This window comes from Cervus elaphus, chromosome 15 (assembly GCF_910594005.1).
Source record: "Cervus elaphus chromosome 15, mCerEla1.1, whole genome shotgun sequence".
Taxonomy (NCBI): Eukaryota; Metazoa; Chordata; class Mammalia; order Artiodactyla; family Cervidae; genus Cervus; species Cervus elaphus.
This window is the reverse complement of record NC_057829.1, coordinates 65219812-65475779: the sequence shown is the minus strand read 5'-3', so window position 1 is coordinate 65475779 and position 255968 is coordinate 65219812. Positions and strand designations below refer to the sequence as shown.

At 41.1% G+C, this 255968-nt stretch overlaps 1 protein-coding gene, 1 non-coding gene and 1 pseudogene across 11 annotated transcripts; 1 reads left to right on the top strand and 2 right to left on the bottom strand.

Annotated features, from left to right (window-relative positions):
• Positions 1–12408: 12408 nt before the first annotated feature.
• On the bottom strand, positions 12409–185049 carry BTRC (beta-transducin repeat containing E3 ubiquitin protein ligase). 10 transcript variants are annotated; one of them, XM_043924957.1, is made up of 16 exons: positions 184889–185049; positions 129620–129727; positions 93111–93188; positions 74740–74829; positions 61377–61445; positions 40175–40406; positions 34401–34587; positions 29828–29924; positions 29043–29180; positions 28449–28567; positions 26523–26772; positions 25917–26035; positions 24609–24719; positions 23107–23185; positions 18970–19162; positions 12409–17055 (listed from the first exon to the last, which is right to left on the bottom strand). In XM_043924957.1, the coding sequence occupies exons 1-15, from the start codon at positions 184934–184936 to the stop codon at positions 19001–19003; spliced, it is 1887 nt and encodes a 628-aa protein (XP_043780892.1). In that variant the 5' UTR covers positions 184937–185049; the 3' UTR covers positions 12409–17055; positions 18970–19000. The 10 variants fall into 10 exon arrangements, with proteins under 10 accessions (XP_043780892.1, XP_043780893.1, XP_043780894.1 ...); XM_043924958.1 differs by lacking the exon at positions 184889–185049 and adding an exon at positions 184726–184860; XM_043924959.1 differs by lacking the exon at positions 184889–185049 and adding an exon at positions 184486–184509.
• LOC122708646 lies at positions 45115–45861 on the bottom strand (annotated as a pseudogene).
• A 15040-nt stretch (positions 185050–200089) lies between the features above and the next one.
• TRNAV-CAC lies at positions 200090–200162 on the top strand. Its single transcript has one exon. It is a non-coding gene; the product is annotated as a tRNA-Val (tRNA).
• The last annotated feature ends 55806 nt before the right edge of the window (positions 200163–255968 follow it).

Genomic DNA, 255968 nt, shown 5'->3' with positions numbered 1-255968 from the left:
GGGAGCAAGTCCAGGATCCTTAGGCACGAGAGAGGGACCCAGAGGTCATGCCCTCTACTGTTCCACTCTATGCCAGGGAACAGCCCCAGATTCTCACTTCTGGGGCCAAGGACTGCAGGCCCCACCTCAGAGCTTCTGCGAACTAAGGTCCCCCGACTTTGAGGGCCTCCCCCGCGCTCCCCCACAGAAGTACCTTTGGAAGTTGCAGGACCAAGTGGAGGCGGGCTCCAGAGAAAGCCCTGAAGGAGCCCCACCTGTTGCCCCGTGAGGTATAGACTCGGACTCCAGATGGCCCTCCAGAGCCTGGCTCCACAGTAAGAGAAACGCTCTCTCCGCTCCAAGCTTCAGGTTCTATTCTGCTGGTGGCCCTCACTCCCTTCACTCCTCTGGATCTGACAAACAAGCCTCTCTGGGATCTGCAACGGCAGCGTCTGCTCCGAAGCAGAGGATGGCGGGATGGAGGCGTGCTCCAGGGGGCCTCCTAGTGGACGGGGGCGTCACCGCGAACTGGTATCTGGCCCGGGGCGGGGTTTGGACAGGGTGGGGCCGGCGCCGCCGCCAGGTGTGTTGGGCTGAGGATGGAGCCGGTATAGAGGCCGACAGGCGCGCTTCCCAGAAGGCGCCAGCAGAGGGCGCGCGAGGACCGGTCAAGAGGCCCGGCGCGTGCGAAGGCCTGGGATGGGGGTGTGGTAACAAGGCGGCAGGTGCCCTGGAGGAACCGCCCAGGGGCTTCTCTCCGACTCCCCTGGGTGGAAGCTGGGGCTGGAAGTGTCCGGACTGCGAGGCCCTTCGCGCCTCAGGAAGAGGTGGCCGAGGGGCATGGGGCCTAGCGCGGCCCTCCGTGGGTGGGTAGACTCAAGGTGGGTAGACCTTCCTCAAGGGAACGGTATACCTTCCGGGCAAGGGAGTAGGGTCTGTAGATTCAGAACTGGCGACCTTGATGCTGAATCTGGTGGAACCCCCTTCCTCAGACACCTCAGGTCTAAATTCTGTGCCTCAGTTTCCCTCTGCGTGAGCTCTGTCCTTGCTCCCAGAAGCTCTAAACTGGGGCACCAGCTGGGGTGAACCAATGAAAGGGAATTAGTATGCCCCAGTTCCCGCCCCCCCGTTTATTACCCTGACCTCGCTGACCTTGAACCCAGAGCTTGGGGGAAGTAGAAGAAGATGGGAGAGGAGAAGAGTGAGTGGTGGAAGAAGTGACACTGTAAAAGCAAATGGAAGGGGAGAATGGAGGAAGAGGAAGGGGAGGAGGAAGGGGAGGAGGAGGGCGTGGGTCGGTGGGGGCATATGGAGAGGCTTAGCCCTCTTAGCGGAAGCTCTCCCGAGACTGGGGCTAACTGCGCCTGCTCTCAGCTGTGATGAGGCCTGAGCTCTCTGCTGTATCCCCGGAACCATCGCTCTGCCAGATGCCCCCCTCCAGCCTCCATGATTTATAGCTGGGCCAGGCCCGGCGACCTTGGATGGATAACTAATGACGGGTCAATAACGCTACAGAAAAAGTGAACTGGTAAGGGAGGAGGAAGGAGGCCCATTAGCCGGCCCATCTCTTTCCTCCCTGCATCTTCTCTTTAAATCCCTGGGCATCTCGTTCAGGCCCCTCACTGGGACGGTTTCCCTAGGGACTCTTGATGGGGTCTGAGAGGCGATGGTTAATACAGCTGAAATAGGCCAGGTGGACCAGGACATACTGGAGAGACCCAAAGTGGGTCACATGAGGGAGAGGAAGTCTGGAAATGCCCCCTGCCCCCATTCTGTGGCCCAGAGACAGTCACATATTAAGGAGCCAAAGTTAGTAGGTAGAGTTCCTGTGGGGCAGAAGACAGGGCACCCTGGGAAAGAAACAGAGTAACCCTGGCACCCTCCACTGCCCCTCACCCATCTCCATCTGGCTCTTTCAGTTCATCTGTATCTCAGGAGACACCTTCTGCTGCTCTGCACCCAAGGTATCCAGTGTCAGAGTGTTTACCTTAGCCGTGGAGGGCACCTCCTGTTTGGCCTCATTTGACATTGGGCCCTGAAAATTATATAGCCAGTCTTGGAGCTAGGGATCTCTCAGGTTGATCGAGTAAGACAGAAGGAGCAGGTGGGGGAAGACGGCAATGAGTTTGGGGGATCAGGGAGTATATGAGAGTCTGGATGTGGAGTCAGGGGTTGAGAAGATGGGTAGTGTCTCCCTCTCTGGGGTGGGAGTTCGTGCCTTGCATATAGGAAGGTGGGTTGTGGGAGGCAGAGCCTGAGTCTCAGTATCTCCATTATCTGGCTCCTATTGAGAGGAGACCAAAACATCCTTCTTCCAGTCTGCCAATTCCCCTCCCCCTGTTCAAGGTCACCTGGGTCATCCTCTGGATCCCCAGTCCATTTTTATCACCACAGGGAACCAGAGTTGGGGGGAAGGAAGCAGCTCTCTCAATACCTGGCCTGATTGAGTGTATCTCCCTTAATTATCTGTCAGCATCGAGTTGCTGGCCTAAGCGCTTTTTCATCTTATAGTCCCATTTTGTGGATGAAGAGTTAAAGCTCAGAGAGAGGAGCAGTCAGCCAAGGGAGGAGCTGAAACTTGAATTCAGATCCTCTGGCTCCAAATCACAGCCCTTCCCTGCCCATCATCCCAGGGTCCTAGGCTCACCATTGACTCCTGCCTAGCTCAGTCTGCAAAGAAGACATCCAATGAGGGAGTCCTGGGACAAGGGCACTCTTTCCCCAAAGTAGACATAATGTGACAGAACAACCCTGGAGAAAATACAGGGAAGTGGTAATGGGGTAGGGGCACCATATTAGGGCTTGCTTGTAACCTCCCCCCATGGTGGGGGACCAGATGCCCGGTGCACATATGTGGACTTGCATGTGCTCATTCACACATGCATTCACTTATTCTTGCAACAAACAGGTATTGAGTGGCAATCATTTTCCATGCCCTGAGGATATGGGGGCAACACTGGGGATCTTATATTCCAGCAAGGGGGTATGAAAGCGTGTTAGGAGGCGCGCCTATGGCATGTGGCAGTGTGTAGACTCACTGCAGAGTAGAAACAAGCATGGGCAGAGGCATATGCAAGGCACTAATTCCCACCCCAGGGAGGGAGACACTACCCATCATCTCAACCCCTGACTCCACATCCAGACTCTCATGTACTCCCTGATCCCCCAAACTCATTGCCGTCTTCCCCCAACCTGCTCCTTCTGTCTTATTCAATCAACCTGAGAGATCCTTAGCTCCAAGACTGGCTATATAATTTTCAGGGCCCAAAGCCAAATGAAACGTCAGGCTCCTTATTATAAAATTATAAAGAATTTCAAGACAGAGCACTAAACCAAGCACACAGGGCTCCTCTAAATGCACAGCCCCAGGGGCCGGCCCATGTCACACACCGAGGAAGACGGCCTTGCCTGGTACCTCTCATTCCCTTACTTCCCCACTCCTTGACGTCCTGGTCCTCTCCTTTTTTATGTCAGCAATTAGCTCAGGCCTCCTGGGTCTCTCAGGTGGTACTGTCACAGCCTCTTCCCTGCTCCAGCCTCTTTATAACCCCAGCCTTTCTGGGAAGTTTCATTCCTACCACACTCACTCAGTGCTGTTTGCCTGGACTATGGGCCAGGCAAACACTGGGCCCCAAACAATCCCTACACTTTCTGGTTTCCATGCCTTTTTTCCCCCGAATTCAATTCCTTTGGAAAATTTATTCTTCCTTTATTCACCTCTTCTGGGAAGACTTCTGACTTTCCTGGAGGAAATCTCACACTTGGAAATTTCACATCACAAACAATGTTCTTGGGTCAAAACACAAATCATCTTCTGCCTTTGCTCACAGCCGTTTGTCTGCCATGCCTAGTAGACTTAAAATTCTAGAAGCCAAGGATGGTGTCATATTTGTCATTGTAACTCCACAGCACCTTGCTGACTCTAGTGTGGTAGGGGCTCAGTTAACATTTGTTGATGCAGCTGTGGGCATCTTTGGCACGTGGGTATGTTTGGAGTTCTTGAATTGTGTGCACAGTGTAAGGGTTTATGTCAACGCTTGAGCGTTTCTGCTTCTGTGTATGCATGTTTTCATATCTGTCCATGTGGAGGCATGTTAGCTGCCTACATGTGCACAGACATAAGTGGTTTCTGTCATCGCGTGCATGAATTGCCGGTGCACGGGTCTGCATGGCTGTGTGTACATGGATTTGTGTTGGTGGGTGCACCCGGCTCTGGGTGGCAGACGTCTGCCCATGCACAGCAGGAAGGCTTGTGTCTGTGCTCCCACGACGTGGGGGCTGTGCCTGGACAGGAGCTGCAGGTGTACCGTGCAAGGACGCAGGCGGCTGGCGCGTGTACAGACCATGTGTGTGCACAGCTGCGTGTCCTGGCCGCGGGCAGGCCGGACACTCAGTGCATCGCTTGCTTCCGCCGAGCGAGCCGCTTTGTTCCTTCGCCGCGGGCAGCCTCGTGAGCTCCCGGCTCGGGCGGCCCGGGCCTGGGCTTCTAGGCCCGTAGTGATTGGCGGCCCAGCGGGCCGCTCGACTCCCTCCCGGGCGGGCGGAGCCGAATCGGCTCCCGTTACCGGCTAAGGCGGGTAGGGGTGGGGGGTGGGGGGTGGGGGTGGGGGCGCCAGGCCATCCATCTTCTGTTATTACAGCGTAATGGGGCTGCTCGGGCGCCCGCCCATTTGTCATCGGCCTCGTTCGCTGATAACGGGCATTTGTCATCACTTTCCTCTGCGCCAATGTCATCAGCGCTGCTGACAGGCAGGGATCGGGGGGGAGGGAGGAGGTGGGTCGCGAACAGGAGCACAGGCGCGCACACGTGCACGTGGGCCTGCTGGACACACGCTCCTGCACATACACACAGGCACACCGAACCTGGGAAGACACATGTCCCTGTGTGTGGATCGAGGCTCCCTGGAGACGGACACACAGGCAGACACACACTCAGAACAGCCTCATCTGTCAAGCAGATACTCCCAGCTGGAGATCGTCTTCCCCACTCAAGGAGAGGAGTGCTGGGGGGAGGGGCTGGTGTTCGTGGTTAAGGGCAGCTCAGTGCAGTGGCCCTCTGCCAGCTCCCTGCGTGCACACGTGTGAAAGGCGCCACCAACATTTATCGAGCCTCTACAGGCTTACGTGTGACTGTGTGTCCCAGTGGCAGTGTAGAGCACAGGGAGAGCCAAATGGTCACACTCGGGTCTCCCAGGCCTCTCAGACACGGGACCTTGAGCAAGTCAGCAGGGCTGAGTGGTGGGGTTATGGGGTGGTAAGGGTGGTGAGTGGTGGGGTGATGAGTAGTGATCCCCACCCAACTCTCCAGAGACAGTGTAGCCTGGGAATCTCCCTTCCACTCCTGACCCCACTCAGGCTCTGAGCCTGGGATGATCTGAAGCAAGAGAGACTCAGGAAAGACTTCAGAAAGAACTTCCTGCCTGGAAAGACTATGAAACAATTTGGAGTAGGGATGGCACTAGTAGCCAAGAGGAGAACTTGGAAGAAAGAAGATCCCTTGCTGGTGGAGTGTCCTGAGCCCTTTGGGCTGAGTGAGGTACCAGCCCACCTGGGGCATGCATGACATGTCTTCCTGATGTTGCTTTCCAGCACATTCACTTCAGATGGCAAAGGGGACTCCGGTAGCCCTCATCAGGGAGGAATCCCCCCCAGCCCCACCCTGCTCAATCTCTCTGTTTATGGCTATCTGGCACTTATTAGGTGCTCAATAAATAACTGTTGAATGAATAAATGATTGATGACAGGGTGTGTGGAGGAGGGAAGGGGTGGGTCTTTCTAGTCCCTCCCTGAACGGCCATCAGCCACTGATAGCCCAGATCTCATCTCCTGCCCTCCCCCAACTCCCTTCCTTCCTCCCTTGTAGCCCCCCAAATTCCTCTTCTCCCCCAGCCTCTCCCTCCTGGGCTGAGGGGGGATGGGTGGGGGAAGGTCCCCTGGCAGAGCAGGGCTCGCTTGTTCCTTGTAAATGAAGACCATAATTAACATTAAATTAAGGTAATACAAATGAAGGCAACATAGAGGCTGACAAGATGAGCGTTTGGGGAGGCAGTGGGGAGAAGTGATTCATATTTTTAATTTACTGTACGGATGGGCCGTGTGGCTGGGGAGCGGGCGGCTCGCGTGGAGGGGGTGTCGCCCCGCGATGTTTGCTGGGCTCTGAGCAAGCACACAATGACTATTAAACTCAACTGTCCATATAATGGGACAGATTTGACATGACGCCCACCAGAGCACCAGGAGCTTGGCCGGCCAGGCTGTAAATCCTGCCCACACAGCACCCGCCTGCCCACCTGCCCAGCTAGTCCATTTGGTCTAGAACTAGGGTAGGGTAGGCACAATCCCCAAGGGGTCCGCGAAGAGCCTTGGACTTCGGAAATGGGGGGGCAACAAGAGGGTCCAGGCTCCTTGCTCCAGCTGAGCTCAGGATTGGGGGCCTTTGGAAGGTCAGGTCTCACACGTGTAAGGGTGAGACGGGTCCTGGTCAGTGCAGGATCTCGGTGCCAAGATAAGGAACTCTGTGAACCCACATGTGGTGTGTTCCAGGAGTTGAAGACACTGGTGTCCCATTCCAAAGAGGGGACTGTCATCTTCATCATCATCACAGCTCACACTTACCAAGGACTTGCTCTACAACAAACCCAACTTGTAACCTATTAACTGAGTCCTCACAACGAGCCTAGGAGGAAGCTATTTTCATCCCCATTTGCAGATGGGGAAACTGAAGCTAAAAGATAGGGAGTAGCTTGGTCACAGAGCTTGTAAAGGTGTAGTGATCCACCCCACTTCCATGCCCCAGGGCCTGGGGTGACCCCTTGATCCTATAAACTCTGTACATGAAATGAAGGACCAACATCCCCAGCTGGCCTTCACACACTGGACCCTGAGGCCTTAGACACAAAGCTCTCTAGGGAACTTGGTGTGTGTGTGTGTGCATGTGCATGCACGCGTGTGTACATCCTCCCTCCCTCCCTCCAATCGAAGAAAGGTGCCAACAAATCCCAGGGAGGCAGGGAGGGATCCCTGCTTACTCACTCTGCAATCGGAGCCGAAAGATGCTCATCCCTGGGATGAGAGACGCAAGTGTAATTTAGGTTTTGATATTATGAAAGTCTCGCTGCTCTAAAACAGCAGGGCACTCGGTGCCTCATTAATAAAGGATAAACTTGGAGTCTATTTACAAGGCGCTTTTTGGGGTTATTTACTCTCCAATATACATATGTAATGTTGCGCATACTTACCGCTAGGTACGGCTCATCCTTTCAGCCTGGGCCTTGGAATCGCCGTGGGGAGGGTGGCACGGTGGAGAGGGTCACTGGGGAAGAGGGAATGTAGAGGGGGTGACCCCTGGAAGTGGGGAAGCTCTGTGGGAGATGACGGGGCCCCAAGGGGGAATCATAGAATATTAGAGCTGAAAGGTAGAAGGGATAGAGGTCCCACCCTAGCTGTCTCCCATTTCCTCCTTCCTGCAGTGCAGTCCCCTTAAAGATTAGGTATAGGCTAAGCTCCCCTACTGGGTCTGCAGTCTCAGCCTCTCTGGCTATCAGGCTCTGAAAGGAGGTCAGCCAGTTCCCATCAGTATGCATGTCCTGTGAAATTGCCGGGCACCTAATCTTACACCAGCATCATCACAGCCTTGCCCACCCCCGCAATTGTGCCCAACAGTGCCTGGAATGGGCAAGGCCTTCCTCAAACCAAGATGGAGGCGACCTCGCAGCTCCCGGTGCCGTTAGCCTGCCGCAGTAAAGAGGGGTTCCCCTCAGCTGCTCAGCCCCTACCTTTCCCTGCAGCCGCCACCACCTTATCCCAGACTCTTCACTTTACATGCAGTGTCTCTGGGAATCTGCAGCCATCACACGAGGTAGGTACCACTCTCATCTGTTCTATAAATGAGGAAACTGAGACTTAGGTGAGGAGACTCACCCTGTGTCATACAGTCAGGAGGTGCCAAGCTGGGATTTGAACCCACATGAGGGTCTTACCCATAAGGCTTCCTGGAGGGTGCTGGGCCTTCACTGTCCATGCTGGCCCCTCTGCTCACCAAGGACTCCCACCAGCCCATGGCCTCCAGTGAGGAGCCTTGAGCCCCACCCTCTCAGAGCACATCTCCCTTCACTGGTCAACCTGTTCATTCACTGAACACTGTCATTGAACAGCCACCACATGCAGATTTGGACCTGGGCCTGCGGCCTGACTGGGTACAAGTGTATGGGAGTGGAGGTCTTGCCAGAGACCCTGATTAACGCACTGGGAGCTTGGAGTTAGGGCCACCCACTCAGACATCCTACACTTAAGAGTTGTGAGATTTTCTGTGCTTGTCAGCTCCTTGGATGAGGAGAGTGTGGCTCAGGGCCCAGCTTGGGGTGGTGATGGTGGCATGTGTGTGTATGGGGGCGACATCGGCCTGCCCCCCACCACCCCCGGCCACTTTGGACCAAGGAGACATCTGGTGGTCCCTAGGAGAGGGCAGCTTCTTGTGCATCCTTCTCGGCCTCAGCACTGGGAGAGAGCTGATCTGGAGGGTGCTGGACAGAGGGAGGAAGGCAAGCAGGAGGATCTGATCCATCATTGTTGGTGAACAATGAGCCATCACCACCCTAATTAAAGATGTAATTACAGCAAGTACATTCTGGGCTGAGAATGAATGACGAATGGCAGGAAGGCACCTTGTAGGCATCAGTGAGGAGATGATGCTCCCTAAAGTTCCCACTCCGAGCTGGGGAACCCAGCACCTGGTCACAAGGCGCCTTGGTGCCTCCCAACAGGATGGTGACAGACAGGGACTGAGGCTGGGGCTGTGGGGGCAGGAAAGGGCCAGGCTGTTGTGTCTGTGACAGGCGGGGGCGGGGGGGGGGGCAGGGCTAGTACAGAGTGGGTATCTCTGTGACTGTATCACCAGAGCACAAGGCGAGGTTTCATGACACAACTGCTTTGGGAGAAACCAGGCTCCTGTGAAGGCCAGAAGGACTGACTGACTTTTGGCTATAGAGGGTGAGTACAAGGGCCAGGCTGAGGGGACTCAGTCTATAGAGGGTAACCATAGCAGGCATCTGGTGGGCATATGGGTTTTTAGGCCTGGCTCAGGTTCCAGGGATTGGGACTGTCCTGAGTGCTGGTTTGTCTTTACCTGGCGATTAGGGTACATGGCAGGGGACCTACCACATGAAAGGAAGAGAGATGGGCCCTTCCCACCACCTGGCTTCTGCTGCTCCCGCCTTCAGCAGGAAAGGCTCCCATCACCCCCACCCCTGTCCTGGACCCCCTCAAAGGTTGTGGGCTCTGGTTGTTCCAGGGAGGCCTGAGCTTGGGACATCTTCCTCTACTTGAGATCTGAGCATCTGGATTCCAAGGACTGTTTGCCCGGGGCCCCCACCTCCACTTACCTTCAGAGACTAGGAAACCCTGAGCACAGGGTCAGGTCACTCTGAGGCCAGCCTGAGCTGTGATAATCCCAGGGCCAAGGCAAGAAGGCCAGCCTGGATGGGGAGCTTGGTGGCCTTAGCTTCTTGGGCTTCATCTGCCATGGTGGCCTCTGGTGGTCCCTCAGGGTGTATGGGCTGACCCCAGGGGAGAGAGGGCTGGGTGAGGGGTGGTGGGGAGCCCAGGCAGGCAGGCAGAGGGGAGGGAGGGAAGGCTACTGACAGCAGAACAAATGCTTGTAATTTTATAACCAATCTCAGTGTGTCCGTGGGGGGCCGTTTGTGCCTCCACTCAGGACCAATCAGCCTGACAGAGCTATGAGTCTGCCTGAGTGAATGTGAGCAGCTCCCCTCCACCCCCAGCACCACTTACTGCAATCTCATTACCCACCCAGCCCAAGACCGGCCAGAGCTGAGGGGCTGCAAGGAAGGAGGACCCAACCCACGCTGCAGACGACCCAGGCCAGAGCCAGGGCTGGGCTTGTGGCCAGGAAGGCAGCATGGGCACGCCTTAGAGACTCAGGGACTCAGATGGAGAAGGCAGGGAGATGTGCCCAGAAAACGATAAAACATTAAGCACCCATTGGTTGCTAGGCCTGCTGGATACAGGTAGGACACAAACCCCTGCCCTCAAGGGGCTTGCGGTCTGCTAGGGGCCAACAGAAAGGTTGCAGAGGGATGGGCCCTTGGGAAGGCAGAGGAAATGTGATTGGAGGGTGAGGAGGGGCAGAGCCCCAGAGCTGAGCTGGTACTCGTTGAGGGGTGGGAAGGAGAGGGTAAGAAATGGCAAGTGAACCAGAGAAACCTCTGGAGTGCATTTAGAACCTGGGCAGAGAGATACAGGGCATGGGAGAGAAACACCCAACAGGGGCGAGAGGAGGGCGGCCAGGGAGGGGCTGGCTGGCCAGTGGTGAATATTAAAGGATGGCCTTGCTGGATATCTGGCTCTGGGGATGGCTATGTGCCCATTAGTCTCTCTAATTGTCAAAAATCTAATTTAGTGTCTGAAACCCGGGCCGGCCTGGGGTTAAATGGAAGGAGGCAGGCCCAGCCATAAATCTGCCCTCCCAGCCAGGGCTTGTGCTAATTCTGCAGTTAAGTGAGGGGGTGAGGAGGGCAGCAAGATGGGACAGGGAAGGTCCTGCTAGGGGGTAACTCTGACCCTGCACACCAGCCCCTAGGTGCTAAGTCATAGCCAGGCCCTCCTCCTTTACTGAAGGAAGACGACTTTCCTGGTACTGAGCTGGGCCAGGCAGGGTTAAGTGTCTTAGACCAGAGGAGTCTCAGGATCTGCATGGCTGGGCTGGAAAAATCCTCAGCCCCTCTTCCTGGACCCACTCTGGGTCTAAGTGGGCTCAGTACTTGCAAAGTGATAGGAAGGTCACATTTCCTAGCCACCTGCTGAGACTTTGGTGAGGAAGAGGGCATAGAGAGTCACACCATGTGACCAAGTTAGCAGTCGTCTTGAGTGATGGGGACCCACGGGCCACTCCTCAGTGGGGAGAACAAACACCATCTGTGGGCTTCTCTTTTCTGGGTCCCTGACTCCAAAGCACCAAAGGAGGTACACAGGCACATGGGGACTGGGACAGCCTCCCCCTACCCAAGGCCTCATTTGGCCTGAGGCAGGGGAGGGCTCTCCACCTGGGCTTGGTAATGAGCTCACTCCCCCCCAGAGCCACTAATTGAAAGCAAAGGGTGTGGTAGGCGCAGCAGGAGGCTGGGGGACTGAGAGGTTTCCCTGAGAGGCTCTGCTTCCATGGAGGGGGAGGAAAAACGATTTCTCCTGGCTTCTGCTTCCTCTCACCAGGCACCCACCCGGCCTCTCCTGCTGCTAACAAAGTACCTTTAATTAGCAGCCTAATAAAATGCTCTTAATTGGCAAGAGCCAATCAGGATGAAGAGAGGTCTCCTCCCTAGTCATTGCTGATGGTGGCAGAGCTTTAGGTTTTGAAGGGGAGAGGGAGTCCAGGAACAGCACTGCTTTAGGAAACCGTGATTTCAGGGTGAGTCTTCCAAGGTGTGCCCTAGACCTGTCTTCCTCTGGGGAATGATCCGACACTGGCTTTCGAGGTGAGACCCATAACCCTCAAGGCCCAGCCTCTGCCCAATTCTGGGCTCAGAAGTCCAGCCTACAAGTGACCACTGAGCCAATGCCAGTGGCCCTGGTGGCCTCCACTGATTCCTCCCCTTCTCTCTTCTTCACCCTCAGGGAGGAGACTCCAGTGTGGTCTCGGCAGTGTGGAGAGCCCTTTTTCTTGTTCCTCACATTCCTCATCTGCACAATGTCAAGGTGCACCTGATGCTCTGACATGCTCCTGTTCGAGCAGGGACAGTTCGGCACCAGGGTCCTGTCATCTAACTGCCCGAGAAGGCTGTAATGACCACAGTTGTCAATCCAGGGACCACAAGCCAGGGAGTCTGGTCAGGCAGGAAGCATCACTACTACTAAAAGCCCATAGATATAAAACAAGGATGGGTCCATTTTGCCAAGGTTTTTGCTTGTGACACCAGAAGGGACAAAGGGAGGGGTCTAGCTGCAATCTGGTACCCACTCCCCTAGGTTTGATTCAAGGAGGGAAGGTGGGTGAGTTTCCCCAGTCAATGCTCTCTTTGTTTTTATTGCTTGTTGGAATCTCTCTGGAAATTGCTCCCAAATGTGAGCTCTCCCATCTCAAAATTGATCAAATGGGATACAGGGGAAACCCAAGTCTTTTCACCTGATAAGGAGGCAGAGGAAAACTTAAGCTCTGGGCTCAGGTTGGTAGGCCAAGGCTATGGTGACCAGTTCCCAAATTAGACATCATCTTGGCTTTAATTTAATTTAACATGGAACACTTAATTGTATGCCTGGGTCCCCACATTTACTCATACCATTTGGCCCTGAGTCTTCTCAATGTTGTTTTTTCATGTCAGATTTTCTTTAAAAGGTCTGTTTACTCCCTCAATTTCTATATTGAAAAAAGTCATTGTCCTCTAGATGTTGGGGTAAAGAGACAAGACACCCAGAAAATTCACTTTAATCTTATATTTGTAATTAAGTTACCTTTTTTTCTGAACAGTTAAAAAAAAACACACTATATCATGATTCTAGGTTGTGAACATATCGGTACATTGACTACACATCACCATAACATAATCACAAAAGTCAAAGCAGTCGGTACTGAAGAGTCTAGAGAACAAAGGCTGAGCAAAAGCTCTCAGGGAGGCTCACACTTGTTGCCAGGCCTGCCCCACAGCTGGAGTCCAGTGAACATCCCTCAGAACAGTCTGCATTGGGCTTGAGTGATCACTGATTTGGGAAAGTGTTAGTGTCCTTGGTACCCAGAGATCTAACCTTGTTTTTTTGTTTTTTTTCCATCAATGTCCAAGAAAGGGAAAGGGACAGAGGGGAGGTGATGCTTTATAATGCTGTTTACCGCAGTGACCTTTGAACACCCACACAAGCACAGAACCAATCGGAAGCTAAGGGTGGGCTGGAGAGATGTTGGCAGGTCATCCACCTCCAGGAAACTTTAGATCATAGGTACTCAATTTCCAACAGAAGAGGTTTCTGGATATCAGTGCATTAAGTTCCACCTGAAATCAGGTAGCCATAATCACACTTTTTTGGTTTCTCTCCTCAATTTCAAGGATTCTGAAGTCACAAATGAATTACAGGTAAAAATAACAAGAAGCAAAACTCAGCTTTATTCTACTAAGAGATGGCTGTCTTTTTGGCACAGATTATTTTGAGTCTGTGGATAATGTAAGGGGTTTGTGGTCTGTTAGCGATCAGCTGTGTGGATGAAGTCTGAGGAGATGAACTCAGCCTGCAGGATCGGGTACACTTGATAGAAGTGAGGGTTACTCTAGAAGGGAAGAGAGGAAGGCAAAGAAAAGGAAGGGCACCTTTTCATGCTCTCCAGATCGTGGAAGTCTGTTGAACTCAGAAATGGAGGAGGAGATCACAAATGTGGATTAAAGTAATATGGCAAACCTGATAATCAGACAGGTGGTGGGCATCTAAACATCCCCTTTTACACCTGAAAGTACCTTGGATTCCTCCAGAATCAAGTTTGCAGCCTAGCCTCTCTGGCCTGCACTATTCTAGGCAGGAAGGTGTTACCACATAAGATGCCAAGAAGATCAACAATACCAAAGTGTATAATTCTAGGGAAGAAAATGTTGCCCTAGTTATTAATATTCTAATATCCCCCCGCCCACTCCACCCAAAGCCCTGAATTTCCACATATAACCAAGTGCTAACCACAGCTGTTCAGACCAGTGGGTACCAGGAAATGGCAAAGAGTGCATATTTTCTTCTCTTCAACTTTTGGTTTTACAAAAGAAAAATAAAAAGGATTTTTCTTACTCAAGCAGAAAACAGAATGATTTAGGGGTCCCAGGATCCTTCCCCAAAACAAGTTATGAGGGCCAGACTTTATTACTTGTCAGTAGAATTCCAGAGAGTCTGTCTCTGAAATTTCTGGTAAAGAGTCATTGGAAAGAATTTTGCCAAGAGACAAGTGTAAAAGGCCTCCCATTCACAATTCATGTCCACTTTCAAACTGCACAGAGGGAAGTAAAAGGATGTTCTCAGCAGTGGAAATACACACATGTAGCAAGGCATGCTGGTTATGTCCAAGAAGCCCCAGTGTGAACAGAGAGCTCACAAGTGCCCATAGAGCAACCGGGTGCAGGGGCATGCACATGCTCCTCGCTTGCTTTTGAACACGATTCCTCTATCTTTATGAAACGTTTCTGGCAGGCCCACACTGGAATTTTAGTGAGAAGAGACTAATCTACAATGGGGACATTTCATTTCAGAGCCCAGAGACACCTTCACTTCCTTTTCTACCATTTCTTTGGAGGTGTTAAGACTTTCTTTGTTTCTCTTTTTTTTCTCTTTTCTTTTTAAAAAGGTCAAACTTTACATTTATTCTAGCCCAGTTGGGGATTAGTGATAATCAATTCCCACTGAAATCATGCAGAGATGGTAAGTGGGATTTACCTTCTCTGGAAATGAACTTCTACTTACCTGATTATTTCTTCTACAGTGAACTGGTAAATGACCCCCAGAGCTGAGAAATGTGACTGACTCAAGTTTTTCAGACCACTTAACTTCATTCCCATTTCCAACAGCAGCAGAGGACAACTTGCAGAATATCCTTGATGGAGCTGATGGCTCCAGACTGCAGGGTCCACTCTTGATCTCATTTATGATGTACTGGACAAGCTCCCAAAATTGTCTTAGAAAGGACATACCTTACACTGAACCTAGATGGGCGAGCAAAACCCCGGGCACCAATGACTATTCCACAGTTCCACTTCTGAATAGCAGCATGTAAGAGAAGGGCTGGTCAAGTTATGGCTACTGGACAATATTTTGAAACAGTTCAAAATCCATTGCCTCTTTAGTGCCTGACCTGGGTGTTTTTCAGGGTGGTCAGCCCTCTGCCTCATCTATAGAAAATCCTTAACCAATCAAAATCCATTAATAGTCAAGACAATAGACAAGGAACCCTGATAGTGGCTAAATAGAAGACATTTCTCTAGCATGTGGGTAGTTGGTAAGGGAATTATACTCAGAAAATATTTCCCTGGCAATGACATATCATTACACTGGAAAATATTTCTCTCTATAACCTGTTACTAAAAGCTTAAAAGCACTCATAAAGCAGGAAAGGGAAAATACATACGCACAGTCTGCCTCTCACTATGAAAAAACATTCGGTCTGGGCACGTTTTGGAAAGAGGATTCCTTCTGGCAAAGCAGAGGGAACAGTGAAGATGGCTTTCTCTCTCCCCGCCTCCCTTGCTGAACTAAAGTGGCCTGGCTTTGAGGTCACCTGCTACAGGCTCCCACTGAAATTTTACAGCAGCTGGTTAAAAGAGGCTTTTCTTTTACTCAACTGTGTTGATCAGTAATGGAAACAATGGGCCTGTCAACTCAGCTTCCAAGGGACCCTTGAGACTGCCCTGGGCCTTGCGGCTGTTGATGGGTGTGTCTGTGTCCCATGAGATGGCTGGTGCAGGCCCACTCCTGACCTGGAAACAAGTGGGGCACACAGGGATAGTACTCCCTGTGCTCCCGGGTTGGGGGCATACATGCCCTCACCTGAAGCTCCTACCGGTCAGCCTTGGCCCTTGCTGAAGTTCATTTGTTTATGTTGCTCACCAACTGCCACAAAAATTTTATTGGCTGGGGAGAGTGGAGAGTAAAATAAGGCCAGGAGGAGGAAGAAAAGTAAAGAGAAGGCAGTTTCTGCACCATTAATAAACCCTGTATGCCAAACTTCACCCTGATTCTCTCTCTCTGGCAGCTTTGCCTTTTATAAACACCAGGTTTGGAAAAGCAGAAGGAAGGTTCTGCAGTGCAAGGCTGAGATGATTAGCTTGATTTTTGAGGGACGATATTTACTGGCCTAAGTGAAAAAGACATCATCTTTTAGTCCTGACCACCTGGTAAGCTAGTCTGATCATGGTCTTGGCAAAGAGACAGGTGCTCTGGGTACTCACAGGCTCTGATGAAGAAATCAGAGCTGCAAACCATTATGCACAGAGTACCGAGCAACTGGCTCCGGCCATTTCAGTTCTTTCTGTAGGCTGAGCCTTAGCAGTGATTTAAGATGAAGTACAATGCTTTTTATTACACATCTAATTGTTAATGAGAGGAAATGCAATCAGCAACTCCTTTCCACACTCTACATGGAATCCAGGAGACTGCTGAGTCCAGAAAAGATGTGGCCATTGATGGAGCCCAGGAAATTTCTGCCGCCTCCCTTTTGGGGGTGGGGGTGGGGTGTGTAACAAGGGGAAGAGGGAAGAGTTGCAAATATGAGGAGAGTACCATGTTTAAGAATCCATTGCTGCCACAAAGGGTCACTTGCAGCCAAAGCCTGGGTTTGAAATTTTGACTGAAAAACATTTTAACTCTTCTAAGTATTGCATTTCCTCATTTGCCTCATGATAACTGAGGATACTTTCTTCATACTTTTTCTTCTCAGGTGGAGCAGAGAAACATGTTGAAGGCGAGTGGAACAGCAGGGGGCAAGAGGGACAGAAACAGAGAAAGAGATGGAACGAAAGAGGCCCAGATCTTCCAGGGCGTATATTCTTGTTTTCTTTCTTTCTTGCCCCAGAGGCTATACAGACAGTTGCCTCCTCCTAAGCAGAGTGGGGTTGGGGCAGGTCCTGCTGGGTGCTGGACACGCCTGCAGTTTACAGGGAGACACTAGGTGCTGTCTGGCTTGAAGCTGCATCGCCCGTCCCCTAGAAGTGGCTCTCTCCTAGTAGGCTACACAGGGAAACTAGTTCTTCTGCTTAAGAGCAAAGCAAGAGAGATTCTGGCAAAACACTAAATATATTTATAAGTCATCTTTGTCTGGAACCAAATGAGGAAAAAACAGGTGCAGAGGGGAAAGAAAGAGGGGAGGTAAGGTTTAAAAGTTCCAATCATTCACAAAAGATAAAAGACATCTTCTGATAGCAGCACGGAAGCAGTCAGCTGTGCTGAGTAGACCATCCCGGGTCGACTGCAGACCAACTGTGTCCCAATAGGAGTCTTAAAGCCCCGCTCCTCGGCTAGTCCGGGGAAAGTGGGTGGTAGTTTGATTGTTACTGTTGTTGCTCATCCTGGTATTGGCAGATATGTTAAATACCGCAACTTTAATGAGTCCTGTGTGAAAACAGAGCACAGAGTCATTAGTCCCTTTTCCTGTATTTCTCACTTTCTCTAAGAGGAAAAGAATATTAAACTAGCTGTCAATTGGGAGAAAGGCTCAGGGGTCCTTCCTAATACCTGCTCTCTGTCCATGTCACACAGGAGTTTCTGTCAAAGGCTACATGGCCTGTTTGGGAGCTCAGCAGGGCTCACTGACATGCTCAGTACTCTAAGTGTTCATGCACAGTGACTCTGATGTCTAGAGATTAACAATGACTATGGTGGGTGTAGCACTGAGCTTTCACCTGCTTCCTAGAATGGTAGAGCAGGTGAGGACAGCTCTGAGGTTCTGGCTTTGGTGGCCATGAATGCAGTATGCCACTAAAAAAAAGTGGGGGAGTAGGGTGAGGCTCTCTGGCTGCTTGGCTGGAGGGCACTGGTAGTGTAGATGAGGGGAGAGCCTGGGTGTTAGATGTGTGCCCCAGAAGCGCCCCTGGTACCGTCAAGGATAGGTGTGTAGGTAGTGACTAGAAATGTGGCCTGGATTAAGGCAGAGGGTGGGACTACACATACAAATTGGAGATGAGAGCTGAAGCTTGGGGGAGAGATAAGGGAGCCAAAGAAAGGAACTCAGATAAGGAAGAAAAGCCTGAGACAGACTCTTAGTGGATGTCTAAGTTTCAGGAGTGAGACAAGAAGGAAATGTAAACAATCAGAGAGCCAAAATGCCATTGAAATCTGAGGAGGACAACATTTTGGCAAAAGGAGGGGATACCTATATGACAATTTCAATATTGATACTAATTAATGGTTACTTTTTTTATTGAGGGCCTGTTACGTGCTAGGCACTGTGCTAAGCACTAAGATTTCGATGCATAACATTTGATTCTCACAACTATGTGTGGTAGGTATTACAATTTGCAAGGAACTTTAGGCTTGGGGAAGTTGTTTGCCCAAGGGCACATGGCTAGGATTCTCACCAAGCCTGTCTGTGTGTGCCTTGGCTGAGGAAACAGCACATCCTCTGTGAGAGAAGTGAGTACTAAAGCTTGCCCAGCAAGGCTTAAAACACCCTGTTCAGAAGAACCATGGCAGAAAGACATGCAGAAGAGTGTACTGAGTGTGTGCTTCTGCCACAAGAACAGAGGCAAATATAGGAAATGAGAAATCATAATAATGGCAATATTTCCCAGTAGCTAGTACAGTTTTCCCAAACCAATGATTACCTATATCTGACCTGCTCAGGACCATCAGGTACGATCTGAGTATCCCAGGGATATAGGTTAAGATGAATATTAGGATCTTCTTCTGCCCCAGAGACAGGATGGAGATTTGAGTGGGAGAATATACGAAGTTCTCACCAACTCCAGAGCTACTTCCAAGGTCAAAAAACAGTTGGAGGGGGCAGGGAATGCAAATAAGAGGGATGGAGAAAAGCTCCCTCTTATAATCAAATGACACTGACAAGAGCTATGAGAAGGCAGCCTTGTGTGCTATTTTGCCAAGAGATTTTTTTTCTTTCCAACATCAGATTATCTACTTGGGTTAAAGGGCCTCCATTGTAGTTACTAGTTTAATCTGGGAATTACAAAGCCACAGGCTTTGGGGTCAATACTCTTAGTTTTGAAACTGATTTAAATCTCATTTTATTTCCTTAAGAATCCAACCAGGTGACTGAGGCAGGAATATTAGTTCCACTACACAAGGATCATCGAGATCTAGCTCAAGAATTATCTAAGGACTGAGGCTGGCTACCTCAATCAAGGGCAGCATCCAGTGTGCAGCCCAGCCCTGTCTCATGGTGTCAGCTTCTCTATTATAGGACTTGGAGCTATAAAGGGCACGAGAAGGCTCCATGAACTCACAATACCTTACAGCCAGTGTTCCATCGCTTACCCTCAGTGCTATGTACACAATTCTTTTTCATACCTGGGCGAGTCTGAGGTCAGTGTATGAGTATTTATCTGGAGATATAGGTGTATGTTCGAGAAGGGGAGCGGGGAGGTTCAGCTTGGGCAGCTGGATCATTTAGGAAGTCCCAGATGAGGATTGTGTCATCATGTGAACTACTGACAATCTGGAATTCATCAAACTGGAGTCGGAAAACTCTTCCAGAATGCTCCTAAAGAAGCAGAAACAGAACTTTTGAACTATTCAAAATCAAAAGAACACAAATTCAGCAACATGTCAAAAGGAGCCTATGGAAAGGCTAAAGCAGATAGTCTTCTTGACCATTTAGCTGTTTCAGGAATACAGATGAAAATCTTAATCTGGATTAAAGGCAGGATATAAAAGTCAAATACTGGGTAGTCGATTTCATATATAGTCAAAGTAATATTCACTGGAGCTGACACATGTCAAACAGTACACGAGTTTCTCACTGCTAACTCTCCTAGACTTAGCCTCAATGAGAACATTCCTTAGTACCTCTCAGGCTTTATCCTCTAGGATATCTAGGATTCTATTACAGGATTCTATTCTGTATCTTTAGGATTCTATTACAATCATAGGCCAAGAGCAATAAGCAGTACTGTGCTGGTATGTACTTATCAATTAACTATCCCCAATTTGTACACACACACACACACACACACACACACACAAGAATGGGGCTTCCCTGGTGCTGGTGGCTCAGATGGTAAAGAATCTGCCTGCAATGCAAGAGACCCAGGTTTGATCCCTGGGTTGGGAAGATCCCCTGGAGAAGGGAATGGCTACCCACTCCAGTATTCCTGCCTGGAGAAGCCCATGGACAGAGGAGCCTGGTGAGCTATGTAGTCCACGGGGTCACAAAGAGTCGGACACAACTGAGCGACTAAGCACACATACACATACTGTTTTCCATTGAGGCTGCACTATTTTACATTCTTTACAAGATGTAAATGAGCTCATTAGATACATGATCATCTGTGTTCATAAGACATACTGGTAGACATATCTGTAGTTTTCTTTTCTTTGTTTGGTTTCAGGATTAGGGTAATGCCAGCCTCACATAATTAGGTAAGAAATATTCACACTGCTTTTATCTTCTGGAGGAAAGGATAGAGCATTGGTATAATTTCTTCCTTAAATATTTGGTAGAACTCATCAGTGACCATATGGGCTTGGTGCTTTCTGTTTTGGACGGTTATTAATTATTTATTCTATTTTTTTAATAAGGTTAGGTCTATTCAAAATGTTTATTCCTAAGTTGTGGAATATTGTATCTTTCAAGGGATTGGTCCATTTCATCTGGGTTATCAATTTGGAAGGCACAGAATTGTTCATAGCATTCCTTTATTATATCCTTTTAATGTCTATGGGATCTGTACTGATACAAAGTTTACTATTCAAAAATCAATGTATTCAAAAACATAAAAATTAACAGAATAAAGGTGAAAACCACACTGACCAACTTGACAGATGCAGATAAGAGCATTTAACTAAACCCTATCCACTCCTAATAAAAGCTCTCTATTCTAGGAACTGAAATGAATCTCCTAATCCTCTGATAATGTGTCTATGAAAAACTTATAGCTAACATATATCTATGTAAAATGGTAAAAGACCAAATACCTTTTCCCAAAGATAAGGATATCCATTCTTACCAACTGTTTTGAGCATGTACTGATGGTCAGTACAACAAAACAAAAAAGAAAAATGAAAAGTATGCAGACTGGAAAAGAAGAAGTGTATGTAGATATCTTGCAATGAACAATCCAGAAATGAAAAATCTTAAATATAATTTATAATAGCATTACAAATAAGAAATATTTATGGATAAATATGACAAAAGACATAGAAAACCTTTACATTGAAAGCTATAACACATTATTGAGAAATTTAAAAAGGCCTAAATAAGTGGTCTTTATTTAGAAGAAGATTCAGTGTTGTTAAGGGAAGGAGAGGGCATGAGGATACAGTCCTCTTTGGTTGGCATGATGCTTTCACTGTTTTGTATATATGTCAAAATTTATTAAGTTGCATCTTACTTTAAATATGTCCATGTTATTGTATGTCAATTATATCAAAATTAATCTATTTTTAAAAATGTAGACAACTCAATAAATAAATTAGGATGAGATTTGAAGACACTTCAAAAGAAGATAAGCACAGGAAAAGATGTTCTATACCATTAGCTATCACAGAAATTCAAATTAAAACTACATACCCACCCAAGTAGCTGTAATGTTTTTAAAAACTGACAAAACCAAGTCCTGTCAGGGATGTGGAAAAATAGGACATTCACACATTGTTAGTGGAAATGTGAAATGGTTTACATTTGCAAACTCCCCAAGTGCTACTTTGGGAAATAGCTTGATAGTTTCTTTTAAATTTCAATGTATATTCAGAAATCATACTTCTAGGTATTTACCCAAGAGAAATGAAAGAAAAAGATGTACACACAAAAGCCTATACTGGGATGTTTTCAGTATCACAAAGACTGAAAACATTCCAAAAATGTCCTTAAACTGGTAAATGAAGAAAGAAATTGGTTCATCTACACAAGGGAATACCACTCAGCAATAAAAAGGAACAAAGTATTAACATATGCCACAATGTGAATCAATCTCAAAAGAAGTGAAAAAAATGAAAAATGCAAAAAGCTACATAAATATGGGCTTCCCTGGTAGCTCAGCATGAAAGAATCCGCCTGCCAATGTAGGAGACATGGGTTTGATCCCTGGTCTAAGAGATCCTATCTGCTGTGGAGCTACTAAGCCTGTGTGCTGCAACTACTGAGTCTGTGCTCTAGGGCCTGGGATCTGCAACTACTGAGCCTGTGCACGGCAACTACTGAAGCCCATGTGCCTAGAGGCCATGCTCCCTAACAAGAGAATCCACAGCATTGAGAAGCCTGAGCACTGCAAGTGGAGAGCAGCCCCCACTTGCTGCAACTAGAGAAAAAGCCCACGCAGCAATGAAGACCCAGCACAGCTAAGATTAAATATAAATAAAATTTTTTTCAAAAGCTACATTAATTTAGTATATATGACACTTATAAGACAGCAAAACTACAGGGATAGTAGCTAGGGGTTGAGGACAGGGGATTAATATGAAGGGGTATCATTTTTAAGGTGATGAAATTGTTCTATATCTTGACTGTGCGGTTTACAAAGCTACAAATTTCTATGCAAAATATACAGAAGTACACCAAAAAAGGGAACAAATTTTCCTGTATGTAAATTATAGTTCAAAAATCAAACAAATGTACGTACATGTTTAAAAAACCATGTGTGAAACATGCAGGTAAAACAGGTCTAGTGCTGAAAGAATGAGCTTTATATTCAACAAGGAAGACAAAAGTATCGCTCTCTTCTCCAGAGCAGAGGCTGCCTAAAGTGCTGAGAGGCAGGATTCAGGATGGGCTTCAAATCCTTGCTCTCATCTTTTCCTGAGTTGTGCAGAAGATTCTGTCCTCCATGATACCCCACCTATTCTTTCTGTCACGGAAGCAGCTTTCAAACGTTTGGGCCATTTTCTGATCTGGGCCTTTGGCTAACACCATGATAAAGAACTTGGTGCTTTTGAGATGACATTCTTCCTTCTAAGTCATGTCTTTCCCCAAAATGTCAAGATGTTTGGGCCAGGGGGTATAACAGAATAAAAGAGACAGGATTCGAATTGCTGGAGACAGCATGCCTTAAATAGGAAGCGAACTCAGGGGCGGACCAGGGGGTTCATGCAGGCTCCCCGTGGCACTTTTTGCAGGCACAGGTGTGCAGGTCCTCAGATTCTGGACAGGTTCCAATCTGAGTAATTATGTTCTCTCTCCCCAAGTCCCCCCTACTGTTTCCAGTGGATACAGAATTCTTATTCACTTCCTGCACTGAACTGTTGTGTAGAGTTGCTGCGCAGCTGTTGAACAGCTGCCACATTCTTCTCCGTAGACAGTCTCCAAAGCACTTTTGGATGAAAGGCAGCTATACAAACATATTTTATTGTCAAGTACTTGTTGCCTTTCCACTTAGTAGTAGACTTTGTGAGGTTCTAACTATCAAATCTAGATCTGTATTCCACAGCACATCAATGTTAATTTCTTCCCCTTCCTGCTCCTCAAACCCCTCTAAACAATATGGCTCTTACCACAAGGGTCCGTAGACAAAGAGTTCCTGCAGGCGCACGAGGGTCCAAGGCAGCTACAAGATCCCACACTTTAATTTTTCTAAAGATCAAAGAGGCAACCAAAATCTTAGTAAAAAGCAAAATTAAGGGGACACAAGAAAAATAGCAAGAAGTCACGGCAATAAATGTATATGGTGAAGACAGTTTATATGATAAATGCAGCTCACAGGATATATAAAAATGTTTTTGATTTGGAGACTCAGTTCATGCATTCATTCTTGGGTAGAGGTTATTAGTCTTAAAAGGGGAAAATGTACGTGATTAACCTAAAAACAAGAAATAGGTTAGCTTTAAACAAACTGAAGAGAGTGAACAGTGAAGTCACACCATACCTTGGGACCAAAAGGGGTTCTTATATATTAAGAACTCTTAATGGTAGATGAGATCACTTAGACCTAGAAACCTATAATTCTGAGGCATTTTTTTCCTGGTCAATTCTGAGAGTGGCCCAGGTCACACATATGAGAGGACTGGGGTCCATGTAAGACTCTAGAGTTTATATAAGCAATATTTAAATAAGAAAAGTTTAGCCCTTCTATGAATCAATTGTATGTCCTGTCTCCTCAAGGTAAGTAACAGACAAAACCCAAGAAAAGGGTACAGATCAAAACAAAGGCAGTGAAAAATACAATCGTGGACTTAGCTGAAACATGTCGTCATACCCCCAATAACTTCCCAAGGGTCTGAGACAGTGACGGCTGACTCAAAGCAGAGGAGATGGGTCTGTTAACACTTACTGCTGCTTGAGTTGTCTTAATGAATCAAGTATAGCCAGCGTAAACTAAGATAAAGTTGTAAGTTAGTTTCTGATATTTTTAAAAAGCTGTCAATATTTGAACTGTGGCCTAACCGTCCTCCACATCAGGCACCCTGATGAGAAGAAATGACAGAGAGCATTTCATAAGTGAGTTCACTCTTGTAAGAATTTACTATGTGCTTTTAGCGTTGCTGGATGTGGGATCCATCCACAATATGAATGGAGTCTGTAACCACTGGAAAGTAGACTGAAGGAACAAAGATTATTTAACGCACTGTGAAGTGCGTTATTTAATGTGCATTATTTAATGCCAGCAGTGAAGACAAGACCCTCCCATGCTACAAGCCCCCTCCAAAGATACTATCCTCCAACATTTCAGTTTTATTAACAAGTCACTATTTTATATCCATATGCTGATACACTGGGGTTTATCCAGTTCTCTGCTTTATAGGGCAAAATAAATGTATGACCAAAAATCTAAAATACTAATGAAAATCATGAGCAAACAAGTATAATTAAATGACTAGGAAGATTATTTGGAAAAGAGTGAACAAAGGAGATGTGAATATATGGATTAGACACAAGAATACCATATCAGATTCTTTCTGTGATATCTATAATCTTTTGGAGACAAGGAAAGGCTATGTTTAACATTCTAAGGCGGGGGGATTAAGAGAACTTTTAAAAACCCTGTCAGCACACTCACCCATCATAGGCTCCACTGACTATCCTCTTGTTGTCAAATCGAATACAGCGCACCAATTCCTCATGGCCTTCTAACACTCGTAAGCATGCACCACATTCTATATCCCATAATCTGAAAGAGAACACTATGTTGAGTGAATTTCCATGCATTCTTTTCTAAGCTTGCAGTGTTATAACAACATACATCATATGTCTTTTAAAATATCCAAAATATAAAAACCAATCAACACTCATATACAAATGTATTACTTTCAGTATATTTACTTTCTGCCATATAAGCAGAAAAATGTATGATTTAAGTTCAAATATGTTGTAAATGTTTTTAAAGCATCAAGCTTCATATAGACCTGAATATTCAGGGTCACCAAGGAATATAAAAGATGAATTCATGTACACAGTTGCCTAAGAATGAAAGGACCAAGCCAAGAAACATGTTTCCGGAAACCACAATTAAATAAGAATGAGATGCAGGAAAGGTGACATCCTGCTCTCACAAAATATGTCTACCTGTCACTGAGGACACCCTCAGCTTTCACCCCACTGTTCAGGACACTTTTTCTCATATAATGGAAATGCGAAGTAAGTTCTCAAAAACTTTTATATACTAATTTAAATTGGGTATGCCTTCCGACCAATCCAAATGATTTCTAGGAATGCTAATTTCCTTAGCTCTAACAATATCTGTCTGTCGTTTTTTCAATGGTCTCTTCCTTAGTACTTCTTTGAAGGAGGGGAGAGGGTGGATAAACCTTTCAAATTCTATGCATCTGTGTGTCGTTCATCTTCATGAAGGGAAAACACCAAAAAGTACTTCATTTGTGGATAATTTGTTCAGAATTTCAAAGATTGGTAGCTCCCTGGCCCATTATGTAATGCTAAAAAAAAACAAAATTGTACAACTTCTAGTAGGGGAACAAATCTTTTTTCTTTTTTTTTTTAAAACACTGGCAAAGAGAAAAGCCCTTTAGCTATTTATTAGCACTTATCAACTGCAGACAGGAGAAATTTAGAGAGGGCCTTCAACCTCCATTTTTATTTCTCTCGCTCACTTCCTCATTCAAGCAGTTCCTTTTAAATAGGTCTATCTGGTGATAAAACTATTACAGGAAGGAAACACATCAACAAAAGGCTTTGCTGTGCTGTCTCTCTGCTTGGGGCAAACTTTTAACCTGTAAGAAGCCATGGAAAACTGAAAAATGTTTTATTATAAACAGAACACAGTACAGTAAACAATTGGTTTGGTCTGTGCACAAACAATGAATGGCAGGATAATAGTGATCCCTTCTGGGCAAGGGCACCTGCTGCTCACCTGATTGTGTTGTCAGATGAGCCACTCACAACCAGCCTGTCTCTGTACTGCAAACAGGCAATTCCACGTTTGTGTCCATTTAAGGTCCGTACAAACTCACAAGTACTTGTGTTCCATACCTGAAACAGAAATAGCATTTGGCAGTTGATCTGATGCTTTTATTAGTAAAATCTATGGCAACTGCAGTTTTATGGAAGCAGAAGATGGGACTGAACTAGTAGGGGAAATTCCACATCTTAAACCAATCCAAATCAAACCCCAAATGACAAGTTTAATGCACAGTAATATAGGGCTAATTTGTAGCTGGTTGCTATAATATGAGAAATCCTCAGATTGATGTACTCTTATGGGGTTAGTCTTGTCTTGCAGACAAATCTTGAACCTAAAATTACCCCTGCCCTTTTCATACTCACCATTATTTACAGGAATAAAAACCTAACCCAAATTGTCACATGACCTATCTCATTCATTACATAAACTAGTATCTGATTTAAATAAATATTAAGTATTCTACAGTGAGGGTTAAATATAAAATTGTCCTTGAGAAGATATCCATATGAACTCCCCTATTCTAAGTTGGGGACTTACTGAAAAATGCCTCATTACCTTTATAGTCCTATCCCCAGATGCAGAAACGATGTACTTATCATCAAAGTCTACAACATTGACTGCAGCTCGATGTCCGACAAGCACCCTGCGGAGGGTGATGTCAGTCGGGGAGGCCATATCCCATACTGCAATGGAACGGTCTTTGGAGCAGGTCACCATCATGCCATTATTGAAACGCAAGTGCAGAACTGCTTCACAATGGTGAATCAATGTGTTCAGCATTTCACCTGTATTTACATCCCACACCCTGGAACAAACAATATTACGATTATCTGAGATTGTGGTGAAATTCATGCTATAATCTATTTTAAGTACTGGGTTACCTCACTGCCCACCCCTCCCACCCTATTTCTCACAGTTAATGGTATACCTTACTCTCCTTTTGTAGTTCTAAAGTTGAGTGAGGTAAAGTGTACTGATGGACCATGGGGAAGTGGTAGTTAGAGGACTGGACTGGGAAAGCGGCAAGAGGAAGGGGATGGGATACTGCCAGTATGCAATCCTTAAGACAACACAACTTGAAATCTGGGCTAGTTACAGGGTGCTGAAATGAGGGGGCAGCAACCATCACCAGTGAATTGGTCCCAGACTTCAAGATTATCATAAACCTTCTGACATTCAATCTGATACATTTTAAACGGGTGGGAATTTTGCTAATAACTGCAGCATTGGTGGTCCCACAGATAGCCCTCGGGTCCTAGAACTGACACAGGCCAAGAACCTTCTGTAATAGACTGACTTAGTACTGTGGATTTGAGCTTGATGACCTTGGGCCTTAGTTTTCACCACACAGATCAAGGCCTAAAATTACCTAGACTCTAAACATAAGGACCCATTTCTGTGCTCTGAATGAGTGTAGGGATCAAGACCAGCCACCCCAATATAAATACGGGCTTCACAGCAGAGTGTAGGACGCTTGGATAGATTGATAAATTTTTGTGAAGGTGTATTTTACTTTGATCACTCATTTTGTATATTTACTTGTTTTTTTATAACACATTTTATTTTTTTCCAATTTAACCCTCTCTTTTAGAAAATCATTTTTTCCCTTGTCCAACAAATAATGTTAGCCTTTACAATCTTTAAGCTTCCTTGAGGCACTCCACAAGCAACAGTAAACGTTAAATGCTGCTAACTCTAAGAACTGAATTTGCTATGCCTTTAAGTCAAAAGACAAGAAAACGTGAATAGCCTTTTCTATTCACAGACGATAATTTGGAATGGTAAAAATTTAACTTCAGAGAATCTAACAATGCAGTTAACTGCTTTTTTTCTCCCTATTTTTTTTAAAGTTACTTTTGATGCATTATGTTTGCTAAATCCTTTAGCTCAAGGCAAAATTCCTAACAGAGGTTTCCAGCAGTTCTGCTGGTACCCAGAACTCAAGCTACACTGGACTCCAGCAGCATAATGGCTGTGTCATCAAATCACTAACGCCTCTGGAAATTGAAGGCCCCTCCTAGAGTGAAGCTTGCAATTAAAAACTGCAGGGACAGCAGGGGAGGGGCTGGCAAGAGAGAGTATTGCTCACCTGTACACATTTTAAAGGAGATAATGCATGCCTGTACTACAGTTATAATCACCTGAAAGGAAGGCTTCATTCCATTCATGTCATTCCCCTGTGAGGTGGTTTTTGTAAAAAATGCTAAGTTTACCAAGTTTCTATAATACATGATTCCCCCAAACTAAAACAGAATATATAGTTTCTTAAATGTACAAAAATGTAAACTTACCGTAACCATTCCTAAATCAAGTCTTCCAGTTCTAGACTGACACAGTGATGGGGGGAGCTGATTGCTTATTCTTCTTTGGTTATGAAGTTTCATAATTGTGTTCATGCAGATACAAACAAAATCACTATCTAAGGCAGAACAGAGTGAATCTGATATTTCAGAGTTCAAAAGATCATTTGAAAGTTTCTACCTGACCGTGGAATCCGACGACCCAGTTATGATCACCCTCTCGTCATACTGGAGACACAGGACAGAACCTGTGTGGCCTGTGAGAATCCGCTTGCATTCCAATGTGCTTTTATCCCAGATCTAGGATGGCAAACAAGATCCTTTTGATCACCATGATAATGGGGTGGTGCAGAGACTTGCAGGCTCTATTATGTATTTGATTCCCCCAAAGAATCAAAGCCCAAAGTAGTGTGGAATGCACTCTTTCCTGCAGGTAGAGCTAAGCACTTCTACCTATGTGGCTTCAGTATAATGCAGACTTGATCCTTTTCATTCAGGAACAGGGTTGGCCTATAATTATGTGAGGGCCAAAAGAGTAACAGCCCATTCAGTGCACTTCAAGGATAGAATTTAACACTAGCACTATCCATATGTATGAGTTTCTGGGGAGAAGCAGGCATTTTTCCTTTAAGGAAATGATTTTGGCTTTCAGACTGGAAACAATCTAAAACTTTCACTTTCTGGAAATATCGCTTAGAGTTTATGCTTTGGGTTGCTTTACATTGTGGTCATTCTTATCCCTTCAGCTACCTCCCCATAACTGAAGAGACCTCACCTTGATTGTGTTGTCTCGAAGGCCGCTTACTATCTTCTGATCATCATATTGTAAACAGTAAACTCCTTTGCTTGTTTCACTTCGGCAGTGGATTCTCTGTAAGCTATGTCTTCCACATCTCCAATTAGATTCTATTGTCTGAGAAGAAGGAATGGTAAAGAAGTAGTAATTAGGAAGGGACTAGAACTAAACTCTTTTCTGACTTTCATGGCAACCAGTGACAAATGCTCGGTGCTTTACTGGATATATAGAACTTAAGGCATTTTTTATAAAAGTTTCTATTTAATGTTGTAAAACATTTTTTCATTTGCAAAGTAATTAAAGATTTATTTCCTAGAACTCTCCTGTATATAACTCATTCGACTAAATAATAAACCTTCTGGAGAGAGACTGTTCACCAACAGAGGGGAAGCTATGAACCACATGAGGTTACCTACTCAGTGCTCATCTTACATTTGAGGTGGCATTTCTACCAGTGAACTTCCACAGAGGCTCAATTCAGAAGATATTTGAATAATGGTTTATAAGTGCAACTTTTAAATATTTCCACTGCTGTTATCATATCCTCTCTCTTAACTATTTATCTAGCAATAAACAATTTTCAAAAGTTTTAAATTTTTTGCCTGGCTATTTACTATATTTTACCTCCCTATTCACTTGTAAAGAAATTGATTTTTAACCCACATCAATAAACCCTAATGGGTTTGCTCTAACAATGCTGTTACTGAAGAATGTTGATGATTCTCTAGTATTTGGCAAATACCCAAATATACATAAATTCTTACCTCAATGTCTTGTATAATTTTAGGATAAAGTGCTCTATAAAAAGAGTTAGGGGGTGCATTTCCATCAGGAGGTTTGTTTTTGAACAAATACTGTCCCCTAAAAAACAACAAATATTTCTCAGTAAAAATCACATTCCCTCCCCCATACATTTACAAGAACTTCCTATTTCACAATTACCATTCCATATAATCTCCATAACTAACCTGGAGAAGTGCAAAGTTAAAGTCGATTTCAGGAGCAACTCCCTCAAAGTTGCTCCCATGTCAAGGAGCAACTTTCTGGACTAAAGGAATTCTGCCAACACTGATTTGCTTTTGGGTAAAACATGATGATTTCTAGTGTAGGACATCAGAGTGTCAGGCCTTCAGGAATATTATGTCAATAGACAAATGGAATCTGTATAGTCACAATTCATCTACTATCAGACCTCTTAGACTTATTAGACTTATGAAAATTTTGTTAGTGGTGATAACTACAAACTCTGAACTAGGCACATGCCCCATAGACTTCCCTCACTGAGTAAAGCTGTGCCAGTGAAGTGGAGCCTGGCACCGTGGGCAGCAGGAATGCCTCTGTCACAGAGTTAACTTTTACCAGTCTCCAGTTATATGGGGAAAGGTGTATTGGCGACTCAGACACCCAGACTGCTGGCATGCTTTAAAAGGAGCAATTTCAACAGAAAACAAAGGGATCACAGGAGTGTCCAGCAGCAAGTATGAAAGCAGAAAAAAAAAAGAAATGCCTGAGAGCACTGTGCTGTCAAGTCTAAGGCACAAAATTGACTTTCACAGGTGTGTTCCTGGCTATGTACATACATACACGGATTTTATTGCCTTTCCTTGACTCCAGTGAGCAACATTTGTTAGCATCTCCTTCCTTATGACAGCACGTCTCTGGAATACTCATATCCCAAGCTAGATCTTTGCTACAAAAAAAAAATCAGTAAATGGCAATCACTTCCTGCTGGGTAAAAAATTTAATTCCTCATCCTGAAGTTAAGAACCCACCAAACACGGTGTGGAAGCTAGTAAACCCCACTATGGGTGTACTAACTGCTGTTCTCACTGGCACTGTGCCTTGCAAAGTGGAGACAGGCAGAAATGCCTCTGAGTGTAATCCTGGCACCAGAGAAATCATGTTTTCTCTGGGCCAGTCATCCACGCCTCCCTCTATAGCTCCATTACAATATAATTAATTGTTCAATGTCTCCAGGAGCACTTCTCCCCTGCCCTCTTCCTATTATACACCTTGAAAATTAGTTGAGAAAATTTCCTATCAGGAAGGTAGCTGGCTCTGACTTCTGTATTGATACAGAAAGGGAAATCCACAACAGAGAAGCTAAAATAATTGTCTTTTTAAAGGGATTATAATAGGAGCAAGAAGCATGATACACCAACACAAAGAAAGGGACAAACAAGACACACTTGGAAATAATTCAGGCTTAAAGATACAGTTTTCTAAACAATAATTATTCTACAAATACACTGTAGGCAAACAAATTTTGAATGAAGAGGTCCTAAATCTGGTTATTAGGGAACTCCTGGGTGGTCTAGTGGTTAGGACTCAGCGCTTCTACTGCCAGGGGCCCAGGTTCAATCCCTGGGTAGGGAACTAAGATCCCATAAGCCACCATAGCAAGCCACCCCCCCACCAAAGAAAAAAAAAAATCTGGTTAATAATTATAATTTAATAGTTTCAATGTCAACATCCTTTAATGAGGTTAAGAATAACTATATTCATTTGGCAGGTGAAGAAATCAAATGTCAGGGAAGTTAAGCAACTTGTCCAAGGTCACACAGCTAGTGAAAAGACCTACAATTTGAATCTGACTTCAGAGGTCACACTCTTAACTACTGTACTGTCTCTCAAAGCTCACCATTCCTCATTCTTATCCTCTTTTTAACCTCTGGCAATTGCATACAGGGACCCCAGGATTTTTTTCATATACAATGAAACTATCTCTACATTCTAAGGAAAGAGAAATCATGTAAACTTCTGATCTCATTTTCTATCCCACTGTATTTATCATGCCATGCTAAAACATCTGAATTTCTTCAAATTAAAGATGCTACAAAAAAGGGTGGCTAAGAGCTGAAAACTGGTTTTTCAGTCTATATCTATATTTTATAAGTTAAAACCTTTCATGATGGAAGCTCTCTGACAACAGGGACCACTTCTGTGTGAAATGCCTAGTACTTTTAAGAGTGTGAGGACATGATAAATGCTAAATATTAAATTCAGAATGTTATCATAAAATGTGATCTGCTGATTAAGAAAATGGACTTATCCCAAGTGGTCTGTTTTAAGAGTTACCATTACTAAGCGGAGAGAGCATCTTCAGTATTACTCAAGAGAGAAAATAAGAGCTCATGTCCTAGAGGCAGACTGTCAAATTCATCTAGATATAAAATACAACTGTAGAGTGGAAATTAAACTCAAAGCTTTTTTAGAAAACTGTATTTATTTATTTTTGGTTGGAGGAAATGGAAGAAGTTTTCAAAGACAGCATTTGGGGAGAGGCAGTATAACAGAAAGGCTTTATTGACAAAGGAGGCTTAGTAAGACAACTTGCAAGAAAAAAATGAAAAAGTGATTACAGACTATTGTTTTTTAAAGTGAAGAAGAACTACTAACACAGGAAGAAAGGCAACACGTAAACATAAGCAGCCACATTCTGTCAAGGGGATAATAGAGGCAGTCTTCATGGGGTGAACAAATATTTGAAATCTCAGGGATCTATATCAAGCTAAGATGATATATATGGCCAAAGACAAAGGAATACAGTCAGAACTCTAAAGGATATTCAAAAAAGCAGGAGTGGGTTTCTGTGGTTGAAGAGATAGGAGAAAGAGTGATAATTAGTGCTGATCCTAAATTATTTCTCAGCTATACCTTCAGATACCCTTTAAAAGGCCAAGAAGCCACCTGTTCAATGATCTTCTCTTTTTCTTCTGTGTAACTAACATAAGAGATCTTTAACCCTCTTTAAGGGTTTAAACCCTCTTTTAGGGTTAAATTAACCCTAAGCATAATTCTGGAGCCTTTTATCTTTGGCATTTTCATACGTATCTGTCAAGATTTGCCCATGTACTTCTTACTCTCCCTGCCTTCAAAAAGAGACTGTAAAGTCCCAACATCTGATAAAGGTTTATTGTCATTTACAGTCCAAATGGGAACAAAGTACATTTTAACAGGGAACCTTTATAAGCTATGAGAATGCATCTCTACAACTGAAATTTTGGGTCAGGAGTTATTTGGAGAAGATTTTCTTTTAATTCCCCCCACCTCCCCAAAGGGTAGAGGGATATTCCTAGTTGCCCTAAAATTTTCCCAAGTAAGCAACTGCCTCCTCTATTTCTAAGGCTAGTCCTGACATGCTTAAGAAAATGATGAACTTTGAATGCCATATACCTATATAATCTTTTGCTTATTATACAATATAGTTTATTTCCAAAGTATGAAATAAGTTATCAAAGATAAGGTTTCCATTCTTCCATACAGTGAAATAAGTGAAAGTAAGGGAAACATACTTGGGAAGGAGAAATAATAATATATTTTCATTTATGCAATTCTTTATAGCCAAAAATTCCCTGGTATTTGCTTCCTAATTTAATTGAATTTGGGAGAAATTTTAAAGACCTTCTAATAGCCAGAATGACAGAAATCTCTTGAATTACTTGGTATAATATGTGGAGGTCATTATATTTATTGTACATTAATGAATTTAAAAGATGCAAAAAAAGGGAGCCAACTATACTTTTATGAAAAATTGTTAAGAAAAGCAGATCCTCCAGTCTCAACTGTTCTGTATTTCTTCATGATTCAAGATAAACGATTCCTAAAATTGCTCAGGATATCACTGAGCATACACATGCCTGCTGGTGCATCAACTAAAATATTTAATATGTCACCACCTTTATTTTATTTATGAAGTATTCACACCCAACTTTCTTATAATGACATTATAGAGAATCATCCAAGAGAAAATTATATATAGAAGACATCTTCCAGAAGTTCTAATGAAATGGTATCATTACATTAAAAGAACAAGAACAAAACTGGTGAATTCTGCTGCTCTTAGGCTGGTAATTACATAATGTCTTACAGGATTCAGGATTAAGCAGTGAAAAGTCTTGAGAAAATTTAAGTCTTAAAAAGAAACAATGATATATACTAAATTCCAATTTCTTCTTTTTCTGAAGGCTTGAGTTCTTATTCTAGTTGGGCATAAAAATAATTTTGATTACAAAGATGATAGAACACCACAGGCAAAGGCTAAAGGCAAAAAATCTGAAAATGAAAATAGTCAAAGAGGGGGGCTGGTAGTTTTGTGTTTTTTTAATCATTTTTTGCAAAGCAGCATTAACACATTATTATATCACTTATGAGTGACTGGTCAGAAGAAAAACTGCCAAGTACATGAACAACTATTTAACACTTTTTGCTATAAAAGAGCAAAGTCAGTGTATCAAAAGATAAGTGGTCTTGCTGGTTCCCAATAATACTGTATTCCAGAGAGTGAAAGGCCAGATCCTGTAGCTCTCTAAAGAGTAAGAATGTTAAAAGGCTCACCACCCTCTTCGTTCTGCCAGGCCTCTCCACAGAGAATCTGTCCTGACCATTCTTTCGATGAGCTTCTTCCATAACATGCCATCAGACGTCACTCGGTACCATTCTTTGCACACAAGTTCAGCAGCACATAGTGATCTGGCATCCAAGTATGACAGGATGTTCTCAGCAATGTGATCTAAACCCCGAGCTTTTGGTGGGGAAAGGAAGCAAAGAAAAAAAAAAAAGACATGGATGGTAGTGAATGATGTTTTTTTTTTTTTAAACAGAAAGTCCTTTAAACAGGAACAGCATTTATTCCGCTATGAAGGCACATCACTGTCCCTAGTGTGGTCCAGTTTCTTTTTCAAACAGACTTGGCTAAAATGAGTGTCTTGGCTAAAATTTTTCTATAAGGTTACAGAAATGAACAGTATTTTCCATCTTCCTTTAGATAAGGAAGTGAAAACTAACAACCAGCAACGCCCCCCAAGACATTAAAAATAAAAAGGATTCCAGAAAACAATTCACATCTATCTATATGGATTTCAGCACTAGGGGATGTTCTATGGATGGCATCTCAAACTCTGTGATTCAGACCCCCCCATCTCTACCCCAATTCTTTATATTAGGTCCATTTCTCATTCTGTTTCTATTACTGCTGCAGTTCCAAAGCTGTTCAGTAAAAGAAATATCCTTTAAATGTACTGTGGGAGAGGCACTAAGTCAGAATGTTCTGGACTATAGAATACTGGGCATGCAGAAAGGAGAGAAAAAGAAAATACAGGTTGGTATAGGAACATCCCAAGAGGAATGACCGAGAGGCATATTTAAGTTCGAGTTTAATTTCAGATGTTTAAAAAGTGTATTTGAGAACAGTTGCTGCTATAAAGCCTAAATGACAGTTGGCCAAAAATGAGAAAAAAAAAAAAAAAAATCCCAGACCAATAGACAACTTACAATTTCAGAGACTATGTTTGTAGGATATACAGAGAAAAACGGGGGAAGTAGATCTTGGATTGTGTAAACTGGGTGGGCTTCCCAATTAAAATTCTCTATCACCCAAATCTGTACTGGGGCCTCAGAGGAACAGATCCCATAAAATAGGATGTTCATATTAATAGACCTTTTGGCTGCTGTTCTAATTCACAGTGAGACAAAAAATATTCAAAGTCATTTCTCTTTACAGGTAACGTATTAGAGATTTGCTAAAGATTTAAATAGCGCAGAAAGATTCCTTGATACTCTGATTACCTTAGGCACAAACTTAACAAGCAAGAGAGATAATATCACATTTCGTTTTGCTTCTTTCCCCTGAATCATACAAAGATACATTTGGACGCCATTAGCAACAATCTAAATGTGCTTAAACATTATTTTAATTATAAAAATTATATGGATGTCAGTCACATTCTTCAACAGATTTGGAAAAGAAAGCATTAAATGGATCTTGTTTGGCTGGCATCACATGTTCATATTTAAGCACAAGCAGATGGAGGCATTCATCACCTAATTTTTATTAAAGAAACAAGACTATAAGCCAATTAAAGATATAATAATTAGTTCGTCATACAAAATACAGTAATGGTTCAATTTCTCCATCTTTATATTGAGCTTTCTATACTATCAGAAGTTCCCAAAATGCATTCCTGTCTTTTTAGTGGCTAGCATCAAATTGCTCCTGATCTTTCACTATGTCCCTATAATAACTCTTTGGAAATAATTTTACCTAACACTCCAAACAAACCCATTACATTAATGGATTACAGGCATTTTTTTGAAGTAGTTTGGTTTACTAAATGTAGCCAGATGGTATAGGTTCGTAAGTTAAAGTGGCCATAAAGCATTAGACTGATGATTTAGTATCTTATAAAGTGGTTAGCAGATATACATCAGAGATCAGTATTAGGCAAAGAGTACACAAGTCTAATCATCTCCTGTTCAATTCTTAGTGGTATATGCTAGAGATTGTAATGTGTCTCAGCGACTGGGGAGAGCACAATAATGAGGTACACACAGATTGCACAAAGAAAACTGCTTGCCTATGGCTAAAATAAAATCCAATGAGTGAAGAATGGGCAGAAATCTATTTAACAAAAGATGTAAGTACAAATTCAGCTTGAAAATGTTTATTTCAAAGATATAAATAGGCATTTCTTTTGTTTTAAAGGGCAATTTAAATTCCAAATTTGGAAAAACAAATTTTTAAAAAGATATAATTGGCAAAGATTAAACAAAATGGTAAAATGTAGTTTGAGGGAGGGTTTAAGTTGGTATACGCTTCTTAGAGGACAGTTTAGCACATGTATTAGAAGCTCTTAAAAATGTTCATAATTCTTTAATATAGGAATCCTACTTCTGGTATTTTTTTTTCTAGGATGCCCAAAAGATGAATAAGAATGCCCACTACTGCTGCTGCTAAGTCGCTTCAGTCGTGTCCAACTCCATGCAACCCCACAGACGGCAGCCCACCAGGCTCCTGTCCCTGGAATTTTCCAGGTAAGAATACCAGCACAGTATAGTTTATAATGGAAAAAACATTTTAAACTACCTAAATGCTCTGAAATCAGATTGATTATATTTTTTGCAGCCAAAGATGGAGAAGCTCTATACAGTCAGCAAAAACAAGACCGGGAGCTGACTGTGGCTCAGATCATGAACTCCTTATTGCCAAATTCAGACTGAAATTGAAGAAAGTGGAGAAAACCACTAGACCATTCAGGTATGAACTAAATCAAATCCCTTATGATTATACAGTGGAAGTGAGAAATAGATTTAAGGGACTAGATCTAATAGACAGAGTGCCTGATGAACTATGGATGGAGGTTCATGACACTGTACAGGAGACAGGAATCAAGACCATCCCCAAGAAAAAGAAATGCAAAAAAGCAAAATGGCTGTCTGAGGAGGCCTTACAAATAGCTGTGAAAAGAAGGGAAGTGAAAAGCAAAGGAGAAAAGGAAAGATATACCCATTTGAATGCAGAGTTCCCAAGAATAGCAAGGAGAGAGAAGAAAGCCTTCCTCAGCAATCAATGCAAAGAAATAGAGGAAAACAACAGAATGGGAAAGACTAGAGATCTCTTCAAGAAAATTAGAGATACCAAGGGAACATTTCATGCAAAGATGGGCTCAATAAAGGACAGAAATGGTATGGACCTAACAGAAGCAGATGATATTAAGAAGAGGTGGCAAGACTACACAGAAGAACTGTACAAAAAAGATCTTCACGACCCAGATAATCACGATGGTGTGATCACTCACCTAGAGTCAGACATCCTGGAATCTGAAGTCAAGTGGGTCTTAGGAAGCATCACTACGAACAAAGCTATTGGAGGTGATGGAATTCCAATTGAGCTATTTCAAATTCTAAAAGATGATGCTGTAAAAATGCAGCACTCAATATGCCAGCAAATTTGGAAAACTCAGCAGGTGCCACAGGACTAGAAAAGGTCAGTTTTCACTCCAATCACAAAGAAAGGCAATGCCAAAGAATGCTCAAACTACCACACAATTGCACTCATCTCACACACTAGTGAAGAATGCTCAAAATTCTCCAAGCCAGGCTTCAGCAACACGTGGACTGTGAACTTCCAGATGTTCAAGCTGGTTTTAGAAAAGGCAGAGGAACCAGAGATCAAATTGCCAACATCCACTGGATCATCGAAAAAGCAAGAGTTCCAGAAAAACATCTATTTCTGCTTTATTGACTAGAAAGCCTTTGACTTTGTGGATCACAATAAACTGTGGAAAAGTCTTCAAGAGATGGAAATACCAGACCACCTGACCTGCCTCCTGAGAAATCTGTATGCAGGTCAGGAAGCAACAGTTAGAACTGGACATGGAACAACAGACTGGTTCCAAATAGGGAAAGGAGTACATCAAGGCTGTATATTGTCACCCTACTTATTTAACTTATATGCAGAGTACATCAAGAGAAACGCTGGGCTGGAGGAAGCACAAGCTGGAATCAAGATTGCAGGGAGAAATATCAATAACCTCAGATATGCAGATGACACCACCCTTACGGCAGAAAGTGAAGAACTAAAGAGGCTCTTGATGAAAGTGAAAGAGGAGAGTAAAAAAGTTGGCGTAAAGCTCTGGCGTAAAGCTCAACATTCAGAAAACTAAGATCATGGCATCCGGTCCCATCACTTCATGGCAAATAGATGGGGAAAGAGTGGAAACAGTGGCTGACTTTATTTTTCTGGGCTCCAAAATCACTGCAGATGGTGACTGCAGCCATGAAATTAAACGATGCTTACTCCTTGGAAGGAAAGTGATGATCAACCTAGACACCATATTAAAAAGCAGAGACATTACTTTGCCAACAAAGGTCCGTCTTAGTCAAGGCTATGGTTTTTCCAGGAGTCATGTATGGATATGAGAGTTGGACTATAAAGCTAAGCACAGAAGAATTGATGCTTTTGAACTGTGGTGTTGGAAAAGACTCTTGAGAGTCCCTTGGACTGCAAGGAGATCCAACCAGTCCATCCTAAAGGAGATCAGTCCTGGGTGTTCATTGGAAGGACTGATGTTGAAGCTGAAACTCCAATACTTGGGCCATCTGCTGCGAAGAGCTGAATCACTGGAAAAGACCCTGATGCTGGGAAGGATTGAGGGCAGGAGGAGAAGGGGATGACAGAGGATGAGACGGTTGGATGGCATCACCGATTCAATGGACATGGGTTTGGGTAGACTCCAGGAGTTGGTGATGGACAGGGAGGCCTGGTGTGCTGCGGTTCATGGGGTCGCAAAGTGTCGGACACAACTGAGCGACTGAACTGAACTGAACTGCTCAATAAAGGGTTTAAATGATATGTGTTTCAACCATCATAAATAATACACAATACTATAAAAAATTGTTTTTTCAAAAGAGCCAACACTTAGGAAAACACAGTAAGAGAATATAGTAAGAAAAAAAATATTGCTAACACTTATAAGGGAAATATATACACCTAGGAAAAATATTAAGAACACTCTAGTAGTTCTCTCTGAATGGCAGGGTTCTGGAAAATGTATTTACATTTTAAACATTTTTGAATTTTCTAAATTTCCTCTAAGTGCTACAATCAGGAAACAACTGAAATAAAAAAAAAAAAAAACAGACTTTTAACACGGGTGAGAACCCTGTATTTTCCTGATACATCATTTCCCCCAAATACTGATGCCTACGGAGTATCCCAGATCACCATTAAGCATTCAGTGAAACCACCACAGCACTCTCAAAAGTGTGTGTGTGTGTGTGTGTGTGTATGCACAAATATACTTTAAAAAACATACAATAAAACATATACAATAGTTTATAACAGCTATTTAGTTACTGAGCAGTGAGACTGTAAAGCCTGAAATTTACATACTTAATATTACAACGAGGCTCCTGAGATACGCTTCTTTCTAAAATATTCAATAAAAAATGCTTCTTATTCATTCATACAAAGTAAATATTCTGTTGATAAATTCCCAAAGAAATTCAAATATGTTAACATACCTTAAAACTAAGACACTATAAAAGACACATCTCAAACCAGATAACATCTCAGAAAAGATGTTATTTAAACCTACATGTGAGTAAAAATAGGGTGAATAGAGACAGGGATAAGAGAGGGGAAAAAGGAGTCTCTTTATAGAGTAGGAATTTTTTGTACTTATATCCCAAGAAGGTACAATTAAAATAGTTCACAAAAATCAAGCCAACAAAGATTTTTTAAAGAGAAACAGAACTGAAGATTCAGTATAATTACTAGTGTAACATATTTTTCAGGCAAATTAATGCCTTACAAACACCTGTACACATACCTGGCAGAGCAGTTATGAAATCCCTCTGCAACATAGGTTTAAGATATGAGTTTATGTGCCCATGTTGGTAATGACACATTTGGGATATAAGATGTTCCACAAATTCCACTTGATCGGACTCTGACCACTGCTCAAAATATTTGACACACAGTTCCTTTTCCTTCTCATAGCTTGCCGAGAGTTTCCGTTGCTTGGGCACAATCATACTGGAAGTGCCATTGGCAAGTTTTGTCTGCAGAAGAGGTGGATTGAAAGAAACATGTAACAGTCAGTATTGAAATAAGGGAAATTATATGATTTTCCAGTCTGGCATGCTATGTTATGTATGCCTGTTTGATGGAGCTCACTCTGTTATTTTATTAGTAACTGGATGTTTGCAACAGCAATTATATGGAAAAAGCCACAGAAATAACCACAGTAAATTGGGAAATCAGGAATACTGTTGGATGACAAGACATCCATTTCCAAAAGTTCATAGGAAAACATTATTTGGAGATATGTAGATGAAAACCAATGAAAGCATGTTATGACTAGCAAGCAAAGATGCTAATTTGCTTTTTCTTGTATATACCCATTACTGTGCATTTATACAATTACTTACTCACAACTTATTTTTTAATAGTTAAGAAATCCTCCATGCAAAGAAAAGCCAATGAAAAATTTGAGACCCTGGTACCTTTAGAGATAAAGCTTAAATAACATCAATGCTCAATATACCCTTTTCTTCTTCCCACTCCTCCCAAATCCTGTTGTCATCAAAATTATATGCCATAAAGTCTAATATTAACTGGTTCATTCAATAAACATTAGTTGAGCATCTATAACGTCCTAAACACTGTCCCAGGTGCTAGGAATACAGCACTTAACAAAAATAACATAGTTTCTACCACCAATAACTCACATTACAATAGGTATAGCTAGCTAAAAACATTACCATACAAATAATGAAGAAAAATAATGCAGGATAAAGGGATAGAAAAAATAATGCCATTTTGACAGGCAAAGAAATTCTCTGTTATTCAAACCAACATGTAGGTACTGCTGTGACTTAATTAAGGTCCCAAATCAGGACTTGAAGAGGGAGATTACTCCAGTGGGTGTGACCTAATGACACGAGTCCTTTAAAAGCAGAGTTTTTTTTCCAATTGGTTGCAGAAGAGAAAGGGGACCACCAGGCTAGGAATTTGATCAGCCTTAGGGGCTGAGAGCATCTCCCAGCAGACAGCCAATCAGAAAATGGTGACCTCAATCCTACAAAGGCAAGGAGCTGAATTTGCCAACAATGTGCTGAGATTTCTTTCCCTAAATGAGAACTCAGCTCAGACCAACACATTGATTTCAGCCTTGTGATACTGGAGCAGAGAACCCAGTCTTGCTATATCAGATTTCTGACCTAGAGAACAGTGAGCTAATGAACAGGTATTATTTTAAATTGTTAAGTTTGTGGTAATTTGTTATGTAGCAATTAAAAAAAAACCACAATGTAATAATTTGGTCACAAAGGATTCCATTTCTCCCTGAACATGAATTCTGTTTCTCCTCCCATCAAGAAGTAGTTTGTCCCAGCCTTTAAATCTGGGCTTTGACTAAAAGAATGCGGAGAAAGTAACATTCTGGGACTTCTGGGCTTAGACAACTTCTGCTTACTCTGCCTTAGACCCCTGAGCCACTACGTAAAATACTGAGGCTACTCTCCTGGAGAGGATGAGAAGCCATGCAGGAAGAGGTCACATGGAGAAGCACCTAGAAGCCTGGGCATTACATGATCTGAAACCTTTTAAAAGGATCATTGCTATGTGGAGAACAGGCTGTAGAGGACATGAACAGAAATCAGGAGACTAATTAAATACCTGGCTACTTCACAGTAGTCCACGGAAGAGACAACAATCTTTTGGACTATGTGGTAGCTATAGATGTGGTTTCTACAGGTTAACTCCTACACATAGGCCTCTTTACAAATGATTTCCAATACACAGCTGAAAGTATATTTCCTTTTTTGGGGGGTCTAGATTATATTACTGATACATTTTAATAAACCACAAAGAACCACCACAGATTCTAGAAGCTGTCTGTCTGTGCTTAAATAAAATAATAAAATAAATAATAATATTATATTTATTATATTTAATATTTATTATTTATTTTAAATATTTTATTATTTATTTTAAATATTTTATTATTTAATATATTTTAAATAATAAATAACTAATAAAAATAATAAAATAAAAAAATAAAATGTAGCATCTGTTTTATTTTAAAATTTATTTATTTTTTAAAAACTTTTTTTTTTTAATTGGGATATAGCCAGTTAACAATGTTGTCATAGTTCAGCTGAAAGTATATTTTCAAGAATGGCATTAGCAGGATTTCCCTGGTGGTTAAGACTCTACATTCCCAATGCAAGGGGCCCAGGTTCGATCCCTGGTCAGGGAACTAGATACGACATGTTCCAACTAAGAGTTCCTATGCCGCAACTAAAGATGCTATACACTGCAACAAAGATTGAAGATCTTTGAGTGCCACAACTAAGGCCCAGCACAGCCAAAGAAATAAAAAAATATTTTTTTAAAAAGGAATGGTATGAACCATTCTATTTATACAGAAGGAACAGACACTATGAACAGTAAGCCCTGATGTACACAGAGCTGGATGTTTTCTAGCATAAATACCATTTTTATCTATGATATAAGACCTAAAATGATTAATAAGAACCTTGTTGGACACAGGCATTGGACTTCTGGGCTGTTTTGTGTAGACTATTCAATAGTTTGCATCTCAGGAAAGGAAAACTTGTGAAATATGGAGTAAGAGTTTGAAAGCTAATAAATAGGTGGGTTTGCAAGCTTGACCAAACACTTCTCATCCCAACAACCAAAACCTCTCATTATCTTTTATACATTTGTCTTTTAAAGGAAGAAATAGATTGGAGTTGGATGCCACCAGAGTATTGTATCCTGGATAAAGACCAGAAACGTCAGTCACAGAGAACAATAATCAGAAAGGTAATGAAAGTGTTTTGTTTATACTGTAAATAAACCCGATATTACTAAAATAATGGGACTCATGCTTTGATCAGTGGCTATTAGACTATTAACAGATAAAAGTGCTGAAGGATGTCACAAATTGATTATCCTACTGCAGGAGTTAAAGTTCAGTCAAGACTTTCTCATACTTTCAATGATTCAATCATAAATGGGAGTTAAAACACTATTAGAAATGAAGCATAACCCGAGAGTTCATGTATTTGCCAACTGTCCGCTGGTAATACACTCTAGTCACCGCCCCTCAAAACAGAGTATTTCATTGCAGGTAGACATATACCTTAGATCCATCATCGCTTCAAATGAGTTTAACACTATACCACACCACATTGTTTTAAGAGCACTAGCCTTAGAGTAGAAAGACCTAGCTTCAAATCTTAGCTCCTCAATTTTACCAGTTATGTGACATAGAATAAATAACTTGATTTTTCTCTGAGTCTCTGTTTCACTCATCTGTAAAATGGGGCTAATTACAGAATCTATTCCACTGGGATTTTGTGAAGATCAAAATAATCTAAGAAAAGCATCCTTAGCTCACTGCATGGCACAGAGTAAAGTGCTCAGTAAATCGACACTCTTCATGAATTTATGACACTGCTGGAGTTATGCTTGCTTTCTTTTTTTTGAAAGTATATCATTCCATTTCACTGGGTAGTATGTCCTTCTATTTTAATTTTCAATGAAGTATAATGTATAGTATATGTAAAAGTACATAATCTTAAGTGTATAGCTTGATGAATTTCCACACGGTGAGCATACTGTGCAACTAGTGCCTTGGTCACAAACTCTGCCTTGAGCTCCTTTTTTCAAGTCACTAGTTCCTCTAACGGTAGCCACTATACTCATTTCATTAAAATACATATATTTTAAAAAACTGCCTATACAATTTACAGTAGCATTAAAAAACATGTAATTCTCAGGAATAAATCTGACAACATATGTGTTGCTGTTGTTCAGTTGCTCAGTTGTGCCCAACTCTTTGCAACCCCATGAACTGGAGCATGCCAAGCTTCCCTGTCCTTCACTATCTCCTGGAGTTTGTTCAAACTCATGTCCATTGAATCAGTGATGCCATCCAACCAGCTCATCCTCTGTTGTCCCCTTCTCCTCCTGCCTTCAACCTATCCCAGCATCAGGGTCTTTTCCAATGAGTCGGCTCTTTGCATCAGCTTTAGCATCGGTCCTTCCAATGAATATTCAGGGTTGATTCCTTTAGGACTGACTGGTTTGATCTCCTCGCTGTCCAAGGGACTCTCAAGAGTCTTCTCCAATACCACAGTTTAAAAGTATCAGTTCTTCAATGTTCTGCCTTCTTCGGGTCCAACTCTCACATCTGTACATGACTACTGGAAAAACCATAAATTTGATGATACGGACCTTTGTCAGCAAAGTAATGTCTCTGCTTTTTAATACGCTGTCTAGGTTTCTCACAGCTTTTCTTCCAAGGAGCAAGCGTCTTTTAATTTCATAGTTGTAGTCACTGTCTGCAGTGATTTTGAAGCCCAAGAAAACAAAAGTCTGTCCCTATTTCCATTGTTTTCCCATCTATTTGTCAGAAAGTGATGGGACTGGATGCCAGTTTTCTCAATGTAGAGTTTTAAGCCTGCTTTTTCACTCTCCTTTTTCACCTTCATCAAGAGGCTCTTTAGGTACTCTTCACTTTCTGCCATTAGGGTGGTGTCATCTGCATATCTGAAGTTATTGCTATTTCTCCTGTCAATCTTGATTCTAGCTTGAGTTTCATCCAGCCTGGCATTTCACATGATGTACTTTGCATATAAGTTAAATAAGTAGGGTGACAATAAACAGTCTTAATGTCCTCCTTTCCTAATTTGGAACCAGTCAGTTGTTCCATGTCTGGTTCTAACTCTTCCCCCCCCCCCCCCCCCCCGCCGCCCCAAATCAAGAGTTTTTATTGCCTCTTTAAAATATCACAACTGAGTCCACAGAACCATCTTCCATCTTGTGGTTTCTGCAGCAGGATCACTGAGATCTTTTCAATCAGCCTGCTGAACTGTTCCTTTTTCAGAAACATAGATACCATCCAAAAATTTTCTGATATCCTTGTTTTTAACTGTGGTGGCTTGCTGAATCAAAGTAGCTGAATTTGACACAAGTTCAATATCATTTCCTTCAAGAATCAACTCATCTTTCTGGGCTTAAGATACTGAACAGGCAACCCCTGGCCTCATTTGAACCCTGCATATGTATTTTTCATCCCCAAAATTTTGGATTTCCAAAAGAGAACCATTCTCCTGAATAACAACGTTGATGGGGAAGTGGGCATACACTGACCTCATCTTGTAACGGAAGACCAATGTAACACCCTTGATCACATTCTGTACGTGACTACAGATTGTGCGACAGTGGCCAGTTCCTGTTTCCCCACCATTTGTCAACATGAAGCCTCTTCTTTTTCTTTCCAAGGAGGCTGAGTTCTACACTGATGTGACTGAAGTCCCTCCACAGGGTGTCTCTGGGGCCCTTCACAATAACTGTCCATCCCTTCAAGGTAATGTCGACATTTTCTGGGATGTCGACAGTCTGACTGCTGAGAGTGGTCTTCATTCTCACAGTTGATGTGGCAAAGAGTGGTTCTAACTCTTGCTTCTTGACCTGCATACAGGTTTCTCAGAAGGCAGGTAAGGTGGTCTGGTATCCCCATCTCTTTAAGAATTTTCCAGTTTGTTGTGATCCACACAGTCAAAGGCTTTAGCGCAGTAAATGAAACAGAAGCAGACGTTTTTCTGGAATTCCCTTGCTTTTTCTATGATCCAACAGATGTTGGAAATTTGATCTTTGGTTCCTCTGCCTTTTCTAAATCCAGCTTGAATATCTGGAAGTTCTCGGTTAACATACTGAAGAAGCCTAGCTTGAAGAATTTTCAGCATGACATTGCTAGCATGTGAAATGAGAACAATTGTGTGGTAGTTTGAACATTCTCTGGCAATGCCCTTCTTTGGGATTGGAATGAAAACTGACCTTTTCCAGTCCTGTGGCCACTGCTGAGTTTTCCAAAGTTGTTGACATATTAAGTACAACGCTTCAACGGCATCATCTCTTAGGATCTTAAATAGCTCAGCTAGAAATCTGTCATCTCCATTAGCTTTGCTCATTGTAATGCTTCCCACAGCCCACTTGACTTCACAATACAGGATGTCCAGTTCTAGGTAAGTGACCACACAATTGTGGTTATCTGAGCCATTAAGACCTTTTCTGTATAGTTCTTCTGTGTACTCTTGCCACCTCTTCTTAACGTCTTCTGCCTCTGTTAGGTCCTTACCGTTTCTATCTTTATCATGCCCATCCTTGCATGAAATGTTCCCTTGATACCTCCAATGTTCTCAAAGAGATCTCTAGTCTTTCCGATTCTACTGTTTTCCTCTATTTCTTTGCATTATTCATTTAAGAAGTCCTTCTTATCTCTCTCTGCTACTCTCTGGAACTCTGCATTCAGTTGGGTGTATCTTTACCTTTCTCCCTTGCCTTTTGCTTTTCTACTTTCCTCAGCTATTTGTAAAGCCTCCTGAGACAACCACTTTGCTTTCTTGCACTTCTTTTTGTCTCGGATAGTTTTGGTCACTGTCTCCTGTACAATATTATGAACCTTCGTCCACAGTTCTTCAGGCACTCTCTCTACCACATCTAATCCCATGAATCTATTCATCACCTCCATTGTATAATCATAAAGGATTTAATTTAGGTCATACCTGAAAGGCTTAGTGGTTTTCCCAACTTCCTTCAATTTAAGCCTGAATTCTGCAGTAAGGAGCTCACAATCTGAGTCAGAGTCAGCTCCAGGTCTTGTTTTTGCTGACTGTATAGAGCTTCTCCATCTTCAGCTGCAAAGAATATAATCATTCTGATTTTGGTACTGACTCTGATTTTGGTACTGACACTACTGATGTCCATGTGTAGAGTCATCTCTTGTGTTGTTGGAAGAGGGTATTTGCTCTGACCAGTACGTTCTCTTAACAAAACTCTGTTGGCCTTTGCCCTGCTTCATTTTGTACTCTAAGGCCTAACTTGCCTGTTACTCTGGGTATCTCTTGACTTTCTACTTTTGCATTCCAATCCCCTGGGATCAAAAGGACATCTTATTTTTTTTGGTGTTCATTTTAGACAGTGTTCTATGTCTTCATAGAATTAGTCAGCTTCAGTTTCTTCAGCATCAGTGGTTAGGGTACAGACTTGAGGATTACTATAATGTTGAATGGTTTGCCTTGGAAACAACTCTGAGATCATTCTGTTGTTTTTGTGGCTGCACCCAAGTACTACATTTCAGACTCTTGTGTTGACTATGAGGGTTACTCCATTTCTTCTAAGGGATTCTTGCCCACAGTAATAGATATAATGGTCATCTGAATTACATTTGCCCATTCCCATCTATTATAGTTCAGTTCAATTCAGTTCAGTTGCTCAGTCGTGTCCGACTCTTTGTGACTCCATGGACTGCAGCATGCCAGGCTTCCCTGTCTGTCACCAACTCCCAGAGCGTGCTCAAACCCATGTCCATTGAGTCAGTGATGCCATTCAACCATCTTATCCTCTGTTGTCCCCTTCTCCTCCTGCCTTCAATCTTTCCCAGCATCAGGGTCTTTTCTAATGAGTCAGTTCTTTGCATCAGGTGGCCAAAGTATTGAAGCTTCAGCTTCAGCATCAATCCTTTCAATTAATATTCAGAACTGATTTCCTTTAGGATTGACTAGTTTGATCTCCTTGCAGTCCAAGGGACTCTCACGCATCTTCTCCAAAACCACAGTTTAAAAGCATCAATTCTTTGGCACTCAGCTTTCATTATAGTTCACTGATTCCTAAAGATGTCAGTGTTCAATCTAGCCATCTCCTGCTTGACCATGTCCAATTTACCTTGATTCATGGACCTAACATTCCAGATTCCTTTGCAATATTGCTCTTTATAGCATCGGACTTTACTCTTACCACCAGATACATCCATCACCAGATACATCCACAACTGAGCATCATTTCCGTTTTCATCCAGCCACTTCATTCTTTCTGGAGCTATTAATAATTGCCCTCTGCTCTTCCCCAGTAACATACTGGACACCTTTCCTGGGGGGCTCATCTTCTGGTGTCATATCTTTTTGCCTTTTTGTGCTGTCCATGGGGTTCTCCAGGCAAGAATACTGGAGTGGGTTGCCATTTTCTCCTCCAGGGGACCATGTTTTGTCAGAACTCTTCACTGTGACCCATCAGTCTCGGGTGTCCCTGCATGGCGTGGCTCGTAGTTTCACTGAGTTATGCAAGCCCCTTCATCAGGACAAGGCTGTGATCCATGAAGGGGGCAAAGGAACAGTACTCAATGATAAAAGGAGCAAACTACAGATATACCAAATGACAAGGATGTATCTCAAAAACATGCTGAATGAAAGAAAATCAGACACAAAAAGAGAATATACTTTATGATTCTACTTATATGAAATTCTAGGAATAACAAACCTAATTTATAATGATAAAAATAGAACAGAGGTTGTTTGGGAGTGGATATGGGGATGGGGTTGACTGGGTAAGGGCACCAGTAAAGTTTTGGATGGAATGAAAATGTTCTATTGATTGACTGTTACACAGGTGTATACATTCACCAAAATTCATCAAACTGTATATTTAAAATGAAAATAGACTTTTAAAACTTCTAAGTATAGGGTATTCCTAAGGATAAATGCCATTGTAATATTAACTTAATTCATAACGAAGGTATTATATTTGTAGAGAATTCTGGAGATAAAGGTCTTTGTTATCAAGTCTCCTCTCTCTATCACTCTCCCTTACAGATTTTTCTACTAATGCCTAAAGTAAATGCAGCAAAATCTCAATTTGGGAACCTCAGAAAATCCACAAGGGTACAGTGAAAAAGTTCAATTATTAAAAAATCAAAAGGTTGTATATTAGAGTGGGAGAGAGGGTAATGGTTACTTGTGGCAATAGAATTGATTTGGCTTTCCCAGCAAAAGCCTGATGACTCAACCACTACTGTTCAAATGTCTAGGAAAGCTGACAAACAACCTCAGTTTAATGGTAACACTAACTTTCTGCCAACCCTGCACATCTCCTGTTCTGTTATTCTGTTTACAATGAACAGTTATCTCCAAAAGAAAGAAAGAAAGAAGCTGTCAGGTGACAAGCACACAAAATGAAAGGACTTAAGTATTTATATGACTGTTCTCAGCTTAGTCCTTAAAGGCCAAGGGCTGACATTTCCTTCCCTGAAAATATATTAAAGCATCACTTTCAAAATTACCATGAATTTCTCTGAAGCTTCTGCCTGGGCCAGGAAGGAAAAATACACACTTGCAGATACCAACTAGCCTAACCACCGCCTCGGCAACATTAAGTGTGCTGACTTTGCTAACTGCACTGTGTGTATGCTGGAAGATACAGCACAGACTGGCTGAACTTAGTGGTAAGATGACATGTTTTTAGTTTGCATGTAAACCCTGTTTGCATGTAAACCACAAGGAAGGGTATATATTAAGTAGAGAAAAGAAAATGTTCCAGATATAGGACAACATTTGGAATTGCGGGTGCAAGGACTAGATAAAGAGGATAACACTGACGACTAGAGAGGTGCAAATGATATTTAAGGATTCTGTTTGGTCTTCAGAAGGGCTCCAAGGAAAGATTCTGGTATTGAAACCCTGGGTGGGGGGGTGGAGTGAGGGAGGGATATAATGGTTAAGATGATGAATGAATGAATATAAGAATAAAGTGGGCAACAGTTGTGCTTGGGTTCAGGCTATAGCCTAAGAGGGATAGGACAAGAATTTTGACTAAGGCTGGAACTTTAGAGTTATCAATCAATCAACAACCTTTAAAAACAAACAAACAAACAAAATGTTTAAATTTTATTACTTTACACTTAAAACATAAAGAACAGAATGCCATAAATAATGGGGAAGAAAAAGATAAAACCACAACACATCAAACACAAAGATTGAGGAAGGAAAGTCAATTTTGGGTGGGGTAGCCAGTTCATGGTGTAGATCAGGAACCAACAGCGATGGTGGTTGAAGAGCCTGTTTTGCACCCAGGAGTGATGAATTCTGACCTGGCTTTGGTCTCCTGCAGGAGCAGCTGGGTTTTCCCCGTCCGAGTGGGAAATCACTGTCTGCCCAGTGGGTCTCCTGCCGGAGCTTCAGGCTCTGCCTCAGTGGACTCCAGGTCTTCCAGCTGACTCAGGGGAAGGCAGATACAGTGTTCTACGTGGCAGTAGATGTGTTATGCTCTCTGTGAGCCCAGGTCAGGATGCTGGGGAGTAGCCTGGGTGGTGTCCCAGCCCAAGGCCTTTCCTGTTTACCTCTGGGCCCTGACTCTGGGGAACCCTCAGTGGCCACATTCAACAGGAGCCTATGCTGGCCCTCGGAGGCAGTATGGTGCATGGGCCCCTCACTTGGGCAGATGGATCGCGTGTCCCCAACAAGCAGCTCCTCACCGATCTCTGGGCTGGGGCTCTGCAATGACAGTGTAGCAGCTGGCCCTGCCCGGAGGCATCAGAGCCCTGCCAGGCCATCATCTTCTCACTGCTTCTTCTGTCCACTTGACCTTCTGCTCTCAGGTCAGGTACAGACCTGTGTCTGCTCAGATATACACCCAGGAGGTAAGACACACATCTGAAGGGCTTGGGATAAACCTCAGATAGAAGGGCACTGCCTGGACTCTCTATATCCCACCCAGCCAGCTTGAACTGGGGTGTGGACATAATCGGCCCACGAGACTTATCAGTCTGCTCTTACTTGAGGCAGACCCATCCCACATAAACCCCTACCTCACACACAGGGAGAGGACACACAGCTACCCTGGTGGGATCACAGTGACGGCTCGGCCTAGGCTGGCCCACCCTGCGCCGCCCTGCGTTATCTAATTTTTACTGGGGTATAGTTGATTTATAATGTTGTGTTAGTTTCAAGTGCATACCAAAGTGAATCTGCTATACATACACACACACACTTTTTTTTAGATTTTCCCCCCACATATTCCCCATATATTACAGAGTATTGACTAGAGTTCCCTGTGCTATATGGTTAGGTCCTTATTAGTAATCTATTTTATATATAGTGGTGTGCATGTATCAATCTCAATCTTGCAATTTATCCCTTTCCTCCTTTACCCCTCAATAACCATAATTTTAACAACCATTTATTGGGTGACTAGTCTGTGCTGGGCACTTTTCTAGGTGCTAGCGAAACCAGTGAATAGGTAGACAAAATTTTTCTTTACTTTCTCTGGCAAGAAGTAGAGGGAGAATATGTAATAAATATTTTAATCTTGAAACCAGTTAGTATTGTGAAGAAAACAAAACAAGGTAACAAAAAATACCCTAACTGAGGTGTTTATGCAATGACACTGGAGTAGGTAATGTCTGAACTATAATCTGAAAGATCAGAGTCAAGCCTTATGAAGATGTAGGGAAAAAACCTCCCAGACAGAAGGAAGAACAAGTCAATGGTGTGTTCAAAAGAAAGAAAGAAAGGCAGATGTTATGGATGGGGCAAACTGAATGAGGAAGAAAGTGGTGGGAAATGAGGTTAGTGAGGTGACCTGGGGCCAGATCATATAGGTACTTCTGGGTCACAGTAAAGAGTTTGGACTTCTTGTTAAGTGTAAAGGAGAGCCCCTGGCAGTTTTGAGGTAGTTAAATATGGCATCATCTGATTTACCCTTTAGAAATACTCACACTAGGTACCACACAGAGAAGGGAGTGGGGCATCTGGGGCAGTGGGGAGAGAATAGGAAGAGGAAGTTGAAAGAAGAGGAAGGAAGACCAATTAGAGCTGATAACATAGTCAAGGCAAGAAGCAGTCATGGCTAACGTTAGAAAAGGCAGATTAGGAAGTGCTTAGAAGAAAGCTATTTTACCCTTACAAGAGAGGAAGAAGGAGAAAAGCCCTGTTGAGAATTATAAATCTGGGTTATAATACACATTTACTTCAGTATAGTGATTTACTTCTTCAGTAGGGCCAATCCTTCAAATATTTAATCTGGTACATCAACCTGGATAGGGACAAAACCAGGGTTCTTGCTCCTTGTGGCCAGAAGAAACAAGATAAAAATAAAACAAATTCAAGAGTTCTGCAGGGGATGGTGTGGAGGGGGGGATTTTTTTTTTTTTTAAAGGTCTATACTATTCTCTATTGGCTATTGCCAGGCGTTAGTTAAATAAGGATATAAAAACATTGGTTTTAAAGTTCTTTTTCTTACTGTTTTCCCTTGATTTCTCTGTAAAAACAGCTCTTAAAAAAGTCAATACTGTCTTGGTTATATTAAGAGGAAATGATATCGTCTACATTTTGATTAGGACTGAAAGAATAAGTAAGTATACCTAATGATGGAGATGGTGACAACAGAGAGATCCAGAACAGTTCTAGAATTTACAAAGAGCTAGGGTAGAAAACAGAAAGGGACCCTTAGAAGGCTCAGTAGAGCTCTCTGGCACTTGAGCATCTTTTAACAAGAGAGTTTCAAGAGAAATGGAGAGAATCTGGCCATAAATTGAACATGCAGAGTAAAAGATAACGAATGCTCAAAAGTAGAATCATCACTTTTAACATTTTCACTTAAAAAAAAATCTCTATATCTTTCAGTGACCAAAGTAGTAGTCTACTATCTTTTGGGGCAAGGGGTAAGAGTGCAAATGAAAAGAAAATGGTGGCTATAGGTACAGAATGGGACAAACATTTCAACAGGAGTAAACATCACATTTCTCAGTAGGATTATTGCATTAATATTTTAACAGCTTCTACTAAATATGATTACATATTGGGTGAACTCATAAATATGTCAGATCTGATTAGTGAACATGGAAGACAGGAAGGGGCCGATTTGTCAGCAGAAGGAAAGTTCACATTATGAATTTGACTAGTTTCTAATAACCAACAAGAAAAGCTTGCAATCACTCCAATTCTTTTAAATAAAACTCACCAGAAAATGAACTCAAAAATGCCCCAGTATAAATGATTAAAGACTGGACACTTAGCAATCTTTTTTTCCCCTCTTAATTATAGGAAAAGTCATATAAAAAATTTTACCAAAGCCACAACAAAGCCATTTCTATTATTTCCGGATTTCTGAGGAAATTAAAGGGATAGGATAGTCACTTAACATTTTTAAGTTTCAAACAGGGGCTCTTGTTTCTGCAGTAGGTTCTCTCATGGAACTTCATAGCTTTCAGGGTGATAGGTTCTTTTGTTCTAAACCAAGAAGCTCACAGCAGTTTAATTTACTGCTGCATTATTATAGCTACTAACTACGCACACCTCCAAGGCTGGTAAACCCACTGATGTAGATAGTGCCACCTTAAAAGGATTTTTGGATGGGTCTTAGTGATGAGGGGGAAAAAGGACATAATGTTTAATTATAAGAAATGATTGAAATAGGCACAGACATACCCCGGGTGCCTCTGCACTGCAGCAAGCTCTAAACTTGTTATCGTTAATGGTTTAAATTTCACTGTGCTAATCATTTCAGGACACAAGCCTTTCTTGATAATCTAATGAATTATTCCAACATCCTTCAGCAAAAAAAAAAAAAAAAAAAAAAAATCCTCCATGACAGCACTAATTACAAGACGTTTTCCCAGTGCTTATGTAAAATATGACAGAGCAGCAGCTTAGGGAATTGCAGAAAACTGCTTCTAATTTCCACTGAGAAACTGACAAACACCTCTCTTTCATCTCTCCCAGCTCTCAAGTAAGATTTAACTTTCTCATTTAGTTAATTACCGAGTGAGGATCATCATTTCCCCGGATCGGAGCGGCACAGAGCCTTTATCGTGTTAACTTGTGAACTTGATCGATGGCTGCTGCTAAAACTTAATAACTTCACCCCCTGGCAAATTGTAAGATAAATATAATAGGAGAAACTCTGACAGTAAAAACCTGCCAGAAATGAGCGCTGTGTTTATGTTTCTTTGCAGGCAGCAAAAAAAAAAATAAACAACAACAACCGACAGCTTATTACTGGTTGCGTGTTACTTATATTTAAAAGACTCCAGGCAGTTAACTTTCTACATACTGTTAAAACTTTGCTCACAAGATGGGGAAAAATGAGAAAAAGCAGCAGTGATGCAGACTTGGGGAAATGAGGGAAGAAGAAAAAAAAAAAATCGGGAGAAGGGCAAAGCAAGGGAATATACTGTGTAAAATCTTTTAAAATGTCATGTTTATCATATAAAATGTTCAACCAGCACAAATAGGCATAAAATCCTTAAAAAATAATAAAACACTGTATGAACTATATCTAGGAGCAAAGCGAGAGAATTTCACTCACTCAAATTTTTTCAATGACCATAAGTCCATGCCTGAAGAATCCAATTAACTGTAGAATTCCTAGATCTCTTCTCAAAAACCCCGGCAGCTAGAAAACCATTTACTAACGACACCATTTAACCCTTTCTGAAACAAGTACACTATAGCTAGGAAATGCATAACTCTGTCTAGAGAACTTCATCTATTCTTACATTATCCACCTTCCACACCTCAGCTAGCCAATTGAGAAGCAAACAGTCTGGATTTTTTTTTTTCCCTTTTGGTCAAATTTGAATCTGAATTTGGAATTTTAACATTTAATTGAGCAAGTTGGTACCATGGCCTAGTACAGTATGAATTTTAAGCCTTTAATAACCAACGGTAGCAAGGAAAATAGACAGGCATAAAAATGAGGTGTAACAATAATAGAATACCTGCTCATGAATGTCAGTCCCCTCTATCCCTCAGGACTGAAAACAAATCTGTATGTAAATTGCTAAGTCTGTTATACTGACCACCCTCCCATTACAGAAATATTACCAATAAAACAAAATATGAACTAAATTCTAGGAAAAGTAGAGAAAGGCACAAAAGGTCTTACAGGACTTATGAATTTAAACCTAACTTGTGAGATAGTTTTTAAAATCCATTATCTGATATGTTAGCTCCAAAAGCTGAAGGCTTCATGCTGCAATCAAGGGGCCACCATTTTGAAAGTTGAAAGGAAGACTGACATTAAAACGGCAAATTCACATTCAGCAGAGGATCAAATTTGGTTCCTTTTTTTTTTGGTTTTTACTTTCTTTAAATAAGGATTATTGGGGTCAAGCAAAGAAAGACTGATTTTAAAAAAAAACAACAGCATTTATAACAAACTTTAGAAAATATGAAAAATACAGAAGCACAGAGAACACAAAAATGGCCCATAATTTCCATCATCAACAAATAATATGCACATTTTGGTGGGTATGTATCTTTCTGGTCTAAATAAATTATTAGTGCATTATTTGATTGAGAGAGTGTTTCTATGTCACCTAGAGAATTCTCTGTCTATAACATCAAAGCAATCAGAGTAGGCAAAATTTATCTCCTTTGCTGAACACCTCAAAGAAGTCAAGATCTGATCCCATAGGATACAGAATTGTAAGTGACTGGAGGTGTAGGAAGCAGGGGAGAGGAGGAAGGGGAGGAGAAAGGAGGGAGGGGGTGAGGAGGAGTGAGAAGGATGGGGAAGGGTGAGAAGAAAGGGAAGGGAAGGAGGGAGATGGCAGCGAGCAAGGAAGAGAGGAAAGGTGAGAAAGGAGAGGAATGAAATTGACTGGGGATGGGTAGAGAGTGGGTAGGAGAGAGACAGGAAAGAAAAGGAAAGGTTAGGCATGGGTAGGAAGAAATGGCTAAGGGGAAAGAGGTGAGGGGCTAGGGAAGAGATGGAGGGAGAGACAGAAAGTAGGTATGAGACGAAGAGAGATGAGGAGAAAAGGAATAAATATAACCAAATGCAAAAGGGGCCTAGCATAACTAAGTTCACCTGCCCTAAGAAAAATAATATGCCTGTCAGGAGAAAAGGTCCTCTCCCACACAATAAACATCAAGAGGGAGAGGGGATGAAAAACTATTTTTCTAAACCGCTACTTAATGTTTCAGGCAGAGTAATAAAGTTTAACTGTCTGGAATCTTGTTGCTCTTTCTGTAAACTTCCTCAGATAGAGGTTGCTTATCTGGATGTTAAATAATGTTAATAGTACCAAAATAAAATTTCTGTGATGAGAAAGTTTTAACTAAGAGTCTTCTCCCTGACTTCCCCCTCATATCCTCCCTTTATTTTAACATCAGAAAGCTAAGTTCTACCAATAAATAACGTGGAATGACAGAGGCACTGGCTGCCAGAGAGAAACACAGAGACACACTTAAAATGCAATTAAAAAGGACACAGGAAAATACAGTTAATTTAAAATAAAAAAGAAAAAACTATCCTCTTCCTCTTTGTGCACTAATCCTTTACATTTTTTTGTCCAATAAAAAGGTCTCAATGACTTGGTAGAACTTGCTCCTGAAGAAAGCCTTTGAGAAGCTACATCCAAAACCTGGATTAAGAAAATACAAGGCTTTTTGGGATAGGATCTCAAGAAACCAACTCAGCTTTCTAGAAGAAATTCAACTCCTTCCAAATGCTTGTTAATGCATGTTAAATGCAGCAAGAAATAATCCTACGAGGCAGCAGCACAGGCCTCTCTTAGCTGCAGTGAATGAAGTAAATGACTTGTAACTTCTGGAAGTCTTGGTTATCTGCAGGTAAAACTTTAATAACCCTTGGAGCATCAAGGGACAAAAGACATTTTTCTCTGGAATACGTGGGTAATTGTCTTCTTAATTTATCCAGAAAAAGCTTAGTTTGGATGCAGCATCTGCTTTTTTTTTTTTTTAAGCAGAGGTGATCAAAGTAACTTGCTCAAATTCACAGAAGTTACTAGATTTCAGACCAGACTGCAAAATGCAGTTGTTGTGTTAAGTGTACAGTTTTTCTAAACTGATATTTTGGACCTTCTCTTACCAATAAGAATGCTACTATCACTACATTGATGCTTTGTCAGTAAATACTCTAATCCACAGTTTTCTAAGATTAGTTTCAACATTTTAATGTAAAAAAATACACAAAATATTACTATGTAAAAATTCAAGAATGAGAGTAAAATTACAATGAGTGACATTTAACAATTGGAGAAGATTGGAAAGAGCAAAAGAAAGACTTCGAAATATGTTTCATGATATGAAATAAAAGACATTTGAACATTGACTTTTTTTTTCATTTTCAATCTTTCAGAACAATTGCCAAAACACTCCCACAACACTCAAATCTAGTGAGGGAAAAACAATAAGGAAGTTATTAGCATGGTAACAAGATTCTCAACATAGTACCCTAATTTTGAAAATTCACTTTTCTGATTTCTACAGTAAATACAGGATGATTCCTCCATCCTGTAGGGTATAGAGTACCTTTTGCTTCCTTCAGACTTTTTACTTCATTTTAGTCATCAGCAAAGACAGAGAGGGCAGAAACCAGACTGAAATTCCAGCTGTCAACAGCACTCATCCTCCTTTTCTTTCAAAAATTAGCAGAAAAACGATTACTCTGTGATTTTGTCTGAAGGTTATTTATATTTCCCCCACATGGGTACTATTTTTATGGGGTTTCATGGGCCAGAGACTGCAGATTTTTGGTGTTCTGGAGAAAATACTGAATCTTGAGTGTCACAAAAAATTTTCTTTTTCTAAATGGAACAAATCTCTACCAGGGATTTTGTGTTTGTTTACTAAGAGTGGAGGTGGGATGAGAAAATGAAAATCAGGAAGATAGTTACTTCCACACTGTTTACAAGCTTGTTTAAGAAATAGAACTGTGGTCTTTTCTTTGCAGAACTTGGCTTTTCTTAAAGGACGAAATAGTTTACATAAAGACACTTCCTGGTTTACTACCCAATTTTTCACTTCACCTAGGTGTGGCTTAAGCTCACATGCAGCACTATAAATATGAAACGCAAGGATAACAACTTTTTTCAGTGAAGTTTTCCTACGAGCCAAATGCACTCTACTTTCAATTTCTGTTTAAGGAATAAACAGAGGCTTTGGAAATTTCATGCTTTGGAAACAAACCACTACAAAAAGTTCTCTTATAGTTGAGTCACATGTAAACGGCTCTACAGCAAAAGTTAGACAGCACGGTGGCCTAGTCCCATCACTAATTAGCTATGTAATCTTGGCTAAGTCTCTACTGTTTGGGATCTCCTCTATAAAATGAGTGGGTGGATGGAATAATCTGAGGCTCAGTCTGGCTTTTATATTTTGAGTTTACGGTTCAGTTCCATGTAAATTAAAATAGAGCTGAGGGACTACATTTACAAAGAGAATCATTCTTCATATTTTCTTACTAAAAAACTAACATATCAGAGTTTAAGAACACACACCTCAAGCAAAAAGAAGCATTTTTCATACTATTATTCAGTCAAGCAATATATTCCAAAATCCCAAGAGTAAGTCAAACTTTCCTGCAACAATTGAGCTTTTAATGCAAAGAAATGCTATCATTCTGAATGTGACTGTTACACAGGTAACCTTATTATTCTTTTACTTTACTGGAGGCTAAAATATTCCATAGTTAAGAATTTAAAACTTTATGGTGTAACTTTTCTCAGGGCTGACACAGATCTGAAGACTTAATGATATCGTGACACTTTGTGTCTCAATGTGCCTCATTTCTTTCATAATTTACTCTCTTATTTCCCCATCCATCTTCCTCTATGCTGCTGCTAAGTCGCTTCAGTCGTGTCCGACTCTGTGCGACCCCATAGACGGCAGCCCACCAGGCTCCCCTGTCCCTGGGATTCTCCAGGCAAGAACACAGGAGTGGGTTGCCATTTCCTTCTCCAGGGCATGCATGCATGCCGAGTTGCTTCAGTCGTGTCTGACTCTGTGCAACCCCATGGACAGCAGCCCACCAGGCTCCTCTGTCCACGGGATTCTCCAGGCAAGAATACTGGAATCGGTTGCCATTTCCTTCTCCATCTTCCTCTATAGTTCCTGGTATTTAAGGTGTTCAAGAAAATTGTAAATAAATAAATGTACCTATTAAAAATTCCTTTATTTCACAAGGAGATAAAATATTTTATCAATTTAATACATCAGTTTGTCTTACTTAGGGCCAAATCAAAATACTAGGGCTACATGAAGAGTCTGCAAATAGATATGAAAAAATTACTGGGATCCTCTTAATGCTTTCTATCAAGATTATAGTGGTCATGATCTGATGGCTGCTGCTCTCTGCTGTTTTAATTTTCAGCCTTATAGCCCACAGCCAGCTCTACCTGAGACACCTTTTTCTGTCAGATTCCAAAGGCCATCAAGTGTCCTCAAGGACAAAGTGATATATTAGCTGCTGTAATAAAGGAAGCTATGTATAAAACACTAAGCACAGGGTCCGGCACATAAATGCCTAATGAAGGTAATCGTTATCATTTGCTGGTATGTAGAGACCATCTCAGCAACTCAGCCTGTATCAGGACCTGCCCGTCAAACTTTGAAAGTAAGATTTTAACTGAAACTCCATACCAAATTCCCCAGGAAAGGGAAATATGAATCGGAATATTTTAAAATATGCTAACTTGTCTGGCCACCATTAGCTGATGTGATTGGGGATAGAACTGTGAAGAAAAAAAGAAAATTTAAGATGTGATTAGACTGTAAGAACAGCTCAAAGGCTCTGGGTGAGAAAACTACAACTTAGGGAATTTTTGTGTGTACTGAGTTATCTCATTTAAACAAATATATTGAGGACTTCCTATGTGTAAGTGCCTAATGGAACTCTCATTAACTGCTGGAGAGAGTATAAATTGGCACCACCAGTCAGGAAATTCTAATTTCCCTCCTAGTGACACACACAACAGAATACATGTATTCACTGCACATACTGACCAAAAGATATATACCAAAAAATTTTGCAGTTATCAAAATCTGACTGGACACATATATTTGGTATATATACTTAATGACATACCACACATCAATGAAAATAAATAAATTACAGCTATATGCAATAATATGATTCCCAAAAACATTATGTTTAGGGAAGTAAGTTAGACAGTAAAGAATATACACTGTATGACTCCATTCACACAAAGTTCAAAGCCAGGCAAAACTAACACATGATGTTAAGCAGTGAGGAGAATGGCTAGCCTTGGGAGGGAAATGACAAAGAAGGCAGGAGTGGGTTTCTGGTATGTGTTTTTTCCTTTCCTCTTCTTCCTTTTTTTAATCTTGCTAGTGCTTACACAAGATATGTTCACTTTGTGAAAATTCACTCAGCCAAACTCAGGGTCTCCTGAATACTGTATTGGAAACAACTTATTGTATTCATAAAAAGAGAAATAAGGGTGGATAAAGTCCTGTTTGGTTACAGATACATAGCCCTAACTCTTATTTTCTGATATAAAGGAAACAGTGAGTTCTATAAAAAAGATTTTTTTTTTCCTATAAAAAAGATTTACAATTTTGCCATGGCACAGCTTTAGCCTCTATTTTCACTTACGACCCTTTGGCCACATACAGACAACTGTTCCCATATGCCACTACTCTGAACAAGGTTAGAGCTCCCTCTAGCACTTTTAACTAAGGAAACATCACAGGCCCTTACAGAGCTGACACAGTTTGGTGCTGCCCACGGTTAAATGCAATATGGCGATTTTTATTTTTAATTTGCTTTAATTGTTGCTATGGTATGAATAATTAATAGGCTGCCTAAGCCAGTTTTGTAAAGTTCATAATACAGAAAGCCAGGAGAGAAATATCTACTTAGAAAGGAGGGTTAAAAATGGTTATAACTGCTATAATATTAGAGAATTTGGAGCATTTATTCATAATTTGTGGCAACATTTATGTCTCACCAACAAAGAAGCATGCTACCAAGCACTTCCTACTAAAAAATTCTTCTAATCTTCATCAATTTTTCTCTTCATGGCTTCACAACCATTGTACGTATAGTACCAGATAAGAGCAAAGTAGGTCAGTGTTAGGAGAACCCTGCTCTTCAGTGGAGAAGAAGAGGAAGGTTTGGCTGTAAACACTTAACCTAGTTCCATCCATTCTAAAACAAGTATTTATTAGCATTAAATAACCCCCTGGACAATAGAGGCTATTCAAATTAGCCTGTATTCTTTTCCCATGCTTGTAAACTCCCTTCTCCACAGAAACCTTAACCAATGGAAATTATGTTATCAATGTTTCCACTCAGGAATGTCTGTTTCATGTTTGGATATGCCAGAAAGTATAATTTAGTTATGATGTTGCAATCCTACACATTTCAGGCAGAATTTGAGCAGTCTCTGAAAGTTCAATGATAATAATACACACCATCTGGGAATGTAGCCAGAAATAAAAGGGGCTTCGTTTTTCATTGTTGGATTTTAAATCGTCCCCTCCCTGAAAGAAACACAGCTTATCAACACTCTGGTTAAAATTAATACACATAGAAAACCAGTTAATTAATAAGTTCCTTGAATCAAAGAGAGAATTAAAAATAGAGAATATAAAGAATTATCTTAAAGTATACTCATTTTAGCCAAGACTATTATGTGTTATTCATTATTCTGCATACTAAAGTTAAGAAACAACATTTTTGAGCAATAAGAAATATTTCCTATAAACCATTTTTTAGCATACAGATCTCTCAAAAAGTATGTCTAAAGTCACAGGAAACTTTAGCAATTTCCAAGGGAAATTTTTATCATTTTTTTTTGTTAGCATTTTAAATGGAGATTAATACAAGTCAGTACGACTTCCTCTCTCATGCTCTGGTTACACACAAGCACTGCTCTGCCAAAGATAGTACAGCATGGATGTCAGCACTGATCTTTCCTGCACATACCACCACAAAGCCACGATGCCAAGTTACCACTTACTTTGGTTTTGCATCATGTCTGCTGGTCACATAACACGGCCACATTCACTCCAAGGGCAGCTCAAACTAGGGGTGAAATATTATCTGAAAACAGTGATTCATTAAGCTACTGAGAGCTTCAATCATGAGTTGTGTTTTTCCTAAGATAGGATCCACTACTGCTTCTCTTTTAATTCACCTAGTATCTGCTGGGAGCCATATATCATGAACTAGAACAAGAATGACAGATCTAAATTAACACAACAGAAAAGCTATTTGATGCTGCCTCTTGGCTTCTACACTTCACTCTCTTTCGTGGCATCCAAAGGCCTCAGAACCCTGGCATTAATTAAGCAATAGTTTTATTACACACAATCAAAAGCCTGAAAAGAAAAGCCCAGATAGTAAGAGGAGATTACAAGGTTCACTTAATAGTTCTACTTTTTTTGTGGTTGCTAATTGACATATTTTAAATTTTTATCTCATATGGAATGCTGAAAAGGAGAATATCAGCACTGTAAGTGTAAGAGTAAGAGGAGAACCCAAACCTAAAATGTATTACTGTATCATGATTTTACAGAACCAATTTGCATACTTCTGTGTTTTCCAAATCATGGCTACTTGTTAATAAATTGCTAACACTTAATAGGCACCACAGAAAACTTTTTAGAAAATCCCCACACATTTGCTTCATCTGGCCTAATTTCTATGTACTAAAACACTAAACAGAGTGACTGAAAGCACACAGACATGGGGTCAGATAGCCTGGGTTTAGATTCTAGTTTTGCAACATATCTTGGGCAAATTGCTTAATCCTTCTCAGTTATAGTTAATCTGTATATAAAATGGGGCTGTGTTTGCTTAATGAGATCATTGTCGGGATTTGAGTTAGAGTGTATATAAAACCCTTAACCCTTAGTGTCTGGCACATTGTAAACATTCAATAAAAAATGGTGCAAAAGGCTGTCAAATCTGATGACATAATCTCTGGATTTTAATACTTTAAATACTATATAAAAGAAGTTGAGAATCTACCTTCTGCAAGTTAAAATTAATTCTACTAAAACTCTACATTGAAGGCAATTTATTTTTGCATACAATTTGCCTTTTATAGGTAACTTCTACCATATATTTTCAATTGAGGAGAAGCAGAGTAAAAACTCTAAAATTCAAACTTCTGAAGTTTCAAGAGAACTAAATAATAGCATTAATTGGAAACCAAGAGCAACCTAAATAGCTGACTAAAAGATTACTTGCATAAGCAAACAATTATATATAGAATGAATAAACAAGGTCCTACTATATAGCACAAGGAACTATATTCAATATCCTGTGATAACCCATAATGGAAAAGAATATGAAAAAGAATGTATATTTATGTATAACTGGATCACTTTGCTATAGAGCAGAAATGAACACAAACTTGTAAATAAACTATACTTCAATAAAACAAATTTTAAAAATTAGTTATATAAAGCTCTCACTTAGGATCTACTTCTACTGCATGTTCTCATGTTATAATGTTGAGACAGTGGCTCCTACAGTGTCCAGGCTAGATGTATTCAAATTTCCCATATCCTTTTATTATTGCAAATGGAATCTACTATAGTCTGTAATATGATGTCTACACCTATTCCCTATCAAAATGTAAAACATAAAAAATAGTTATATTTCTTGGACTTATATTCAGAACCTACCTCTTCTCTAATTACCTAGAGGAAAAAGAAAATTCCTTCAACCTATCAAATTTGAGGTAAAAAAACAAAAACAAAAACAAAAAACACTATACTAATCCTACCAAAAAAAGAAGCCCCAAACCCACACATATTAAGATTCAAGGAAACTGATTTTTTTTTTAAGTTCCCTAATCCATCAGGTTTTAAGTACGCCAACCATAAGAATAAGAAAAAATACACAAACTGGAAATGAACCTCACAAATAGATGTAAATAAAGCCACTCTTTAGGTTGCCCATTAATCCACAAGTGGCATATTCATCTTATTTACAGTATTATACCCCCTGCCATGATATTCCATTACAGAGTCACGCTACACACTCCATAGTTAACACTGTAGGAACCATCTCTCTTTAAACACGGTTTTCTCTATATATTTCCCTTTAGGCTTGCTCCCAAGTTTTGTTTCTTGTTTCTTTTAATCTTTACAATTAAATTTCTTATGCTATTAGATATTCCAAGAAAATGTGGATAAAGTTAAAGAAGTGATGTCCGAGGTATAAAACATAATTAAATTTATGTTCATTCTTCTAGAAATATTTCAACATTTCTGTTTATCATGGTCTTAGTGCTCCACGTGAGCAAGTGCTTCTTACATATATTTATATGTCAATCTTAACTACCAAAAACTTCTATCCTTTCCATTAGAGAATACCTAGGGAGATTTTATATACACATACACACACAGAATAATAGTCATGTTTGTTTGCTTTTTGCTTCATTTGCTTTTGATGAACCTGTTTCTTAATTACTCATTGTCCCAAGCCTCCTCTTTACTGTCTGAAACAGACAAGAGATTCAAAGTCCAACTATTAATTCATATACCCTCATCCTGTCTTTATAATCACCCAACCGTCTAAAAGCATGCATGCTTACAAAAAAAAAAAATATTTACTCAAGTATAATCACACAGAGCCTGGACTTTGAAGGGACATTTAAAAAAAAAAAAAACTGATAAAACTAATTACCAAGTTTAACCAGGAAAAATAAGTTCTTGGTGTAAAAGGACTGCCAATATATGTTTACACTGTAAATCCTGACACAGAGATTCAGATGAGATTTGTATTCCAAAACAACTTCTATTGATAAAACAATTACTAAGGTAAGGTTACCACCTTCAACTGATTGTACCAGACTCATACTAAGGTTACCATACTGATACTAAGTCCAATGACATGAGGTCATCTTCAGTCCTTTAAAGACCAGTATTTATAAGGTAGGTGATTATTACTGAGTAATAAGCATTTACATTTGCATAGAGTAGTACAAAAGTAAAAATAAGTATCTTCATTCTGAAGATACAAGAAAAAGAAAATGGATCTTTAAAAATTCCGTATTTAGGAATATATCCCAAACTAATAACTGAGGGTGATGAGGAATTTAGAAAAGATTATCGTATCATCAGAGATACAACTGGTTCTATACATAAGAACTTTAAATAAGGGAGTATTAGGTGAGCTCCAAAGGACTAGACTAATGAAATTTTCTCTAAAGAAAACCTTACTGATGAGATTTGGGATTAGTAGAATTTAAGGTGACTTGGCAACTCTGTCTCTGTAAGGAAATTAAAAGAGAGTTTCCTGGTCATTCAGTTAGTTAGAATTTTCTGCTATTACCAGTATAAACAAACAAAACAAGATGCCCTCAAAAAAAAAAAAAAAACACATCTATTTTAACACTGATCTTAAGAAATAAATCTTACTGGAAGAGAGCTCTAATCTAAATACGGCAAGATCATTAGCTCAGATGGAATTCCACAAATGTAGCAAAATGGAAAAATACAATTTAATTTTTGTAGAAACTTAGTACAGTCATTTAAATTCATAGCTCATTTGCCTTACAAGAAACTGAAGTCATGACACAAGAATAAAATTTTACATGTATGAATACTGAGCTCATGAGTACTGAAAGGTTCAAAAGGAGAGCTCGGGTTTCACAAGCTTTATAAGTGATCTATTTACACCATATGACTAAGAAGGTACTTATTCATGGAGAGCTTATGAACCTAGGCTTCTGGAACTGTCAAACTAGGAGAAGAGAATGAAAAGCCACAAAAATCCATAAAAGTGTAAGAATAAAAATCTCTCTTCTAGATTAAGGAATGTAGAAAAGTAATCACGCAAAATTCTAACAAGTGGGCTTTAACATATTAATATACACAGTAGCACAGATCTCTTAGACAGTGTGGGGGGGGGGAGTTCTAAAGACTATTTAGTATTAAGCGACTGATTCTAAAATACTGATACATTTAAGTCTTACTGAATATTTTCAGGAAAAGCTCATTATTGGTTAAAAAAAAAATCAAGTTTCTGACAGAACTGCAAGAGCAGTACTGAAGATTTTTAGAGGGGGAAAGAAGGTAGGGAGATGGGTACTAGGAGAAAGTGAAGGGCCTTTGTTCTATGAGTTTTGCAAAGAAGTAGAATATCAGGGACTCATTCTGCAACTACAGTATCATAGGGTTGCAATAATGAATTTCCATTAGTTATATATATTATGTTAAAAGTTCTATTAACTATGATAAAAAAAATTAGTTTACACCTAACCTGAATATTTCATACTATAGGCTCTTTTCTGTTAATTCTATACTCAGACGGGTACCTGTTAACTAGTTTTTACATATTATTACTTTAAATAAGCCCCTAAAACAACTATTAATATCAAGAAAACAAATTTATTTTATGTATCTTTGGGAGATATCTGAATTCATTTACATAGACTGTATTACTTGCTTTTACAGTAAACCACTAAACTTAAGATACAAATTCTGAAATACTGCAAATCCTGGTTGCCTTGTTTATTTTCCCAAAGTCAAAGCCTGCCAAAGGCAGCCAAGAAAATGGGCGCTGATTTGGTGAGAAAATCTGGCTCATTAATGTCTTTCGTAGTCTTATACCATACTTCCTAATATTTCAGGGATGATTAACAAGGTTACTGTTTTAGTAAAAGTGAGCGTTAAGTGGATGAACTAGCCTTTAGTTTCAGTTACTACCTGGATTTTTTTTTCCCTCTTCCTTTTATAGACACCATTCATTGATATTCAATTCTCAATTATATAAATTGAAGTAACACAGTCCCCCACACGAAGATATCAATGGCACAGTGAAAAAAACCAAATAGTGAATTTCCTAATAAACAGAATCAGGAAAGGAACAAAATTTAAACATGCCATAGCTTACGCCTGGATGAGGGTCCTTTCATAAACAATTAAAAATGACAAGTCCTCCAAATCAGAAAAACCCATATGCTACTTGCAAGGAAAACTATATTGGAGGGGTGGAATGTTGGGAGGCTGACAAGGTAGACCTTTTTAAGTTTTAATTTCTCTGGTTACTTGATTTTTTAAAAAAATCAAAGGTTAAAAGCCAGAGTGAAATGCTGGAGAAAGTGTACTGGTAATCAAAGTTCTCAACGACCCCTGATAGAATTACCATCTATAAATCATTAATATAGCAACCATATTTGTGACAATACTTTGGAAAGTAGGCAGCCTTTTCTTTCTTTCTTGGAGTTGAAGTAAAATTGGCATATACCATTATATTAGTTTCAAGTGTATAGGTAGTATTTCTTTAAGTTTGCAAACCAGCTCCACGATGCCTGTATATACTGCAACAAACGTGTGATGTAAAACCCAAAGTTTTTTTTTTTTTTTTCATTTCCTCTTCAGGAATTGTGCCTGGCACTGTGCAGCTGTGGTGTTGCCTTCATCACTCCCTCTGTTTCCAGTCTTGCTAATTAAAAGGTTGATCACAGAACAATGCTCTTCTCATTAATTTCAGTGTTCCGATTGGGCAGGATCCCTGCTTACCCCACCTGATCTTTTCACACTGCTGAAGTTAATGTGACAGGAGCCCGAAGATGGATTACCTGCTGCCATATTGCCCATCGCCTCCAATCAGGAGCTATCTGTGTAAACTGATTGTTCTAATTTGCTCTCATTATTTTTACAATATCAGGAGAAAATAACGCACACAGCTCACTGTCAAAGCCATGAAAATCAGCCATTAGTTAAACTCAGACACTGAGTGGCTTTATTAGAGGCACTGCAGTTTATTGATGTAGCTCCATTCAAACAAGGAGGCATTTGCTTCACTAGAAGGAAATGTTTATACTGAAAGTAAATATTTATTGTAATAATACCCACAGCAACATGATATTTTGAAGAATCCTGTACTTATTTCATAAGCTTGGTTTTGACACAAATTAACAACAATGAAGAGTTGGGCTGGCACAAGAAAGTAGATAACATTTAATATATGTGCTGCCGAAGCGAGCACACAAGAAAGTAGGTAACATTTAATATACACACAGTAGCATGAAAATCTATTAACTCAAATATGTGAGCACTCTCCACCTCCTATACCCTGTATAATAAGAAACTATTCTGTGACTACAGATGCTCATCAATCAATAAATAATAGAGGTTCTACTTTGTACAACACAACAACAAATATTTTTCTAAAACAGTAATTTTATGACTTAGGAATCAAAATGATTTTTATAATGATCATCCAGGTATAGGTCTAAACAATAAAAACTGTATTCTTATACAATGTTAGTTGTTCAACAAGAAAGATTACGAATCCTAGTATCATAGAAATTCACAATATATTTTCAGAATTAGAAAATAAGAAGCATAATAAAGCCAGCTAAGCAAACAATTATCTGGGTTTTAAACCCTTCATTAAGAGATGTTTCTTAAAGCAGAAGACAGAATTCTGTACAAAAGTTTGATAGTCAATGAGATAATATCTTTAAAAGATTTGTCCTGGGCATAAAGAAAATATATTTTCCTGTTGTAAAGAAAATGCTAAACTCTAGAAGAAAATATATTTTAATTTGGCATTTCTAGGCTTGCCTAGCTAAGAACATTTTGTAAAAATGTTATCTAAATGCTGCCTGAAAGGCACTTGGTGGGGGGAGGTGCTAGAGAAGGAGGGTTTAAATAACAGAAACTGATGCCTTTTAAATAAAGGAATTTAATCCACACATTCTACCCCCCAGTCCCCCATTTAGTATTAGAAGGAAACATGGCCTCCTCTTGTTTTCTTTCTATACTAAGATTCCTAGGTAATGTGAAGGCAAGAGTATGCCCTTCTTGCTGCTCCCCTTTTAATGGCCACTTTTCTTTTTCTAAGAAACGTGTGCCACGCTTTTCTCCTTAAAATTCCTGCACTAAAAGACTGCACCATACTGCACTCTGCAAAACGTGCTGATGGCGCCAATTACAAGCCCCCAGCCGAACGCTCCAGCCCCCACCATTCGGGCAGATTTATGCGGACTCTTGCCGACGTTATTACAAGTCAGAGTTTATTGGGAAATTGTTACATTATGCGGAGTGTCTAACAAATTGCTTATGCTGCTATAATTGGATTACAACAGCCGCTTGCTCCCACCGGTAAGATTAGGCAAGTAGGACTCCTGCCGATCTCTGAGCGTTAGCAGTAATTTTATTTGCCTTGCCTCTCTCTTTCCTAACAACATGCCTCTCTCCCTGCCAGCTGTCTGCTGAAAAGGCACAGGCTTGTTCCTTGGCCCTAACAATGCAATTACAGCCCCGCAGATCGCACTGTTTGTGCATTAAGTACAGAGCCAAAACGAGGCGAATTGATCGTTTGACTTTTGGAGAAGCCATGTGATCTCTCGGTGCGGGTGATCCGACATGCATCAGCAGGCAATACTGCAGTCAGTTCTTGATGAAAAACTTCCTTCCTTCCTCCCGCTCTCTCCAAACCTTTCCTTTTTCACTGAGGGAGACACTGACTGGGCTCATCTCATGCTAATCTAGATCAACCCACAAAGACAAACTCAATCTTATTAGCACCCTGGCTAGATAGAAATGTGAATACGTTCTAGCATCTTGAAGTGCCTCAGTCAGATAGATCAGTGGTTCCCAACAGTTGAGCCACTGCTGATACCTAAAAAATGGTTCATAAACAATTCACTGAAGGGAAAAAGTTTACAGAAACACCATAGTTCAAAAGAACTACAGAAAGCCTAGGTTCTGGCAAACAAAACTGCCTTGGAAAAGCTCTAAGTTCTGTCTATTCAAGGAGCCATCAAGAAATCAGCTCTTGAAACCCCTATCCTGCCTTTCTCCGCAGCTCTGCTCTGCTGAAGATGCTGGTGGCCGATGTGCAGAATCAATGCCTCTGACTTCAGGCTTAAAAACAGTCAGCCTGATTCCCCACTCAGGGCAAAGTTTAACATATTTTGTTTGCAGTTTCTTTTTCTTGTATGTGTAACAATGAGTCCAGGTAGCAAGTCTTCATGCATTATGGTCTGTTACTCTAGACCATAATGCATGAAGATTCTCACTGGGGTCTTGACTTTTCTTTTTAATTAACTTTCTTGAAATGGTTGAAAATGACTTAGAATTTTACCAATTTTAATACAGATCAGGATTCCTGTTTACACTTTCTCCTCCAGTGGCATATGCTACTTAGGATTCCTAAAGCTGATTACACAGCAAATGCGCAGTCAATCTGCTGATCCATTTTGGTGCCCTGTGTTTGTATTCTTAAATATCATGCACATCTAGAAGGTTACATATTCTCATATCCTTAGTCAGACCAAATACACACAGTCTTTATCTATAATGAGGTCCTTGCTAATATTATTACTTCAAAGTGAGCTTGGAAAAGTCACTGTACTAGTATTTCTCAGAACTTCTCTGTCACCCCCATTAGCATTTATTAAATTCATATAAATATTTAAAGACAAAAAATATTACTTCTGAACTTAATTCCTGCCTCTTTAAAACAGCAATGAGCCTAATGTAATGCTTATACTTCACTTTATAATACTTATAGTATGTATATCTTATACTTTTTCCAATCACATCAGCCTCAGTGATATAGTTAAATCTTAATATATTCTCCACAAAGCTACTCTTTAGACCCAACAGAGGAGCTTGTGCATAGAACAAACCATCTGACATGCTACTTGTGGAACAGTATATTAAAGAAGCCTGTTAACATGTAGTTTAAAACTCAAAAGAAACTCTGAACAGCTGAAATGCCTTATAAATAGCACAGACCCAGAGGAAGTGCAAACGTCTGCATTGTGAATTGTAGATCTTAATTACCGACAATGGCTGGTACAGCAAGTAGCACAGAAAAAAAGTGAAACAGTTGCACTGTTCATGGTTGGCAATAATTCTTCAGGAAAATATTTACTATCAATCAGTTATGAGAAAAGGGACTCTGTGCTCGTAAAACAGCACGTTGCTTCTCATACCAGGACCATTTTGCTTCAGCATAATCTGAATTTAAACAGCTTGTTTCCTGCGGATATAATTTTGGAAATAAATAAAACAAGTCTTCTATCAAAATCTGGAGTGAGTGGAAAGGAACATCACATTTTTCTGTCTCAGTCAGTTGCAAAAAGATTATTAGTCTGAAGTAAAAACAGTAACAACAAACAACAACTACTATAATACAGAACACATCTACAAAGGCCTGTGAAAGGGGTTTATTTTCTAAATACAAAGAGGCAGAACTTCTCTGACCCAGGCAGAAATCTAGGCAGATGGTTCAAAACAACTCAGTTTTAACTGTATGTGTGTGTGGAAGGGTGTATTATGGAAAAGCTTGAAACCAAAAATTTTCAATAATAAAGTCAATAAAAAGATAAAAATTAATGCTCTTTATTTTTCCAGTTAGCTTTCTTTACCAATTAAAAAACATCACAAAGGCTGACAATTAGGTACAACATGATTATTGATTTTAAAGACTAAGTTGGCAGTCAATAATGACTGTCCATTTAAAGCTACAATAAACACAGAGCTTATCATGTTCCAAACACAAATCTCATGAACTACAGGGCTATAATTAGTAAGAAGGAAGGCTATGGAAGAAATAAAAAACATCTCAATGCCTCCAAATATTACTTGGGTTAAGTCATACTATGAAATGCCTCTTTCTCCATTTTTATCTTAAAATATTTTCTTAAGACTCATTCTTAGAGATTCAATGATTATGATTAACCCAGAGTAGCTGTAGTTTGCCTTACAACTTTACTTTCTTGTATTCTAAAGAAGACTAAGGGTCTCTTTTCATAGACCTATTATAAAACATGTATTTTAAGATACCCCTGGCAAAGAAGAGTTGCATACATAGGTTAGGTCAGGGGTCCAAACCTAACAGTATTGCTATATTTAAAGGAACTAACTAGTATTAATGTCTTCTCTAAAACTCATATAAACAGTATTCAATAAGATCTTAGACTTCAATTACCATTTCCACCCAAACCAAAGTCACTCCTATCAGAATTAGTTGTTTTGAACTAGAGGACAAAAATGGTTGATATCACTGTACTATAGCTGCTCTCCATGGAGATGACTGGACATTCAAGGCCACTGTGGAGCACAGTCTGAATCAATAATAGATACCAGTACCAAGCTAAAAACCATAGCCATATAAAGTACAGCAGGTGAAACTATCCAGTTAAAGGCTAAAGGTGAAGAGCATGAAATAGGGACAAGCTTACAGACCTACAAAAATAATGGTAACTCATTATTTTTCAAAGGGCAAGCAATAAATGAGGCCAAGAGCAGCGGCACAGAATCCTGAGATACATATAAAATATGCAAATAAAAAAGGGAAAACTCTTTTCCTATTCCCATGTTATTGCACCTCACTGGAAACTGTTGCAAGAAAGAAATTTTTTCAGCTACATGTTTTTATTTGCCTTGACCAACAGATTATTTGGCTCAAATCTGAAGCAATGAAACAAAAGATGAAGATGTGTCTCAATAAAAGGAACCAGAAAGTTAAGTGGGTTCCAACAGGAAATAAAGAAATCATTATTAAACTAGTATATTTAAGGAGACGATGAAAAGATATATGTGGCAGAGTAATGTTAAAACAAGCAAGAATGGGATGAGAGGGTCACCATCTGGGAGCAACAAAAACAGACTGATAAAAAAAAACAAAAAAAAAAAAACAGACTGATGAGCAGCAACGAGCAAACTTATTTCCTCACCCAAGAGCATAGAAGAAATTATGCCATTGTGCCTACATGCACCACTGAAGTAGAGGGTAGGAGCAGGGGGGAAAAACCATCATACAGACATACACCAACATAACTATGTAGCTTAGAGATCCTGGCTTACAAAGTATTGAGAAAACAAAAGGAACAGATGCTCACTTGGCCAGCTCTCAATGAAACTCATTAAAATCATCACCCTGTCCTTGGATCAGTGCTCATGCCAAGATTTTACCTTGTTTAGCCAGAAGTTACCCACTTGTGATGAAAACTGAGAACACCATGGCCAAAAAATAGAGAGATTATTTTCAAAGGCCCAAATTATTGGTCCCCCATCTCAATGTACAAATGTTGGATACAAAACAGGGTGAATCAGCACTTGATGGCTGTGACTATATGACTGAAAAAATAAATATGTTAAACTGTAATATTCAGATTTTGCAGTAAATCATTAAGATGTTCTAATTTATGAACTTAACTAATTAATTCTACCTATTTCACCATAATTTTTAATAAATTTCAACATTTCTCTATGGATCATTCTCAAAGGTTATATTTTGCATGATATATTTCCAGTTGATAAAGTGGTCCTTTACCAACTGAAACTACATGTTTTAAGAAATAAAACAAAATAAAAAATATTGCCGTCCTTTGATTTTTGTAGCAAAGAATGCAAATACATGATACCAAGCCTGGCTCTAATAATAATAGTAACAGACAGCCTGAATGTATAACACAATAGATTAAATTAGTTAAAGTTGGGAGTGTTGTAAAAGTGACAAATTCCTGAATAGTTATAAAAGGCAGTAATTTTGCAGACATACAGAGTAAAAGTCTGGAAACAGGGCCCATATGGTAATTTCACTTACTTCTGGAATAAGCAAAATGGCTGATATGTAAATTTAGGTCAAAGTTCCGAGTAATTAGAGACGGAAAACTTGAGGCATAGTTGTTACATTTGTTAGATTGTAAGATCTCTAACACCTAAGATTATTTTTTGTATCTAGTCTATTGATACAGCAAACATTTATACATGAGAAACAAGTAGCTCCATATGCATGATTAAACATACTTGTCCAGTCAGATCAAGACCTCCAAAGCAATATATTTATCAATAGCTACTCAATAAATATTAATAATGATATAAAATAACTGGATTTTCTATAGTATATTTCACAATCCTACAAAGGGGTACTCTATACTCAATTACATTTTAAAACCACCAATGGACTTATAAAAATAATTTTATTTTTTTTAACACAAATCTGTTCTTTTTTTGGCCAAAGATCCGTCTAGTCAAAGCTATGGTTTTCCAGTAGTCATGTATGGATGTGAGAGTTGGACTATAAAGAAAGCTGAGCGCTGAAGAATTGATGCTTTTGAACTGTGGTGTTGGAGAAGACTCTTGAGAGTCCCTTGGACTGCAAGGAGATCCAACCAGTCCATCCTAAAGGAAATCAGTCCTGAATATCACTGGAAGGACTGATGCTGAAACTGAAACTCCAATACTTTGCCCACCTGATGCAAAGAGCTGACTCATTTGAAAAGACCCTGATGCTGGGAAAGATTAAAGGCAGGAGGAGAAGGGGACGACAGAGGACGAGATGGTTGGATGGCATCACCGACTCGATGGACATGAGTTTGAGCAAGCTCTGGGAGTTGGTGATGGACAGGGAGGCCTAGCATGCTGCAGTCCATGGGGTCGCAAAGAGTTGGACATGACTGAGTGACTGAACTGAACTGAACTGACATGTAGGATGTTTAGTTCCCCAACTAGGGATCGAACCTATGCCCCCTTCAGTTGAAGCTTGGAGTCTTAAACACTGGACAGTTAGGGACGTCCCACACAAATCTTATTTGTAATAATCCATAATTAGTGTCAAGCAACAAATGTGAATTAGACTAAAGTGTGACCAGAGCACGCAATCACAAAATTCTGCTGCGACTGAAGAGATAGAAACTTCAACTTGCAATCTGCTTTGGACATAATGATGCCTGCTGTATTTTTTAACAATCCTATAATACTCCTTAATAGCAATACTGAGTAAAGATATCTATAGATAAACCATTGTTATGATGTGACATAACATATATTAATGTGTAATATTACTTACTTTGGCCACACAATTTTCAGTCTTCATAGCAGTGCTTGCTAGACATACTGTCTCTTGATTTAAGCAGAGTCTGGCACAGCTGTTGTATGTCTGCAAAGAGAATTTTTTTGAAATAAGATTAGGTACTGAAATACTGTCATGCAGTTTTCAAATTCTGCCCCATTTCTAAAAATCAACACACAAATAGATCCTATGTGTAAATTCTAGATTTATGGGAGCTGAGGGACAAGGCAGACATGGGGAAGTAAAGAAAGCGACAGCCCAAAAGTGCCACTGATGTGCCATGAACAAGTGTGTGAGCAGTAGTAACTTCACTGTATATATGAAAGGTAGAGGTGTCAGTTATTCAGAATGGGCAAAGGACTTAAACAGAGATTGTGCTGTGCTAAGTCAGACCCCCATGGACTGTAGCCTACCAGGTTCCTCTGTCCATGGGGATTCTTCAGGCTAGAATACTGGAGTGGGTTGCCATGCCCTCCTCCAGGGGATCTTCCCAATCCAGGGATTGAACCTGGGTCTCCTGCATTGCAGGCAGATTCTTTACCACCTGAGCCAGCAGGGAACCAAAATAGAGATTATCTGAGAAGATATACAAATGGCTAAAAAGCACATGAAATGATGCTCAACATCATGAGAGGAATGCATGAGAGGAATGCAAATCAAAACTACAATATGTTACCACCTTATATCCATTAGGATGGTTACTAATAACAAAACAAAACCAGAAAACAAGTGTTGGTGAAAGTGTGGAGAAACTGGAACCCCTGTGCACTGTTAGTGTGAATGCAAAATGGTATAGCCAAGGTGGGAAAAAAAAAAAAATACAGTAGTGATTCCTCAAAAAATTAAAAACAGAATTACCCTATGATCCAGTAATTCCAATTCTGGGTACATTAAGAACTGAAAGTGGAGTCTTTATGAGATATTTGTACACTCATGTTCATGGCAGCATTATCCACAATAGCTAAGATCCACAATGTCCACTGACAGATAAATGGATAAGCAAAATGTGGTACATAAATACAGTGGAACAGTATTCAGTCTTAAAAAGAAAAGAAATTGACATATACTATAACATGGATGAAACCTAAGGACACTATGCTATGTGAAATAACCCAGTCACAAAAAGACAAATACTGCATGATTCCATTTAGTCAAAAACATAGAGACAGAAAGTAAAATAGTGGTTTCAACTAGATGGGAGAAGGAGGGAATAGGGAGTTACTGTTTAGTGAGTACAGCATTTCAGTTTTATAAGATGTTAAAAGTTATGGGGATGGGTGGTGGTGGCTATTATACAACAATGTGAAGAATGTATTTAATACCATGAACTGCATATTTAAAGCTAATTAAAGTGGTAAATGTTACATGTATTTTACCATAATTAAAAAAAAGCAAAAACGCTGGTTAGCAAAGCTTCAACAGTTCATGAACCGAGAACTTCCAGATGTCCAAGCTGGATTTAGAAAAGGCAGAGGAACTAGATCAAATGGCCAACATCCGTTGGGTCATAGAAAAAAAAAAGAGAATTCTAGAAAGACATCTACTTCTGCTTTACTGACTATACCAAAGCTTTTGAATGTGTGGATCATAACAAACTGTGGAATATTCTTAAAGAGATGGGAATACCAGACCATCTTACCTGTCTTCTGAGAAATCTGTATGGAGGTCAAGAAGCAAGTTAGAACCGGACATGGAACAAGGGACTGGTTCCAAATAGGGAAAGGAGTATGTCAAGGCTATATATTGTCACCCTGCTTATTTAACTTATATGCAGAGTACATCATGTGAAATGCCGGGCTGGATGAAGCACAAGCTGGAATCAAGACTGCCAGGAGAAATATCAATAACCTCAGATATGCAGACGACACCACCCTTATGGCAGAATGCAAAGAGGAACTGAAGAGCCTCTTGATGAAAGTGATAGAGGAAAGTGAAAAAACTGGCTTAAAACTCAACATTCAAAAAATGAAGATCATGGCATCTGGTCCCATCATGTCATGGCAAATAGATGGGGAAACAACAGAAACAGTGAGAGACCTTTTCTTTGGGGCTCCAAAATCACTGCAGATGGTGACTGCAGCCATGAAATTAAAAGACACTTGCCCCTTGGAAGAAAAGCTATGACCAACCTAGACAGCATATTAAAAAGCAGAGACAATACTTTGCCGACAAAGGTCCGTCTGGTCAAAGCTATGGTTTTTCCAGTAGTAATGTATGGATGTGAGAGCTAGACCATAAAGAAGGACCAAAGAATTGATGCTTTTGAACTGTGGTGATGGAAAAGATTTTTGAGTCCCCTGGACTGCAAGGAGATCCAACCAGTCCGTCCTAAAGGAAATCAGTCCTGAATATTCATTGGAAGGGCTGATGTTGAAGCTGAAACTCCAATACTTTAGCCACCTGATGCGAAGAACTGACTCATTGGAAAAGACTCTGATGCTGGGAAAGATTGAAGGCAGGAGGAGAAGGGGATGACAGAAGATGAGATGGTTGGATGGCATCAGTGACTCAATGAACATGAATTTGAGCAAGCGTGAGTTGGTGATGGACAGGGAAGCCTGGTGTGCTGCAGTCCATGGGATCAAAAAGAGTTGGACAGGACTGAGTGATGGAACTGAACTGATACTTTATTGTAATATAACTGGCCAATATATTGATTAAAATGTTTCCTTTTAGTCTTATGTTTTTACTGAAAGTACAAGTCAGGGCTCTCAAACATTAGTGCCCATCGCAATCATCTGGAGGACTTGTTAAAACATAGATTGCTGGGCCCCATCCCTGGAGCTTCTGAGAACTTGCATTTTTAACAAATCCCCAGCTGATGTTAACATTAGTGGTCTAAGAACACTCTTTGAGAACTCTTGATATACACATATGTGTTGAAATTAAAGAGAAAAGTCTTAAGACACAGGTGATCTCATAACCAATAATAAGAAAATATCAACTTTCTAAAATTCTAGATTTATAGAACAGTTGCAAAATAGATATGAGTTCCTGTACAGCCTTTCCCAGCTTTCCTTTACATTGAGGTCTTACACAACCAGAGAATATTTACCAAAATAAACCAATTAACCTTGGTACAATACGAAGTTAAGAACTTACTTGACTTTCACCAGTTTTTCCACTAACATTCTTCTTCTGTTCAGGATCTAACTCAAGATCCCATATTGCATTTAGTTGCCATGTATCCTTAGTCTCCTCTAATCTGTGACAATTTTCCCATCTTTGCTTGTCTTTCATGATTCTGACACTGCTGAAGAGTACTGATTAATCTACAGAATGTCCCTCAGTTTGGGTTTGTCTCATGTTTCCCCAAGATCAGACTGAGGTTGTAGATTATTGGGAAGGACACCACAGACGTGAGGTGCTTTTCTCAATGCACCATGTCAAGAGGTACACTGCTGAGTATTCAGAAATACTGATGTTAACCTTGACCATTTGCCTAAGATTGTGTCTAGCAAGATTCTCTATTATTAGCTTAATATGTTTCCTTTAGAAATTACTAAATATACTGAGGAAAATACTTTAAGACTATGCAAATATTTTGCTTCTGCTTCAACTTTTGCATGCTAATTTTAGCATACTGTTGGATCTTGCCTATGGTCATTTTTACTGTTGCGTCCTAATGGTTATTTTTTAATTTCTCTTTCCTTCTACGTTAATTAATTGGGATTCTTCTGAAGGGAGAGCTATGAGTTCTTCCATTTGTCTGCTTATTCATTTATGTACTTATTTATATTAGCAATGGACACAGATATTTTAAATAATTCATTTTTGGTCAACTATCATTCTTTGGAAAAGAACAGATAGATATGAATAAAATTTAAGGAAATAGAAAAAAATAACATTATAAATTTGAGTTTCCATTTAAACAAGTTAAATTTTTAAAAATTTATCCACTTAATTGTTTTATTCTTATATTACTTAAGTTGAAATTATTTCAAACACATATTTTAAAAGAATAAACTGGATCATTTGACATTAGTGTACAGGCGCTATTGGTACATGTATGTCTGGACTCAGGGTTCAGTACTTCTTTCACAAATGCTAATATTTGTGAAACTATTCACAATTATTCATGTACAGACAATAGTACACAAACTATTCATGTACAGACAATACAATTTTTAAACTGTGTTCTTAAGACATTTATGAAGCAATTGGTATATACTAAATAAAACAAAACTTTAAGCCAAAGAGTACTAGTTCCAATAATGGCAGAGATGTTTGTTTATATTAAATTAACTCTTCTCAGATAACAATTATAAACCATGGAAAAAATATTTTAAAAAAACAAAGGCACTACAGGTTGACCAAAAGTAGGTGGAAACTGGGGGGAGAAGAAGACTGAGAAAGAGGAGAGGAGAATCACACTTAGTAAGATCCACGTTTACGTGCTTTTTCCATGAGGGTACTCACAGGCTATTTGATGCAGGATGGCTAAAAATTCAATTAGAAAGACAGTCTATTGGCTTGGGGAGTTCAGGGCAGCCACAGAGGCTCGAAATTGAGACGAAAAATAGAAAACAGGAAGAGCCAGCCCTTCCTCTGGCAGGGAGGAAGCATCAAAACATGCATATAAATTTCTCTCAAATCTACGGCTAACCTTCAAACTACTTACATGAATGAGAGACTCCAAATATTCCAAAATAAAGTAATAGCTAGAAGACTGAAAGACATGAGAAGAGATTTCAGCTGCTGCGCATGAGGAGACACAGGGTTTTGAATCTGAGTTTAGAGGAGTTTCATAAGCAACTCAAACTTTCTATTGAAAGCTTAGAAAGACCCTGCATTCAGACTAAAGGTAAGTCTTTAGGACTAAGGGATATGCCTCAGGACTAAGGGCAAAAACCAAAACACACCTGCCCTAACAAACATAAAACCAAGACTCTTATGAAGTCACAGTGATCAGCCAGTAAGATAAACAGAGGAAGATAAAAGAAACCAGAGTCTCCACAATGTATTGTTTATAATGTCCGCTAAACAATAAAAACTACTAGACATGAGAAGAAAAGGGACCCACAATAAAGAGAAAAAGAAATCAACAGAAAATGACCACGAGATGATCTAGTTATGGGAATCAGTTCATAAAGGTTCTACAGAAGCTATAACAAATGTGTTCAACAACTTAAGGAAAGATACAATCACAGTGAGTAAACAGATGGAAATTTTCACCATTTTTTTAAAAATTTTTTTATTTTTTTATTAATTTTCACCATTAAAATAAAAAACTAAAATAAGCCAAACAAATTCTAGAATGGGAAAATATGTTACCTGAAATTAAAAATTTATTGGATGAGCTTAAAAGCAGGTTGGAGATGGCAGAAAAAAAGGCCAATGAACTTAAAAGACAGATCAACTGAAATAATCTGAAGAATAGAAAGGTGAAAAGAAAAAAAAAGAACAGAGTCTCAGTCACCTGTGGGACAATTTTCAAATGATCTAACATTATGGAATTGGAGACCCAGAAGAAAGGCAAAAATTGGGCACAGAAAGTTATAAAAATAGTGACCAACTATTTCTCAAATTTGGTGAAAACCATTGGCTTTTTACTGTAAGAACAGTAAACCCCAAAAGATTAAATACAAAAAACCCCTAAATATCAGAAAATAAAACCTAGGTCCAAGACAGTCAAAACTGCTGAAAATCAGTAACAAAAACAAAACCTTAAAAGCAGCAAAAGGGGATTCCATATATATGGGAGCAACAATGTAAATAATGGCAGATTTTTCACCATAAACAATGAAGTCTAAAAGACAAAGGAACACATTTTTTTTTTTTTTTTGCAGGGGGTGCTGCACCTCGTGGCAGGGATTGAACTGAACCCTTGGCAGTGAAAGCGCCAAGCCCTAACCACTGGACCACCAGGGAGTTCCCAAGGAACAGGGAATTTTAAAGTGCTAAGAGGGAAAAACTCAAACCAGGTTTCTTACCATTAAAGGAGAATTACAAATATGAAAAGGGAAAAGCCTAAAATAAACTCTGTTGACACTGTATTGGAACTGGAGATATCAATGTGAACTCATGGTTTTCAAAATATATAATATGGACGTAAAATAAAAGTTAACATTTAAATCCTGTCTTCTAAATACAATTCGGTGCTAAAAGGAGCCATAGCTCCCTGGAGAAATGCTTGATTCCTGGAATGGACAGGGTTAATACAAGATGAACCTGGAAATACTCAGGGAATAATGGACATATATCATAGGGGCACAGATGCCAGCCTAAATGGGCTCTCATTTGACAAAATGGAAGAGTATTAAAATAAAATGAAAGATATTAATAGATTACAATCTGTTGACTAAAACAGGATACATTTCTTGAAAGATACAAATGACTAAAACTGACAGAATAAGAAACAGAAAATCTGGACAGTTCTATAGGGGCTTCCCAGGTGGCTCAGTGGTAAAGAATCTGCCTACCAATGCAGGAGATGTAGTTCAACCCCTGGGTCGGGAAGATCCCCTGGGGAAGGAAATGGCAACCCACTCCAGTCACAGACAGAGGAACCTAGTGGGCTATGGGGTCACAAAAGAGTTGGACATGACTTAGCGACTAAATAACAACAGACAGCTCTACAACTATTAAAGAAGTTGAAATTATTAGAAACTATTACACATAAATGGCTTCCCTGGTAGCTCAGGCAGTAAAGACTCAGCCTGCAATGTGGGAGACCTGGGTTTGATTCCTGGCTTGGGAAGATCCCCTGGAGGAGGGCATGGCAACCCATTCCAGCATTCTTGCCTGGAGAATCCCCATGGACATAGGAGCCTGGGGGACTATAGTCCATGGGGTCGCAAAGAGTTGGACACGACTGAGCAATTAAGCACACTACATTATACATAAATTAAAAAAAAAAATCTTCCCACAAAGAAAACTTCTGGGCCACAGTGTTACTGGTGAATTCTACTTAATAGTAAGGAAGAAGAACATCACAACAAAGATATCAGGAAAAAAAAAAACAACTACAAACTAAAATCCCTTTTGAACAAAAGGGATTGACACAAAACAAAAGTTTTGACACAAAACTTCTTAACAAAGTCAACTGATGTGCTTCTCCATATTAATAGAATGGGAGATGTATTTGACAAAACTAAACACCAATTTATAATTAAAAAAAAAAATACAACAGCAAGCCAGAAATAAATGGGAACTTCTTCAATCCCATAAAGGGCACCTAAAAAATTTCAACTAACATCATTCTTGGTGGTGAAAGACGATTTAAAACTCTCTCACAACTGGGAACAAAGCAAAGATGTCCTCTTACCACATCTATTCGACATTATATGGAGGCCTTAGCAATTCAAATAAAGAAAAAGAAACAAAAGCCAAGTAAGTTGAAAAGAAAAAAATTCTCTTTATTCACAAATGATAGGAAACAAAGACAACAGTCAAAAACCAACTGCATTTCTATACTCTTAACAACAATCAGAGAATGAGAAAAGTTTATAATAGCGCTGAAAAACATTAAATACTTAGGAATAAATCTAACAAACTACATATACAAAATGGACACTGAAAACTGGAAGAAAAAAAAACATTGCTTAGAGAAATTTTAAAAGACAAACGGAGATACAGACCATGTCTGCACACTGGAAGACTCTATTATTGAGCAGTTAATTCTATGCAAATAGATATTTGAGCTTCAAAAAAAACCCAAATCAACACCTCATAGACTTCTTTTTAATAGAAATTCTAACAATTCTAAAATTTATATAGAAGTATAAAGTACCTATAGCCAAAACAATATTAAAAATAAAAATGTGGAGGACTCATACTACCTGATTTCAAGAATTAACAAAGCTACAATAATCAAGACAGTGCAAGGACAGACTCCTCTAAAAAAACAGAAGACCTTGAACTCATCTTCTGTGTCACGCAGGGACATGAAGTAGGAGTTGGTCAGTGCCTCAGCCACTGATACCCTTTGCTCTGCCTACAGCAGCAAGCAGTCTCCTTTCCAGGAGGTTCAGAAATAGACTACATTTGTTCAGCCAACTGATTTCTGACAAAGGCACCCATGTAATTCAGTGGAGGAAAGGAAAGTCTTTTCAGCACTGCTTCCAAAACAAGTGAATAAAAAAGTATGGGGATTGTACAACACAGGGAATATAGCCAATATTTTATAGTAACTATAAATGTAGTATAACCTTTAAAAACTGTGAATCACTATACTGTACACCTATAACTTATTATAATGTGGTATGAAATACATCAACTATATTTTAATAAAAATATAAATAATAATTAAACAAATAAATACTATAATCACTAGCCAAGCAAACAAATAAGAAAATAAGTACAATAAAATGTTAATAATAAACTGAAGGAAGAAATAAACTATTTTAATAATTTTCAGTCCAAAAAAACTATGGGGAAAATAATGAGCCTCAATATATTTCACAGCACACTTAAGAATTAATTTGAAATGGGCCAGAATTCAAGGTAAAAGCTAAAATTTATAAAGCTTCTAGAATAAAATCTAGAATATCTTTATAATCATGAGGTAAGGTTAATTGACTGAACTTTATTCAAAAATCAGAAACTTCTCATCAAAAGCACACCATGAGTAAACAGGCAAGATACAGATTGTGAGAGGATATTCAGAACACATAGATGACAAAGGACTGTTATCTAGAACTAAGACAGACAAAAAAGATCTTCACGACCCAGATAATCACGATGGTATGAACCTAGAGCCAGACATCCTGAAATGTGAAGTCAAGTGGGCCTAAGAAGCATCACTACAAACAAACTAGTAGAGGTGATGGAATTCCAGTTGAGCTATTTCAAATCCTAAAAGATGATGCTGTAAAACTGCAGCACTCAATATGCCAGCAATTTTGGAAAACTCAGAAGGGGCCACAGGACTGGAAAAGGTCAGTTTTCACTCCAATCACAAAGAAAGGCAATGCCAAAGAATGTTCAACTGCTACTACTGCTAAGTTGCTTCCGTTGTGTCCGACTCTGTGCGACCCCAGAGACAGCAGCCCACCAGGCTCTCGTCCCTGGGATTCTCCAGGCAAGAATACAGGAGTGGTTGCCATTTTCTTCTCCGGTGCATGAAAGTGAAAAGTGAAAGTGAAGTCGCTCAGTCGTATCCAACTCTTTTGAGACCCCATAGACTGTAGCCTAACCAGGCTCCTCCATCCATTGGACTTCCCAGGCAAGAGTACTGGAGTGGGTTGCCATTGCCTTCTCCGAAGAATGCTCAAACTACCGCACAATAGCACTCGTCTCACATGCTGGCAAAGTAATGCTCAAAATTCTCCAAGCCAGGCTTCAACAGTACGTGAACTGTGAACTTCCAGGTGTTCAAGCTGGTTTTAGAAAGGGCAGAGGAACCAGAGATCAAGTTGACAACATCTGCTGGATTATCAAAAAGCAAGAGAGTTCCAGAAAAACGTCTATTTCTGGCTTTACTGACTATGTCAAAGCCTTTGACTGTGTGGATCACAATAAACTGTGGAAAATTCTTAAAGAGATGGGAATACCAGACCACCAGACCTGCCTCTTGAGATATCTGTATGCAGGTCAGAAAGCAACAGTTAGAACTGGACATGGAACAACAGACTGGCTCCAAATAGGGAAAGGAGTACATCAAGGCTGTATATTGTCACCCTGCTTATTTAACTTATATGCAGAGTACATCATGAGAAACACTGGGCTGGATGAAGCACAAGCTGGAATCAAGATTGCAGGGAGAAACATCAATAACCTCAGATATGCAGATGACACCACCCTTATGGCAGAAAGCGAAGAAGAACTAAAGAGCCTCTTGATGAAAGTGAAAGAGGAGAGTGAAAAAGCTGGCTTAAAGTTCAATATTCACAAAACTAAGATCATGGCATCTGGTCCCATCACTTCATGGGAAATAGATGGGGAAATGACACAAACAGTGACAGACTTTATTTCTTGGGGCTCCAAAGTCACTGCAGACGGTGACTGCAGCCATGAAATTAAAAGACATTTACTCCTTGGAAGGAAAGTTATGACCAACCTAGATGGCATATTAAAAAGCAGAGACATTACTTTGCCAACAAAGGTCTGTCTAGTCTAGGCTATGGTTTTTCCAGTAGTCATGTATGGATGTGAGAGCTGGACTATAAAGAAAGCTGAGCGCCGAAGAATTGATGCTTCTGAACTGTGGTGTTGGAGAAGACTCTTGAGAGTCCCTTGGACTGCAAGGAGATCCAACCAGTCCATCCGAAAGCAGATTAGTCCTATTTATTCACTGGAAAGATTGATGTTGAAGCTGAAACTCCAGTACTTTGGCCACCTGATGCGAAGAACTGACTCTTTGGAAAAGACCCCAATGATGGGAAAGTTTGAAGGCGGAGGAGAAGGGTACGACAGAGGATGAGATAGTTGGATGGCATCACCCACTCAATGGACATGAGTTTGAGCAAGCTCTGGGAGTTGGTGATGGACAGGGAGGCTTGGTGTGCTGCAGTCCATGGGGTCGCAAAGAGTCGGACACGACTGAGCAACTGAAGACAGACAATGCAATTTGTTTAATGCAAAAAAACCCCCCAGATACTTAACAAAAGATAATATCTTAATAGCCAATAAGCACATGAAAAAGTATTTAACACATGCTCACCAAAAAAGCTTAAAGGACATTCATAGCAACTTCATTTTAAAAAATGGAAATAGCTCAAGTGTCTATCAAAGGAAGAAAACAAAGTGTAGTATATTTATTCAATGGAATATATTGTACAGTAAAAGAGAATGAACAACTAGATAAACACAGCAGTATAGTGAATCTCATAAACATTATGCTGAGTGAGAGTGAGACCCCAACATGTATGATTCTATTACACACAATTCAAGCAAGGTGAAACTAATCTATGACAGGAAGCTGATCAATGTTTGATTCATTGTGGGCAGGGAAACTGGTTGGAAAGGAGAATGAGGGAACTTTCTTGGGTAATGAAAATGTCCCACAGTCCTGGGTGTTCATTGGCGGGACTGATGTTGAAGCTGAAACTCCAATACTCTGGCTACCTGATGTGAAGAGCTGACTCCTTTGAAAAGACCTTGATGCTGGGAAAGATTGAGGGCAGGAGGAGAAGGGGACAGCAGAGGATGAGATGGTTAGATGGCATCAATGACTTGATGGACATGGGTTTGGGTGGACTCTGAGAGTTGGTGATGGACAGGGAGGCCTGGCGTGCTGTGGTTCGTGGGGTTGCAAAGAGTCCGACAATGAGCGACTGAACTGAACTGAACTGAACTGATAGCTTGATTGGGGTGGTGGTTACATAGTTGAAAAGATGTCAAAAATTCAGTGACTTATGTGATTAATATATATGTAATTCACTGTATGAAACCTTTATTTCAATGAAAATATAAAAGTATGCAGTTAACATTTCAGGGATAAAGTACTAGAGGTTTGAACAGTTAATAAAAATGTTATTTTATTTTTCTGAAAAGAAAAAAAAAAAGTCATGGCAGGGAGAAAATGAATTTTTCTCCAAAATTTCTTTTACCCTCAGAAATGAGTATAATACAACTCAGGGGGAACATTAGTTAGATTCAGGAAACTTTTAGGAGTTTCCAGAGTAGGGATGCGCATGCATGCTAAATCGCTTCAGTCATGTCTGACTCTGTGACCCCACGGATTGTAGCCTGAGATAGTCCTTTGTGCATGGGACTTTCCAGGCAAGAATACTGGAGTGGGTTGCTATGCCCTACTCCAGGTAATCTTCATGACCCAGGGATTGAACCCGTGTCTCTTAAGTCTCCTTCACTGGCAGGCAGGTTCTTTACCACTAGCGCCACCTGGGAAGCCCAAGGATATATACAGGTTTTTATTTTCTAGACATTCCATCTGTAAAATGGGTATATGATCTTTTTCTCCAAAGGAAGTCACCTAGATTAGTAAACTACAACTGGTCAGAGTCCTTAGATCAGTCTGAAACAAAAAGGCCAAAGAATCAAATATTTTACTTTCAGTATTTTACTATTATAAGACTCCTTTCAGCTAAAATAAACTAGTGAGTATAACAGCCACAGGCAAGATAGGTTCTATCTCCATACAGCATCTGAAAAGGTAGCTTCATTGCTAAACCAGAGGCAGAGAGCTTTGCGTTGGAGTACTTTAATACGTTTTTATATTGCATATAAAGCACATAAGCATAAACCAGTAAGACGCCTTGCTGAAAACTACCTGCTTTGTAAAAGCAGGCTGTAATTCTGAACAAGTTTTCAATTTTCGCACTGCTGCTAGGGTAAAACATTTTAAAGAGTTTAATTTTTTACAATGGATTCAATGACATAGGATTATCTAACAAAGTAATGGCTAATCAATAGAAGGTTTAGTTGTCAGGTGAAACATATAACACACTAAAAGGGATTGATTGCCAGACTTCTCCTTATTTACTAGAAGGTATATATTTAAAATGACACAAACTTGTTACCAGGCTGCATTTTTTTAACCTTGCAAAAAGCTGCTTAAGAAATCTGTTCAGCAGCCCTATAGCAAAACAAGACATACTGTAATGAAAATGGCTAGTGATTGGGGGGGGGGGGGGCGTATACAGGGACCTTCAGATATAATATATATATATATATATATATATATGGGATAGAAAAAGCAAACTAACAGGGACATCTAGGGAAGGTGAAACTGAGCTTTAAAAATGCCACAATGATGCTATCAAATCTCATTCAATAGATGCAAAGCTGTATCTGATCTCATTCCATGTTGCTCTTATGGCAGATTTTTTTTTAAGGACTCACACAACTGGGTACAATAGCCCCTCCTACCTTTTTAATGGTACATCCAGATTAAGCACTGAACACAAAATGAACTGGGCCCATATGGACTTCAACCAGCATATAAACTGTTTCCTTTATAATTTATTCACAGTATCTTATGTCTCTATATGAAAATACCCTTTTTATGGTCATTGCAACCCAGGAGTTCAATAGTATTTTTTCTACTAAGTCAGTGATTACACAATTTATCAAAGAATGATTACATTGAAATAAAAATAAAACAAAAACCAACCCCCTATACAGTCTTCCTTCCTCAAAGTAATTTTAAGACTGCTGATTATTAAATTGCTTCTTTTTGAAAACGGGTTTTTGTAGCTAGACACAAATTGCAAAAGCCACGTTTAAAAAACAAAAAAGTTATCAGACTCTGAAGGATTCAGCCAAAGTGGGAAGTTAAATAACAAATCACTTCATCAGACTTGGAAAGATCACTTCTGTCTTACTTAAGAGACCTACATTAATTACCTTTAAGGTCTTTTACATGGACTATTTAAAAGAAGTACAATTTATTTATTTATTTCAAATGAGGTGCTTCTTCTGAAGTATTAAATAATGTCTACAAATGCAAAAGCATTTTTATAAATAGGTAATTAAAACAGATGACTAAAATTAAGTCAAGCTGCAGAACATTACCCAGGATGCACTATGTTTTTGTATTGTTGTTTTTTTTTTAATAAACATCTCAGGCAATTTTTTCCCATCCAAAGCCCAAAGCACTTCAGGAGAAAAAAAAGAAGTAGGAAGTTTCATAGGGGAAAAAACATACATATATAATGAAATAATGCCAAACCCCAAACTAAAGTATTTACAAGATAGTCCCTGAAGCACAGTTTGTCATATTGCAATTACACCTTGCCTACTGCCAAGTCAAAGTGCTTACTATTTCCACTAGGGGGAGAAATATCTTAACACAAAGCAACGGCAGATACGGAACGGGTTTTCTTGAGCAATTATCAGAACAAAGCTCCCTTGGCTGTGTGTACCTTCTAATTACTCAATACAATTAAAATGACTAACCTAAAACAAATAGGAAAAAAACCTGCCAGCCTGATATGAGGGACTTCATTAAACCTTTCCCCCTCATCAATCAAATCAGAAAGAAGGGAATGCCATTACATATTATACAAACACTACAGAGCTATTAAAGGAAGTAAATTCAGTGAGTTTCTCTCTTACTTTTTTTTTAATAAAGGAAGTGGCTCTCTTGAAAAAGAAATGTCGTGGTATTTACCCATCTGGATGCTGCTTGAAAACAAATTGTCCTCCTAAGAGCAGAAATACAGTATGTTTTCTCTCAGTTCACTGGCTTATGAATGACTTTTTGTTGTTGTTGTTGTTTTGTTCATACACATGATAATGTCATTTTCTGTGTCAGTGATGTGCTTGTTCCTCCTACTCATCCAACTGTATAAAGGAGCTACGCCAATCAGACCTCCATGCTTACACTGGATTGTTTTAACTTTAAGTTCTTTACCGCTGGTTTCTGTGCATCTACTCCAAGTTAATGTTTAGAACAACACAGGAATTTAGGGGAGGAGTGGGGTGGTAGGAAAGGAAAACAGCTACTTATTCCTTCTAAAAGGCTTATGCAGTTCCTTTTATAAGGCCCAGTCATTAACAGAAGATGACAACAGAGTCATTATTCTTCAGCTGACAATTGTGACATTTTTCCAGCAGCCTGCAAGGTGTTGAAAACCTGGCAGCTGTTACCTCCTGGGATGAAGATACTTTTTTATCCTCCCTTGACAGTTTAACTCAGTGGGTCAGCACCTTTAAAGACAGCAAAGTATCCTTGAAGAGGATGGAAGCTTGAATTACTGCTCCCTCCCTAATCAATGTAAACCCTCACTGCAGGTGAAGCCTCCATCTATAGAGGTGCATGGGGGAGGAAAATGTAATGCCCTGAGCCAGATGGTTTTTATCTTGTTTTTAAAGAATAAAGGAACAAGCTAACAAGGGAGACAGCTACTTTGTTAGCTTCTTGGCCTCTCTCATGGCTTTGCATCCCCAGGGTTCCAGCTACACAAGAGAAAGAATACAGAAAAACGTAAACACTTAAAGAAATATAACTAGAGGGCTGGCATCATGCTGCTTTCAAAGAGTTGAGAGGGCTCTACTCAATGCTTTATTTATCACTACCCACGTTCTCAGGATGGTAAGTGGACACATACACAAAGGGAATGGGGGATGGGGGAGGGATTAGACCGAGGTCACAATTTACTCAATTACAGAGAAAGGCAGAGTTGACAGATCCTATTAGCACCAATGTAAAGCTAAGAAGGAGTATGCATGTTGTAAGGCTATGTTTTCAAAATGTAATGAGTACTTTCATGTATCCTCTCAGGCCTTTGCCCTTGTTTGTAGATATGAATACTATGAACACAGTTGCTATGGTTTTCTGGGCTTCACATTCTAGGAATAAAAGTAAAAAGAAAATTGTAGCTACTCTGTACATCTTTTAAATAAAAGTTTACACTTATAATAACAAGAGGTCAGAAGATTATTCAGAAATTTAGAAAATTAAAAAAATAATTACATCCTCCCCCCCACCTCTACTGCCTTCTAATATTGGATATAAAATGGAAAAGCAGGTATACAAAACAACTTGGTGACATAGGGAGTAGTGTCTTCCGACTTTCTCTTTCAATCTTTTTTCTGCTAATGCCTTTGTCAAGCCTTAGAATTATGGTTACGGTAAACTCATAATACAAGTCAGGGAGGGTTCTTTTCTACTCTGTTTTCTATTTTGGTGTTATTTATTCCTTAAATGTTTGATAGAGTTCACCAGAAAACCATGTGGCCCTTTTGATAATTCAGTTTTTCAACAGACATAGGGATCTTCAAATTTTGTTTCACCTTGTTTTGGTATCAGTAAGTTGTGTTTTTCAAGGAATTCGTCCATGTCATCAAAGATGCCAAATATTTGGTATAAAGTTATTTATAATATTCCCTTTTACCTTTTTTAATGTAAGAACTGCAGTGATACTTCTTTCAGTTCCTCTAACAGTTAAATAACTCTAAATTAACAGGCAGTGTTCATATCCTATCAACAATGATTAAACTATACTTTAGAATAATATATATAAACTCTAAAATTAGTTTAAAACAACACTAAATTTATTAGAACATAACAGTATTTTAAAACCAGTGGTTAAAGAGTGGTAAGCCCCTAGAAATACTAGGGGCTTGCATACTAGAAATAGTATGCAAAAGAATCTCAAGTTAAGGGACTAGGTCACATGATGCAAATTCTACTTATATCGACATGAGGTAAAAGGCAGCTCTGACACCTTTTTATCTATATAACTTGACTAAAGGTGGGGTAGGGAGAGCAAATGGCATTTCATTATTGTCCTATGCATAGAGAAAAGAGGGCGTTTAAACAGTTTCTATACTATATCCTACATTAAAAAACTCAGTGATGGGGTAATCAAGTTCAGAGCAGTCCTGGACAGCTGCCCTGTGACCCTCTAGTATTGACCCCTGTTATTCATCACTCATCCCTAAGATTGAGAGGGCAAGCTCCTAGGGAGTGACCACCACAATAGACAGACACAAGCCAACAGTAATCTGGTTCCAGCAAAAAACCAGATGGCACTGCAATAAATTTACAAATCTGCATTCATGGGGCTGTTAAAACACCCAGAAGCTAAAAGACTCTGAGGGCCCCAGGAGGATCTCTTACTTCCCCATTTCTAAAGGCCATTTCTCTTTCCAAGAACACTGAGTTCATGCTCTTCACAAAGAGAATAGAGATAAAACCCTTTACAAAGAAAGGAGGGGGGAAAGCCTCATGACCTAATTAATCTCCAGAGCTTGGATCTCAACACTGAATGACAGATATTAGAAAAATAATTTTGGAGCACTAGGAGGATAAAAACAAACCTAAAAAATGCTTGTTAAATTAAAGCAGACGGGGTAGAGAGAACCTGCTAAAAAAGCAATGAAAAAATAAAAACATTAAAGTTTTTTCAAACACTGCACAAAACAGATCTTGCAAGTAGAAAATGATTCAATAATGTATGCATTTATTTTTAAAATGAATCAGATTAGTCCCATGTGTGACCTGCTGGTCCATCTGTATGTGCTGGACTTAATAGGCACGATTCTCTCTCTTGCTTCAGTTTGAAGTATGAGAGAGATAAATTTAGTTTAATTTTCAACAGATCAGCCTATCCATTTTCCAAATGGACCATCTGGATCAGCCTATTAAAATTAATTTATAACTTTGCAGAGTGAAAATTCGTTTGTTAGCTTAAATAAAGTTGCCAAAACTTTTTGTCATGTCATTGTTTTCTGACAGTTGTTTCTGTATAGTGGGCAGAGTGTTTCCACTTCCAAATTTATCTTATTCAATTTCATCCTATATATTTAGATTTATAGATTAGGTGTTTATCTCCAAGAGTTAAAACTCTAACTGAACCATATCAATGCTTGATGATCATCTGGCTATTTAACAAAGCTTCCTGAACTGATTCAATTCTACAATTATTTTTATAAAAAAATTTTTGCATCCAAAATCGTTTTAACATAAATAAAAGAATGATGTGTCACAATTTCAATTACTTTTCCCCTAAATTAACACTGTCTACCGACTAGAGGTAGAGGGCGGAAGTAAAAATGCTTTGGCAACACTGAGATCTTTCAAATCACTGACTTGCTAATTAAACAAGTCATCAGATCTTTCTCGGCCTCCATTTTCTTCATCTATAAACTGGAAATCATATCTAGCAACTTTACACAGTTCTTGTGAGGGTTAAGTAAATTAAGTATCAGGTTCACAGTGGGTGCTCAACAAATATTCAATCTCTTCTTTTTCTTAGAATAATGCCATAGATGCAAGTAAATTAAAATTATTTTTACTACTGCTGGTGCTCGTCTACTCCAATTTTATATTTAAAATAAATATTTGTGCATACCTATTCTCTGGCAACACTGTAAGAACTTGTTTTTGCTGCCAGTGGGAGATGGAAGATGTTAGAGGTTGCTACAGGCAGTGAGAAGAACCAATTTTTTGACCAAATGTTTTTTAACATTTTAGTTTTTAAAAACAGAGCACCACAGAATTGAACTTTCAAAGAAAATATTATCTTTGAGAAGTCGGGCACTGTGGTAAGTAAAAATTATTTTAAAGTTGTCATTAATATTGGCCTTTACTTCCAGAAAAAGCAAACAAATTTGCTCAGACTTATAGGAGCTAACTTCATTACCGGTAGATCCCTTTTGGTTTTTATTATTTTTTAGCATATGAAGAATCTTAATAGAAAAGTAAGGTTTAAACTATTCTACTATCTGCATTTAAGATACATTTCAAGTTATTTTCCCCTGAATAAGAAAACTTTCCTTTGATTTTTGTTTTCACTACGTGTAAACAATTGACTGCCCTGTACTTGTACACCTAGGATAATTTTTAAATGACTGGGAAAACAATGTTAACTGATTGAAATTGATGACTTGAGAGCCAGACAAACTTCAGAGTATTCTTAATTTAAGCTCCAGTACTTAACAAATGGCAAATTGAGGGTTTCCTGTCTTTTGTTTTGTTGTTGGTAGCTTTTTATTTTAAGTAAGACTGAATTTCATACCTGTCTAAGTGAATTCTTCTCTGGTATTATCTTCCTAGGGGGTTCGCCATTATTACAGTCTTCTCTCTCTGAGGAATTCTGTGAAAGAAAGTAAGCTTTAATTCAGTTCTCATTATCTTCAATCTTATTCTGTGGGAGTAAACTGAATTACATTTCTAATTCTGTAAGCTAGAATACCGTGTATATTTATGCATTTGTTCATATGAAGATTTATATACATATAGACATACACTTATGTAAAGGAAAACATATGCCCATGTATATAAATAAATGTATGTAGGGACCTAGGTGGGAAAGTATTTCATCTATATTTAAGCACTGCCCAGCAGATCATATTCATTATAAGTCTAGTTTATCGTTCTTTGAAAATGCAGGTTGGCACTGGACACGAAAAAGCTCCAATCTATACTTAGCTGATAACAACTTAAGCCAGGATTACTGCCTTCTCTTAAAAGTTTTAAACCATAGTAAAGTTTGATTGGTCCAAGTTCTCCAAGTCGGATCCTAAAAAAATTTTAGTTATTTCTCGTCCTCTCTCAGATTTGATTTTATTAAAAATAGTGCTTAGTTAGCTCAAAGCAATAAAATTTAATCAGGGTTTAACAGTTAAAATCCACTCTTGCCACTATAAACTCAAATAGCAGCTAGAAGACCCTAAAATGTCAATGAGATGTTTAATACTTAAAAAGAGGGAAATAACAATTCAGTTGGAAGCAAGTTCAGAGTTCCAAATATCAACAGAGTAAAAAGGCAACCCATAAAATGGGGGGAAGATTGCAGATTATTTATCTGATAAAGAATTAACATCCAGAATACAGACAGATGTTGTAAAAACTCAACAACAAAAAACAGAACCACCTGATTCAAAAGTGGATGAAGACTTGAATAGAAATTTATCCAAGAATATATACAAATGGTCAACAGGCACATGAAAGGATGTTCAGTATCACTACTCATTTCATAAATGAACAGCAAAACTACAAGGTACCACACATTCATTAGGTAGGCTACTATCAAAAACAAACAAGCAAAAAATAGCAGGTATTGATTAGGCTGTTGAAAAACTGGAACTTTCGTCCATCTCTGGGTGGAATGTAAAATGGTGTATCTGCTATGGGAAACAGTATGGTTTCTCAAAGAATTAAAAAAGGAATTACTATATGATCCAACAATTCCACCTCTGAGTACATACTCAAAAGAACTGAAAGAGGAGTCTTAAAGAGATATTTGTGTATCTGTGTTTGTGGCAGCATTATCCACAACAGCTAAAACACGGAAGCAATGCAAGTGTATGCTGATGGATGAATGGTTAAGCAAAATTCAGTATATACTTACAATGGAATAATATTCAGCCTTAAAAAGGAAGGAAATTCTGACACACACCACAACATAGTTGAATCTTGAAGACATTATACTAAGACATTATACTAAGTGAAATAAGCTAGTCATAAAAAGATAAATACAGTATGATTCCACTGACATAACACACTTAAAAGAGTGTTCAAAATCATTCATACAGAAGGTAGAATGTTGGTTACCAGGGGCTGTGAGAAGGAAGGAATGGGGAATTATTGTTCAATGGGCAGAGTTTCAGTTTAACCAGATGAAAAGAGTTATGGAGATGAATGGGGGTGATGGTTGCACAACATTAGGAATGTATATTTAATATCACTGAACTGTATACTTTTAAAATGGTTAAGATGATAAATTTTATGTGTATTTTACCACATTAAAAAACAACTGAAAAAAATCTGGCAATCCACACATGTAAATCACTATCTGCAAGGCAAAATACAGAAAATTGAAATACACATTATTTGGGCTCTATTTTCCACAATTACATGTATGAGTGTGTGCTAAGTCACTTCAGTTGTGCCTGACCCTTTGTGACCCGATGGACATAGCCTGCCTGGCTCCTCTGTCCATGCGATTCTCCAGGCAAGAATACTGGAGTGGGTTGCCATGCCCTCATCCAATTACATGTGTAACGTTAATATTTTAGAAAGTGCAGCTGATTTACTCCTTATGTTACATATATTCATCATATTCTAACTGAGGAGTTACTTTCAGATCCAAAAATTATATCCAACATGAGTTTAACTGAAAAATTTCATACAAGTATGAAATCGAATACAGGATCATAATGGTGTTTTAAACTTAGTATACATTTTTTGCATTTTATATCAAGAGGCCCTCTATGGCTAACATCTGTGTGCCTTCTGTGTCACACCTTGATAGGCCAGCACACTAAGGTGTTCCTTTTGGCTAGAAATCTCTTATGAGGTTTAACTTGATATTTTACATTTGTAATGACCACTTTACATTAAAGGTCCCTAAAATCAATACAAAGAAAAAGAAAAAAAAATGTTATGTTACAAGCTAGGGATAGAGGCTCAATAACTTCAGAATTCTAACTGCTTTTACTCTCCAGTACAAATGAATTGTATTCAATTAAGCCAATATTCAATTTTAAACTTATAATCTGTAAGTAACTACTTCCCAGTCCATGAAGTTACACACCCTCCTTTAAATAAAATACCATTTCAGATTACCTAAACCTGTTTAATTCAATGTAAGCTCCTATATTTCAAAATTGTTTTTCTTTTAAAATGTCATCATAATAAAGTTGGAAGCTTAATTACTTTCTGGTGAAAGTCTGTTATACTGAAGACATTATAAACCACATTTTTACTCTACAGGTGCTTGGGATGAAACAAAATTGATGGCAAGCTCTCTACACTAAATTACATAGCAAAAAAACTGTGATCTTAACCTAATGCGATGAGTCAGTTCAGTTCAGTTGCTCAGTTGTGTCTGACTCTCTGCGACCCCATAGACTGCAGGATGCCAGGCCTCCCTGTCCATCACCAACTCCCAGAGCTTACTCAAACTCATGTTCATTGAGTCAGTGATGCCATCCAACCATCTCATCCTTTGTCGTCCCCTTTTCCTCCTGCCTTCAATCTTTCCCAAATCAGGGTCTTTTCCAGTGAGTCAGTTCTTCGAATCAGGTGGCCAAAGTATTGGAGTTTCAGCTTCAGCATCAGTCCTTCCAATGGATATTCAGGACTGACTTCCTTTAGGATGGACTGGTTGGACCTCCTTGCAGTCCAAGGGAGTCTCAAGAGTCTAGTCCAACACCAAGTTCAAAAGCATCAATTCTTCTGTGCTCAATGGCTATCTAGCCCAAATCAGCAATTTTCTTCCTTCTGACCCTCTATTTTTTCTGATTTAGATGGGAAACTATTGAGTGAGCATTATAAGAACGTCTAAGCTATTAAAAGATGAAGGGAGCTAAAGGATGATTACTACATTAGAGCAGAACACAGAGCTGAAGAGGAGCTCCTTTCCCTTCTCCATCCCATCAGGGTAAACGATATATATATTATTTATTTTGTTGTTTAAAAAAAAAGGTAACTTTAACATTAACAAGCAGGAAAAGGAGAAAAACACTGTTATAGCTAGTTCTTTTTTAGATAGTTTAACCCAACATTTTTTTGCTCTTTTTCCTGACTTCTTTTAATCATTTTTTACTTTTTACTGGAACATCCATCATGAGAAAACAAATCAATACAAAAAAATTCAATTATGTTGTTGCTTAAAACAGAGGTAGTGACATTAAACAGTCATGTTATCAGGAGTAAGGAGTAAGGTATCCTTCTCAGAGTGAAGAGGACAGCCAAAAAGTCAGTGAATAAGAAATTAATAGCTCTACAGTCTTGAGGATGGCCAGGAATGATGAAACAGCCAACATACCTGATAGTCACCTTGGTGGTTCTCAAAGACTGTGCTCTCCAACATCACCCAGTTCAGTAGCACAGTTTTCCTTGTATCTTTAACTATGATGCATTCCAATAAGCAATATTCACAACTGCCCTTGGTCATATCAAGCTAAATGTCCAATTCTAAATTATGTCCAATCAAGCTAAATTAAGTTCTACTTCAGTTCAGTTCAGTCGCTCAGTCATGTGCTGACTCTTTGCAACCCCATGAAACCACAGCACGCCAGGCCTCCCTGTCCATCACCAACTCCCAGAGTCCACCCAAACCCATGTCCATCAAGTCGATGATGCCATCCAACCACCTCACCCTCTGTCTCCCCTTCTCCTCCTGCCCTCAATCTTTCCCAGCATCAGGGTCTTTTCAAAGGAGTCAGCTCTTCACATCAGGTGGCAAAAGTATTGGAGTTTCAGCTTCAACATCAGTCCTTCCAATGAACACCCACGACTGATCTACTTTAGGATGGACTGGTTGGATCTCCTTGCAGCCCAAGGGACTCTCAAGAGTCTTCTCCAACACCACAGTTCAAAAGCATCAATTCTTTGGCACTCAGCTTTCCTTACAGTCCAACTCTCACATCCATATATACTTATGGGTAATTAAGAGATGCGGGTAAGACTCATCATACAAATTAGCAGGTGACAAATAAGAGGACAGTCACATAATCTCAAAATATTTCTACATAAGATACTTAATAACTGCAAAAGAAAAAACAGCCTCACAAAAGAGAGATCTGGTAGAAAACACGTTAACATTATGTGCCTCTTGATATGCTATACTGAGAAGAACACATTATTACTTCTGAGGTAACCTTGCCCAAAACACATAACCTCAATCTGCTCATGAGAAGCAACAGACTAGCCTGAATTGAGGGAAATCTTAGAAAATTTCTAGTCTGTACCTAACAAAAAAAAGTGTCAAGGTCATAAAATACAAAGGAAGACTAAGGAACTGTTACAGGTTAAAGAAAACTAAAGAGACAAAACTGAATGCAGCCTGTGATCTGAAGTTATTTGGTGGGGGGAGGAGCTGAAACAAAATTGATGGTACACTCCTCTGCACTAACTTACATAGTGAAAAACAAGTGATCTGAGCCTAACGGGGTGAGTAAGGACTATTGAGCCCATATCCACAATTTTCTTTCTTCTCCACCCTTTACTTCATCTGTTCTTGATGGACAATTATTAAGTGGGTATTATAAATGGGACATAAGGTTTGTATAAAGGACAATACCAGAATTATTGGAAAAATCTGAAACAAGTCTATAGATGAACTAATAAAATATCAATGTTAATTTCCTGATTGCTTCTCCACTTTTAAAATTAACATGCGGAAAAAAATTTCTTTGGTGTATAGTTCTATTCAGTTTTGAGAAAAGCATAAAGTTATATAACCACCACCACAATCAAGATGTAAAGCAGTTACATTACCTTCCAAATTCCCCTTGATATAGTCAACTCCTTTCCCTAGGGATCACTGATGTATTTTTTGTCTCAATAATTCTGTCTTTTCTAAGGTGTCATACAAGGAATCATATAGGATGTAATTTTTTGAGCCTGTCTTTTCACCTAACATAATAAATATATTCATTTATCAGATTCATTTGTGTTCTTTCATATTTCAGCAGTTCTTTCCTTTTTATTGGCAAGTAGTAGCACTGTGGTCGCAGAGTCGGACATGACTGAGCGACTGAACTGAACTGAACTGAGTAGCACTGTATGGATGTACCAAAGTTTGTTTATCCATTCAACTTCCTGACTTCAACAGTCTGTACTGGGGTTATTTTTTTTTTAAACTGAAGTACAGTTGATTTACAATGTTTCAGGTATACAGCAAAGTGATTCAGCTATACATTTATATTTATTCTCTTCCAGATTCTTTTCCACTATGTTATTATAAGATACTAACTATAGTTCCTTGTGCTATATAGTAGGTCCTTATGTTTATCTATTTTATATATGGTAGTAATGTTAATCCCAAATTCCAAATTTACCCCTCCCCCCTTTCCCCTTGGTAACCCTAGGTTAGGTTTGTTTTCTATGTCTGTGAGTTTATTTTTGTCTTGTAAATAAGTTCATTTGTGTCATTTGTACTGTGGTTATTTAAAAGAATGTCCTTGGTTTTAGAAACATACAATGAAAATATTTAGGGATAAAAGGACATGTGTCTACAACTAACTTTAAAAGAGCTCAGAAAAAATAATAAATAAATTGGTGTTAATATATACATGTGCATGCTAAGATGTTTCAGTCGTGTCTGACTCTTTGGAACCCTATGGACTGTAGCCTGCCAGGTTCCTCTGTCTGATTCAGCAGGCAAGAATACTGGAGTGACCTGCCATGCCCTCCTCCAGGGGATCTTCCCAACCCAGGGATTGAACCTGCACCTCCTGCATTGCAGGCAAATTCTTTGCCATTGAGCCACGTGGGAAGCCTATTTATATATGTGTATGCCTACAACATGGGAGATCCCCTGGAGAAGGGGCTACCCACTCCAGTAGGCCTGGAAAATTTCATGAACTGTTTAGTCCATGGGGTCGCAAAGAGTCAGACACAACTGAGTGACTTTCACTTCACTTCACTTCATGTACAGAGATCAAGCAAATGTGTTGACATATGGAGAATCTATGTAGAGTATAACGGGATTTTATTTATTTATTTTTTACTATTCTTTTAACTTTTCTGCACATCTGAAATTATGTCAAAATAAAAATTAACCAAACAGATGAAATCCAGAAGAAAATAAATGGAAAAACGGAAGTCAGATAAATGAAAAATAAACTGAGGGAAAAAATTCCTTTGATAAAAATAAAAGTTGTAAAAAAATAAAATAAAAGTTGTATTTTACCACTCAACCTTGAGCCAACTAGAAAAACCTGACTGCTCAAAACAACTCATTCACAACACTCAAATGGAACATTTCATTATAGCAAATTATTTGCAGAATGTATGTGTAGTTCTAGAGTAACAATAGTGTATAAATATTAGCATTAAAATATTTCTATAAAGGATTTTACATTAACTTGAATATTTACGCCTTAACCTAGCATTCACTAGTTTAGAATTTTTAAGGGCAGAATAAAAGCCTCACTGCTAACTTTGAATTTAACTTCAAACTGGAAGCATTAGAGTTATAACACCTGCAAACATGCAGACGTGGTAACAGAAATTTGATAGGTAAAACAGATGTGGTAGGTAAAAGTCAAATGAAATACTACTAAAGCTCATGTGTTAGATCTCAGGGATGTTATGTATTTTGGATAAAATGTTTCCAGAAGTAACCTGGAGGTGAAAAAAAAGAAAAAAGGAATCACATTAAAAAAAAAACTGTCTCAAAATCAACATATCCAAATTTAAAGCGCTCTTTACCATTCTCAGTCATTTTAGGCTAGCTCTTTACTTCTCAACTTTCTATCCCAGACTTAAATTCTCAGAGTCAATTTTTACTCATCCCTCCCATTCCCACCTTTTTTTTTTTCTTTAAGTAGACTGACGTCAATTTTAGGTCTTCAATTTTTCCTTTGAGTCATGTATTTTAATAGATCTAACCTTAGTTTTGCATTTTACTCTAGTCTAGACCACCAATACCTCTTATGAGTGTTACTACTGTTGAGATCGCCTTCTTGCCTAAATCTGTATCTGCTCCATTTCATATACTACTCTCAGAATCATTGTTCTAAAAAGACTACTCCCCTGCTAAAAACCTTTTATTGCTCTCTGTCACCTACAGGATAAATCCAAACTTCTTAGTACAGATAACATCCACAGTTAGGCCAATTTACCTTTCCATTAAAGTCTCCTGCACTATTTACATGTTATTTATCCTTCTCCAAAATAAGAAAAGCACTGGAATTGGTGCTTTATTTCTATTTGGAAACATTGTTTTATTTCTCTATTATATCTCTGTTTGAATAAGCTTTCCACCCCAACCTTGCATTGTAGGTTTCTTCAAGGCAGGGCCAGTTTCTTTTTCCCCTTCACTTTCCAGTAGTTGTTGTTCAGTTGCTAAGTCATATCTTACTCTTGGTAACTCCATGGACTGTGTAGCCAGTCAGGCTCCCCTGTCCTTCACTATCTCCTGGAATTTGCTCAGATTCATGTCTGTGGAGTCGGTGATGCCATCTAACCATCTCATCCTCTGCCACCCTCTTCTCCTTTGCCTTCAATATTTCCCACAAAGCTTGAGAGCATAATATGAGTTTTTAAATGTTTATTAGATTGAGTACTATTGTCAGATTAATCTTTCTTAATCACCACTACTTTTTTCTTCAAAAATTTATAGTGGCTCTTTGTTTCCATGAAATCAAATATGAAGTTCTAGGCCTGGTTTTCAAGATCTTCCAGAATTTTCTGCTACATTATATCAAGTTACTTCCCTCAACATACTTTTTTTTTTTGCCCTAATTAAGCAAGTCTCTTCATAGTCTCATAAACATGATTTGGTCTTGAAATTTCCAGGCTAGAAGGATCTTTCTTAACGCTAGTCTAGAATTATAAACACAATTTATCAATTCAAGTCCTACCCATTCTTAAAATGAGTTTCAACTTCTCCTCTAAGAAAGTATACAACTATTCCATCTTATCTTACTGGAAATTTCTTAACATTTTTACTTGGTTCACACAGTTTGGCACTTAAATAGATGAATGTCTGTATTTACTCTCAACTACCCAATAAGACTGAAAGCTTACTGGACAGTCTTTGTGGTTCCCTCTACCTCCCAACACATTACATAATATACAGATAATAAGATCTTAATAAATAATTGAAACCCTACACCCACACCATCCAGCTAGCTTTCAAAATGGTTTCCACAGCAGAGAAACTTCAAAGTGAGAGCCAACTACAGTCTTTTCATTCTATCACTTTAATGCCAGTATAATTTACAGGAGGAGTTTGTAAGCCCCTGCTCTAAATAAAGCTTTATTGAAACTGAGCCATCCTCATTTATTACCATTTACCTGTGGGTGCTTTTACACTGCAATGCCAGAGGTGGGTAGTCAGGACAGAGATCCTATGGACCACAAAACCTCAAATGTTTACTATCTGGTCCTTCACAAATAAAGTTTGCCAACCCTTCATTAAGAAGGAAAAGTTCTTTGGTTGGTAAAGCACTCTTAACTTTTCAGAGGTTTATGGCTGGAGCAATATTTTCCACTACCTAGTAAGTGGCTTATTTACTGTTTTCAGTTATCTATTCGAACACACAACTCCTGATGACATGGATAATTAAGAGTTGATTATATAATCAAATAAAAGACTAAACTAATTTACACAGTGATGAAAAGTCAAGCCACTCATAATGACTCATAATAATCTTTGAGTAAGCATCTTGCTCAAGGTTGGATGGTGCAACAGAGCCTAAATCTGTTTGAAAAGACATCTGCTATAAATAAAATAACCAGCTCTAAAACTAGAAGTTATTTTTTCCACCTATGCCACATTCTTTACTGGGAGAATTCAATGGTCTCTGTAGCCAGGAAAAACTATCATTTTAGCAAAGCAGGCAAATTGTGGTGAATTAAAACTCTGATTTTGAATCAGTTGTTTATCATTATGTAAAATGACAACCCATGTGAAGAGAAAAATCTTGAGGCCAATTTCTATAGTTAGTTGCAAACATCATATCATGCATGGGCTTGATCTGTAAAGCAGTTAAGTGGATTAATATTTTTCTAATTACCTTATTATATGATTTGGAGCTAATTATAACCTCCAAAAATATATATGACCTGCAATTTTCAAAAATAGGAACAAATATTCTTCTGCAAGTTTAAAAGGTGAGTTAGCTACACGGATAAAAATCTTTCAAACTATTCAATGAAAGGTGACAAAAAAGGTGTGTCTGGGGGTGGGGGGAGTAGTGTGTATATTGTGTATTTAAACAAATTTTAATTAATTCTTCTAGGATACAATGGAGAAAACTTAGGTCAAGTTCAGAAGTTGACTGAAGAATACTATTCTAGCATCAGTTTTAAGGAGGGCCTCAAGTGTCCTCATAAGATAATATTCTCTGGCATGTTCTCATGTACATTGCTTCTCCAGCATGTTTATCATTTGACATATTCTATTAAACCACAGCCACCTCGAAGCCTCCCTATATTGCTCAACTTCAACAAGATCCACCAGTTAAAGTTCCCCAGAAGTGATATTTTCTAGTAATACACCAATCCAAGCACAGTATTAGGAATTGGATGGAATGGAAAGCACTCTCCGGGGCAACCAAACACAGAACTTATATTAGTACCACCTTATTCCCTGTGACAAAAGTCCAAAAAGACACCAAGTAGGTTTTCCCCTCTGCTACACTGTCCAACACTAATTATAAATCACAGATGCAGCCTTTCTCAAAATGCAAAGGGATTGTGTACATTTGCAAAGAACAACTATTTTTTTATGCTTCCAAATTCTTAATCCTGTTTGGAGCTGTCAGTGGGGGTTAATGGAAGCCTTGGATAGGAGAATTCCAATCTGGTTGGCAGATGGATAGGTTGGTTATAGCTGCATAACTATGTCTTGCCTGCAGGCACAATTCAAAACACTGTTAAAGCAATATAAAGTCTCTGTCAAGCTGAACCATTTGGATCAGTGGCAAGGAGAAATAATAATAAAAAAGAAGTTCATTTCTGGGCCTTGTGCATTTATGCTAGTATGCAGAAACTGATTAATTGTCATAGTGTGCTGGTCTTCTATACCTCAGATTTCTACTTCTGGAGTAGATTTTGCATGCTAATATAATCATTCTCCCTCTTGAGACATTAGCAAATAATCAAATGAAAAACAGGATCATAATTTACTGAGATTCGAGCAATTCTCTATGCAAATTTGACTTGTTATTGCTGCTGCCTCGTTAATCTGAATGCCTTTGACAAACTCCTTTGATTTATGAACTCGTGACAACTCCAATGTGTATATATTTTGCTAGATTGACATTATCATTAAGAGTGGGTGGACTGAGCTCACATGAATGGCTGATTTTATTCGCTGGTGTCTGCTGCTCAACAGCTGAGCATCTCCTCCTCACAAAGCCCCTGAGCGTCAGGCTCTTCCCATCTTCCCATCCATTCATCATCTCGATGTTAATTGGCCCAGGCTTTAAGCAAATTTTCAACACGATTTAAAGGCACGATGACACTGATTACTGACCCTCTGCCATACGGTGCCTATTGATTAACCTGACAGAGATGATGAGCTTGAGGGAAACTAGGTGTGTGGGTACCTCAAGGGGAAAAATATATTGTCTATGCAGGCAAACACTTGTCATTACCTCACAAGCTAGAATTTGCACAGCTCACATTCTTAAAACACACTACTGCTTCAACACCTACAGCTAACGCAAAAAGTGCTTTCTGTATTCAGATATTACAGATATGTCATGTCAAAGCACATGACACATTCAGTATTTAGAGGAACTCCCCAGATAGATGGCTGCCTTTCAACCAATTATGCTTGTGCTGGTTGATATATGTATTTTAGGTAAAATGCAAAGAAAGGGCTGGGTGGTCTGATAATGCTGTATCATATGAGAAATGAATTAGAACAGAAAAACAAACTAGGTTCTTGAAAACAGACAGACAGAGGAAGGAAAAAAGGAAGGAGTAAACTGCTGCCATTCCACCACTACTACAATAAGCTGCCATTCTATTGCTGTTACAATGTGAGGTACTCTTAAAAAGGAAGAGAATAACCACCTGATTTTACAAATTTTATTTTCTGTTCTTTAAATACTGCTACCTGATTCCAACCATCAAACAATCTCTGGCACAGAAATTACCAAGAACTGAATATTTTAAAATAAAACTAAATAATATTTAAGTCTAACAAACATACCCCTTAAATTCTTGCTTGCCCATTTTCAACAACTGCTGCACAAACTGCTGTACTTAGGGAAATTGTGCAGGATTATTTCAAGTTAAGCTTCATGAGAAAACTAAATGCTTCATTATTTGAGAAAAATATTAAAGTTCATAATTAATAGTTACTGACCACACACATTAAAAACAAACAAAGATCTGTTTAAAGATACGCAAATTTACAAAAGCAAAGTCATGCCGCACACTATCAGGGATCAGACAAAAACCACCTCTAGATAGGGAAAGTTCTTATTTGAAACAAAGCTAACAAAATATGTTGCCTCTGGCCACACACATCACCTTGTTTACTTACGAGTCCTGGAGGGACAGCCAATATATAATTTTAATCACGGAGATTTTGGAGCAGTTCTAACAGTTATTTCAAAGCTAAAATAATAGAAAACTGAACAACAGCCCGGCTGTAGTCCTATTACAGTGACATGGGCTGTTAATGTAAGAGATCAAATGTTTTTCAAGTCAAACAGCATTGGTGCCTGTTATACTGGAACATGCAGCTTTTACTCCCTTAAAAGCCTGCCTCCTGCTCTTTTAAGATAAACAAGCTCAACTAAGCACTGAGATACTCTGATAAGAAGGATGGAAGAGAGAGCTGCACCAGGGAGTGACAAGGCAAGGAGATGAAGGAGCAGGGCTGCTTTTGTTAACTTTCAAGTTACAGAATGTATCATAATACAGCATTTTAATATTTCACCATTAAAAGAATAGCTAGTATAGGATGAGAGATTTCTATCAATAAATATGAGAAACAAGAAGAAAAAAAGCCAGAACAGTTCTGTTTTGTGAACAGGAGAGATATTACACAGCTGTCTGAACACATTCAGCTTTGTGACTTCTTAATCAAAGGTTTGAACGTTAACTTAGCAATAACTATGAGTACTATATAAAAGAGTCTGTAATTATGTTAATATGCTCCACATCAGAAGCAATAGTCCATTTAAACTGCAAAGGATTTTTTGACTCTAAAGGCCTGATTTAAAAACAAACAGAAAAACTTCATACCTTGCCTTTTCAAGTAGTTTTTTTATTACTTTATTCTGCTTAACATGCAGTCACCAAATCACATCTATTTCTAACAATGTGGCTTAATATTTTTAAAATCCCAATAGGCTTGTAAAGGGTGCATTTATATACTACTGCAACCAAAGTGACTATCATTTGTTAAAAAAAAAATTAGTTTCATGCATATGTTTTTACTGTTTAAAACACAATGAAAAGGTACAAAGTAGCTAAACAAGTACAATAAAATGAACAAAAATTCAGCAGGGGTATTTGGGATAGAAGGGCATACATAATAATAATAATAATAAAAACCAATCCCATCTATCATGGTGAACAAAAGTATAAATAGATTAATTTACTTCTCTTACTTTTAAACCTACATGAATCTGAAAGAATTTTTTTTCCTTTTCAAGATAGAACCTTTATGCTTATATGTTTAGGACAGATCCTTTCACGCCACAATTTTCTTTGCTGCCATATTTACACAGTATTTCATCCAGAGACCCTATGCATATACTTTTGTGTGAATTAAGAGGCAAACATTTGCTTCTACTAATAAGGACATCTGGTTATTTTTGTAACTCAAGGACATCTGCATTCAGCAGATCTTTCTGATTTCTCAAAATGGGATTGAGAACTATAGAACCCTTACGATGTATGCCAAAATCCCTCTCTCTGCAAAAGTTATTTCTGTCATTTCTGTTCCTGAGTTTTTTTCCTGCTAAATGACTTTCATCACCTTGGATGTCTTCCCTGTTTTAGTATATTCTCATTTTATTACAATTCAACAATATTGTAAAAGAAATTTAGGGCTCCTTTAAAGTTGATAAACTGTAATATCCCCAAATGTCTATACATTTTGGAGTGAAAATAAAACCATCCCAAGTAAATAAGTAAATCTGTGGAAACCACATTGGGCTAGATTAAGATTTATATTTAGGGGTATATTTCTATTGTGCATTGTCCCTTATTTAATCACTCTTTTTCCCCTTATTATTAAGAAATTATTCTTCTGTGGGTTTGTTATGCTGTGAGCTTTCCCACTAATTATACGAAGTCTTAATGAATTTTCAGGTCTTTAAAATTACAAATATCATCTCCACTCATTGACTTATATAGATTTCTGGTTTTCAACGGTGAATAAACATGGTTCAGCATAGGTCCTGAAGAGTATGCCTTAGAGAATAGAAATTTACCAATAAGAAATCAAACATCATATTTTGCTTTATAGCCCTTGCTTTCCTTTTAAAATGCTAAGTAGACAAACTATACTCCTTATTCAGATACTTGAGTTTAAGCTCTAACTTTTGCTTTAACTGTAAATTCTGCTTTTCATTTTCTGCTCATCTCCATTACAGGAATATATATATATATATATATACACACACACACATATTAATATATAATGAGGAAAACTATGTTTTTAAACAGAAAAAAACTAATATAATTCACAATGACTACCTTCTTACAGGTCTTTAGCCAGACACCAAGGCACTATCGGCCTAAAGGATTTAAAATTTAAGTGAGAAGGCTTCTATTTCGGAAGGGTCAAAGGTTATAAACATCAATTCATGTCCTCAGTTTTTCATTTGTTAATATTACCAAACAACAAAATAAAAAGCTGATTAACCTGGAAAGAGTACTTGATAAATTTGGGAAGATAGCAAATTTTACTACCCCAGGGACAAACAACTTTGTAGAGTTGTTGTTGTTAGCGTTGTTGTTTTAAACAATGCTCTCTGTGGGATGGGGAGGGAGGCGGGAGAGGGGTTCAGGATGGGGAACACATGTAAATCCATGGCTGATTCATGTTAATGTATGGCAAAAACAAAAACAAAAACAAAAAAAAAAAGAGAGACAATAATAATTGTTGCTTTGAAAATTAAATGAGAATTCCCACAAAAGTGCTTAGAACAGTGCCAATCTCAAAATGTGTTCAATAAATTACTGTTAATTCTATCATCTGGAAATAAAATGGTATTTATTAAAAAAAAAAAATGCTGTTTGATGTCTAACAAAATTTTAAAGGTTTTTCTTTTTCTCCAATAGAAGACTATTCCTATAATAATGCAAATGTTCTCTATTTAAAGGATATGATGGTTACATGTTATTCTAACAAAATTATTTTCTCTTAAGCCTACGGAATGTTAGAGAATAGGGAAAAAAAAAAGTCAGAAACATTCAACTAAATGTTCCAGAATTATTCTGTCTTGGATCAGCATCTAAATTTTAAAAATTAGATAATCACTTAAGCATGATTTTTTTTTAATTGAAGAGTAGTTGACTTATAATGTTGTTAGTTTCATGGTATAGCAAAGTTCTTCAGATACAGATACACACACACACACATACAAATGTATATATATATTCTCAGATTATTTTCCATATAGTTTATTATAAGGTATTAGATATAGTTCCCTGTGCTATAGAGTAGATCCTTGTCATTTATCTATTTTATATACAGTAGTGTGTAGAAGGAAATGGCAACCCACTCCAGTGTTCTTGCCTGGAGAATCCCAGGGACGGGGGAGCCTGGTGGGCTGTCGTCTATGGGGTCGCACAGAGTCGGACACGACTGAAGCGACTTAGTAGCAGCAATGTGTATCTGTTGATCCTGAACTCCCAATTTATCACTGCCACCCTTTCCCTTTTGGTAACCATGAGTTTCCTTCTATATCAGTAAGCCTACTTCTGTTTCACAAATAAGCTCATCTGTATCTTTTTTTTTTTTAGATTTCACATATAAGCATGATTATTTAATTGAATAAATAATGATTAACCAATTCAGACCAGGCTAATTTAATCAATAGTCTCTTAAATCTATTATTAGTATTGTCAATGGTATTTTGTTGAGCTAAGGAATGAAAAAATCACCAGAACTTCGGAGTTTTGTAATGAATAATTGGTTTGACAAATACTAAACATTAGTTTTAATACTGCAGGACTTATTCTTGCAGTACAGAACCAGTACTGTTCTGTAAACCATCATATTCTGTATACTGAATACCATCGTAGCCAACTTTGGTATTAAAGTTTGCTTGCCACAATTGCCCTATGTGGAAACCAATGTAACTCCTGCTCCTGCAGACAAGGAAGGCACAACAGACTTCAAAACCAGCTGCTGATCACTGACTGCAATACAAAGAATATTCCGGGCAGTGGTTGGTAAAGAAAGCACAGCTATTTCTAAATGCCAGTAGCTCCCAGAATCTCCTTTCCTTTTGAGTGGAATAGTCTGCAAGCACTGACTGGTGGGTCATTCGACCCATGGGGGCCTGGAAAGGTTTCAGGAATAACAGAGGTCATGTAATTGCCAAAAGAGCATTAGCTACTCAATCATAATGGATAATTAAATGACCTACATGATTCCTGAAATAGCTGTTCTATATTTGGTATATTACTTGCGTCCCTTAAGATAAGCTACTCATCTGGTCTGCCTTGACCTGCAAAAGTCCAACCTGCGCCTGAAAACTAGCTGCACGCTTCTGTTGCTCAGTAAATCCCACCCCGCACCACCGAGTAGTCATGCCCCAGACTATGCTTTCAAGAGGACACATACACACACAAAAATCAATCTTGTATCCTTCTCCCTATTGTGCTCTCTGGAATACAAATGACTAAAGCAAAGAAAAAAATTAGTAAATTCCTGGCTTAGATCTTCAGGGGATAGAAGGAAGATACATAAGAACTACAAAGAAGGAAAGTCATGATAAAAATTTTTTAAGTTTTGCTCAATATGCCTCCAAAGAATTTTACATTGATTACAAAGCTAGTCAGGAATTTTTTGTGGGGAGCAAGTCATTAAAACTCCAATCGCCTGAACTGCATTTTTGATGTGTGGGCTATCAGAATCTTTCCTGGCCTAGATTTTAGTCCATACAGAAAGCAAACTGCTTCTTAATAAATAGAACATACATGGAATCAACTGTTTTACAATAGCAGTAGCAAAGGGGACAAGAATCTATATGCTTCACATTTTCATCTCTTTAAATAGTTCAACAACCTCATTATAATATTTGATCAGAAATATAACCAAATAGAACCCAACTGCATGAACAGCAAAAAATGTACTGGAGAATGTCTCTTTAGGAGGAAAAGGTCTGCCTGTGGCCCTAGAGGTAGCTGCACATCAAGCAAACACTTAAGAAAGAGGCAAGAGACAAGCGACCAAAGACAACTCCACAATAATGGCAAGGCACAAGGGACAAAAGAGCTCACATTTAGAATACCTTGGAGGCTACTAGAATTTTTCCGTTTCCATGGGAAATTATGTAGCTTGAGGCTACTGACTACCCTGGTCTCCTACTAGTACACGAATGGCTTATTAAACCTAGAACATATCTGTTTTAGTTAACTTCTGGGCAGGGCGGGTTAGAGTAGGAGAAGAGAACAAAATGTACTTAAATGCTGAATTTTTTCTCCAGGCTGAATGCCTTTCATCCAATAAGACATTCAAAGCAGTGACCCAGCAAATGGATTGAAAAAGCAATCTTCCGTCCCAGTGCCACATTATCATTCCTATTCAGTATTCTCCATGAGATATCTCAATCAGCTGTGTGTAAGTGACAACGCAGCCCATTGCTGGGTTAATTAAACATTTGACTTTAACACCCTCCCCGTCATTAAGCAAATAAAAACAGATAATTCAAACTGCACTTCATCCTCAGGGTACACAACACACATGTCAAAATTAAGAGAGTCCAAGGCCTCTGGGGAATTCTGTTGGGGCTATAATCAGTTTAAATCTTATCTGGTTTATCAATTATTCTATTGATTAAACCAAGGCGGTTATACACAACTCCTCTGCCACATGGGATTGATGTCAGCAGAGCAAGAAAATAACTCCAGGAGGTTCCAAACTGATTTAAAAAGAGACCAACGAACGGACAGACCAATAATAGTCGATTATTACATACCAGTGATCCATATACTGAAGAGTTGATTCTTAGTTTCAGGCGGGTGAAGTGAACTGTTTCCAATCACTATATCCTCCTGCTATATACCTCACCACTGGCTTGAGTAAATTTATGTCTTGGAAGATCAACATATTTTCTACTGATTTAAACAGAAGCTAGCATGCTCAGTGATTGAAATATTTTATAGATACAGACCCTAAACTGTAACAGAGAGAGTCTCAAACAGGGAAAACCAAATTTTTTTCCTAAAAAATCTTACCTGTCTGCACACCACTGGGAACATGCAGGGATGAAAGGGGACATACTTGAGAACTGATTCTCCTAAAAATATGTAATCGCACAGTTACTACAGTGTATTAAAACACCAAATTCTTGAAAAAGAGAATCTAAGAAATCTGAGATCTTAGATCATAGATTCAGACTCATGACTCCTTTTATTAATTCCAAGGGCAAACATCTTCAAAACCGTTAATAACAATGAAAATATACTGCTCCATCTTCGAACAAAATGTTGACATCCAAGCTCTAACATATGAAATTCCTACTGAATTTTTAAAAAACAATTCCGATACTCTCCTGCTCAATTCATTGTATAGAAGCCTTCAAAGGTCCAGAACCCTTATCACCTCAAGGCCACGCTCTACTATAAAATATATAAGAAAAGCACTAATAAAGCATACTAACAAAAATGGGGGGATGGTGGGTAAAACTACTCCACATTTTATATTTGTGCACTCATAGCTGTGCTCTTCAGAAACAGAATTTGTTCACTGCTAACCTTGGCACCATGTGTGCAACCAACCATAATTTAACTTATCTGCTTCAGATTTTTTGTTTTCAGGCAGACTAAGTAAGAAACCTGCATTAGCATGCTGTATTCTACACTCACCACTAGAAATACTGAGGGTGCTATTTGTAATTGTATTCTTTTTAAGAGGTTTGTTCTCTGCAGCTGTTTTCTGCTTGCAGTGTATTTTGTGTAATCAGCACATCATCATAAATACATTGGCTGTTCCCCTGAGGGTAGCTGTCAGTGTTTAATTTACAGAACAACCTGGCCAATGTGAATTTTAACACTACAGCACTAGGCAAGGAGTTACCACACTCTGTGAAAAACAGGCTTCTATGAATTTTTATATCAAGACCTGGTCCCAGGACAATTTAAGTTCTAGAAATAGACTGTTTAAAGAAGCACTTTATACCTTGTATGCAATAGACTCTTTCCCACTTAACGGTCTTAGAAGAAATCCTGAAGTAACTACCAAACCACAAGTGGGCACTACAAATTCTAGACAACAAGATTGAAAATCTATGATCTACCAGCAGGAGGCACTGTTATAAATGTTACCCATCTCTTTTTAAAGCTACATGTAAAGCTATCAAAAACATCACTGCTCCCTTGGAAGGTGTGTAAAGGCGGAAGAGAAAATCATTTAAGATGTCTATTTTTGCTGACATGAGCTATATCTGATATGAAAATAGGTATACTGCTTCCTTAGAGCTGTACTAAGCCAGAACTTATCTAGCTCAATGAATGGGAAAAATACATGAAACGAATGATTATTCACAGCAGCGCATGCCATTAAGTCACTTCGATTACATCTGACTCTTGGCGATCCTATGGGCTATAGCCTGTCAAGTTCCTCTGCCCATGGGATTCTCTAGCCAAGAATTCTGGAGTGGGATGCCACGCCCTCCTCCAGGGAATCTTCCTGACTCAGAGATCAAATCCAGTCTCATACGTCTCCTGCATTGGCAGCTAGTGCCACCTGGGAAGCAGCAGTAGTTCCCACAAGTTATATGCATAGTGCCCGGTACATAAGCTCTCAATGAATGTCTAATAAATAACTATAAGCTCCTTGAGGACAGGGTCTGAATCTTAATTTGTGCCCAGTAATTTGTACAGTACCCGGCACACAGAAGGTACTCAATACATGAATTAAACTGAATTATGGCTAGTTATGAGTGACTATGTTATTTGTAAAGATTTAGATCTACATAATGTTGAAATATATTTTCTAAATTAGTAAAATGCCCTTAAAAGCAGATATGGAGTGTCTATCATGTATTTTAGTCATTTTAATTAATGCTATTTGTATAGCTCAGAAACCTAAGTAGCTCAATCTTACAATAAAACCAAACTAGCCTACAAAATATTGGAACAGTAAAAATTACTTTTTGTTTTAATAATGAAGACCATATATAAGAGATTGAAACTTTTATATAAGAAAGGTATCCAACAGCACTCTTACATTGTTGAAGTGACATTACAGGTACACATACACACTCTACAAATCAAGCGATCAAACGTGTGAGGCAATATTTTATAAGTTAGAATGCCTAACGGAAATCAGTCCTGAATATTCATTGGAAGCTGAAACTCCAATACTTTGGCCACCTGATGCGAAGAACTGTCTCACTGGAAAAGACCCTGATGCTGGGAAAGATTGAAAGCAGGAGGAGAAGGGAACGACAGAGGATGAGATGGTTGGATGGCATCACCGACTCAATGAACATGAATTTGAGCAAGCTCCAGGAGTTGGTGATGGACAGGGAAGCTTGGCGTGCTGCAGTCCACGGGGTCGCTAAGAGTTGGACACAACTGAGCGACTGAAATGACTGATGCCTCGAGTTACACTGAATCAAAATACAATTCATTCTTGCAGAGGTCTCCCCGGTGTATTTGCTTTATAAAGCTGTGGAGAATTATATTTTCATGATGTTTTACAAAAATTAAATTGTGATTAATGAGTTCTTTGTTTGTTTTTATAAAAGGAAGAAAATTACCTATTTCACTTCTGAGAATTTCAAACTTGCCCAAATTTATAATAAAGTTAAAATTTAAACAACTAACTAGAGCAGCAGCAATTTGGAGAACTTACCCTGAGACTGCTATAATTAAAATATTTCCTATAATAATTTTAAAATTTTATGTCAGCATAATTATATACAGTAAAATTTGATAACACCCTTAAATTGACTGACCTCAGTATTTTGACAACTGTAAAGAAGTTTTATTTAAGAACACAAGCCCTATTAATTACTTTCTATAATACTGTGTGTGTGCTCAGTTGTTCAGTTGTGTCCGACTCTTTACAACCCCATGGGCTACAGCCCACCAGGCTCCTCTGTCTGTGGAATTTTCCAGGCAAGAATACTAGAGCAGATTGCCATTTCCTTCTCCAGGGATCTTCTTGACCCAGGGACCAAACCTGCATCTCTTGCGTCTCTGGTATTGGCAGGTGGATTCTTTACTACTGTGCACCATACCACCGGGGAAGCTCCTCTCTTATGCTAAGACATTTTAAAAAGGTAATTCTTTTTTACATTTATGTCATATGAAAAGCAAACTGAGAAAAAACCTGACCCACTGACTCAGTACATTTGGATTTGTTTCACCAAAGCTTTTAATTCAGTTGAATATTTGAGACAATATTTTGTAAAAAAAACAAAAAACTTTATGCCTAACAAATATATCTTAATTCTTAATAGGTTAATTATTCACATTCTTTCTTCTTAGATTGAGAACTACAAAAATACATCCTGGGACCTTCTGAACTAAACTGGATGGGGTTAGACTAAGGTCACGCTAGATCAGATGACTGCATTCTGTCTTCCCCGGAGACTACATAGTAGTTCCACATACTGCCATTAGATAGCAGCACAGTACACACCATCAGTCATATCTCGCAAAGTCTCTTCCGTTAAGGTTGGAATTATCTTGGCTACACACACACACACACACACACACACAGATTCTAATTCAATTAGTGCAGTCGGCAACTCCAGAAAAAAGTAATTCAATTAGTGCATTGTGGAGCTCTACAATACCTCTAAGCAGATGTTCACCATCTTCAGGAACTGGAGCTAGGTTTAAAATACCTGTATCACTCAGATATGCCACTACATTATGTCATTTGTCAAAGTGCTTACATATGCTTTTCTGACTTCAAAGAAAAGGTGAGGAAACACACTCAGGCTAAGTTCCTAGAGATTTTTCCATTATCTACACCAAAGAAGTATATTCAATTTTAGGCTGCAGTAATTAAATTACATAATCCAAATTATGTTCAAACTGTATACTACACTATTACTTATTTTTGCAGTACTGTCTCTAGTTATGCATGCCACACTGTTACGAGGACACTGTCAAGGTGGAATGCATCCACAATGAAAGACAATCAGAATTATTAACACCCTCCCCATCAAAATACAGGGTTATGAAAATGGCAGGAATGATTATTAGCATTTTCCAAAGAAATGCTATCAGAACTGGGAATATTCACTCTGGGAACAGCAAACATAAGCAACATGATAGCTATCCTCAAACAGAATACATGAAAAAGAAAACAACTACTTTATATTATGCAAAAGGTAAAATTAGAATCAGCAGGTGAACAAGAAGTTTGACTCCTTGAGAGAAAATTTTCTAACAGAACCAACAGTGAAGAAGAAAGCAAGATGACTCAAGAAATTCAGCTTGCCAATAATGGCAGTGATCAAGCAGAGATTAGATCTTTGACCCTTTGCCAAAAAAACTTCAGAAAGGATTCCTATATGTGACTGGATGGTCTCCTGACCTCACTTTCAACAGTGAAATTCTATGGTTCTATGAATATACTGATTTTTGCTTATAAAGGAAACCTGGACTTTAAGTAGTAAGATAATCATTAAGGAGGAATGGCTATACCAAAGCCCATGGGCTGTGAGGCATTTTGATAGTGATTGCTGCATAATAATACATGAAAGGAGGAAGAAATTTGTATACTTTCTCTCTGCTAAGATGTAGGAGGTGCCATAAATGTACATATTTCTAGTCTTATTTCTTAGATAAGCACTTGCACTCCTCTTGCTCTTTCAAGACTGGAAAGAAGGGTTTGTTTTTATTTATCCTCAGGAAATCAGCCAATGAGAAATCAATTTCTAGAAGAATGATTTTTAAGTCAAGATATTGGGTTCTCATAGCTTAAATGCAAATCTACATCAATATTTATGCTTTAAAAATACAGAACAATACCTAAAACAACAGTAACTAATTCTCAATATCCCTCCCTTTTGTCTTGCTTTCTCTGCACTGTACCTTGTGAGGACATAATTCTGGGTACAAGGGAGCAGGACATCATTTTACAAATATTATCTCCTCTCTTTTCAGCATGACCTCAAAGCAGGGAATTAAGAAACGTCAGGAATGATTTCCACCATTTTTCCAGTGCATTTCACTATGTATTCATGATAGAGAATAGCTCTTGCCTTTCACATTTGCATAGGGAGAGGACTAAGCTAAATAGCTGTGCTTTAAAAGCATCAATAAGAGTTAATTCAAGTACTTTCAATACAAACTCCTACTTTTTCATATTCCAGAAGAATTCCAAAAGGTCATTCTCACTTAAAACCTTACCTGTAAGGTCTATGTCCCCAAAACAAATTAAGATAAAAGCACATCACATATCAGTCAAAAGAGTTGCTTTCATAGAATGAAAAAAAACTTGTAAAATGTTATTTTAAAATATACTGCAACTTAAATAGCAATAAGAAATTTACTATTAATAGAAAATATTTTCCAAGAAATCTATGGTTTGGCTTTTCCAACGAAAATTTTCTTTTCATGTGCCACTAACTTGTTCTAATACAAATGTAATGGCTCTTCCATATTATCCACTCATTAACCTTCTTACTATAAATATGAATTCTGCACTTTAAAAAAAAAAGTATTTTCTTCTTCCCAAAAGTTTAAGGCTTCCAATAATGAACTAGAACTTTGGATAAACAGAGCAATAAATAACATACCTGGGTTAATTTTTATTTGACCGGCAATACTGCCATATCAGCCTAACAAGCTATGTCACTCCCTTTCTTATCTTTACACTACTGCCTTCCACACTTCCTGCCTCCACAAAAACAGAACCAGGACCTAAGCTGATTCCTCCTTAGAACTGAGTACATTCCATAAACCTCCAAATTAGTTTACTAACCCAACTTTAGTCTCCTTTGTCCACACCTCACAGCCTGAACTTATGTTCTAGTGTTAAGTTTATTTGTTGGCTCCATCAGCACCACTTCTCTTTAACATTGTCCCTTTTCATGCATTTAAGGCAACTACTTCCAACCCTATCAATGAAAACAGACAAATGGGGGATAAAGGAATGAACTGCAAACACCTCAAACAAGAAAGGTTGCTTAAGAAACCAAGTGTCACATTCTGACAGTTCAATATTTCATAGCCAATACAAGGAATGTGCAACGACACTGCAACTTTAAATCTTTTCCTCCTATGTCAGTCTCTCTTTCTCTCATTGTAATGCCAAAGGGAACAGCAATCAGAGTGGAGATGTTCAACGTGATAGAGGTCAGGACACCATCGGATCAACGTACCAGAAACACGACCTTGTTTATTTTTTTTTCCACAGTATTATTGTTTACAGGGTGCTTTGCTCATGTACCTTGTGGTTCTTAGCTAAAAGATGAAATTACAGCCCAGGATGAAGCGCTCAGGCACACATCCAATTTGTGTTTCCATCTCAGAAAACAAAAAGCTTCTAAGGCCCTCAGGCTGCCATTCAAACTTGGAGGCTGACATTTTTAACAGCATGAACCAGAGACTGGCAGAGAGAATGATCTAATGCATTTCTGACTTGTCAATCAAAGATCTCACCTCTGCTGTCTTGTAAACAGTTGGGGGCCATCTAACTACATTCATAAACCTAGGGAGAGCTTACTGCCAGCTGGGGTGCTGGAGCCACATGCTCTGGCTTCTATTCACCAAAATCATGATTCAGTTTTATAATCTCACTGTAAATAGTCCATAGGCACATTTCCAAGACTCCTGGAATAGAACCAGAGTAGGGAATACAAAAGAGATATTGGTCAAATACTGTGTTATTTTCAAGCTGTTGGAATCCTGTACCCATTTTATCCTCATTTTACCAATTCTCCCCAAAGGACTGCACTATTCTGCAACTGAAATGCTTAAAAAAAATTAATGACCTGACAATGTAAAAGTCTAGAGGAAATATACTAATTTATACCAGAAATTTCCCTTGTGTTTTATTACCAGTAAAGAAACAGGCTCCCTAAACACAGCTCATGCAAAGGACAGAAACTGGAATAAACAATAGCAACTATATTTTAGTAACTCTAATCATGTGCTTTCTTTCAAACATAAAATTTCTCATGTTCATATGCAAAAGCTTTGTATAAACTAGTTTTAAATACTGAAATGTATACTAGTGTATATAAAACATGAAAAGAGTAGTTACCCCTCTACTCCTTCTGTTTACGATCTCCAACACCTACAAAAATTAGACTAAATCAGGCTAAAACGTGAACTTTTTGCTAAAGGATCACATATAAAAATAAATTTACTCTTTTTTATGCCAATTTTACCACATACAGAATTCCAACTTAATTCATACCAAGCGATACATACTAGATTTGCAAGAAAGGTCTTGAGAATTTGAATGGTACACCTGAGAATGTTCAAAGGCAAGTGACAGATAACCCAGTTGGGGAAGGTACACTGCAAAATCCCATTTCTTGATGATCTACAACATTCTAGGCCCAAATAACTATTTCAAAATATAGACTTGGTTTCCAGAGGACTAGGCCAGAGAATATAGAAAAGCTCACAGCTACTGAACATCACTCTTAGGAAAAACAGAACTCATGGGTATGGGTGTCACTGCCCATGAGGAAAGCACTGCAATTCTTAGAGGCCTAAGCAGCTAAATAGTCAAGAGATTGGTCCTTTTTTCCCCCAATAAGGCCAACACAAATAAACTGGGTTTCTCTCTTCATGAAAAATGACAAAGAAAAGAGTTTCTTAAATGATGCCTATCTACCAGGATTCCATATCCTGACAGTCCACATATAATACCAAACCTAGAAATTAACACAAGGAAGGACAGCAAGACAATAAAACACTACCACATAAAAAAAGCACAATGGTGAAAGAAGGTACAAATGACTGTGCAGTCACAAAACCACCAACAATGATTCCTAAATAGCACATAAATAACTCCTGTGGTACTCTGGCCTCTACTCAGGACAAAGATTGCAGTAACAAGAAGGTAATCTTGGAATATAAAGAAAGTAATATGTACCTCTCCAGAGCATACAGGTGAACCTTAACTGCCCACAGGAAGAATTTCTCTGGTAAGGACAGTACCTCCATAAAGGCTCCCATCACCCATAGAAGTTTTCAATTTGCTGACATGATCCTCTACACAGAAAACCCTAAAGACAACACCAGAAAATTAGTAGAGCTAATCAATGAATATAGTAAAGTTGCAGGATATAAAATTAATACACTGAAATCCCTTGTATTCCTATACACTAACAATGAAAAAAACAGAAAGAGAAATTGAGGAAACAGTCCCATTCACCACTGCAACAAAAAGAATAAAATACTTAGGAATAAATTTACTTAAAGAAACAAAAGACCTACATATCGAAAACTATAAAACACTGATGAAAGAAATCAAAGACGACACAAATAGATGGAGAAATATACCATGTTTGTGGATTAGAAGAATCAATATAGTGAAAATGAGTATACTACCCAAAGCAATCTTTGGGTAGTATACTCATATTGCATAAATTCAATGCAATCCCTATCAAGCTACCAATGGTAATTTTCAGAGAACTAGAACAAATAATTTCACAATTTGTATGGAAACGCAAAAAACCTCAAATAGCCAAAGCAATCTTGAGAAAGAAGAATGGAACTAGAGGAACTAACCTGCCTGACTTCAGGCTCTACTACAAAGCAAGAGTCATCAAGACAGTATGATACTGGCACAAAGACAGAAACATAGATCAACAAAACAGAGAACCCAGAGATAAAACCCATGCACTTACGGACACCTTATCTTTGACAAAGGAGGCAAAAATATACAATGGAGAAAAGACAATCTCTTTAACAAGTGGTGCTAGGAAAACTGGTCAACCACCTGTAAAAGAACAAAACGAACACTTTCTAACACCATACACAAAAATAAACTCAAAATTGATTAAAGAGCTAACTGTAAGACCAAAAACTATAAAACTCTTACAGGAAAACATAGGCAGAACACTCTCTGATATAAATCACAGCAAGATCCTCTATGACCCACCTCCCAGAGTAATGGAAATAAAAACAAAAATAAACAAATGGGACCTAATTAAACTTAAAAGCTTTTGCACAATGAAGGAAACTATAAGCAAGGTGAAAAGGCAGGCTTCAGAATGGGAGAAAATAATCAAATGAAACAACTGACAAAGAATTAATCTCCAACATATACAAGCAGCTCATGCAGCTCAATACCGGAAAAATAAACAACCCAATCAAAAAGTGGGCCAAAGAATGAAATGGACATTTCTTCAAAGAAGACATACAGATGGCTAACAAACACATGAAAAGATGCTCGACATCACTCATTATCAGAGAAATGCAAATCAAAACCACAGTGAGGTACCATCTTACAACAGTCAGAATGGCTGCCATCAAAAAGTCTACAAACAATAAATGCTAGAGAGGGTGTGGAGAAAAGGGAACCCTCTTACACTGTTGGTGGAAACACAAACTAGTACAGCTACTATGGAGAACAGTATGGAGATTCCTCAAAAAACTGGAAATAGAACTGCCATATGACCTTGCAATCCCACTGCTGGGCACATAGACTAAGGAAATCAGAACTGAAAGAGATACATGTACTCCAATGTTCACTGCAGCACTGTTTACAACAGCTAGGACATGGAAGCAACCTAGATGTCCATCGGCAGACGAATCTATGAGGGAGTTGTGATACATATACATGGTGGAATATTACTCAGCTGTGTAAAAAAAAAAAAGAACATATTTGAGTCAGTTCTAATGAGGTGGATAAAACAGGAGACTATTATACAGAGTGAATTAAGTCAGAAAGAGAAACACCAATACAGTATATTAACACATATATATGGAATTTAGAAAGATGGTAATGATGACCCTATATGCAAGATAGCAAAAGAGACACAGATGTAAAGAACAGACTTTTGGACTATGCGGGAAAAGGCAAGGGTAGGATGATTTGAAAGAAGAGCACTGAAACATATATATTATCATATATGAAACAGATGACCAGTGCAAGTTTGATGCATGAAACAGGGCACTCACAGCTGGTACTCTGGGACAAGCCAGAGGGATGGGGTGGGGAGGGAGGTCATAGGGGGGTTCAGGATGGGGGGACACGTGTACACCCATGGCTGATTCATATCAATGTATGGCAAAAACCACCACAATATTGTAAAGTATTCAGACTCCAATTAAAATTAATAAATTAATTTTAAAAAATTAAAAATAAAGAGCAAAAAAAACCCCTATTATTCAGGTGAACTAGATCACTAACCTTGATACAATTTAGTTTCCATTTTAGGAAAAGGCAAATATAAATATCTACCTCAAACATTGTTAGAAGGCTGGAAAGAAAAATATTTCTTAATAGGGTATTCTACATGTATCTTTCACTTTGGTACAGATTTATGTGACATATACTACTTACAATGAGTGAATTAAGGTTCAACTTAAAAAAAAAGTGATAACTTTTTTTTTGCTAAAGGACAGAGGAGACTGGTAGGTTCATGGGGTTGCAAAGAGTTGGACACAACTGAGCAACTTCACTTTCAGTAGAAATATCTGAAGGTACAGAAGACTCCACAAATCCTACTTGCTTTAAATTCATGTGCCCAGAGACTACATATAAAGCATTTTGATGTTTATCCTTGAACAATTCCTTGCATACTTACTTTTGAAAAATAAAACTCTATGAAATTAAAACCAAAAAAAGTTTTCATCAACTTGATTTTTCCAGTCTGTGTTACTTACTTAGGGCGACCCCAGGCCTCCTTGGGTAACTATAGTCTCCCTTCTGCCATGGGGTCATGTTGAAGTCAGGGCAACTAGGTAAAATCCAACATTATTCAACATAAAAGCAATAAGCCCTCTTGGTGGAGTGAAAAGTTTAATTTTTCAGATCCATCAGGAAAAAAAATTTTTTTTAAAAGGAAATCTGATCATCTCACAATAAGATGATCTGGATTAGATCCCTAGAGTAGGAAATGGCAACCCACTCCAGTATTCTTGCCTGGAAAATTCCACAGACAGAGGGGCCTGACAGGCTACAGTTCATGGGGGTCTCAATGAGTCGGACATGACTGAGTAACTGAGCATGCACACAGGCAAATACTAGACAATGCTGCGCATTAGCCTGTAAATGAACATTACCTGCATCACAAACATGTCAAAATACTTAGCAATGGAAGAATCCGTTATTCTTGAAACAGAATATTAAAACAAAACTTGAAACAGAATATTAAAAACAATCAAGTAAGCATCTTGAAAGACAAATCAGTCCTAATAGTGTCATTCTTCCCAAGACAGACTTTCTAGCATAAAGTAAAATATACCAAATTCAGGTCATCTCTAACTTTTCTGAGTTACATATATATATATATATATATATAAATTGAAAGGGCAGAAGCTGAACAATAAATTTCAAGGTCTGCTAAAATGTTTTAAAATTCATAATTATACTTTCTTTTAAATAAATGAGCTTCAATAATACATAGTATAATAAAATATCCAACATTTTGCACATACACTTTAATTTTGTTCCTAATCAAGACTAAAGGGTCACTTTCAGTATTACCTCTAATGATTTCTATCCTTTCTGTAAACTATTGTTAATCACCACTATCATTTTAATTTTCCCTGTGTCTATTCTGATATAGAATAAGGGTAAAATGCAGTAAAATAGTCAAATAATTGTACAAACACACACTGCTGTGAAGATAAAAATGTTGACATCACTGAAACTGAACTCATCTGGTTGGCAGTGCCAGTATTTAATAGCCTGAAATGTGCATTTGTCCATCAACAAGAGTCCAAATTCAGTATACAAAATCTAATTCAGAAGGGATCATCATAGAGTGAGTCATGTAAAAGTCAAATGTATAAAATCTGAGGACTGCCCATATATCAGACTCAACAAGTTTTCTTTTATTCTGGGTAAATATGTAGTCTTTGGAATGACTGTTTAATTATCATAACTTCTTTCTGAATATAGAACACTCGTGTATATGTATGTGCAGGTACTCCCAGCAATTCAAGGGTTTCTCTTTTCCCATCCTATCAATGTTATTTAATCTTTTACATTTCAAGTGCCAAGCACTTGATACTGTGCTTGACACTGGAAATGTAAAACTGAACAAAACATAGTTGTACTCTCAAGAAACTGAACAATTACAATAGCATATCAGTGTTTATGACAGAGGTATCTATTGCATGTCCTTGGTACATATGCTCTGACTAGGTTAAGGGAGTCGGGAAGGGTAAAAAGATCAGTAAGGGCCTTTATTCTAGAGGTGAAACAACTTAAGCAGAACCGTGGAATTTAGGAATTAGCCAGGTTAGATAAAAGTGGAAGGCAAGGGGAAAGGGGTGATAGGTGTTTTCAGTAGTAGCATTCTCCAGGTAGAGAACAGGATATGCCAAGACACAGAGCATGACACAGTACTGCTGGAGAACTATGAATCTGAACTGGCTAAAAATTATATGGGGTAAAGAGGGATAAAAATCAATATAACCAGGTGACAAACATAAAATTTAATAAAGCACAGAACAGAGTTGAAAATCAGAAAGTAATAATATCAGTAAAATAGTAATATCTGGGAGGACATTTAAAATAGACCCTTTCTTTTTCTATTTCTCTGTATTTTTTATAATTATTTTTACTTTGTTTTATAATTTTATAATAAAGTGGTAATAATAAATATATTTTAAAACAAAATTATATTTGTCTGGGCATGTCTATGTGTGTGTGTGTGTGTGTGTGTGCATGCATGAATAGATAAGTCATTCTAGACCCAAGGAACTAGCATGTTGATTTATGATTATCTTAAAGCAGGAGTACGAATAATACCTTCTTGTTTACATATTTACCAAATAATTTACATATTCTACTACAAACAATTAGTTTCATTAGCAGACGAAAATGTAGGGTTCCCCTCCCACCAAACAAAAACATTTCTGATTTGTCACTACATGAAAATTCCTTATGTAAAGGGTATAGCTAGGATAAACATAGGTCAGATGTCAACATATGCACTGAAAACAAAATTTTATTGTAGTTGATTTAGAATGTTGTATTAATTTCTTCTGTACAGCAAAGTGACTCAGTTATGCATATATATATTATTTTTCATATTCTTTTTCATTATGATTTGTTACAAGATACTGAATATAGTTACTTGTGCTATACAGTAGAACCTTCTTATTTATTCACCCATATCTGTAGTTTGCCTCTGCTAATCTCAAACTCCCATTCCTTCCCTCCCCTACCTCCACTTCCTGGCAACTACAAGCCTGTTCTCTATACCTATGAATATGTTTTGCTTCACAGATATGTTGATTTGTATTATATTTTAATTTTACATATAAGCGATATCATATGGTATTTCTCTTTCTGACTTACTTTGCTTAGTATGATAATCTATAGGTCCATCCACGTTGTTGTAAATGGCATTATTTCATTCTTTGTGATGGCTGAATAACATTCCATTCCACACACACATCACATCTTCTTACAATTCATCTGTCAATGGGCATTTAGGTTATTTCCATACTTGGCAATTATAAACAGTGCTGCTTATGAACAAAGGGGTATGTGTATCTTTTTGAATTATAGTTTTGTCTGGGTATATGCCCAAGGGTGGGATGGCTAGATCACATGACAATTCTATTTTTGTTTTTTTGAGGACCCGCAAACTGTTTTCCATAGTGGCTGTACCAATTTACAATCCCACCAACAATGTAAGAGCATTCCCTCTTTGGCATTTGTTATTTGTAGATTTTTTTAATGGTGGCCATTAAATGTGAGGTGGTACCTCACTGTAGTTTGATTTGCATTTCTCTAATAATTAGCAACGTTTTCAGCTTTTCACCATTGAGTATTATACTGGCCGTGGATTTGTCATAAATGGCTTTTATTATGTTGAGACATGTTCTCTCTCTACCAATTTTCATTAGAGTTTTTATCTGAATGGATGTGATTTATCAAAGGCAAATTTTTCTGTGTCTATTGAGATGATCATGTGGTTGACCATTGATTGATCAGTGTATGCTGAACCATCCTTATGACCCTGGGATCAATTCAACTCGGTTGTGGTTTTATGTGTTGTTGGATTTGGCTTCCTAATATTCTGTTGAGAACCTCTGTGTCTATAGTCATCAAAGATATTGCCCTGCAATTTTCTTTTTTGGTACTCTGTGTGGTTTTGGTATCAGGGTGATGATTCCATAGAACATCTTTGGGAGTGTTCAAAAGGAACTGAACTTTTTATTAAACAGAAATTGTACACTACTGAGATGATTTATATATAATGGGGGGCATCAGTTAGGATTTGATAAGTGAGCATTTTTGACATGGGGTAATTTTCCTATGGTAGTGTTTTGTAAAAAAAATTTGTGTGCTCATTTACATTCAGTGTGATAATCCATATTCCTCTAAAACCTCAAATGTAAAATAAATCTTCCATATGTATATATACCCATACTCTGAATAATGCTTAACTTCCCTAGTATTCTTCTATGTTAACATTTCACATAATAGATGGCAAGATTTAGTAGACTTCAAGTATTTTTCTTTTTTAACTTTACTAAAGAATAATTGAAAAAAAAAAAAAAAAGAATAATTGATTTACAATGTTGTGTTAATTTCTGCTATACAGCAAAGTGACTCAGTTATGCATGCAAATATATATATATATATATGTATATATATATTCTTTCCCATTATGGCTTCTCACAGGATATTGAATATAGTTCCCTGACATCTAAGTATTCTTAAACAGCAAAACACATTACATTACCTCTCCTGAAGTCAGCTATCAACAATTTCAACCTTTGACAACGGACACTAGATTAATATTAAAATATTACATGCTTCAAGCTCAAAAATTCCTTAAAATTACTAGCTATACGTAACACCAAAAACATTCTAAGGCATATAAATCTACCTAAATTATTATTGTCAGAATTTCTCTTCTTCTTTAATGTCTAAAGAAAATAAAGGATCCGAATTACTCAGCTCCTTTTAAACACTTGCTATCGCTCAGTCTCATTTAATAGTACAGATTATAAGACTACCAGGTGCTGAAGACAAACAAATGATTCTACAAAATACACCCACTGTTAATCAACAGAAATCCTCTTAATTACCTATAGACTTTTCAGGACAAAGCAAAAAGATGAAAATGAAAATATGTTCAAACTATAAACAAGTCCTCAAATAATCTACTGTATTTAAAGAATATTTAGAGCATCTTCTCTGTACTAATTTGAAACGTGTGGATTGGAAAAGTCAATAATCAAACCATCCCAATGTTGCCATTTCCATCTGAGTTACTGAGGATAATCCAACAAATTAAGCAATAGCTCTTCCTTTTACATTGTTAAAGAATTTTGATTTTGAAGGTGCTTCAAATTTGCTAAAGTAATGCAATAATTTCAAAGAAACAAATGTCATGAAGCTATTACTAAGTCATCTCCTCAAAGATGTTTGGCAACATGAGTAGAAATGAGTATTCCTACTGGGCAACCACTTTGAAGAACTACTTGAAATATATCTCTTAAAGTTAAAAATACGACCCAAGCAATTCCACTCTTAAGTATTAAGCCAAGAGAAATAAACACCCATGTCCACAAAAAGATGCACAAACTGTATACGATGGCTTTAGCCATAGTAGGCAAAAATGGGAATAATTCAAATATCTACTGATAGATGAATGGAAAAACTGTGGTATATTAGTACAATGGAACTTATTTAGCAATAAAAAAGAATAAGTTATAGATAAACATAACAAAATGGCTAAATCTCAAAAATATTATGCTGATCAAAACAGAACAGATATAAAAAATGTATACTGTATGACTACATTTATATGAGGCTCAAGTACAGGCAAAACTAATCTTTGGTGGCAAATCAGAACAGTAACTGCATATGGGATATGGGTAATAACTAGAAGGGGGTACAAAGGAATTTTTTCAGATTATTGAAGAGTGAAGTTACACAAATATAGGTGGCTCAGATGATAAACAATCTGCCTGCAATGCAGGAGGACTGGGTTCGATCCCTGGGTCAGGAAGATCCCCTGGAGACAGGAATGGCTAATTCCAAGGACTGAGGAGCCTGGCAGGCTACAGTCCATGGGGTCACAAAGAATCAGACACAACTGAATAACTAACACTTTCACTTCATGGGTACTAATTGGAAGAGGGTACAAAGGAACTTTCTCAGATTATGGAAGTGCTCTATATTTTGAAAGTGAGGGTTACACAAATGTTTATAGTTATCAAAATCATCTAAGAGTACATAAGATGTGTACATTTTACTGCATGCAATTTTTACATAAACAAAAATCTAAATAAGCAAATAAGGTAAAACCCAAACCAGAAAAATGCAAATATACTTAAGATTGTTATAGTTCTAGTAGTGAAAACAGAAAAAACTAGACTTAAGTCTATATCTGCCAATTAGTCAATCAGCAATTTGGAGTACCTGTGTATAATGAATCTGACATAGAAAAAAACCACTGAATTAACAGAATGCCAGCAGATAACCCCATTTTTTCTCATTTTTACTACATAAAACTTAATGATTTCTCTGAAGATAAGAAAAGAAAAATAAACATTCATACTTATAGCAATACTGGGGAAAGCAAAGTTTTTCATCAATACCTGAACCCAGAGTAGGCTTTGCTATGATATAGAATTTGGTTAAGGCATGAAAAAAAGATTTCATTTCATAGTGTAATGTTGTATAGCAAGGTGAAACAGTATTTGCTGAAAGTTTGCAAACCTAGTCCTTCGTGCATGTTTCTGATAATATAGAACCCATTAATCTGCCAGACCCTGTTCTAAGTGAAACAGAAGGAAGGGGGGACAGGACACAACCTTTAAAAGAAGGACAGAAAAAGGACATGACAAAAACTGATTAGAACTAACTAGATCCAAGATGGTGGAAGATCTGGTTCCCTCCAGTTTCTGTTCTGTTCTGTCCCTTTTTTGGCTAATTTTAACCGGTAGCTCTTCCTTGTAATAAACCTTGAGTATAATAGCTTTCAGTGAGTTCTGTTGAGTCCTTTCTAGTGAATTATTAAATCTGAGGAGAGGAGCAGAGGGGGAAGTGTCCTTACAACTGGTATCTGAAGTGACAGCAGTCTTATAGGGACTGTTCTCTCAGACTCCACCCTGGTGAAACTCACTGCAACTCCAAAAAGGTTTAAAAAAAAAAAAACCAATAGGTTAGAGTATGAGTTTCTTGAGAGCTGAAACTTCATCAATATGATATATAGTTAAAAAAAAAAAAGATATTTGAAATAAATTGATACTCAGGATATTAATATTTTCTATCATTAACAGCAATAACATTAATGATGATGAAGATGAGGATAATAAAAACACCAACTATTTACTGCATGCCCTAACTAGAGTCTCCATTTATAGACGAATTTAGAGTGAAATGACTTGCTTAAGATCATACCACTAGTGACAAACAGTATATAAGTCCTGATTTAACTAATTTTAAAGCCCGCACAGCATCATATTGTATCTCATAAGACAAATGAAATTTAATATATTATATTTTGCAAAGGGCAAACAAATATCCAGTAATACCATCACTAAAATAGTATCATTAAAGGTAAGTAACTATTTGTTAGCACTGGTCAGGAATGTAGAATACTTAAGTTCTCCAACCTTTAACTATGACTCAGTCATAAGCATTCTGATACTTACAACTTGTGTTCGAAATTATTAATAGAATATGAGCTACATAAGTTAAAAACAAATTTAAATCACTAATTTGTTACATATTACTAAGTAAATATTAGTTGCTCAGTTGTGTCTGACTCATTGCAAGCCCATGGACTGTAGCCCACTAGGCTCCTCTGTCCATGGAATTCTTCAGGCAAGAATACTGGAGTGGGTAACCATTCCCTTCTCCAAGGGATCATCCCAACCCAGAAATCAAACCAGGATCTCCTGCATTGCAGGCAGATTCCTTACCATCTGAGCCACCAGGGAAGCCCAAATGCTAGATACAAATTCCAAATACCTAAGGTAGATAAATGACACTTTCTACCAAGAAAATCACCATGTATCATACCCTAATCTGTAAAGAATGGGCATCGAGCTCTGTCTTACATATTCCTCTACAAGTTTTCCTCTTTCCTTCTATAGTTTTCTCTCACATCCTGGAACTGTCCTAGTGGCCTCTAAGAAAGGCCAAAGGGAACTAGGATCTGATGGTCCAAGCAAGACCAGCTGGACTGTCTCAAGCCGAACGCTATACTCAAAGGTCATGAAGGCCTTTCCATCTTGAAACTAGACCTATTAATCAAGATATAAATAAACACAGCTCTTATATATGCAACATATACACATATATATACATAAACATAAACATACACCCACACATAAATAATAGTATAGTAACCAGGAGACACTCTGAATTGAGCACTTTATGTTTTTAGTAATCGTAAGAAAAACATAAGAAAGTGCCCAGGCAAGTGGTTGCAAATAATTGATTATATTAATTGGTTTTATGTAGGTCCAGAGCAAACATTACATATTGAATGCTATTTATTGAGATAACTTTAAAACTCACTATCATACTTCTACTAAATATGAAAACCAACAAGTCAAGTTGTGCTCTGTCAATTTTGGCAAACCAATCATAACAAATATGTCTCAAGAGTGGATCAGTCTGGATCTACATTAAAAATTAAAGGAGAACTGAGTGATGTGAAATACAGGCAACATGAAGGAGAAAAGTGAAGTTAAGTAAAGGATGGGAGAGCAGAGACACACTAGTGAATTAACACACACATACTAATGCCCACAAATAACCCACAGAGACAGAGAAAGTACCTGGAAAGCTGTGAGTGCGCCAGTCCCTGGGTTATACAGGCATCGCAGCGAAGGCATGCTGTCCGCCAGGCTGGAGCAGCCCAGCCACAGAGACCTGGGCATAGAGCACTGCAGAGAGAGGACAACTATGAGATGGGACAGCATGGGACAGGATGGCACAGATTGCAGGACTTCTCAGAGCTGGGCTAAATACAATACCCCAGTTGCAGCTTGCCTTTATGATAGAAACATATTAAAGAAACGTACTATGTACTAGTTCTAACCCCAGACGGAAGCTCAAAAGGAGCACTAGTGCCCAAAAAAGGAAGAAAAAAAAAGTTATAGGTCAAAAAGCAAAATATTTAATAAAAAAATTTATTCCTGTTCTGTGTATGAAACTAAAGGAAATCTACTTCTTAATCCAGTCAATTCTTTTCCTCTACGCACCTCAACTCATCTCCCATAAACTCACCACAAAAGTGAAATATTGTGCAGACTAAGCAGAAAAAAGAAATCATTCATAGTAGCATTTCAACACTAGAAATGGTAAATTAGAAAACAAAATATCACAAGAAAGTTAAAAGAATTTCAAGAAGGTGGGAGGAAGGAAAAGAAAAGGTATTATACCCCTACAGTTTGACAGCAACTAACACCGCACAATTTGCATACGCTTTATATATCTTGTTAGTCTGCTATTCATTAACCAAAATGCATAAGTTACCATAGCAGCTGCCTCTTTATCTTTCCAGATGGATTTAGGGGGATGGGGGGGATGGGAGGGATGGCGGGAGGAGGCAAGAAACAATCCAAACAGAAGGGAAAACAACAACAAAGCAAGGATAGACAGGGACAGAAAAAGAGGACCCCAAAAAGCTGCTGGTCCTAAAACCTTGTAAATAAATAAACAAATAATGTGTAAGTGTAAATATACATACAGTGTATTCAATAGCAAACAAAAAAAGGTAGAAATTATGAGTTCTAGTAGTACTAATTAAACAGTATTAGTGGTACTGCTCCTGTACCTTATAAAACACTGTATCTTTTAGAAGAATTTTTACAATCTTTAGATTTCCCTAAATGTATCCCAGGCTGAATCTCTGTCCATCAACTTGGGTGCTATTACAGTCTAGTAATACTAAAAAACTAAATACCTGATCACAGCACATATAAAAACAGAAAAACATTTTAAAGCACAACAGTCAGTGCACATAATACTAAACTTTAAATTATAAGTTTTGACCTATTTATTACCATCATGGGACTTTTTTCTTCTTAAAACACTTTAGTTGGGGAAATATTAAGGAAACAAAATATGGTATTCATTGTTCACTATCTATAACTGATACAAGGATGGTATACTGGAAAGGACTTCAAAAACTGGTTTAGACTCCAGCTTTCAGATCATCATTTTCTTATTTTCTGGTTCATGTGATTGATGCCCAGGAGAAATTAAGTATTTATCCATGATCATAGAATTTAGAAAGTAGAGAAGTAAGAACTAGAATCCTGGCCTACTGTTTTTCAGTTCAGAACTCTTCCTCTTGCCTCTATCCACCCTAGGTCATAAAGTGGAGGCATCAGACTTCAAAAACAGGTATCTACTAAAGGCATCACTGTATAACTTAACAACCAAAACAGCTAAACTGCTTTGAACTACTACAACAATCACCTAATTTTTCTGTTTCCAATGTTTCTTCCCCTCAAACTACAATCCATTTTACAAACAGCAGCTAAACAGAATTGTCTTCACTTTGTGATCGTGTCACTCTCATCAATAATTCACAAGGCTCCCTAGAAATTCAAGCACTCTATTAATCTGACCTTTCTCCACTGCCTACATCAACTCACCCTCTCTGTCCTTCCAGTTGGCCCTGGAACTCTAATGAATTACCTTGATATTTTGTTCAAATATACATCTTATCCCCATACTTTTGAACTTGTAACTTCCTTCTTCCTTTCAACCTGACCATGCACGTGCATACTTGCATCTACCATTTACTTAATTTGTCTCCTAAGAATTTTGGGGCTTTCCAGGTGGCACTAGTGGTAAAGAATCCACCTGCCAATGCAGGAGATGAAAGAGACTCAGTTTGATCCCTGGGTCGGGACGATCCCCTTGAGTAGGAAATGGTAACTTGCTCCAGTAATCTTGCCTGGAAATTTCTATGGACAGAAGAGCCTGGCAAGCTACAGTCCATGGGACTGCAAAGAGTCAGGCATGACTGAGCATGAGTTCCTAAGAATTACTTAATTTCAGTCTCATCCAGTGGTTCTCAGTAGCAGATATTCTCATTTTGTGAGAAGGCAGCAGGGAGAAAAGAACAAGGGAAAGCAAGATTAAAAAAAAAAAGTTTCTTTCCCCTTGAGAACCACTGTTCTATTCATAGTATGACTCTATACTGCAAGCACCAAATTCTTAGCCAAAATAATTTTTGTTAAGAAGAAAGATGACATTAAAAGTTTTTAAATCTAATGTTTTGGTCATTTATCTGACAAGTACTTGTTGAGTATCTTCCTAGTGCTGGGCACTGTCCTAGGCACTAGGGATAGAACAATGAACAAAAGAAACAAAAATCCTTTATATTCTGGTGATAAGTCTCTCAATCACAAACTCTTCTATATTTAAAATCTTTAATGGAAAAGAAATTCATTGGTAGTGACTTTCTCTCATTGTTAATGAGACAACCTATATTATTAATCAAGTGGTTAAAAGTTCTGTGTATCCTGGGTAGAACAATGCTCACGCTGAAGGGACTGAATTTGAGAAAAGAGAGAAATAAAGCGAAAAATTTTAAAAGGCAAAATGAAAACAGTGAAAGAAAATGGAGTAGGCACTGAAAAATAGCCTGTCACTTTTCTGACTTCTCTTCAGAAGAGGTAGATGGTTCATATACTTTTGGCAAAAACTAAGTGCATGATCTCCACTTTTAAATTAAAATATACATTTTTATTTATATTTATGACTGCTCCCTGGTAAATTTTTAAGGCATTCCTCTTTTGAATGTTTTGTCTCCTTCTTTTTATATTAGGCTCTGCATTATTTTTGCAGTATGTACTTGGTTAATCATTATCCAACTGTCCTTTCTACTACTCATTCTAATGCCCTTCTCCTCGTTCATTCACCCCATCGTCCATCAGAACTCCTAAAAACTAAGAATCTGAAAGGGCTTTACCCCACCTCCCTAAACTAAAATTCCCAAATAAAACTATAATCAATAATAAGCCACATACACCCAGGAAAGTCACTAGATATACTGGTGTGATTTCTAAAATAGCATTACATTGCAAACACCACACAGAGGATGCATTCCCGATTATTACAAGACAATTGGTGTGGGTATGATAACCACACTTGAATATAGTCTGATCTGCACATTACCATAAGATTTTATATATTATAGCTCAATTTAAAAACCAATTTTCAAATTGGTTTGTATTGTAACAATTAATCTTACCCATACTGGTAAATGCCACTTTAAAACACTGAGGAAAAAAGATATAATTACAAAATTAATGGAATAGGCTATAATTTCTAACTCTACCTCTTTCTCTTCTATCTTCACATTTAGCAGCATTTTCTAAATGAAAAAGGAAATCAAAAGAAATTTAGGCAATAAGCAACAGAGTGGAAAAGGGTGCCACTGTGGTTACTACTCTTTATGTAGTCTAAACATTTCAGGGTCATCCTGATTGGTCAATTTTCTGACAAAAATGTGTGACTTTCTCTGTCCTTCAACAATGAATAAATAATCCTCCTTAAAATGTCCAAAACCCATGTAAGTTTTCTACTTAAAGTTGAGGCAGTAAAAGTTTGTTTCTCCTTGCAAACTATATGGAAATTCCTAAGACTTTCCTTCTACACTTAAAACAATTTTTTAATAAAAGTAGGTTCCAAAAAAAAAAAAAAAGTAGGTTCCAAACTAAACTGCAATCCAGCAACTATATTCTCACTTTTAAATATTTAACTTCCATTATCTGTTAAAGAACTCGTGAATGACCCATTCTTTAAGTATTTCTCCTTTGCAATCTCAAAAGCTACAATGAAGTTTGGATCACACATGTGCGCCCCCTAACACAAATCTAGCCCTACACAGCACAGATTTATTTCTTCAGCTCATTTTCTACTTAACCTCACCCCAATGGCTCTCCACTGCAACCCTCAAAATAAGGTTGAAAACTACAATAATTTATTACAACTGAAGTTTGTTACTCAACTGAATGAGTTTACCAGCTTTTAAAAAACATACACAGCATTTTTTTAAATGCCTAAAACATGTTTTCTACTACTTGAAAGAATCAAGAAAAATCAAAGAAAAAGAGATTGAAATGCTGCAACAAGGGGCCTGCAGTGCTCTAAGGAGAAAGTATCTAAGGTCCATCAGGTTCAACAGCACAAACTCATTTTCACAGAGAACATTGAAAATCTTGACTCTTCCCCTTATTTGGCTGCCTGGAAAAAGCCAGTTTCTCTTCACTGATAGAACGCCCTGCAGGCAAAGGGCTGGCCTTAGCATTTACGATATGAAAGCTGAATGACAAAATCCCTTAAACTCAGGTCCCTGTTGGTCAACTTCTAGGAGTAATAGAAGCTATAATAATCAACAATAAAAAGATTGCCGCATCGAGAGTTTATGTATCCTTAAGCCACGGGATAGAAGAATTCCCTTTTTACAACTATATCAACTAAAAAATTCAGGCCAAGAGAACTATAGTATTCCATAGATCATGTAATATATTCAGTCTCTACCTATTCAAATTCACTGACCTGCCTCTTAAGAATCCTAATTTAGTTCACTCACCAAAGTGTCATATATGATAATCACATCTGCCTACCCTTAAGGCACAAGGTTTTGGTAAAATTAAAAGAAGGGATCTAAAACTTCAAGTACAAAAGAAAAAATATAAAGTGCATCATTACCAAGAACAGGATTCCATGAATGCCACTTGCATTTCAAAATGTTCTGAGAAGCCATTAAGAAGTATAGATCATGGAATCAATAAAATCACAAATAGTAACGACAAGGAAAAATACAATAATGTACTAAATTGTGTCACACAATTGCTGCTATATAAGTTTAGTTAAAAGTTCTAATTTTTATAAAAGTTCAGACACAGGCTTTAATTTTATTGTAGAAGTTGTTACAATATGTAAATTTATTATATTTGCCTCCTCTATCAGACTGTATTTGTTAGATATGAGTCACGTCTTTTTTTTTTTTACTCTCCAGCATCTGATCAGAGTAGATGCTCAATAAAAGTGCTCTTAATGTCAAAAGATCAGCAAAAGCTACCTATCATAAAGAGAGAAGTAAGGACAGTTTTTGCTTATATAACAGTGAGAATACTGGTAAAATAACACTGGTTACTTTACTGAGATTGATCTTACCAGGTTGGAAGGTGTGTGTGTTGGATAAATCTCTTTCATAATTTATCATCTTACCCACCTGTAAGACAATCTAGTCAGCAAGTAAGATCCAGAGAGGTTAAATAAATTACTGAAAATGAATGGGTAAAAAGCTAGATATTCTACTAGGATAATGCCACACAAAAATGGCATTTAAAAAGTCAGACATGAAGTTATCTCATTTATTAAGAAATACAGAGCCAAAGGTGGGTTTAGGGGCACTGGACTCAGAAACTAAAGAAAAGGAATCCCACCCAAGAGGCCATGGTAATTAAAATGTGGTGGCCCAATAGAAGACAAACTTACATAAAGCGGAAGATCACAGGACTTAATGACTAATGAAAGGAACGAAGAAAGGTAAGTCAGAAATAAGCCCCAAGATTTCAAAGCAATGACTAGAAGAATGATGGTAGCACTGACAGACACACATAAATTAAAAATGCTCTGTGGGTTCTGGGGTGTTGGGCTGGGAATGGAGTAAAGGTCAGAAATCATAAATATAACATGAAAATAAACCTCTTATATGTGAGTGAAAATATGGCATGGGTAGAAAGCTGTAAGTGCTACATAAATGCAGCATCACTGGCTTCTGCATAAATTATAATTCACTAGATTGAAAGCATTTGTTGTAAAATACTAGTGAGACTTTTTTAATTTAAAAAATAAAATGATTCCTCTTAGCCCTCAACTTCTTTCCTACCTGAAAAACTCATTTCGACAGTCATTATAATAGTGAGTACAAGCCAAGTGGGCATCAAACTGAGTGGTATAAATTAAATGGCAACAACAGCCCAATACAGGTTTTTGGAGTCCAAGTGCGTGTGAGAGAGGTGTCCCTGAGGGGTAAGAGAGTTTCACAGTCCAAGTAGAATGGCGGAAAAAAACTTTACAAGAGACGGGCCTGTCATGGAGTTCTATAGCTCTAGTTGAGTGAGGAGAGCTTCTACATGAGGGACTGAAGTGGCAGTGAGCAGGATGATGACATGTCCACATGACGGGGAAGGGCAGGGCAGTAAGAGTTTCCAAAGCAGACAGAAGACAGTCACAGAGTGGAGGGATAGTGGCCCAGCACAGAGTTTCAGACTCAATGGGGAGAAAGGGTGGAAGGGGCAGTCCAGTGCAAACAGATTTCAAAAGGTTGGGGAAAGCATCCATACAGAGTATTGGGTAAGAAACGGAGACAGAGCTATGTCAGCAATGGGAGATGAGTTATATGGAAAGATTCATTGAATTAAGAGGGTAGAGCAAATATTAAGGATAATAAGAGCAAATATTAAGAATAATAAAAAAACCCAAACTTCTCATCAGAGAAGAAGAAATGAAGAAAGCTACAGTGAATACTATGCTGCTGAACTAGATGTTATGAATCCAAAGCTTTGTATCAGAGAAAGAGACAATTCTATGTTAAGTGATATATGTATACGTATATACATATACATACAAACATATCCCCTGGCTCTATCAAATGAGAGGGTGTAGTAACAGTAACACCTTAATAGTAACGAGTACACTGATCACATACACACACATTTAGTGATCCTAAATATTACCCTCCACTAAAAAGTATCAGAGCTCCTTAGAACAATGGCTAATTCCAGGACTTGGGCAGGAAAAGTTTAAGATAAGTGCAGAGTACCTTATTGAGGTATTCAAAGAAAGATGGAGACATGGCAAGATGATACAGGGGCCAGTGCAAAGGCTCTCACAGGCTAATTCCAGGACATGCTGAACATCAGAACAAATAATGATGATAATGGATTATAATACTGGCAGGTAATACAAGTATTATAACATGCCCCTCAATGATTCCTACCTCCTGATATTCATGAAACTTTTAAGTAATCCTGTCTCCTTGAGTGTGGAATAGCCTAATACCTTGCTTCTAGGTTATATAAGACTGTTACTTCTATCTTGCTAACAGACTCCACTGTCTCCTTGACTTGCATACTTTGATGAAACAAGTAGTCATCCTGGAGAGGTTCACATGGCAAGGAACTGATGGTGGCTTCCAGTCAACAGCCAGCTAGGAATTGGGTCTCCAATAACTCCTGAGGAAAGCAATTCTGCCAAAAACCATGTAAACGTGAAGTGGCTCTTTCCCCAATCAAGCCTTCAAACAAGACCTCAGCCCTGCCCAATACCTTCATTATAGTCTTGTAAGGGTCTTAAGAAATCTATATGCAGCTCAGGAAGCAACAGTTAGAACTGGACATGGAACAACAGACTGGTTCCAAATAGGAAAAGGAGTACGTCAAGGCTATATATTGTCACCCTGCTTATTTAACTTCTATGCAGAGTACATCATGAGAAATGCTGGGCTGGAAGAAGCATAAGCTGGAATTAAGATTGCCGGGAGAAATATCAATAACCTCAGATATGCAGAGGACACCACCCTTATGGCAGAAAGTGAAGAGGAACTAAAAAGCCTCTTGATGAAAGTGGAAGAGGAGAGCGAAAAAGTTGGCTTAAAGCTCAACATTCAGAAAACTAAGATCATGGCATCTGGTCCCATGGGAAATAGATGGGGAAACAGAAACAGTGTCAGACTTTATTTTGGGGGGGCTCCAAAATCACTGAAGATGGTGATTGCAGTAATGAAATTAAAAGACGCTTACTCCTTGGAAGGAAAGTTATGACCAACCTAGATAGCATATTAAAAAGCAGAGACATTACTTTGCCAACAAAGGTCCATCTAGTCAAGGCTATGGTTTTTCCAGTAGTCATGTATGGATGTGAGAGTTGGACTGTGAAGAAAGCTGAGCGCCGAAAAATTGATGCTTTTGAACTGTGGTGTTGGAGAAGACTCTTGAGAGTCCCTTGGACTGCAAGGAGATACAACCCGTCCATTCTAAAGGAGATCAGTCCTGGGTGTTCACTGGAAGGACTGATGCTGAAGCTGAAACTCCAATACCGTGGGCCACCTCATGTGAAGAGCTGACTCATTGGAAAAGACCCTGATGCTGGGAGGGATTGGGAGCAGGAGGAGAAGGGAATGACAGAGGATGAGATGGCTGGATGGCATCACCGACTCGATGGACATGAGTTTGAGTAAACTCCGGGAGTTGGTGATGGACAGGGAGGCCTGACGTGCTGTGATTCATGGGGTTGCAAAGAGTCGGACACAACTGAGCGACTGAACTGAACTGAACTGAAGGGATCTTAAAGTGGAAGACCCAGATCAGGCATGCCCAGACTCCCAAACCAAAGAAATTCTGTGATAATAAATGTGTGCTCTATGCCACTAAATTTGTGGTAATTTAGTATGCCACAAAAACTAATATAATAACACACTGAATAAAACAGAAATCCAAATTAGTAATATAAAAAATAAACTGAAGAGTGTGATGGGGAATATGATATTTAAATGGTCTCAAAATATTTTCCCATATCATATTTATTTCAAAAGGGAAAACAGCAATTTTACAGTAGAAAAACCTAGCACCTTAATCAAGTGATAATTATTGTTACCAATAATGAAACAAATTAAAATAATGTGTCACCTGATAGACTGCAATAAGAACACAGCATCACCTCTGTGATATTTCTGCCAGTGATATACATAGCCTATATCTAATTATAAGAAAACATCAGAAAAACCCAAACTGAAAAATAATCTACAAAATAACTGTCCTGTAATCCTCAAGAATGTCAATGTTAGGGAAGTCAAGGAAAGACTAAAGAATTGTCCCCTTCTGAAGGAGACTAAAGAAGACATGATAACTAAATGCAACATGTCATTCTGGACTAGATCCTTATGTATAAAAGGTCATTTATTGGAATTGAAAGAAAAAATTGGAGTCTGTGGATTAGCTAGCTGGCAGTCATGTACCAATATTAATTTCCTTATTTTTATGGTTATTATTGGGTTCTACAGGAAGATGTAGATTTGGAAAAGGCAGAGGAACCAGAGATCAAATTGCTAACATCTGTTGGATCATCGAAAAAGCAAGAGAGTTCCAGAAAAACATCTACTTCTGCTTTATTGACTACTCCAAAGCCTTTGTTGTGTGGATCACAACAAACTGTGGAAAACGCTTTAAGAGATGGGAATACCAGACCACCTGATTTGCCTCCTGAGAAATCTGTATGCAGGTCAAGAAGCAACAGTTAGAACTGGACACGGAACAACAAACTGGTTCCAAATCAGGAAAGGAGTACATCAAGGTTGCATATTGTCACCCTGCTGATTTAACCTATATGCAGAGTACGTCATGCGAAATGCTGGGCTGGATGAAGCACAAGTTGGAATCAAGATTGCTTATCAATAACCTCAGATATGCAGATAACACCACCCTTATGACAGAAAGTGAAGAACTAAAGAGCCTCTTGATGAAAGTGAAAGAAGAAAGTGAAAAAGTTGGCTTAAAACTCAACATTCAGAAAACTAAGATCATGGCATCTGGTCCCATCACTTCAGGCAATTAGATGGGGAAACAATGGAAAAAGCGAGAGACTTTATTCTATTGGGCTCCAAAATCACTGCAGATGGTGACTGCAGTCATGAAATTAAAAGATGCTTGCTCCTTGGAAGAAAAGCTATGACCAACCTAGACAGCATATTAAAAAGCAGAGACATTACTTTGCCAACAAAGGTTCGTCTAGTCAAAGCTATGGTTTTTCCAGTAGTCATGTATGGATGTGAGAGTTGGACTATAAAAAAAGTAGAATGCCGAAGAGTTGATGCTTTTTAACTGTGGTGTTTGAGAAGACTCTTAAGAGTCCCTTGGACTGCAAGGAGATACAACCAGTCCATCCTAAAGGATATCAGTCCTGAGTATTCATTGGAAGGACTGATGTTGAAGTTGAAACTCCAATACTTTGGCCACCTGATGCGAAGAACTGACTTATTGGAAAAGACCCTGATGCTGGGAGGGATTGGGGGCAGGAGGAGAAGGGGACAACAGAGGATGAGATGATTGGATGGCATCACTGACTCAATGGACATGAGTTTGAGTAAGCTCCGGGAGTTACTGATGCACAGGGAAGCCTGACATGCTGCAGTCCAAGGGGTTGCAAAGAGTTGGGCACGCTGAGCAACTGAACTGAACTGAACTGACAGGAAGATGTTCTTGTTTATAGGAAACAAATCAAAGAATTTAGGAGTGATTAGACATCATGACAGTATCTCACTCTCAAACGACCTATGGAAAAAATGATATTTGCATTTTACTTGCAACTTTTCCTTAAGCTTTGAGAATGCTTAAAGTAATATGAAAAATTAATTAATGAAAATATATATTGGGATTTTGCCTTTGACAATGGTGGGGTAATTGCCAGACTAAATTCCATGCAGAAAAAGACAACCGTAAAAGTTACATAAATACATTAATAAATAAATAAAATTTTAAAAACCTGAATACAATAGAGAAAATTATTTGACAGCATCAGAAAACAGCAAATGCAGCCAAGACTTTAAGGGCCCAAATTTTGAGCAGAAGAAAAATGTGGTTAACCTGACACACAATTCCCCTTGAGGCATTTGCTGACTCCTAGGGTTTGCAATGCAAAGAGCCAGATACTGAAAAATCAAGCTGAAAGCACATTTTGGCAATCTCATGGTGCTAAGGAGCCAAAAATTGGAATACAAACCCCATCAAGGACAAGGTGCCCTGGTTAAACAACAACAAAAAAAATTAGGCTTTCAGTCAATACCAAGGAAGGGCAGCAGAAACAGACCTACTTCAGTTGAATCAAAGGGATATGCCCATGATAAGAATATTAAATCCTCTCTGAAGGAAGATATCATCTAAATTCTGTATGATTCTCATTTTTAAAAATGTCTAGCATTCAATAAAAATAATTAAGAATTCTAGTAAAGAAGATCAAATGTCCCCAAAACAAAAGGGTTGGGGGAAAGACCCAAATAGTCAAAGTGTAGTATCAAATTCAAAAAGAATGGTGGTTGCCAGTGGGGGGTGGAAGTGGGAGGGTGTTGTTATTTAATGAGCATAGAGTTTCAATTTTGTAAGATGAAAAAGTTCTGGGGACTTCTCTGGTGGTCCAGTAGCTAAGACCTCTGTGCTCCCAGTGCAGGGGGCCCAGGTTTGATCTCTGGTTGGGGAAGTAGATCCTCCATGCCACAGCTAAATACCCCACATGCCACAGCTAAGAATCCAGCGCAGCCAAGTAAATAAATATTTTTTTTTATAAAAGAATTATTTACATTGGTTTAGAGCAGATTAGAAACAAAGTAAGTGAAAATTAGTGAACAGGAAGATAGGTCAGTAGAAAATCACAGGATTAAAGCAGAGATAAAGGACAGAAAAATACCAAAAATAAGGTCAGAGATATAAATGATAGAGTAAACATACATGTGTTTGGACTCCTAGAAGGAAAAAGAAAAAATGAGGCAAAAGCAACCTTAAAGAAATATTAAAATTTTTTCAAAAACTGATGAAAATCATCAAGCCACAGAATTCAAGAATCTCTACAAACATAAAAGCAAGCATCTTTTCTATGCCTGTCACTCTTAAGTTTGGATCAGTTTTATCCTTTGCACTTTCAATGTTGTGAAATACGTCTAAAAGTTCCTTTAATGTAAACTTCTTTGCTGTTCATGTGAAGTTTTTCTCCTAGGACATCTTCATCTTTTTTGGCACAACTACTTTCCTCATTTATGTTGATAAGTCCACTTTCACTATGTTCCTCTGGCTGCATATCTAGAGTTTATCAAATGGTGTCAATATCAACATTTCTATGGTCAGCTATTTCTTCTATGACTCCATTTACCTTCAACTCAAATTTCAACTAATGTCCAGGTTCCAGGAAGATGGAATAAGCACACTCTTTCCTCTTATCTCCCACCCTGAATTTAACTACTAAAAACGGACAGAATGGATAGTGCAGCTATTTGAGGACTCCTTGAAAAGTGAACAGCAGTAGGCAGACTGGGGACGATGACTTCATTAAGCACTGATCTCAACAACGAATTTTCCTTTAAAAAATTTTTATTTCTCCAGTATCCATGAGCCTAGATTGCATTCTGAAAACCAAAAGTAGGTTATTATTAGTGTAGACAAAGAAAGACCCAGGAGAAGCACTCTAGGTCTGGTCCAATAAGTAGAAGGGTTATCCTAATACTCAGGGAGAATAGTGGAAATCTTCCATTCTTCTTTGTTTAAAGTTCTCTCTGTTCTCTCCAAGCAATACCATGATGAAAACCACAGGAGAAGCAGGACCCCATAGTAGCCTAAAGTTCTGAGTTAAGGAAACTCTTTTTGATCAGAGGAGTTTTGATCCTAAAAGACTGAGAAGAAACCTCACTGCTCCCCACCACCACCACCTCCATCCTCATCATTTAGGTTCAGATGCAGTAACATATTCAGGTAGGGAAGCTTAAATAAAGCTCCAGCTTTCTGGCAGGAGGACCGAAAAAGGAAATCCCAGAGAACTAGATAGTACCAGGGAGATAATGGAGAGGGGGCAGCTCAGAAAAACAAGCCCATAAAGTGCTTTATGAACTCCTGTGCTCACCTGCAAGCTTTACATACATGGACATGAGACTAAAACAGCAAGCCACAGACGCTAAGAAATGAACTGCAAGACAGACTACCATCCATATCCCAGACTGGCCACTGAGTGGCACACACATGGAACAGATTTCAAGAACAGTGTAAAAGCTTTAAAAATGGAAGAGATATTGAACTTACAGCCCTTCATATGGCTATCTGAACTAGTAGGCTGAACTCAACAGGGTTGAGACTCTGATAAAATAAAAATATCAATGTTAGGATTTAAATAAACTCAGAGTCTTATAATATTAAAAATGTCCAAGATACAACCCCAAAATTACTGGGCATACAAAGAAGAGTGTGGAGGATCTCAATGCACATCAACAGATGCCAATACTAAATGACACAGTTGTTGAATTACCTTTAAAGACAAAGACTTTAAATAGTATAAAAATGTTTCAACAACTCACTGCCAACATTAGAAAGAAATGAAAAGGCAGAAAGTATCAGCAAAAAAAAAAAGAAATACATCTAAAGAAGAACCAAATGGAAATATAAGAACTGAAAATAATAAAAATTTTTAACTCATTGTACAGACTCAGTAAAAGAATGGCTATTAACAGACCAGTATTTTCTAGGAAGGGTTTTCCTGGTGCTTAGCATCAAAGAATCTGCCTGCCAACGCACAAGACTGGAGTTCCATCCCTGGGTCAGGAAGATTCCCTGGAGAAGGAAATGGCAACCCACTCCAGTGTTCTTGCCTGGGAAATCCCATGGACAGAGGAGTCTGGAGGGCTACAGTCCATGGGTTGCAAAGAGCTAGACACGACTTAGTGATGAAACAACAAATTTCTCATGAATATATAGGCAAAAGTCCTAAACAAAATACTAGCAAATGAAATCCAGCAACATATAAAAAGGATTATACATCATGACCAAGTGAAAGTTATCCCAGGAATACAAGGTGGCTGCCTTGAGCCCTAAAATGTGTTTCAATACTGGCTCCATGTCCTTGTTGTGCCTTACATCTTCCCTCCCCTTTATTTCCATGAGCTATCTCTGTACCCTTAAAATAGGTCCTCCTTCTCGCTTAAGGATGAAATGAGACAATTTGTTACTGGAAACCAAAAGTATTCAATGAAGACAAATATCTAATTCTAAAATGAGTATAATCCCCAGAGTAAACACCATGGGAAGCTACACTTATTCCAACAATGCCATCAGTGCTCAAAAAATTATGTTTTTTTTTAATTTAAGCCTTCTAAAATGAAACTGGATTAACGTTATGAAAAGTGAATCCCTGCCTTAAAGGAGATTATAATCTAGTAGAAAATTTAGATTTAAGTGCTAGCCACTTTTAAACATTTATAAACATTGAAAAACACTATATAAATCAGAATTTAAATGTAAAGTATTACTAGTTTGATATCATTATTGCTAGCCCATATAAATTCACACTATTCTTATAATCTCTGGATACAAAGTCCACTGCCGAGTCCAACAGAAGTGTTCAAGAAATCCCTGGTGAAGTGAACTGTTGAATTATCGTAACAACTGAGAACAGGTGTGACACTAATTGAGGAGTTAAGACACTAATCCAAAAAAGGTGCAGACTCATCATCAAACCAATTGTAAGATCTTGAGCAATTCACTTAATTTCCATGTGCCTCAGCTTCTCCACTGGTAAAATGGAGTAGATTAAAATATTTCTACCGATACCTTGCAGCAACAAAATTCTAAAAAATTCTATTATTTAAGTCCATCTGCAACACATCTAAATATTGATTTTTTAAAAAAGAAATTATTAGTTTCACCACAAAATCTGGCCTAAAGGGATGGAAATTCCTTTAAACAATATGGTGAAGGGGGAGAGAAGAAAGCAGCTCTTGATGCTTATTTAAAACTATTAGGATTCAAATCTGGCTGCTTTCTAAAATAAATTTTATTCATTATTATTTATTAAGTATGCAATTACTCAAATATAACACTCTGATAAACTAGAATTTTGAACAAACAAATGCTTTAAAATTCTAATAACTATGCATAAGCAGTAAATTATTCTTACTTGAATTTCTACTGCTGTGTAGCGCAGGGTTAGTAAGTACGTAATTACATAAGAGAGCCACCCAACTTCCAAAGGAGCCATTCCAGTGAATTGTGTAAATAATATGCTTTAAAAAAACATAACCTCCTCACATATGAATTTAGATTCACCAGATATAGAGTAGCTGTGTACCTGTGAGACTAGAACACAGTCTTTAAAGGGCCTTCCTAATTATGAATTTACCAGAGAGATTAGAATGACCCAAAGCAAATTAATACATACTTTTTTTTCCATAACTTTCTATGAAAACATTTTCACTATTCTGCTTCACTACAGAAAACAAAAGATCTTAAAAGCCACTGATTTGAGATAAGATCTCCAGAGTCCAAGATTATGATCAAATTTCTAACACTGACATTCTGGTTTTCTTAATTACCAAATGCTTGTGTTGTGTTTTTCTTTTATTTGTATCAACATAAGTCCTAAATATTTGGTCTATGGCTCACTTTACCATAAGATTATTGAATTTGAATAAGGAAATTTTCTTTTTAAAAAAATCATATAAAATATTCAACATTAGCAGGTAGCATAGCCTCATAATAATACCTAGATGCCACATGTTTTCTGCACCAGAAAAGTCATTTTTAATACCCATTACAGGAAATCAACCAACTTAGTAAACAAATTTATGCATACAGCCAGGTGGTATCTTTATTCTCCCCATAACAGTACAAAAAGTAAGGTTGTTTGCCTACATTTTCTTTGCTACATTGTTAAAAATCCCCTTATGCTAAGTACAGAGAATGCCTACATTTTTGAAGTGCTCATTTATTCAGTAAGAATAAAACTGCAATTATCTCAGATCAGGTTTTACAAACTCAATCTCCTATACCTGTACTTAAAGACCTCTTAAATCGCCACAAAGAAATTATTTGGCTATACTGGAATTTTATTTTATTAAAACCAAGTCAAATCCCATTGCAATAAGCTCAAAGGGACTGTCCAAATTCCTTTATTGCACTAGAATTTATTGCATTAAATATTATTTGAAATAACTAGGCCACCAGCTAGGGCCTGGGAATCACACACAATTTTTGATGATATGGGGTTGGCCTATACAAAGACTTCAAATGAACAGAGTCCTCATTGGGAGTATTAGATTTTATGTATTTCTGGAAAAGGGAGGGAGGGATAAAGCGAAAAGAGAGGAAAAAGAAAAAAAGAGAAAAAAAAAGCTTGGTTGCAACTAGAGGAGTAAAGAGAAGTTGAAGCAGTCTTCCATTTTGAGGAAAGGCATTTGCAACACTTTTTTTCAATAGGAATTTACACATTTGTTCATAGCAGTTGCTATGACTCAACAGAGGCCAATATCATGTCAATAATCCACATATTAGGGCAGACTGGCTGCCATTCGACCAATCAGGTCTTATCCCTCCCTTCACAGGCAAAAAGAGCAAAAGCAGCCACGAAGTAAAATCGTTTGAATGGGAAGTCGGGGGAGAGGAGACAAATCTTCACACTGGACTTCTGGAACATCCCCTTCTCTACAGATGTGTCTGCTGTAACAATGAGATCAAGAGGGAGTGCTATCTGGAGCTTTCTTCTTAAATGAGAGGGAAACTCTTCATGAAAAGATTCCCTGATATCAAATGGTATTTCAACTACTACAAACCAAGTATCACAGCCCTTCTTGGGTACTCCTTTATTTAACTTTTGTGTAGGAGTAGAGAAAGGAAAATTACTTGCTCACTAGAAAGAGAATAAATGGAACCACACTACATCTGACTTCCTGGGCACCACAGGTCCACAAAGAAGAAACTTGTGTGCAGCAGTGTGTTTATTTCACTATTTGCAAATGGCTGGCTGATTGGCAGCTACAATATAAGAAATAACCATTTCAAAAATCAAATGTCATGTTCCCTAGTAAGAAACAAAAATGAACATTATTTACCCTCTCCATTCAGTTTATGGAATTTAGCAGAAGAACAGATAAACTGGCTATCTGATTGCTTGATGTTTATGAGGTTATTTTCTGTGATGGCATGATTATTATTTAGGTTAGGTAAGAAATTCTCCATGCTTTTCTCAGGACATCAGCATGAAGAGTTATCATTCACAAGAAGGTTCCAAAATGAGTATTTTTGAAGCAAGTGAAATATGACAAGAAATTATGAACTGGGGAGTGATGAGTATGGCTAATATTTTTTTCTTCCAAGAAAATTAACTACCTGATCTCACAATCTAATTTAGCACAAGCCAAGATGCAAACTAGTAAGCCTCAAATGCACAACTTGATGACACTGTCCACTTTCAGACACCAATCTTAAAATCAGCACTTCAAGGGACTTCCCTGGTAGTCCAGTGGTTAAGAATCTGCCTTGCAATGCAGGGGATGCAGGTTTGATCCCTGGTCAGGGAACTAAGATCCACCTGCCTCAGAGCAACTAATCCCATTGGCTGCAACTAGAGAGTCTGTGCACTCTGGAGCTCATGCACCACAACCAGAGTCAGTGCTGCAACCTACTGCTATTAAATAACAGCATAAAAGGAAAGGATACTTTACAGATCTTTCATAACAAAAACTCCAGTTCTCTCTTCTCTTTCCCCATCTTTTCCTATTTTTTTTAAAAAGAAGTTTCTTTCCTGTGCCTATACAAAAAGACAGATTCTGCTTAGTCAGGCAAAATCAAGCATTCTTTAAAGAGCTTATTTATGAAAATCAACTTATATTTAAGCAAGTCAACATTAATATTTGAATTTTGACTGAAAATATTCAATGGATCATTTCAAAACACTGCTTTTATGGTCAGTCAACATTATGTCTCATAACTGACATTCACACCATAGTTTTCAACTACAACACAAGAATGTTAAATATAAAAACCTCTAGTAAAGGGCAAAAGGGCAATGGCATTCGTGTACTCATGCTCAGATAGTGTTCAGCTATTTGCAATTAAATGTGCAAGAAATATGGGAATTTCAACACCACAGTTTTTAGATCAACCTCTCAGTTTTATAGATATTTATAGCACGTGTCCAACCTTGCAGAACTCCATCTTCCTCTACCTCATTTGTAATATAAACTGCTCTTAAACCACTTTAACACATTGTTACTGAGATACTTCTTTTACACAGTACCTACCAAGCAGTAGATCAATACTCTTCACACAGAGAGGCCAATTCCATTGCCACAAAAACCTGTGCAACCGGCCAGATACTGAACAAAGAGCACAGCTTTCATTCCTAACAGGTCTCCACTCCACTGGGAGGAAATATTTTGCTATGGTGGGCAAGTAGAAGTTGAGAAAGAAATAATGGCATTTAAAATAATTAAGAAGCTTTGATTAGAGAGAAAGTTCGAAGGATATAGCTAAAATAAATTTCACCTACAAGATGCTTATCATTCATCATCAAACCCATCTGTTCACCTGCAGTCACAATGCTGCATTTGATGCTTTACAAACTGCCATAACACTAGGTATTTACGTTGCACTTCAACACTTAAGACGAAAACGATACAGAAACAAAATAAAGAATTGGGTGAAAAATGAGGGAAAAGAGAAGGGAAAGAGGAGAAAAATGAAACATTCTACTGTTCCTTTAAAGCCACTTTCAGTTAACAAAATTTTGTTACTTCAATTTCTTCTTAAATGTACACCCAAAAAAATCTTTATTCACAAGCTTTTCATATGGTTATTTCATTTCTCTCTCCTTCATACTATTGTTATGATCTGAGGCAATAAAATTGAGCTGAAATATAATTAGAAAGGACAGAGATCTGTCTACATGCAGTGAGTGATACTAGCAACTTGTGGCACCAGAGGGATTTAACTTTTGTCTAAAACCAGTTCTCCCTGTCCTTTCTCACACTACTTACTTCCGATGGATTAAGGCTGCAATACATCCTTTCCAGACCAGCTTTAATCATTTTCACAACTATGGCTGCTATGACAACAGGATGCAGCTTATCTGTGCTGTTTTCATTTTCTCCATTTGAGCTGCCATAACAACACAATCATTCTGCCTTTCTCCAGTATGTAACAACTTTCTCTTAGGATTGTATTCTTAAAGACACTGGATTTCCCCATGAAGAAACTAAGCAACAGAATTTACATTAAAATGTTATTTGAACAATAAAAATCCAATTTTAAAACCTTTTGAGGGAACAGTTATTTTTGATAGGAACTTTCATCATACAAAAAATAAAATTAACCCCTCCTCAAAAAAAAAAAAACCCAATAGCTGAAACCTAAAATCCAAAAACAATCTACCATTAGTATTGACTTACTTTTACACAAACTTACAGAAGCAAAAGATAGCAATATCATCATGATTATGAGCTACAGTAAAGTGTCCATTAATACCTGTCCCAAGTAGAACAATCAAGAATGAATACAGTTCTATACTGAATACCTCGCCATGGTAATCCAACATCATTTGTTAGGAATACCAGAACTGGGAGTGATGAGCTTTATATTAGGCAAATGCCATTTTTAAATCTTTACCTTCAATTCAACGCTTTCTATGCTAATAGAATCCTGAAGAAGTTCATACAGTTCAAATTCTTTTATAGTATAAACTGTGTATTATAAAAACTGATATCCATAGAAAAGATCAAAGAAAAGCATTTATTGTTCTAAAGAGCAACATAAAATTTTTTTTAAGTATTTTGGCTAGTGAATCACCATATCCATTACTAGGAACATCATGCCAGGACATAAGTGTGTTTAAAGAAAAAAACTATCAACTGTTACTACCCTTTGTTGTACCAGCATTTGTGATAACAGGACTCTGTATATGCAAAAGGTTATCTTAATTTAATAGATTAAATCACTAAATTCAGATCTTTTAAGTCCTTTGATCAGTTGACAAAGCTACATTAAAATTTTTCACATAGTGGAGATTCCCTGGTGGTTCAGTGGTTCAGACTCTGCACTTCTACTGCAGGGGCACACGTTTAATCCCTGGATAGGAAACTAAGATCCTGCAAGCCGTACGGCAGTGCAACCAAAAAAAAAAAAAAAAAATCTCCCATAATACAAATATCCATGAATATATATACATATTTATTGCTTACAAACAAAATATGCAAATATTAGTAAGTTCCCCCTTAGTTCCCTACAGGCATATAAAAGATTATTTATAATATGGTAGTATTTTTACAGGATTGAACTAATTTTCACATATTAGTGTAAGGAGACACACTTTAATTTTAATCACAGCTGAGATAATTCAATAAATTTTGTAGTTTGCTGTGAACTGAAAAAGATGATTTATTTAACCAAACCTGAAGATCACAGCATGATCATTTTAAGTTCATTTTTTAAAGAAAAAAATCAAAAAAAAGGAAAAAAAATCCACTCTTCCAAATTCTGAAATAACAGCTTAACAATTTAGTTTTAAGTCAGTTTTTTTTTTTTTAAGACTAAAGAGGAGAGGGTTGGCAAATATAAAGAGCTAAAATAATGACGGAATCAAGATCTTTTCTTTAGAATCTTTTCCACACAGGAAAATGAGAAACTCAAAACAATGATAATTTTTTTTTAAAGCAGCTAGAGCAAAATGGTGGTTACACTATTTTTAGAGGAGGGATGAGAGAGGGGGAATGGCAGCACAAAGGGTATGGACAGAAAAGGAGAGAATCTAGGACCAAATGGACTCCAATCCTAGGCAACCTGGATAGACACTCAAGTGAAAATAAAACCAACAACTGGGCTAAAATCATACACAAAAGCCCATCTCTAACTCTGCTTTCTTCTTTCCATACTATTGGTTGCTGTTATTCAGTCACTAAGTCGTGTCTAACTCTTTGTGACCCCAAGGACTGCAGCACGCCAGGTTCCCCTGTCCTTCACTATCTCCTGGAGTTTGCTCAAGTTCATACCCACTGAGTCAGTGATGCTATCTAACCATCTCATCCTCTGCCTCCCACCTCTTCTTTTGCCTTCAACCTTTCCTAGCATCAGGGTCTTTTCCAAGGAGGCATCTGTTTGCATTACGTGGTTAAAGTATTGGAGCTTCAGCATCAGTCTTTCCGATGAATACTCAGGGTTGATTTCCTCTGGACTGACTGGTTTGATCTCCCCTGTCCAAAGGAATCTCAAGAACCTTCTCCAGCACCACAGTTAAAAAGCATCAATTCTTCTGCACTCAGTCTTCTTTATGGTCCAACTCTCACATCTGTTTCATGACTACTGGAAAAACCATAGTTTTGACAATATGAACTTTTGTTGGCAAAGTAATGTCTTTGCTTTTTAAAATGTCGTCGAGGTTTGTCATAGCCTTCCTTCCAAGGAGCAAGCATCTTTTAATTTCATGGCTGAAGTCACCGTCCACAGTGATTTTAGAGCCCAAGAAAATAAAATCTGTCATTGCTTCCACTTTTTCCCCCTCTATTTGCCATGAAATGATGGGACTGATAATCTTAATTTTTTTAATGTTGAGTTTTAAGCCAACTTTTTCCCACTCCCCTCTTTCACCCTCATCAAAAGGCTCTTTTTTCCTCTTCACTTTATGCTATTAGAGTGGTATCAAATCTGCATATCTGAGGTTGTTGATATTTCTCCCAGCAATCTTGATTCCAGTTTGTGATTCATTCATCCCAGCATTACCATTAGGGAACCTCAAGAAAATCCTCCTTTCTAAGGCTTGAAAAGGTGAAAATGAAGTCACTCAGTCATGTCCGACTCTTTGCCACCTCATGGACTGTAGCCTACCAGGCTCCTTTCCAGGCAAGAATACTGGAGTGGGTTGCCATTTCCTTCTCCAGGATATCTTCCCGACCCAGGGATTGAACCTGGGTCTCCTGCACTGTAGACAGACACTTTACCATCTGAGCCACCAGGGAAGATTTTCTAAGGCTTAAACTCCCAAGTAATTGCTACCTTGCTATGACTCCTCAATTAGCTGAAGCCACTAGATCCTAGGCTGTAAGCAAGATGACATAGTTTTATTATAGAGCAAAATGTGAATTTAGGAGCTAATGCTGTTGGAATCATAGAATCTTGAGACTGAATTTTTGTGATGCACTTTGACAGGACTGGTGAATTACCTGTGCATGTATGGCCTAGCATTCTTGGTAACAGCTATGACTCATCCAGAGTACCCTTCAAAAGAGAGCCTCTGGCCTCATCATCAGGACAGTCTGTTGTGAACCGACATGCACTCAGATCTATGCTACTGATGTCACATCTGCTGGAACTCACTGGTGGAACTACTATTCCTGCCCCAATCTGACATGTTTAGCCACACACTCCATTAGGGACTTGCAGGCTACTAGAACAAGCCTCTACCATCTCTTCTCAAGAGTATGTTACATCCTGTCCAAAATGATTGATTTTTAGGGGTAAGAGTTCTATATATACACAAGAGAATTAAATGTACTTATACACTCCAAGGTATAATGTACTGATTTTTAAAGATTAATTATATCAGTCATTGGCAATTAGATATGAAAGATCCAATTACCAAAACTTTAAAATAATTTTATTGCTATTTGAACCATTCCAAGTTGAAAGAAAACATTACCAAAAAAAAAAAAAGTTATCAAAGAATCACTTTCTTTAATAAGAAATTATAATGTATCTTTAGTCATCAATCTCAACATCTGGCCCAACAAGAATATTAACTTTCCACAGAGAATTCACATGGAACTATTTGCCAGCTAAACGATCCACACTTTATAAAGCCTTTAATTTAGCTCCTAAAACCTTGGGATAAAGGAAGACCCAGGTATGGATTCCAGGGCATACATTTAGTTTTAGAAGAGTATGATATATAGTATAAGAAGTCTACACTACACTGGCTATGCTTGTTTTAAAGATTAGTTCTCTTATGTAGATACTTTTCAATGATGTATGAAATTTGAAGAGAATGTGAAAAAAAGGCAAAGAACTCAATTCTATCATAAGGCATCTCACTCCTATGTTAGACCAGTTGGTTTCCAAAGTCAGATGTAGGTATTATGCCAGGAGGTAGGCAAGATGATCCTTTGGGATGCCAGGGAAAAAATCAAACTTTTATTAAAATTAATTTCAAAAAGCAATTGATGTTTTCTGATTAATATAGATTGACACTGGTTTCCTCATTTTAAAAAAAAGTTCACTTCTATCTTTTTTTTAGATTCCACATATAAGTGATGTGATATATATCTGTCTTTCTCTGACTTACTTAGTGTGGTAATTTCCAGGTCTATCCTTGCTGCAAATGGCATTATTTCCTTCTTTGAATGGCTCATATTCCATTGTAAATGTGTACCACATCTTTATCCATGCATCTGTTGATGGACATTTAGGTTGCTTCCATGTCTTGGCTATTGTAAACAGTGCTGCAATGATACATTGCTTGTATCCTTTTGGACCATGTTTTTCTCTGGATAAATGCCCAGGAGTGGGATTGCTGGATCATGCAGTAGCTCTATTCTTAGTTTTTTAAGGAACTCCATATTATTCTCCATAGTGGCTGTACCAATTTACATTCCCACCAACAATGTAGGAGGGATCCTTTTTCTCCACACCCTCTACAGCATTTACTTTGGTAGATTTTTTAAATATGTATTTATTTGGCTGTGCCAGGTCTCAGGTGTGGCATGGGGATCTTTAATCTCTAGTTGCAGCGTAAGGGATCTTTCAGTTGGGCATGCAGGATCTTTTAGCTGTGGCATGCAGGATCTAGTTCCCTAACCAGAGGTTGAACCTGGGACCCCTGAATTGGAAGCGCTGAGTCTTAGCCATTGGACCACCAGGGAAGTTCCTTGTTTGTAAGTTTTTTGATAACAACCATTCTGACTGTTGTGAGGTGATATCTCAATGTAGTTGTGATTTGCACTTCTCTAATAATTAGTGATGTTGAGCATCTTTTCATGTGCCTCTTGGCCATCTGTATGTCTTCTTTGGAGAAATGTCTATTTAGGTCTTCGGCTCATTTCTTGATTGGGTTGTCTGTTTTCTAGATATTGAGCTGCATGAGCTGTCTGTAAATTCTAGAGACTAATCTATCAATTGCATCATTTGAGAATATCTTCTCCCATTCTGTGGGCTGTCTTTTTTTTTTTTTTTTCTGTGGGCTGTCTTTTCATTTTGTTTGTAGTTTCCTTTGCTGTGTAAAAGCTTCTAAGTTTAACTAGGTCTCATTTGTTAATTTTTATTTTTATTTAAACTACTCTGGGAGATGGATCAAAAAAGATATTGCTGTGATTTATGTCAAAGAGTGTTCTGCTTATGTTTTCCCCTAAGAGTTTTACAGTATCCAGTCATATGTAGGTCTGTAATCCATTTTGAGTTAATTTTTGTGTATGGTGTTAAAGAATAACTCCCAAGACTGAACCAGGACAAAACAGAAAATATGAACAGACCAATCACAAGTACTGAAATTGAAACCATGATTTAAAAAACCCCAACAAACAAAAGTCCAGGACCAGATGGCTTCACAGGCGAATTCTGTCAAACATTTAGAGAAGAGTCAACACCTATCCTTCTGAAACTATTCCAAAAAAGTACAGAGGAAGGAACAGTCCTAAACTCATTCTATGAGGACACCATCACTATGATACAAAAGTCAGACAAAGATACCACACAAAAAAGAAAACTATAGGCCAATATCACTGACGAACATGCAAAAATCCTCAACAAAATACTAGCAATCCAAATTCAACAATACATTAAAAGGATCATACAGGTGGTATTTATCCCAGGAACGCAAGAATTTTCCAGTATTCACAAATCAATCAGTGTGATACACCACATCAACAAACTGAAGAATAAAAACCATATGATCATTTCAATAGATGCAGAAAAATTTTTATCAAAATTCAACACCCATTTATGATACAAACTCTCCAGCAAGTGGGCAGAGAGGGAACATACCTCAACATAATAAAAGCCACATAAGACAAACATATAGCTAACATCAAACTCAATGGTGAAAAACTGAAGGCATTTTCTTTCTCTAATTCAGGAAAAAGACAAGGATACCCACTCTGGCCACTTTTATTCAACATAGCTTTGGAAGTTATAGCCACAGCAATCAGAGAAGGAAAACAAAGAAAAAGGAATCCAAATTTAAAAAGAAGAAGTAAAAGTGATGACATGATACTATACACAGAAAATCCTAAAGATGGTACCAGAAAACTACTAGAGCTCATCAATGAATCTGGTCAAGTTGTAGGATACAAAATTAATACACAGGAGTCTGTTGCATTCCTATATACTAATAACAGAAACAGAAATTAAAGAAGCAATCCCATTTACCACTGCATCAAAAAGAAAAAACTACCAAGGAATAAGCCTATCAAATGAGACAAAGAAATTCCCTGGTGACTCAGTGGTAAAGAATCTGCCTATGAATGCAAGAGACTGAGGTTCGATCCCTGGAGAAAATCCCCTAGAAAAGGAAATGGCAACCCACTCTAGTATTCTTGCTTGGGAAATCCCATGGACAGAGGAGCCTGGTGGACTACAGTCCATGGAGTATCAAGAGTTGGACACCACATAGTGACTCAATAACAACAACAACAAGAAGACAATAGATTTGTATTCCGAAAACTGTAAGATGCTACTGAAAGAAATCGAAGATGACATAAACAGATGGGGAAGATATACCATATTCTTGGATTAAAAGAATCTATATAGTTAAAATGACTATACTACCCAAGGCAATCTATAAATTCAATGCACTGTCCCTATCAAATTACCAATGGCACTGTTCATAGAACTAGATCAAAAAATCTTAAAATTTGTATGGAGACACTAAAGACCTCAAACTGACTTCATGAAGTAGGATGTGTGATTTATCATTACCCTCATTTTACAAGGTGAGAAATAGGAAGAAAGTGCAGACAAGAAACAGAACTAAGGGCTAAAAAACTCCAGCATTTGTCTAAGAGTCAAATGCTTATTAAATTATCTGGCTCAAGAGAGTGCTCTTTCATTATACACCATTGCCTCTCAACATTAAAAAATAAATAAATAAAACAGAAACCAAAGTCATTTCCCCTAGCCAAAGGTTTTCAAATTTTAGTATTTAATCCATGGTAGGTGTCTTCTTGGTGGGTCCTAAAAAAACTCTTATAGAATCTAATTTAAACTAATCTCCAAGAAATAAAAAGTGGTGGCCTCTGGGGAGGGAAAATAAATGCTAAAAAGACAGGTAAAAGAGATTTTTTTATACCCTTTTGTGTTTTTTTAAACTTTGTACTGTGCTGCATGTTTTACATATTCAAAAACAAATATTTTAAAAATAACTCCATGTTTTGATTTCTATCAAGAGTTAAATACTATATATCAAGGCTTATTATAAAGCTATGTGACTAAGGCTGCATGGTACTGATACAGGGATAAACAGAACAATATACAGAATAATGTATCCAAAATCAGACCAATGCATGGAAGGACATGATTTATGATGGAGGTAGCTTTGCAGATCAGAGAAGAATACATAATTTTTCAGTAGATGATGCTGGGGGACACTGCAAGTTCATATGGAAAAAAATAAAATTCCATCCTCACAAACACAAAAATCAATTCTAGACTGAGGGGGACTAACATTCTAAAACGTGAAAGGCAAGACAATCAAGCTTCTAGTGGAAAACATGAGACTATTTTCATAAACTTAGGATAGAAAAGGCTTTCTTAAAAAAAGTCATTGGAATATTGAATATTCATTGGAAGGACTGATACTGCAGCTGAAGCTCCAATACTTTAGCCACCTGATGTGAAGAGCCAACTCACTGGAAAAGACCCTGATGCTGGGAAAGCCTGAGGGCAGGAAGAGAAGGGAGCAATAGAGGATGAGATAGTTGGATGGCATCATTAACTAAATGGACATGAGTCTGAGCAAACTCTGGAAGATAGTGAAGGACCCCCTGGTGTTCATGGGGTCGAAAAGAGTTGGACACAACTGAGCAACTACAAAGTCAAAGATTAAACACACAAACACACTTCAATTTATCTATCAATCAGATCAAATGGAAGAAACATAAGCTCAACCACAAACAAAACAAAGAGTCAAAACAGTACCAACTGGGGTTTGAATAGGGAAATGTGGGCTCTAGTCACCTGTAACCTTGAACAAGTTACATGGCTTCTTTTGGTCTCAGTTTGCTCATTTATAAAAGCCAAAGTCAGACCACGATCCAAACAAGGTCTTTTGCCCAAAGTGTACTACTACTGATCTAAAGTGACTGTAAACCACTGTTTCTCAAATGAGCTAAGTAGGTGGACAGATTTCTAGTGTTGATACTTTTTTAAAAGGATGAAGAAAAAGGGAAAATGATATTTCCTAGCCCTCTGAGAACTGCAGAGTATAAATAACTAAACATGCTGACAGTGTTTAAGGTCCACCTTGATAGAAAAAAGTGTATTCCAAATCTCCTGAATGTAACTAAATGTGCACTTTCTAGGGCACACTGACCTTGCTGGGAATTTGCTTGGTCATAATATTTCTTTAAGAAAACTGATAAAAGTAGAAAGAGCCTGGGAACATCAGTAGGATAGCAATTAAAGGATTTAAGGATATCTATCCATATATCCCTGACAAGTAAAATTCCATCATCATAGACAGGGATAAATTGTCGCTGCTTGTCTGGGTGGCTGGGGGAATAAGAAAATTAAGAACAGGAAATTCCAGTAGGATTTTTGATAACCACCAGTCAAGTCATTTCTGTACCATTTTTCCTGACACTATCAAAACACTATACTCGATATTTCATTAGCTTCTCAAAATGACATTTTATGATGAAGCTCAGACCTGACAGTCACATCCTTATTAAAAGTCACAACTAGTTATGTTTAAATGATAATCAACAACAAAGTTTAAATTAAAATACATTATATAAAAATTAAAGTAAATCTAGATCAGGACCCATGGATAGGATTCAAGGATGTCTGAACCTCTTGAAATCATGTAGAAAAGGTATATATGTGTACATGTCCAGGGGCACTATCTCATGACATACAAAATATTTTCAGTGAGATCCATGAACAAAAAAGGTTATGAAGCTTTCAGTCATATGACCCCTCCAGACTCAAAGCCCACACAAATTTAGTGATATCTCAGCTAAAGCAAATAACTGAGTCACTTATTAAAAAGGAGAACTTTGCCTCCTTCTGACTGATGGCATTTTTTCTTAATCCGAGTTTAATAAAAGTCAGTCTCACTTTAAAATAAAAAATATTTTAACTTAATGGCCTCAATTAAGCAGTTAAAAATTCAGTTCAATAGTGCCTTTCAATTTCAAAACTCAAATGTTAACTACAATATATTCTATTTCTCAATACGAAAGAGAATTTTTCTTGTTTACTCTTTTACACCAGGAATCACTCTTTCTAGATTCTGAGCACATTTTCATATCAACTGAAAATAATATCTCATTCTTTCTAACTGATTTACATAATTAATTAGAATTGTTAGTCCAAATTCATCAATCCTTCAGTTTTCAAAAAAAGCTACTAATCAAATCCTAATCTGGCCAAAGTTTGGTGACTGATCCCTATTCCTACTTCATAAGCGCATACTGAAAACACACACACACACACACACACACATAAAACATACTAATAAGAACTATAATTTACTACCAACTACTCATAAGAAATTATAGCTCTGCTGACTGGCAAGTAATTTGCAAAAGCAGATCAGTTTAGCTGCACAAAATGAGTATCTACCTGCACGTACTGGCACTAATCAGGGCGTGAAATTAAACTTTTTATTTGGAAGGAAATAACTGCTTCAAGGCTGTGATTTAGTCTGGGAAGCAAATATTAAGGTCATCCTTTTATTAAGCTGACGTTTATAGTATTTCTAATAGGGGAAGAAAGGGAGGAGGACCATCTGGCCAAATTCTGTAGAAGCAACATTATCTTGATGACATAACGAATGTGCCACTTGCTTTACTAATTGCACAGACTTAACAGGACCACATTGATGAAATGTATGGAGGGATCACTTGAGCCCTGAAAGCAAAAAATGACCACTATGGACATCTCATTCGGTCAGAACTAAGGAATCAGTGTTCCATCAAGTGACGTGAAGAAAATTCCTACAAACATAAATGCCACAGTAAGTTTTAAAACAGCCTAAAGCCATTTTCATTACAACACAATTTTGGATAAGTCAGATTAATGAGATCTTATGCAGTAAGTTAGCCAATTCCCACAATTTTTCCAACATTAACCAAAATCAACTAATATAAACTTCAAATAATTCCACTATTCTATATCCACACTACTCTCATGTCTAACAGAGAAAGCAAACAAGTCGGGGGGAAGCCCAAATAATTACAAGCAAATTGCCGAGAAAGGCCTAAAGAAGCCACAGTGAGTCTCAACGTGTGATTCCAGAACCAGAGGCATCCTCTGAAACTAGTGAGAAATGCAGATTTTCAGGCTCCACACCAGACCTACAGAATGGAAAATACAAGCCCTCCAGGAACTTCTGATACAGCTTTCATACCACAAGCCTTTAAAAACTAAACTGGGAAGACAGAGGGATTGGATAGAGAGGGAGGTGGGAGGGGGGATCGGGATGGGGAATACATGTAAATCCATGGCTGATTCATGTCAATGTATGACAAAACCCACTACAATATTGTAAAGTAATTAGCCTCCAACTAACAAAAATAAATGAAAAAAAAAAACAAACAAAACTAAACCCAATTATTTAAGCAGCTTTGGCAATGTTTTCCACTAAAGATAAAAATTACAAAGTATATAACCTATAAATTAGAATGTTAAAAGTATGTTTTAATTAGTCTAGGTTCAAAAGCAAAAATAAAATGACAAAGTTTACCCAACATCTTCTCAAAATAGGAAACAGTCACCATTTCAAACTCAAGAAGAAAAAAAAACCACTTAGAACTGCCTAAAAATAAATGGGCAGATTTTAAAACTTCTACAGAACAATCATCATCAGTAGATGCCATAACTACTGGGGGGAACAATGTTGGAAAAGCAAGTTATTTACACAATTTCCAAGTTTTGCTCCACTGGGCATTTATTAATTTCAAATACACCATTACAATGGAGAAATCTGGTGATTTCATAATAAAATGATCAAACAGCAACACCAATAAAGGAACAAAATGACATCATGTACTTTCTGATGTAATGCAATGAGAAAGAAACCACAACATGTATTTCCTGCCAAATTTTTTAACCTGAATCTAATCATGGATAACAATCAGACGAATCCAAATGAGAAACATTCTGTAAAAATAGCCTGGACTCTCCCAAAATGTCAATTTCAAGAATAAAAAGACAACTATCCTCCAATTAAAAAAAAAGTTAAAATTTTTGAAAAAGAATAAAGAGACTAGGAAACTATTGTAAATTAAGAGACAAGCGATGTAACTATATGTAACATGTGACTGGATCATGGATTTTAAAAAAGGAGGCTATAAAAGAGAACACTGTTGAGACAGCTGGGGAAATCTGAACATAAACTATATACTGACGGTAAAAGCAGAAGCGGGTGACAGAAGATGAGATGGTTGGATGGCATCACTGACTCAATGGACATGAGTTTGAGTAAGCTGCAGGAGATAATGAAGGACAGGGAAGTTTGGCGTGCTGGAGTTCATGGGGTTACAAAGGGTCAGACACCACTTAGTGAAGGAACGACAACAAATAAATTGAATAATAAAACGTTAAACTGTTAAATCACCTCAGTAGGGTCTTGCATTGTGGTTATGAAAGACAAATACTGTGTTCTCAAGAAATACGAGCATAGTAGAGATGAAATATCATGATGATGTCTATATATAGACAAGTATAGCTATACAGAGAAGCAAAAAATTTGGCAAACGTTAACACTTGGTCAATCAAGGTGAGGGGTATATGGAGGATCATTACGCTTTTCTCAATTTTTATATGGATTTGAAAAAGGATTGATACCACTCCTTCTACTCTTCAAAGCCATATTTCTCCAACTGTATGCCCTTAGTTCAGTTCAGTTGCTCAGTCATGTCTGAGTCTGCGACCCCATGGAATGTAGCACGCCAGGCTTCCCTTCCATCACCAACTCCCGGAATTGACTAAAACTCACGTCCACTGAGTCGGTGATGCCACACAACAATCTCATCCTCTGTCCTCCCCTTCTCCTCCCGCCTTCAATCTTTCCAAGCATCAGGGGCTTTTCCAATGAGTCAGTTCTTCACATCAGGTGGCCAAAGTATTGGAGTTTCAGCTTCAGCATCAGTCCTTCCAATGAATATTCAGGACTGATTTGCTTTAGGATTGACTGGTTGGATCTCCATGCTGTCCAAGGGACTCTCAAGAGTCTTGTCAAACACCACAGTTCAAAAGCATCAATTCTTCAGTGCTCAGCTTTCTTTACGGTCCAACTCTCACCTCCATACATGACTACTGGAAAAACCATAGCTTTGACTAGACGGACCTTTGTTGGCAAAGTAATGTCTCTGCTTTTTAATATGCTGTCTAGGTTGGTCATAGCTTCTCTTCCAAGGAGCAAGTGTCTTTTAACTTCATGGTTGCAGTCACCATCTGCAGTGATTTTGGAGCCCCAGGAAATAGAAACTGTCACTCTTTACGTCTTTTCCCTATCTATCTGCCATGAAGTGATGTGACCAGATGCCACGATCTTAGTTTTCTGAATGTTGAGTTTTAAGCCAACTTTTTCAGTCTCCTCTTTCACTTTCATCAAGAGCCTCTTTAGTTCTTCTTCACTTTCTGCCATAATGGTGGTGTCATCTGCCTATCTGAGGTTATTGATATTCCTCCTAGCAATCTTGATTCCAGCTTGTGCTTCATCCAGTCTGGCATTTCTCATGATGTACTCTGCATATAGGTTAAATAAGCAAGGTGATAATATACAGCCTTGATGTACTCCTTTCCCAATTTAGAACCAGTCTGTTGTTCCATGTCCAGTTCTAACTGTTGCTTCCTGACCTGCATACAGATTTCTCAGGAGGCAGGTCGAGTTGTCTGGTATTCCCATCTCTTAAGAATTTTCCACAGTTTGTGGTGATCCACACAGTCAAAGGCTTTGGCATAGTCAATAAAGCAGAAGTCTATGTTTTTCTGGAACTCTCTCGCTTTTTCAATGATCCAGTGGATGTTGGCAACTTGATCTCTGGTTCTTCTGTCTTTTCTAAAACCAGCTTGAACATCTGGAAGTTCACAGTTCACATACTGTTGAAGCCTGGCTTAGAGAATTTTGAGCATTACTATGCTAGTGTGTGAGATGAGTGAAATTGTGTAGTAGTCTGAGCATTCTTTGGCACTGCCTTTCTTTGGGATTGGAATGAAAACTAACCTTTTCCAGTCCTGTGGCCACTGCTGAGTTTTCCAAATTTGCTGGCATATTGAGTGCAGTACTTTCACAGCTTCATCTTTTAGGATCTGAAATAGCTCAACTGGAATTCCATCACCTCCACCAGCTTTGTTCGTAGTGATGTTTCTTAGGCCCACCTGACTTGGCACTGGGATGTCTGGCTCTAGGTGAGTGACCACCATCCTGATTATCTGGGTTTCATGAAGATCTTTTTTGTATAGTTCTTCTGTGTATTCTTGCCACTTCTTCTTAATATCATCTGCTTCAGTTAGGTCCATATCATTTCTGTCCTTTATTGAGCCCATCGTTGCATGAAATGTTCCCTTGGTATCACTAATATTCTTGAAGAGATCTCTAGTCTTTGCCATACTATTGTTTTCCTCTATTTCTTTGCATTGATCACTGAGGAAGGCTTTCTCATCTCTCCATGCTATTCCTTGGAACTCTGCATTCAAATGGGTTTATCGTTCCTTTTCTCCTTTGCTTTTTGCTTTTCTTCTTTTCATAGCTATTTGTAAGGTTTCCTCAGACAGCTATTTTGCCTTTTTGCACTTCTTTTTCTTGGGGATGGTCTTGATTCCTGTCTCCTGTACAATGTCACAAACCTCTGTCCATAGTTCTTCAGGCACTCTATCAGATCTATTCCCTTGAATCTATTTCTGTATAATCGTAAGAGATCTGATTTACGTCATACCTGAAAGGTCTACTGGTCTCCCCTACTTTCTTCAATTTAAGTCTGAATTTGGCAATAAGGAGTTCATGATCTGAGCCACTGTCAGCTCCTGTTCTTATTTTTGCTGACTGTACAGAGCTTCTCCATCTTCGGCTGCAAAGAATATAATCAATCTGATTTTTGTATTGCCCATCTGGTGATGCCCATGTGTAGTCTTCTCTTGTGTTGTTGGAAGAGGGTGTTTGCTATAACCAGTGCATTCTCTTGGCAAAACTCTATTAGCCTTTGCCCTGCTTCATTCTGTACTCCAAGGCCAAATTTGCCTGTTACTCCAGGTATTTCTTGACTTCCTACTTTCAGGAAAAGGACATCTTTTTTGGGTGTTAGTTCTAGAAGCCCTTGTAGGTCTTCATAGAACCATTCAACTTCAGCTTCTTCAGCATTACTAGTCGGGACACAGACTTGGATTACTGAGGTATTGAATGGTTTGCCTTGGATCTGATGTCACCATGAAGGGATTTAGTGCTTCTCTAGATATGAGGAGATGCAAGGATTGAGATCATAAAATCTGTTTCTAAAAACATCCAACTATCTAAAGACCTGTCCCACCAGATTCCCTGCAACAGAGTGCCTCACTCCACCCTGAACTCCCTCAGGGATTGTTGAAGGTCAACAGTTATAGCAGCATGGGGTTCAATGTCATAGAATGTGAAAGTCACTCAGTCGTGTCTGACTCTGCGACCCCACGGACTACACAGTCCATGGAATTCTCCAGGCCAGAATACTGGAGTGGGTTGCCATTTCCTTCTCCAGGGGATCTTCCCAACCCAGGGATTGAACCCAGGTCTCCTGTATTGCAGGTGAATTCTTTTAACAACTGAGCTATAAGGGACAGGTGCATCTCCATAGAGGCAGATGGCAAACGCCTTTGTTGTTCAGTCATTGGCAATGCTCTTCAGTTCAGTTCAGTCGCTCAGTCGTGTCCGACTCTTTGCGACCCCATGAATTGCAGCACGCCAGGCCTCCCTGTCCATCACCAACTCTCGGAGTTTACTCAAACTCATGCCCATCGAGTTGGTGATGCCATCCAGCCATCTCATCCTCTGTCATCCCCTTCTCCTCCTGCCCCCAATCCCTCCAAGCATCAGGGTCTTTTCCAATGAGTCAACTCTTCGCATGAGGTGGTCATGGTACTGGAGTTTCAGCTTCAGCATCAGTCCTTCCAGTGAACACCCAGGACTGATCTCCTTCCGGATGGACTGGTTGTATCTCCCTGCAGTCCAAGGGACTCTCAAGAGTCTTCTCCAACACCACAGTTCAAAAGCATCAATTTTTCGGCGCTCAGCTTTCTTCACAGTCCAACTCTCACATCCATGCATGACTACTGGAAAAACCATAGCCTTGACCAGACGGACCTTTGTTGGCAAAATAATGTCTCTGCTTTTTAATATGCTATCTAGGTTGGTCATAACTTTCCTTCCAAGGAGTAAGCGTCTTTTAATTTCATTACTGCAGTCACCATCTTCAGTGACTTTGGAGCCCCCCAAAATAAAGTCTGACACTGTTTCCACTGTTTCCCCATCTATTTCCCATTTAAGTGATGGGACCAGATGCCACGATCTTAGTTTTCTGAATGTTGAGTTTTAAGCCAACTTTTTCACTCTCCTCTTTCACTTTCATCAAGAGGCTTTTTAGTTCCTCTTCACTTTCTGCCATAAGGGTGGTGTCATCTGCATATCTGAGGTTATTGATATTTCTCCCGGCAATCTTAATTCCAGCTTGTGCTTCTTCCAGCCCAGCATTTTTTTTGTAGTTGACAATACTTAAGTGGTTTGCCATTCCCTTCTCCAGTAGACCACATTTTGTCAGAACTCTCCACCATGACCCGTCCATCTTGGGTGGTCCTACACAGCATGGCTCATAGTTTCATTGAGTTAGACAAGGCTGTAGTCCATGTGATCAGTTTGATTAGTTTTCTGTGATTGTGGTTTTCATTCTGACTGCCCTCTGATGGAGAAGCATAAGAGGCTTATGGAAGCTTCCTGATGGTAAGACTGACTGAGGAGGAAATTGGGTCTTGTTCTGATGGGCAGGGCCATGCTCAGTAAATCTTTAATCCAATTTTCTGTTGATGGGTGGGGCTGTGTTCCCTCCCTGTTATTTGACCTGAGTCCAAACTATGGTGGAGGTAATGAATATAATGGTGACCTCCTTCAAAAGGTCCCATGCATGCACTGCTACACTCAGTGCCCCCAACCTGCAGCAGGCCACCACCAACCCATGCTTCTGCCAGAGACTTCTGGACACTCATGGACAAGTCTGGGTCAGTCTCTTGTGGTGTCATTGCTCCTTTCTCCTGGGTCTTGGTACACACAAGGTTTTGTTTGTATGCTTTCAATGAAGTAATTTAACATCAAACCAGGGATAATAACAATACATACTTAATCAGGTGAGAGGATCAAATGAGTTAATGTATGTTAATGTTCAGTGCCTAGAACTCTACATTGTACATACTGAGCTCTAAGTGTTTTCTGCCATTGTTGTTATTTTACTATTACTATTAATACTACTACCAGAACTCAAGGTTAGAGAGATTAAGAAAGGTAGCTTGAATGTTCACAGTCTTATATATAACTTCCAAAATATTTTCACTGTGTGTAATTTTACCTAGTCCTCACTACAGCTTTTTGAAGTAGGAAGACAAATACTATCACTGATTTCCAGATGAGGAAAATGAGACTCAGAGAGGTTCAGTAACTTGCCCAAATTTTTTCTGACTTCTAGAAAGTAGTACAAGTGAGATGAGAACTAGGTCTTGTTTTCACTATTGCATAATATAAAATTTACATCCCTATCTTAACTGATTAGAATGTATTTCAAAGAAAGCACACAAAGAAGACAGGTAGAACTCCTGTATTATCAGTTAGAAACAAAAGAAGTTCTCACTAGTCCATTCAGCAAAACAGATGTCACTTTGCAGAGCTTTCCTTAAATACCCTTGAAAACAAGGATCAAAAAATATGAACTCTTATAAAAAGAGATTTATTGTATTTTTATAGCTTATTACATACCTTGTAACAATCATTTTGTTAAATGTGAATGTCAGTTTTATCTTCGGTCCCTTTTTTCCTGGCTATTTACAAGCTTTGTAAGAATCGTTCCTTAATTAAGTCTAAACATAGTTTTATATAAATGGATTCCTGGAAATAAAACATTCAGACTTAAGAAATGATTGTTACAGAGACTGTAACAGGCCGTAAAAAAAGAATGCCACTTTAAACAAAGATTTCTCATTTTAATTAAAAAGATAATCATCAGAACATTCCTACACTTAACAGAACCATTTAAAGAAGCTTCTTTGGAAAAAAAACAATATGTAGTATCTTATGCAGGCTTCCATATACAATTTCTAATATACTTAAATCAAAGTCTCAGTTGATCCTATTGTATGAATTCTTATTCATACCTACACTTTAAAGATACATTGAAAGAGAATGAGTTCCAAATGAGATAAATATCAATTTCTAATTCTTCTTAGCATGAATGCTTTCAAAAGATTATGAGTATTTTTCCATAAAATATTGGTAAAACACATTTAAGAATACTTAAGAAAAAATTCTTAACATGACCACATACAAACACATCAAAGATCACATAATTTATTGATGCAGCTGGTATGAGTCAAGTAGAGGGAGATATCCAGAAGACTATCGTATAATCAAAGATGATACATACCTGCATAAAAGGAGTTTCTATTCTCAAATTCTGATAAAAAATGAAACAATTATTCTTGTTTTCAAAATGTCACACCTGAACATGACTGGAGGGTATGAAAAACCTTTAGAAGCATGATTTGATAAGGCAAGATTCTTTTCAATTAATTCATTTGACTAACTTTTATACTGTCTGTTTCTAACCTAAATCATGTAAAATTTGTAAAGTTGAGCAAGATTCCAGGAGACAATGAAGTAGATCTTCTAAGCTGTCACTATAATTAACTGCAATCTCAAAAACAGATGTATCAGTGTCCCTCTACTTAAGTCATCTTTTCTCACTTACGCTCAACACTAAACCTGAGTCACTACTTGACTATTTTTGCAGCATATATTACTGGAAACGGCTTGCAAGTGGACTACATTTTCCTAGGAAAACAAGTTCTAATCAAGAGGCTATTTCCTAACTGAGGACTTGGTATCAAAGTAAAGTACTGACTCACCTAATATCAAAACAAAGATTCAATAATTATAAACATATATGGTCATTAAAAAATAAAGAAATTACATTCCAGATTCATAAAATGGGAGTGGCATGCCAATGATCAGTAAGTATGTGTTCAAAGTGTAAAGAAAGTAACTCTTCCACATTTACTCATTAAACAAATTTGACCTTAAGCTAATAACTAACTAAAACACTATAAACATTTAGGGACTTCCCTGGTGGTACTGTGGATAAGAATCTGCCTGCCAATGCAGGGGACATGGATTCAAGCCCTGGTCCGGGAAGATTCTACATGCCATGGAGCAACTCAGCATGGGCTCTATAGCTTACAAGTTGCAACTACTAAGCCCACATGTTGCAATTACTGAAGCCCGGGTACCTGGAACCTGTGCTCCACAACAAGATAGGCCACCACAATGAGAAGCCTGAGCAGAGCAATGAAGATTAGCTGCAACTAGAGAAAAGCCTAGGTGCAGCAACGAAGACCCAGTGTAACCAAAAATAATACATAAATAAAATTATTAAAACACTAAACATTTAACTAGCAATCATCTGGTTTGCTTCTTATAATACAAACTTCTGCTTGGGATGATTTATGAAGAAGGGAGAAAAAGTAGAAGGGGGCCAAACAAATACATTACTAAGGAAATGACCTCCTTTCCACTATCTAAATTATTTCCCTGAATAAGCAAGTTTTTCAAAATTATACCAAGAACAAGAGATCAGTAAATCTCTTTACTGATAATGATTGATAATGATCATGATCATCATGACTGTTTATCACTTACTTTGCTTTAGTTTTTAAAAGTATAGGGTAGAGACATATCTGGTGTTCCAGTAGCTAGACTCCACACTTCCACTGCAAGGGGCACAAGTTGGTTCCTGGTTGGGAACTAAGATCCTGCATGCCATAACTAAGACCTGCCACAGCCAAATAAATAAATATTAAAAAAAAAAAAAAAGAACTGAGGCATGTACTAAGGAAATGTAAATTAAAACCACAGTAAGATACTACTATATACCTGTTAGAATGGTTAAAACAAAAAATATCAACAATCCCAAATGCTGGCAAGGATGCAGAGCTAGAACTCTCATATACTGCTTGTGGTATTGTGAAATGGTACAGCCACACTCTGGAAAACAGCTTGGCAGTTTCTTACAAAGTTAAACAAACACTAACCATATGACCCAGCAATTCCCCTCCAAATTTACCCCAGACAATTTAAAATTCATGTTCAAAAAATTAACAGCAGCTCTATTTATAATAACCAAAACCTGGAAACAACCCAAATGTCCTTCAACAGATGGATAAACAAAATGTGATACAATCCATTCAATGAACTACTACTAAGCAATAAAAAGAAGTGAACTATTGACACATGCAACAGCCTAGATGAATCATCAAAAAGGCATTATGCTGAGTAAAAGAGTCAGTACCAGAAGATTATATATTGTTTGATTCCAATTAAATGGCATTCTCAAAAAAATAAAACTAAAATGAGGTAGAACAGATTACAGTTCCCAGGAATTAGGGAGATGGGGAGACAGTACAAGGGAGTTTTGGGGGAAATGATGGAGCTGTTGTATATCCTGACAGTACTGGTTATATGAATATGTATGAATCTATATGTGTTCAAATTCTGAGACCTGTACACTAAAAAAAAAAGTTAATTTTACTAAGTGTTAATTTTTTTTAAAGAAAGAACTAAAACCAAAAATGTTCTTTGGTCATACACAGCAGACATGAATATATACATGTTTAAACAGTAAAATGAATGGGGTAGAATGTATAGTCAACAAACCTTGGGAGTTTGTGTGAATTATTATGTGTTAGAGTTTTGTGGTAAAAGTATCACCATATCCTGAAGGCCTAGAAAGTCCCTTCACATTTACCTCCTTTACTTGTATCCAATTATACATCTTCCTCTATTTTAAAGATGGCTGATGGTGCTTATAATCCAAGAGATGAAGATAAAAGGGCATTTTCAGACACAATTTCTCACTACCCAGCAAGCCTGTGGCTCTGTCCTCAGCCTGAGGACCCTGCTCAAAAGAATAACTCCGATCTATGCAACTGTACAAGAGACTAATCTTTCATCATAAATTTCCCTACCATTCAGTTATGTCTATTGCTTTAAGGAACACTTCAGTGATTTCTCAAATTTCTTCCTTCATTCCTTGACATTACCTCAAGATGTTACCTTAAGAACTGTATAAAACAGTTGTTGAAGTAGTCTGTTGTCATTTATCTTCACATATGATAGGGTCATAGAATATTAACAATAAAGTAATGTTAGAACGATCTACAGCCAGTTTATTGTGATGTGATTTTAACATACCTAGAATAGCCATGTTTGAGGATGTTGCTATTGTTCTTCTACTAGATATAACTCTTATAAACGGTATTATCTTGCTAATTTTTCTTCCCTTATGGTTCACCAACTACTCCAGCTGCAAACAGTACCCAGAAGTAAATTCTTTTTAGAAGCCAACTTATTACTAATCAATTAGAGTTCAAAAAGATTTCAAGCCTCCACCATGAAGTTTGTCTCATTCTGCCTTTACTCTTTTTTTTCCAGCTTTATTGAGATTTAACTGACATAATTGGAAAAGGTCAGTTTTCGTTCCAATCCCAAAGAAAGGCAATGCCAAAGAATGCTCAAACTACCACACAATTGCACTCATCTCACACGCTAGTGAAGTAATGCTCAAAATTCTCCAAGCCAGACTTCAACAGTACATGAACCATGAACTTCCAGATGTTCAAGCTGGATTTAGAAAAGGCAGAGGAACCAGAGATCAAGTTGACAACATCTGCTGGATTATCGAAAAAGCAAGAGAGTTCCAGAAAAACATCTACTTCTGCTTTATTAACTATGCCAAAGCTTTTGACTGTGTGGATCACCACAAACTGGAAAATTCTTAAAGAGATGGGAATACCAGGCCACCCGACTGCCTCTTGAGATATCTGTATGCAGGTCAGGAAACAACAGTTAGAACTGGACATGGAACAACAGACTGGTTCCAAATAGGAAAAGGAGTATGTCAAGGCTGTATATTGTCACCCTGCTTATTTAACCTATATGCAGAGTACATCATGAGAAATGCTGGACTGGATAAAGCACAAGCTGGAATCAAGATTGCTGGGAGGAATATCAATAACCTCAGATATGCAGATGACACTACACTTATGGCAGAAAGCAAAGAAGAACTAAAGAGGCTCTTGATAAAAGTGAAAGAGGAGAGTGAAAAAGTTGGCTTAAAACTCAACATTCAGAAAACTAAGATCGTGGCATCTGGTCACATCACTTCATGGCAAATAGATAGGGAAAAGATGCAAACAGTGACAGACTTTATTTTTGGGGGCGTCCAAAATCACTGCAGATGGTGACTGCAACCATGAAGTTAAAAGACGCTTGCTCCTTAGAAGAAAAGCTATGGCCAACCTAGACAGCATATTAAAAAGCAGAGACATTACTTTGCCAACAAAGGTCCGTCTAGTCAAAGCTATGGTTTTTCCAGTAGTCATGTATGGATGGGAGAGTTGGACTATAAAGAAAGCTGAGCACAGAAGAATCAATACTTTTGAACCATGGTGTTGGAGACGACTCTTGAGAGTCCCTTGGACAGCAAGGAGTTCCAACCACTCAATCCTAAACGAAATCAGTCCTGAATATTCACTGGAAGGACTGATGCTGAAGCTGAAACTCCAATACTTTGGCCGACTGATGCAAAGAACTGACTCATTGGAAAAGACCCTAATGCTGGGAAAGATTGAAGGCAGGAGAAGGGAACGACAGAGGATGAGATGGTTGGATGGCATCACCGACTCGATGGACATGAGTTTGAGCAAGCTTCAGGAGCTGGTTGATGGACAGGGAGGCCTGGCATGCTGCAGTCCATGGGGTCGCAAAGAGTCAGACACCACTGAGTGACTGAACTGAACTGAACTATAGAATAATTACGACCTGCCTCCACACTTGAATCCAGATAGCTCAGCCTTCCTGCTATGTTCCCCATGTACAAGGCTTCACCTTTTACACTGGTTGTAGTCACAATATTTCCCCTACTGCCTCTGTGTTGATACACTGGACAGGACACAGTGGTCTAGACGTTTTGTCAAAATGTGATCAGAGAAATGTCTCTATCAGAAACACTGAGATGCCTGTTAAACATAAAGATTCCTGAGGCCTACAAAAGTGGATGGAAGAGGAGCTGAGAATCTGTACTACATATTAACATGCTCTCCAAATAATTCTTATGCTTAATAAAGTATAGTGCTACTACAGTGGGCTAATGAGTGCTAATGAGTAGGCCAACTTCTTCAGTTCCTTGCTGGGTATTCCAGTTCTATTTTTAAGCCCAAGCTTGAAATGGGGAACTTGCTGCCTCTTTTCAGTACTCACTGATGCTGTCTGCCTATCTGGATCTCTCCAGACTATCTGCACCCAGATTCCTTGTCACTATTCTCACCCTCTGAAATTATATCCTGCCCTTATAAACTTCCCTGGATCCTCAGATTTGCTTCAATTGCCCACAGATACCATGTTCCATGTGCCTGGCTAAATTTCCTCTCCTCAGCTCCTAGCTATATCCAAGCACTTGGCCCACCTCAACAAGTAAAGCTTCCGTAGCTCTGTGCCTCCTTATCTGGCTGACTTTGATTTAAAATGTTATTCTCAGTATAACAGACAATGATTATGAACTTACATGACATTTAGATGAATCCTGATCTTTCTATCATAAAGGAATTTGAGTAGAGGTGGTCCAGGGAGCTTCAGTTCTATTAAGATACATCTTTCTTTTCTAACTTCTTCTTATAGAAAATTTCAAAATTTCAGAAAAGTATAGAACAGCATCTAGTAAACCCCATCATTCAACTTTCCACCTTCAAAATCCCAGAAATTGTATTATTTTGCCCATTTTTGCACATTTGCCTATGTGAATATCTTAAATTTAGTCTCATTATTAAAAAGTGAAGGGCTACTCCAGTATTTTTATCCACCAAATACCTGTTTTGCCATACCTACTGCTATGGCAAGTGAAAGTGTTAGTCTCTCAGTTGTGTCCCCCAGGCTCCTCTGTCCAGGGGATTCTCCAGGCAAAGAATATTGGAGTGGGTTGCTATTTCCTTCTCCAGGGGATCTTCTCCACCCAGGGATCGAACCCAGGTTTCCTGCATTGCAGGCAGACTGTTTACTGTCTGAGCTACCAGGGAAGCCCAACCTTCCCTTTAACTAATTGCCCTAAATATACCCGAAACGAGGGCTTCCCTGGTGGCTCCGATGGTAAAGAATCCGCCTGCAGTGCAGGAGACCCAGGTTCAATCCCTGAATCGGGAAGAACCCCCACAGAAAGGAATGGCTGCCCACTCCAGTATTCCTGCCTGGAGAATTCCATGGACAGAGGAGCCCAGCGGGCTACAGTTCACGGGGTCACAAAGAGTAGCACACGACTGAGCAACCAACACTGCCTGAAACAAGGCTTATTTTACTCTTCTCTTTTCTTTCTTTTCTCCTATCCTACTCCAGGCAACCTTATTCATTCTATCTCCAGAATATTCCTTGAATATCTTTCCTTCTTTCCGTATTGACTGCCCCGGCTTAAGCCCACACAGCTTTTTGCCTAAACTATTACATAGCCTTAAAGTAGCCTCCTTGCCTGTTTGCTCTGTGTTCCTAGTCTAATCCACTCTAAGTCAAATAACTAAAGTGTCTTCTAATTTTCTTTGCTGTATCGCCCCCGGTAGGAATCAGATTCAAATGTAAAATACAGACCTTTCAGAAAAAACTACTCCCATGTGTTTATACTAAATGGAGGCCATGGACTTCAGATTCAAAAAAATTTTACACTCAGCAAAAACAGAAATTAAATTAAAAAACTAGCATCTAAAAACATCAAATACCTTGGAATATGTCTAACAAAAGATGTATGTATAAAGACCCCCACAGAGAAATTACAGATCCCTAAAATAGAAAGATATACCATTTTCATGGATTATAAAAATCAATAATGTTAAGATCTCAGTTCTCCCCAAACATATACAGATTCAGTGAAATTCCAACGAAAGTCACAGGAGGATGTTTTGGATATTATGTTGATTCCAATATACATGAACATGCAAAAGCTGAGGGACATTCAGTACCCAATATCAAGAACTTGTATAAAAACAGAGTAATTAAGGAAGTGTGATACTGGCACAAGGATAAATAAACCATTGGAGCAGAAAAGTCCTGGAAACAGCCCACACACATATACAGACAGGTGATATATGACAAAAGTAACCCTGCAATGCAACAGAGGAAAAACAAAACAAAACAGAATTCTGTCTTATACCTCATACCAAACACAAAAATTCCAGACAGACTGTAGATCTAAATGTAAAAGGTAAAATAAAGCATTTCAGGGTCTTGAAAAGGTATCTGCAGACCCATGTTCACGGCAGTATTATTCACAGATAGCCAAAGGGTGAAAGTATCCCAAGTATTTGACAAAAGATAAATGGACAAACAAAATGTGATGTATACATACAATGGAATATTATTCAGACTTAAAAAGGAAGGAAATTCTGACACATGCCTTAACATGTATGAACGTTGGGATATTATGCTAAGAAAAACAAACCAGTCACAAAAAGGCAAATACTGTATGGTTCCACATAAATGAGGTATCTAGAATAGTGAAATTCACAGAAACAAAGTAGAATGGTGATTGCCACAAACTGGAGGAAAGGAAAACGGAGAGTTGTTTAATGGGTACAGAGTATCGGTTTTGCAAAATGAAAAATCTGTATTCAGTTTAGTTAGGTTCATGAGATGGGATGGTGGAATCTGCAGTGACCTACAGAAGGATGTCAGAACCTCAGCAAGATAAAGAAAATATCTACACAGGAATATGGCAGCCTTGGTAGCCCTGCACAGGGTGCTAGAGTCCAAATGGAGTGAGGAGAGCAACTCAGTGCACAGTACCAGAGCCTGAAATGAGAAAGGTGTTCCAACAGGTAGCTAGAGACAGCAGCCTGACATGGGATTTTGGAGCCTGATAAGGTAAGGATGGCATTCACATGATGGGTGTCAGTAATAGCAGCAACAGAAGAGATTGGTCACATAGAGGGAAGATTAAGAAAATATGCTGAGGATAATGAGTGCCAACTTACCAACAGAAAAGGGAGTTACAATTATAGAAAGGAAATTATTGAATGAATCCTGTTGTGTTAGACTAAAATTGGAGATACCCATGTGAACTCGTGGTTTTAAATAAATATATAGACAAAATTTAAAAAGCAATGTAAGTATGTGTGCACATGTGTGTGTATGCATGTTTACACATACATATATTCCCTACCTCTGTCCAGTGAGAGGACTTGGAAGCAGTGACATTCCCACAGCAATGTGTGTAACTAACACTCAGATACTGACTTCTGTGTATTATTGTCTACTAAAAGAAACCAGGGAAAAAAAGAGAGAGAGAGAGAGAGAAAACACTGATTTCAGGGCTGGGGCAAAAAAAAGTACAAGGTAAGCCTAAAATATCTTATATCAGAAAACAATGAAATGCTCAAAGAATGATAGAAATACATCAAAAAGACAAAGAAAATACTTTGAAAGCACTCTCACTGGCCAAACAGGGAACAATTTGTCAAAAGAAATAATGATAGTATTATAACCCATCAAATAAAACAAGAATTCATAAACCCATTCTGTTAGAAATAAATAGGTTGAAAATCTGATAAAGAATTAGTTACATGGTTTCAAAGTACTTTTCCCATAACACACTTACTACAAAGAGAAAAACATTAGCTTTAAAGAAGAAACTGGCAGAAGCCACTTTAATCAAGTAAAAAAAGTCACAAGACAAAAGTTACACGTCACCTGAAAGGAGGCAATCAGTAAAACAAAGCAACCCTTCTGTGGTATTTCTGACAGAAATACAGGACACAAATTTAATCATAAGGAAACAGCATTAGATAAACCCAAATTGAGGGGTCATTCTACAAAATAGTCTATAATCTTCAAAAGTGCCATAGTCATGGAAGGTAAAGAAGACAGGAACTGTTCCAAGACTGAAGGAGACTAAGAAGACATGACGACTAATTTCAATACGTGATTCTGGATTAGATCCCTTTGTTACAAAGAACATTATTAGAACAACTGGCAAAGTTTGAATGGGGTCTAAGGGGTTAGATCTACAATTAATTCAGAAATACATTAATTTCTGAATTTTGATGGTTGTGTTATAAAAAATGTCCTTGTTTGCAGAAAGTATACATTAAGCATTTGGTGATGATGTGACAACTTACTCTTAAATGGTTCAGGAAAAAATGTCATTTGTGTTGTACTTTAAACTTTTCTGTAATTCTGAGTTGATTCAAAATAAAACATTAGGAGAAAGAGAATGAACTTCACTGGTAGTTAGCAAACACTAAAAATATAGTGATATTATATGTATGTATACATATATGGAGTGTGTATACACACACTCCAATTAGGGTAACTATCAAAGATGTATTAGTTTGCTGTGTGTGTGTGTTTGTGTGTGTGTTTGCACATGCGCACACTTAGTCGCTCAGTTGTGTCTGACTCTTTGTAACCCCATGGATTGTAGTTCACAGCTCTGTCCATGGGACTTTCTGAGCAAGAATACTGGAGTGTGTTGCCATTTCCTCCTCCTGGGGATCTTCCTGACCCAGGATTGAACCAGTGTCTCCTGAACTGCAAGCAGATTCTTTAACCTCTGCGCCATCAGGGAAGCCCCATTAGTTCTCCATGGCTGCAGTAAAAAATCACCACACACTGAGTGGCTTAAAGCAACAGTAATTTTTTATTTGACAGTCCTATAATTTTGAAGTCTGAAATGGGTCTCTGAGCCAAAAATCAAGGTCTCAGCAGGCCTATGTTCTTGTCTGGAGGTTTAACTTATCCTTTCTTGCTTCAAGGGGCTGCTCACATTCCTTGGCTCATGGTTCTCTTCCCCCCTCTTTAAAATCAGCAACAATGGATTGAGTTCTCACATATCACTCTGACCTCTTCTTCAGCCTCCCTCTTACATATTTAGGGTCCCTTGTGATTACACTGGGCCCAATCTGGATTATTCAGGATAATCTCCCTGTTTTAAAGTCAGCTGAGGGACTTCCCTGGCAGTCCAGTGGTTAAGACTCTTACTTCCACTGCAGGTGGGGGCACAGGTTGGATCCCTGGTCAAGAAACTGAACTAAGATTCCATATGCCACGTGGTATTGCAAAAAAATAAAGTCAGCTGATTAGCAACCAAATTTCATCTGTTAAATCCCCTTTGCCCTGTAATTTAACATATTCACAGGTTCTTGGGATTCGACTGTCCTGAATGGGGGCTCAGGGGATGGGGCATTATTCTCCCTACCTCAAAGAGTTTCCTTTACTCTGAGATTATGTGTTTTCTATTTCTATGGCATTAAAAAGCTCTTTTTTTCATTTATAAAATGATGGTGCTGACAGTGGTGCTATTTTTTCAAGCACTGGTAGTATAGCAAAAAAAACTGGTAACTCTGTAAATGCTGTGTAGCTATTCTGTAGTCACAAAATCGTGTGACTTTCTTTACTGACTCCTTAAATGAAAAAATTTGAAAACACACACTGTTTTCCCACAAAAGAACCATATATTTGATGAAAGATCTGTACTGTATTTTCCAGAATATAGGGAATAGATCAATAAGAAAAAGGCAGACAATTAAAAAAGAAAAAAAAAAGACCAAGCCCTGAATAGACCCAAAAGAGGATATCTAAACAGCCAATAAACTTAAAAAAGTTAAGAACCTTCTTAAATAATTTTTTAGGTACTTGATTACAGCAGCTATTAAGGAAATGCAAATTAAAAGTCTGACAATATCATTCACCCACTAGTATGGCTGAAGTAAGGACGGACAATAGCAAATCAATGTTACAAGAATGTACAGCAACTGAAACTGTCATATGGTGCTGCAGAAAGTATCAAATGGAAAAAATTCACAGAATCTACTAAAGATAAAAATACCCTAAGACCCAGCAATTCCACTTCTAGGTATATACCCAACAGAAATATGTACATATTTTCAAGAAAAGACATGTATAAGATTACTCACAGTAGCCAAAAACTGGAAATAACCCGAACATCCATCAACAAGAGAATGGCTAAATAACTGAACTGAATTAACGCAGCAGAATACGACACAGCAACAAGAATGAACATACTACACTTACAGTAACCTGAATGAATCTCCTTATGAGGGAAAAAAGATGCCAGACTAGTATATATACTGGAAAGATTCTACTTATATGAAGTTAAATATCAGTAAAGGCAAAAACTAATCTATAGGTATTAGATAATTGTTACGCAGAAGTGACCACTGTGTAAAAATTCAATGGACTGTATTCTTCTGATTTCTTTAAAAAGTATATTTATTTTACTTCAGTAAAACCTTATATAGATCCTCCAACTAATAAAAATAAATGGAAAAAAAAAAAACCTTATACAGACATATACCAAGTACACTAGAATATTATTCTTGAATACAAACTGGATTCAATCTAAACTCCCTAGCCTCCCAGTCTCTTTTCCTTCTTGTCTGCTATGCCACCTTATGTTCAAATCATGTGTATCTACTACTGTGCTGACCATCTCCTGATCTTCTGGCCTTTACCCAAACTACTCCCTCTTCCTGGAACAGCCACCTCAGAAACAAGTCTGCAAAATCTATATTCCACAAGACCCAATATGAAGCTTTCTTCTTCAAACCTTCCAAAGCTCTTCCCAGTTAAGGCTAATTTCCCCTCCCTTAAATTCTATAGCACTTTGCACCTCTACTTTGGCACTTACCAAAGTGTCCCTTAAGAGATACTTATAAATGCCTGTCTTCTCAACCAACTGTGGAGTTCTAGAGAAGACAGAAGTTTTACTTAACTTTGTGTCTTCATCTCCTCCTGCCCCCATAACCACCTCCCTCCACACATAACATGTTGTGCACTCAGATTATGTTTATATTTTTATCAAATCATGGTGCAGGCCAACTGCCATGGCCTCATTTCCAGTTGTCAACTCACTAATTTTGCCAAGTACTTCTGAACAGGAAAATGCAGTGCTCCAAAACAATTGAGAACCATAGAGTTCTAAACTTCCAGTGAAGTTTAGATACATACAGCAGTTTAAGTAATATAATTTATCAATTGTGTTAACATTATACATAGCAGTTTACAATTTAAAATGAACTTGGGGGGATGGAATGGGAGAGAGAAAGATCCTTTTTAAGTAGGCAAGTCTAACAGTTAAGACTTTTCAGTTAACAAAATGAGGTGAGTGAGATATCTATTCAAGCCATCACTGCCAATCCACTGGCCAGTACACCTGCTACACTGCACTCCATGACCAAGTACAGGTCTTCATTGGGGTACTTGTTTTATAAATATATACATTTTTAAAAGTTTAAACATAAACATTAAATATATTAAATTTTAATTTATCTGATTAAAAACAATACATATTCACTGTCAAAAATGTAGAAAACATTAAGGAACATAGGAAAAAGAAAAACAACCTAAGTAATGTTTTCTGTGCTGTGTTTCCTAACAAATCTTCAGATGGCATGAAATTTTTGAAATATTACCCATAATCCACCACTTCACAAGTAACCACATTAACAGTTTAGTGTCCTACTTCCTGAGAGGTACAAGGATTTATGCATCCATGCTGCAAAAACATTATCCACACGCTACAATTCTGTTTCCACAGTTTTTCAGAGAAAGCCTGAAAGTCTCCCAGACATCAGAAAGTATCCTCGCAGCCCTCAGTTTAGATGCAGAGAAGGGGTTATTAAGAGCTCTAACCCTAACAACAAGGGAGCTGCTAGGGCACTATGCGTGACCTTGCTTCACATTCTGTTACAAACGCTGCTGGAGCCACATCGACCTTATCTTTCCCAAGTACCGAAAAACAGTGTTGTGATACTGGTGAACTTCTCCAGTTATCACTGTGGATTAAAGTCAAGATTCTGATTATTTCTTTAACACTTTTTTTCCTACACAACATAATACAGAGAGACATACTGCATTAGGTGTCATTCGGCAACCAAAACGAGAAAGTGCTCGTCAGAATAGCACCAACACAATAGTTCTAAGAGTAAGCATTTTACCATTCTTCTGCAAATCGAGTATATTAGATTATTATAGATTATTATTACTACAGTAGATTATTGTGCAAGTTGCTCTCTCTTCCACTCCTTCTATGGGCAGCGTATACTTTCCCACCTCCTCACTTGACTCTGTGACTTACTTTGGTTAATGGAATATCAGCAGGTACCATACAACCAATGACTGAAAGGCATTTGAACCAGTGGTCTTGCTCTCTTGCGTCTCTACTATAGCTATAAGGACAGCTCAGCCTGGGAAGTCACTGTCTCTTCAGTCTCAGTCTCAGAAAAATATGTGAAACAGTCCTGAGTGAGCAGCCAAATCCAGAGAAACTCAACAAAATTCAGCCTCTCATCCAATGTTCAGCAAACCCAGATGTTCTTGAGAATAAGTATCTATCATTATACTGCCGTGACATATTGTGGAGTTTATCACTCAGCAATAGCCAATCGATAACAACGATACTGTGGCAACTTCATTTCCTAATAATTCAAATCATCAGAAAATCTGTATATAAACCTGGACAGTAATTCTCCACTCTGGTCCATTTTGCCAGCAAAGAAATATGCCATCCTATTCCACTGTTTCTCTGAGCCTCAGGGATGAAATACAGTGTATGTCTCAAGTCAGACTGCCAGGATTTGATCTCGGGCTTCTTGCTAAGCAGAGTGACTTTGCTCAAGTTACTTAACCTCTCTGGAATCAGTTTCCTCATCCAAACATGGGAGGAACAATAGTACTGAATCTATCTTACAGAACCATTGGGAAGATTAAATTAAACAACAGTATATGTAAAGAATTTAGAATAGCAACTAGTAAACACCAAATAAATACATATTAGCTATTCATGGCTGATCATATTTTTTAAAAACAAAGAAAAATAAATAAACAAACCCCTCCCATTTCTGCTGTGTTTATCCTATAATTGATACAGACAGAATCAGGTCACAAGCCTGGGAACAGAAAGACAAGTGTACCTGAAAAGAGAGCCAAATCTCAGAAAGGAGCAAGAAATCAAGAAGAAATTCCAACTCAAAAGGTTTACCTTAAGCAGACAGGAATTCTCTCCCAGTTCTGTGACTTTTTGCTCCTCTGCTCCTCATCCCCACCCTGGCCAGCACAAAGGCAATCCAGGAACTATGGTGGTAGTGCCCCAGGGAACAAATCATAGTCTTAGTTCAACATCACTCTCAGTACCTATTCCACTATTGCTATCTCTGAGTCTTCTGTAAAATGTTCTAGTTTAGTTTCAATCAGACTTCGGAAAACTAAAGGAAATTATCCAGCGATTCCTTCAGCACAAGGTGAATCTAGTAGAATACTAGTTGAAGTGGTAAGATCAGGTGGACCTTTCCCATAGAGACTGTCTCCCTCCTCCACTGCTGATGTTAAGATGATGGATTTGATTTATTGAGAAGGCAGTTTTCTTTATAGTGACCAAGACTGTTAAACACTGGTAAATATTTTCTACTTCATCCACAATGAATTCTTATTATATACATTTAGAAAGCACTTTTATGCTGTATTAAAATATTGCTAGAAAGCACATGGTATCTTAAAATACTTTAATACCACAAAGATTATTTTTTCTTTATTCATGCTTTTTATAAATTATAATGCTATTTACCTCAAATAATTTTATCTATACATGATCAAGATCTTACATCATGTCTCATCTCCCTTTAGAAAGGGAAAAAAATTCTTAATTGCTTCCTTCTTTAAGGATTTAAATACATAAATAATATGAATAATAAGTAGTCTCCTTTGAAAGTTCACTTTCTAATTTAGCAATAAAAAATTTCTGGCAATCATTCAAAGTAGAATTTTTACTCCACATAGTAATTCACTTTCAGTAACTTACTATGTACATCTATCACAAACATGAGTCAAGAAAATGAACACAAAGAATTATCATTAATTTGTAATTTCATACTCCAATGCCTATATAAGAGTATTCAGAAAAGAAACTGAAGGATAATTTAAATTGAGAACAGGTAAGAATCCACTTGCCAATGCAAGCGACACAGGAGATGCGAGGTTGATCCCTAGGCCAAGAAGACCCCCTGGAGTAGGAAATGGCAACCCATGCCAGTCTTCTTTCCTGGAAAATTTCATGGACAGAAAAAACTGGTGGGCTGAAGTCCATGGGGTCGCAAAGAGTTGCTGAGAATGCATGCAAGAGATATTAATATACAGAAACTCTGACAAACTAAGAACTAGCTTCAAATGTTATCCAACCAGCTGGTAATCAATCTCACTGATTTAAAGAAAAGTCCATCACAGTGAAAAATCTGAATACTTATTTTAAAATGCAATTTCTTGTTTTTAGATATATGGTTCTCAAGTAAATAAAGTTTCCTGAATCATATCAATTAATCCAGTATTATCTCTACAGTAACATTATTAAGTCATGCAGGAGATCACGATAGTTTTTAGAAGTTAATCTCAAAAATGAGATGTCTCCAAAGCATTCCAAGTATTAATAGCCACAAACATGGCTGATCCCATCTGTATTTTTAGCCTGAGCATCCAACTAGAACAGCATCTATGGTAGCCAGTCTCAAAAGGTCCTGGCCCCCAGCAATTTCCTTCTCTCTGTTCATGCATGCTACTCTTTTTGTCTACAGGGAGGGATTATTTTCCCTCCCTCTAACTCTGGGTCGGCCTTTACTGTCTTTAACCAATAGCTCAACTTCCAAACCTAGGACTTAAGAGAATTGGCTGGCTTCTATTTCTTATCTCCTGGAATGCTCCCCTTCTTAGAACCCAGACACCATGCTTTAAGGAAATCCAAAAGAAGGCCATGTGGAGAAAGGAGGACAAGAAGGCCTTATTGCCAGTTGAACTCGCAGACAGTCGCCAACCGTGAGAGACTGTGGCCATTTTGGGCCAGCCAAATTGTGGCAATTTTGAACATTCCAGCCAACACCAGGCAAAACAGAAAATGCACCAGTCAATGAAAGATTTATGTTTGTGACACAGCAAGTTACCCTTTACACTGTTTCACTTACCTATCAATAAAAAAACTATTTTATACCTCCTGAAATTACTTCATCCATGTGTCAAATTTTCCTACTTCTAAGATCCTGGGACCAGTTTATCCTGTCCATTTAAAAATAAATTTCAAATCCATCCCTCAACTTGTCATACAAATAGATAAAATACAGAAGGATAGACAGATATAGATATAGTACAGATATTCAAAGATAAACTTTAAGTCTAGACCATGTGTGACTTATGGTCAAATCTGAATCGGTCTCACTGATGAGGTTTTATTGTAAAAATTAACCAAATTACTACATCAATACAGTAGTGAGCAAAATTCATAAAAGAGAATATCTATTTCATGCTGCTATTTTAAACAAAATTTTATATTTTCTTAAACTATAGAAATCAGGGCATCCTGTACAAAAATTGTCATTCACACCTCACAATTGAGGGAAAGGATAAGGACAAAATAAAGCCAAATACTATACAAAAATTTCAATCTGATTAAAAGGATAGTCTTTTCCATGTGTACTGTGCATTAATTACCAGGTGCAAGCACAAATAAAATATCTTCCTATCTCAAATGACTAAGTAAAGAAACATGTTATAACAGGGTAAATGGGACCAAAGGCAGGTTGTGACTTAGATTTATAATAAGACTGTTACTGAGCTGGAAAGGGCTTCCCTGGTGGTTCAGATGGTAAAGGATCCGCCTGCAATGCAGGAGACCTGGGTTCAATCCCTGGGTTGGGAAGATCCCCTGGAGAAGGAAATGGCAACCCACTTCAGAATTCTTGCCTGGAGAATCCCCATGGACAGAGGAGACTGGCAGGCTATAATCCAAGGGGTCTCAAAGAATCAGATACAACTGAGCGACGAAGCACAGCACTGAGCTGAAAAAGAATACCAAATCTTTAACTCTCCATTCTGTTTCAGTTATTAAGGTGTCATTCTTGGTGACCCTTTTCCAGTTGGCCTTCTCTCAAACAGCAGCCATAACAGCAGGCAAGGTCAAAAATGAAAGTAACTAAAATTGAAGAAAAACTGGTTTCTCCTTATGGAAACTGACTCAACATTTAATAATGTGTGGTGTCCCAAAAGCTTCAAACTACTCATGGCCATCTCTAGCTCCAACTTTAACTCAATCAGGAGACCATTATCAAAACAACTCACTGGTACAAAGCAGAGATCAATTGGTTGAAAATGTTCCTAGGTTGAGGTCTATCGGGGAGTAAAGAAGATGATCTCATAAGGTCCCTTTATGATCTGTTAAAACCACATTATTCCATAAATCTGACACGTGTCAAAATTAGGATTGAGTCAACCTCTAAGCAGAAAAACAAAAATCAGCAGCTGTCACTTTTCTTACTTAAATTTAGAAGCTAGCTGTACATACAAAGCAACTTCATCTCACTTCTGAAGTCCAAAACAATTCCGAAGCCTCTTAATATTTTAGAATTTCAACACTGGGCAGAAACTAAGAACTTTCTTCAGGTCTAATAGAATTTTGTAAAAGATACACTTGAACTTTAGGCATTTTAGAAAGCACTAATACAAAATAAATAAAGTTATAGTAAATTTGACCAAACTCTGAAACGATACTCTTGTAAACGCAGCAGTTTAAAGCCTAAATTCAATTAGGTTAGTGTCCATGGTTTGTTTAGATTTGTTTTGGTATCTAAGGCAAGGACACAAAATAACAACTATCTAACAAAAGAAATAAAGATTTGGAGTGACAGGTTACAATTACTTCTGAAAAAGCAAATAGACTTCAAATAATATCAGTGGTCCCTATGGACACCAGTTAAGACAAAGAAGTCTATGCATCCCATCATTCTTTAGCTGTAACCACAGTCTGGTTTTACATCTGGGATATACAAATGAAGCATCAGATTAAATGCATCAAATAGCTATACAAATTTGCTAAACAAACACATATCAAAAAAAGAAAAACATGATACAAAGTTAAAGAACTAGACTCCAAGGGATTAAAACACACCCACAAAATCCAAGTTTATGCTGTGCTTCAACCTAAAACTCCTAAGTAACTACTAACCCTGACATTTCCTATTATTCTCCACTATCTGCATTCCCCCTTTTATCTCCTGAATTTCTCCAGTGATTTTATTTCTTCTTACGAGTCTTTGGATGTTAATCTGCACAGCCTTTCCATTCCCAAAAAGTGATACTGCACCTGGTCTCCACATTTTACTGTCTCTACAATATTGCATTAAGTTTTGTTTTACCCTATTAGATATTAATTTTGCCCCTAATCTCCTGTACCTAGGTTTCCCTAACCAGTGAACCTCTTCTGTCTTCTTTCAAACTAGAGGATGTACACCCTTTCCTGATACTTGTAATTCTGGCATCTAGTCAAGCTCTTCTCTTTCCCAAAGCCTGTCATCACAGTCCTAGATCCCGATCCCCAGTCCTTTCCTTCCTAAGTAAGGCCTAGTTCTTTCCAGAGTTTGTCAACATTAGTTTGGCCAAGCTGGGATTGTACGTTTAAGTCAATGGCTATCTCTTCCACCTCACTCTACAAGACTATAAGTCTCCCACCTGTCCACTCTCTGCTCTACTTTAGATCCATCCGCATCCAGCCCTGTCCGTTTTTCCCACCCACCTCCCACTCCCAGTATCTTTCCTCCCACTGTCCAGCGTTCCCCTTCCCCACTACTGAATGCACCTCTTCTCCAGGGCCTCACCCGTAACCCTCACACCGGCAAGGCCCTGCCAGCGGCCTCACGGCGTCTCCTCCTGGCCTCCTCAGCTCTTCAGTAACTGTCCCTACGCCCCTTACTCTCCAGGGCCCCGCGCGCCCCAGAGACCCCTCCCCGATTAAGCTCCCGCTGTCACTTGGCCTCTCATCCACAAGATGGCGGAGCTGCTGCCCCCACCCCCGGGTCCTCTCCGCAACCCCTCCTACCTCCCAGGAGCTCCCGTCCCGTCCCTCCAGCCGCCCCCGCCGCCGGCCTCGGCCCAGGGTCTCGCTGCGCCCTCCTCCAGCGGGCAGGCGGCCCAGGCCCGAGCCTCAGCGACGCCGCCAACGCACCGCCTCCACAGTTCCCCGGCCTGCACCTTCTCCTCACCATAAACTTGAGCGCTTTTTCCTGCAGCACCGCCTCGGCCGGGTCCATAATCGCTAGGGGCCACTGGGTCTGCACTCCGCCGGGGCCGCCCCCTTGGTGCCAGGCCGCAGCCAACGCAGCGCCCGAATCCCGCCTCCTCTTCCTTTCCTCCGCCCTCTTTACCTCTCAGGCACAGGCAGGGGGGCCAGGGAGGACAAGTTGTCCTTTGCGCGTGCGTATTGCCCGCTGGCTCACGGGATTTGTGGTTCTGGAGCTTCCTGAAGCAAAAAGTGACGCCACACCGCGAACTGCAACTCCCGCGGTTCACTGCGGTAGGGTCGCGGTGGCTCCCAAGCCAAATACAGACAACTGACCGTCAAGTAGCGAGGATCAGCGTATGGGAATCGTAGTTTGCAGCCTCTAGAGCTGAGAAACGGGAGGGGCTTCGGTGTCTCCGTGGTTACCGAGCGACGCCAGTGGCGATTTGCCTGGCAATTGATATCAAGATGGCGACCAGTGCCTCACCTGTAGCCCAAATACTGGAAAAAGCTGTGAGAGGACAGAAACGCTAGGCCTCCCTAACTTGTTACAGAGAACTGGACCCCCCCCCCCCCCGGCCCCAAATTCCTATGTCTGGCGTCTGAGGGACGGATTTCGACTGAGATGCTGGGCCTATGGTCACCTAGCAGTAGCTTCATGCTGAAATGCAGAGTTTCAAGGTCCTAAGTCATCGCGCCATACTTCCACCTTATTCTAACCCACTATAAGTCAGAGTCTAATAGAACTCGACTCAGGAAATTCTCGGGTGTTTAGCACTCAGAAACCATAGCCGGCTACTGCTAACCCTGAGATGTAAGCCCTGCTTTCAGGGTTAAATGGGTACTTCCAAAAGGTCTTTAATGGTGAGATATAATGGCCATCCAGCAAATAAAGCATGTAATGTTTAGTTTGGCCTTAAAGGGGACTGTACAAATTTATTTTGGAAATCAGCTTACTGTAAAATGCGAAAACACTAGGGTTGTGCTAAAAGTGACAGACTTGTACAAAATATCAGAGTTTATAAAATAAATAGGGAAATAGCTTTTCATTTATAGGGAAATCTTCCACTGTATATTTTACTCATTTGTTCATTCAACAAACAGCACACATAACCGTGTGCAGATAATTATGCCCGAGAGATGGGGATTCAGTATGAACACAATTGACCTTATGTTGACCATAAGGTCAACACAATTGGTCTTATGTTTCTAGTATGTTGATTCTTTGTCCTACTCATCCCTATGTCCTCAGAACTCAGCACATTACCTAATATATAATAAAGTTAATTAAAAGTTATACTCTTTAAAAAAAAAAAAGTTATACTCTTGAATATTTTTTTTAAAGGGACTTCCCTGGTGGTCCAGTGGCTAAGACTACTTACTCTCAATGCACTGAGCCCAGTTTCCATCCCTGGTCAGGGAACTAGATCCTAAATGCCCCAACTAGGAGTTCACATGCTGTAACGAAGATCCAGGTGCCACAACTAAGACCCAGTGCAGCCAAATAAATGAAAAAAAAAAAAAAAAAAAATTAAGTTCTACTACTACTACTATTGCAAAATGAAGACTCAAAATTCATTCATGTGAAAACTACCTGCAACTTTTCATAGGCAGTATGTGATATGGTTGCCAAAAAAGCTAAAGTTAGGCAGCTTAAAGAGAGTAGTGTCTGGGGAATACAGTTTTATGGTTTTACTCTGTTTTGAAGCATTAAGACCACACCTGGAGCACTTTGTTCAGTTATGGGCACCATGTTCTGTAAACATCTTATGCCGGAGCACTGCCAAGGACAAGATAACTGAAAGAGAAAATATTGATAAATGACTACTCTGAAAAAAGAGTATTTAGGAATAACATGGCAAATAAATTCAAGTATTTTAAAGTATTGAAAGGCATATGTATATAGCTCTATAGGGTAAAGTAGGACCCCTGGATGGGATAATAATAGTGATGGTGGTGATGATGATAACAGCTGTCACTTTATTAGCTCTTTGTGACTAGGCATCTTATATTCATAATTTCTAATACAGAGTAACTTTGTAAAGCAGGTATTATTATCCCTAATTTACAGATGAAGTAAGTGAGACTAAGAAGAGATAAGTAACTTGATCAAGTCACCCAGCATCAGGATTCTAACCCCATCTGCTTGACTGCAAGGCCTGTGCTGTTTTCACTGAACTACACTGTAATGACACAGGACTCAGATTCATGCTTCCTAGTAATCAGAGCTGTCTTGACAAAGGAAACATAGAGGCAGGATGACCATGTTGCCTGAAAATATAGAGGCAAGATTGTCTAGGAGAGTTCAGTTTGGGTGGGAGGTTAACATCCTTTAAACTGTAAAATTCTGTTGAGAAGTCATTTGTTTTATTTTACTTTAGGTGTTAGTTACTCAGTCGCGTCTGACTCTTTTATGACCCCGTGGACTGTAGCCTGCCAGGCTCCTCTGTCCATGGAATTCTCCAGCAAGAATACTGGAGTGGGCAGCCATTCCCTTCTTCAGGTGATCTTTCCAAGCCAGGGATTGAACCCCAGGTCTCCTGCATTGCAGGCAGATTCTTTACCATCTGAGCCACCAGGGAAGCCCTTGTTATCCGTAGAGAAGAATGAAAATATTGCCCAATGAGATTGGCATTCTTTTGCTTTGTATGGTTTTTGCAAAATAGATATTGTTTTGCGTGTTAAATTTTAAATTCACAAATGAACGCATATATATGGAATTTAGAAAGATGGTAACGATAACCCTATATGCAAAACAGAAAAAGAGACACAGATGTACAGAACAGACTTTTGGACTCTGTGGGAGAAGGCGAGGATGGGATGTTTAGAGAGAGCAGCATAGAAACATGTATACTATCAAGGGTGAAACAGATCACCAGCCCAGGTTGGATGCATGAGACAAGTGCTCGGGGCTGGTGCACTGGGAAGACCCAGAGGGATCGGGTGGAGAGGGAGGTGGGAGGGGGGATCGGGACGGGGAATGCGCGTAAATCCATGGCTGTTTCATGTCAATGTATGGCAAAAACCACTACAATATTGTAAAGTAATTAGCCTCCAACTAATAAAAATAAATGGAAAAAAATTTTAATTCACAAATGTAATATTGTTATGTATCTCATTGTGTTTCATACTTTCTTCACCTAGTACCTGTGGTTTTAGGTAAATGGTACCGATCCATTTACATTGCTATGTACATCAAACATGATGCTTCTAACTGAATAGTCTAATGGTGTGTATTCCCCACAGTCTACCCATTCACTCTCCCAGTGAAGACTCCAGTTTCCAGGACTTCCCTGGTGGTCCAGTGGCTAAAGCTCCATGCTCCCAATGCAGCAGGTCTGGGTTTGATCCCTGGTCAAGGAACTGGATCCCACATGCCATAACTAAAGAATTTACATGCTTCAACTAAGACCCAGTGCAGCTAAAGAAACAAATAAAAAGACTCCAGTTTCCAATAACACTGCAGTGATCAACTTCTTACATTCTTCCGTGAATGAGAATATATTTGGGAATACACACCTAAGACCGTATTTGCTGGTTCATAGGCTATTAGGGACACTTAACTGGACTGCTGCTACTGCTGCTAGGTCACATCAGTCGTGTCCGACTCTGTGCAATCCCATAGATAGTAGCCCATCAGGCTACTGTCCCTGGGATTCTCCAGGCAAGAATACTGGAGTGGGTTGCCATTTCCTTCCCCAGTGCATGAAAGTGAAAAGTGAAAGTGAAGTCGCTCAGTCGTGTCTGACTCTTCACGACCCCATGGACTATAGCCTACCAGGCTCCTCCATCCATGGGATTTCCCAGGCAAGAGTACTGGAGTGGGTTGCCATTGCCTTCTCCATTAATTGGGCTATATAGAGCCAAATTGCAGTACAGAAACACCAGGACAGTGTACACCTCATCACACTACTCTACCACACTCAGGGTTACCAAACTACCAGCCCCCCTTTTATTTTGCCAGTCTGTATATTTTACTTTGTGCAACTGCAACTCCAACCCACAAGGATCCTGCCCTTTGTTAAACTGTCCCTCTTACCCTCTGCAGTCTGTACTTATAACATATAGCAGGACAGAGCTAGAAATATTCTACATATGTCTGTGCTTTCTGTTCATCCCATTGCCATTGTTCTCTCAACCCTAATTGCAAATAAGAGTCATTTGAGGAAATTTATAAAAAAAATAATGGTGCCCAAGCTTTACCCTTAATTTAATAAGTCTGTGGATGCGGAGAGCTGACTCATTTGAAAGACCCTGATGCAGGGAAAGATTGAGGGCAGGAGGAGAAGGGGATGACAGAGGATGTGATGGTTGGATGGCAACACCGACACAATGGACATGGGTTTGGGTGGACTACGGGAGTTGGTGATGGATAGGGAGGCCTGGTGTGCTGCAAAGAGTTGGACACGACTGAGCGACTGAACTGAAATGAACTGAAGCCCTTGGAAATGGTAATTTTAGAAGGTCCCCAGGTGGTTCTAAGCTGCAGCCAGATTTAAGTCTGCTGCCTTGGAGTCTGGATGCTCAGCGCCTTCTTGCTGACCTCTGCTATCCAGATTCCCCTCTAAGCCTACCTTGCCTTCCAAAATCTAGAACTACTCAACAATCCCCACCCCCATCACCACCACAATCCTCTGTTTTCCAAGGTTCCACTGTCCATGGGATTCTCCAGGCAAGAATACTAGAGTGGGTTGCCATTTTCTTCTCCAGGGGTTTCTTTCCCAACCAGGAATCAAATCCAGGTCTCCTGCATTGCAGGCAGATTCTTTACCAACTGAGCTACAAAGGAATCCCTAAGAACAGCCAATCAAAGCTGAAAGCTGAATGGAAGCAAAGTGATCAACTGATTAAATATCCATCAACTATTCAAATATCTGATAGGCTTAATCCTAGGTCATGAGGTCCTGTGGAGGTGGGAAGGTTATTTGTATTTCAGTTAGCAGGAAAGATACTATTTTAGCTGGGAGCTAAAGAATGTCCCCTTCCTGTCTCCACCATCATCTTACTTCCTTGTCCTCATAAAAGATCAACAGTCACTTCTCTATTTAGGGGAGTTTGCTAACCCCACTGAGGCTATATGCTTTTGTGCCTAAGTAGAAGGAATAATTAACAGTGTGGGTTCCTTCAACAGACATGCCCACTGTCACAGGCCAAAGCCATTCTTTTCTGGATAGAGCAGTCAATCCCTTTCAGGGCAGCTCTGTGGATTGGGGATGGGGTGGAGTGATGGTAAACCTGCTGAAAAGAGCATTTCAGGCAAAGTTGCATTTTATAAAATTTTTATTATTTATTTTTGGCCATGCTGGGTCTTCCTTGCTGCACACAGGCTTTCTCTAGTTGTGGCAAGTGGGGGCTACTCTTTGTTGTGATGCTCTGGCTTCTGATTGCAGTGACTTTTCTTGTTGTGGAGCAGGGGCTCTAGCTTCAGTAGATGTGGCACATGAGCTCCATAGTTTTGGCTCCCCATCTAGAACACAGGCTCAATAGTTGCGATACATGGGCTTAGTTGCTCCAAAGCATATGGGATCTTCCCAGACCAGGGATCAAACCCATGTCTCCTGCACTGGCAGGCGGATTCTTTATCATTGAGCCATCAGGGAAGCCCTGGCAGGTGGATTTTTAACCACTGGACCACCAGGGAAGTCTCAAGTTGCATTTGATGGTGCAGTCTGAGAACCAAAACAAGATTAGGGTGGCTTTAGAAGAAGAGTGGCACTAGATGAGGGTGCAGAAGACAATAGCAGGGGCTCTATAGGCAAAGCCATTATTCAGCCAACATACACTGTCAGGTGAACCAGCTGACATCCTTTCTAACTGGGGTCAGTGCCTGTGCCTTACCAACTATAAAATATCTTGACTTTCACTCCAGGTTATATGCCAAATTAAGGAATTTGGACTTTATTGTGAGGGGTGCAAGAAACTACTGAACATTTTTTTAAGCAGGGCTGCAGCATGGCCCGATTTGTAATTTTAGAAAATCTCTTATAGCTGCATACTGGGAAAAGGATTATGAGGTTGCTGAAATCTTCCTGGGAGGAATGATGGAGGTCTGATGAGGGAGGTGATGAAAAAAGAAAGCAGATAGATTGCAGGGATGTTGAAGAGATAGAATCTGTAGGACATGGTGATTAATTAGATATGTCATGGATGATGTTAAAAGGATGTGTCAAAGATGACTTCTAGGTATCTGGTTCAGGAAACAGGATGAATGAGGAGTGCTATTTTTGAGACAGGGAACATAAAAGAAGGAACAGGTAGTGGGAAGATAATCAGTTTTTATGGGTTTTTTTTTTTTGGAGAGATTGTTTCAAGATACCTGTGAGACTTCTACATGGATTCAGACATCAAAGAGGCCGTTGGATATCCAGAATTGAAGCTGAAGAGAAAGTCCTGGACTGTAGATAGGGATCTTCAACATATAGGTGGCAATTGAAGGAAAGGATGAAGTCATGCAGGAAAACTGCAAGCAGTGTGAAGAACAGCAGGTCTAGGGTGAAATTCTAAAGAACGTTAAGATTTACAGAATGAACAGAAGAAGATCCAGCAACAGGAGTCCAAGAAGTGACCAGAGAGACAGGAGGAAAACCTGGTAAGTGTGAATCATGGGGGGAGGCAGATGCAATACTGCAGTGAGTTGAAGAGGAAAGGTGAGGAAATGGAGACTGCTGAGTCTCTTACAAGATATATGGCTATAGAGGGAAGAAGAGAAGAGATAGCACTGTGGTTAGAGGTAGAAATAGGGGGGTCTAAGAAGATATAGTGAAATCCAGATGCAAGGATTAGCCTTCAGTGACAGAAATGGAGGGAAAGAATATGGGTACAAAGGCAGGTGGGGTATAGAGCTGGAGGAGAAAGGTTGAAGAAATGCCTTTATAATGGATGTTGAAATAGGCAACCAGCAATCTCTGCCACCAGAGAAAAGAGACTTTTTTTTTTTTTTTTTTGTATTTTCTGCCCTTCTGGATTATGCTTATCCCCTTTCTTTCATTCATTAGCACAATCAATCAAGAAGCAGCTTTACTTAGATTCGATTACTGTTGTTATAGACCAGTGGTTCTCAGCTGGGGGCAATTTGTCCCCAGAGGATATCTAGCAGTACTGTATCTGTGTTCCAGGCCTACATCAGGGAAATGCTGTGGAGGACACAGGATATCTCTTCCTTTTTAAGGATGTGTTCTAAAAGTCCAGTAACCGTGTGACCTTGGGCAATTACTTAAACTCTTTATGCCTTATCAGCAAAATGGGGACCCTAATAGTTCCTATCTCATTGGGCTGGCCTGAGGATTCATGGAAAATTCTTAGAACATCACCTGGCATGTAGTAAGTACTCAATAAATGTTAACAATTAATAGCTCTAAATTTCATATAATTTGCATATACAATCAAGATGGGCTCAGTTTGGACCTTCTTCCTGAATAATTTAGTCTTAAAACTATTACGCAGGACAGATCAAAGTTGGTGTCTATGCTGAGAGATGATCTGGCATGGGGTGTTGGAGCTCAACTGACATGGTAAGGGCTTCCATGTGGAGGAAGAAGCTAGCAGCAGTGAAGGGAGACATTGTATACATACATTCCCTAGCTCTGCCCACTGTGAGGGCATTGGAGCAACAATGTTGCTGTGTTGTACTTAGTTACTCAGTCACGTCCTACTCTTTGTGACCCCATGGACAGTAGCCCAGCAGGCTGCTCTGGTCATGGGGATTCTACAGGCAAGAATACTGGAGTGGGTTGCCATGCCCTCCTCCAGGAGATCTTCCCAACTCAGGAATCAAACCAGGATCTCCTGCATTGGAGGCGGATTCTTTACTAACTGAGCCAGCAGGGAAGCCCAAGAATACTGGAGTGTGTTGCCATGCCCTCCTCCAGGGGATCTTCCCGACCCAGGAATTGAACCAGGGTCTCCTGCATTGCAGGCAGATTCTTTACCATCTCAGCTACCAGGGAAGCCCTGGAGCAGCAATACCCAATAATAGTAACTAGACTTAGCATCCAGATCTTAGCTTCTAAATATTATTCTCCACTACAAGGAATTAGTGTTCCTTGGGAAAATAGCTGATTCCAGGGCTAGGACAAGGAAAACACAAGATGAACCTATAAAATTTTGTGCCAGAACACAAGGAAGTACTCAAAGAATAATGGAGCTATAACTCCCAATATGCTTAATGTTTTGAAAAAGAAAAAAGTAACTTCACAGTGGGGAAGACTGGCAGACATAACTTTAAGCAAGAGATCAAGGTGAACATCAAGAATTCTCTGGCCGTCCAGTGATTCGGACTCCATACTTCCACTGCAGGGGGCACAGGTTTGACCTTTGATTGGCGAACTAAGATCCTGTACAAGACGTAGTATGCCCCCCCCAAGAAAAAAAACCAGTGAGCATCATCAGGAATGGGGCAAATTGTAATTGTGTGCCCCTGATAGTGATAGGGATAAAATAGGATAGATATACAGATAGCTGTAGAAGTCTCAGTAGGAGTCTATAAATAGAGAGGGAAACCTGGGAAACTTTGGGAGACCACTGTAAATTAATCACTCAAGAAAGTTATCAGAACCTTGTGGAATGAAGCAAGCTTGTCTAACTATAGAGGGACTTCCCTGGTGGCTTAGATGGTAAAGAATCTGCCTGCAATGCGGGAGACCTGGATGCAATCCCGGGATCAGGAAGGTCCTCTGGAGAAGGAAATGGCAACCCACTCCAGTAGTCTTGCCTTGGAAATCCTATGGACAGAGGAGCCTAGCAGGCTACAGTCCATGGGGTCACAAAAGAGTCAGACATAACTTAGCAACTAAACAACAACAGTAATATGACAGTCCTCGTTTGACCTCATAGAGTCAGACATTCTCCTGCCTGATACAGAGGAGGAGCTAGTGATGTAAGCCTGATATCTACTCAAAGAAGGCAGTCTTTTCCCCTCTCCCTTTCCTTTGACTATTAAACTGCAGCCCGCTTAATCCTCAAGGCAGAGCTTCCTCACCTGCCTGCTTGCATTTCTTGTAAGAGTGCTATATTAATAAATTTATTTCTTGCTTCTCATTTTGCCTCTCACTGAATTCCTTCAGTGCTGAGACACATAGAATCTGAGCCTCAGTAAGTCCAGACATCAGGTAAGTGATTCTAATTAAAACACTGTGGGCTAGTCTCCAGTAAGGTTTTGGCTGGGTTTGAGTCCTGGCACCCATGGGTTCAAGTCCCAGTCCGAGGTGAATGGTTTAAATAGAATGCTGTAAGAACAAAGGTATGGTGGTGACTACCTCCAAGATGACCCCCAATAATTCTTGCCTCCTGTTATTCACATCCCTCCTATAATGAATAGGACTGATTTGTGTAACCAATGAGATACTGCAGAAATGATGGAGGGTGACTCCCAAGCCTAGGGTATACAAAATACTGTGGGTCTGCCTTACTCACTTGGAGTACTTGCTCTGGGAGATATAAGGCATTTAGTTATGAGGAACCCCAAGCAGCCCTATGGAGAGTTCCATAGAGCAAGAAACTGAAGCCTTCTGCCAACAGTCAGCACCAAATAGCCAATAACATTTGCAAACTGTCTTGGAGCAGATCCAACAGTCACAGTTAAGCTTTCAGGTTATTGCAAACCCAGCCCACATCTTGAACACAACCTCATGAGATGCTGGGTAGAGCACTCAGCTAAACTGTTCAAATTCCTGACCCCTATGAGATAATAAATATTTACTGTTATTTTAAGCTGTTAAATTAGAGGGTTATTTGTTATGTGGCAATAGATAACTAATACAGATTCTCCTGCAGGTAGTCTAGCCCACAGTCTAAATGCATTTATTAACAGTTCAGTTCAGTCGCTCAATCATGTCCAACTTTTTGCGACCCCATGGACTGCAGCAAGCCAGGTTTCCCTGTCCATCACCAACTCCCGGAGTTTACCCAAACTCATGTCCATTGAGTCGGTGATGCCACCCAACCATCTCATTCTCTGTCTTCCCCTTCTCCTCCCGCCTTCAATCTTTCCCAGCATCAGGGTCTTTTCCAATGAGTCAGTTCTTCGCATCAGGTGGCCAAAGTATTGGAGTTTCAGATTCAACATCAGTCCTTCAATGAACACTCAGGACTGATCTCCTTTAGGATGGACTGGTTGATCTCCTTGCTGTCCAAGGGACTCTCAAGAGTCTTCTCCAACACCACAGTTCAGAAGCATCAATTCTTCAGCACTCAGCTTTCTTTATAGTCCAACTCTCACATCCATACATGACTACTGGAAAAACCAGAGCTTTGACAAGAGGGACCTTTGTTGGCAAAGTAATGTCTCTGCTTTTTAATATGCTGTCTAGGTCGGTCATAACTTTCCTTCCAAGGAGTAAGTGTCTTTTAATTTCATGACTGCAGTCACCATCTGCAGTGATTTTGGAGCCCCCCAAAATAAAATCTGCCACTGTTTCCACTGTTTCCCCATCTATTTGCCATGAAGTGATGGGACTGGATGCTACGATCTTAGTTTTCTGAATGTTGAGTTTTAAGCCAATGTTTTCACTCTCCTCTTTCACTTTCATCAAGAGGCTCTTTAGTTCTTCTTCACTTTCTGCCATAAGTGTAGTGTCATCTGCATATCTGAGGTTATTGGTATTTCTCCTGGCAATCTTGATTCCAGCTTGTGCTTCATCCAGCCCAGCATTTCTCAAGATGTACTCTGCATATAAGTTAAATAAGCAGAGTGACAATATACAGCCTCGACGTACTCCTTTCCCGATTTGGAACCAGTCCATTGTTCCATGTCCAGTTCTAACTGTTGCTTCCTGATCTGCATACAGATTTCTCAAGAGGCAGGTCAAGTGGTCTGGTATTTATTAACAATAGTATCCAAATCAGAAACCTTTGTCCAGAACAGACAAAAAAGAGTATTCATTTGGTTATAAAAAGATAGCTTATGTGTTTGTTGAATATTTTTACCAGCTTCAGATATTAATCAGATTTTCATGCTGTAATTCCTTTATTTCTTTGCCTAAATTTGTTAGACAGTATTTGACCCTCCCTCATTTTATAGATTTTGAAGTTTGTATGGGTTGTTTTCTCTTCAACTGGCCTTTGTCCAGATCCCATCACTACCATTCCTTCAAGATGATGATGTCTTTATCTGGCTGCTGTCATTTCCCAGAGGTGGGAATTCCGCTATCCCAAGCTAATATCTTCCGCATAGTTATTAAGTGGACACATGACCAAATGCTACTACTCTCCAGTGTCTGTCAGAAAACTGTCCCAATCATGTCCCAAGTGTCAGAGGGCAAGGCATCTAAACTTTGTCCCCCAGTTCCCTGGTTCTCCCTGCTGGTGCCAGTGCTAGTCTGAGGGTCTGCCTCATTCATAGTCCTGGAGGTTGACCCTCAGAATCACTGTCATGGGTCAGGCTTAGCAGTCCAGGTTTAGCAGGACCAGGAGGAAAAGATGCACATAAAGCAGTTTGCCCAGGCCCTAGCTTATGATAGGGACTCGGATAGTGTTAGATGGTGGTGATAATGATGATAAAGACTGGACAGAATTTTGTCAAGGACTGGAACACAGAGGACATAAAAAATTTTGTATACCAAGATTTGATTTTGAGGCCTTAACTTGAATTTCTGTATGGAAGAATAGTTTTTTGTTTGTTTTTAATTTAACTCACCTTCTCCAGGACATTGAAGTTAACAGAATGAGGTGCTCTATCACCCAATACTGGAGAAGCGAAAAGGGCTGTAAAGCTGGGCTTTAGAAAGATCTAATTACTTTGTTATGAGGGCTCACTTCCCAACATTCTCCCCACTTCAGTCACCTGTCAGGGAGTCTGACTGAGGGAATCCTTCAAAGATGAGTCTCCCAATGATAACTGAGAGATCATGGCAGGCAGGACTGTAAGAGGATCTGAGGATAGGCTGGGGGATGGAGGTGGAAAAGGAGAGAAGAAACTAGTAGAAGGACTTGCTCTGCCTCCCTCTAGGGTCAGAGGGTACAAAGACCTCACACTGACATGGGCAGGAAGAAAGCCAGATGACAGAACCAGAGGGCTGCTCTTGAATCCTCAGGTTTCTTTGTGCTTGTAACACTCTTATTCAAGTCATCGTTGTTAGAACGGCTCGCAACCAAACCCTTTGGGGCACAGACTGTACTGCCCCCTGCCTTTAATGCCAGGGCTATCGCTGATGGCAGCGTTAGCTCAGAAACAAAACAGGGTAGCTGCCAAAACCACTGATGAGACTTCTTGATTCTAAACATCTGAGTTCCTGAACAGAGCTCCTCTCTGTCTCCCTGTGATAACTGTGAGAAACCAGAGAAAGGAGGCAACTCAGAGGCTTCCTGTAGACTTAGTTCAGGGACAACAGGATGACTGAGGGTTGATTCCAAAGAGTAGGTGGATAAATCCTGTTCAAACATTTCTGGAGCCAGAAAAAAAAAAATTAAAGTTCAAGTTCACATTCTTCCCCCCTTCTCTACCTCACTAAACAGTCAGGGTTTGGGTTGATGAACACTTATTATGCTGTAAGAGAGAAAATGGTAAGTTATTCCTATAAAAAGAGGCAGACAAGGTAGAAAGCTTCTGGTGGAAAAGAAGAGATTTGTAAAGATGGGAGGAGAGAGTTGGAGAGGTCACCAAGAGAAAGGAAAGGAAAGAACTCTTGCCTTGATCCAAGGTGTGTCCCACCTCACGGCCTTTGCCCTTGCCTTCACATTCTGCCCTTTTCATTCATAGTTTGTTCATAAACTACTCTTTCCTCCTCCCCTGCCTCACCTCCTCACCCTCCAGGCACCAGAGCACCCAGTTAATCTCTTCAGAGCAATTGTCACAATTTATAATTTTTTAAATTAATGTACATTTTGTTTATTATTTTCGGCTGCGCTGGGTCTTTGCTGCTGTGCACAGGCTTTCTCTAGTTGAGTGAGTAGGGGCTACTCCCTAGTTGTGGTGCATGGGTTTCTCATTGCAGTGGCTTCTCTTGTTGCAGAGTTCAGGCTCCAGGGTGAGCGGGCTTCAGTAGTTGTGGTATGCATGCTCAGTAGTTGCAGCCCACAGGTTTAGTTGCCCCATGGTATGTGGGATCTTCCCAGACCGGGGATGAAACCCGTGTCCTCTGCATTGGCAGGCAGATTCTTGACCACTGGACCACCAGGGAAGTCCACAATTTATTGTTTCCTTTCTGTGTCTCATTTGTCTCTCTTGTGAGACTTTAAGTGCCATGAAAGCAGGACCCAGGGATATCTTGTTCATCATTATGAACCCAGCACATAATATGGTAGGTGCCGAATAAATACTTGTGAAAGGAAGGGAAGAAGGCAGAGAGATTTTGGTGGTGAGAAGCTTCTACAAGAAGGTTTTAAGGAATGATATATGGTGGAATTTCCCTTTCCTACTGTCCCTTTAAGAGACTACAGACTTAAATTACCCTTCAGTGCTATTTAGAGTTGAATTTGTGTTTAAAAAGAGAGAGAGAGAGAGAGACTTCATGCTGGCTACACGGGTATATACACTTTGGAAAAATTCATTGAGCTGTAACCTTATTATCCTGTGCACTTTTCTGTATGTATAATACACTTAAATAAAAATTACATTTAAAAGAGAGGAAAGAAAGAGGCCAAAGCAGGCCAGGGGCAGGTGTAAAACCCAAACACAGGTGAGGAGAGGAGGGGAGAGCACAGATGAGGTCAGGGACCAGGGTGAATTAGAATAAAGACAGGAGGAAGAAACGCAGTCAGCAGGTATTAAAGACTGAAGGTAGAGGGAGAGTGAAGGAGCTGAGGGCTGACTACGGTCAGATTAGTGGCCTGGATGTCAGGGCACAGGGCTTGGCATGTATTTGAGGGCAGTGTTCATAGTTCATGTCAATGGTTTTCCTTTCTAGGATGCATAATAATCGTCTGGAGACCTTGTTAAATAGCAGCCTCACAAGCCCCCTATTCAGAGAGTCTGATCAAGAAGATTGGGTGGGGCCCATGAATCTGCATTTTTAACAAGTTTCTCAGATTATTTAGTTTAAGATTATCCTCTGTTTCTCATAATTGAAGAAATAGAACACTCTCTCCCTGTCCCATTTGGCCCAGGAGACTGGGTTCTTGTTAGATATTTGTTTTTTGTTTTTTATTATCTATTTATTTAGCTGTTCCTAGTCTTAGTTGCAGCATGCAGGATCTAGTTCCCTGACCAGGGAGCAAACCCAAGCTCCCTGCATTGGGAACCTGGAGCCTTAGCCAGTGGACCACCAGAGGTCCCATATATTTGTTGATTTTGATGAAGATCAAACATTGTATCAAAGGGAGTATGACTTTGAGGCTAGATGTCCTGTTTCTAACTTAGATCAGAATTTAGATTCTGCTGGGACTTCCTCCGTGGTCCAGGGGTTAGGACTCTGAGCTTGCCCAGGTTTGACCCCTGGTTACGAAACGAATATCCCACAAGCTTCGAGACCCGGCCAAAAAAAAAAAAATAATAATAATAATAATAATTTAGATTCTGCTACAGAAATACATTTTCTGTATTTATAATTGTTCAGCAGTTTTCACTGGTTTTGTGGCAAAGAGCATAGACAAGCTCTGGAACCAAAACCTGAGTTCAGTTCCTGGAACTGCTATTTAACTTCTCCAGGCCTCAATTTCTTCAGCTGTAAAATGGGTGTCTACTTCATAGGATTATTATGAAGACTATATAAATTACTGAGTGAAAGCACTGACCACAGTGATTGGCTCATGGTAAGCTCTCATTAAATGGTAACAATGACCTTTATTCCCTTTGTAGTCCTCCTCTCCTAGCCCTTCCTCCTGCTATCTTCTTCTCCAAACCTGAGTAATAGAAATATCCAGAGAAGTAATTGGGCCTTAGTTTTGTAGACAGGAGCCAAAACATCTTGCAGCCTGCTATTGTTTCCAATGCCCAGGCAACCTGGCGGGCTGAAGTCTAGCCTCCATAGACCTCAAGCAGCATCTGTGTGGGAGAGGGTTTTCATTGAGACTTGGGCCTATCCCCAGATTTTATTAGTGCTAGGTCTAGTTTATATTAGGCCCTGAATTTGTGACTCTGACTTAGTTAATGAGTTAATGTAGTTGTGCCTCACAAGAATATAGGTCTCCTTACCTTGGATTTTCTCTAGCAGGATGTTGATAAATCAGTGGAAACGAGGAAAATTCTTCTAAAGTGTCAGGAGGGCAAGAGTCAGGATTATCATCTTTTTAAAAAACAAAACCAGGGACTTCCCTGGTGGTCCAGTGGCTAAGACTCTGCACTCACAATGCAGGGGGCCTGGGTTCAATCCCTGGTCAGGGAACTAGATCCTACATGCCGCAACTAAGCATTCACTGCTGAAGATCCCACGTGCCGCAATGAATGTGCTACAAAGATCCTGACCTGACACAGCCAAATAAATAATAAATATAAAAAAGCACACATTATTATAAAAAAAATAAAATAAAAAAAAATAAAAAACAAAACCAACAAGCTTCACTCATTGCCCTTCACCCGTGCAGCTAGAGTGCCAGTGCCCCAGCATGTTGGAACTCACAGGCTGGACCTGACAAGCAGGCAATGGCTAGAAGATCACTTAGCAGCAGAACAACTCTTGCTTGCCATGGCAGGGCTTCAGCTAGCAGATCTGGCAGTTTATTTGTCAATATTATTTGTTGTTAGCTTAATTGTTGGAAAATTGAAAAGTGTAATGCATAGCCGTGAAACCCTTAAGGCTGGTTAATCTTTTTGGATTGTAACCAAAGTAATTTTTATTAGCTGATCTCATCTTGATTATAATATGCAGAGCCCTGGAAAAGCTGCTAAAGGCTCCAAGTCATGGTGTGCACAGGGAACCAACAGTCTCCATCATCTGCATTTTCTGCCAAGGAGAAAAAAGGGCAGAGGGGGCTGGATGAAAAGAGTTGGGTTTGAACTCAACAACAGAAAAAGCAAACAACACAGTCGTCGAAAAGTGGGCAGAAGACCTAAAGAGACCAGAGAAGTAGTACAGATGACCGAGAGGCATATGAAAAGATGCTTAACATTGCTAATAATTAGAGAAATGCAAATCAAAACTACAATGAGGTATCACCTCATGCCAGTCAGAATGGCCATCATTAAAAAGTCTACAAATAAATGCTGGAGAGGGTGTGGAGAAAAGGGAACCCTCCTACACTGTTGGTGGGAATGTAAGTTGGTACAGCCACTGTGGAAAACAGTATGGAGGCTCCTCAGAAAACTAAAAATAGAATTACCATATGATCCAACAATCCCACTCCTGGGTATATACACAGACAAAACTATAATTCAAAAAGATACATGCACCCCCATGTTCACAGCAGCACTGTTCACAATAGCCAAGACATGGAAGCAACCTAAATTTCCATCAACACATGAATGGATAAAGAAGATATATACAATAGACTACTACTCAGCCATAAAAAAGAAAACAATGCCATTTATAGCAACATGGATGTAGCTAGAGATTATCACATTATACAAAGTCAGAAAGAGAAAGACAAATCTGTATGATATCACTTATATGTGGAATCTAAAACATGACACAAATGAACCTATCTATAAAACAGAAGCCAAAATACAGACATAGGGAAGAGACTGGTGGTTGCTAGGGTGGTGGGGGAAGGGGAGCAGAGAGGAATGAATTAGGAGTTTGGATTAGCAGATGCAAGCTGGTTTAAGTAGAATGGGCTTCCCTTGTGGCTCAGAGGTAAAGAATTCACCTGCCAATGCAGAAGACACGAGTTCAATCCCTGGGTCAGGAAGATCCCCTGGAGAAGGAAAGGGCAACCCACTCCAGTATTCTTGCCTGGGAAACCCCATGGACAGTGAAACCTAGCAGGCTTCAGTCCATAGGGTCGCAAAGGAGCCGGACACGACTTAGTGACTGAAGAACAGCATATATAGAAAGGTTAAACAACAAGGTCCTACTGTATAGCACAAGGGAACTATACTCAATAACCCATGATAAATCATAATGAAAAGAAAATGAAAAAGAATGTGTATATATATACATATATATATAACTGAGTTACTTTGCTATACAGCAGCAATCAACACAACATTATAAATCAACTGTACTTCAATTAAAAAAAAGAATTGGGTTTGAGATGCAAGTGGGGAGAGGAGAGCAGCCTTCAGGATGGATGTGGAAATGATCCTGGCAACCCCTGAGGCCAAGCTGCGTTAGTCCTGTGCCTTGTATGCTGGAGGTGTCAGGCCCAAGAGTGCATTGCAAAGAACATTTGAATAAGGACTGTGGTTCAGAATCAGGATCCAATAGAGAAAATAGAGACAAATCCAAGAAGCCAAAGAGAACACCTGTTCTTTCCATCAGCATTGGTTTATTTGTGATTATTTGGAGAAGCTCTCTTCTTCAGTTTTACGGTTCAGATGTGGTGGTGCCAAGAATTGGAATTATATCTGCAATTTAAAATTTGTGAGGTATAATTCTAAACTGTCTCTGTTCCTTCTCTAGACTTTCATTTTTCCACACCAGAGACAGGGGAATACGTTCTCATCTGCTCTACTTTCTCACTGATACATGAGGGGGCCTCCGTGTCCACTTTGACATATCCAGGGAAGGAAGGGGCTTTGCTTTCTCTTGGGTATCTCTGAATACCCAACCCAGCAATGAGCCTTTTCAAAGGGTGAAGTTGGGGCCAGAAACACTAGAATTCTACTGACACTTGAAGGATGCCCTTGACCCCCAACCATACACCCCAGCAAATGAGCCAGCAGCTTATTCTAGACAAATAGGAAGCCTAGAGGCAGCATGTGGGCTTTTTTCCCCCATAGCCCTTTTATGAATATAAATATTTAGTGCATGGTGTTTTGCAGAATTAAATCCTGAGCCTAGATGAGCCTGGTAATATCATTATGTAGATGCCAGGGATGAGCTACCTGTGACTGCTGTGTGTCTTCTCATTCAACGATGCCTGTGATGACTTGATGCACTTTCATTTGCCAGGGCAATCATTAATTGCATATGAAACAGTTGGTGTTTGGCTTTAAGGGAAGCTGATTGGGTCAGTCACCGAGAGTTTGGCTCAATGATCTACAGCTGGCTCTTTGCTCCTGCACGCCTGCTTTCTTCTCAAAGCATTCTTACTCAGTGTTTCGGGGACCCCCTGAGGAAAAGGCTGTGAAACAAAGGGGGTTTTAATCTGTGTTTTCCTTTGGGCATTATAGCTTTAATTTTAATATTTTGGATAATAAAGAATGATTTTAAATTAAATTTGCGAGCCGGCCATCTGTGATTGTTTGGACTTTTTCCTCCTCTCTGGCAGGTTTCTTATTTTATTCTTTCTGAACATTACTAAGAGTGGGTTGAGAGCTGGAGGAGCAAAGGGGAGCAGAGTGCATAAGCCCATGGAACATGGAGAAATAGAAAAGGCTTTGATGTCTGATCATTTACCATGGGGGTGGGTGGAAAAAACTTGATGACCTGAGTCAAAATCATAAAAGTTAATTTGGATGCAATTGTAATGTCCTGTCATCTCCTCTTGATTTGACCTGAGAAAGTAATTCGACAAGGTTAGGCCTCAGTTTGCCCATCTGTTAAACAGAGAGGTGATTTTCCCCACAGAGGTGCCACTATAGTTTGGGGACAGTTCTTTATCAGAGGACAGCTAATGGAACACAAGGCATCATCATCCACCGAAGGCTGAAAGGGTCTGAGAGCTTATGTTTGTTTCCAAATCTAAATCCAAGAAACCTACCTAGAAATATGTCCTTCATCTAGCCAGTGAAATCTAGGATGAAGAATTTTCAACCTTCCCAGAGAAGTGAGGACACATCATCACCACCACTGCGGACCACAGTATAATGAGTCAGACAGACAGCGCCACTGAACACACAGACAAATGTTGAGCGAATGCCAGAATAAAATGAAAAAGTACCTGCCAGCAGACAAGTTGGTGTGATGAGTGGTTTACCTAGGGAAGGCGGCAGGGGGAGGTTGCACGGCCAGGCAAGTAACACTCCCTCTCCTCTAAAGAGTGGAAGGAGGCTTCTTGAAGGGGTCAAAATTTGCATTTCAGGAAATAGGGGCAGTTTGAGGAACTGTGCTGGGAGAGCATTCCTGGCAGAGCGCGTGGGCCCTCTGAGCTGACTGCAGCAATCAGGGCCTAGGGGGCTAAGAGGGTGAGTCGAGGGAGGTAGACCAGGGGATGGAAATAAAGCAGGCAGGGGCAGGAAAGCCACCTTAAATGCTCTCTGGCACCAGAATGGGTTGGAAACAAAAACCCTGGGAAATTGCTGGAGGTCTGAAGCTGTGTGTGGGTCACAGGCTTTGTTAGCATCAAAATGGTTCCTTTTTTATCTGCTCATTCCCCATGTCTCTGGTCTCTCACCCCGAATTCTGCTTTGATCAAATCAGGGTGGGGATCCCAGGCACCTCCCTATACAGAGAAGGGCCAGAGTCATTGCTGCATAGGTCAGAGGGCAAAGGTTATGAAATGACCTTGAAAGTATGCGAGGCAATATTCATGGCTCTGAGCAGGATAGAAGCTCAGGTGAACAAGTATTTATCATGTTTTTAAGACTTCACATGAGCACCCTTTGTCCCACATGACTCCTAGACTAAGAGATAAGCTTAGACTCTATCAATCTTGCGCGCTCTCTCTCTCTTTCTCTCTCTCTCACACACACACACACACACACACACAGATTCCCTCTCCTTTCCCTCTTCTATCCTCTTTAAAATCCCTGGTTCACCTAAATACAACCTTGGTATCCCCCCAGTAGTAGAAAACAACCCCAACAAGTGCCTATGAAGAAAGCCTTTAAGACTCATGAATATTTAGCTCGTCCTCATGTAAAATATATGACTTTGTGTAAGGATCAGGCGAACGAGGTGCATGATTTTTTTCTGATTTATGGGCCTGGAGACGGATTATTCATAGCAGAGCAGCTGTGTGGAAAGATTCATCCGCTGCAAAATGTGATTGTACATCAGGCAGTGTGTGGGAACGGAGCTATGACTAATGGCTGCTTTACATATAAATGAGAAGGTTTGTGCTAGGAACTGTAAAAAAATACAATCACTCAGCTGACGGGCAGGCTCCTTATCGTGGGTGCAGGAGAGGGACCACAGGAAAGACAAGCATGTGAATGCCTTGCCCCCAAAAGCTGAGCCAGATGGGGGTGAGAGTCAGGGAGCAGCCGGGTGAGGGTTTGGAGGGAATTTGGAGAAATGGCAGCTCTCCTGACTCGGGCCATCATCAGTTCCTGTGTTTGTAACTTTCAGGCTTCACTGTGACCAGAGAGCCCATCAGGGACAGAAAGGTGGCCCAAAGGAAGTGGTTGCATTGCCAACCCACTCAGGGATGATGGTCAGTTCCTGAACCCTCCAGAGCTTGGTGTTAGCTTCTGAAGAGTCAGATCCATTTCAGAAGCCAGCACGGGAGTCATTTGGGCAAACCTCTGCAGAGAAAAATTATGTGATTCTGAGATTTCCCTCTGCCACTCCTCATGTCTCCCTCACTTTCCCTTGTTCGTCTCTTCCCGTCTCTCCCCTCTCTCGTAGCTGAGACAGGCTGTCTAGACATTGCAGATGTGGACAGATGTTGGGTCTGTAATTTATAACAATGGCCTCCAGAAGGCAATTCCAATTTGTTTCGGTAAGGCTTTGAGTTACAGGCAGAAAAAATACCCTGTAAATACCGTTGACTTACATGGTAACTACACCAAGGGTTTACTTAGTGAACAATCACTAACTACAGCATAATTACACATCCCCGCAGATTACCAGAGAATTTAACGACGCTGAGCAGGGAATGACCACCAAATAGAGTTTCTGGTATTGGGAGGGCCTGGAGAGCCAAAGAGTTGAGCCATACTTAATAGAATTTATGTCTATTTCTTTAAGTCATCAATTATTCTCCTTTTTGAGGGCCTTTGAGTTTTATCTACATATTAGACATCCGCTTGCTGTCATACTGAACTCCAAGCAGGCTGGATGCTGGTGGTTACTTTGGGCTGACATAGCTTTTTGGTTTTTTGGCCATGCCGCGTGGCTTGTGGGGTCTTAAGTCTCTGATCAGGGATTGAACCTAGGATCTCATGGGTGAATGCTCAGACTCCTCATCACTGGACTGCTAAGGAATTCCCTAGGCTGGTATCTGGAGGAACAAACAAAGCCCTCAGACAAGCCAGGAAGCTGGACAATTATCTTTGCTGTTGTCACAATGGGTCTTGCATGCAGCAGCAGGGCTGAGCTGCATCCACCCACTTGCACTCTCTCCTGCTGGCTGGTGACTAAACAGCTGTCCGGGCCAACAGGGAAGAGGACTGGCCCACCCAAGATCCTGCTAATCCTCATGGGGACTACATTCTGATCTGGTAGTTATAAGGGGAAACAGAAAGGTGAATTTCTAGAATCGTTTTTCAAGAAATTCAGGATGCTTCTTGCTATCACCTGAGGTGGGGTGTTGGAGAGGGGAGGAGGCGCCTAAGGCTAGTACCCAGAGAAGTTAAGTGATCTATCATGATCAGAGTCTGTTGGTAGCAGAAGCCAAATTTGCACTTGGGGTCTGCCATCCCTGAGAACTCTGACCAGCTGGCCTCTCTGGGTTTAGAGGATCAGAGCCAGCCAGCAGCTGGGACGCTCAGGCTTCCCTGGATATATAACGTTGCAGTTGAAATAGCCATCAGGGTTTCATTTATGTCAGTCTGGGGGAAGGGGAGGAAGAGTGGGAATAAAAAGGGGGAGGAAAATGTGGAAATCAAATAAACACATTGACAGGGTTGGATTCCAATTTTTAATCCATCACCAACCTCCTCTAGTTTATGTGTTCCATAGAATCTTCCTTTCCCCTCTTGCTTGTACAAAAACAATCAAACAAGCCTTAATTCACTTCTGGTACAGACGCTTGGGTTTCCACGGACCCTGAAAAGAATGCCTGGTGCCAATTTAAGGGCAGATACTGTCCGGCAAATCCTGATTCTTTAGGATAGTTGAGTTCTCTCTCTTTCATCCCCACCCTTCCCAGCCTCTGCTACTGAATGCTCTGTATCCATCCAACTTGAATGATATCTTGCTTCACCTGAAGAAGTGGGTCTGGTTTAGAATGTCAACCCCCGGCAGAACCACAAAACATCACTAGCTGGAAGGATAGGCCACTTGGGCCAAAGGAAAGGAGTTCAGGTTATCAGGTGTTATGATTGCAACTGCTCCTCCCTGGTGGACACTGTCCAGTGGGTCTGGCTTCAGGTCCAGTTTAGGAGGAAAGATGTCAACTGCAGGAAGATGGGTGTAGGAAACAATTTGAGTCTTAGAAATTTAGGGTTTTGAGTTTTCCTGGCGGTCTATTGGTTAAGACTCTGTGTTGCCATTGCAGGAGGTACAGGTTCCATCCCTGGTGGGAGAATGAAGATCCCACATAACAAGTAGTGCAGCAAAAGACTTTTTTAAAAAAAAAGAAGTTTAAGGTTTTGGATGCGATGTCTAAAGATACTCTTGAGACTTATTTTATAAAAACTTAAAAATATGATTGAGTCCTGCCTGCCAGGGGTGTGTGAGATTTTTGTCCTACTGAGAGATATAGATGAAAATGGCCTGGAGCCCTCTCACCCCAGGAGGTCTTTGTAAGTGCACCAAGTCTCACACAGCTCTCTGGAAGGAGTGGATATGGTTACTTGTACTTCCTGCCCTAGAAGGGCTGTGGGGAGAAGGAGGGACGCCCTCTGGTCAGGGAGGACAAATGAGCTATAATAATGTTAATAGCTAACATGAATAGAAATTACTGTGTGTCAGGCATATATTATCTCTTTGACGATACATCCATGCATTAGCTCTTTGATAAAGAGACATTTACCCACTGCCAGGGAGCAGAACTTTCCTCAAAATAAGAGGAAACATATGGCACACAATCCCACTCTGTGGCCTGCCAGCAGTAGCTGGAAGGTCATGTACAGTTTTCAGGAGTGGCAGCTAGAAGCAAGAGGGAAAGACAGCTTCAGGGACCCATATTCCCAGATGTCTTTCAGGGAGGGAACTTTAGGTTACAGACTCAGGTGTCTCCAGAGAACAGATATCACTGGGATATGAGAGAGCTAATGAAAGAATGAGTTTACTGATACATGTGTATACATACATGAACACAGGTCCACACTCAATATCCCATATAGATATATATCATCCCGGTGAGTAAGTATCTCTGAATCAATGGAAAAGACAACAAAGCTTAGGCACGAGAGAGAGTATAAGATGTGGTTGATATGCACACACAACAATGACATTTTAGCTTCCACAAAGATCCCTTCCTAGACTTTGTTTGTTTTGATCATACTGTTTCAAGACTTTTTTTTTTGGTCCCACCAGGTAGCTTGCAGGATCTCAGTTCCCCAACCAGGGCTTGAACCTGGGGTTCCCGGAATCCTAACCAGGAGGCCACAAGGGAACTCCCTCTTCCTAGACTTCTTGATAAGCTAATCTAAGCCTGGGGTGTTGGAGGAAAACAGGGCAGGATTGGGAAGGCTTCACCTTGGGGGCATTTCCCTAGAGACAGTAAGGTCTGGTCTTCTCTAAACCTAATCTTCCTGCCATAGCCAAGCCTGGTATCTGAAGTGTCATGTGTATCTGTAGGAAGGCTATGGATGTTCAGACTAGGGTCTGGGTCAGAAGGAAGCATAGATTCAGAGTCCAACCTCAGATTATTTCTCTAACACTGACCAGAGCCTGAGAGCCCCAAAATTTTGTTGCCTGAAATAAATAATAAAAAGCCCACAGGTTTTGGAGCCAGAAAGCCTAGGTTTAACACCTGTCCCTTCTATCTATTAACTTCTCATTCACTCGTTCACTCAATAAATATTTGTTAAGCATTAACTGTGTGCCAGGTGTGTGACCTTCTAGGGCAACTTACTTATATCAATTGGCTTCGGTTTCCTCATCTGTGAATCAGGGATAATAATCCATAGGAGTCACAGTCATTGTGAGGATTACATGAGATGAAGTGCTTGGCACGTAATTGATTCTAATAAATGCTTCTTGTTGCTATTAGCACTGGTAAGAGAAATCCAGTTATGCCTCTTTAATAAATTTGTTTTCTTTTGAGGTATTTTTCCCCATAGATGTCTGAGCTGTGTCTAGGGGAAGTCTGGGAGAATTTTGTATAGCCCAGGAAGATCAACCCCTCCTCATGGGGGCTCTGATATGGGCCCAGGACATGGCTTGTCTCTGGAGTAAAGCAGCACAGGACATGTTTAGCACCCTGGTTGCTTTCTGTGCTTGCCTGTCCCCCTCCCTGGACTGTGAGCTCCTCAGAGGCAGAGACTGTGTCTTCACTTGTTTAGCCTAGTGACCACAGTGCCTCTGACAGTGCCCGGCACTCAGGAGACATTCAGTAGATGTTTGCTGAATGAATGGAAGAAGGAAGTAGCAGGGTTTCTAGCCTGTAATGGTTGTGCAGGCCCCCTATGCCCTCATTCCACAAATACTTATCGAGCGGCTACAGTGTCCCTGGATGCTGTACCAGGTGATGGAAGCATAAAGGTCTCTGCCCTCATGGAGCTCAGAGTCCAGGCTGTAATCATATGGTCACAAAAGGAAATTTCTCCTTACAGTACGTGGCCTGTGTTGTACAGGAAGGAAATGATGCTAGAAAAGCCAAGCTGACCAAGTGTGGGTAGTCACAGGAGGCTTTCTCCAGGCCCCAACATTTCAACTGACATCTGAAGAGAGAGTGGGAGTTAAAGTCATGCAGGGGTGATGCTGCACTGATAGGCATCTTCCAAGGAAAGGAAGCCTGTGCACAACCCCAGTGGCTGGTTAGAATGCGGCACATTTAGACAATAGGAAAAGACAAATGTGGCTGGAGCACAGCGTGAAACTGAGAGTGTAGGGCAAAGTCAGAGATGTGAGTTCTAGTCTTTGTCCTAAGAGCAAGGGGACAGCATAGTGGGGTTTCAAGTTGAGGGTCGATAGTAGTGAGATGACCACTATCTGGCTGAGTTGAGGGGGCAAGAGGCCACGGGGGGAGACCAGTCAGTGGGGTGCAGAGTTAGGTAGGCAACAGATGGCAGTGGCTTTGGACTGGGGTGGTGGAGACAGAGAGAAAAGGATGGATGGGTGAAACACTTTAGAGTGGAGGTGAGAGAGCTGGCAGCTGGTCTTGTCCTGCAGTGCACACAGGAGCCCAAGGGGCCATGGATGACTGCTAGGTTTGTAAACTTGCCTCTGGTGTCTGCCTGCTCCTTGCTTACCTCTATTAAAAGTCTCCTTTCTCACAAAACCAAGAGTCTGGTTCTGACAGCCTTCGGAAGCGGATGGATTTCCACCTCCAGAGAATGAGAGAGACTACTAGGGGCCCTGCAGTATCTGGGAGGCACCCGGAGGGTCATTTTCCCAATGAACCAGGCACTCATGTCTCCTCCCAAAGTCACCCAAACCCAAACACACACATACTCTCTCAGATTCTCTGGCTCCCCAGAGTCACAGACTTCCAAACACTCCCTACAGACCACTCCATCCTACCCTTATTTATCCCTGCCTCCCCCAAAGCCCTCCATTGGCCCCCTTTCCCACTCTTCTCCCTACCCTACCCCTGCCCCACCTCCCTCTGCCTTCACTTCACCCTATTAAGAAACAACCACCCCTAGAACCCCTGCCCCTGGCTGCTGCTCCCTGAGCCCCGCCCGCCCTCCCTCCTCCTGCTCCTCTCCCTGACAGATGCCTCAGAGCCCCGGGCCGCAGTTAAGGTGACGAGATGCAGCAATTCTTTATGAACATTTCATTCCTGCTCGCTACACGACGTAAATTAGATGGTGTGTTACATTCGGGCAATAAGAGAGATATGTCACCACGACGCTGGCCCATTGGATGGAGAGGGTAATCCTGCCGTGAATTTCATTACTGCTTTTATATAGACAGAATTAGCTCGGTGACAGCGAGCCTGATTGTCTTTCACTAGGGGTTTGGCGAAGAGCTGAAAGGATTTCACCCTGATGTGCACACTACTGAGTGACCCGCTCACCAGCGGCTCTGCTGATTGCTTTGCACCTTGCAGACCCGCGATTGGCTCAGCCTTTCTGCCGGCTTGCCTCCCTCCCTGGTCCCCAGCCCTCCCCGCCTGACTTTTTCTTGAAGCAAGAAGAAAGGAGACCTAATGGAGGAGTCACAAGGTCATGAAGGGAAATGTGTGGGGGAAGGGCGAGGTGACAGAGTTTTTTAAGAAAAAAATCAACAGTCCTTTTCTGAACAGAGTCTCCTGGACAGAACTCTGGCCACTCACTCTTGCCTCCCAGAAGCGCAAGAAGGACCAGGTCCTGGGGGCACATGCCCATGGCTCTCAGGGCAAAGAGCAACTGGGGAGAGGCTGGCAGATCCTCATGAGCGTCCCTGGCAGAAACTCCCAAGCTGCCATCAGCTTCCCATCCCTTTGCCTCTTGCATCTCTGGGTCTTTCCAGTGATGGCTCAGGGCTCTTTCCCACCTCCTAGCCAGGGACACTTGTGAGAAACCATTGTCACTCACAGCCCGTAGACCCCTCAGTTCAAGTGTGCAGGTGAGGGAGGGGTGTGGACTCCCTTCACTCTACTTCCTACACTCACCTGATCCTGTCACAGCCCCACCCCAACCACACATATTCATAACACTCTTCAGAGACTTCCAGAATCCTCAGTGGGATCTAGATGGCCCAGCCCAGGGACTGCATTCCTTCACCTTGTTTCTGTCAGGATGGCTGGTTCTGACAGAGAGTCAGTCCCCTCTCTGTTCTCTCTGCCTTGGTATCTCTCACCTTCTGTCACCTTGCCCACTCCTTTCCTCACCACTGTCAATCCCTTAGCAAACAAATGTCTTCTGCCAGGCTTTCCTGATGCAGCTGGTTGGTCCTGGGGCTGAGGCTGACCATGACTCGACCCGTACTGACTGCTCTGTCCCATTCTAGAAGCTCCCAGGGAGACCCTCAGAGATTCCGCTCCTTGAGGACCCAGGGACCAGGTATCAAGCAGACAGAATAATATTCTCAAAGCCCCATTTCTTTCTATCAGCTCAACACAACTGTCAGGAAGTTTCTCTCACAGTCCAGATCAGCCAGGTCTGTGACTACTGTGCTAAGAATCACAGCCTCCCCTTCCCAGGGGCTTCCCATGTGGCAGAGTGGTAAAGAATCCATCTGCCAATGCAGGAGACGCAAGAGACACGGATTCAATTCCTGGGTCAGGAAGATCCCCTGGAGAAGGAAATGGCAACCCACTCCAGTATTCTTGCCTGGAAAATCCCATGGACAGAGGAGCCTAGTGGGCTACCAGTCCATGGGATTGCAAAGAGTTGGACGTGACTGAGCACACTCAAGCGAGAGCTGCCCTTTCCAGAGGGGGAAGAAGCTCCCCAGACCCCAGCAGAGCTGAGACTTGGCTCAGGATCTGTCTGCATCTTGACTCTGTCTGCCCAAGGACAGTATGGACAGCTTTCCATTTAGCCTCCCACTTCGGGAACCCTTAGCTCCAGTGGCCTGTCCTCCACGGAGCTCAGTGAGAGGTTCCCTTAATGATCTGCTCTTGCAGTCACACAGAGGAGTTTTACACTGAAATTTCTTCTTCATGAAGCCAAGACTAAGTCTACGAGGCTGAAACTAAACTCCAACCCTACCTGTATGACAGCAATATGAGTAGGCAGTTCATGACATCTCTCTGAACTTCCCTTTCCTCAGTTTCAAAAGGAAAAGTGGTCATTGCTGTGGTGGAGGCCATGTTGCAATGCCACGCTTCCCTCAGTCCTCAAGGACTGTCTCCAGGTGCCTCCCTGGCCTGTCAGCTTTCCTTGGAGTTGTCTCTGCCAAAGAGAGCTGTCGCGCTTAAGGTCATGCCCTTCCCCTGGGCAGCCTGCATCCAGTGCCTGGTCACCCCAGCCATATGAAGGCCCAGCCCCCTCTCTCTACTCCAGACAGTTCTGAAGGGCCTTGCAGCCTCAGAGCCCTCCATGTGGTTGACTAAGGCCTTTTTTGAGTAGCGTAACCCAACTTCTCCTCCAGTTCAGTCCTGCTTCTTTCCAGTTCCTTCCCTGCACTGATGATAATCCCAAAGGCTCCCCAGTGAAGCTCCTGCACAGTCATCTCCACCCTAGAGTCCACTTTCAGACCCAACCTACAGACAATTCAACTCCTGCCTACCTGCCAACTGGCCTATCACAAGGAGGAAAATGTCAAGTGCCCTGAGAAACACAGCTGCTGCTGTTTGCCATCATCATCATCATCATTGTCCTCTTCATCATCTCCACAGCAGGGCCTGCCCAGCTGGTGTGATGAGGTTCACTTACTTCAGCCAGGAAGTCCAATAAATGAACACTCAGCCTTCTTTTTTCTCCTAAGGACAAGGTCCTTTGCATTCTTTCTTTCATCTTCTGATTTGAATGACCTTCCCAAACAGACCAGACTCCCTCAGAAAACTAGCCATGGTCCTAAGGATCTAAGGGGCTTACATTGCTGTAGTTCTATTACATCTCATTCTCTGCACCAAGACTCAGAGAGCTAAGTGCCTACTGAATTCTTTCTCTGACACTCTCTAGGTGCCTTCATAGCTGGGCTTCTTCATCTTTTATTAAAAAAAATTTCTTTTGGCTGCACTGTGTGGTTTGTGGGATCTTAGTTCCCCTACCAGGGAATGAACCAGTGCCTCTGCAGTGGAAGCTTGGAGTCTTAACCACAGGACCACCAGGGAAGTCCCTACTCTTTTATTTAAAGTATGTACTTTCCTCATGTAGATCAAAGCATCCATCCCTAGGGTATGATGACAGGTCTCCTACAACCAAGACTTCCTTCCCTCTATGTCATGTTTACTTGTTTACAGCCCCCTTTATAAAGAGAGCCTGGATCCCTCTCTCCCAGGGGACAGGCAATGGTCCCAGATCATTGTTACCCTTCTAAGTATGCCCACACTGTCTCACTACTGGGCCCTCAGCCTTGCCAGCATTTTGGAGTGAAATGGCAGGTAGGGACACTGCCAGGTGAGTCAGATCTCCAAATCAGTCCCTGTTTCTGGGCCCTGCCTGACCCAGAACCTGTGCTCCTCAGGAGTGCAGTGTACTTCGTCTCTTCTGGAGCTTTCCCTGCAAGGCTGCAGACACTGAGCAGGGAGCCAGGGACATGGGGGATGGAGGTTTCTCACCCCATCCCCCATTCTGACGTCACAGCCCTCATTTTCTGACACTAACTGGTTGCCATGGAAACAAGTTCCTTAAAGTGCATGATGACTTGAGTGGGGAGGGAGGGCCATAGGAGCCAGTCGTACCATGAGGAATCCACAGAGCCCCTCAGAATCAAGCTGCTCAGAGTCCATATCCTCTGCTGGTACGTACTCCTCACATATAGGAGAAAAGTCTGTCTTGCCTTTGAGTAGGGAGATCTTGCTGCAAAATCAGAGATAGTTTAGACCAAGAAAAGCCAGCCAGTTACCCTGGAACAGATGAATATTAGATGTGATGTGGGCCTCTCTCCTTCAATCCTACAGCAGAAGTTACCTATTTTAAGAAACTGTCCTTAACTATTCAATCTCCCAGCCCCATTCCCAATTCCATCACTCACACACACACACACACACACACACACACACCCCTTACTACTTACTCACTCTAGTGCTTACACCTTCTTTCAGTCATTCATTCATCAAGTACTGATGAGCCTCTGCTCTGTGGTAAACCCGGTGCCAGGCCCTAGGGATACAGCCAGGAGCTGACAGGGCCCTGTCTTCTGGGGCTTCCTGTCAACATCTTATACCACATCATCTCCTTCTACACCCACACACTCATCCCTTTAATAAGCACCTCTGGGTTTTCTTTTTTCATTCCAGTTCCCCAAATGTGGTGTGCTAGCTGGTGGTCGGTAGGGTGGAGTACAATTTGCTCGTTATCCCTTTGTACCCACAGGCTTTCCAAGAGTGGAGACCTTAAACCTATTAATGTATCGATACATCCTTGCCTAACACTAAACCCAAGATTTGGGGCCCCTTAGTCTCCCATGTTACCCCAATGTTCCCAGTACCAGCCTTCCAAGGAGCCTGGATTCTTCGATTCTCTTTCAAAGCCATAGAACTTTGAATGAATAGGACTTGAGGATAGGAGCAGAAAGCTGTGTTTGCGGTGTGCCCACTGGAGCACATAGAAAGGCCCCAGATACACGACTGGGCTTTCACGCATCTGTGTCCTGCCATCACGCACGTGTACTTATGATGGCCCATATCTGTGACTTCTCCTAAATTGGCCAGTGCAGGGTGTGAGCGTGTGTGTGATTCCACTTATGAGCGTGAGTGAGCATGTGTTCAGGGGAAGGGGAATTTAGGGGTATGTCTCTATGTGTTTTTTCCAAATGCTTGGCTTTTTTCAAAATGGCTTAGAGCACTACTGTCATTTATGGGGTTTAAAATGTCAGAACAGGGCCCTCGGGGAGGCAGGGGAGATTAAACTGCAAACAGTGAAGGTTATAGATGACGTTTCTGATAGGCTGACAGGCAGACTCAAATGATGCCACACTTTAGCAATCATTTAAACACATACATTTGTGCGTGTGTGCGCGCGCACACACACACACCCCCAGATCAATGCTCCATATTTTAATGGCATATTCTGAAGGCTAAAAACATAAAAGGCCAAGTCTAGAGAACCACAATTTTGCTTTCAGAGCCCAACCAACTGCTGTCTGTTGTGTGTATGTGTGTGCGTGTCTGTGTTCTCACTCAAGTGCCCCTAGTGTGCTAAGTGAACACCTGCATCTATTTGTGTCTGTATAGGTTAATTCCACCTCACTTTTATATAATGCCCTATACAATTAACAAAATATACTACATTCAACAGTCTACCTGAGCAACATAACAATTTGTATAATGCAGGCAGGGTCGAGTTACTACTCCCATTTTACAGATACAAGAAAATTAAGGCTCAAAGAGGTCTGATGGGCTATCCAAGACCACCAGCTATGAAATGATAAAGTGAGAGTTAGAAGCACTGTCTTGTTATACTTATCCAGAGCTCTTTTCTTGAGGTTGTGGTTCTCAACTCTGGCTACATTAAAATCCCCTGGGGACCTTTTTAAATCCATCAGCGCCTGGGCCCTACCCCTGGAGATTCCAGTTGTTCAGAAGGTGGTCCTTGTAGTATGTTTTTACATTTTAACAGGCAGGCTGGTTGAGAACCACTGCCTCCAGGCCTGGGGGAATCAGGCAGGAGCTGTGCAGAGGGGTGTCCCAGGTTCTGACTAGGCTGATATTCCCTCCATGTGAACGTGGATTCCAGTCTCTTTCCTCCTCAGTATCTATCACAGTATCAATTCCCTGGAAAGACTTACTTCCCAGGACTGTCAGAGCCTTTATTTCTTCTGTATCACCCCAACTCCCCACCCCCTTCTAGACTGTGAAGACCTAAAAAGGATGCTCAGCACAGCATGATGAATGAAGAGGCTACTGGCCATGTGCTCATGGTTGTGGCCACCCAGGGGCAGACAGTGTGGTCTCACCAACAGAGAGGAGAACCAGCTCTACCTGGCCCGTCAGCCAGGGGAAGGCCAGAGAGATGAAGGGCAGCTGCCTTGGTGATGTAGGGAGGGATGGAAAAAGGAAAAAGAGAAAGACAGAAGGAAGGGAAGAGAGAAGAGAACAGCAGGCCCCTTGGAAGGCTGTATGGACCAGCTAAGGGCTAGAACCATGGGCAGTGCTCACCTCACTCCACCCTTGGTGGGAAAGGTGGGCTAGCAGTTAGGAGCACAGACTCAGTAGTCACCTTCCAAGGCTTGAATCCTGGTTTCTGGTTACTGGTAGTGTGACTCTGGGCAAGTACTTAACATCCCTGTGCCTTGGTTTCCTTATCTCTAAAATGGCGATGATAATACTGGCACCTGCCTCATCAAGCCTCTGGGAGGATTCAGTGAGTTCATGTCAAGTCCCTGACAGAGCATGAGTGCTGGGTAGGGTTCAACCACTGTTATTCTGCATCATCTGATGCTTTGGAACTCTCCCTCCTCGAAATTCTTCCTACCTTCCTGAATATTCCTTCTCAGTCTTTGCTAGCCGTGTTCCTCTCCCCTCCCTCTGAGTCACTGGTTCTCAGCCACAACTCTGTTTTAGAACCACCTGAGGGACTTTTGGGCTTCCCAGGTGGCGCTGGTGGTAAAGAACCTGCTTGCCAATGCAGGAGACCAAGAGAACCAGGTTCGATCTCTGGATTAGGAAGATCCCCTGGAGGAGAGCATGGCCACCCTCTCCAGTAAACTTGCCTGGAGAATCTCATGGACAGAGGAGCTTGGTGGGCTACAGTCCATAGGGTCGCAAAGAGTCCGATAGGACTGAAGCAACCTAGCATGCATGCATGAGGAGCTTTTACAGCTCATTCCCAGAGTTTCAGATCTAGTTGTTCTGGGGTGGGGCCCAGACACTGGTGCTTTTCAAATTCCCTGCCTCATCAAAATGTGCTGTCAAGGTTGAAAACCACACACTCCTCTAAGTGTTGATATTCCCTAAGACTATTCTTGGCCCTCTTCTCTTCTCATGTCTTTCCCAAGTAGCGGACCTCCTTCCCATGGCCCTAATACACATCCATATGCTGGTGACTCTCAAATCCATATACCCTGACAAGGCTTCTCCCCTTGAATTCCACACACCCATTTCCAACTCCCTACCAGACATCTTTATTTCCAAATGTATGGAGATAAAATTGTTCTTAATAGCCTTGTAACTTCCAGGGTATCTTTGCTGAGATGTACTCTGGATTCCCCAAGTGGGTACATGTCCCAATCAGAACTCAGTATTTTGCCTTCACCCCAAACCCCTTCCACTCCTTCTGTTCCCCACCTCCATCACTCCCAATCATTCACCCAAGGATGTCATCCAGGAATCCTCTCCCCCATCACATCCCACCTCCAACCAGTGGACAAAATCCTGTCCATGCCCTTGAGAGGCTCTCCCCAGTCTCAGGGCCTCCAACCCCACTGCCATAGCTCAGGTCCTCTTTCTCTCTCGCCTGCACAGTTGTAGGAGCCTCCTTACTGACCTCCCAGCCTCCAGTGTTTCTGGCTACATCCCTCCCTCTGTTCTCTTCATCTTCTTCAGAGCTAGTTTTCTGAAATGCAAATCATTCCACTGCTAATGCCCTCCCCTATAAAAGCACCACTGCCCATGGCCCTTTACTATCTGTCCTCTGCCCCCAGCTTCCTCCAGAGTGACCTCTCCACCCCACCCTCTGTACAGCAGGTCTCCAAATGTGCCATGCTGTTCGATGCCTCAAGGCTTTTGTATATGCCATTCCCCTTGCCTTATGGGCCCTTCCCTTCCCCCTTCCATTCTGCCCACATTTGCAAATTAGCTGAAGCACCAGTTCCTCTAGGAAGTGTTACCTGTCTCAGGTAACACAGGTTAGGTTGAACTGACCACTGTTCTGTTTTTTGTCCTCACTGCAGCCTGTAGTTGTCTCTGTTGTCTCTCTGTTTTACTTCCTTACTTTCATGCCTGCCTCCCCCATTGGTTTTTGACCATATGGATGGGATGGACTATGTCTTCTTTGTCTTTGAGAAGTGGGGTGAGGAGGGAGGAGACCCTAAGACCCTAAGACTCTAAGTTCAAGTTCCCTTGGCTGAAACACTTCTTTAAGCCTGCTATGGCTTGTGGCTCTGGATATTGAAGGGTAGCTTCCTTCCTCCAGAAGCCAAGCAAAGAGGCTCGGTTTGAGTAAAGAGATCCAAATAACCCACTGGCCAGACACTGTGGTCCTAGGTTCCTCCTCTGGCTCTGCCTCTCCAGGCCCCAGAGCTGGGAGTTCTGATTGTCTCACCTTCAGGGCCCAACTGAGGTGAGCAGAGTCTGCATTCCCTTCTTCCATCTGAGATCAGGCTGGGAATGCCTCCAAAGAAATCTTCAGGGAAAAACCAAAAATAAATAAATAAATAAAAGCAAAGATATGGATCCATAAACACTTAGAAACAGAGAAATGGACAGAATGCAGATGTCTGATTCTAATTTGTCACCCCTTCCTTAGGGAGCACATCCCAGAGTTGCCTTCTGGACACTGTCACCCTTTCCTAAGACAGGGCATTCAAAAGCCCCTTCTCTCACCACTCTTACCTAACGAAGGGGCTAAGCAGGAATTCTAGTCCCACTCCTCTGCTAGGTGGGCAGCTGAAAAGGTGCAAAATTTAACAGCCAGGGAAATTAAAGCAAACCCTCAACCTCCACAGAAGTGAAAGATCAAGACCATCAATGGTCTAGAGGAATAGAAAAGGTCAGGGCCCAGAAAATAACCCACAGAACAACCCCAGTGTTTGCCTCATTCATGGCTGGATGTGTCATGTCTGACCCTTAATCACTAATGCTTCTAGAGCCTGTGGCATACGTCAGCACTGTGCCAAACACTAGATTAGCCTGAGTAACCCTTACAACAACACTATGAAAAAGGGACTATTATTACTGCTGTTACAGATGAGGAAACTGAGTCTCAGAGAGGCTAAGTGACTTTTCTAAGGTCACAAAGCTGGTAAGTACCTAAGCTAGAACCCAAATTCAGTCTGACTCTAAAAACCCAGGCTCATAATTTCTATGATGTACTGCTTTATATATATGGCATTATCCAATATTTGGTAATAGTAATAATAATAGCTAACATTTATCGAACAATGTGCCAAATACTGTGTTAAGCACTTTATACACATTATTTTGTTCACTAGATAGGTACTGTAATTAGTCTCATTTTATAATGAGGACACTGAAGCTTAGAGAAGTTAAGAACATTGTTCACAGCCTCAAAGCTAGTAGGTGAAAGAACTGGAATACAAACCCAGGGGGATGGATAAAGGAACCACCAGCACAGACAACCCCCTAACTAGCACTACCACAATCCTAGAGAATGTCCAAGAAGGCAAGAGAAGGCCTTTCCAGGAGCTCTGACAAGGTGGCTGACACCTCGATAAAGACTGTCTGTGGACTTTTATTATTTTTTACTTTTTGGCCACACCCTGCGGCAAGTGGGATCTTAGTTCCCCTGACCAAGGGTTGAACCCGCATCCCCTGCATTAGAAGGCAGAAGACTCTTAACCACTGGACCACTGGGGAAGTTCCCTGTCTGTGGACTTTTAACACATGTCCTGGCAAAGGCAGCACCAGCCTAAATAGCCAAGTGCACGACACAGGGTACTCAGAAGTAGCCCTAGAAGGTTGGGCAGGTTCTCCTTTTCCCCAGGCTTCTCTAGAGTATCCTCTCACCAGTTGTATGTACTCACAATAGTCTGGCACTTGGAACCTGATTGGGTTTGGGGCCCCCAGTATCCAGAAGACCGCCAGGACTCTCTCCTAAGAAGGCAGTTTTCAGCTCTCCTTGCTGGATGCTTCAGTTTTTGATGGGAATCCTCACAGAGAGCCTTCCTGTTACCTAAGGAAAGAGAAAGAGAGAGAAGGGAGACAGCCAAGTCCTGGCCTCCCCTCCCCATTTCATCACCTTCCCAAAGCCTTGCAGGCCACCCTCACCACCTCCAATCCCACAGAGTTTCTCACCTTCAGGCAAAGGCAGATGATGACAGAGGTGGGGAACAGAACTTTACTGAGCCCCTGGAGGACTGTCTTTAGTCCTGTCTTTAGTATTTAGGGAAGGTGAGTCCCAGAGGAGGAGGAAGGAGAGACTGGGAGAGGAAGGCTGAGATGCTCAGAGATGCAGAGATACAGATGGAGAGTGACACCAGAGGGGTTTGAGAGAGAGACAGGAGAGGAGAGCACCAGGGAGAGAAAGAGACTGAGGAGGGTGGGAGAGAGGCAGAGAAAGGGGGGAGGGAGGAGAGAGACAGAAAGAGCCAGTTGCTTTATTCATGGCTGGTGATATTATAGACTGAGTGAAAATCACATTATCGTAATGGGAAAGTTAGAGTTGCTGAGATGATGCCCTGAAGCCTCAGCGCTGATTGGGGTGTGATTGCTATCTGTATTTATATGTAGAAAGCAAAGTTCACTGCCAGTTCAAGATGGTGGCGGCTGCTTTATGCAACATAATTCTTCAGTAGGGAGACGCCCCGAGCTAGCAGAGCCAGCCGTGCCGGGAGTGGGAGCCGGAGCCTGAACCGGAGCTGACGCCTGAGCGAGCGCTGGAGCAGGCGGTGGAGCCCGGGGTGGAGCCGCGCGAAGCTCAGCCTGCGGAGGAGGGAGGACGCCAACCGGAGTGGGAGCCGGGGCAGGACCAGCAGGACCAGCGTGTGGTCCCAGAACGGGGTCTGATGGAAGGCGGGAGGAGAGCGGGGCGCGAGAGCCTGGGATGCTGGCCAGGGGTCGCTCCCACATCCTCCATCCGCCAGGCCAGCCTAGAACGAGGCCCGCCCTGGAGGGAGGGCTGGGCTAGACCTTCAGAGGCTGGAAAGCTTGAACGGCTCTCCAATGGACCCCACCCCGCCCCCATTGTATAATTCAGTGCGAAACCGGACAATAAATGTCACAGTTTTAATTTTCCCCGTGATGACTGCTTAAGCGCCTTTTTGCCAGCTCACATTTCTTGAAATTTTTAATTTAATTTAAAATTTCTTTCATGGTTCCCGGCTGTGCAGACCTATGGTCTGCCGCTTCCTACTGAGCAGCCCATCTCTCCTGATTGATGAAGGGGTGTGACCTCTGACACCCCCAGGGCAGAGCGGGCTGGGACAGGGGGCGGGGCAGAAGGTGAGCCCAGATTCCAAGCCCTGCCCTGCTCTGTGAGGCGTCAGCGACAATCAGCTAGAGAGAAAAGGGCTGTCTTTGCAGCCTAAGCAGTCTATTAAGCTTAGGCCACCATTTGCTGCTGCTGTTTAGCTGCTAAGTCCAGTCTGAATCCTTTGCGACCCCTTGTACTAGAGCCTCCAGGCTCCTTTGTCCATGGCATTTCCTTTTACTTCAGGCCTGTATCCCCCAGGGCTTCTTGGGGGATTATTGCAGGGCCGGGCCCCACCCTAGAGTTACCAGAGAAAATGCTGGGTGCTCCGTTAAATTTGAATTCAAACACACTACAAATTTAGCAAAAGTGTACCCATGCTTTCTTGGGTATTTATGCTTTTAAAAAAAAACCAAAACACCAAACTATTGTTTATTTGAAATTCAAATTTAATCAGATTCACCACATAATAACTATGTGACTTTTAACTTCCTAGACCTTCAGTTTCTTTTATCTGAGTACTGAGAGAAAGTAAGTAATACGTTCCTCAGAGGATGATTGAGATATAGTATGTAAAATACTCAATCCAATATCTGGCACAAAATAAACACTCAATAATTAACTACAAAGTACTTACCCCCTTATATAACCTCTAAGGCACCCTTTAGTCCCTCCCCATTTCTATCCTAGATTCTCGGAAGTCAAATAAAAGGCTTATGTCAGGATTTCTACTCTGGAAGCTGCTGGCTGAATGGAGGATCTCAGGGGTAGATCTGATCCTACTTTGGTCCCCCTAGGGGCCTTACCCTACAGGATCCACTGAGAGTTCTGGAAGGCTGGTTACCAAGGTGGAGCAGGAGCAAAGAGCAAGTCCTAACCCCAGACCCAAATCAAACCTCACACATTCCCAGCTACCTCTTCTAAGCTTCGAGAACAAAAAAGAGTCTACCCTTCTTTGGGCCCCCAAGTTTTCCTTTCTCCCAGAAAGATGGAGGATGGAGCAGGGTGGTGATATGATACTGGACAGGAAGGGGGCCCTGCCTTCTTGTGAGGCCACAGAATGGGCTGTTTGAGCAATCAGTCTGCCCAACAAACATCCCATCAGGGTGTCATCCCAAACCCCCTCCATCCTCTGGCAGAGGCCCATGTCCAAGACACACCAGCTTAAAATGAGTCCTTCAGGGTCTCTGTGTTTTTCCTCCCTCTACCTCTCTCATATCTCAGCTCTCTACCTCAGCTCAGAACTGACTTGGTAAAGGGAAGAGGCAGTGTGCAAAGAGTCCCATTGATGCAGCTTGGGTTCCATTCCCACCTGTATAATCTTGAACCTCTCTCTCGTAGAAAGATGAGACTTGTTTCCTTCCCTCAATAAAGGTGTTCCTGTCTCTGGGGGGAAAAAAAAGTGGTTCCCAGTAACCCTCATTTCCAGGAAATCTGGTGGTGGTTGGACTCCAGCCTTTGTCTCTGAAGGAGACTAATTATTCAGGAGACAATTCATGGACCAATAGCAGCGTATCTCCTTCCTTTCAAGTGGTCACAGACTCAAGACTGCAGCACCAGGCAGATTATATAAATGTGAAGCAACCAGTGGAGGGCAATAAGAAGTGGTGGGATCTGTGGCTCAAAGGCACTGCCTCTCCTAAAGGCATTCAATTTCATGTTTCAAATACTGTGCTCAGCAAATCCAAGGAAGTCTGATTTTGATCTATTGCATAACTCCCTAGTTTCTTGATCTTTCTGGTGACACACTTATCCCTAGCCATAGGGTCACAGAGTATTGACACAAGAGTAGAGAGACAACACATACAGAGACACACTAAGCTACAAAGATACATGGAGCCATCTGTGTAAACACCATTATCAGGCCCAAAGGAGCAGAGCATAGGACACTCACAGAGGAGCTGCTCATCCTCAGCTTACTTTCCTGGCCACCTCTTGCCAATCTCCCACCCTCTGCCTTCTCCTTATTTTGCCCACTGGGACCCAAGTCTGTTGCTCACCCCATTGTGCCCACTTCCCTCTCTCCCTGATGGTGATACACTATAAAGCCCAAAGGGTGTAAATGGAAATGGTAGGGGAGCGCACCACACAGTTGACCCCCATGATAGAGCCAACACACATGCATCCAGGGCCCCTGGAACAGACCTCTTGCTTTTGATCCTCACAGCAAGCCTGTATTGGGGCCGAGGACTGACAAGCAGTGTCCACATACTCCTTGACCTTGATATCAGGACAATGAATTACAATCCCAGTGGTTTAGGTCCCTGCTTGTTATAAAGTCCATCAGTATATGTGGTGGCTCTCTCCCAAAGACAACTCAGCAGCTCTAAGCCTTCCTAGATCCCTCCGCTGGGGACTCAGCCATAAAGCCCCAGGCACTCAGGCCATTAACCCTGGAAGGGTTCTGAGAGGAGATGCCAAGTCTGGGACTTTTCCACACTCCTCTGGTCCATTACATCTTTGGCCATCAGTGCCAGAACCTAGGCAACCTCTTCCTGGGCTCAGTTATCTCAGCAAAACAGACTATCGATCCGTTGTAATAAAGAAAATAAATTAAAATCAAGTGCTCCTTCAAAGATTCTTGAGAACTGATTTTCAGATGATTCACTGGAGGGAATTGTCTGTGCTCCTGTCTCCTTCCCTTTCAGGATTATAAATAACATTGATCATCACCAGCATCTTATCAAAGCTGGGATGTCCACATCTTTGGGAACAATTACCCAAATCACAGAAGAGGCAGGAGAGGACTCACTGAATAAGCTTTTGTCATCTTAGAGATGCGAGGGCGGTGGGGAGGGGGAAGTCCAAAGAGATGACCTCTCTTCTGTCTTAGAGGATGAAAGTGAGATATCTCCCAGGGCAGGAAGCTTGGCTGGCAGTTCATTTATTCAGCGTCCTCTGAGGTTCCTATTTTACATCCCTCTGGGCTTGGGTCTAAGGAGCTATGTTGAGATTTGCACATATGTCCCTGATCCCTAGAATGACCCAGCAAGAGGAACTGAGGTTTGGCAGAGGACATTCTGCTTGTGGTAGAGGGAAGAGAGTGAGGCACCTGCCCCAGAAACCACGCGCCCTCCCCCCTTATCAAGGAATAAAGCAGAAAATCAAGCAGTACCCCTGGGACAGAGAAAGGGGCTAATCTGCTCAGAAGCTGGAGGCCGGATAAAATGACCCTTGCCTGAAATGGATGTCAGAGGAATGTCTCTGAGGAAATGTCATTCTACTCTCCTTGGAGGGCTGGTAATCCACCCCACTCCCCCCACTCCTGACCCCTCTACACACACACACACACACACACACACACACACACATAAATCTTAATTGTGTCCAGGACTTTTTACAGTGCTAATTAATCATATTTAGGGCTGTTTCCAGCTGTTGCTGAGGGAAAGAAGGTCCCACACGCCTGTGACTTAGGGTAAACCCAATCAGATGGAGGAATTCTTTGATTCCGAAGAAGCCAAGCATGGGAAAGACCCCTCTAATCCCAGAGCCTCTCAGACCCTGCCTGCCACCTCCTCTCCCCCACATCTGTCCTTGGAAGCTGATCTGGGCTGGGGAAGGGGAGGGGCTGGGGGCCGGAGAGGAGAGGGTAGGGACCAAGGAGATGGGTGAGGGAGGCCCCCCCTTGAGATGGGTTGACTGGAATCAGGACCTAGGCCCAGTGCCTTGCTGACTTTGAGCTTCTGCCCTGTACTTAGGCCATTTAGTGGGCTCAGGGGGCCCACGAGTTACTACAGGAGACCGGGCCTGGACTAGTCAGACCAGTGGGTGGGCAGCACTGACCTAATTACAGCTCTGCGCAGCCATCGTGGTCTGAGAAAGGGCCTCACCCAGGCCTTCTGCTTTCCTGTGATTTCTCCCCAAGCCCCAGAGGCATCTCTGTCAGCTCCCTTAGGCTCTCATACATCTCTCCATTTCTGGGTGTGTTTCTCTCTCTTCTTAGGGCTGCATGCCATGATTTCAATGTCTTTCCCTGATGCCTGTTTCTTTTTTTGACCATGATCTCTGAATTCCTAGCCCACCACCTCAGATCATCACAGAGATGCACTTGAAGATAGACATCTTAAGGGGAGAGGGTCAGAGCCTGGCTGCTGCTAATACCTCTTCTTTGGTTTATACTGGTAGCCCATTAGGTACACATATGGAGCCAATATAGGTGGAATGAGAGATGGGGAAGGTGGGATGGAGGGAGAAAAGCTGCTGCTGAGTAGTGGGTGGACAGAAAGGGACTACCCCACCCCTTAGAGACCCAGATGGATGAGGAAGCCTTCCCCAGGGTGGAAAGTGAGGGTGCAAGGCTATAAGAAGGCCAGAGACAAAGTAGTGGTGACCCTATTCTCCCTGCTATGATGACCCCACCTCTGCATACCCCCTTGTTGAGGCCTTGTGGGTCCTGGCCTAACTGGGCCTAAATAATTGAGAAGTCCATTACAGCCTCACTGTTTCCTCACTGTCAAGTGTAAACGCTGCACTGGTCGGTGGGGAAATGGGGCTAATTTGAATTGATAATAGGAAACGCAGGGAAAAGTCATCTATAGTGAGTGAGGAGCGAGCGATCCCTGAGCAGATGCTAAATCTTGTATAATGAAAGAATCTGCCGATGTCAATTATGTACGAGCGTCTTTGCAGTGGTTGGAGGCGGTGGGCGGGCGAGGGAGCGGAGGGCTGGGTGCATCCCATAAACCCAAACACCCATCAAAGGCTCATACATATGGAGCGGCGGAGATTACGGCATAAATTTGAATGTTATGAATGTGCATGAGGGGCAGGCAGGAAGCCTACCTCGTAAGAGGGAAGGAAAGGGACTGTTTTTCAGTGCGTGTATACAAGGGAGCTTTTGTCCTTTGGGTCCCTCAGCTGGGTCTCCTCTATCTTAGCTGTGTCCCCTCTAAATCCAGTTATGTCCCAGGATGAGAAAAAATGTCAGAGTCTAGGGGTGCTGGGGGCAGGGTAAGGTCAGCTGTTCTTTGGGGGTTTGGGTCTAGCTGCCCTTGACCCATTCAGAGTGTTGCCAGGATGGGATCTAGAGACTGATGTGGCCAGAGACCCAGAAGGCTATTTTGAAATATCTGTGATGTGAACATAGCTTCCCCTCCTGCCTAATGGAAGATATAGGAGAGACAGTGATGCTCACCATGGAATGGGTGGGGTGATCCTGGAAGACAGCCTGGAGGAAGAGGTCACAAGCTGTGCTATAAAGGGGGCCAACAGCTTAGAATGACAACATCAAGGACACATCTTCCTGGTCCTGGGTACAAATCCACAGCACAGATAGAAGTGTGTGCTTGTGGGTGCACGCACATGCATGTGTATGCACACCCACCCACACACACACACATATACAGGTGGTAACAGGGCCCAGACCCCTCCATCGGTTCCCAACCTGCAGTTGCTCCCTGAGCAGACTCTGTGATTTGTGGTACAGGCCACCCAGGGACTTTAATCTTCACCGTGACAAATGCAATAAAAGGAACAATTTGGAGATCAGAGCTAAGGAAGACACATTTACAAACCCTTCCCCAAAGGTTGGATGGGGCTGTCACCATGTGATTTGTGCTGAAGATGAAGCAGGGAGGGGGAGAGAGGGAGGCAGAGAGCTGGAGAAGGCAGACTGGGGAAGAGGATGCCTCACCACTTCCTCCTCACCCTCTTTGCTGGATCCCAGTGGGGTGGGCTAAGCTGGCCTGTGCATGGTGGGAGGAGGCCTGGACCACAGGCAGCCACTCCCCCCCCTGCCCCGCCCCCATCACGACCAGGGACCACAACTCAATTACCAGAAACACAGGCCAGAACCACAAGCTTCAGAGATTCATCTCAGCAGTTCAGGGGCTCTATCTAGGGGAGGGATCGGTGAGGGGGGGTGAGAGGGGGGAGGGAAGGTACGAGAAGAGAGAAAGGAGGAGAGGCAGAGGCAGAGTGGGCAAGATGTTTTAACAGAAAGACAGTGACATGTCAAGCTGCAGAGGGAGCCCCAAAGAAACCCCAGTCTCAAAGAGGAATGAGAAGGGAGATTTCCCAACCAGGGCTCCTTGCTCAGCCAGACCCAGAAGGATCTAAACCTAGAGCAGCAGTGGGGTGGGTCTGGCAGGGGGCATCCACCCACCCATTTGATCTGGGAACAAATCTATGGGAAGGTAGATCAGCCTGGGGTTCCACTGGATAAGTTTATCTGGGGTCTGAGAATGAAGCTGGTAGATGGCCAAGCAGGACTGAAGACACTGGTATGGTCTGGGAACTAGGGCCTCCCTTTCCTCTCTGAGCTTCTCCTTCCCTGTCTGAACAACAGGTCTAGGCTAGGAGATCTGAAGGTGCCAGCTGCCTTACATCATGGGCGCTCTGAGCCCCAGGTTTCTTAGAACCAACAACAGGAGACTGGGTGAGAGAGAAAAGTGCCATCCTGCCACTCCCTGACTTTGCCTCTCTGTTGCTGTACTGGTTTACAAACACATACGCTCCTTTCTGTTGGATCTCAGCTCCGCTCCCCAGAGTTTAGGTCTTCAATTCTCTCAGGCACCCATACCCCAGAATAAGGGTTCAAAAGAGACTCTTTGGCCCTCTTTCTTCTTGAAAAACCTGGTCAGTCTTATCTTCCTACCAAGGCCATTTTGTCTCTAGCTCCTTCTACCCCAGGCCCAAGTGGCCCCTTAGGAGATGTTCTCTCTGCCCCAGGGTGTAACTTTGAGGCCTCTGGGTTCCTTCTAGTTCCCTAACTTTGAGTTGCCAGCAACTGAGATGTTAGTTTCCTTGATCAGTGCCCTCCCCACCCATCTGTGCTCTGTCCCCTGTCCCCAGCTTCCAACCAGGCTGAGAGATGCTATGCTGGCAGGAGGGAGAGGGTCTCTAGCCTGGGAGGGTTTGGTTTTTCATCTCACTCAAGGTCACACCTCAGATTTCCTCCACCCAGCTGCTGCCCTTGTGCATCTCCAGGTTGACTTGGTCCTCATATCCAGGTAAGTGGGCCTGGTGAGTACCTACATGTGGGTAGGAGAAAAGAGACTTTAGAAATGTGTGGACCTGACCCTCATTCAAAACTTCCTAGGGAAGACTGACACTCAGACTGGAACATCTGGTCATGGCCCAGCAGGCGCAGAGAAGTTCCCTAAGATAGACTAGGCCTCTTCAGGGTGGTGACTCAGGGCTGGATCTTGGTATTCAAGGGAGGTAGGGAATTGGGGAAGCTGAGGAGGTGGAGGAATGAACAAAGGTATATTTTCTAAGCTCTAGACAAGGAGGAGAGGAGTCCTTGCATAGGAATGAATAGAGGGGCTTGTAGGGGCCAAATCAAAAACAGGCTGACATCCCCAAATCTCTCTCCAGCAGAGGGGCATAGATTGGAATTGTACAAACTCCATCCGAGTGAATCCCTTGGAATAGGGTCCACGATGGACAGGAGACACAAAGGGAACTGAACTGCTGATTGCTGGTTGGGGCAATTCCCATGGTCCTCTGCTGCCTCCCTCTGGGAGAGGGCAAGAGGACCAGCCCTGTCCTCCTCCCAGCCCCTCCTCCTGGCTCCTCTCCACTGAACCCCATCCCCACCCAGGTCCCTGATTTCTCCCCAGGTCCTTGGACACTGTCCTCACCCCTGACCTCTGTCTCCCAGACTCCCCCACCCTCACCCCCACAGAACGCATGAGAGAAAAGGGGGACTAATAGGTGAGCAAAAAGGGACTCTCTGGAATCTCTTCCATTCCCTGACTCCCCTCTTCAGAGGAAGAAAGGACTTTGACTTGGTTCACTCATTCACATCCCCCGTGGGCTGCAATGGGAAAGGAAGACAAAGGAACAGGTCTGAGAATTGGCCCATACCCCAGGACATCTTCTTTTCCCTGGAGTCTTACTTTACCCAGAGACCAATCCTTCTCTGAGGCCAAAACCAAGGCCAGGCCCAGGCGGGATGGAGTCCACATTAACTGATGGTTCATTATCTTTCAGTGCCCCTCCCACTGCTGGTGGGTTGATCCCAGCTGGGCAACCCCTGACCCCCAGCTCTGCTTACCTCCCACCAGGTTTAGTCCAATCCTGAGGCAGCTGAGCCCCAAAAGGGTGGTGGGGAGGGGAAGGCCAAAGCAGGATCAGAAATGGCCATAGGGTCACATGGGCTCTAAGGAGGTACTTCCCCTCTAAAAGCCCTCAGACTTACCCAGCAGACCAGAGATTGATGAGAACATAACAAAACAGTTGAGGAGAAGGTCATTTTGGGTCTCTCTTCTTCATGTTCATACCCATTTGGCCTATGATTCGCGACTTTCCACTTATCCAGGACATCCTTACACTCACGCACACACGCACACACATGCACATACACAGAGGGCTAAGCTACATCCTGCCTCCATACTTCTGTGATAAATCATGGGGTGGAGACTAGTGCAAAGGGTTTGAGGGGGAGGGCACATCAGGAGGCTGGGATAGCAGAGGGAGCAGGGCTCCCTCTGGCACGCACAGTGTGGGTACTTTGGGGGGAAGCAGTGGAGGGAGAACACATGGGGGGCTGCAGGGTATCAGGCAATGGAGAGAGACAAGAAGTAGATGGTCAGCCAGAGGCCAAGTAGTGGTTGCCTCTAAAGGGAAGGCTTCAGGCCATTCTGCTTGAGTAGAATCCCATGGTGATCAGAGGCCCAGGCGCTGGTAGACCAGCACACCCTGTCCTCAGTGAGCGGTGGGCTGGCTCAGGCCTCCTAAGGCCTTCTCAGAAGGAAGCCAGTGGCCAGGAATACTCTGAAAGTGTTAGTCACTCAGCTGTGTCTGACTCTTTGGGACCCCATGGGTTGTAGCCTACCAGCCTCCTCTGTCCATGGACTTCTCCAGGCAAGAATACTGGAGTGAGTTGCCATGTCCTTCTCCAGAGGATCTTCCCAACTCAGGGATCGAACTCACATTGCAGGCAGATTCTTTACTGTCTGAGCCATCAGGATTTTTCTTCCCTTCTAATGTTAAGAGGATGGGCAGGTGAGAGTTGGGTGGCAGAGCTCCTTTCTCCCCTCCCTCCCAGAAGGCTAGATTCATCCACTCTCTCCAAAACCAGTCATCCCCTGATGAGATCCACCCTCCCACACAGAGCTTCCCAATGACCTCCCAAAGGGAAAACCAAACCAAACAGGTCCTCTCTAACCTGCTTGCGATCCTAAACTGAACCAGCTCAGGGTAGGAAGAGGCAAAGAGGTGACTGCGGCTTTCCACCCATGCCTTCTTTGCCTGAGCCTAGTCTTATGACCTCTTGCCCTTTAGTGGAGTATAAGGTCAACAGGGTTGGGAGGGTGGCCATTTTGACCTTGAGAGGCCTGCCCCTGTCTTTATCTATGCCCTGCCAGAGTCCAGTGCCCTTTGGAGGTTTATAGTCACATAAATCGCAGAGTCCCATGCCGGGCTTGGAGCCTGCAACTATAAATAGGCACGAGGTAAACAAGGTGGCAGATGCAGGGGCTTGGGACTAGACAGAAATCTGCCCCTCTTTGCCTGGGCTGGGGCCAAGGCACATCCGTGGAAAGGGATATCTTCCCTCCCCTCTTCTCTCTCCTCCCCGGCCTGCTGGCTCCTAGCTTCCTGTGCTCTAGGCTTCTAGTCTTTTCCCTCTGGGGATTGTCTTCTAAGGCGGCTTTCTGCTGCAAAGCTTCCCAGGTCACCTGTCCTGTTTCTTCCGAGTCAAGACGGGAGGGGCTGGTGGTGTATCCATTACTTATAGGGCCCCCCACAGCCTCTCTCCAGTTGCTTCACTTTGCCTGCAGCCTCTGCACCGTCTTGAAGTGGTACTGCTGCTGCCAATCACCAGGCTCTGCCACTAGGGGCGCCCTGATCCCTTCTCTAGCCTAATAGCTCTTGCGGGCCTGCGTGCTACCGAGAAGGCAATGGCAACCCACCCCAGTACTCTTGCCTGAAAAATCCCATGGGCAGAGGAGCCTGGTAGGCTGCAGCCCATGGAGTCGCGAAGAGTCGGACACGACTGAGCGACTTCACTTTTAATTTTCGCTTTCATGCATTGGAGAAGGAAATGGCAGCCCACGCCAGTGTTCTTGCCTGGAGAATCCCAGGTACGGGGGAGCCTGGTGGGCTGCTGTCTATGGGGTCGCACAGAATCGGACACGACTGAAGCGACTTAGCGTGCTAAGTCCCTTCAGTCGTGTCCGACTCCTTGCGACCCTATACGCTGTAGCCCGCCACGCTCCTCTGTCCATGGGATTCTCCAGGCAAGAATACTGGAGTGGGTTGCCATTCCCTTCTCCAGGGGATCTTTCCTATTCAGGGATCAAACCCGGGTCTCCTGTGTATCCTGCGTTGGCAGGCGGGTTCTTTACCCTGATGCTATAACAACATTTTTCAACTAGGAAACGTCATAGTTTCAGAGAGACTATGTAACTCCAGAGAAACAAACTAACCCCTTACCCTCCAAAGTACAAAACATAAGAGTGTACAGATTCCTGTTGTTTGAATTAATAGCTTCCAGGTTACTTGGATCTCTGGGCTGTACCAGCTGAACTCTAAGCAGAGAATCCTCTTGAGACAAATTTAGGGGGCATTGCTTTCTGGATCTATCCCTGCCTCCCCTCTGCCCAAACCTGGTCCACTTTCCTGCTCTGTACTTGTCCTGGCTCCAACAGGTTCTCAACATCCAGAGAGTTTTCTGAGCAATTGCAGAAAACTGGCCCCACAATTATCTTTCTTTATCCCTTTTGTAAGTCTCAATCTTTAACTGTGAACTTCCTTCTTTCATCCCAAGTTGGGCTCTCCAAACATATTCATTCACCAGTTTAGAATCAGAAATTAGAGCTGAAAAGGACACCCCCATTTTTTTTTTTAAACCAATGAGAAATCTGAACTCCAGAGGGTTTAGGTGATTCTCATCATATTTGCATAACTAACACTGGTTTTGTTGCTAAGGCTGGAAACGCACCTTTGTGAAGCCTGGCTTCTCCAACCAGACCTCCTCCTTCCAGCTCCTAATGGCTTCCCTTGCCCCCTGGAAACAGGCTTTCTATCTTTCAAAGGTCCATTCTCCTTTGAGCCCTGTCTCCAGCTACCTTCTCACATAAGGAGAAGGAATGGACAGGCTCTAAATCACAATGAATGGCTGAGTCTTACATGGCTGTTTCTAGTACCTTCTTCCCTCCCCCGCCCGGCCCCCATGTCACTGGGTCCTGATGGCTTACTGAGCAAATGATTGTGGAAGAATGACTTCCCAGAATCCCATTTGGATAAGGCATGCAGGACTGAGAGGCATCCTTCCTGCTGAGGGGGGTTACTTCCCTGGTTGCTCCTTCATTTTCCTTCTGCATGTCAGTTCCCTAATTTGGAAGGTAGGGTGGGACCAAGTCCTGCTCCATGAATGATGTCCCCTGTGCCCTGGGCATGCAGTGCCCAAGTGAGCACAGGTACATGTACACACACACATATATTCACATTCTCATCACCAACCTATTCAAGGGTTTCTAGACTAGGAGTAAGACCAGAATCTCAGGACACAGAATCTTTTGTCAAATGAGTCACAAGGAAGGGAAGACAAAACCAAGATCAGACCTGAGGGGTGGAGACATGAGTTCGTGCAGTTCTCTGAGAGCAGAGGTGAGAAGGAGGTACAAGTAATGCTGGTGAGTGGGAGTGGCCTGGCTTCCTGATAGCTGGGAAGGGTGTCTGACTCAAGGTGTCAGAATGAATGTAATCCACAGGAGAGAAGAAAGATGCTAATAGAAGTCAGACAGGAAGTGCAGTTACCCAAGAGTACTCCCATCCTAGAGCTGGACTGGAGCTCCCAGATACCATGTGGAAGTGTCTGGGATGTGTGTGGGGCAGCTGGAGGGATGGCCATGATCTATCCAGCACCTGTCCTGCCCCCGCAGGCTGATGATGTAACAGTAGAACAATGTGGCTGCGGAGAAGAAGGGGGGCTTTGGAATCTGGGGGAGGACTGGTCCAGTTCTCAGCAATGTGGCTGGGATAAGGCAGCTGTCGTCTCTGCTCTGAGCGCAGACGGATCCCCTGGCCCTTCAGTGATCATTCAGCCTGGTTATTCTCACCTTAATACCAGTCCTTCAATCATGGGTTGGCTCATGAGCTCTTCTTTCAAGAAACGAAAATGATTCGGGCTACAGCTGTCAACCGCATAGACTCTAATCAGAGATCAGACCAGGCACAGAAGAGACCCTGCCCATGACTGAAACAGAGGCCTTCCTATAGGGACTGGGGCATTCAAACACCTGGAGGATTCCTTATTCTAGACCGCCAAGCATCTACTCCCTCCTTCCCACACCCACATCTCACCTCCCTTGTTGTCTGATGCCCCTCACTGGCTCATGTGCCTTCAATTTATGTCTCCCACAAAGGGTTTCTCACTCAGGCCCTCTTCATGCCTTGCAGCTGGTCTCTCTGGAAGGCCTCACCTTGGTCTTTGATGATCTATCACCCTTGCCCTCTGAAGGATTTCATCAGATTCCCTGAAAAAATTTTGGATGTGAACTTGCCTATAGATTTGGTGACTACAGTTGTCTAAAATGTTCCCAGAAGCTCTGCGGACCAGCCTAGGACAGAGAGACTGGAGAGCTGGTAGGACTCTCCATCCCCCAGCTTGACCTGCTTCCCTTCTGCTTCTTCATCCAGGCTTCTCAGGTGATTGGATGATCAGAGAAATGATCTCAGTACCCACTTCCACACCTTTCCCCTTCCTTGTCCCTGACCTGAAACCCCAGGTTGTCATACTCCAAACTGTGCTTGAAATCAGCAGCCATGTCTAACATACTCATGTGCCCCAACACAATACCTTGCAATTTAAGGGTTCAATAAATATTTACTGAATCAGTCCTCAAACTTCTTGAGTATACTTCCTTCTTTTCTCAGTACATGGTCCTGTCAAAAATCACACACTTTTAAAATTCCCAAGGCAGCTTTTGAGGAGCTGTTCAGAAGCATTAACCTCTTTTAGTCTCAGATGCTGAGGAGGAAATGCGCGGACGTCCAGGTCTGGGACCCAGAGCTGAGCACATGCCCTGTCTGCCTCCCCTGAGCCTCCAGGCCCCAGGCGGGATTGTCTCGCCTTCACTCATCCTTGCCGCCAAGGCTTCCTCGGCTGTATTTATATACACTAAAGCCTCTGCCCGAATAAAACATCCATGTAAAATCCAATTTCCTCAGAATCTCTTTTGGAGCCTGGGCCTGAGATGGAGTAGGTAACCCCGGCTGTAACTGCCTGAACCACTCCTGCTGGCTGCAAAGGTGAGGCCCATTTTTCAATTATCTATCTGCTCTGACAGCAGCGGTCCAACCACCGAGCCAGGGAAGGGGGAGGAGGAGGCAGAGCTGGGGGAAAGGGAGAAAGAGGGCAAGGGCACAGTTGGAAAGAAAGAAAGGGAGAAACCTATAGACAGGCGCGCGGGAGAGACCCTGCACGTGGCACCCAGTAGGTGCTCAAGAATTATTTGGAAAATTAGCGTCTGTAAGAGTGAATTGGGAGGGTGGGGGAGAGGCGAGGAGAGAGACAGTGGGTGGAGAGAGGGAGACAAGGCGAGGGAGGGGGAGGGGGGAGGGGAGGCGAGCATGGATGGAGCCAACAAGAGGCTCCTGTGTCAATCCGTGGAAACGGGAGGCAGAGTGATGCGGTCACAGCTCCTGCCATCAATATCCTCTAATATAAATGTCAGTGATGCTATTTTCCGCGCAGTCATTTCGCACACTGCTGATTACATTAACGTATAATGGAGGGGCGCCGGCTCCACTGCTTTCTCCCCTAACCCTCCCCCCGGTGATGTGTCAATAGCCGCCTCCATGAACAAGTCAATTTTCTGCAGGCTTGGCAGCGGAATAAATCTGCCCGGCTATGGGCAGAGCTGGAGATATTTATATACCCGGCTCTTGCCTCCCGTGTGCGCGCGTGCGTGTGCGCGGCGGGCGCGGGCGCGGGCTTGCGGCGGGCTAGGGGGTGGGGAGGGTGGGGGCGCGCCGCCGAACTGAATGATTTCCAGCCCGGACTCAATAAGAGGAGAATTTAGAGCGGTCCCTGAGCTGGGCTCCCAGAAACAGCCTTACACGTTTATTTTCCTTAGCTGAACAGGAAAGGCGAGAATTATATGTGGATTTATAGGGCAGGCGCAGCTCAACCCAAATGCTCCCGCTCCGGGGGGCGGGAAGCGTGGGGGCGGGAGGGAGGCGGCGGGCAGGGGGCGGACCGCTGGGACCCCGGCTCGAGCCTGTGCGGGTAGGGGCTCACCCCCCTCGCTAGTCGCGTTAATTACATTTGTTCTTGTCCTTCGTGAGGGCGAGACTTCGGCGCAGCCCGCGTGGGGGTTTGAGTGGGGGGGAAGGCGCAGGCCAGGACCGCCTGGAGATGGGGGGGGGGGCAGGAATGGGGACGAGAAGAGAATGGGAAGGGGGGTGCTGTCAGCTTCAGCTCAGAAGCGGATCAATAGTACGAGATCTAATGGGCTAACTGCCAAGCGGGAGCACCCAGGCGCTGCCCCGCGGGGGCGGGAAGGAGCGGGCGAAGGACGAGAGAAAGGAAGGGGGGGTGGGTAGAAGAGGGAGTGAGGACGGGAGGGGGAAGGGCAGGAAGAGTGGGCGAGATGGGGGAGGAGGAAGAGAGATAAAATCGAGAAAGGGACAGAGGGAGAGCGGAAGTGAGGGGGGACAGGACAGTCTTCGTGGGGGCGTCTCTTCAACATCCTTCCCCAACTCGTCTCTGGGAACAAGGAACCCGTCCCGGAGCGGTCAGACCCCCCGCTGCCGCCCGCCCCCGGCCTCAACTCTGCCACTGAGCCGCCAGGGGGCGGCGCAACCCTGTGCTGTCCCCGCAGATCTCCGCGCCACCTCGCCGGGGCTCTAGTGACCCGCCGCCTCCGACGCACGGTCCTCGCGCGGTGCCCTCTGTCCTTTCCCGGAGGCCTCCCTGCGAGGCCGGGTTGGGAGTAGGGCAGCTCGGTCCCTCCCGGGGCCCCGAACAGAAGCAACTTTCTGATTTTTACAGTGCCCAGCATGGCACGGGGAAGTGCCTCGGGGGCTGGATCACCGGGCCAAGGCCTAACCAGGGTTCCCCAAAGATACCCAAGGCTGCAGCTGACACGGCTTCGGAGGCGGTGTGGGATTTTTGGGCCTTCGCAACCCAACGGCGCAGCGCAGGCGAGTCTCTGGGACAGTCCCCGCGCGAAGGGTCCTTCTGTGTGTGCTGTGCAGGCGCTAACGAGGCCAGCCAAGGTCGCCGGGATCAATGCCCAGTTTTAACTCTTTCCGTTCCTGGCCACTGTTTGGCCCCTAATCTTCCGGCTATAGGCGAATCCTTTTCTCAGTTCCTGCCTGTCCCTTCCCAAACTGAGAAAATAAAATACACCCCCACAACCCTACTGGCAAATTCTGCCACCCAGTAGAGGGGAGCCTGGTTCAATGGTTCTAAACCTGGGGGCATATCAGAATTACTTGAGGGAGCTTTTCAACATAAACGTGTTGATCCACACGCACTCGTATTGTGAGGGGTGTGTATGGGCCTGCAGGGGTTCCTGGAAACATGCACTTTGTCAAAGCTATCCAGGTAATTCTGATATATTCCCATACGGGCATTGCCTGAAGAAAGGAATGACTATTGAACATTTTTTTCCTGTTTGGTATGGTAGCTCAGCCTGGGCTCTTTGCCCTCATCAAAATGTCTATATGTGTCTCACTGTGTGTATGTGTCATTGGGTACCTGTGTCATCAGTAATCATTGTTTTTATGCATCTCTTTGTGTGTCCTCTATGTGTAGATGTCACGTGTTGTCCTGTGTGTCATTGATGCTATCCTCAGCGTTGAGAGCCCCTGTTGTGTGTGTGTGTTGTCGTACATGCCTGTCCTGATGAGAGCAAGCATGGGTCTCGTGATTTGTGTTGAGCACATCTCTGTGGGCCCCATTGTGGGGCACAGCCATTGTCTCCACGTCACTGAGAGTGTGTGCTGGCAAGAGCTCATGACACAAATGGAACGAAGCTGATCTGCCCCAGAAGCAAAGGCAGCAATGACCTTCTTTTTCCAATTATATCCTGGTCAGAGGTGAGCGACCTCTCCCCACTGAGGCCGCTTCTTGTCATGCAAACTGAGCAGAAGGATGGAGATTAGAGGAATGTGACCGAGTCACGTGTGAAAACAATCAGCTATCAATGAACCCCGATCAATGCCCCAGATTACAGATGAGCCCAGGGCCAGCAGCCACTTCAGAGTTTTTCCCAAGGAGAAGAGAAAGCATAGTACACAATAGCCGTTCCCAGAACACTGTCACACACAAGTCCCACACCCAGAGAGACAACCAGGCACTTCTACAGTCTGAGTACAGGTAGGAAGTGCCTTGGGGAGAGCTGAGCAAATGAATGGCCATAGGTGCTGAATTGGTGGGCAACTATTGTTAGTAATAGGCGGTTATTGTTTTTGCTAAGGACAGAGCCTTTATTCGGCTGGTAGCGGGAAGTGTAAAAGCTTGTGTTGAGTGTTTTCTATTTTAAGTCTGGAGAGTTAGGATTCTAAGTGGGTCACGGGAGGCAGTGTGGGGATTTGGAGGAAACGCTCACGTCAGGAACAGAGCAATAGAGGGCTGTGTTGAGGGGGTGGCAAAGGAAAGTCTTTGGTCAGCTGTGGGCAGGGGGCACGTGTGCAGCGGATGGGCTCCTGGGACCAGGGCATCTGTCCTTAGGACAGCTTGAAACCAGGCTGCGGTGTGAGAGAGCTAAGCTTCCCAAGGGCAGGGCCGACCCTCACCACAAATATGCTCCAGGACAAAAGGCAGAACAGAGAGAACTGGGGAAAGGGAGCCCAAACTTCTGAAGGTCAGCGCCATGAAGGGTCCTCATGACTAGTCTTTGGAGGGAGGTAGACGCAGGAATTTGGGGGACTGTGAGGACTTAGAAGCCAAGACTAGTTCAGTACCTAGAGAGTCAAGGGAGACCAGTGAGGCAATGGGAAGAGTTATGGAAAGGCCTGAAGACCTTGTCAGACCTGGCTCTTCTATTGGCTCAGCTTATTTCTGACTGGGAAGTCAGCGTGGCTGATCTAGCACCCAGGACAGCCAAGGTTGAGAGCATCAGGCCATCTCCCTGTGGGGTGTGACAGGCAGTCCTCATGGCCTTTAATTTTCTTAGAATTCCTTGGGTGTACTTTTGTGGAGGTCCCAGTATGTTTAGGGCTTCCTGGATGACCCAGAGGTAAAGAATCCGCCTGCCAATCCAGGAGACATAACAGATACAGGTTTGAAGATTCCCTGGAATAGGATATGGCACCCCACTCCAGTATTCTTGCCTGGAAAATTCCGTGGACAGAGGAGCCTCACAGGCTACAGTCCATGGGGTCGCAAACAATTGGACATGACTGAGCATGAGCATGCATATGCACCCTACGTTTTACCCTATTATAAGAATATAAAGATGGGCAAGAATGCCGTCCCTTTATTCTGCAGTCCAATGCACAATAAAGAATTTGAAGATTTTCTTTTTTTTGGGAAAAAAGTAGTGTTACAAAAGGGCAAATTGCCTAGATTCAAATCCCAGCTATGTCATTTTCCAGCTTCAGTTTATAAGTTCCCAGGCCCTCCTTCCCTCCATCTGTAGAACAGGGGTACCTATCTCTAAGGATTGTTGTGCAAGTTTTAGGCAAAGTCCTTAGAACAGTGCCTAGACATAAGAGTTTTTCTCGTCTTTCTTTCAGTTTTCTGTTTTTGGAACTTTTTGGAAAAGTTCTGTTCTTATGTCAGCAGAATTAAAATGAAAAATGACAAGGTAAGTGGACAATCAGAAGACTCTGAGAGGGACTTCCTTGGTAATCCAGTGGCTGAGACTCCAAGTTCCCAATGCAGGGGGTCCAAATTCAATACTTGGTGGGGAAACGAGATGCTGCAATGAAGATTGAAAATCCCACTTGGTGCGACTAAGACCCAGTGCAGCCAAATAAATAAATAAATATTTTTTAAATAAATAAATAAATATTTTTTAAAAAGAAGACGACGCTGAGAGGCTGGAGTGTGTTGGGGTGGGGCAGTGGGGCCTGCTAGGGGATGTGGGTATCCTGCTGTGGGGTGGATGGAGTAGCTGAGATACTCTTTCTAGAAGACTTGTAGGGCAGAAAGACGAGGAGGGGAGGTCCTCTGTGTAGAGCTCCACAGTTAGGACAGTTCAGCAGGGCTAACTCTGCCCCTCCCCCTCCCCTGGGAAGGGCACCCTGCGCTGAGGCAACTGGCCCATAGACATTGCAGGGGGCAGGGTGCATGGGGAGCCCTGTGGAATACTTTTGCTTTTCTGGGATAGGCACTTCTAGCTTCCCTCTCCCGCACTTGACCTCAACTACAGCAGCCCCCTCTGCTGGCCTCAGCAGGCCTAGACCTGGGTCCTGCCTTCACTGATCTCCGTTCCTTTCAGAGAGATTGAAGCCAGAAGATTCCTGAACTGAGCCTACTTGTCTACACAGACTCCAGTAGCCCTGGGAAAAGGTCCAGGCAGAAAGCTCAGCCAGATGGTTAAGTTGTAGGCTATGAAAAGAGAGTCTGGAGTAGAAGTTTGAAGCTTGATTCTGCCACTTACTAGCTGAGGTGAACTTGGGCAAGTCATTTCATTTTAGTCTCAGTTTCTTCATCTGAAAAATAGGAGCAAAAATGCCTACAGGTGAGGTTGTTCTGAGGATCAAATAAGGTAGTGCACTTTATAAAGCATTTGACACACACCACTAAATAAGTGATTAACCAATTCTCCAGCAATTTGCCCAAGAAGGTACTTCTTGTTTATGGTAACACTGGCTTCCTTTAGGGGTCTTAGTCCTTCTTAATTGTGGGCTTCTGGGGACCTCACTGTCCCAGATTTGTTTATTCAAACCCCAAAGCACTAAATGGCTGAACAGTTGCCAGGAGCTGCTGCTTCTTTATAGGATGGGGTCTGGGAATCCTGGTTCGGTGCAGGGGATAAAGGGTTAAGGCGGGTGGGGGTGCTGCTGGTGTGGGAGTGGGTCACCCCTCCCCTTCCATTGATTATTCTCCTCTCCAGGTGTTTTTGTGGCTTTTTTCCCTCCCTTGGGTGGGAGTGGGGGCTGCTGGGTCCACTTCGGGCTTAGTTATTGTTTTAATTTTGGTGCTGGCTCCCTGGTGCCCAGAGCGGATAATGAAAGAGGAAAAGAGAGGTCAGGGTGGTGCCCAGGCAGCAGATTTCTGCCCGTCAGACTGGGCCGGGTCGGGTGGGGAAGTGGGGGATGTGTTAAGTTAGTATCAATAAAGCAACTGGAGTCTCAGAAGTGAGGAGCTGCAGAGCCAAGCACAATATCTTTGTGCTCTGGGAGCCTAAAGGGGCGCTTTGCCTGTACACAGCGGCTCCTCAGAATGAGGCTGGCCATGGGGGTGAGGGGACAGTGAGTACACAGGCTGGATGGGTACAGCAGGGAGTGACAGTGGAAAGAGTGAGGACCCGGGCAGAGAATGAGAGTCTCAACTCTGGCTTTTCTTTCCCCATTGTCCTGTGCATGTGTGAGTGCTAAGTCACTTCAATCGTCTCCAACTCTGTGCAGCCCTGTGGATCACAGCGTGCCAGACTCCTCTGTCCATGGGATTCTCCCGGCAAGAATACTGGAGTGGGTTGCCCTCCTCCCGGGGATCTTCCTGACCCAGGGATGGAAAGTGTGTCTACCACTAGTGCCACTGGGAAGCCATTGTCCCACTATGTGTCTGATCTTGGGAGTGAGCTTGGGTTGGGGAGAGAGTTGTAGGTGCTGTGGGTGCTACTGGAGATGGAGAAAAATACAGAAGAAAAAGGAGGCAACCAAGTGTAGGGGCCAAGAGTATAAGCTTTGCTGTCAGACAGACCTGAATTCCTGGCCAAGTTCTGCTTGCTGCCTGTGAAACTTTAGCAAGTTACTGAACTTCTCTGAGCCTCAGTTTCCTCCTTGGTAAAATGGTATCAATAGTGTTGCTAACCTCAGAGGGTCATTGACATGATATGTAGAAAACTCCAACCAGGGTCTGGAGGACAGTAAGCACTCAGTACATGCTAGCTGTCCTAAGCAAGCCTGTTTTCCTCAGCTGTAAAATGGGGATATCAGTTGTAACTTCCCTATAGAGGCCTTCTGGGGAACAAATTAGATAAAGCCTGTAAAGTGCTTAGCACAATGTCTGGTACATAAATAAGCCTTCAATACATGTTAGCTGTTGTTATTGTATTATTTTTATCTTTATTATCCCCTGCTGCCTTGGCACTGGTGATTTAGTTGAGGAGACTGAGGCCAGGCCACTCCCTTAGCCACCTGAGGTATTTGGCTCCTTTCACAGGGGCTTTCTGAAGCCCAGCCCTCTTGGAGGACCCTTCTGGTTTGTCTTTTATAATTCAGGTAGACAGACGGAAGGTTGCCAGGAGCTGAGATGATTGCTGGACTTGCAAGAGAACAAGACCCCCTTGACCATGTCTGCCCCCAGGAGAAGCCTGTCAGCAACTGCGCCGTTTGTGGGAGGGCTGACTGCGGCCTTACTCCTGTCCCCCTGAAGCTCAAGAGGCATGTGGGCTGGAGGAGGGTGCTCACCTGTTTCCATCTGGGAGACTCTGGGGGAGAACACAGGTCTCAGAACACCCCTATCCCTCTCCCATCCGCGCTCTTCCAATTCCTCTCCCTCTCTGGAGGTGGGGGTAAGGGGTAAGCAGTTCAAAAAAAGAGGGTAGTTAATGTTTCCCACTTGACCTTTCTTTCCCCGACCCCCCTATCCCTGCCCGCAGCGGGCGGGCAGGCTGAGGGGATGAATGGAGTAGAGGGCACGATTTTCACATTAATGGCAGCATATGTTGTGTTTATTGACACCGCAGGGTCCGTGCTTGTGGTTGTGTTGGGGGGGTGCTCCTAGGAGGCCACTGGCAGGAGGGGCTGGGGGAAAAGGAGACGGAGGGGAAGGCTGCCTGCGGGTGGGGAGGGGGAGAGAGAGGGGAGCCTGAGGCCTGGGGGGAGGGAGGCAGGAACAATATTGTTGCAGGAGCACGCCAGGTGCTCGCTGTCAGCCCGAACAAAAAGGAAGAGTCAGCAACTCTGGGGGGGGGGGGGGCGGGAGCCACCGCCTGCTCCAATCTTGCAGCCTCTCCCTGTTAACCCCTACTCTGCCACGCTGCTGAAGAGGGGAGGGGCGTCTGGGGTCTCCCCTCAGCCCAGGTCTCTTCAGAGATACCACATCCCTGTTGGTTCTCTGGGAGACGTGGTTCCCTCTGGGGTTGGTAGTGGCAGGTCCTTCCTTTCCCTTCCTCAAAGTCTGAAGGGAAAAAAAAATCCCCCTCTCTGTTCCACTCTTTCCATAATGGGGGCGAGGAGGGGAGGGTGCTTTATACACTCCTTGCGAAGTCAGTAAACCGAAGTGGCAGGAGTCAATGACCTTGGGTTTCTGAAAGCAGCTGCAGGTGGGGGCTGTGTGAAAAAGGGATTTAAAAGGGGGATGATGGACCCTCCGATGGAGAAAGCGAGGTCTCAAAGACCCCCCCCCACAGTTCCCCTCTCCCTGCCATGGTGGCAGATTCCTTGCCTCCTGCAAGTCTTCCCAGGGTTGTCTGGCCTTGGGCCGGGGGAGCAGGAGGAGAAGGGGACTTGGCCCGTTCTGTGAAAATGGCCCGTTCTTTGAAGATGGCTCTCAGTCAGCTAGGAAGACTGGGCTTGCTCACTGCTTAGTCTGAAAAGCACTGGGGGCTCATCCTGGAAATCCCTGATGGTAAATAGCAAAATGGACTCATCACCCTGGGCCCCGGTCTGGAGGTCTGGGAAGGGCTCCCAGGTTCCCAGCTGGGGAGCAGAGGTACAACTGCTTCACTGCTTCCCTTGCCTCTGCTCCCCTTCCTGCAAAGCCCAAGGGAAGCAAGGTGCTTAGTTAGGGATGCTGGGGCTCCACTTTCAACACTCTCATTGCTTGGGGCCCTCCCCTAGGGTTGGCAGGGTAGGGGAGGTTGCCAGGAAGGGTTGGAGAGAGGGAAGGAGCCAAAGAGGACCTGTGAGAGGATCAGGTTGGGGTGGGGGGGACTGACCTCCCCCTACTCCCAGGAGGCAAGAGTTAGGGTTTATACTCCTCCCTAACTCTGAATGCTGGCTGAATGCTGGCTGAATGCTAACTCCTGAATGCTGGCTGGTCTCCTTCAGTCTGTGACCTAACATTCTGGAACCTTCCTTCTAGATGTTAATTCTCGTCCAGGCTGTTCTCTTCCAGAGACCATGTCTTGGTCACTTTGGATGAGTCCTAGATCCCCAGGCACTGGAGCAGGGGGAGGGGAGGCACTAGAGGAGAAGGGTGTCCTTTCATGTCCCCACCCTCTGGCCCCACCGCTGTCCGGCCACCAGGGGTCTCAGAATATAGGTGCATAGGCCTCTGGGCATGTCCCCCCGCCTCCCCGGGGATGTTCCCCCACCCCGCAACCCCCGTCCCAGGGCTGCACTTGAGGCGGACACTCCAGCCTGGTACCCTCCTCGCCACCTGCCCCTTGCAGACAGGCAGCCCCAATCCTCCAGCTCGCGCTCCAGGACACCCTCTCCCGCGCGGCCGCACCAAGGCCAGCGCAGAGGCAGCCGCGCGCAACACTCGCCCGCTCGCACCCCTGCTCCGCCCCGGGGCTCCAGGCCCGGTCCGCGCCCCCCTCCCCGGCCCTCTCGCCGGGCTCCAGCTGTGCGTGGAGCGGTCCCGGCTCGGCTCCAGCTCCTCAACGGCCCCGCTCCCCCATTACCCTGATGTCGGCCCCTCTCCCCCTCGGCTTTATCGGCTCTCAGCCGGCTCCGCCAGGGTAATGAGGGCCCTCCTAATTACCATTGCACAAACTCCACTTACATTAACAGCTCCATCCGAGGAGCGGCAACATCTGCTGTGCGCAGGCAGGCGCCCCTCCCCCGCCCCGTGCTCCCCTTCCCTCGCCGCTCCCCTCTTTCCGGGTCCTCTCCCCCTGACCCTCTTCTCCACCCTCTCTGGCCTCCTTGCCCATACCCTGCTCTTCTAATCTCTTCTCTTTACATGTTCTCCCCACCACTCTGCCAGCCAGGCCCTTTTCAACTTCGGCATCTCAGGAGCAGAGAGAGATCCAGGCAGCGGCAGGGCCCCAGAGGTTCTGAGCGATGGAGACACTCAGAGAGACGGGGCCGGGCTCCAAGAGACCCATTAAAACAGGGTCCCAGAAACACAACCAGGAAGCCCAGGAACAAGTAGAAAGTGGAAGTAACAGAGATTATGAAAGAGCTGGGGTGTGGGGTGGGCCAGACTATGTGGAGCGTCGGCGGGGTCTGTCTTGTCCGGGGGCAAAGGTATGTGCACATTATGCACGCATGCGGACACGTGTCATGTATTGTGCATGCTCATTTTATTCAGAATCATGTCTGAGTATATGTGCACATGTCAGTGTATGTGTGTGCATCTGTGTGCATTCATGAGTATGTCTATTAGCCTATTATGCATCAAGTATGTAATTATACTTGCCTAGATGTATCTCTGTGCTTGTATTTGCGACTGTGTATGTGCATATATTGTCTATCATATATGTGATGTTGCATGCACACATGTTTGTATGGCTTGTGTACATGTAGGATCCATGTTCAAAGTCAGGTGTGGATTTGGGTGAGATGCCTGTGTGCCTCTGGGTGTGTTTGCATCTCTGCATGCATGCCTATGCATGTGTGTATCATCTGTGTAATTATTTGCTGAGAGTGGGAGCATGTGTGTGTTCCTGCTCCATGGGGGATGACAGGCAGTTGGGAAGACGCTGAGCCCATTTTATCTGAGGTTAACAGGGGTCACATTTCACTCCTGGAAGTCCCCCACCCTCCCCCCACCCCATACAATTAAGCCTCAGTGTGGTGGAAAGACTGCCAGCAGACATTAAGAAAGGTCAACAATATTATCAGCTCCTAATCCAATTAGTTACTGTTTATTTGGGAATCCAGCTCCAGGTCAGCTTCTGGGGAGGAGGCCTGGGAGAGAGGAGGGCATGGGATGGGTACAGGCTGAAAGAGACTATTGAAGGTGGCCAGGGCTGTATCCCTGTGGTTGGATGCTGGAGTGGGGGGCAGGATCCCCCAAACACTGCCAAATAATTTACCTCTCACTGGCTACTTGGAAGCTGGTAGTTCTGGGGAAGGACCTGCACTGCACAGGACGGGCTGAGACACCAATCTCATTTCCAGAGATTGGGGTGTAAGAGAAGAGAGGTTGGTTGTGTCATCTGAAAGGCTGTCTGCCTCTTTCCAGCCTTGGGATCCCTAAGAGGTGGACTGAGAGCTGGACAGCCTGCCTCAGGGCTGTGGCCAGTTTCCTCCTGGATGGGAGTCAGAGGAGGAGATGTTGGTAAATGCACTATTAGCTCTTGAAGCCACTTCATTAATCCTGCCCTCTGTTTTATTTCCTCTTTTCTCTCCCACATCCTTCTCTGAACCTAAGCAGGACCTCCCCTCCCTCCCACCCCAGGATGAGCAGGGGCAGTAGCTTGGGCCCATGGGGTCCCCAGGGTCCCTCTCCTGAGTATAAATAGTGGAAGAAACCCAAAATGTGGACTGCTTGCCTTAGACAGGGAGCAGGTCAATGGGACGGAGGGCCTTGGGCAGGAGCAGAGTAGGAGGGGTGGTTTTTGCCCTGCTCTGACCCTCTCTTACCGCTCAAGAATGGACAATATCCTAGGTGCACAGGATCTGCAGAGGACTAACAGGAAGAAGGATGGCTGCTGGATTCCAGGCTAGATTCCAGGCCTCCCCAGCTCAGCGGTCAGGGGCAGGCAGGGCTGACACTGTGGCCAAACTGGGTGACACTCAGACCCCAGCTGTGGCCAAATTAGGGAGACAGTAACAGCCATGCTCCTCCACAAGCCAAGCCTGGTGTCATTTTTGCTTGTTTCTTAAGGATAAAAGTCCATGGGCCTGAGCCCCCCTGAACTTAACTGATTCTTCTTCCTGTCCCTAGTGTCCTCCTCTCAATATAGAAACCCTGCATGATTGGTTTTCTCTTTACCGCCCTTTCCAGGCATATAGTCTTGAAAACACATGCACACCCTAATATACACCCTCACAAACCTGCCTTTAAGACTCCAGGCTAGAGATGGCCAGGGTATAAAGACACTGACAGTGTTCCTCATCTAAGGACCACTGTGCTTTACAGAAGACCCTTCTGAAAGGAGTCTCCCCATTTCCACCCCCCAAAAGAGAATAATGATAATAATAATAATGCATATCTTTACCCCAGCAATTTTTATCCTTAGCCAAGCCCTGGAGTCACCCAGAGAAGCTCTTAAAAAAATGTATATGTCCAGCCTCCACCCTGAATCAAGCCACTTTGTATCTCCACGGTTGAATCCTAAGAATCCATGTATTTTATAAAGCCCCAGAGATGATGGCTATGATTTAAAAATTCTATCAATTTTTAACATTGCAGTTTACAAATACAAAACCCTACCTCTTGTTCTGTCACTAGCTGAAGCAGTATTATTATCTCCACTTTATAGATGAGGAAACTGTGGCCCAAGTTGATTAAAGGTAGTGATATTTCCTTCCTTCTTCCCTCTTTCCTTTTTTTTTTGTTTCTTTTTTTTTTCCATTTATTTTTATTAGTTGGAGGCTAATTACTTTGCAATATTGTAGTGGTTTTTGCCATACATTGACATGAATCAGCCATGGATTTACATGTGTTCCCCATCCTGATCCCACCTCCCCCCTCCCTCCTCATCCCATCCCTCTGGGTCATCCCAGTGCACCAGCCCCGAGCACTTGTCTCATGCATCCAACCTGGACTGGTGATCCTCTTTCCTTTGCTTCTTTCCTTCCTTCCTTTTTCCCTCTCTCTCTTCCTTCCTCTCTCCCTTCCCTCTTCTCTCCTTCTTTCTCTGTCTCTCTCTTTTATCAGGGAACTAGGTTTCCTGATTCCAAGGGCAGCTTGTCAGATTCCAACAGAATCTGGTCAGTCACTGGAATTTAGAACACCTAGATTGGTCTTCCCTGATGCAAGAGCTCCAGCCTCTTCCTGCACATCAGTTCCTTTAATTTAACAATCCCTTATTAAGCTCTTACTTGGGCACTACAGAGCATATCTCAAGAGGAATAAGACAAGAGTCTTGCTTTCTATTATGTGGCAGGAGAGAAGCAACATGATGTATCTGGACCGCAGGGACTTTGGTGTCATGTAGTTCTGCATTTGTATTCTGTTTCTACTATGGATCATCCCTGTCATTTTGTTCAACTCCTAAGCCACTCAGAACCTCATCTGTAAAATGGTGATAATAATACCAGCTTTCTAGAGTTGTTTCTAGTTGTTCTATCTAATCAATAGATGGTAAATATGATTACTATTATTTGAAATATAAAAAAATAAGTATAATACCTGCCTGAATAGCTATAATTAAAAATGTTGACAATCCTAGAGCAACTAGAACTCACACACATTGTTGGGAGTGTAAGTTGGTAAAATCACTTTGGACTAATGTTTGACAGTACCTGCTGAACTATGTATATCCTCAGTCAGTTCAGTCACTCAGTAGTGTCCTACTTTTTGCAACCTGATGGACTGCAGCACACCAGGCTTCCTTGCCCATCACCAACTCCCAGAGCTTACTCAAATTCATGTCCATCAAGTTGGTGCTGCCATCCAACCATCTTGTCCTCTGTCATCCCCTTCTCCTCCTGCCTTCAATCTTTCTCAGCATCAGGGTCTTTTCCAGTGAGTCAGTTCTTCCCATCAGGTGGCCAAAGTATTGGAGTTTCAGCTTCAGCATCAGTCCTTCCAGTGAATATTCAGGACTGATTTCCTTTAGGATTGACAGGTTAGAACGCCTTGCAGTCGAAAGGATGCAGTCCAAGTCCAAGGGATGTATATCCTACAACTCTGCAAATCTACTCTTGGGTGTATGCCCTTGAGAAATAAATGCTATGTTATGTAAATATTATATACATGAATGTTCACAGCAGCTGATTTTGTCCCGAATGGAACAACCCAAATGTCCATCCACAAGAGAACAGGTAAATAAATTTGATACCATCACACAATGGAATACTACAAAGCAAGGAAAAAGAATAGACTACTGAAACATTCACAGATGTAGATAAACCTCACAGGTACAATATTGAATAAGTTGGACACAAAAGAGTTTATAATGTATGGTTCAGTTAAATAAGGTTTAACAAACAAAATTATTCTAGGATGATAGAAGTTAGGATAGGAGGTACTGGGGAATGGGGCACAAAGGATTCCTTTGGAGTACTAGAAATATGCTATATCTTGATCTTAAAGTTTATGTGTGTGTATTTGTTTGGGTGTGTGTATGTAAAGATTCATTTAAAATTCACTTAAGATTACTACACTTGACGGTATATAAGTTAGACTTCAATTAAAAATAATTATGCTATCAGGCTGCCTAAGATCAATGTCTTGAGAGGGATAAAAAGGACTATGGAACTCAAAGGAAGAGACAGATCCAATGGTCATTGTGCTTAGGAAGGCAGTCAGGAAAGATGTGTAAGAAGAAGCATATATTATGGGACTTGAAGAAAAGATGGTGCATTGGTAGGTGGAGAAGGAAAGAGCTTTTGAAAAAAGACATCTTTCCAGTTGGGATATTCTCATGTGAAGGGTGAGCTGGAGGAAGAAGGCTGCAGAGGCAGTTTGAGATTAGATCATCAAGACCCTCCCTGAATGCCAACCGAGAACTTTGTACCTAATTGGGCGCCATCGTGTTTGACTAGTAAGGGACTTAATGAAGTGTGCTTCAGTAAGGTTCATCTGATCACAAGTGGGTTGGCTGAATGGAGGGAGAGAGGCAGGGTGTCCTGGCAAAGTGACCTGTGGGCCTGCTGCAGCCCCAAGGGCTGTGGGGTTCTGCCCTTCAGGTGGCAGGGCTGTGTCCGGAGAAGAGCCACCATGGGGTGATGAGAGTCAGGAGAAGTGGGCATGAAGAGATGGCTCAGCTGAGGCAGAGTCCTCAAGGAGACAGGTTCCTCCCCAAGCCCCCGCTGAGGCATCTGCTCCTCCTTCCTCTGTATTCCTTTGCCACTGGGGCCAGAACACTGAGCTCCGGCCTTTGTCCTGTGGGACTGCTGGAAGCTGGGCCTAGAAAATGCTCCTCTGTGCTGTCTCCTGCCTTCCAGCAGACCCCAGCACTGTGCCTGCTATGGAGAAGATGAGTAAAATATTTGTAAAGTGAAGGCCAGAGTCTGGTTCAATGAAGACTGCAGAAATGTCCTCAGAAAACGGAAAAGAGTAGAAGGAAGGTGTAGTTTGCCTGAGTTTGCATTCTTCATGTATCACTTACCAGTGGTGTAATCTTGAACCAGTTACCTTCTGTGACTTGGCTCCTTCTAGGTAGTGGGGACAATAATTGTGCCTGTTTCCCAGAGTTATTGTGAAGATGAAATGAAATAAAGCATCCAAAGCAATTGGTATAAGGCCTGATATATAGTAGCAATGGAGAAATGTTAGTGATTTGTATAATTGCTTCTGATGGTGGGATTAAAGGTTTTCTTACCCTTGTTTCTTTACATTTACTTTCCACAATAAGCATGGATTACTTGGCTAAGCAGAGAAAAAATTACGTGAAATAGGGAAGAAAAAAGGAACCAGGGACAGAAATATGCTTGAAGAGGCATCCAGAGAAACAATCACTCTTACTTAGAAACATTTTTCCAGCCTGAGAGCAAGGAGAAGGGGCTGCCTCTGTAGGCGTGGCTCAGCTCAGAGGCTTGAATACAGAAGGAGGTTGTGTTTGAACCTTAAAGAGTAGGAGAGGTTTAGATTGATTGGCATGTAGATAACTCAGCTCTACAAACAAATCCAACATCTTTAATAAAAAGTCATTATTCACTGAGTGCTTACTAGGTCCCAGAGTTTTTATATATTGTACTAATCATCACCACCACCCTGCAAGGTAAATATTATTACCCCAGTTTTTAATACCACTCTGAGAAGTAACTTGCCCAAGGTCCTACCTCAAAGTTTGAGATTTGAATCCAATGGTGAGATGACTTCTTTCCACTAACCTTCCAGGCCATATTCCACATATGAGATGCAGGAAATACCTCTAAAAGAGAGGATGCTGGGTGGCCAGGCCCTCAGGCCTGGCTCCCCCACCCCAAGCAGGACTGGCCTGGATTGGGAATATTCCCTCTCCCATCTATTCTCCTCCTCCAGCTTATTGCAGAGAACTGCCAGTCTTTGGGCTTGTCCCCAGACCTCCTCCCTAAAGACAGGCACTGGTCCCTGTCCCCAGTCCAGTCCACATTGCCTCAGTCTCCCACCCTTCCAGATGGCTGACTCCCCTTCCCCTGACACCCTCTTCTTCCCTACCAGGACTCCCCTCCACTCCTCCTCCATTCTCTCCATTGCTGGACACCCGCTCCCCTCCCCTCCTGCCAACACCATCCATCAGCAGCACTTGCAGCTCTGCCACAGCCCCTCGAAGTTGCTAATCCCCTATTTGGTTTAGTTCCACTCCAGCTCCCTGCACAGAGGGACCTGATGGGATGTGGGGAAATTATACATGTAATAAAGAGCTGGTGTGCTCTGATAATTCTGATAATGATACACACCTCACACCTCCCCACATGCACACATTGCCATCCATATACAGATGCAAATAGCACATCCCATACTTCCCAATCCACATACCCACCTAAGCACATGCCAAGCTGTGGACGAGCAGCTCACTTCCGGGAGACACTGCCTTGACCAGCATCTATATTCACCCCACTAAGGTACCCACCCCATTCTCTGGAAGTGCTCTGGGTCAGCTCTCCTCTTCCAGCTCCCATAGTACACTGGATGTCCTCATCATGGCATTTACTGCCTCTGTCCTGAGGCCTGTCTTCTCTGAAGCCCATTAGTCTGTGAGCAGGAGTAGCATCTGTGGCTTATTATTAAGCAAGCACACTGCTTGGGAAGCATGGTGGCTCCCTCATAACCTTGTTGAGTGAATGACTGACTGAATGAATAAATGATAAATGAATGAATGCATATATCACTACATTCATCCCCTCAGAAACACAGACCACATTTGGAATATCCTCCATCCTTACCCCCTATCACTCCTTTCGAGTTGCATATTTTACTTACAACAACACGCACACCACACACTATAAAGGCATTCACTTGTGCTAATGGGTGCTGGTGACACATACCTCAGCTGCCTGGGGTCCTCCTGTGTGTGGTGGGGAAGAAGGGGGAAGGGATGTGTATGTATGTGTGAATGAATGTGCAAATGAGTGAGAGTGTATACACATGTGTACATGCATGCACGGGCACCCAAGCCTTGAATTCTCCACAGTTACTTTATTCCCCATCTTCTTAAAAATCTTGACAAGAATCATGGGGCTCTTGTTCAGGTTTCCTTTTCTCTCTCCCTCACCTAAAGTCTGGCTCCTTTTAGAGAGAAATTTTCTCTTCAGTTTCCCTGTTTTTCTGCAATTCAGGGAGGCTTAGAAAGGATGACGGGATGGGGGATTAAGATGAAGGGGTCTCACTTCAGGTCAGCTCTACTATTGCTGTGATCCCTGCTTCCACCTGCCCTCCACCTCCACTTCGTGCCCCCATTCACATCTAGGAGAAAGCAAAAGCCAAAACACAACAGCCTCTGCCCTCCGAGGACTGGCAAGCCCACAGCCCCCAGAGCCCTCCCCACTTAGTGATTGCTCACACTGCTTGGGGCCACATTTCTGTCCCCCTCATGAATTCTGGCCACTGTGGTTCTGTGCTCTTCCTGGTCCCTTCCTTGCTTCTAACGTGGTTAGGTTAGGCTCAACCATCACCAGCCAGCCAGCCCCCAATCACCGTCCCTGGCTCCCATTCCTTGAACTGAGGCAAGGGACCCCCACGGGCTCCTCCCTTGAGCAGTCTTCTCTAGGGAATCTCAGAGATCCTGGGAACCATGGAGATGCAGCCATTTTCCCAAGGTGGAGCCCTCTTCTGGGCAAACTTAGTCACTGCAGCAGCTTTCTGCCTCTGAGGGTGACTTCAGCCAAGCTCGGGCCTCTCCCTCACTGGCTTCTGGGCCCTCTCCAGGGCGCCCTCCCCCAATCATGCAGGTGTCCTTTGGCCCCTCCCGGACTTAGCTCCATTTGATCCTCACGGTCACTGCCTCCGCCTTGCTACTCCTTCACCACCAACCCGGGCTCCCCTCAGCCTCCTGCAGGCTAGTAAGGCAGTAAGGAGACTTTCACAGCTTCCCAAACACCTGGGGCTGGAGGGCTCTGGGGCTGGCTCAGAGAGAGCCACTCACGGTCAGCCTGTCTTCCTCACATGTACCAGAATGTTTGGTTTTCTTTCCTTTTTTAAGAAACAAAACAACAACAACAAAAAAAACAAAACAAACAAAAAAAAAAGAAACAAAACAAAACAAAACAAAACACTGATGTGATCATATCACAGCCCTGTCGATGGCTCCCTGTTCGTCTAGGATAAAGGCCCCAAGTCTTCCTAAAGGCTGCTGGGCTCTGACATAGCCTGGCCTCTCTTGGTCTCTCATCTTCCTCTTCAGCATGTTCTCCTCACCCTGAGACCCTGCCACAATGACCTTCCTCATCACCTTTCCACTCCTGGGACTCTCCAGGCTTCCTCTGCAAGCCACAGGGCTTCAGACATGTTGCTTACTCTGTCTGAAGTGTTTTTCCCTTTTCTCCTTACCTATTCAACTCCTTCTCATCCTTCCAGCATCAACTCAGATATCACTTCCCCTGAACAGCCTTGCCCTGCCTCTTAAACCAGGTAAGCCTTCCCCTACTACATATACATAAGGAACACCTGCTTCGTAGAACTAACTACATTTTTAATTTTACATTTATTTATGTGATTATTTCTTCAATGTCTGGATCACCCACTAGAGCTCTGGAGAAAAAAGAGTATGTTTCTGTGTATCACTGAATCCACAGGGTGGTATCGGGTGCATGAGAGGCCTTTGATAAATATTTGAGGTATAAATGACTTAATCAGCAGTCTCTGGATGGACAAAGAAGTTTCACCAAAAATCTGGTAGTACCTGCTCAGGGTCTGAGTCATGTCATCATGTCACTTACCCACTCAAGAACTTTCTGTGGCTCCCTATTACCCCACAAAGTCCTCTTTGGATTTCTCAGACTTTGATAATCTAGCCTCCTCCACTTAATCCAAACTTACTGTCTTCATTTTCTATCACCATTCTTTGCTTCTACCAAGCAAACTCAGTAGCCTGTCATTTCTTCTTAATCTTCACTTAAATCTCTCATTTTTTAAGGCCAAGATCACAACCCAGTTCTTACATAAAGCCTTCCCTGACCATTCCAGCACTCACTGAGCTCCCAAGGCCTGTACTCTGTATATCCAGAATATCAGAAACTGTCAGCCTTCGAAGGGCCACAGAGATCACAGGTTCAACCAAACTCTGATCAACCTCTAAAATCATATTTTCCAAACTTCAGCATTCAAGTACCAGCTTCACAATTCATTCCATATCCTAATAATGTTATTTACTTGATATTTTTCTTTAAACCAATTTCTGATTTTTTACTTGAGTATGTTTATTTAAAAAAAAACAACCTAGAGCACTATAGCAACAGGAAAACCAACCATTAGTTGTCAGAAATAGAAAGTAATTATAAAAATTAGTAAAATAAAAAACAATGAAATTCAATTCTAGCTGGCTACCACTGCCTGCCGAGAACTCTTAAGCCTAGGGTCTCCTCTCTCTTTGTGAAAAAGGAAAGGGAGAGAAACACATGTCACAGAGGTATTGAATACACGCTAGCACCAAACTGAGACTTTCTCTTTGATAAAACTGGAATAATCAGACAACCCAAATGTCCATCAATGGGAAAGCAATATCTTTGTGCATGTGTGGTAAAATGTATGTAACATAAAGCATTACTTTTTTTTGTTTTGGCTGCGCAGTGCAGTTTATGGGATTTTAGTTCCCCAACCGGGGATCAAACCCAGGCCCTTGGCAACAGGAGTGAGGAGCTCTAACCACTGGACTGCCAGGGAATTGCCAGAACATTACCACTAAGAACATGGCTATAAGGAGAGTGATATTTTCATAACAGTCTATAGTATCCTCACATAATGGAATGTTATTATTATTTTTTAACTTTTTTGCCTGTACTGGATGACTTGTGGGATCTTAGTTCCCTGACCAGGGATCGAACCTGGGCCCAGGGCAGTGAAAGCACTGAGTCTTAACGACTGGACCCTCATGGAATTCCCACAGAGAGTGGACTATTATACTGTAGTCAAAACAAAGGAACTTAAGTGACATGAAACAGTCAGTATAGATGACTCAATCAATACAATATGTAAGATGGTCCAAGAAAATTATATACTATTATAGTCTGATACTATTCTTTAATAAAATTAAAAAGTTAAAAATTTAAAGATACTTTTCAGGAATACATTTAGGTATAAATATATTAAACTATATTTACTATATTAAAAGGAAAGCAAGAGATGATGAATATGGGATTCAGAATGTCATTTGCCTCAGGTCAGAGGCAGGAAAAGGAACAAAGGGACCATTTAGTTAGTATTGTCAAGGTTTGAAATTTTGTTTTGAGTGAAAAATTCATGGGGTGTCTATGATATTATTTAAAAGCAACTAATTAAAAAACTAAATATATATAAGATGGTGGTCCACGCAAGGACCAAGATGAGATTGTGTCATGAACAGAGGAATGTGATTAACCCAGTTCTGTGAACCCAGGATCTAATGGAAAAGAGAGGAAAAGAAAGTAACTCTCTCCCTATGGGATTCAGTATGATTTAATGTCTTGTCAATGCACCATTGAAATCACCTGGCATTCCACCATAGGTCCACTTTCTGCACTTGCGGAAACAGCTCTAAAATATCTCTATCATGAGGCTGCTTGCTTCCTCTGCGATTTTGCTTACCTCCAGCATGAGGGAGCTTCATGGACTTCAGAGATTCTTACCTGAACAGATCCTTTTGTCTGGAAATATTCCCTGGTATGGAGAGAATTCAGCTTCCCTGCAATCCTGCGCACTGTCTTGTTCTCACCTTGGTGCCTGGCATGGGCTGGGCACATAGGAACCCAGAGTTTCCATATTGATTGCTTCATGCTTGAGCCTCCAGCCTTGGAGAAGGAGCCAAGCCAATGTTTCCAACTGTAAGACGAAAGGATACCAAACCTTTCTGTAAGAGAGCCTTTTTGCTCAATATGATCCATTTTGGGGAGAAGAAAACAGCATTCTGAATAAAAACACTTAAACAATTTTCTGATAAATTTTAAGCAGATGCAGATATCTTCTTAGAAGTCAGTTTCCCATCTACCTCTACGGTTGTCAGTGAGAGTCTGATGCATTTTATCCAAGACATCATTTTTGTATGTCCATTTAAACAATGATGCTAACCACTCTTCTTTCCTCTAAATATGTCTACAAAGAGGTAATCCTTGAATTGGCCTCTTAAAGGTCTCCTCACTTGCAGCAAGACTGAAATAAAACTTTGACACATGCTCATAAATAAATGGTCTAAAAAGCCTTTTTTATGTGGGTTTTTTTTTTTCCTTAACATAACTGAATAGTTGAAGGTAGGCTAGAATTTCTTAGCCATATTTTTACTAATCCCCCAGGCTTGGATTAACTGAGACTCCTTGGTCCAAAACCCCTTGGTCA

Coding starts and splice junctions, on each gene's coding strand:
- BTRC (XM_043924957.1), bottom strand. CDS start 184,936: ATGGACCCGGCCGAGGCGGTGCTGCAGGAAAAAGCGCTCAAGTTTATG. Junction 74,830..93,110: donor AGAAGAATTCACTTAGACAG/GTATGAAATTCA, acceptor TTCTCTTTGCAG/ACATACAACAGCTGTGCCAG. Junction 29,925..34,400: donor CTGGCAGAACGAAGAGGGTG/GTGAGCCTTTTA, acceptor GTTGTTTTTTAG/GGGACAGTATTTGTTCAAAA.